Source organism: Puma concolor, chromosome B3, assembly GCF_028749965.1.
Source record: "Puma concolor isolate L17-30 chromosome B3, mPumCon1.1.hap2, whole genome shotgun sequence".
Taxonomy (NCBI): domain Eukaryota; kingdom Metazoa; phylum Chordata; class Mammalia; order Carnivora; family Felidae; genus Puma; species Puma concolor.
The window spans coordinates 108,774,405-109,045,165 of record NC_141672.1 but is presented as its reverse complement, the minus strand read 5'-3'; the positions used below and the strand labels follow the sequence as shown (position 1 = coordinate 109,045,165).

At 46.6% G+C, this 270,761-nt stretch overlaps 6 protein-coding genes and 3 long non-coding RNA genes across 34 annotated transcripts; 5 read left to right on the top strand and 4 right to left on the bottom strand.

The window, feature by feature from the left end:
- The first annotated feature begins 10,699 nt into the window (after positions 1-10,699).
- On the top strand, positions 10,700-34,098 carry MTFMT (mitochondrial methionyl-tRNA formyltransferase). 2 transcript variants are annotated; one of them, XM_025919892.2, is made up of 9 exons: positions 10,701-10,971; positions 12,752-12,961; positions 15,466-15,588; positions 17,089-17,191; positions 18,305-18,380; positions 23,036-23,127; positions 30,074-30,152; positions 31,005-31,087; positions 33,656-34,098. In XM_025919892.2, the coding sequence occupies exons 1-9, from the start codon at positions 10,751-10,753 to the stop codon at positions 33,851-33,853; spliced, it is 1,185 nt and encodes a 394-aa protein (XP_025775677.1). In that variant the 5' UTR covers positions 10,701-10,750; the 3' UTR covers positions 33,854-34,098. The 2 variants fall into 2 exon arrangements, with proteins under 2 accessions (XP_086567080.1, XP_025775677.1); XM_086710954.1 differs by lacking the exon at positions 12,752-12,961 and having other exon boundaries at positions 10,700-10,971.
- Positions 34,099-43,611: 9,513 nt separating this feature from the next.
- SPG21 (SPG21 abhydrolase domain containing, maspardin) lies at positions 43,612-63,878 on the top strand. Of its 3 annotated transcripts, none has more exons than XM_025918572.2 (9): positions 43,612-43,871; positions 47,397-47,483; positions 50,198-50,359; positions 54,651-54,731; positions 56,002-56,147; positions 58,592-58,715; positions 59,520-59,627; positions 61,688-61,828; positions 63,166-63,878. In XM_025918572.2, exons 2-9 carry the CDS (start codon positions 47,421-47,423, stop codon positions 63,280-63,282), a joined length of 942 nt encoding a protein of 313 aa, XP_025774357.1. In that variant the 5' UTR covers positions 43,612-43,871; positions 47,397-47,420; the 3' UTR covers positions 63,283-63,878. The 3 variants fall into 3 exon arrangements, with proteins under 3 accessions (XP_025774357.1, XP_025774359.1, XP_025774358.1); XM_025918574.2 differs by having other exon boundaries at positions 43,615-43,871; positions 58,607-58,715; XM_025918573.2 differs by lacking the exon at positions 43,612-43,871 and adding an exon at positions 46,137-46,249.
- Positions 63,879-66,161: 2,283 nt separating this feature from the next.
- ANKDD1A (ankyrin repeat and death domain containing 1A) lies at positions 66,162-104,146 on the bottom strand. Of its 9 annotated transcripts, none has more exons than XM_086710949.1 (15): positions 104,079-104,146; positions 100,590-100,693; positions 98,464-98,562; positions 95,017-95,115; positions 90,102-90,206; positions 89,266-89,364; positions 84,531-84,647; positions 84,043-84,141; positions 82,660-82,758; positions 76,250-76,348; positions 75,121-75,219; positions 73,994-74,089; positions 71,623-71,827; positions 69,367-69,498; positions 66,162-68,401 (listed from the first exon to the last, which is right to left on the bottom strand). In XM_086710949.1, the coding sequence occupies exons 1-15, from the start codon at positions 104,110-104,112 to the stop codon at positions 68,340-68,342; spliced, it is 1,548 nt and encodes a 515-aa protein (XP_086567075.1). In that variant the 5' UTR covers positions 104,113-104,146; the 3' UTR covers positions 66,162-68,339. The 9 variants fall into 9 exon arrangements, with proteins under 9 accessions (XP_086567075.1, XP_086567076.1, XP_086567073.1 ...); XM_086710950.1 differs by having other exon boundaries at positions 84,531-84,629; XM_086710947.1 differs by lacking the exons at positions 100,590-100,693; positions 104,079-104,146 and having other exon boundaries at positions 69,430-69,498; positions 98,464-99,780.
- On the top strand, positions 68,356-87,058 carry LOC147580274 (uncharacterized). Its single transcript, XR_015252713.1, has 3 exons — positions 68,356-72,181; positions 75,182-75,295; positions 86,619-87,058. It is a non-coding gene; the product is annotated as an uncharacterized LOC147580274 (long non-coding RNA).
- Positions 104,147-146,149: 42,003 nt separating the features above from the next.
- PLEKHO2 (pleckstrin homology domain containing O2) lies at positions 146,150-170,210 on the bottom strand. Its single transcript, XM_086710943.1, has 6 exons — positions 170,059-170,210; positions 163,710-163,859; positions 159,352-159,468; positions 153,055-153,159; positions 151,405-151,503; positions 146,150-149,104 (listed from the first exon to the last, which is right to left on the bottom strand). Exons 1-6 carry the CDS (start codon positions 170,068-170,070, stop codon positions 148,100-148,102), a joined length of 1,488 nt encoding a protein of 495 aa, XP_086567069.1. The 5' UTR covers positions 170,071-170,210; the 3' UTR covers positions 146,150-148,099.
- Positions 170,211-174,157: 3,947 nt separating this feature from the next.
- On the top strand, positions 174,158-216,319 carry PIF1 (PIF1 5'-to-3' DNA helicase). Of its 6 annotated transcripts, none has more exons than XM_086710937.1 (14): positions 174,158-175,682; positions 180,940-181,516; positions 182,458-182,590; positions 182,676-182,801; positions 182,928-183,081; positions 183,173-183,287; positions 183,364-183,470; positions 184,869-185,008; positions 185,361-185,467; positions 186,160-186,247; positions 186,384-186,529; positions 187,207-187,398; positions 210,724-210,930; positions 216,023-216,319. In XM_086710937.1, the coding sequence occupies exons 2-14, from the start codon at positions 180,959-180,961 to the stop codon at positions 216,110-216,112; spliced, it is 2,163 nt and encodes a 720-aa protein (XP_086567063.1). In that variant the 5' UTR covers positions 174,158-175,682; positions 180,940-180,958; the 3' UTR covers positions 216,113-216,319. The 6 variants fall into 6 exon arrangements, with proteins under 6 accessions (XP_086567063.1, XP_086567066.1, XP_086567067.1 ...); XM_086710938.1 differs by lacking the exon at positions 174,158-175,682 and adding an exon at positions 175,749-175,889; XM_025919566.2 differs by lacking the exons at positions 210,724-210,930; positions 216,023-216,319 and adding an exon at positions 187,610-188,329 and having other exon boundaries at positions 174,166-175,682.
- A 6,578-nt stretch (positions 216,320-222,897) lies between these two features.
- On the bottom strand, positions 222,898-225,014 carry LOC147580273 (uncharacterized). Its single transcript, XR_015252712.1, has 2 exons — positions 224,895-225,014; positions 222,898-223,002 (listed from the first exon to the last, which is right to left on the bottom strand). It is a non-coding gene; the product is annotated as an uncharacterized LOC147580273 (long non-coding RNA).
- RBPMS2 (RNA binding protein, mRNA processing factor 2) lies at positions 224,561-261,674 on the top strand. 8 transcript variants are annotated; one of them, XM_086710930.1, is made up of 10 exons: positions 224,563-224,972; positions 241,795-241,872; positions 242,472-242,510; positions 243,085-243,147; positions 243,488-243,638; positions 244,440-244,591; positions 249,026-249,087; positions 250,666-250,688; positions 250,813-250,882; positions 257,440-258,355. In XM_086710930.1, the coding sequence occupies exons 1-9, from the start codon at positions 224,886-224,888 to the stop codon at positions 250,833-250,835; spliced, it is 678 nt and encodes a 225-aa protein (XP_086567056.1). In that variant the 5' UTR covers positions 224,563-224,885; the 3' UTR covers positions 250,836-250,882; positions 257,440-258,355. The 8 variants fall into 8 exon arrangements, with proteins under 8 accessions (XP_086567057.1, XP_086567056.1, XP_086567055.1 ...); XM_086710929.1 differs by lacking the exon at positions 257,440-258,355 and adding an exon at positions 251,152-252,306; XM_086710931.1 differs by lacking the exons at positions 242,472-242,510; positions 257,440-258,355 and adding an exon at positions 251,152-252,306 and having other exon boundaries at positions 224,561-224,972.
- Positions 260,765-270,096, bottom strand: LOC147580272 (uncharacterized). 3 transcript variants are annotated; one of them, XR_015252709.1, is made up of 7 exons: positions 269,172-270,096; positions 266,914-267,280; positions 266,223-266,453; positions 265,567-265,822; positions 264,572-264,681; positions 261,567-261,656; positions 260,765-260,898 (listed from the first exon to the last, which is right to left on the bottom strand). It is a non-coding gene; the product is annotated as an uncharacterized LOC147580272 (long non-coding RNA). The 3 variants fall into 3 exon arrangements; XR_015252711.1 differs by having other exon boundaries at positions 265,567-265,677; XR_015252710.1 differs by having other exon boundaries at positions 266,264-266,453.
- Between the last annotated feature and the right edge of the window lie 665 nt (positions 270,097-270,761).

Sequence of the window (270,761 nt, the reverse complement as noted above, 5' to 3'; positions counted from 1 at the left end):
AACCCACCATGAAAAAGGACTTTTTTCCTAATAACAACGGGTGGTGAAAATAGAAAAATACACACTGAGTTGTCCAGGGTCTTGACTCCTCCGCTCAGGGCACTTTAATCTCAGCCCAGGGTTAAGGTACCAGGTAGGGTCCTGCCCTGCTCCAGGGTCTAAGGATAAGCATCTTCCTGCCCTCAGTCTCCTGCTTCTCACACTGAAGATATGATGTCCTCGAGGCTGACAGCCAGCAGAAGCATCAAGGTGGTGGAGACTGCTCTGTATTTCCAGGTCAGCCTGTTCTGCTCCTTGGAGTGGGCCATCTATCATCAGCTGATGCCAGGAAGGGCAGACAAGCCCTTGTTTGTTTTTACCTCCATTTTCATACGCATCACATACTCAGAAGCCAATTGAATAATTCAGTTCAAACAATAATTCTGGAAAGTCCCCAATAGCAGCACATTCTCTTCTCAGTAAAGAAAACTTAATGGAACATAAAATGAAATCTAGGGGCATCTGGGTGGTTCAGTTGGTTAAGCGATGGACTCTTGATTTTGGCTCAGGTCATGATCTCACAGTAGTGAGATCAAGCCCTGCTCTGGGCATTGAGCCTGCTTAGGATTCTCTCTCCCTCTGATCCTCTGCCACTCATACACAAGCACTCTCTAAATAAATAAATAAATAAATAAATAAATAAATAAATAAATAGCAAGCAAAGGAAATCTAAAAGTAGTGATGTAAGGAAATGACAACACATGGGAGCTGAGATGGATGGATAAGGATGAAATGTTCAAGATCTGGGAAGGGGTTAAATTATGATACCAACAGAACCACATATTTCTTCTAGGGGCCAATTTTTATATTAAACCTGGAGGAAGGAAACATATAGTAGAATCAGTGGGGCATTTTTTTGAAAAGGTAGGGCAATTAATTCCAAAATTACTCGTGCTTAAGCACTGACTTGATGCCTCCATCTGCAAGATGGTGGTTGAAAAGAGAGATGGGTATCCAAAGGGAAGCCATCTTTATGCTGAAGTAAAATGATATAAGAGAGCAAATTCTTTTTCAGCAGATCCATAACTTGCTGAAAGCATTTCAGGAACATTTGCAAAGTATTGGAAGTTTGGGCAGACTGGTGTATAGCAATGGAACAAAGTATGTACTTTCTCCAAGAGAGGACATTCTGCAGCCACCACTTTCATCTTAGCTATAAGCATTTGAAACTTTCTATGTTGCTGACCCTTCTTTATAATCCTCACTTTTCTGTCTTTGACCTTTTGCTCCTGGTTACAGTCTAACCAGTTATCTCCTTCAGTTCCTGACTAAATCAAAGTCCAAGAGTAAGCAGAATAAAATCACTCTCTCAGCCTTTCTTTTTAATTATATGGGACATGTGAAGTTTAATCATTCCCGTAGACAGCCCTGTAGGAATAGCTTCGTTTGAAAATGAATTGCTAAATAATGTGAGGAATGACTAACCATTTGGTAAGAAAGCCTTGTGTATTAATCTATCTGAATTTTGTTGTTATCACCCTTCACAAGCAAGTATTCTTTCAGGGGAACTACATAGCATACAGTTGGCACCAGCATTAAAGGAAACACTTTTTTTTTTTTTAATGTTTATTTATTTATTTTTGAGAGAGAGAGAGAAAGAGTGCATGTGTGCTCATGAGCAGGGGAGGGGCAGAAAGAGAAGCAGAGAGAATCCCAAGCAGGCTCTGCCTGTAGGTGCAGAGCCCAATGCAGGGCTCCAACTCACAAACCATGCATGAGGTCATGACCTGAGCTGAGATCAACAGTCAGATGCTTAACCAACTGAGCCACCCAGGTGCCCCAAAGAAAACACTTCTGACACTTTAGTTAGGACCATTTAAAGTTTTATTACAATCTTGCTATAAGGGGAAAGGCCTCTGGCACTCCTAGTTTACAAATTCACCTTTGGTAAATGGTTAGATAATCATTGTTAGACTAGATTTTTAAAAGGAGAAGAATGTTTGATGAAAAGGTCACTAAGACTCTTAACTGGTGTCAGTTGGGTGGGTGGGTGACCATTTTCTAGAACAAGTCTTAATTGTCCTAAATTTAGCAGAAAATTTTCTAAGCATTTTTTTTTTTACCAGGAATCATAATTTCTTTCCAGAAGGAAGTTGTGAATTAAATCATTAAAAAAGGAGAAAAGTTCTTTCCTCAACCAGGTTTGGGACAATTTTTCTTTTTCTTTTTCTTTTTTTTTTTTATTATGAAATTTGTTGTCAAATTGGTTTCCATACGACACCCAGTGCTCATGCCAACAGGTGCCCTCAATACCCATCACTCACCCATCCCTCCCTCCCACCCCCCATAAACCCTCAGTTGACAATTTTTCCTTTAAAGCCTCTCCTTTTGTCTCAGATTATTTTTAAAGATCTGTCTTGGTAAAAAAAAAAAAGAGCTGTCTCTATGTTAATTACATTTCTTACCTAGTTGATCACTTTTTACATCTTTTAAAATTTATTTATTTATTTTGAAAGAGAGAGAGAGAGAGCACGCGCACGCAAGCTGGGGAGGGGCAGAGAGAAGATCCCAAGCAGGTTCCGTGTTGTCCACCCAGAGCCCCATGTGTGGCTGGAACCCATAAACTGTGAGATCATGACCTGAGCTGAAATCAAGAGTCAGACACTTAACTGACTGAGCCACCCAGGTACCCCTGCATTTTCTTAAAAATGGAGGCAAGTAGGCATACAAAACATACACAATCATCGTTGCCAGAAGTATTCATGATCACATTAATATTATTCCTTTCAACCAGCTTTGCATATTCGGGAAGAGTTTCTAAATGAATATTGTATGATGATTCATTCTGGTGGTAACAATTTCATGCAGTTTACGAGCCTGAATATTTAAGTGTTATTCTATGTATCATGTTTTATTTATTTATTTATTTATTTATTTATTTATTTATTTATTTATTTATTTATTAAGTTTATTTTTAAAAGAGAGACAGAGCGAACAAGGAAGGGGCAGAGAGAGAAGGAGAGGGAGTCCGAAGCAGGCTCAGCATTGTCAGCACAGAGCCCAATGTGGGGCTCAAACTCACGAACTTTGAGATCATGACCTGAGTGGAAACCAACAGTTGGATGATTAACCGACTGAGCCATCCAGGTGGCCCCTCTATGTGTCATGTTTTAATTCACAGATCCAAAAGAGGCATCCATAAATGCACAAAGACCTTGCTGAATGGTGAGCCAAATTAGAACCATAAGATTAGAAGCAGAAAATTAACTCTTCCCTGAAAATTTTATAAGGCCTTGGGGGCAAGTTTCCATTCTTTCCATGGTGCCAGAAATGCTTTCTACTGACCTTATCAGTGTGTTTGCTCTGAAGCCAGAAAACAAGCACCATCTAATCACCTCACCAGGTTTGGTCGTCAGTTTCCAAATCTCTTCTCTAGCTCCCTAAAGTTTGTCAGTGTTTCTGGCCTGCCCAGAAATGCCAGCCTTTACTACCTGTAAGGTTATGAATCCATAAGCCATTTCCTTGGAAGACTTTGTGGTGTCATTTGTATATATGAAATGAGGAATCACTTATCATTCTGTTTGTTTGCTTATCATTGTTTGCAGATTTTATATCTCCAAAAACTTCATGGAAGTTAATGGGTTCTTTTAATAGTCTACATTTTGGAAGTTACAACAAAAAATTTCTGTCATCTATACAAAGGAAAAATAAAAATGTATTTCACTACCTCACACTGACTCACGACTATATATACACACGGTCAGGCATGTGATCAGTGTACTAAGTTGCATTATTAATACTCTATTATATATGAGCATCCCAATTATTTAATTAATTTTGATATACCTATTACATGTGTATTTTAAATAAGTCTACTAAATATACCTCATTAAGTGTACTAATATGCCTCATTACATATATATTTTAAATAAGTGTACTAGGGGCACCTGGGTGGCTCAGTTGGTTGAGCGTCTGACTTCTGCTCAGATCATGATCTCACACAGTTTGTGAATTCAAGCCCCAAGTCGGGTTCTTTGCTGACTGCTCGGAGCCTAGAGCCTGCTTCGGGTTCTATGTCTCCCTCTGTCTCTGCCCCTCCCCTGCTCGTGCTCTGTCTCTCTCAGAAATAAAATAAACATTAAAAAAAAATTTAATATAAATAAATAAGTGTACTAAATAATGATAGGTACAATATTGTTTAAAGCTTTAAATTTTGGTTTAAAAAATAAAATTATCCTTGTGAAGTGTATGTTAAGACAATTTTACTGCATTAATTTTATTCTTGTAACTTGAATATGAGGCAAAAAGTACATTTCATACATACAAGAGTATCTGAAAACAACTTTTAAACAGGTTTATTGATTTTTTACATAGCATAGCATGATTTTTTATATAGCATACAATTTACTGATAATTTATATAACATACAATTCACTCATTTAAAGTGTACTTTAGGGGTGCCTGGGGGGCTTAGTCGGTTAAGTCTTCAACGATTTGTTTTTAATGTTTGTGTGTTTGTTTGCTTTAATTTTTAACGTTTTTATTCATTTTTGAGAGCCAGACAGAGAGACAGAGTGCTAGCAGGGGAGGGGCAGAGAGAGGGAGACACAGAATCTGAAGCAGGCTCCAGGCTCTGAGCTGTCAGCACAGAGCTCGATATGGGGCTCAAATCCACAAACTGTGAGATCATGACTTGAGCTGAAGTCGGATGCTCAACCTGAGCCACCCAGGTGCCCCAAGCCTCTGACTATTGATTTCAGCTCAGGTCATGATCTCTGGTGAGATTAAGCTCTGCATTGGGCTTTGTGCTGACAGTGCAGAGCCTCCTTGGGATTCTCTCTCTCTGTTTCTCTCACATAACAAATAAATAAACTTAAAAAAGAAAAGAAAAGAAAGTGTACTTCAATGGCTTTTAGTATGTTCAGAGTCATGTAGCCATTACCAACAATTAATTTCAGAGCGTTTTCATCCACCCCAAAAGGAACCTTGTGCCAACGGCAGGCACCCCTCATTTCAACCAACACCCACCCCTACCCTACTTTCTGTCTCTATAAATTTGCCTGTTCTGGACATTTCATGTAGATGGAACCCTACATTTATTTGGTCTTTGTGACTGGTTGTAAAATATATTGTGCAATCTCCAAGTATTTGTATTGTCTCAAGCTACTTCTTTTAATTACTTAATTTTTTTTCAGATAACCAAAAATTCATTTATTAATTATTTTAGATTAATATGCCTAACTCTTAAAGTTAATTGGTTATCTTGGAATTATGATTTAAATTGACATTAACTACTAAGTGAATAGCTGTTGGTATTAAATACACAAGCTAAATATTACTCAGGTAATGCAAGCAACGTAATTCTGTGGTTCCACATGGTTTACAACATTGCCTGAGGTTTACATACTATACTTGTTATTATAATTAAATTTAGCTGAGACCCCATGGTTATATCTACATAGTCTTATATTTTTAGCTTTAACAATTTCAATGGCTGTAAAACAAGCACAGTGTAAGGAATTTGGAAATTTCAATTAATTAGGCTTATCAGAATATAAATCCAATCCTTACATGAGCTAAAATGGCTTTTTTGGCACTTTACTCATATTGTTATAAAATCAGAGTCTTTTTAAAAATTGGAGTATACTATACACATAGAATCTGTAAGTCACAAATGCATACCTTGATAAATTTTCACAACTGTGCAATCAGCTCCCAGACCAAGAAATGGAGTGTGACAAGCCACCTAGGAGCCCTCCTGGGCTCCCTTCCAATCACTGCTACCAAACTCCCTACAAGGATAACAACTATCTTGATTCTAACACCGTGGATTAGTTTGTGTGTTTTGAACCTTATGTAAGTGGAACCACACAGAATATACCCTTTTGTGTCTGGCTTCTTTGACTCAGTGTTATGTTGGTGACATCTATCCATGTTGTTGCACGTAGGGATAGCTGGTTCATTCCCATTGCTGTATGGTATTCCAATTTTTGACAAGTCCATAAATTGTTTATCCATTCGATTGCTTCCAGTTTGGGGCTATTATGAAGAGTCCAGCTATAACATTTGTGAATTTGTCTTTTGGTGAACATATATACACTAGGAGTAGAGTTGCTGGGTCACAGCATATGCATATTTTCAGCCTTAGTAGACACTGCTAAATGATCTTCCAGAGTAGCTCTCCCACCAATAGTGTATGAGAATTCCAGTTGTTCTACATCAGTGCCAAAATTTGGTATTATCTTTTTTGGTTTTGGCCATTCTGATAGTCATGTGTTTATATCTCATTGTAGTTTCAATATGCATTTCCTTGCTGACTAATATGCTTATTGACCCTTGGGATATCCTCTTTTGTGGGGCGTCCAGCTCTTTTTCCCACTGGGTTACCTGCCTTTTAAAATCGATCTATGGAAATTCTTTAATATTCTGAATACAAGCCCTTTTCTAGATATATGCAATGGATTTCTTTTAAACCATATTTAACACCTATTTAAAACATATTTAACTTGTCCAAGTACTTACCATAATCAAGAGTTTTGTTTGTTTTTTTAAGTAGAGCACAAGTGGGGGAGATGGACAGAGAGAAAGAGAATCTTAAGCCAGCTCCATGCTCAGCACAGAGCCAGACGTGAGGCTCGATCCCATAACCCTGGGATCATGAGCTGAGCCGAAATCAAGAGTCAGACGCTTAATCAACTGAGCCACCCTGGCGCCTCACCATAATCAAGAGTATTAAGTGAAACTATAATTTTGTATAATCTGTTCTATTTGTTTATCAAGTATTGATACAACTTTTAAGACGTTGGTTTAAAAGTCATATACAGAAAGATTTCTTAGGACTGGCCTTATATCTATTTGGATATCTTTCATTCCTTATATTGTAACCAGACACTTTCTATTAACAAAAACTCCATTGTTCTTTTTTTTCCCTCCTATTATTTTCCCAGCAGTTCTTGAGACCCTTATTCTCAAGAATAATTTTTATAAATGGTTACCAGTCTCTAGACCAGTCAAATTATGAATTCCATGAAATGTGAGAGGTATTACTATCTTGTCAATTTCCTTGCAGAGCTAGGAAAATGTACTTTATTAAAAAAAGAAATACTCCTTCCTTTTGTTAATATTGTACAGCTCTTTGCCTGGGGGGAGGGGAACCAAAGATTTTAAGATTTGATCTCTTTGTGTCTATTTTGGTATTTCTCTTGGTTTACTAGGTTACCTACAGCAGCAAAGGAAAACTTCCTTACCCTTAGGCTGCTCCTCATTCCCATAGTACCACAACTGGCTTCCCTTCCTGGGGCTCTGACATTCATCAAATGTCATTTAATCTCTCCAATCTCTCTCCTCAAGGACACCCAATCCTGTGGGCCCACGCTGCCTCTTAAGCTCTTTCCTGGGACGGAAGGACACTCAGGCTCCTAGCAGGGGACAGTCTGTCCAGAAAACAGCCTCCTTACTATTTGTGTCATCATCTATAAGAGGTGGTTGGGGCAACCTATCCCTGTCTGTCCCCAGCAGGTGGCCTTGCAGTCCCAGTCCTGCTTTACAGAGCAGGTGGACACTTGATGAGGGACGTCTACTGAAAGTAAAGAGGGCAGTAACAACACTGACAGCCAAATCTAAGTGAAAAGCACTGGAGCTTGTGAATTAATTGTCCAGCAGTCTCAACGACAGGAAAGGTTGGTGAGCAGTGCCCCCTTGCGGAATTCTGATGCAATCACAGGCAGAAGGTGGTAATAACATGGAACTTCTCACTAAGGGGTTGGCATCCCAAAAGGCTTCATTGGACTGCACCCTGTGGTTGGGTTCCTGACTGTGGCACTGGCCAGATGCCTGTGTACGGTAGACCTTCTCCTGGTCACATGTGGCATTGCCGTCCAGACCACATTCAGGAATTCTTGTGGATTCAGGCATTGGCCATTTTACCAATCAGAGCTCTGACCATTTTCCTCCTTGTGCCCCTTCTCCATCTTTCCCAGTGCTCTTTCTGTTCTGTTCCTCCTTTTTTACTCTCAGCACTAAAGGGCTGATCACACACACACACGCACACACAAATTTAATCTGTAACAGGTCTCCCCACTCCTCAGAAATCAGATACACATATTCAGGATTAGGGTGAAATGATGGGGAATAGGGAGAGGAGATGTTCCTGCTTCCTCTCTAGATCAGCTCTCCCACCCTCCAGACATTAAGGTCAATCTAACATTCTAGATTTCCACCGAACATCTCCACTTCCATTCCAAAGCATATGAAGCTGAACCGTCATCACAGTTACCACCGAGCAGTCTTCCTGTTTGTCAATGACCCTGCTCTTGTCTTGTCACCCAGACTCAGAACGTGGAGAAATTTCATTGATTCAGCATACACACTAATTCCGCTCATCAGGAGAGAGAACTCCCTGGAAACTGGAGTACCAGGGTAATATTATATCCCAGTCCTCTTGGGTGTGCTTTCTGGACATCTTAAGTTATTACCTAAAACTCCTTGCCATCAGGGGCTGGAGTTCACATTGTCTCTGTGTGCTTTATTGTAGTTCCGTCAACGGATTTTCTGGATGTAGAAGTGGACCTCCCCATACATTCCTAAATTACTACCACGGGTTTCAGAAATATTTCCATTTTAGCATCATGGGAAAACTTCAGCCATTACAATCATATCATGTTCAATTTTTTAAAAAGAAGTTTGCTGCAAATCAAAAGACCACCCACTAGAGGGGCGCGTAGGTGGCTGAGTCGGTTGAGAAACCGACTTCAGCTCAGGTCATGATCTCATGGTTGATGGTTTAAACCCTGCACTGTGTAACAGCTCAGAGTCTGGAGCCTGCTTCGGATTCTGTGTCTCCCTCTCTCTCTCTCTCTGCCGCTCCCCAGCTCGTGCTCTCTCGCTCTCTCTCTCAAAAATAAATAAACGTGAAAAAGAAAAAAAGACCATCCACTAGAAAATAAGAAGTCAATGGCAGGAGACAACCCTGTAAGGGAAAGAAACCGGATTGGCCTTGGTCCTCAGACCAAGCAGTCGCTCTGTGATCGGCAGAGGGCGCTGTGAACAGCTCCTGCAACTCTAGGGAACAGGACTAGCTGTGGGGACCTTGGATTGCAGAAAATTAATCGTAGCATAATGCAGCTTAGCTCAAGGAGATGACGTAAATACAAACAGTCACACTTTAGAGGCACCTGGGTGGTTCAGTCGGTTAAGCGCCCAACTCTTCATTTCAGCTCAGGTCATGATTTCACAGTTCATGGCTCTGTACTGACAGTGTGGAGCCTGCTTGGGATTCTTTCTCCCTCTCTCAAAATAAATAAATAAACTTAAAAAAAAAAAAAAAAGAGTCACACTTTAGACAGCAGCCAGATTCTGGGGTGAAAACCCAAATGACTATGTGGGCTTCATTTATAGGTCATGTGGTATGGAAAAAGACCATTTTTAATATATTAGAATCATATTTTGCTTACTTGCAGAGGATACTGGAACAAAACTAGATTGAAGGAATAGAAGGTTTGGGTTCCCAGTTCACCCTCCTCATATGTGATCAGATGAGCAGAATCACTGGAAATACAGTCTCTCACTTCCTCTTTGCTTCTCTTTTCTATTCCACACACAGATGAATTTGTCAATGTTTATGCATAATAAGACAACTTCCCTCAGTAATTCCAAACTGTGGTGAGAAGTAGTGATTCCCACAGAACATGAAGGAGGCACATGGAAAAGCACATTAAATCCATGCAGGCAAGAGCTAGAGGCTTCTGGGAGCATATCTGAACTTGGCATTGAATAATGGATATCATTTAGAGAGTAAGTGATGTGAGGAGAGCAGTCTAGAAAGAATAGCAAGCAAAGACACAGAAGTAGGGATGTGCAGAGCTCATAATTTAGGGAAAAGGACTGATCCAAGGTCGCTGGGTCTAAGACTATGTGATGGGAAAATGTGTTAAGAGTAAGATTAGAAAGGAATCTAATCTTCACTCTATAGCCATAAAAAAGATGTGTGATCATACATGAGAAAGCCACTGTGTGGGCCTCCAGAATACAGAATCTAAGCACTAATGGCCCTTACAGGTCTTCTGGAGACAGCTTCTCTGATTTTTTCCCCTGAGAATCTCCCCCATAGCATCGTTCTGTGTGGGAGGGAACCCACAGGATACGGGCAAGTCTGTGGCCTTCGATTCATCAGAATGTGAGGAAATAACTGAGCCTCAGTTTCCTCAGGTACAAAATGGGGACAGTGACTTGCCTGGTACATAGGATTGCGATGAAGACCAAGTGGTTAGGATCACAGACTTTGGAACAACATGAACTAGCTGTCAGGACCTCAGGTAGGTAATTCTCTTAATTTCATTGAACCTCGGATTCTCTTCAATAAAATGATAATATTTACCTTGTATGCTTGATATGAAGATTAACTGATAAAATGGCTATAAAATGCTTAGCCAAAGCATGGCATACAATACTCAGTAAATATTACTTATCATAATTACTTAATGAATGATATTTTATTGTCTGAAAACACATGATTTGTTCCCAAAAGACTTCTTTTGGGAGACTGCCTAAATCGTGCAAACAAATGCAACAAAATTCACGGGGACCCATGAGCCCGCAAATTCCTAGTTAACTCCAACACAGGCGGGCCACGCCTCCAACCGTGCAGGCCACGCCCCCAGTCGCTAGCAGAACCCGCCCTTCAGCTCTCCTCCCCGGCCCCGCCCCTCCGGCCTAGCACGCGCACGCCTCCCATTCCGACGCGCCTGCGCAGGGTAGGCTTCCTTCAGAGGCTATGAGGGTGCTGGTGCGGCGTTGCTGGGGTTCTCGGCCGGCTGGTGGCGGTCCGGACGCAAGGCAGATCCCCCAGTGGCGAGCGCTGGCCGGGCTTGGTGCGTCCCCTGGCGGGGAAGACGGCCGGGGCGTCCGAGTCCGCGAGAAGCCGCCCTGGCGGGTGCTCTTCTTCGGTACGGACCAGTTTGCCCGAGAGGCGTTGCGGGCGCTGCACGCCGCCAGGTACCGGGGCCGGGGCTTGGGGGGCCCGGCTGCCGAAGGCGCTGCTGCCGAGCCACTGCGCCAGCTCCGAGGGCTTGGACTCCTCGTCAGGGATAGCAGCGGCGCCGGAAGGGTCTGGGCCCAGATCTTGGCGTCTCCGGGCGCCCGGAAGGTGCACCGTTCCCGTCTGGTCCCTCCGGTCTACACTCCGGCTCCCGGCTTTATCCGTTCTCCTAGCGCTACCGGGCGCTTCAAGGGGCCAAGCCCGCGCTAGTCGTTTTGCATACCTCATCCACCACAGCCACCACCCTCTTGCCGCATTTGTGTGTAAGGAAACCGGAGCTCGGAGAGGTTAGGAGATTGCCCAAGGTCATCAAATGAGCTGGTTCGGCCTTGAAACGGGGTCTGACTTCAAAGTCCTCCCCTTTCCACTTACTCCTTCTGCCTCCTCTTCATCTAATTTGTACCCTTCAATCCTTTGGGCTTCTTGCCGGTCACAGGCATACCCATGTCTCACTTTCCTGCCCCCCATCTCCTTGTATGCAACGGGACTCAGTTTTCTGGAGCCAAAATGAGGACATAGTCCACAACCGAACTACTTTCAACTGAATAAATTTACAAATCAGAACTCTTAGGTGTACATTTAGTATTTCTGAAATTTAACAAATCTTATTTACAGGGGAACGAATTGAGACCCACTCTGTTCTGAAAGTCCGTATGGTATATGGTAGTGGCTCTACCCACATATACTGCTCTGCCTTCTTTCTTCCAACTTCCGTTTGTTATTTCCCCACTCCGTTTTTTCCTGATGTGTCCCCAACACTCATTTCTGCCTTCTCCAAGTCTTCCCTGCAGATTCTACACAGCAGCCCTCCTATTGACTCCCCCGTCAATCCCCTTGTATCATATCCCTCCCTCCAGTGCTCTGCCCTGGCACCCAGAAACACTCCCTTCATACATGTTCCCTTTGCATACCCTCCCTGATGTACTCTCCACATGCTGCTTTCCCCAAATTGCCTCCAGAATCGCACTGCTTGTGTGCTGACCTTTCTGCTGATGTTTCACTTGGCAACTCCATTATTGTGCTTTGTCGCTATATACTAATTTCCTTATTACTTCTCCATACCTGATGCGATACCTGCTAAATTAATTAACCCCACCCCCGGGTACTGGAATACTACATAGCAGGTAAAAAGAAAGTAGTAGTACTAAATGTACTGCTATGAAATGATGCCCATGGGTGTGTGTGTGTGTGTGTGCAAAGTATTTATTGTTTGACTAGCACATGGTTGTGGTACAAAATTCAAAAGGTTCAAAGGATATACAGTGAAAAGTCAGTTCCTTCTGTCTCTATCACTTCCCAGTTCCTCTCTTCACAGACAGCTACTGTTTCCAGTTTTTTATTTTAGAAATGTTCGACAGATATACAAGCAAGTGTATATTTAACCCACTTTTTAAAAAGACTCATAAAATGGTATATATAGTGTTGAGAGGAAAAAAACAAAATGCAGAGCAATATATATAATATCCTAGTTGTGTAAAATGTCTGTACTGTATGTGTTTCTGTATGCACAGGAAATTTCTAGAGTCATGCCATCCAAACAGTAGCCACTAGCCACATGTGGCTCTTTAAAAATAATTAAAATTAAATACAAAATAAAAACTCAGTCAGTTGTACTAGTTTTAATCACTTACCCTTAAATGTTTTGTGAATTTAACCACAAAAGTACTGTGGAAGTATGGGAGGTAGTTTAGCTTTGAGTCATTGTCTTAACATTTTCTTCCAATCTTTCCATCGTAGGGAAAACAAAGAGGAAGAGTTAATTGAAAAATTGGAGGTGGTCACAGTGCCCTCCCCATCACCAAAAGGACTGCCAGTGAAGCAATATGCTGTCCAATCTCAGCTTCCCGTGTATGAGTGGCCAGATGTGGGATCTGGAGAATATGACGTTGGAGTGGTAGCTTCATTTGGCCGACTTTTGAGTGAGGCTCTTATTCTTAAATTTCCCTAGTAAGTTTTTTTTAAAGGAAATAAAGTATAGAGGACTTGGTCTTTGCATATGGGCCTGGTGTTTAAAGTGCAATGACTTGAATTCTAGTTCTGCTGTCTTTAGTATTTTAAGGTAAAAAAAATTGTGTTGGTGTCACGAATATATGATGCTCTTCATCTATGGGCTCTCACTCACCCTCACTTAAATTCCTTGTTTATGGGGACACCTGGGTGGCTCAGTGGGTTGAGCTTCTGATTTCAGCTCAGGTCATGATCTCACAGCTCATGAGTTCGAGCCCCCCATCGGGCTCTGCTCCTGTCAGCACACAGCCTGGTTCCAATCCTCTACCCCCCTCTCTGTGCCTCTCCCCTCCTTGCGTCTTCTCTCTCTCAAAAATAGATAAACATTAACAAGAATAATAAAATAAACTCCATGTATATGCTGACGGCTCCCAAATTTGTCCCTCCAGTTCAGATTTCTCCCTGAATTCCAGGCCACTGATGCACACTGCCTCCTCCACAGTTCTGCTTGGGTGTCTGATAGGCGCCTTACACATCAGATGTCCTAAACTGCATTCCTGAACTTGTGCCCCAAACCTGCTTCTCCCTACGTCTTCATCTCAGCAAATGGCAACTCTACCCTTCTAGTTGTTGAGACTCAAAACCTTTCAGTCATTCTTATTGCTTATCTCACCCCACACATCCAGTCCATCAGGAAATTCTATTGGGCTCTGCCTTCAAATTCTATCTAGAATCTGACTGGCTCTGTCAACACTTTTACTGCTGTTCTCACTGTCATTCTGCAGTAGCCCCCTAACTGGCGTCTATTCCTGTCCTTGGCCTTCTCAGTCTTTTACCAACCCAGCAGCCAAGCAGGGGAGAGGCAGAGGGAGAGAGAGAATCTTAAGCAGGCTCCACGCCCATCGCAGAGCCCAGCTTGGGGCTCAGTCTCACAACTGTGAAGTCATCATGACCTGAGCCAAACTCAAGAGTCAGACACTGACTGACTGAGCCACCTAGGTGCCCCAAAATGATCCTTTTAAAGCAGAAGTTTGATCATGTCATTCTGCTCAAAATTCTCTGGTGTTTTCCCATCTCAGAAGAGGTCAGAGTCCTTATATGGGCCTACCTACTGGGTTTGGTCCCCTCCTTGCTGTCTTAGTGTTATTCCTCAGGTTCACTCCGCTCCAGCCACACTACACTGGCTTCTCTGCTGTTCTTGAACTTGCCTAGCATTTACCTTCTTCAAGATCTCTGTACTTATTCCCTCTGCCTGGAATATGTTTGCATGTCTTATTCCCTCACCTCTTCACATCTTACTGATAAAATTTTCTGTGACTCCTATTAAAATTGTAGTCTCCTACCTAATACTCCTACTCCTCTGCTTTATTTTTCCCCACAGCCCTTAGAACCATCTGGCAGACTTTTTGCACTTTTTTGTTGTTGTTTATCTCCCACCCTTTGCGCATAAGCTCCCTGAGGGCAGAATTTCTTCTCCTTTGGTTCAGTGTTGCTTGTATCCCAGCACTTAGAACAATGCCAGCACATGAACTGTGCTCAGTAAATATTTGTTGGATCAATGAGACTGGTCTGAACAGAGCTTTGAATATAAGACTCTTATCTCTTAGACATACACTCCCAAGTGCATATTCCTGCGGGGGAGACATCATTAAACTAAGATAGCTTACTTAGTAAATGATTTAAGTTGCTCATCTATGGGCAATACGTGTGTTAGGGTAAAAAAAATACATCATTGGATGGGGATTCAAGAAGCTTGTTTTAGGCATTCTATATGCAAACTAAGTGAAACAAGGGTAATTATGTGACTAAACTATAAACATTCACATTGTCCATGAGATGCACAGTAGGGTTTGAGTAGTTCTTCTCATACAGTATAAAAGGTATTTTTTGCTTTTATTTAAAAACTCCAAGGGGCGCCTGGCTGGCTCAGTCAGTGGAGTATGTGATTCTTGATCTTGGGGTTTTAAGTTCAAGCCCCATGTTGGGCGTAGAGATTACTTAAAAAGTAAAATCTTTAAGAACTCCCAGACATCACAGATTATTGTGGAACACCTTTGGAACAGTGAGTTTGTTCTTGTTCTGTTTTTAATTGAGTTTCATTGGCCTTTTATGGTAATAAAGTAAACTTAATCTCTGGCTCCATTTACTGATGATATAAGACTAGATTTTCTTTTATTTATTTTTGAGAAAGAGAGAACACACGAGCAGGGAAGGGGCAGAGAGAGAGGGGAGACAGAATCCCAAGCAGGCTCTGCACTGTCAGTGCAGAGCCCGACGCAGGGCTCAAACTCACCAACCGTGAGATCATGACCTGAACTGAAATTGAGAGTAAGGTGCTTAACCAGCTGAGCCACCCAGGCACCTCAGGTATAAGACTAGATTTAACTTTGTTTTTCAAACTTTCTCAGGAAGTATAATGATAAAAAGTAGCATATTTGTTTAGGTAGCAGGAACTAAATGGTAAAGCCCATTTGCACACTAATTTCTGCCTTTTTCTGACTCAGTGGCATATTGAATGTCCATCCCAGTTGCCTCCCGAGGTGGCGTGGTCCAGCGCCTATAATCCATACCGTGCTTCATGGAGACACAGTTACTGGAGTGACAATTATGCAAATTAGACCTAAAAGGTAGAAGATATTTTCTTTTCTCTAGACTTTGTAATTTTCAATGTTGCTGTCAATCTGTTTGGAAGGGACATGGAAGTAGATGAATGGATGGTGCCAATTCCTCTTAACTCCAGAGTGCCTTCCCTTTCTGTCTTTTCCTGGTTTCTAACACAAACTATATGTGGTTTTGTATTATGAAGTATCTCTTTAAAGTCCTTGTGAAATGTGTGGCTTGTTGATTGAAATAAATTATACCATTAACAAGTGGATTTCTTTAAAAGATGTGTAAATGAGAGGTGGATTTTTGTATATTAGTTATTACAAATCTCAGTTCTGTTAGCCTAGGTTTCTGTGGTCAAAAATTTTTGGAACCTGAAATAAGACTATATTGTATGCCAATGTGTAATATAACTGTCTTAAACATTTAATTATTTTAAAATCATACTGTGGTTTAAGAAACAGGATTATATCAAGTTGCTATCTGTTATCACCTAATGTCCCCATAGAAAATAATTCACAGGTTCACAAGAACAGCTGTATATCTAGGATTTGCTTTAACTAACTTCAGAAAAAGGGAGGAACATGTGAAACAAGTTGCAAAACTTTGATGATTCTAAAATCTGGGTGATGTTATTTGGGGATCAGGTGACTATTCACTCTAGTTTTATGGATGTTTGTAATTTTTCATAGTAAGAATTTTATTAAAGCTTATAGAATAGAAATTAAATTGAAATTAAATTGGAACTATAATTAACAACCACAAAGTTAAATATTTAAAATAAAGCATATTTCTAATAAAAGTTGATAGCCAGTATTTACAGAGCTAGATGTAAAAATGTAAGACTATGGGAATGCAAATACACTTGTTCCTACTTATAATCACCAGTGATTATAATCCAGGCAAAACTCTTGTCTTTTGAGAAAGGAATTATAGGAAGAAATCATTATGAATTTAATTGTACTTCCTTGGAAAATCAATTTTTTGCTCTATGCCTTCATTGTATAAATAGAAACTTTTTAAATACTATTTATTGCTAAAGGTATAATTATTATTTTTAATGTTTTTTATTTTTTATTTTTGAGAGAGAGACAGCGTGTGAGCAGGGGAGGGACAGAGAGAGAGGGAGACAAAGAATCCAAAGCAGGCTCTAGGCTCTGAGCTGTTAGCACAGAGCCCGAAGCGGGGCTCAAACCCATGAACCATGAGATCATGACCTGAGCCAAAGATGGACGCTTAACAGGCTGAGCCACCCAGGAGCACCAAGGTGGAATTATTTGTAACTGCAATTAAATCCCTAATGTGCAGCTTCATACTTATTTCCTTTGGGAAAAAATAGATTTAAGATCTAAATACAGGCAAGATTTTACTTATTTCAGACTGACCTTTCTCTTTGGCTAATGGCTAACAGTCAAATTCACAGCCAGGGTTAAACTATTCTTGTGATGTGTAAACACTCATGTAGACAAACACATTGATCTTAAAAAATAGTAATGTTATCATTTGCTTTTGCTTTTCTATAGGTTTGACGTAGGCCCAATTCTCAAACAGGAAACGGTTCCTGTGCCACCTAAGAGCACCGCAAAGGAACTGGAGGCAGTGCTGTCAAGACTGGGTGCCAACATGGTACAGTTCTCCCATATCCCACTGCTTTCTACTCATTCAGTAGGTCTCCTAACTGTTTATGATGAAAGGAACACTTGCATGATGTGAAATTTGCAGCTGTTTTCTATTAAGTGATTTCTATCCCTGGCTTTCTAAAATTTAGGTTGGCATTTCTCATGTAAGTCTTTGAGAAATTTATCGAGTACGTGCTTAATAAAGGCTCTCAAATGAAATGCATGTGTTTCTGTGGTCCACCACACCACGTTTCAGAGGCCTTTAGACTCTTCTTGCCAGTCTCACCCTCAGTCTCATAGAATCACCTGGTGCCCCCGTCAGACTGGCCAGTGGCCATTCACTCGGTGACTGGGCACTTCTCCCACTTCTGTGCCTGTGCGGCCGCCATCGCCTCCACACACACTGGAGCTCTGTGGACCCCCTTGCTATACACGAGCTCTTCAGCTTTGTGTAGCTTGAATCTGCATACAGTAGGTCTGAGTGAATGCTTAGTGACCAAATTAATGATTTTCACATGAACTAGTTAATTTTCTATAGAGGACAGTTTTCCCCCATCTAGATGGTGCTTTCTAATCTAGGCACTCGCCTCAGAAGTGTTTTTGTAATAGTGGCTCTCATTTATCGAGCACTGGCTCATGTGCCAGGACTATTCTAGAAACTCTGTAGACATTATTATTATTATTATTATTTTACCTTCCCAATAAACTTCTCAAATAACTTTTCCACAATACATGCTGGTAGGTGGTGGAATTGGGATTTGAACCCAGAACTGTGTGACTCCAGAGTACATTCTCCTTCTTTGAGGCTCCACTCCCTTCTCTCCCTCAGGGTCAGAGTGTGGATTCTGGAGCACATGCTGTCCTGACACCAGAGCTTGCATAGCCAGGCAAAGCTCAGCGTTCTCTAAAAGCATAACATTGCCCCATACCCTGCAGAGAGCAACATCCACACTCAAACTCCATTGAGTAGACACGTGTCATCACAGCTTAAGCCAGTTTACTGCCCTGCCCTGCCACACAGCTCCTTCAAAATGTTTGATAGTGTCATGGTACTGAATTATAATGTATTTCTGTTTTTGTTCTCATCTTGAATGTGTTGCTCTCTCTCTTTTTTTTTAAGCTTATTTCAGTTTTGAAAAATTTGCCTGAGAGTTTGAGCAATGGAAGGCAGCAGCCAACTGAGGGAGTGACACATGGTGAGCGAGGACTGTGGAGACCCTTCCCTCCTCCATGAGGTTTTGTCTGTCTTGATAGCACCTGAACGTCCTGACTTCCTCACTTGCACATTTCTCTTAATTTTGACTAAAGATTTAGTGCTCACTTGTATGTCCCTTTCCAAAGAATGGTTGGTATGGTCTCCCTTCCCCTCTTACCCTTGTAGCCTCATGAAGGTGTAGAAATTTTTTCCCACTTCTTTATATGGAAAAGTACCAAACAGAGTGAAGTTAAAAGATGGTGAATACCTGTTTTATCCAGAGTCAACAATTATTAATGTTTGGCCACATTTTTTTTCTGTGTGTGTATATGTGTGTGTGTGTGTGTGTGTGTGTGTGTGTGTGTGTATTTATTACATATATATTTTTTTAATCTTTTTTTAATGTTTTTTATTTTTGAGAGAGAGAGAGAGAGAGACTCTGTGAGTGGGGGAGGGGCAGAGAGAGAGGAAGACACAGAATCTGAAGCAGGAGCAGGCTCTGAGCTGTCAGCACAGAGCCTGACATGGGGCTCAAACTCATGAACCAAGAGGTTATGACCTGAGCTGAAGTCTGACGCTTAACCAACTGAGCCACCCAGGCACCCCTATTTAGTACATATTTTTAGATTTCTGCTTAATCGTTTGGAAGTATGCATCGTAACCTGTCATCCCTAAATACTTCAGCATGCATCTCTTAAGAGAAATGAACAGTTCCCTAATAGCATCTAATATCCAGTGCATATTTAAATGTTGCTAATTGTCTAAAAACTTATTTTTTAGCCATATATTTTTTCAAACTAACATCTAATTGTAATTAGTTGTTATGTCTCCTTAATCTAGAGTAATTTCTCCACAAATTTTTTCCTTCCATGTCATTGACTTTTTGAAGAGACCAGGCTAGTTGTCTTTCCTTCCAGTGTTGTTTTAACTTGTTTTTCTAGCCCTTAGATTTCTTGTGAATTGGAATTTTTAAAGGCTTGATTAGACTCAGGCTTGAAGTTTTTGGAAAGGGTATTTCATAGATGATATTGTGTTCCAATGATATTTGTTTCAGTTTGTTTTTAATTTTAAGGATTGCTTTTTATTTTTATGATTTGTTTCTTGAACATGTAAAACATTTACGTGATTCAAAAGTCAAAACTGTTTAAAAGGGTATACTCAGAGAAGTGTTGCCTCTGTCTACTCCAGTCTACTCCAGTCTTTGGATGTCACATCAGTGAGCCATAATACCAGGGTTGTATCAAGGCTGGTGAGGTTAAGTTGGATCACTTGGTTGAGTCCAGTACAAAGATTTATTTCCGCTTTTGCAGGGGTAGGTAATCTGTGGGGTAATGCTTTGGCACCATGCAAACATCCTGCTCTCTAACAGCCTTTCACATAATAATTTTGGCATGGGTTGATGCTTCTTTGTTAAATGATTTATTTCATTAGGGATTGCAAAAATGGTGATTTTCCAATTACTTTTACCTTTAATACTTGACATTATTCTGTAAAGAAGAGCTTTTCATCATTAATTGAAGATGAATTTTAGTTCATCCAAAAATGGTAGGATCAATGCTTGATTCTTTCTGTAACTACCAATTTTTAGAGTAAGAAGTGGGTGCCATAATCACCTTCAATTATGGTAGCAAATGAGATTTTGAAATTATTATATGACTCATGAATGTTCATTTATTGTGTTTTACAGTTAGTTGCATTTATAATTCTTTATACTGCTCAAGTCATCCCAAATTTGGCCAGTGGGAGCCCCTTAAAGTTGGGTCCTGTATCCTTTATTTTGTTTTTATTAATAAAAAAAATGTTTTTAATGTTTATCTACTTCTGAGAGAGACAGAGGACAGTGTGAGTAGGGGAGGGGCAGAAAGAGAGAGGGGGAAAACACAGAATCTGAAGCAGGCTCCAGGCTCTGAGCTGTCAGCACAGAGCCGGACACAGGGCTCGAACTCTGGATCATGACCTGAGCCAAAGTCGGATGCTTAACCGACTGAGCCACCCAGGTACCCCTGGTTCTGTATCCTTTGACAACCCCAGGTAGTTTTTGAGTGCTTCCTTGCTTTCTTTTTCTAAGATGTCCCAGGCTCACTTTGTGAATTCTCAGCGTTGTTCATTTTAGCAGGGGGTGATATTTAGAAACAGTCTGGTGCAACTGTGTGTTCCAGGTTAAGGTGTCAATAGACAAGGTGAGGCATTATATATATATTTTTTTAATGTTTATTTTTGAGAGAGAGAGAGAGTGCGCGTGCACGTGTGAACAGGGGAGGGGCAGAGAGAGAGAGGGAGACACAGAATCTGAAAATAGGCTCCAGGCTCTGAGCTGTCAGCACAGAGCCTGACACGGGGCTTGAACTCTGAACAGCAAGATCATGACCTGAACCAAAGTCAGACACTTAACTAAGCCACCCAGGCATCCTGAGGCATTATATTTTTTAAATAATACTTGAGTTCATACTGTCACTGATTTAAATTTTAATTTCAGGGCTTTTCTTATATTTTCTTTTAAACTGTTAATACTTTCGGGGCGCCTGGGTGGCGCAGTGGGTTAAGCGTCCGACTTCAGCCAGGTCACGATCTCGCGGTCCGCGAGTTCGAGCCCCGCGTCGGGCTCTGGGCTGATGGCTCAGAGCCGATTCTGTGTCTCCCTCTCTCTCTGCCCCTCCCCCGTTCATGTTCTGTCTCTCTCTGTCCCAAAAATAAATAAACGTTCAAAAAAAAAATTAAAAAAAAAATAAACTGTTAATACTTTCAAAAATTAACACTGACCTATTTATTTAATTGCTAGGCATAAAATAGTTTCAAAATTACAACACCAGTATTACTATAAACAGTAAAACTACTGAGTAATATTTCAGATTTCTCTGCAGTTTTTTTGTCCATAGACTGCAAAGAGTGTGCAGTCAGAGTACCGTGTTCAAAACTTACTGGAGATGATTATTTTTTCCATGTGGTTTTGTTATCTAGTTTGATATATAGTTAAATTTATTTGCTTCAATTTGTTTTTAATTTTCAGAGTTGCTTTTTTTCCTCTTTATGATTAAATTTGATTTTTTGAATCACATAAAACATCTCTGTGATTAAAAAATTTAAGCCATTTGAGGAATTATACTCAGAGGAGTTTCACTTCCATCCCTAGTTCCTCCTTCCGGTTTCCCTCCCTCTGTAAGTAACTAAATGAGTTTCTGATTTAGCCTTCCAGTTGTTTCCTTTTATCAAAATAAGCAAAACCACATATTTTTTATTGATTTTTCCTTTTTTTCTTTCACAAAAGGTGGCATAAAATATACACTCTTTTGTGCCTTTGGGTTTTTTTTAACTTAACAGTGTACCCTGGAAACCCTTTCCTATCAGTAAGAAGAGATTTTCCTTGTTCCTTTTTTTTTTTTTAATTTTTTTTAATGTTTATTTATTTTTGAGAGAGAGACAGAGAGTGAGTGGGTAGGGGTAGAGAGAGAGAGGGAGACACAGGATCTGAAGCAGGTTCCAGGCTCTGAGCTGTCAGCACAGAGCCTCATGTGGGGCTCTAACCCACAAACTGTGAGATCATGACCTGAGCTGAAGTCAGATGCTTAACTGACTGAGCCACCCAGGCGCCCCACCTTGTTCCTTTTTATGGCAGCATAGTCCTTACTTGTGTGGATAGATCATAATTTATTCAACAGAACCCCTATTGATGGGCACTTTGGGTGTTTCCAAGCTTTTGCTATTTCAAATAATCCCATTGTAGATAACTTGGAGCATATTTTACTTCCTAATCAAATAGATGAGAAATTGCATCTTGGAGTAGTTTTAGTTTACGTTACTTCTATGAGTGAGGTTGAGGATCTTTTTATATGTTTAAGGACTAATTGCATTTCTTTTTTCTGGGAAAGGACATTATATCTTTTGCCCATTTTTCTATCACATTTTTGGTCTTCTCAGCTTTTAGGAGTACTTTATATAACAGATTTTTAAAAATTTTTCTTTAATGTTTGTTTATTTTTGAGAGAGAGACAGAGCACAAGCAGGGGAGGGCCAGAGAGTGAGGGAGACACAGAATCTGAAGCAGGCTCCAGGCTCTGAGCCATCAGCACAAAGCCTGATAAGGGGCTTGAACTCAGGAACTGTGAGAGCATGACCTGAGCCGAAGTCAGACTTCACTTAACTGACTGAGCCACCCAGGTGCCTCTATGTAATAGATTTAAATAAATCTATATGATATAAAGTACTCCTAGATATGTTATTATAATATTACATAGATATATATATAGGTTAGCATATAACATATTTATTATAAATCTAAAGTGTTGTGATAAAAATTATAGATACTTTCAGTTTGTTTTTTCACTTAATTTATGACCTCTCCGTCTTACAAAAGGTTGTTTTTAGTAAAAGCTTACTTTTATGTAGTCATATTTATCATTCTTTAATTGCTTCTGGATTTTGAGTCATTCTTAGGAGGGCTTTTTCTACACCCAGGTTATAAAGAAATTCACCCATTTTTCTTATAGTATTTGTATAGTTAATTTGTTTATTTTTACTTCATATTATGGAAAATTTCAAACATATTCAAAAGTTGAGAAAATAATACAAGTTCTCTTATATCTATTATTCAGCATCAATGTTACCAATTCATGGCCATCGAACCTGATATTTATTCTTGCTGTTGGCTTTATCTTTCAGCCCCTAAGATTTCTGCTGGTACCAGCTGTATAAAATGGGAGGAGCAAACTTCAGAGCAGATATTCAGACTTTATCGTGCCATTGGAAATATAGTAAGTTGGAAGTCAGATTGCAGTTTTACTTAATTGTCTTTGTGTGTGTGTGTGTGTGTGTGTGTGTGTGTGTGTGTGTAAATAGTTTTATTTAGGACTGAATCTCAAACCTAAGAATCCTGAAATTCATTTTATTTTTAAAACTTTAAAAAAAAATTTTGGTCAAATACAACATAAATTTACCATTTCAACAATTTTTAAGTGTATAAATCAGTAGCATTAAGTACATTCATTTCATTGTGCAAACCATTGCCACTGTCCATCTCCAGAACTTGTTCATCATCCCATACTGAAACTCTGTACCCACTGAACACTGATTCCCCCATCTCCCCTTCCCACAGTCTCTGGTAACCACTGTCCTGCTTTCTGTCTCTTAGAATTTGCTTATTCTAGGTACCTCATATAAATGGTATCATACGATATTTGTCCTTTTGTGTCTGGCTTGTTTCACTTTGCATAATGTCTTCAAGGTTCATCAATGTTGTAGCATGTATCAGAATGTCATTCCTTTAAGTTTTTATATGGGCCTTAGAATTACAAAGCACTTTTGAATATATATATATTGCAGTTTCCCATAACCAAGTTTTATTACCCATTTCATGGATGAGGGGAATGATGGGTGCCCCGTCACTAAATAATATAAATCTCATTCCTAATCTATTGCTTTTTCCAGTACGTCTTTCTGCCTGTAGCCAATTTTTTACAACAGAATTCTTAAATACTCAATTTCTACAGATAGTATACCAAATGGAGTTGTAACTTTAAATTACTTATTTATTACATAATTCTTTATTTGTACTTACAGTATTTATTAAATACTTACTAAAATACCTGGGGTGCCGGGCTGCCTCAGTTAGTGGAGGATGTGACTCTCAGTCTCGAGGCTGTTAAGTTCAAGCCCCACGTTGAGGGTGTAGAGATTACTTAAAATCTTTTTAAAAAACTAAAAATAAATACTTATTAAAATGCCTGAGGGACGCCTGGGTGGTTCAGTAGGTTAAGCGTCTGACTCTTGATTTCAGCTCAGGTCATGATCTCGTGGTTTGTGGGTTCGAGCCCCATGTCGGGCTCTGCACAGTGCAGAGCCTGTTTGGGATTCTCTCTCTCTCCCTCTCTCTCTCTCTCAAAATAAATGAGAATAAACTTTAAAAAATAAATAAAAATAAATAAATAAAATGCCTGAGTTAAATTCTCAGTTCTTTGACAAATTTACTGTTTTTTTTCCCCTTCATTTTGATAGCCTCTTGTGTTGTTTGAACTCCAGGCCTACCAAGTGTGGGATTTTTAATGGACCACCTGTTATTAATGTTGGTTAAAAAGGAGAGCTGTCACTGAATATCTTTAGCATGCCAAGTTCTTCAGTGAAGATCACAATCACACATTGTGGGTATTATCTGATTTTAAGTTGATGAAATTGAGGCTTGAAGTAGAGAATGGATGGTTATTGAATGATGTTGCACAAGGTCACATTTTTAGTTAGTGAGAGTCAGGTTTTGAACCAGATCTGTCTCACTGTAAACCTTGTACTTTCCCCATTGCAGCAGAATGACGTAGGGAAAGGAACATGGACTTTAGAGCCAGACAGAGCTGGGTTTCCTCTTGTCTCTGCCACTTCCTAGTTTGGTAGACTTGGGAAAGTTATTTAGCTTCTGAGCTTTAGTTTGTTCATCTGAAAATTAGGGCTGATATAATGTATAAGAAGCATCTAGTATAGTTTCTGGCAAAGAGTACGTACTCATTAAATGTTATCTGCTATTATTCACATATTCGTGCATTCATTAAACAAAATATTTTTTGAGAGCCTATTATGTGTCAGGCATTGTTCTGGGTACTAGAAATACAAATGATGTGAGAAGATGGAAACAAGCAAATAAAAAAAATATCAGTGTGATAAATTTTTTGATGAAAATTAAAATAGGATAATGTGATAGATTAACTGGAGGTTATTTTAGATTTGGTAGATGGGGAAGGAATCTCTGAACTGAAATTTAAGTTTAGATCTGAAAGACAATAAGGAGCCAGTCATGCCAAGCTCAGGAAAAGAGCATTTCAGACAGAGGGAGCAGCTAGTACAAAACCTAAGGAAGACTAAACAAGATAAAGACCTCACAAGAAAAGAAAGCCACGTGAATATAGCGGCTTCACAAGAATAGACTTCACAATAAAATAGGCTTTACAATATAGACTTTACAAGAAAAGAAAACCACCTTATGAATATAGCAGCAAAAATCCTCAGCAGAATTACCAAACCAAATCAAACAATGTATAAAAAAGGATTATATTCCATGACCAAGTGGGGTTTATCTAAGGAATGCAAGATTGAATCAACATACAAAAATCTATCTATTAACATACCATATTAATAGAATAAAGAGCATATAATTTACTCAACAGAGGCAGAAAAAGCATTTGACAAAATCCAACACCATTTCAGGATAAAAATGTTCAACAAACTAAGAATAGAAGGGAACTTCCTCAACCTGACAAAAATCCACAGCTAACATATTTAATGGTGAAGGCCTGAAAGCTTTCCCCCTAAGATCAGGAATGAAACAAAAATGTCCACTCTCACCACTTCTCTTCAACATTCTACTGGAGGTTATAGCTAAGGCTATCAGGCAAGAAAAAAGAAACAATACAGAATCAGACTGGAAAGGAATAACTAAAGTTCTATGTACAGAATCATAAAGAATCCAAAAGAAACTTTTAGAGCTAATAAGCAGTAAAGAAGACCTAAGTAAATGGAGAGACCTTGTTGTTCATGGGTTGGAAGAGTATTGTTAAGATGGCACTATTCCCCAATTGATCCACAGACTCAACGCAATTCCTATAAAAATCCCAGTTGACGTCTTTGCAGAAGTTGACATGCTTATCGTAAAATTCATATGGGATCCCAAGAGACCCAGAATAGCCAAAAAATCTTGAAAAAGAAGGACAAGATTAAAGAACTCACCGTTCCTAATTTCAGAACTTACTACAAAGCTTCACTAATGAAGACAGTTGGGTACTGATATAAGAATAGACCTGTTTCTCAATGGGATAGAATTGAGAGCCCAGAAATAAACCTTCACATTCGTGGTCAATCGATTTTTGATAAGGGTGCCACCATAATTTGATGGGAAAAGAATAGTCTTTTTTTTTTTTAAGTTTATTTTTTTAGATGGAAAGTATGAGCAGGGGAGGGGCAGAGAGAGGAAGAGAGAATCCCAAGTAGGCTCTGTGCTGTCAGTGCAGAGCCCAACGTGGCTCAAAGTTGAGATCATGACCTGAGCCAAAACCAAGAGTCGGACACTTAACTGACTGAGCCACCCAGGCACCCCGGGAAAGAATAGTCTTTTTAACACATGGTGCTTGGACAACTGGATATCCACACTCAAACAAATTTGGATTCCTACCTCACACCATGTATAAAAACGAACTCCAAATGGATCAGAGACCTAAATATAAGAGCTGAAATGATAAGACTCTTGGAAGAAAACCTAGGGATAAATCTTCATGATCTTGAATTAGGCAATGGTTCTTAAATATGTTGCCTAAAGCTTAAGTAACCAAACTAAAAATAGAGAAATTGGATTTTTTTAAATATTTATTTATTTTTGAGAGACTGAGACAAAGTGAGACTGGGGGAGGGGCAGAGAGAGAGGGAGACACAGGATTGGAAACAGGCTCCAGGCTCCGAGCTGTCAGCACAGAGCCTGACGCGGGGCCCGAACCCACAGACTATGAGATCATGACCTGAGCTGAAGTTGGACGCTCAACCGACTGAGCCACCCAGGTGCCCCAGAAATTGGATTTTAAAATTAAAACCTATTGGGGCTTCAAAGAACACTATCAAGAAAATGAAAAGACAGCTTACAGAGTGGAAGAAAATATTGGCAAATCACATATCTGATAATTGTCTAGTATCCAGAATATATAAAGATCTTATACAACTCCACAACAAAAAGACAAAACATCGTCATTAGAAAATGGGCCAAGCATCTGAATAGATATGTCTTCCAAGAAGATCTATAAATGGCCACTAACAACATGAAAAAGTGATGATTTTCATTAGTTGCCACAAAAATACAAATCAAAACTGTACAGAGATACCACTTCATACCCGCTAGGATTGCTATAATTAAAAAAACAATAACAAGTGTTGACATGGATAGGGAGAAATTGGGAACCGTCATACATTGTTGGTGGGAATGTAAATGGGTGCAGGTGCTATGGAAAATAGTTTGATAGTTCCTTAAAATATTAAACACAGTTACATTACTATATAATGATCCTTATCTTGTATAATTCACCTTTTCTCTCTACTGAGAACAAGCTTGTGCTATAACAGAATGAGAACCTAGGAGCCAGGAGGTAAAATTTGATTCCTAGAGCTCCCATTTACTAACCAAGAGCAAAACTCCTTTCTGGGTTTCTGCTTTTTTACCTCTAAAATGGGGTTAATGACCATGTCCACAGCTGCCAAGATCAAAGGAGATAAACCTTGTGAATTAAATCCGTGCAAACATATGATTTTGACAGTAATGATGGTGGATACTGAAATGACTATATTCTTACCATCCCTTTGCTTTCTGTAATGCTGTGATGATAAGGTGAAGATGATCTTTACCCTCCTCAAGAGCAAGAAGAATATATTCTGAACAAGAACTATATGTCTTGCATGTTTATAACTCTCAGTAAACATAAACCTTTTTTTAGTCAGCATGTTTCAAAAATATTTTGATTTCTTTGAAAGAAAAAAGTTACATGAAAATTGTTTCATAACTCTTACTGGAAGTGGGTGAAAGAAAAATAAGTCAGCAAATTTGAGAAGAGGATATTGTAGTGGGGCGCCTTGGGTGGCTCAGTCGGTTAAGTGTCCGACTGTTTATCTCAGCTCAGATATCGAAATCAGGGTCGTGAGTTCAAGACCCAAATTGGCATGAAGCCTACTTAAAAAATGTTTAAAAATTAAAAAAAAAAAAAGAGGATATTGTACCAAGACATGTCACATTGAAGATCATGAACACCTATGAATCAAATGTATTTAATTCTTTGATGCAATGTTCAAATCTTTGCAACAACCTAATTCTTCTGAAAATTAAATTGTCCTCTTTAGGGAATCTCATAAAAAGAGCATTGAGCTGAGAATGAGAAAACACAGATTCCGGTGCTTGGCTCTCCTAACTAACTGTGTCTAAACTTGGGAATATAGCTGCATTCTCTGGGCCTCACTTTCCTCATCTATTAAATGGAGGATTGAACTACAGCCTGAAAATCAATTTATTTACTTCAGAAATTTGAGAGAACTTGTGTCCTGGTATGTGTTAATTTTTATGAGTCTAAAATCAAAAGTGACAAAAGTGGCATTTCACACTGTGGGGAAAGGTGAGATGGATTGTCCAGTAAATAGGGTTGGGACAACTGATCTGGTTAGCCATTAGAGGAGGAAGCCCTCAAATCCTGCCTTTCAAAGTCAACGTAAAATGTAGATGGATCAAGCATTTAAATATAAAAGAGTAAAGCCACAAAGAACTGGGGAAAAAACACAGTTGAATAATTTTACAATGTTAGTAATCTTAAAGTGTGGGATAGCACTTTTAAGTTTGACATGAACCACTGGAGTCATGAGAGAAAAGATTGGCTAATATTACTACAAAAAACTAAAAAAAGTTACACATAGGAAAAAATTACTGTACCCAAGATTCAAAGTCTACACACTGGGAAAAAAATATTAATAGTAATAAGAAATGGAAAGTAATTGAAATGTCCATCATAAAGGTTTTGGTTGCATAAATTATGGCATAGTCATAAAATGGAATATTGTACAAGTACAGCAGATAAAGACTGAAATAGACATGCATGCACTGATGAAAGTTGCCCACGCTTATTGTTAAGCAAAAAAGTCCCTTTGAAAAACAGTACGCTCTAGATTTTTGTAATATTTGTAGAAAAAACTACAAGGTTATACACATCAAATTGTTAACAGTGGTTACTTCTAGGGATGGGAGTACAGAATACTTACTAAGTTTTTTTAATGTAATTGTGGTAATGCATTTTTTATAATGAACATAAATCTTACATTAGAAATGTTTTGGGTTTTTTTAATGTTTATTTTCGAGAGAGAGACAGAGCGTGAGCAGGGGTGGGGCAGAGAGAGAGGGAGATGCAGAATCCGAAGCAGGCTTCAGGCTCCGAGCTATCAGCACACAGCCTGACATGGGGCTTGAATCCATGAACTATGAAATCATGACCTGAGTCGAAGTCAGCCGCTTAACCAACTGAACCGCCTCTTACATTAGAAATGTTAATAAAGATATAAACATTGATTTTTTTTTAAGTTTATTTATTGACTTTGAGAGAGAGAGCAAGCTGGAAAGGGGCAGAGAGAGAGAGAGAGAGAGAGAGAGAATCCCAAGTATACACTGCCAAGCATGGAGATCATGACCTGAGCTGAAATCCAAAGTTGGTCGCTTAACCAACTGAGCCACCCAGGCACCCCTATTGATTTTTATTTATTTATTTTATTTGTTTATTTAAAAAATTTTTTTAAATGTTTATTTATTTTTGATAGAGACAGAGCATGAGCAGGCGAGGAGCAGAAAGAGAGGGAGACACAGAATCCGAAGCAGGCTCCAGGGTCTGAGCTGTCAGCACAGAGTCCGACACGGGGCTCGAACTCACGAACCGTGAGATCATGACCTCAGCCAAATTCAGACGCTCAACCGACTGAGCCACCCAGGCGGCCCAAACATTGATTTTAAAAGAGTGTTTTAAGGTCTTACAATCTTGGAGACTTATGTAGAAGGCCACACCTGTGTTCTGTTTTGTAAGGTTTAGAGACTTCGCTCCCAATTCCTCTGTAATTGGGAGAGAAGTCAGACCATAATAATACAAAATAGTAGTTGAAAAGGGTTTGGGGGTTAAGTGTATTCTTTTATTATACCTTCTTTAATTTTCTTTGCAGATTCCGTTGCAGACACTCTGGATGGATAATGCCATTAAACTTCTGGAACTGGTAGAAGTTAATAGTTCAATCCTCACTGGTACTAACTTTTGAATAGCTGATGTGGAAAATGTTTTCACTATAGTCCATTTGAAAATGTGTCTTTTTTACCACAGGTTACAGTTACTAAAAATAAGAGTTCTTTTAGTTTGTGTCAGTTCAATAATAATTATATTTTATATTCATTTATTGTCTTGCTCTTTGCAGTGTCCGTTCACATGTATTTTTTCATTCAGTCATTGTAAGAATGTGGGAAGTAGGCAAAGCAGTGTTACTATCCTATTTTAAGCTCTGATTCTTTATACTAAGGTTTTCAGGGAGTGCAAAATGATTTGGTCAGTTTCATTCTGGTGAATATCATAATGAAAATCTTAGTGAGAATCCTAGACCAGGGTGTAGCATTTCATGACACAGTCTGTTCATTCTAAAGCCCATCAGTGCCTCCAAATGTGGTGGACTGAAGGAGTGTGAGTCACAGAGGGAGCTGGCCCAGCACAGAAGGAGTCAGAGTTCCCCAGGAATCTAAGACTTGTTTGGTCATGGATAGAAGGGCCAGCTTAGATCCTAAGCTTCCTGTATACCTCTCCACTGGTAGATAGTTATTTCCCCCAAATGGTCAAAATTTCTAAATTCAGCATTTTTAGTTTATCTTGGGAGACTGGGTGAAGGACGCATAAGTTCCTATGCATACTGAAAGCTTCCCTTTGAGTTTGAGATACACACAGCATTATGGCTCCATTGTAAATTTGGATTACAAAGTCAGGACATCAGCAGGTATGCCCTCTCCAGTATTAGTACTGCCTCCCAGGATGTTTGTTTGATTTTTCAGAAGCGCCATGAAGTTTTTTATAATAATTATTTATTCTAATATCCTTTTCCCCCCATTCTTTAGATCCAAAATTAACAGGACAACCTGTTATTCCAGGATCAGTAATATATCACAAACAGTCACAAATTCTGCTGGTTTGTTGCAAGGTACATTTTTCTTTTAGTTTTAAACTATACTTGTTTTACTGAGTTTAATCATTTTTAGTTAAGATTTTACTCAACTATCCATCAGATTGAACATTGGCTCAATCTGGGCAGTTTTTGGTTTTTTTTTTAATATTTATTTAGTTTTTTGAGACAGAGCATGAACGGGGGACGGTCAGAGAGAGAAGGAGACACAGAATCTGAAACAGGCTCCAGGCTCTGAGCTGTCAGCACAGAGCCCGACGCGGGGCTCGAACTCACAGACCGTGAGATCATGACCTGAGTCGAAGTCAGACGCTCAACCGACTGAGCCACCCAGGCGCCCCTCAATCTGGGCAGTTTAATTTTCTTAAGAAATAGTTGAATCTCTAGTATAATTTTTTTAAAGTGATGTTTTACCAAAGCATTATTACTCAAACAAGATTCAGTAACCTTAGTGCTTTCTTAAAAGAAATTTGTATATTCTCACTAATCCATTGTAAACTAACTTGTTAAAACTAACAAGTCTTGGGGCGCCTGGGTGGCTCAGTCGGTTGAGCGTCCAACTTCGGCTCAGGTCATGATCTTACGGTCCATGAGTTCGAGCCCCGCATTGGGCTCTGTGCTGACAGCTCAGAGCCTGGAGCCTGCTTCGGATTCTGTGTCTCCCTCTCTCTCTGACCCTCCCCTGTTCATGGTCTGTCTCTCTCTGTCTCAAAAATAAATAAAACATTAAAAAAATTAAAAAACAAAAAACTAATAAGTCTTGGGGCACCTGGGTGGATCAGTTGGTTAAGCAACTAACTCTTGATTTTGGCTCAGGTCATGATCTCACAGCTCATGAGTTTGAGCCCCATGCTGATGGCACAGAGCCTGCTTGGGATCCTCTCTGTCCCTCCTCTGTTTTCTCTCTCTCTCTCTTTTTCTCTCTAAACAAACAAACAAACAAACAAACTTTAAAAAAACAAACTAACAAGTCTTGTTTAACTAGCAAGTTGTCTTGCTAATATGATGATCACAGAAGACAGACATATGAAAGTATGTAGCTGAACTACCACAGTGCTGGTATCCTACTTGCTTTTAGTGTTCAACAGTGGTTAAAGAAGGGATTTCTTAACTATTTAAAATGACTTGAGGGGCACCTGGGTGGCTCAGTCAGTTGAGCATCTGACTTCGGCTCAGGTCATGATCTCACTGTTGGTGAGTTTGAGCCATGCATCGGGCTCTGTGCAGACAGCTCACAGCTCAGAGCCTGAAGCTTGCTTTGGATTCTGTGTCTTCTCTCTCTCTCTGCCCTTCCCCTGCTCACAGTCTCTCTCTCTCTCAAAAATAAACATTAAAAAATGAAGTAAAACAAAATAAAATGACTTTAGAACCATTATTATTTATTTTAATTTTTTTTTTTTTCAACGTTTATTTATTTTTGGGACAGAGAGAGACAGAGCATGAACGGGGGAGGGGCAGAGAGAGAGGGAGACACAGAATCGGAAACAGGCTCCAGGCTCTGAGCCATCAGCCCAGAGCCCGACGCGGGGCTCGAACTCACAGAACGCAAGATCGTGACCTGGCTGAAGTCGGACGCTTAACCGACTGCGCCACCCAGGCGCCCCTAGAACCATTATTATTTAATGACAGTGGCCTGAGAGCTGTTGCACATTTTTTCCATTTCCTGGTATTTTCCTTCATGGTGTTTATGTGCAATGTTTCATGCTCAAGAGGTTGTGTTTGAAATGTGTGATAAGAGCGCCTGGGTGGCTCAGTTGGTTAAGTGTCCAACTCTTGGTTTCAGCTCAGGTCATATCTCACAGCTTATGAGTTCAAGACCCACATTGGGCTGTGCCCTGACAGCACAGAACCTGCTTGGGATTCTCTCTCTCCCCCTTTCTTCCCTCCTCCACTTGTGCGCTCGCTTGCTCTCTCTCAAAATAAGTAAACATAAATAAATAATAAACTTATTAATGAATGAATGAAAGAGTGGTAGAGTGATCTGACCTACACAGACTATAGATACAGAGCTTCCGCATCAACCTCTCTTCATCTTTCTTCAACTTATTCTCGAACAATGTAGGGTGCACATGTTTGCTGTCCTTGTCTGGGTCTTTATATATCTGTATTGCAAATCTGCAGTTTACTCTCATAGAAGATGGGGTTGTCTGAATATGTGAGTTTGAGTGCCACCAGTTATGTCACGTCGGACAAATCACTCACCTCTGAGCATCGGTTTTCTCTTCTAAAATCAGTTCCCTCTGGGGATGATAGTGGATCTGCCTTTTAGAGCAGTTCTATTTTTGATGACCAGTCATAGTAAGATATATGGACATACTCTAAAAACTGTAAAGTACCATGCAAATATAACATCTTTATTCTGCTTCCTTTATGTTTAAATAGGTTTAATTTATTCAGGTCTGTACATTTGTTATCACTCAGTAATAAATGCAGTCAAAGAAACGTGTATGTTACTTAGTACAGTGCTGTCTGCAGCTAGGCATTTGGTAAGATTTGTAGGTTTGTTTGTTCTCATGATAAAAGTTCTATAAACTAAAATGTAAGAGTTTTGCCACCACTGTCTAGTCACTGTCTTTTGCTCTTTAGGATGGTTGGATTGGTGTTCGATCAGTGATGTTCAAGAAAATGCTAACAGCTACTGATTTCTACAATGGATACCTGCACCCCTGGTACCAGAAAGATTCCCGAGCTCGACCAAGCCAGTGCAGATTTCAGACTCTCACACTGCCAACAAAGAAGAAGCAGGAAAACAAAATTGTTGCTATGCAACAGTGCATTAAGTAGTTAGGAAGTAGATGGACAAGAATCTACTACATATTTGTAATTTATTAAAAGCCTTCTTTACAGGGAATTACCTTGACTTTCAAAGAAGATGACACTGTTGGAGGGAAAGATTATTGTCAAAAGATGAATTACCTCACTTCCCATTTTTTGTTTAACAGTAATTAAAGACTACTTTTCTATTTGAATAACCAAAAAAAGCTTTAAATAAAATTTAATTAAAATAAAAATTTTATTTATAATGTGAACTCAAGGAGATTTTATCTTTCCATAAAAGCAAATGCAACTAGTGTGTGTGTGCCCCATTGATTATGCTATCATTTCAGCAGTATTTAATCTACATTTCTGACTTTCAACAAGCAGTAAAGTCAGCTCTTAAAAATTTATACACCTTCGGGGCGCCTGGGTGGCTCAGTTGGTTGAGCGTCCGACTTCAGCTCAGGTCACGATCTCGCGGTCTGTGAGTTCGAGCCCCGCGTCAGGCTCTGTGCTGACAGCTCGGAGCCTGGAGCCTGCTTCGGATTCTGTGTCTCCCTCTCTCTCTGCCCCTCTCCCGCTCATGCTCTCTCTCTCTCTCTGTCAAAAATAAATAAACATTTTTTTAAAAAAATAAAAAATAAAAAAAATAAAAATTTATACACCTTCTAGTTTTTACAATGTAGTAAACATAATATTTAATCATCTATGTCACATGGATTTATAGTATAAATTCATATTTTACATCTAGGTTTTCTTAAAGTAGGAATATGCTAACATTTTTCAACTTAATTGTGCAATATAGGTTATTGAGCATCTGGTCTGTACAAATTCATCTCTGTCTCCAAGAAAGTCAAGCACTTCTCAAACAGGAAGGAGATACAGTGGCCAGCTGTTGAATTTTTGAAAATCTTTACATATTGGCTCTTCCTGAAAATCTTCCATTCATTAATTCATCCATTTCACATGTATTGACAGGGTGATTATATAATTGGTCATTTACATTAGACACATTCGTGAGTAAAGGAAGCACTTAGAAAAATCACTCTTGGACAACAAGCATAAACCAGGACTCTCCTAGGCAAACCAGATTGTATGGACATCCATTCTATTTACTGAATGCTTACAGTGTTACCAGCCTTTATGCTGCTTGCTGGAGATTCAGAGATTAAGTAATACTTGGAATCTTCAATCTACTGGGGAGACAAACATGTAAGCAAATATAATACTGTTAGGAATGACATAATGGAGGCATAATGGAAGCATTAAGTCTCTCTCAAGGGACTCAGTGGAGGCTTTCTAGAGGAGGTAGAGCTGACCTGAGGTTCCAAATGATGAGTTCACCATGCAGACTAAGGCATTCTAGCATGTGCAGAGGTATGGAGGCATAAAAGAACACTATCTCTCATAGGGGGTTATGGAAATGTTAACTGGATGGCGGGAGCATGATAGCCTTTTATTATCATTTTCTAAACTATAAATTTGCTATGCATTCTCTTCATTGTATGAGCCAGTTACATAAACTTACAGACATATGCAGCTAGCTGGAAAAAAGCTAACTGGATCATGGAAGAGAAACAATGGCATGTTAAACACGGGGTGGGGGTGGGGTGGGGAAGCACAATGTTTTGAAGAACCTGAAAGAACTGACATGAAAGGAATAGGATGGATGGAGATGAGACTGGAAGAGCAAATCAGGAGGGCCACTTCGCAGAGGGCTGTGAAAACCATGAGAATCGGACCTTTGTCTTGCATGCAATAATCAGAGAAGACCAGATTTGCATTCTGGAAAGGTAACTTTGGTAGTGGGGTGGAAGATAGAGTGGAGGTAAAACCTGTGGCAGGAAGATCTGTTGGGAGGTTAGAAGTATGAATATCTGAGTTATAGCAGCAGTTATGAGGGAGAGGAAAAGGATTTACAAGATTTTTGCTTTCAGACTTCTCACTCCACCACTGACTAGCTCTTTGGTCTCTAACAAGTCCCTTAACATCACTGAACTTTAGCTTCCTCATATGTGAAATGAGGCTGAAGGTTAAACAACAACAACAACAACAACAAAACACTACCCAAATAGTTTTGAGAATCAGTGACTGTGTGGAAGTGCTTTTTTGCTGTTGTTTTTCAGTTAATATGCATGGAGCACTTCCCCCCCTCCTTCCTCCTGTAGGGGTTACTGTCATGTTATTTCAGAGAGAGTGAGAATCAGTGCCATCTAGGAGTCTGCAGGTGTGCAGTAGGAGTGATTGCAGGCGACCTAAGTGCCCACTCAGACACTACCACAGGGAGTGGAGAACCTCACTGAGGGCACAGCTTTCCACTTCTCTCTTCTGATCTCCCACTACCTAATGGTGAATGGTGAATGGTCTCAGGTCTGCACCCCACATTTTATACTATTTCATTAGTATAAAAGGTATTTCATGGTATACCCACTATGCTAATCATGACGTCCAGCTTCCCTTTCCAGCTCACACAGCCTCACTTACAGCCCCCTACTCAGTATTAGGCTGTATTTTTTGTGCAGGTAAAATCATTGGACTGGGCTGGGCCTTGACTCACAGTCTGGCCAAGGGCTAGAGGTGGTCTATCACCAAAGATTCTGCTCAGCAAGGGCAACGGTAATTAGCTAAACAAGACAGTAACCCAAGGCACCCCAAAATAAATAAACTTTAAAAAATAAAATTGGGGCACCTGGGTGGCTGTCGGTTAAGCATGCAACTTCAGCTCAGGTCATGAACTCACAGTTCATGGGTTCGAGTCCTGCGTTGGGCTCTGTGCTGACAGCTCAGAGCCTGGAGCCTGCTTCAGATTCTGTGTCTCCCTCTCTCTCTGTCCCTCCCCTGCTTGTGCTCTCTCTCTCCCTCTCTCTCTCTCTCTCTCTCTTTCTCTCTCTCAAAAAAATTAACAATTAAATCTAAAAATAAAACAAAATAATAAAATGTGGATTCCTGGGCCCAACTCCAGACCTTGAATCTGAGTCTGTGGATATGGGACTCTGCCTTTTATCACACTCAACAAATAATTTTTATGCTAGAGTAGTAACAGCTTTAACTAGCTTATGAGGTGCACATGGAACTATGGGCTGACCCCTAGGTCCAGGGTCCTCCTGGGAAGAGTGGAACACAGCCTATTCTGTGCTCTGGCTGAAAGGATGGATTTGCAAAAACATTGCCTCCTTATGCAAGATGCTTCTATTTGAGTTCTTGTCATTGCAGAAAAAAATCAGACTCAAAACAATTCAGTTACTCATTACAAGTTGAGTGACCTGGGACAGGTTACTTAAATTCTTTTTTTTTTTTTTTAATTTTTTAAAATGTTTATTTATTTTTGAGACAGGGAAAGACAGAGCGTGAGCAGGGGAGGGTCAGAGAGAGGGAGACACAGAATCTGAAGCAGGCTCCAGGCTCCAAGCTGTCAGCACAGAGCTTGACACGGGGCTTGAACGCACAGAATGTGAGATCATGACCTGAGCCGAAGTCGGATGCTTAACCAACTGAGCTACCCAGGTGCCCCAAGTTACTTAAATTCTTTAAACTCTGATTTCTCAGTTTAAAACATGGGTTAATACCTATGATGCAGAATAGAAATACATATAGGATATGCCCAAGGAAGTGCCTGGCACAAAGTAGATACTCCATAAGTGCTACCTATTACTGTCACCACAGTCTAACACTGCTATAATGCCTTCTCTGGGCCTGCAACAATATTTCCTCCGCTGGATGGCAGCAACAGCTTGCTGAGATGCCTTTAGACCAACAGGAGGAAAAGAATTTTAGAGGGGGAAAGGATCTATAATTCAGTAACTCAAAATTTCATTTAAGAGGGGCACCTAGGTGGCTTAGTTGGTCGAGCATCCAGCTCTTGATTTCAGCTCAGGTCATGATCCTAGGGTTGTGGGATGAAGCCCCAAATCGGGCTCTGTCCTGGGCATACATTCTGCTTGAGATCCTCTGTCTCTGTCTCTGTCTCTCTCTCTCTCTCTCTCAATAAACATTTAAAAAAATCTTTAGGGGTGCTTGGATGGCTCAGTCAGTTAAGCGTCTGACTTCGGCTCAGGTCATGATCTTGCAGTATGTGGGATTGAGCCCCGCATCGGGCTCTGTGCTGACATCTCAGGGCCTGGAGCCTGCTTCGGATTCCATGTCTCCCTCTCTCTCTGCCCCTCTCCCGCTTCTACTCTATCTCTCTTCTCTCTCTCAAAAATAAATAAACATTTTAAAAAAGAACAAAAAAAGATCTTTAAAAATTTTTCATTTAAGAGATGATGAAACAAGGACTCAGCAACAGTTTGCTAGTGACAATACTAGGATTAGAACCTCAAGACCACAGTAAATTCTGTTAAAAACAAGAATTTTACTCTCGGTTTGGTTTGGGTGACAAAAACAGTATATCTGAGCATAAACTCGAGCTCTTGAGAATGGCTGCTGAAAGATGTTTATTGTTTTATACTTTATATTTAAGCTTCTTTTCACCATTTTTCTTAATAGTCATCAAACAATTTCAAAGTAAAGATATACAATTTGGAGAGGCAGAGTCTTAGATTCAACAAACATGGCATGAGCCCTGGCCCTGCCACTGACCCTAATTCTAGGCTGGTTACTCACCTTCTCTAAATGTGTTTCCTTATCTATGAAATGAAAATTGTACCGACTTTGCAATGGGTGTCATGAGGAATATATATATATATATATATATATATATATATATATATATATGTAATGCACCTGGTACAGTGTCTGGAATGCAGCAGGTTCTCAAAAGCATTATTAGCTAACATTGAGTGCCAGCCAGATTTCCAAGGACTTGACCTAAACTATCTCATTTTATCATTACAAATAACCTTGTGAGGCAGGTAATGTTCTCAATCCTCATTTTTCCAGAACATTAAATAGCTAATAAGCGGTACATACAGAGTTCACACTCCACTGGTCTGACACCAGTCTATGGGCCTAACCACTTTCCTACCCTGCCTCTATTTGCAAATGTTTTTATCTTTGATTAGGGAATTTAATGTGTTAGGCCTTAGTGCTCAGGAACAAAGAAATGGGAGCTGTTGTTAATTGAGTGCCTATTATATGCAGGCAATATGCTATACAACTTCTTTCAAAAAGATTTTCTCATTTCAATTACTATTTAATCACTCTCTTTACCACCTCTAAGAATTCATAAAGTTTTCTAGAACCTTACAGACAGAAGCTTATTTTGTAGTATAATAGTGCAGTTCTTGGGGCGCCTGGGTGGCGCAGTCGGTTAAGCGTCCGACTTCAGCCAGGTCACGATCTCGCGGTCCGGGAGTTCGAGCCCCGCGTCGGGCTCTGGGCTGATGGCTCAGAGCCTGGAGCCTGTTTCCGATTCTGTGTCTCCCTCTCTCTCTGCCCCTCCCCCGTTCATGCTCTGTCTCTCTCTGTCGCAAAAATAAATAAATGTTGAAAAAAAAAAAATTTAAAAAAAAAAATAGTGCAGTTCTTGCTTTCCAAGATTCTTTATTGCAGTTTTTCTTCCAGAAGACAGATTATCACATTGTTATTTACAGAAGAAACATTAATGAGATGCTAAACTCACATTAAGAAAAAAAAAAAAAGATGTGAGGGGCTCCTGGGTGGCTAAGTCAGTTAAGTGTCTGACCCTTGATTTCCGCTCAGGTCCTGATCTCACAGTTTGTGGGTTCAAGCCCATGTCAGGCTCTGTGCTGACAATGCGGAGCCTGCTTGGGATTCCCTCTATCCCTCTCTCTGCCCCTCTCCTGCTTGCATGTGCTCTCTCTCTCAAAATAAAAAATAAACTTAAAAAAAAATTTTTTTAAAGATTTGATACCTTTGCTCAGGAAAGTTTATATTAAAAAGTTAACAACGGACAAATGTTGGGGCGCCTTGGTGGCTCAGTTAGTTGAGCATCTGACTTTGGCTCAGGTCATGATCTCACGGCTCAGCTCGTGACTTCAGCCCCGCATCAGGCTCTGTGCTGACAGCTCAGAGCCTGGAGCCTGCTTCGGATTCTGTGTCTCCCTCTCTCTCTGCCCCTAACCCACTCGCATTCTATCTCTGTCTCTCTCAAAAATAAAGAAATAAAAATTTTTTAAAAACAATGGACAAGTGTTATCCAAGAAGTTAAAATATTGTTTCTGTAGAGAAGCATTTTTGTGTGCACGCTACTTTTTTTTGGTAAGTTTGATTGGAAGGGAGAGGCAGTGGGAGATTATCAGAGAAGAGCAGCTTTGAGGCAAGGCTATTTATAAAGATTCTGTGATATATCTGTCATAAATATATAGAATCTAAAATCTCAGAAAAGGAGGGGCACCTGGGTGGCTCAGTCAGTTGAGCAAGTTGAGTGTCTAACTCTTGATTTTGGCTCAGGTCATGATCCCAGGGTCGTGGGATTGAGCCCCGTGTCAGGCTCTGCACTGAGCATGGAGTCTGCTTAAAATTCTCTCTCTCTCTTTTCCTCTGCCCCTCTCTCCCACTCACGTGCTCTTTCTCTCTCTCAAACAAAACAAAGTAAAAATATTAAAAATATATAAAATAAAATCTCAGAATGGCAAAGAATTTAGAGATCATTTAGTCTAACCTTGGACTCATTTTACAGAGAAGGAAACCACACTGGAGAGAGAAGTGTCTCGCCCAAAAATAGAACTCAGATTTCTTAACTCCCGGATGGTAATGAATTATTAATTATAAATAACTGTATATAACTTGTTTGATACGACCTTTGTTCATTAGGAAGCAAGCTATAGAGTAGACATGTCAGCATCTTTCTTGGGCAGTTCCCGAATCCCCATTCTGTGTCTGATCCCCATAATTCAGTGTAGTATGTATCTGACACAGACTGGGTCTGGCAATAAGGAAACAGCATTCATTTTTCAGTCTTGGATCTCAGCATAATTTGATATACAATGCTGACATATAATGTATCCTGGAAAGCTTTAAAGGATGGTATTCCAAGAACTGGTATTAGTTTAAAAAACTTAAGTGTTTTGTTTCTGTTTCACTTTTTCACACATCCATGGTTTCTGGGATAAAATAGAGGTATTTCACTCCAGTGGGTTAAGTGGAGGAGGCATTCTAAGTGGAGGGAAAAGTATATAATCACCCAGAGGTTTGAGACCTCATTGGGTATTTGGGGTCCTTTCAGAGAGCCTGACCTTCTCTCGCCTATGGACCTTGGACTTTAGTTTGAAGGCAGTAGGGAACTATTAAAGGAAGAGCAGGGTTTAGGGTATGAATATAGTTGCTTTTAATTATTATTATTTTTTATTTGAGAGAGAGAGGGAGGGAGAACATGAATGGGTAAGGGGCAGAGAGGGAGAAAGAGAGATGATCCCAAGCAGGCTCCATGCTGAGCATGGAGCCCAACGTGGGGCTCGATCTCACGACCCTGAGATCGTGACCTGAGCTGAAATCAAGAGTCAGACACTTAACCAACTGAGTCACCCAGGCGCCCCTTAATTATTTTTGAATCACACAATAATATATGAATACATTCTTACATAAATTGAAATACTAAATCTAGAGATGCCTGGGTGGCTCCGTCAGTTAAGTGTCCGACTTGGGCTCAGGTCATGATCTCATGGTTTGTGGGTTCGAGCCCCACATCGGGCTCTCTGCTATCAGTGCAGAGCCCGCTTCAGATCCTCTGTCTCCCTCTCTCTTTGCTCCTCCCCACCCTCTCAAAAATAAAAATGAAAATGAAAACAAATACTAAATCTAAAGCCAAGGTTCTTTACCCTTCCATCCTCTGGTTTTCCTCAGAGGTAACCACTATTCCATTTGGTGTATATACATACATGCATAGGAGATACAGCTAGGATTATTTTGCACAAGTGTTTTAAAACAGATACTATCCTACCAAAAGATCAATTTGAAGGTTAGAGCTTGGTTTGGACAATTCTGAGAACCAGCTGGCCATCTGTTTACTTTGTTGGTGTTCACAGAGTATTTTGTGAACATTCCAGTTTTTAAGTGAGATTCTCACACAGGGATTGGTGCTGTGGGAACCATCTGGAAGACCCCAACCATGACAGCTGCAAACCCTCAAAGCCATATCCACTGGGTCTGCCTGCACTATGGCCTGCCCTGGGTCAAAAGTTTGCTCCCTGCAGTTGTGCAATTACAGGACAGCTGGAATTCACAGAGATTAAATGTTCCTTGTTCAGATTAGGGAATGGATAATGTGCCTGCCATGTGTTATAGAGCAACTGAGTATCCAAACATGACCATGGGGTCCTTTTCTCAGGGGAAAAAAAAAACATTCATTACTTTGGGTTTGATCTTTTACACTGTAACAAAAGTTCACATGCAACAAAAAGTCTACATAACGAAATGGCTTTTCACTATCAACAGTTGAGTTAAAAATTATTATCAAACTAACAGAATAAGGACTTCTAATTAGGCATATCTATAGCTTAAATCTCATTAGGGCTATTACTAAAGTGAGGTCTGGGGGCGTGGGACATAAGGAAGCCGGAGTTAGGAATACATGTGGATAGATTTATTTATTCTCTCATTAACTCACTGAATATACATTTAGTACCTACTATGAGCCAAATCATGTACTAAGACACTGGTTGAATTACTCTGTTCCTTTTGCCCTAAATTAAAGTTCACAACACACCTGGGGAGACACAAATAATGTAATGGGTACCCATAGTGGTCTTTATGTGCAACCAGTGATTTGCCAGTTATTCCATTCATTAAACTATTCTGAAGTTTTGAAAAAAAGCCACAAGGTTAAAAATCTTCTGTAGAAACATGCCCTATACACTTATGTGGTACTTATAATAAATGACCACTTCCTGGTCATTACACTGACTGGAAATTCTGAAAGAAGTGATGGGGTGGGGAGCCGGAGGCTAACGAGTTACTGTGCTCCTGGGGAATGCATCTGGGATTTGTCAAAGTTCTAGACTAGGACCCAACACTCAAGAGCAGGAAAGCAGAGGTCATGACTAAGGATGCAATTTACTCAGATTCTCCCCTGACCTTAATCCCATAAACAGTTGCCTGGGTAAGGGCAAAAACCAAAGGCCTTTAAAATAGGGTATAAGCTTTCCCTAAAATAAGATTAGGGCAGGCACTTCCAACAGGACCTTGTTGCAGGATCACAAAAAGACTTCAAACAAGATTTACATGTTATCCATCCTTATCATACATTCTTTCAGCAAACTGCAAATGTTTTACTGAGTAATCTCCATTACATTTTGCTTAAGAAGAAAGTTTATAAATATATTAATATTCTCTATTCTTTTAAAGGAAAGTGATGCAGGAGCTGGAGGGTTGGTTGGAGAATGACAGCACAAGTCTGCAAAGTGCTGTGAGGGGTGTTACAGTGGAGGACTATGGAGGGCGACTATGCTCGTGCCAAGAGGAAAAAATCTTGCCAAGCAAAGAGAGTATACAAAGCGCTGCTCACTAAAGCCTGTGACCCAAAGGGGGTCCCCTCAAAGCTTTACGTAGCGGAGAGAAAATGGTCCGCACCTGCTTCCTCCAGGAGGGCGCGAACTGAAGGCAGAGGGAGGTCCCAAGGGGCCAGGCGTCCCCTTCTGCCACTCGCACAATCTCTCCCTCGGTGCCCACATCAAATGGGTGACCTAGAGCTGACCCAAAGGGAACTCGAACCTCCTCCCCGCGCCCTCCACCACCTCCAGGGCGGACGCCGACTCCCAACCGGCAGGATGTACCGAGCCGGCCGGGAGTGTCTCACCTTGGTCTCCATCCCTCGCTGTCGTCATGGTGACCGCCGGAGCCACGCAGCCCCGCCCCTTCCTCATGACGTGGCCCCGCCTCCTCCGAACCCGGAAGCGCGAGGCTCGCGCCCACTGCGCGAACCGTTCGGGAGGGGGGAGCGCGGCAGCTGAGGCTCTCCGGGCCGCGCGCCCCGCCCCTCGGAGGCCCGCCCTCCAGCTCGCCCCCACAGCCCGCTGTGCCTGCGGGTACTGAGCGCTCCGGCAGCCGGCGGTGACCCGGACCCAGCCGCCTCCCCGGCCCGCGCCCCTACTGGAGGGAAGAGCCGCTTTGGGGAGGAGGGAAAGGGACGTGGGGGAGGCCACGGCAGGTGAGGGGTGGGCGAGGCCCTGGAAGCGGGGTGTGGGTGTGTGATGTGTATAGGTTTGCAGGTGGGTGTGTATGTACTGTGTGCGGCTGCCTCTGTTGGTGTGACTTTGTTAGTGTGGCCCCTAGTGGGCCGGTCCATGTGATCATGCACGTGACCGCATGTCCCTCTGTGTATGTGTATCAGTCTGTCTGAGGTCAAGTTTGACTTCCTGAGGTGGTCGTTGTACTGTGACTCTGCCTTGTTGTGGCTTTCACAGGCGGGACTGGGAAAGGGTGGGGTCTGTGTTTGGATCATCTGGGGATGGGGGTGCGGGTCTCTTGACCAGGGCATACTATTGTAATCTGGTCCCGGGGATACACTGCTGCAGCCCAGGAATATGTTTTTCAACTTTTAAGAACTCTGAGCAGAAGCTAGTTATTTTGAAGATTGCACCTCAGCCTGAAAGTGACAAATGTCTTTGTCATTGCTCAGTACCTGGTGTGAGACTTGTGAATGGGGGATGAGGAAAGTAACAGGACTAGAGTGCTTTGCTTTCCTTCTTCTGGCTTTCCTAGGGAGTTATAAATTCTGCATTTATGCTGCTGCTTTGTCTCCTTGTACAATGTTCCAGCTCCTGTTAGCAGCATGATTCAAGAGACCGAGGAGTAACTTAATAGCTGTGTGCAAATTTCCAAGAGCTTTTATACCAAGACAGTACAAGATGAGGTGTCACAGAAGAAATGTCAAGTTGGCAGCTTTTCCTCCCATGAGGTTTAGACAATAATGGAATAAGTTCCTGAAGAAAAGAGGGATAAATGTTCCCCTAAAGAAATCTGGAGGAAGAAAGGATAGCTGTGTACTGGTGTGGTGAGCTGTTGATATTTGCATTAAAAAAGCCAACTGCATTGCCTAGAGACTCTCAGGTCCTAATATTTAGTTACTGCTGGCATTAATAATCACAGACTGTCCATATGTGGATCAACTACAGATTGAGATAAAGGATCCAAAAACCTGTGACTAGTTAATCTGGTTATGTGACTTAAACATTTTTAAAGATGATTTCATTGACTGTAAACTGGCAGGTTCTGTTGAATCCCTGAGGGGTAAGTGCATGTAATTCCTGATGCACACTCACAATTGGCAATTTTACTGTCTAGCACCACAGGGCCAGAGAGGACTGACTGTCCAAAGTACTCCCTGAGGAGGGATTTCTTTAGGCAAGATTAAGGCTGATCTCTGTAGCCCTTTTCCCACCAGCATGAACAGGTGCTTTTGTTTTTGCGAAGAATTGAATTGTGAGAGATCAGATCAGTGTTGAGCTCCTGGTCGACATTCTTTCTTATTTAATACTGACCAGTTTGGTCACAATCTCAGTTAACCTTTTTTTGCCATATACAGAATGTTCCTCTCGTGACTTGGAAAAGTATACCCCTTTAGTGAATGAAAGAGAGCTTGGAGAACAGACTTCCTTTTCATACCACTCACAGCTGCTTTCTCTTTGCAGCAGTGAGTTTTTTTGTTGTTGTTTTTTTTTTTAACTTAGATGTCAGTTGGTCAGATGCAACATTTGGTATCTATCTTACCTTTCATGTATTGCCAAACTAACACAAGTGTTAAAATCACTTGCCTCTACAAAAATTTGGTCACAGTTGGGTGGAATCTCTCCGTCCAGTGAGATTTGTTATAAAATGTTATACTGAGGTGGTTGTGAATAATGCTGAGGACTGTGGTAAGACACATCTTTCTACTTGTTGCTCTGGGAAGAAGTGGATGTCGGTGAATGTGTGTGCCTGTGTATGATCTGTATGTCTATGATAGTTTGGTTTGTACCTTGCAGCTGATTCCAAAACTGAATTAATTTATCCCAAGTCTGGCAAATCTAGAAGCTACCTTTCTGGCTTTAAGTAGCTTAGATGTTTTATAAACCTACTGAGTAGATTCCAGTGGCTTAGATTTTTTTTTTAACATGTTAATATTCGTTAAGAGAAAATGGATATGCAAAGAACAATTTTCTTTATTCCAGGATGAATTATAACTACATCTGTGCACACTGATTTCAGCATAAGACTGGCTAATGATATTCTTGGTACTTTTGAGAACAGCTTATGATTTTAACAAACTTTTCTAAAATTACCATCCTAGCCTTGAGGGAACAGACCATTATTGCAATGTCAAGGTTGTAAATCAAGTTTAATAATGGATGCCTATGTCTCCCATCTCCTTGGGGTTTAGTAACCCCCCCCCAAGATTAGAGGTAACTGTTATGATTGCTAAGTTCCCTGAACTCCTGAGTTGGCAGATGTGGAGGGCCAAAAAGGAGTCCCCAGCTCCTGGCCAGTCCAGAGAACTGCACCTGCTGACCAACCACTCAAAATAACAATTCAGAGTCAGCCCAGGAGGTAAGTGTTATGGTCTTGAACACATCCTAGCCTTGTTAGGAAATCCAGACTTGCTCTGGGGGTAGAGGACAGGATACACAGCAAGTATTTGAATCCTTCCAAACCAGGGGGTGGAAGTTCCTCGTTTGGCAATAAGAATCTGCAACAGGGAGCTATAATTTCAAGTTCCTGTTACGACAATACAGATGCCTGAGCAAGGAGGGGCAGCCTTTCCCTTGAAGATGCCCAGCCATTCCAAAGCTGTTAGATCCCTGGGTCAGAAGAGACTCTAGGATTGCCTGATCCAGTCTCCTTAGGACATAGTCATCCATTTAGTCAACAGATAATGCCTGTTCTGTGCCAAGCACTGTTCTAGGCTTTGAAAATACAGTGGTGAAACAGTCATAGATGGGAAAGCAAGCTCAAAGAAGGTCAGTGACTCTTCCAAGGTCACGCAGCTATAAAAGCTAGAAATCACTAATCTCACCACAAGAGACTGCGTATTTCTTCTAAAGACCCATGTTTTGTTGCTGGTTATAGTGCCTTCAAGCCTGTCCTGGTATTTGATCATAGATCTTTCAGAGGAGGGTATATCACATTTAATCACATCAAGAACTGCATTAAGAACTACATGTGAGGTTCTGAAACTATGTTCTGCTAGAGTTAGATTTATGGCATTTTGTGACTTGATCAGGACGCAGGCTTCTATTACCCCTTTTCTCTAGTGTGGACTGTTCCCTGAAACTCTATCAGACATCTTTGTTAAAATGGATTCTTAAGATACTGTCAACACATAGGTGATGGTACTGCAGTTTGGAATCATTTACCTAGGACAGGCATTCTGGTGTCAGAACACACTGTCCTACCTCTGGTCCTAGCTCTGCAATAGACAGGAGATCGCTGGTAAGTCATTTAAGTTTTCTAGACCAGGTTCTTCATCCGGAGGAACTAAGAAAGTAATTATCTCTCAGGGCCCCCTCCTGCTCTGTGACTATAGGACTTCACCAAATTGTTTTCTGTAGTTTAAGTATATACTGACAAGGTAAAATAGCCCATTTCTTTGGTTTTACCATTTAAAGTATTGTTTTTATAGCTAGACCAGACTCTACATTTGGTTCTGATGTAAACATGAATTCTTGACATGAAACATCACATGCTTTTATTTCAGGGTTAACCTCCATTTCAGCTAATCATGGGAGAGATTAAAGTCTCTCCTGATTATAACTGGTTTAGAAGTACAGTTCCCCTTAAAAAGGTATGTATGGTTTTACTACACCTCTTATTTGCAAAATCTTGTATTGTTTTTGTTTGTGACTTAGATGTTATGCCTTAACAGTGTTTGAGAGTAAAGGTTATTGCCAAATATCAGGAGTCTGGGTCGTAGGGCATAAAGTTCACCCCTTCTTTGTCAAGTGCAGTGAACTCTTGAGACACATTCAAGAGTAAAAGTGGGTATAACTGTACTCATTATTTTATAATTGCTTTTGTGTATTCAAGCAAACAGGAATATGTGTACTCTGTAGATAGTGGAAAGCTTGCCGCAACAGCAACTATATAGTACGTGCAGTCAGATTCGATTATAAAGCCTTTTCCTGTTCCTCAGATTTAAGATTTTCAATGGGCCACATTATAGATCCTCTGTAATGGTAGCCATTTTCAGGAAATCTTATTTGCCTGAGATGTCATTCACAGTGAAGTTTGACTGTCGACTCTGAGTCCCTAATTAATCCCAAATGTTTGGGGATCATACTGGACAAAAGCTAGTTAAGTCACAGAGCAAAGTCTTTGCTGATCCCTTTGCAAAAGTATGAGATGAAAATCATCTATGTCTCTGTTATAATTATTTTGTCAGGGTAGACATCTGTGGAAGTGCCATGCAGGTTTGAATTAACAACAAAACTATTCTCCATATAGAAATTTGAGATACAGTTCTCCAAGTGTAAACAGAGTATCTGCTAGACAACTGGCACTGTTGTAGGAGGTCAGCAGATACCTTATTTCATTCTTAACAGTTTAACAAAGATGGTAGTGATGTGCCCCTCTTGCAGATAAGAAAACCAAGGTCCAGAGAGGTTAACATGTTAAAGGTCACTCAGCCTGGTAGAGTCTGCCCATTAAAATCAAATTAATCTGACTTCAGAGTCAGAAGTACTTGACTGCTTACCAAAGGGAGCTGCCCTTCTTGTTCCCTGGGAAACTCCTGCCCATACTAAATGATAATTGGGTCTTGCAGTCCCTCTACCTTGTCCCATCCCCTCAAATAATTCATGTGCGCTCATCTTGATAGCTCACTTTCTCAGCAAGCTGATCACCAGACCCCAAACAACCCACACTTCTCTAAATATTCTTAGAAGTAGTTATAGGAGGTAGTTTGGTTGATGTGATTTTCTCCAGTTGTGAGATGAGTTTGGTCCACAAGTCATGATAAGTTTGCTTGAAATTTCGTGGTGCTAGATTTTAAATTATCAGATAGATATTGCATCTTCTAAGGGATTTCTGACAAAATTGCCATTCAGAGAACTCTGAGAAAATTGAAGTGATAAACAACTTTTAAGTATTTATGGCTTATATTCAGAACATACTATGTCAATTATATCTCAGTAAAGGAGGGGGGGAGAGAACATGCTATTTTTGTTACTTTTCTCCCAAATAGATTATTGAAATAACGTCCTGGAAAATTTCAGAGATCTAAATATTCTTACCTCATATTAGTTTTATTATTACAAGATTGGGATTTACTGTGTGCACTGTCAAAAGCCATTAAGAGATTTTTACCACAATCATAGCCTCCCAAAGTAAAATAAGAGCAAAATTGTGTGTGGCAAGATGCCAAGGGCAGAAACATGAGTATGAGATATTACTGTCATCGTCTGTGACCTGGGGAAGTCTCACAGGGAATTGTTAGGTTCCTCTGGACTGTGCCTTTTGCCCCCTTTGTCTGCTCCCAGTGATGCCAGTGATCCCAGTCAGTGTGTTACCATCCACAGTGACACCAGGGGCCCACAGCACTGCCAGCTAGGAGCGCTCAGAAAATAGAACCTGGAGGCCTTAAATGTTTTAATGTAAAAGTAGGATAAATAATTGATTTGCACAGGCAAAAGTTCAGGAAGCTCAGGTACTTTTCCAAATATCATGAAAAAGTCAGCCACAGAAAACAAAAAGTAAACTATCATGCAGTGAATAATACTAATATCTAACACTCACTGAAACTCTCCCTGCCAAACTCCACGCTGAGCCCTTGACTTGTCTCAGCTCACTTAATGCTCATCTTTTTTCCCTTTGGGTTAAGAACTACTAATTCAGGAAGGTTTCTGATGCCCTTCCTCCTCCCAACCCTCTTTTCTCAAGAAAACCAGTTTTTTCCTGTGCCCATTCCTTACACCTGACTGACTGGTTTGAAACATTCTTCCAGAACAGGGACACCTACACCTGCTGTGTCCTTCCTCTTTAGCAAAAGTCTCCCCCTCAAAGACGTGGTGTAGATCAGGTTCCAGAACCATCTCCTGAGTGGTACCATCTCTCCCTAGTTTGTCCCTAGAGCCTGGAGTCTTTCCTCCCCTCCGGACAGCACTGGAGAATGACTCTGCAAATTGCCTCCTACACACACACAAAGCCAGAAGTATGGGGAAGAAATGAGATGCCAATTACAGGGTTTACTGTTTAATGGTAAACAAAACAGGCTTTTATAATCATGGATGGGAAGGAAGATGAAAAACTGATTTTAAAAAAAGCTTTATAGTCTTTGGAAGGATATAAGGCAATTTTGTACAGTATGTTAGCACATAGAAGAAGGAAAAAGAGACCAAAGCAGTTATTTATTATACATGCTAGTCTGGTGTGATCCCCAGGGTACCTTGTAACAACCAAGGCGGTGGCATTAAAATTGTCACAGAAATTATAGTGTAAAGTAACAATATCAAACCAAATCCATAAGGTTTTCCATTTTTTTTCTTATAACTTTCCCTCCAGATTATCGTGGATGATGATGATAGTAAAATATGGTCGCTGTATGATGCAGGCCCCAGAAATATCAGGTGTCCTCTGATATTTCTTCCCCCTGTCAGCGGAACTGCAGATGTATTTTTCCGGCAGATTTTGGCTTTGACTGGATGGGGTTACCGGGTTATAGCTGTAAGTATTATTGATTCAGTATTACAGTTCAAGTCCACATTTTTTGGGTTTGGTTGTGTTTTTTTGTTTGTTTGTTTTTTGTATGTGGGTACTTCTGTTCCTGATTAACTATCATAATGGGCTTTTTTTTTTTTTTTTTTTTTTTTTTAGTTGAGGTAAGATTGTTTTCCTTCTTTAAAATGTGAAATGAAGCCTTTGGAAGGAAGGCGGTGTAGTACACGGACATAAAGAGATGCAGAGGGTACAAACTTCTATGGAAACCTCAGTGCCCAGCTTTTATGTACATTCTCTTAACTCTGAATGGTAGGAAGCATTGTCCTTGTTTATAGATGAGGAAATGGAGGTCCAGCCATTTTGGTGATCGTGGCAGGCCATGACCACTAGGTGGTGGAAGGAGAACCAGTCTGAGTCTTCTGACTCCATTTCCACTCCTGGTTCATTACACCACTGCCTGCAAGGGAGCTAAATGTGCAATATTATACAGCAGAGGGGTCTGCTGACATTCAGCTGACTGAAAGCTTGCTTTAATGTAAGTCTTTGACTGTTGGGATGGGTCTTATTATAGCCCATACTCTCAGCATTTACTTAAGAAGTTTTTTGTTTCTAATTGTTATTTTATCACTGAGTTTGGTCTAAATCTAGTTTCCCATTGGTCATTCTTGAATCTCTTCTGGAAGAACAGTGTAGGTGAGGAAGGCACCATTGTTCGTGATGCCTCGACTGTGTAACAACGGAGGCTGGCCAGGGGCTCCTGGGTGGCTCAGTCGGTTGAGTGTACAACTCTTGATTTCTGCTCAGGTTTGTGAGATCAAACCTGATCTCACAATCTGCCTCTCTGTCTCTCTGTCTCTCTCTCTCTCTCAATAATAAATAAATAAATGTTAAAAACAAAAAATAATGGAGGCTGGTCTCCTTACTTCTCAGGAAGGAGAGACTCTTGGGCTTTGGAGTTGGCACTTGTTTGCGGGAGCCGGAACAGTAACATGTAAAACAGGTCTCCCTGTGGGAATATTGCTGTTACTGTACATTTTATTTACTATCTGAAGGAGAGAAAATGTGGACCAGATCTCTTTTCTCGGAAGGTAACTTAAAGTTTTACTGGGTTTACCACCAACTGGGGCCACACGGAACAAATCCAGTTCTTCCTCCTGACAGCCCTTCTCGAGAAAACTAGTTATTGTCAGCTTGCTGCCTTCCCCCCAGGTTTTTTCTTTCACGAGAAATTCTCCACATTCTTTGATCATTCTTCATGTGGCATGTTTTGAGTCTCTGCAACATAATCCTCCCTTGTTCTGGGTTTTCATAATTCCTCTTGGTTGACGGCATTTCAGGAAAGCGGGGTGGCAAGCACACTCATCCCAGCCCTCCACAGCCTAAGACACGACAGTGCCTTTCCTGGTAGCCTCTGTTGATCAGCCAGGGAGGGGAAACTGAGCGGCCACAGACGTCTCTCCCACTTCAGATCACTGTCTGAAGTTGACTGTGTGTTTTTTGCTCCAAGCTGGCAAGTCCAAATTGCTTTGCCTTTTGGCTGGATATTTCTTCTTGCCCTCAAGCTTCTTGATGTGGGATTTCATTATTTCATTGGCTAGATAATGAATCAAGAAAGGGCCAGGGGCACCTGGCTGGCTCAGCTGGTGTAGTGTGTAACCCTTGATCTCGGGGTTGTGGGTTTGAGCCCCATATTGGGTGCAGAGATTACTTAAAAATAAAACTTAAAAAAGAAAAGGCCAGTGATGTCTTCAAAGTTACTTTGTCCTTATGTGCCTAACCCCACGAAGTTTGTTTTATTTATGTAGTTATTAAAATGTATGTATTCATTTTTGAGAGAGTGAGAAAGGGGCAGAGAGGGAGGGAGAGAGAGAGAATCCCAAGCAGTCTCCACACTGTCAGCAAGGAGCCCAATGAGGGGCTTAAACCCATGAACCGTGAGATCATGACCTGAGCCAAAACAGACACCTAACCAACTGAGCCACCCAGGTGCCCCTACCTCACAAGATTTTAAAACTTATTACATACTTATCTAGCAGTTGAAAGGTACCAGTCCTTTTGTCATTTACATTTTTATTGAGATAATTATAGGTTCACCTGTAGTTTTCAGAAATGATACAGAGATATCCCTTTTATACTTTGCCCAGTTTCTCTCAATAGTAACATTTTACAAAACTGTAGTCGGATATTGTAACCAGGGTATGATATTAATACAATCCACCAATCTTAGATTTCCAGTTTTACTTGTACTCAGTTTGTGTGTGTGTGTGTGTGTGTGTGTGTGTGTGTGTGTTAAGTTGTGTACAGTTTTATCCCCTATCTTGGGCATAGATATTTTTAAATTAAAGGCTTCATAAAAAAATATTTTTACAATATAGGTTTCTTTTCCTTTTTGTTTTGTTTTTAATGTTTGTTTATTTTTGAGAGAGAGAGAGAGCACAATTGGGGGTCGGGTAGAGAGAGAGGGAGACAGAGAATCCGAAGCAGGCTCCACGCTCCAAGCTGTCAGCATAGAGCCTGACGTGGGGTTCGATCCCGCAAACCGAGATAGCATGACCTGAGCCAAAGTCAGACACTTAACTGATTGAGCCACCCAGATGCCCTATAATAGCTTTCTTTTCTATCATCCGACTCCAGTTCTCAGATTATCTGCTAGGGAGCAGCTGTTCTTCATCCTGTCAGAATAGTGGAATCTCATCCACAAATGAAATTTTTAATAGTAAAAGTAACATAATTACAACAAATCTAAAGTTATCCTATTATATACATGATAGTATCAATTCCAGCAACTTGTTAATGACAAAAGGAATCTAAGTTCTTAAAACAACTAGCCTGTCAGACAGGTTTTGCTTATTATTAAAGAGAGTGGAATTCTTTGGTGACAAGCTGGAGTCCTCTAGAAAGGAGGTAGTGACTTGTATTTCTTTTCCTCCTCCTCCTCAGCTTTTATAGGCTACTTAAGGTCAAGCACCATACTTTTTTGGCCACAAATAAAGGTACAAGAAATCAGATATGATGCCTGAGTCAATTAAGAAAAGAGGAACAATTTTATTGAATACGCACTTCAAGCAATGCTGCCAAAAAGAGAGGGAATTCTCCTTAGGATTTTATTTCGAGTTCTCCTGAGCCATACTTTTAGAATTAAATTGGATTAAAGGGAAAACAGTATTTTTTTTTTTAATTTTTTTTTTTTAACGTTTATTTATTTTTGGGACAGAGACAGAGCATGAACGGGGGAGGGGCAGAAAGAGGGGGAGACACAGAATCGGAAACAGGCTCCAGGCTCTGAGCCATCAGCCCAGAGCCCGTCGCGGGGCTCGAACTCACGGACCGCGAGATCGTGACCTGGCTGAAGTCGGACGCTTAACCGACTGCGCCACCCAGGCGCCCCGGAAAACAGTATTTTTTCACTTGAAAGGGTTCTGCTCCTATTCACCCTTGAACCTCAGAGTTTCTTAGCTATTTGGAAAGGAAACAGACATGAATTGAAATTATTATTCACATAATATCTCTTGTGTGCTATTCTTTTTTTAAATTGGTCTGTTAGGGGGCACCTGGGAGGCTCAGTCGGTTGAACAGCAGACCAGTTTAGGTCTTGATCTTGCGGTTCATGGGTTCAAGCCTCACATTGGGCTTGCTGCTTTCAGTGCGGAGCCTGCTTCACTCTCTGTCCCCCACTTTCTCTGCCCTTGCCCTACTTACCCTCTCTTTCTCAAAAAATAAATAAAACATTGAAAAAATAATAATAATAAAATAAATTGGTCTAGGGGCACCTGGGTGGCTTAGTTGGTTAAGCGTTTGACTTCAGCTCAGGTCATGATCTCATGGTTCATGGGTGTGAGCCCTGCATTGGGCTCTGTGCTGTCAGCTCAGAGCCTGGAGCCTGCTTCAGATTGTGTGTCTCCCTCTCTCTCTGCCCATCCCCTGCTCATGCTGTGTGTGTGTGTGTGTGTGTGTGTATGTGTGTGTTTCTCTCTCTGTCTCAAAAATAAAAGGAGCAGAGCTTGAGCAAATGAGAAATGCTATTATGGGAGTCCTAAATTTTGCATATATATATATTTTTAATTTTTTTAATATTTATTTATTTTTGAGAGACAGAGTGCAAGTGTGGGAGGGGCAGAGAGGGAGACACAGAGTCCGAAGCAGGCTCCAGGCTCTGAGCTGTCAGCACAATGCCCGACATGGGGCTCAAATTCACCAGCTGTGAGATCTTGACCTGAGCCAAAGTTGGACGCTTGAATTGACTGAGCCACCCAGGCTCCCCTATATTTATTATTAATTAATAATGTTATTATTTCAGTTGCAGTATCCAGTTTATTGGGACCATCTTGAATTCTGTGATGGATTTAGAAAACTTTTAGACCATTTACAACTGGATAAAGTGAGTACCCTAAAACTAAATATTTACATGTGATTTTAATGCAGCATTTACATTGTAAAGCCTGGTATTGTCTTTGTTTTGTTTTTAAATGATACTTCTTTTGAGATATAATTCACATACCATTCAATTTACCCTTTTCAAGTGTGTGAGTATGGTTTTTAATATATTCATAGATAGGTACAATATATATTTATATGTAAATATAAATATATTTTATATATAAATAAATATAATATATTCACAAATAGGGTCAATTTTAGGTCATTTTTTTCACCCCAAAAAGAAACCACATATTCATTATTAGTGACTCCTTACCTTTCTTCTCCTACCCCTGGCAACTTAATCTCCTTTCTGCCTGTGTAGATGTACCCATTCTAGGTATTTTATATAAATGGAATCATGCAATATTCATCTTTTTTTTTTAATTTTCTTAGTGTTCATCTTTTCTAACTGACTTCTTTCATTTAGCATAATGTTTGCAAGGCCCGGCTATGTTGTAGCGTGTATCAGTACTCCACCTTTTTATTGTCAAATAATATCCCACTATATAGGTGTACCCCATTTTATTTATCCATTTGTCAGTTGATGCACGTTTGGATTGTTGCCATTGTTTGGCTATTAGAAGTTACACTGCTGTGGGGTGCCTGGGTGGCTCAGTCGGTTAAGCATCTGACTTCGACTCAGGTCATGATCTCACAGCTTGCGAGTTTAAGCCCTGCATCAGGGTCTGTGCTGACAGCTCAGAGCCTGGAGCCTGCTTCAGATTCTGTGTCTCCCTGTCTCTGCCCCTCCGCTGCACTCTGTCTCTCTCTCTCTCTCTCTCTTTCTCTCAAAAATAAAAAATAAAACATTTTTAAAAATTAAAAAAAAAAAGAAATAACACTGCTGTGAACATTTGTGGACACACGAACGTGGACATGTGTTTTCAGTTCTTTTGAGTTTGTACCTAGGAGTAGAATTACCAAATCATAGTTTTCTTAAATATAAATTACTGAGTGGTTTCATTTTCTAGTGTAATCCGTAGATAATATTTTCTTACTTGTATTTGCATGCAGATTGTTTTCTTGACGGGATGTATAAATTGTACTTAAGTGCAGTGTTTCCTAAATGTTGAACTGCTATCGATATTTTCATCTAAGGATTATGATGACATTATGTATTCTGTGGTTGGTGAGAAGTAAAACTACTTTTTTTTTTTTTTTTTTTTTTGGTATTTATGTTCAGGATTGATTGTTGTTGTAGTATCCTTCTTGTGTTTGTTTGCAATTAGGTTCACCTGTTTGGGGCTTCTTTGGGAGGCTTTTTGGCCCAGAAATTTGCTGAATACACACACACATCTCCCAGAGTCCATTCCCTCATCCTCTGCAATTCTTTCAGTGACACCTCCATCTTCAACCAAACTTGGACTGCAAACAGGTAAGAACATGAACATTTGGCCAAAATTCTTAGGATTTTCATTCAGTGGAATTTTGAAAATGTTGGCTTGGCGGGGGGTGGGGGGTTGCTGCACTAAGCGGTGGGGGTGTGGGGGTGGAAAGGGCTTGTATCTACCTCTGTCTTCTGAAACTGCCCTGGCTTTTAAAACTAGAAACAATCACCTTTGCCAAAGAAAAGAATGGAATGAACTCTGAATTTAGCTATTTCTATTACTCTGAATTATGGGTTAGCTTTGTTTACTATACATTCATGTGATCCTAACAGGTCCTCTTCAGTTGCATATGTAACTAATATGGTGTTCTGCTTGTTCTGCCTACTATGTTGTTAAACAGTTCTGTATATTGACGACACAGTGTTTTTAGGCATTTTGGCTTCCCCCAATTTTTCATCATGTTCTGCAAATCATTGTACATGTTGCTTTTTTCCTTCCCTTTCTGGGTTATTTCCTTGAAATGTGTTTCCAAAAACAGAGAGAATACATTTCGTCTGCCAGCACGTCTTGCACATCATGACACTTTAGTGTTAGTCTGCTTTCGGAAAGATGGAAATGGTGGCCTGCTTCGTGGGGCCACCCATGGGGCGCTTGTTTCCTCTGAGTCATCCTTTCATTGAAGAGTCCACTTTAGGAGTGCCTGGGTGCCTCAGTCAGTTGAGTGTCCGACTCTTGATTTTGACTCAGGTCATAATCTCACAGTTTGTGGGATTGAGCCCCGTGTCAGGCTCTGCTCTGACAGTGTGGAGCCTGCTTGGGATTCTCTTTGTCTTCCTATCCCCCTCCCCCTCCCCCCACTGGAAAAAGAAAAGTTATTGAAGATAACATTTTGTTTATTTATTTTTAATTTTTTTCAATGTTTATTCATTTTTTTAAGAGACAGAGACCTAGCATGAGCGGGGGAGGGGCAGAGAGAGAGAGAGAGGGAGGGAGACAGATACAGAATCCAAAGTAGGCTCCAGGCTCTGAGCTATCGGTAGAGAGCCTGACATGGAGCTCGAACCCACAGACCTCAAGATCATGACCTGAGCTAAAGTCGAATGCTTAACCGACTGAGCCACCCAGGCACCCTGAAGATAACATTTTAAGTAATTTGATAAGTATCTAATAGTACCTTAAAGCTCATTTAATGTGATTTTTTTTCATTGCTAGCAAGGCTAGACTCTACCCTAAAAGACAAAGCTCCATGAGTAAACATACCTGTATGATCAGGTTGATTTTTCACAGAATTCTCTAGGTAAACATTGTGTTTGTTATTTTCACATTTCTTTAAAATTGTAGGTAGAGCATGCAACTCTTGATCTCTGGATCATGAGTTTGAGCACCACATTGGGCGTATAGCTTACTCAAAAACAAGTTGTACTCTGTTCTCTTTAAAAATGTTTTCTGGTGTTATCTCAGTAGTTTACTCAGCATTTGTGCAACAATTTCTTACATACATTAGCTACAAATAGTTCATGTCCGGACAATGCACTAAAGCTCATTGATTATTTTTGATGATTTTTAATGTTGTTTTAACTGTCACAAGCCAAGACTGCCCCTACTTTGTTTGTGCCCCTGCATATGAGCTACATTTTATCAAATATCTGAGTGCTTACTTTGTGCCACACATTGAGGCTACAGGGGCAAGCAAAGCCAACAGGGCCTACCCCTCACAGAGGGTACCTCATCACCTTGAGAAAATAAGGAAACCCATGGGCGGGATGGAGAAAGTTAACTGAAAGAGGGCCCACTGGCCTTGTGAGGGAAGCTCAACTTCCAACAAGCCAGTCCATTGAGAACACGCATCAGAAGGTAGTCTGCACTTTTTATAAGTCATTTTCACCATAGGTTTAGAGAAAGTAGTGTTTACCGTATATAATGGCTCTCAATTCTTGTAATTAATGGAATAAATATCAACTAAAAATCACTTACAGAAATCCATAGATTGAATTGCCTTGAATTAGCCTAATTGAATCTACTAGGAGAAAACTTTGGCAGTATAACAGCTCCTTCATTTTGCTATTTTGAAATATCAATCAATCAAGGTGATATAAACCTGAAGGTTGGGATCTTAATTTTTCAGTTTTCTAAAGGAAATAGTTTAGCCATTGGAAATAAAGCCAAATAGTAAAAAAAGAAAAAAAATAGTAATAATAATAATAATAAATAATAAATTCTCAGTATTATCAAAATGTCTACCTTGGCAAAGAAACTTGAAATACCACTTATAATTATTCTAAATTCTCAAATAAAACTTTAATCATATTAAACCGTAACTCTTTGGGAGCTCAGGAAAATGTATATAAAAACAAGATGCTTTAAAGCTAGCTCTTTGGAAGAAGAGATAGGTCTTTTTATCTCTAGATCCCAAGAACATAGCTAATACAAAGCTTCAATATTGAATGAATATTTGCTACTTTTGTGTAACCTTGCAAATTTAAATTATCAGGTCCTTGTTTTACAGCTTTTGGCTGATGCCATCATTTATGCTCAAAAAAATAGTTCTTGGAAACTTTTCATCTGGCCCAGTGGACCCTTTGATGGCTGATGCTATTGATTTCATGGTGGACAGGGTAAGGATCATGGCGTTGGGGTGGGGACACCTTATACTAGAAATTTTTGTGTCTCCTTGCTTCCTGATGATATATCTGTCTCATTGAGTATGTATTAGAGATGTTTGCTAAACCGCCTTCCATATCAACTTTAACACACCCACACAGATTATTACTGTTGGTAAGTAATTCAACAGAATCACTTGGGGGAAGCTTTTAAAAATACAGATTCCAGCGGCACCTGACTGGCTCAGTCAGTATAGCATGGGACTCTTGATCTGGGGATCATGAGTTCGAGCCCCATGTTGGGCATGGAGCCTACATTTAAAAAAAAACAAACAAACAAAAACAGATTCCAAGGCCTCTCCAGCCCATTGAACTGGAATCCCTGGGTGTGGGATCTGGGAACCTGTGTTTTTACTGTGTTCCCCCTCTTTCTCCTTGAGGTGAATCTGAAGTAGCAGGTCTACAGACTTGGATTTAGGGACTACGGGGCTAGATGGTTTTTCTGAGGTCTCTTCCAGCTCCAAAATCTCTTAAAAATGTTTATCTGTCACTTATGAGTTATAGGAACTGGCTTGCTGCCCACAGGTACCTGGTTGAAGAAGCAATTCATGTTGAGGGCTATGAATGCCAGGTTCCCACAGTAGAAAAATGCCACCACCTGGGAGGCCCATGGTCTCACAGATACATTATATTTCCTCCTTGGTGATCTTTCTGGACCCACCACACGTGATACCACCTTTATAAGCACAAATATTACACTTAATGGAAATGTGGGAAACAAAATTAATCTAAAACCTTTGCCTGTGTTTCTTCCTACAGCTGGAAAGTTTGGGTCAGAGTGAACTGGCTTCAAGACTGACCCTGAATTGTCAAAATTCTTATGTGGAACCTCATAAAATTCGGGACATCCCTGTAACCATTATGGATGTAAGCTTCCTTTTAAGTCAAATAGATGTTTTACCCTTTTAACTGTATATATCAAAATCCTCATAATTATTTTATAATTTTTCAGTGTACCTCTTCCAATGCTGCCTTGGATTTTTTTTACACCCTCCCCCCACCCACTTTTTCAGTTCTAAAACAATCAACGTATTGCTTACCCTATTTTTTTCCTGATAGGAATAACACCATTGAAGTAGGAATAAACATAAACAAACATGGTAGTCCTTACCCATTCTGATATATTTTTGCTACAGTCATCAACAGATATTGCACTTTAGCTATTACACATCTATGTAGCAAAGAAAAGTTGCCTCATGGAGTCAGAGAATCAAGAATTCCATAAAATCTAATTAGCACAAAAGCTTGCTTCTTATATGCTCGAGTTGTGGTAAAATATATGTTACAAAATTTACCATTTTAACCATTTTTAAGTGTACATTAAGTAAACTTAAGTGGCATTAAGTACATTTACAGTGTTGTGCAACCGTCACCATCATCCATTTCCAGAACTTTTCATCATCCCAAACTGAAGCTCTGTACCCATTAAACACTAGCTCGCCATTCCCCCCTCCTTCCAGACCCTGGTACCCAACATTATACTTTCTGTCTCTATGTATTTGACTATTCTATGTACCTCACGTAAGGTACATAGACTATAAGGAATCACATAATATTTGTACTTCTGTGTCTGGCTGAATTCACTTAGCAGAATGTTTTCAAAGTCTATTCATGTCGTGGCGTGTATTAAACGCTGAATAATACTCTCTTGTATGCAGGTACCACATTTGGTTTATCCAGCATCTGTTGATGGACATTTGGGTTATTCCACCTCTGGGCTATTGTGAATAATGCTGCTGTGAGCATTGGTGTACAAATATCTGTTTGAGTACCTACTTTCACATCTTGTGGGTATATACGGAGAAGTGGAATTGCTGAGCCATATGTAATTCTGTTTAACTTTTTGAGAAACCATGATACCATTTTCCACAGTGGTTGTACCATTTTACATTCCCACCAGCAATGCACAAGGGTTCGAATTGTTCCACATCCTCCCCAACACTCGTTATTTTCTGTTTTTTGATAATAGTGATTCTAATAGATGTGAAGTGGTATTTCATTGTGGTTTGGCTTATTTTTTTTTTAAATCATGTAACTATTTTGCCTCATAAACGGGTTTATTCCTGGATTCAAATAATGTTTTTTAAGAATTGATTTTTGTCCAGAAATTTACAAGCATGTAAATAATAACTTCTCATTCTTCACTGTAATCTCTACATTCCGACATTGACCATGACACAGAACAAGCTTTTCAGTACTGTTGGTAAAATATTTTGTCCTCACAGTGCGTTTGCTCTGTTTGCCCATCTTTCAAAGCTGAGCTCATGTACCCAAAGTTTGGGTCACTGGAAACTGTGTTTAAACTTTGGCAAGTTGGAAGTGCTGTGTGTGCGTGCGCGCACGATTAAAAAAATTACTTTTTGAAAAAAATATTACTTTCTGAAAACTTGCTTGAATGTGTGTGTAAACATAAGTTTATGTGGGCAGTAAATGATGTCTAGAATCATACACTCCAAACTGTTAACAGTAGTTCCCCCAGGAAAGGATCTGGACTTTTTCTTATACTCTTAAAAATTTTGTTTTTTGTTTTTGTTTTTGTTTTTGTTTTTCACTAAGCATATAGTATTTATGTAACTGTTTTTAAGTAGTAATAAAATTTACACGTTCTTTTGGGATTTTAGTGATCTTTTTGAAATTAACTGGCATTTTCAATAATGATTGTTCACTATTAATATTCTTTTAATTCAGTTAACTCTGTTTGAGGGGAAAAAAATTCATGGTAGACTTTTCTCCCAAAGAATGCAACAACAAATTCTGTAGCTTATGTTAGAAATCACCAGGGATCAGTAGGAGGAGGTGGCCCAGGCTGGCCAAGGTTCAGCAGCATCTCTTCACAAGAAAGAAATGCTTTGGGAAGCATTTTCCATGATGTGGAAAGAACATATTAAAATACCAGTAGGTTTCAGCCTTTGTTTTTTTTTTTAAAGGTATTTGACCAGAGTGCACTTTCAACCGAAGCTAAAGAAGAAATGTACAAACTGTATCCTAATGCCCGGAGGGCTCACCTTAAAACAGGAGGCAATTTCCCATACCTGTGCAGAAGTGCAGAGGTGAATCTTTATGTACAGGTAAGTCCCAGCTTGGAAGCCAGGGCACTTTGAACCCACAGTGTATAGTTTGAAACACAAAGCTTGTTTTTTTTTTAATGGTGGAATAGGAGAACTACAGAATTCTCTGTAAGAATGAGGCACTTGCTTGATAAAAGTGGTTTACATTAATAATTTAAAGCAGAATTCAAGCAGGTGTGTTAGAGACAGGTGACTCTCTGCCTACCATCTCTTTTCTAAGAACAGCAGGCCTATATCCACATACCTAGAAGTAGCCATTTGGTATGATGTGACCTTGCCTCCTGGATACAATGAATTCAATCAGAACAGGATACCAGATTCATGAAGCAACTTTCCTGATCCATTTTTAGTGCATTAAAATAATACACGCAAAAACTGACAAAAACTGCCACTTTGTCCTCTACCTTAAATGGATATTAAAATAGCAGTGAGGGGGTGTGTGGGTGGCTCAGTCGGCTAAACGTCCAACTCGGGCTCAGGTCATGATCTCACGGTTCATGGGTTCAAACCCTGCATAGGGCTCTGTGCCAACAGCTTGGAGCCTGGAGCCTGCTTCAGATTCTGTGTCTCCCTCTCTCTCTCTGCCCCCCCCCCCCCCACTTGTGTTCCCTCTCTCTTTCTCAAAAATAAATAAACATTAAAAAAGATTTTTTTTTTTTTTTAAGTTTAAATAGCAATGAGAAATTACTGCTTTGGCAGTTTGGCAAGAAGTATCAAGAACTTCAAAAAACAGTCATGTCCTTTGGTCCTGTCATCCACTTGTGGCAGTGGATCCTAAGTAGAGGACCCTAAATTCAGAAAAACTTGATGCCTGGAGCCCTTCGTGATGATCTTGCTCTGAACAGCAGAGGATGGGAAAGACCTGAGTCACAGCAGCAGGACAGGAGGGTAAACAACAACTTATGGAGTGGTGTGCCACCACTTAAGATGATGAAATTTATAGGAACTTGGGAGAGACCTGTTACATGTTAAATAAGGAACAAAGATCCCAAACTGTGGGTGTTATTTTTTAATGCTTATTTATTTTGAGAGAGGGGATCGGGAGGAGCAGAGAGAGGAAAAGAGAATCCCACACGGGCTCTGCTCTGTCAGCACAGAACCTGACGCAGAGCTTGAACTCAGAAACTGCAAGATCATGACCCAGGCCCAAAATCAAGAATCAGATGCCTAACTGACTGAGCCACCCAGGCGTCCCTCAAATTGTGGTTTTTAAAAATACTTGTTTGACTTCTCTGTGTTTTCCAATTTGTCTCTTATTAGTACATATTGCTGCGTAATTTTAGAAGTATAAAATATGCCATAGTGACATTTAAAAGAACAATTCTGTGTTTCTACAGATACATTTGCTGCAATTCCATGGAACCAAATACGCGGCCATTGATCCGTCGATGGTCAGTGCCGAGGAACTTGAGGTGCAGAAAGGCAGCCTCAGCGTCAGTCAGGAGGATCAATAGTTGTGGTGTTTGTTGTTAATGATGCGTGATCCAGAGAGTTCTTGTACAATCATGGCGTCAGTGCCCGCCCGGCGGCCTCTCCATTCGGCTGTCAGGTTCACCGGTTATCACTGTGTTTGGAAGTAGGACTGATTGTCGTCTTTGTGACAGGCGGCAGCTCTTCTAAGCCAGTGTAACTGTTCCCTCTTCGGTTTTTTTAGCTTTTGAATTTGAGGAAGTACTTTTGAAGACTCCCATTTTAAGAATTGTGAAAATTTTGCTACCAAAAGTCGTCACCACTGTGTTCTTAAGCGAATATTAATTTCTGAAGTTTGGGATTTTGTGAGGGTTTGTTTCCTTTCTTTTCTTTCCTCCTTTCTTTCTTTTTATGTTATTTGCTGTAAATGCTGCACATCCAGATTGTGTATCAGAAGGACATCAGTTATTTTTATGAATTCTTGGTTATTGCCATTATCAAGTGCCAAGCTGTCACCTACTGTGTGCTCCCTGCAACATCAACTACTTCTACTTTCCAGTTATGCAGAATCATTTTCAGTTTTATCTGTTGTCTTTCTAGCCATTACAGTCATTTGGAATAAAAACTCACTTTCAGCGAATGGCTTTGGTGATTATTGTAGCTGCCCAACTGGGCTACATAGACATAGGACTTTCTGACAAGAAACCGTGGTGGTGTTGGCCAATTTGGTATGACATTACATAAGTTACTTAATCTCTCTAAGTTGCAGTTTGCTCATTGTAAAGTAACAGTAGGTCTCATTTATTGAGCTATTACTATGTGCCAGTTACTTTTCATACCTTCTTTCTTCCCCCTCAATGGGAATGTGTCTTAAATCTCTTAATTTTTTTTTTTTACATTTTTTTTAAGTAGGTTCCATGCCCAACTTGGAGCTTGAACTCATGACCCTGAGATTGAGAGTTGCATGCTGCACCTACTGAACCAGCCAACTGCCCCAAATCTCTTTCAAACTATATATTCCTTTTTTTTTTTTTCTTGCCATTAATTTGTTGAAGAAATAGGCTCATTTGCTCTATGGAATTCCCCACGATCTAGATTTGGCTGATTGCAGCCTCATGGTGTCCTTTAACTTGTTTCTGTGTCCCTGGTATTTCCCATAAGCTGGTACATACATCTAGAGGGTCAGTCAGGCTCAAATTCAGTCTTTTTGGCAGGAATGCTTCATAGGGCTGCGTGCTTCCCATTATGTCACTGAGGAGGCACATAACATCTGGTGGTTTCTAAGTGGTTAACATGATGGTTTAGCTGCCCCTGCTTATCACGGCACAGATGTGTTGTTTCATTGGAGGATGCAAAACAGTGACGATAACTCTAATTTTTATCATTCCATTTATTAACAGAATTCTCTGATTTAAAAACAAAAATCTTCCCCTCATCAATTATTTGGTTTCTCTGAGGTACAAGTGAGACAGAAAAATCATCATGAATGCTTCTTTCCCTTTAAGTTTTAAGAATATTGAGTTAGCCATCCTATTTCTGACTTAATCCCCACCACAACCCTGATTAAACTGATTTTTACAGGTGAGGTCATGGAGACTGGGAGGAGCCAAGAGACTTGCTCATCATCACACAGGAAAGGGCAGAGCTGGGATGTTAACTTGGATCTGACCATCACAAAACCAAGGATCTTTCCACGTAGGCCAGTGTCTGCTCTGACTGTCTTGTGACTCGAGAACAGTCGTGAGTTATGGGAAGCACTTGGGAAGCCATGAAGGTAGGAGCTTAATGTTTTTAACTACTAGCATCTGAGACTCCTTCCCCACCAACAGGAACTCCTATGGGCAGAGCCAGGCCACACATGGCCAGTAGCCCCTTCCTCTCCTGGTACAGCAATGAACTGTGAGACTGCCCTCTGCTTTCTTTTCACATTCTCCCCGTGGGAGCCAATTTTCCCTAACAGCTTTAACTACTCCCTGGTTCTGTGCCCTGAGGATTGTCATTTCCAGCCCCAATGGATTCTGAGCTGGCCTTGAATGCCTGTACATCAGGCCAGCCTTCTACAGGCACACCAGACTCCACCTGTCAAAAGCCACACCCATGACCCCACTGCCCAAATCTAACCCTTCTCTCCTTAACCCACCGCCCCAACTCCCAGCATCACTGTTCCCCAGATGCCCCAGCTAGAAACAGCCATCTTGGATCCCACCCCATCCCCAAGTCTCAAGGTGAAGCAGATACTAAGATGAAACTTTGGGAGCAAGATGGTTATTTAGGGTCAAAGAGAAGAGGTTGTGAAGGGAAGTGGATTGGGCAGGGGAGAAGCTGAGCTGTGACACAGGTGTCCCCAAGCACCGGCTGACCACATAGAGGGCTCTTGAGCTAAGAGTGCCCATTGGAATAGTCTCCCGAGGGGCTGAAATAGCCAGGCCCTCCTGCCTCTCCAGCTCCTCTCTCCTCCTCTTCCCATGCTTCCTGTGTTCCAGCCACACCATCCCCCAAACAGATACATCACACCTCCTCGCCATCACGCAGACTGGTTTTTTTGCTTGGAATGTGCTTCCCGCCATTTCTGCCTTCTCTGTGAGCTTCTCAGACCTTCCTCTCCTTTCCCTTCCCCTTTCCCTTCCCCGAGGAAGAACAAATCCCACAGTTTTCTGTATACACCCAACACATGATAGTACATTATTGTTGTCCCAGCCCCCCCTCACCCCATCACAAGGTCTCAGAGGGCAGGAACCGTGGCTACTCAGCTCTGCAGCCCAGCTCCCAGCAGACTGCCCGGCATGGAACACACTCAGTAAATATTGACTGGTGGTAGTGAGTTGAGTGGTGTGGTTACAGAGAACCAATCCACAACAGCTTGTCTGAGTTGAAATTTTGCCATACTTCTCCCAAACAAAAAAACCACATTGAATGTGAAAGATGTATTTCAACATTTCAATTTTATTTTCTTTAAGAACTTGCTTTTTTGTCTCAAAACACAAAATCCATTTCACAAAATTCATCCAGATAAATAGTCTAAATCCCATGTGGTACAAAATACATTTCCTAAATGGAATATATAGAAGAGAAGGTTTCTCCCCCTCAACACAGCACTTGAAGAGGAAGGGCATAGAGGCCACATGCTGCACTGGGGATCCAAATCATGCTGTGACTGTGCAGCCTCAGTCCTATAGGTGATTGTGTGTAAAATAGGTTGGTTTCAAAGGCTCTTTTTCTTTCTTTTCATACGCCTCAGGTATTTTTTAAAAATTGTTAATAGGCTTTATTTTTAAAAACAGTTAAAAATAAAACCTGAGCAGGGATGCCTGGGTGGCTCAGTCACTTAAGTGTCCAACTTCAGCTCAGGTCATGATCTCATGGTTTGTGGGTTTGAGCCTCGCGTTGGGCCCTGTGCTGACAGCTCAGACCTTAAAGCCTGCTTTGGATTCTGTGTCTTCTCTCTCTGCCCCTCCCCCACTCACGCTCTGTCTCTCAAAAATGTTAACAGTAAAAATAAAAATCTGAGCAGATAGCACAGAGTTCCCATACACCCCTCTGCCCAGCAATTTCTGCCATATTAACTTGCATTGGTCTTGGTATCTAATGTTTGCAGGTTTATCTGTAGGATAAATTCCTCCACGTGGGATTGCTGGGTCAAAGGGCAAATGCATTTGTAATTTTGGTAGATATAATGCCGCCTGCCTTTCAGAGGATTGTTCGACTGTGACCTCCCACTGGCCATGTGTGACGGTTGAAGCCCCTTTCAGCTCTTAACAGTTTTTATTCTGTCTCTCCCTCCTGAGACTCAGACCCAGTGGATAACTCTGTGGGGAGTTTTTCTAAGACAGGGGTCCCTGGGGCACCTGGGTAGCTCAGTTGATTAAGCATCCAGCTCTTGATCTTGGCTCAGGTCTTGAATTTAGGAGTTCAAGCCCTGCATCAGGCTCTGCGCTGAGGGTGTGGAGACTGCTTGGAATTCTGTCTCTCCCTCTCTCTCTGCCCCTCCCCCCCTGTGCACACGCAGTCTCTCTGTCTTTTAAAATAAATAAACTTAAAAAAAAAAAAAAAAGAATGACAACTAAATGCAAGGTGTGATTCTGGACTGGATCCTGGTCCAGAAAAAGGACATGAACGGTTCAACTAACAAAATTGGAATAAGGTCTGAAGATGAGTTAATAGTATGGTATCAGTGTTAATTTCCTGGTTTTGAAAATTATACTGTGATTATGTAAGATGGTAATATTTGGGGAAGCTGTATTGTGAAGCATATTCAGAAATTCTTCATACTGTTTCTGCAATGTTTTTGTAAGTCTGAAATGATTTCAAAATAAAATTTTAAAGTTAAAAATAATTCTAGGGGTGCCTGGGTGGCTTAGTCGGTTAAGCATCCAACTCTTGATTTCAGCTCAGATCATGATCTCAGTTGTAAGACTGAGCCCCACGTGGGGCTGTGCACCGAGCATGGAACCTGCTTGGGATTCTCTCTCTCCCTGTCTCCTATGCATGCGCGCGCTCTCTCTCTCTCTCTCTCTCTCTCTCTCAAAAAAATAATAAAACTAAATTTTTAAAATTAAATTTCTAAACAAAATGGGAAAAAAAGAATGTGTGTACCTCTTAGAACTGTCAAAGCATATAAATAAGCTTGTGAACAGAAACACTGTTTTGTAAGCACAGCATTCATTAAAAGCCAGTGAATGAGTTAAAGGAGGTCCGTTTTGTAAGTGACAATTGGAGTCCTTTTGCCAGGTTGGGGAGACAGGAATGCTGGGTTTGGCACCTGACCTCAACAGCCGATTAGCTGCTTATCCATTCTGAGCCTCAGTGTCCTTTCTGAAAAGATGGCCCTTGCATCTCAGGGGACTGCTGTGATGCTCCAAGAGCTGCAAAGGACTGCACCTGTGGGAAGGGATTACCTGCAAAACCTGAACTGGCCCCTGGACTAACCCCTGTGAAAGAGATTACAAACAGTGCCTGCTGGTCCTGCAGGGCTGGGTGTTTCAGTACAAGCAGCTGGAGGTCTGTTAACAGTGATTTTTTAAAAGCCCTTAAATGGTGGTCCTCTTCTGTTCAGGGGCCCCCATTCTGAGTCTCCATGCCCCTGAAGGTCTGGCCTCTCCAGTTACATGGCTGTACACCTCCTGGGGGTACCCGGGTCAGCATTTGCTTTCTTCCTGATGCTTTCTGCAAGACAGAAGAATCCTATTGCTTCATGTTGCCTAAGCTCTGCCTCACAGAGCTGGTTTTAAAAATGTTTTAATTGCCTGCGAGAGTTTGTGTTAAAAAAAAAAAAAGATAGAGCAATAATATTTAAGAACGTTTTGAAAAAGAAAAAGTCATCCCTAATTCCTCCACTCTGAAGTGACTGTTTCCCACTTTGCCTGCAGCAGCTGTGAGATACTGCAAAGGGGGGCTTTCCTTTTTCCTCTCAATAACATGCTACCCATGTTTTTACTGTTGGTGCGTGACTAACCTAGCCTTCGTTATTATTGGTGACCGCCTAACACCCTGTCCTGTGGTAGCCCCGTAATGCACCATGCCAGGGACGTGTATTACAGTATTTAAGGTTCTTTCATCATGAGCTGATTTTGTTTTTAATGAGGGATTAGTACTGAACCTTTTATCTCGCTTGCCTGATGATTCCACAGGGTGCCCTGAATCTCAAACCAGGCTTTTGGAATTGACAGACTCAAAAGGTCGTGATGGCCTCAGATATTTTATTTATTTGACCAGCTCTGACTGGTTCAACTCATATTAAGCTACTTCTGGCCTATATATATTACTGCTTGTGAAAAAAGAAGTCTATAGGCTGTTCCAGCCTTATTTTAAACTAGAAACAAAAACAAAAATCAAAGTACAGAGGGCCAGAGATGATAACACCAGTGGCTTTGGGGCTGTGAAAGTTGCAGGCATCATCTGAGCCCAAACCCTCATGGCACAGATGGGGAAATGGGGGCCAGGAGGTACTGTGGTTTGCTCAGGGCTCTGCCTGAATTCCAGTAGACAAGGCTAGGACCAGCAATCTGGAAGGTGCTGCCCCACAGCATTATGGCCTGGGCAGAACTTTAGGGACCCTGTCACACTCCAAGGTGGGCCATGCGGCTCTGACTCTGGGGCCCAGTATTGCCCTGAGCAGAGGACACTCTTACCAGCCAGGTCCCTCCTGCCAATGGCCACGAGGCCCTCGAACAGTGCTTTGTTGGGATTCTCACCGGCTATGGCCACACCATGCAGCCAGATAAGCAGCATCCGGTGGCCATGCTCCTGGTAGCTCTTGACGCCTGAGGACCATGAGGAGAGAAAGAGAAGGAGCCAAGTCTGAGCAGATGTCTGTAGTACACATGTCCAGGTGGGAAAGAGCCAAGAGGCCCTTTTCCAAGCTCCGGTGGAGCTCAGCCCAGAGATGGGGAGAGGAGGGAAGAGACAGCCTCAGATGGGGTGAGGGTGGAGGTTTTGTATCCTAGAACATCCCCAACCCCAGGCTTTCTCCTGAGCATCCACCATGCATCCTGTTGGTGTTGCTCTGAAGAGAGAAAGATTTGGCACTTGTTGTTGTGATTCCATGATGCACACGACTGTTCCCTTCATCTCTGGCTGCTCATCTGTGCCTTGCACGCTAGCGGCCCTATTTTACAGATGAGAAAACCAGCATAGTGGGAGACACAGGTGGCCATGTTCTCGCCCCTGCACCAGTGATTCTTAGCTGTAACTGCTCATTGGAAACCCTTGGGAAGTCTTAGAAAACAGTGACACCTGGGTTCCATTACCCTCCCCAGAGATTCCAACCTACTTGGGTCTGGGTGCAGCCTGGGCGCTAAGCAGTGTTACATCTTCCCAGGTAATTCCAATGTACAGCCATGTTTGAAAATAATTGCCCACACTCTTCAGTGCCGGAGGAGGGCGTTAACTTGTTACTAAACTCTGTGACAAGGTCTGCTCTCCCAGTCGGGGACACACATGTTTGGGCACAGCCATCAGGGCCGAATCAGTCCATTCACTGGCACATTCAGCAGGCACTTCCTCATGGTGCTGCCCTTGGTGTAGCTGTTTCATTTGACCCATTTATTCACTATTCCTCGCCCCAGCCCCATAATTTACCAGTACTCCTTTATCATCTGTGAAAGTTCTTATCCATCATAGATGCTACTTTTGGACTCCCTGCTCTATTTCACTAACTGGTGTGCATATTTTTATGTTTGGGAAAACATATGTCGGGTATCTGTCTATGCTTTATTGGAGCTTTATAAAAGGTTGGGTCTGGTTGGATTAGACCTTCTTCACTTTCCCCCCAGAATATTCATTTAAATATTCCCTCTTTATTCTCTCAAGTGAACTCTAGAATCCTTTAGTCAAGTTTCAAAAACTTTCTATTTTGATTTGATTTGATTAAAACAATCAATTTTGGGGACACCTGGGTGGTGGCTCAGTCGATTAAGCATCTCTTGATTTTGGCTAAGGTCATGATCTCATAGTTTCATGAGTTTGAGCCCGCATTGGGCTCTGTGCTGACAGTGCAGAGCCTGCTTGGGATTTTCTCTCTCCTCTCTCTGCCCCTACCCTGCTTGCTCTCTCTTTCAAAATAAATAAATAAACTTAATTTAAAAGTTTTAAAAATGAAATAAAATATATAAACATTAAAAAAAAACTTTTTAAACTGATTCAAATTTTTAATCTAGTTTGGGAAAAACCAATGTCTACCTGACACTTTCTAGCCAAGAACACAGAATGTCATTCCACTTACCCAAGTCTTTTTTTAATAGTTGAACTAATTTTTACTGTTTTACTCATATGCCATTCATACTTCTTTTTAGAAACACTATTGTAAATGGAATATCTTTTCAAAAATACCTATATATTTTTCCCCACTTACTGATAGTACATAGGAATACTATGGTGTTTGTATACTTTATCATATCTTTAGCCATTTCACTGAATTATTTTATGCTAAGTTTTTCAGCTGATTCTTCTGGACTGCTCATGTATAGGATTATAGCACCTGAAGTTAGTAAATCTCTCTTCCTTTCCAATATTTTCAGTCTTTATTTCTGTTTCTGTTTTCTCCCTTAGTACCAGAGCCAACATTTCCAAGTAGAAGTTAAATACTGGTGGCAAGAGCTGGTCCTCTACTTTTTATGGAGAGTGCCTTTAGTTTGTGTGAATGACGAGCTCATTCACAAAGAATGTGAGGTTCACAGGTCAAGGGAGAGGGAGAGGCAGAGGGCTCAGCCTGAGCAAAGGCCTGGAAGGATAGAGGAGCACACGGGATGTTGGCGATGACATGTGGCTTGCCATCCAACTTTGCCAGGTTGCACTGGCTTTTCCCCCAGAAATGCATAAAACTGAACACACAAGTGCCCCCCTTCCACCCACTGGTTGCTCTGGGGTGGGGATAGGCCGGGTGGTACCTGTCCACTGCTGCTCGATGGCATGGACGTGGGCCTCGGTGAATTCCCAGCAATACGCAAGCTTCTTCCACTCTTGAGGCCGCAGATGCCTGGAAGCCAGTTGCCACAGCACAGAGTGGAATTGCTGCGTTTCCTGCCGATGGTCCTGCTTAAAGGTCAAGTTCTTCCCAGAGGGATCCCTGGGGTCCCTGCACAACACGTGATCCTGTGGGGCAGATCCCAAAAGTGCAGCTGCCACCCGGGGGGACATCCCTGCCAGGCTCTCCCTCGGGAGCCTGGATGGGGTACTGGCATCATCACAGGCCTGGGGTTTCTGGTTTCTCACTCTGTGCCTTGCTTTAACCTCTAGAACCCCAGCTGCTCACATTGTTCCTCCATCCAGAACTCCTTTTCTCACCTCCCTGTCCCTCAACCCCATCACCACAGTCAAGAGACCATCTACATGCCATCTCTTCCAGGAAGCCTTCCCAATTCCTCTCTTTTCTCTGTGTTCTCACAGCACAAGTGCCAGCAGAAGGACTCAGCAGCTGTGGCTAACACCAGTCAAGCCAAGGATCAGGTACTTAAGCAGATTTGCAGAATCTCAACAAGTAGTGAAGGGCGGGGTTACAGAATTCTTTCTATGCAAAGCAGGTGATAAAATGAGAAGTTATAAAAGAACTATGTGATAGCATCGGTTAAACCCACAAAAGCCTAAGTAAGCCCCTCTAAAGGATGTGGATACAGAGTTCTGGTTGTTAAAAAGCTCAGGTGAGTTCTGGTGTCTGCAGCTGCAAATCTTACATCCTGGTCAACAATGTTCAGTCACCTATGACATGGTGACCAGGGAGACTGGTTCCTCAGAGCAGTGTTCTTAGCCGCATCTGTACATTGGGATCATCTAGGAGCTTTAAGAACTACTGATGCTTGGTTCCCACACCAGAGATTCTGAATGAACTGGCCTTAGGGTGGGAGTGGGGGGCAGGCTGTGATTCTAACCACCCCGCCACCTTGACGTTGAGAACTTTTGAAGTCTGAGGTGTTAGAATTACGCACAGAGATGAATCAGTTAATCACGCCCTTGGTATTAATATTTTGGGGTTACATTGAGGAGTAACCTGTTGGACATAAAGGGGCTATGTTTTTGAGAATCTAGCATGTCCATGAAAGAGAATATCTTATGATTGCTATTGAAATGTGTTATTAACTAATTTTGGAATAGTGATTTTTTTTTTTTAATTTGAGAGGTATAAGAGAAGTTTACTCAGTTTGCAAACAATATTGAAATGTTTAAGATATCTGAGACTTACTTTATTTATAGGTTTAATTTACTGGATATACTAAGATAACTTAAGAATTTAGGAAGCATTCAAAGTACTTTTAAAAATCTATTATTCACTCAGTTTAGAATGTTTAAGATAGTTTAATTAACTAAGTTTAAACATGGATCCAAACATTAATCAAAAGGCTTCCTTGAAAGTGGAAATTCCTAAAATTCCTAAAATATAGTAGCTGTATAAATGGAATAAGATTTATAACATGAGGGGCGCCTGGGGGGCTCAGTCTGTTGAGCGTCCGACTGCGGCTCAGGTCATGATCTCACAGTCCGTGAGTTCGAGCCCCGCGTCGGGCTCTGTGCTGACAGCCTGCTTCAGATTCTGTGTCTCCCTCTCTCTGCCCCTTCCCCACTCTCATTCTGTCTCCATCTCTCTCAAAAATAAATACACATTAAAAAAAAAAAAAAAAGATTTATAAACTGATTAAAAGTTTAAGGAAAACTAGGTTTTAAAATTCATAATAAATTTGGTATTAATTTTTAAAACTCAAGTAAATGCAAAAATTGTTTTCTGTATACAAAAACAACCTTCAAAGATGTCAAAAAAAAAAAACCCATCCCACCCCCATTTCCTGAGGACTGGAAAAGCATGGCCTTAACACCTGCTACTCTTCCCCAATTCTTCAGCAGACATCACTAATTAATCCCAGCACACTTTCCTTCTGGGCTCAGAAAGTTGCCTGAATAGAACACCCCGAACAGCAATTCCAATCACCTGAAGATGGCAGTGAGCTAAAACCAACTTGACATCTCTTTATTCATGCATGCCAGCATGCACACATGAATCCATCAACCAGGGGCTGTAACAGAGTCCAGTAACATCTCCACACTGGCATGGACCTCAGTCTGCTTTGTTTCAGTGTGGTTTAGGTGCTCACTCATCTCCAGATGCTCACAAACAACCCTGGTGTTAGGTAAGGCAGGGATTATCACCTCCTCAGAAACTGAGGGTGGTCCTGAATTGGTCAGGGCTGGGGTTCAAAGCCAGCCCCACCTAGAGCCAAGCCCACACAGTCCCTTTGCAACATGGAGAGACCAAGTGCAGGGCCTCAGTACCTTCTCCCATTTGTAGAGGCGATCAGCTTTTATAATCATGTCCACCAGGCTGATGTGGTTGCTGCGGGCGGCCACTGCCAGGGCAGTTTTCCCTTGCTGCAAGTAAGAAGTAAGAATGGAAGCCAAAGTTGCTACAGGTGGGGCGTAGGGTAGCCTCTAGTACTGACGGCAAACATTCCTGCCCAAGGAAAGCAGTTTCCAGCAGTCTACACCGGAGAGCAGAAAAGTTTTCTGGGCATGGGGAAGGATTGAACGAGGCAAGAATAATAATTCCAGTAACCACCTCTTGTTTCTTTAGAATTTAGAAAGTCTTAGAGCTTATGAAACTCAGCCTACACAACTCCTCAACATTACCTCTGAAATAGCGGTTACCTGCCCCACTTCTCAGATGAAACCAGAGCCCAGGGAAGGGGACCGGGTTCATTAGGTCCATTTGCCCTCCCCACTTCATGCTCCCAGGCCCTTTGCTCCAGACCTCCGGCACAGGGCTGGCCTCAATCTCTCCAGGCACCTGCAGGGAGCTGGGAAGCTCCTCTTTACATATGGCCAGCTACCCTGGGGCCCAGCTCAAAGCAGGGAGCCCCTCCCAGATTCAGCCTCAGGGCCCATTTCTGCCCCCAATTCTTCCCCACACCATACTGGGCCACAGGTGCAAGCCCCTTCCACTCATGAGCCTGTGACATTCTCAGCCTCAGACCAAATCTTCAGCTGGTCTGGAACCTCCAGCACCTGAGGAAGTAGTCAGCCCAGAGGCACAAAGAGCCAGGTAGCTTCCCCACCCCTGTCCTATATTTAGGGGGCTGTGGGACCCTGCTCCTCTACTCCCTCTCCCCCTCCCCACCAGGCGACTCAAGGAGCTCAAAGTCTGAGGAGCCATGAAACAGAAGGTGACCACATCACAATTCTAGACCAGGAGAAGGGCAGGCCAAGTCCTGAGGGACCTCAGAGGAGGAAGGGGAAAGTAATGGAGGGGCAGGAAGACTTCCCGGAGGAGGATGCTTTTGAACTTGTATATAAAGGATGGGAAGCCTTGAATAGTCTGAGAGCACGAGACATTTGTAATAGGGTCTCTGGCAAAGAGGGAGCCATGAAAGCTTGAAAGGGAGGCTGGTTGGGAGGAGAGGTACCTTATCTCTCAGGTTTAAGTTAACCCCAGTGACGAGGAGCATCTCTGCTATGTCCTGCCAGGCGTGCTCAGCAGCAAGGTGGAGGGGCGTCTGCTGCCTCTGGAGAAGCCAAAGGGACGGGGAGTACAAAAGCATGTAAGAGTGGCCCAAGACTCAAAGCCAGGACAGTTCCAAGGTGAGTACACTCTTATCTGGGCCTTAAAAAGTTTCTCTAAGAAGTTACGGGAGAGGGTAAGCTGGGTTTAGTCATAAGCCTAATACCAGAGAAAACTTGGTAAAAACAAAAAGCAGAAAGAACAAAGGAAAAAATACCACTTGCTGGCTAAGTCAACCTCTGTAATGATCCTAATATATTTCTTCTAGTCTTTAATGCAGAATGCTTTAGGTTTACTGGTTTTATATGAGATCATCCCGTATATACATTTTGCATTCATTTTTCTACCTAACATAACATTTCCACATATTATAAACACTGTTTTTAACAGCTCCATAGTAGTCTACGTCTATAACCATAATCTACCTGACCACTTCTCTCTTATTAAATATTTGGGCAAGATTGATGTTGAAGATTGATAAGCAATGCTGCAATAGATATCTTTGTGCATGAGATTTTAATGTATTTCTTGAGGCTCAATTCGCTGAAGTGCAAATACTGACAATTTTGAAGGTACGTGATATATCCTGCAAAGCTGTTTTCCACCACTAGTGGCTGTACGTGCTGGCACTGAGGACTACTAGATGGTCAGGGGGAGAGTTGTGGGGATGGGGAATTAAAAGGGTGCCTGACTGAGCACAACTTCAGGACTCAGAAGCTTCTTGTTACACAAGACTGCCCCAGTCACCCCTGTCCTGGGAATTTTCCCAAAGGAAAATAGAATCAATAAAAGGAAATGGTTGAACACAGGAAGATGTTTGCTACTACAGTGTTATATAGACCATGGCAACAGCTTGAAAACCACCAAAATGTTCAAAATAGAGTGGTTCATAAAATGATGTTCTCTTCAACAAATATTAGACAGCTTTTTACAAGCTCAAAAAATTAATTCCTCAACTCTAGGCCATGCTAGGAGATTACAGCCAAGCCCTGCCCACCTGGGAGGGTGCCCAGATGGTTTCTGCAACCACTTACATTGTCAGTGGCATCCAGGTCACTGCCTGCGTCAATGAGGAGCTGGACCAAGGCAGGGAAGTTGTGCCTCACAGCGAGGTGCATAGGAGAGGCTCCCTGCTGGGGGAGAAAACACATGAATCAATTGAACGGTCCCTCCAGGACTGTCCAGCACAGCTTGGTGCTGGGGGATCGACGTAGGGAGGGGTATATAAATATAGTGCTTCTAGGTTTGTCCCTTCTTGCTCCTCAGAGGACATGGGTGGCTTGAGGAATCTATAACCCCAAAGGCTGAATCCCTGGAGCCCAAAACTGATCCTCAAGGTGGGTGGGAGCTTGAAGACCCAAGTTTGAGACCTTGCTATGCCAGAAACTCACTGTGGAACTGTGGGCAAGTCATTTCCCTTCTCTGCTCCTCTTCACCTAGCAAGTAATGTTTGCTGAGGTCCCTTGTAGCAACAACACTTAAAGTTCTCTAATATCTTATTGAATCCACACACGAACCTAGGAAGTATATATAGGAATGGTGTTACTAGTATTTTCAACTTACAGACAAGAACACTGAGGTTCACAAGACGTAAGTGACTTGCCCAACAGCTAACAGGAACCTTGTGTTATTGGAGTTTCTTCCTTCAATACTCAGGTAGGTGCCTGATTACTGTTTATGTGTGGAACGAGGGAGCCAGCCAGGACCAGAACAGAGACCTCACTCCAAGGCAACACACATCCAAGGCCCCACTCAAGGCTGGAAGACTCCTTCATCAGTCGTCCCCTCTGATGCCTGACCACATGGCAAAGTAGAGATACTGCAATAGCATCGTTCCCTCTAGGTGATATAGTGACACACACATAGTGGAAGAGTACAAAGCCAAAACACTGATGGTGGAAAAACAGGCTCACATTTTAAGTGTAAAAAGATTACAGAACAGAGTACACACACACACACACACACACACACACACACACACATAGATACACACCCCAAAAATGTCCACTACCAGTGTCTATTAGTTTAGGCCAGCAAATGAAAAAAAAAAGGTTTATTGATATTGGAAAAGAATATTTAAACTATACAATTATTTGTAGGCAATGTGATTGTATATCTAGACAGGTTTAAAAAAGCTATTACCCCCTAAAAAAAAAAAAAAAACTCTAGTAAAATTAAAAGTCATAGAGCATTCCTATGTTGAATGCTACAAGAAATGACATAATTAAAAAAATATTCACAACAGTCAAAAAATATCAAGTATTTATGTAGAGTATACTTGGAAATGGACATATCAAAGGCAAACTAAAAGCTATATAACTTCACTGAAGGATATAAAAGAAGACATAAAGAAATGGCAAGACTTCATGCTCCTAGTGAAAATATATTAGAGAGGCTCCTGGGTGGCTCAGTCAGTTAAACATCTGACTTAGGCTCAGGTCATGATCTCATGGTTTGTGAGTTCGAGCCCTGCGTCAGGCTGTGTGCTGACAGCTCAGACCTAAAGCTTGCCTCGGCTTCTGTCTCTCCTTCTCTCTATGCCCCTCCCCTGCTCACGCTCTGTCTCTCAAAAATAAACATTGAAAAAAATGTATAAAAAAACATATTACAAAGATGACTATTTTATATTATTTATAAGCTTAACGTAATCCCAAACTCAAATTTCAATAAATACCAAAAATTATTCTGAAATACGTCTAGAAAAAAAATTTGAACACAGGTAAAAACTACCATAAGAATTTCAACTTCAACAATGGCCTCAGATCATTGCCGGATAATAGAAATAAAAATCAGGCCCCAAAAAGGTCTGCTGTGACAGTGAACGGGCAAAAACTAGAAACTGGCTCAAATGCATGACTCAGGTGAGCCTGGAAATCTGTCCAGAACTACAAGTCTGGGCTTTCCAGGAAGCAGAAGGCCATGGAGATAAAACAACCAAATACCCTGGATATAGCCTCGGTCGTCCTGGAAACGCATCTGGGGGAATGTGGTCAGAAAGGGGAGTGGAAAGAGAGCAAATATGGCTTTTAGTTGTTTTACATTTTATTTATAAAAACCAAAAGAACCAAAAAGTACACAGGTATCTAGTGAAAAGCTTTCTTCTACCTGCATTCACACACCTGCTCATACCCCCTACTCCTAAACCCCATCGGTAACTGAAATCTCTGCTTTTATGTGTGTCCTTCCAGAGACTTTTAAATTTTTTTAACGGGGCAGAACTTTCTATTTTTATTTTGAAATAATTATAGCGTCACATGCAATTAAGAAATAATATAGAGAGTTCTGGTGTATCCTTCACCCACTTTTCCCCAATGGTAATATCTTACAAAACCCTAGTAATATCCCAAGCAGGATAATGACTCTGACAACATCCACCATCTTATTCAGATCCCCCAGCTTCACTTATAGTCATTTGTACATGTATGTTTAGTTCTACACCATTTTATCACATGTGTATGTTCATGTATCCACTACATAGTCAAGATACACAACAGTTTCCTCACAAGGTCCTGTGTTGTTCTTTTTTTTTTTTAAGATCTTAATTTTTTAAGTTTATTTATTTATTTATTTGTTTATTTTTGAGAGCGGTGGGGAGAGAGAATCCCAAGAAGTCTCTGCACCATCAGTGCAGAGCCCAATGTGGGGCTTGAACTTATGAACTGTGAGATGATGTCCTAAGATGAAATCAAGAGTCAGACACTGAGTAACAGACTGAGGCACCCAGGTGTTCATTTTTTAAAGTAATCTCTACACCCAACGTGGGGCTTGAACTCATGGCTCCAAGATCAAGGGTCCCATGCTCTTTCTGACTGAGCCAGCCAGGCACTCCTGGGGTCTTTTTTAATTGGGAGAAAACGAAAAAGCTAATACACACTTCGGGTGAGAGGACTAAGAAACAAGCAGCCTGGACACTGCTAGTGACTCTGCAGATTGGCACAACACTTCTAGGAAGGGTTTGGCTTACATATCAAGAGCTAGAAAGATGCTCACAATATTTGACCTCAAATTCCCTATTTCTGAGAATCTTGCCCCCAAAGAGGTCATATGCACAAAACTGTGCTACCTGCATTAGCAAGTAAACCTGATGCTCTACCACAGTTGAGGAGGTTAATAAATCATGGTGCCTCCATTCATCAGACCAAATGTCATCATCAGTAGGCTCTGAGGAACCTCCATGCTGTTCTTCACAGTGGCTGCACAGTGTGCATTCCCACCAACAGGGCATGAGGGTTCCTTTTTGTCCATACCCTCGCCAACACTTATTTCTTATGTTTTTGATTTTAGCCATTCTGATTGGTGTGAGGTGATCTCTCATTGTAGTTTTGATTTGCATTTCCCTGACAATGAGTGATGTTGAACATCTTTTCATATGTCTGTTGTCCATCCATATGTCATCTTTGGAGAAATGTCTGTTCATTTCTTCTGCCTGCTTTTTAATTGGATTATTTATTTTGGGGGGTGTTGAGTTGTATCAGTTCTTTATATATTTTGGATACTAACCCTTTATCAGATATGTCATTTACAAATATCTTCTCCCATTCTGTAGGTTCCTTCTTAGTTTTGTTGACTGTTTCCTTCACTGTGTAGAAACTTTTTATTTTGATGTAGTCCCAATAGTTTACTTTTGCTTTTGTTTCCTTTGTGTCAGGACACCTAAGTAGAAAAAAGTTGCTATGGTTGATGTCAGAGAAATTACTGTCTGTGCTCTCTTCAAGGATTTTTATGGTTCCAGGTGTCACATTGAGTTCTTTAATCCATTTTGAGCTTATTTTTGTGTACGGTGAAAGAAAGGGGTCCAGTTTCATTCTCTTGCATGTGGCTGTCCAGCTTTCCCCACACCATTTGTTGAAGAGACTTTTTCCCATTGTATGTTCATTGCTCCTTTGTCAAAAACTAATTGACCATGACATTGTGGGTTCATTTCTGGGTTTTCCTTTCTATTCTATTGATCTTTGTGTTTGTTTTTATGCCAGTACTATACTGTTTTAATTACTACAGCTTTGAAATACAACTTGATACCGCTAGTTTTGTTTTCCTTTTTTAAGATTCCTTTGGCTATTCAGGGTCTTTGGGTGTCATACAATTTTGGGGATTTTTTGTTCTAGTTCTGTGAAAAATGCTGTTGGTATTTTGATAGGGATTCCATGAAATCTGTACATTGCTTTGGGTAATATGGACATCTTAACAATATTTGTTCTTCCAACCCATGAGCATAGAATATCTTTCCATTTCTTTGCATTGTCTGGAATTTCTTTCATCAGCGTTTTATAGCTTTCAGAGTGTAGGTCTTTTATCTCTTTGGTTAAGTTTATTCCTAGATATTTTATTGTTTTTAGTGCAATTGCAGATGGGATTATTTTCTTAGTTTCACTTTCTGCGGTTTCATTATTAGTGTATAGGAAAGCAACAGATTTCTGTACATTGATTTTATATCCTGTGACTTTACTGAATTCATTTATCAACTCTAGTAGTTTTTTTGATGGAATCTTTTGGGTTTTCTATATGTAGTATCACGTCATCTGCAAATAATGAAGGTTTTACTTCTTCCTGACCAATTTGGATGCCTTTTATTTCTTTATGTTGTCTAATTGCTAGGGCTAGGACTTCCAGTGCTAAGTTGAATAAAAGTGGTGAGAATGGATATCCTTGTCTTATTCCTGACCTTAGTGGAAAACTCTCAGTTTTTCACCATTGGCTGTGGGCTTTTCATATAAAGCCTTTTATTATGTTGATATATGTTCCCGCTAGACCTACTTTGCAGAGGGTTTTTATCATGAATGGATGTGTACTTTGTCAAATGCTTTTCTGCGTCTATTGAAATGATCATATGGTTTCTATACTTTCTCTTACTGATGTGATATGGGATTTTTTTTCTTAATTTCACCCTGCTGTTTCATTATGAGTATACAGGAATGCAACAGATTTCTGTACATTGATTTTGTATCCTTAAGTTGAATTTTTTAATTGAAAAAATACTTTAAATTTCAGCTGGGGAAAAAAAACATTTGAGAATACAAAAGGATAAAAGATTATACTAAGAGACAAGGATAATTAAAGGAGACTAACTTTATATGCCTTTAAAATAAATTATAAGGCAATAATAATTAATATGGTACCAGCTCAAGATTAGATATACAACTTACCGAAAGAGAATCACTTGCCCAGATATAAAGCCCATCATATATCAAACTGCAAATATGTGATAAAGAAGGAAAAAGCACTAAGAAATGTTATAATTATTTAATAAATTCACTTGACATAGAAGTATTAAAAAATTGGAGGGGAAATCTATTGAGTAATATATCACACCATATACAAAAATACATTTTAGGAAAATTAAAGAGTTAAACATAAAAAATCAAATCATAACTAGAAGATACTGAGTCCTGCTTTGGGTGAGCTCAAGCTCCGCTTTGGGTGAGCCCCACTTCTCTCTCTCTATCTCTCTCTCTGCCCCTCATGGGATTCTCTCTCTCTCCACCCTCACTCACTTGCACCCTCTCTCTCTCTCAAAAAAAAAAAAAAATGTTCATAAAATCATCATTTATCCTGGCAAAGGTAGAAACAACTTAAATACCAAACAGTTGAGGTACCGTTAAGTGTGATGTGGTCACTTAACTACATCTGGCATTAAAAATGGTTGCTAGAAAAACTCGTAACCTTTGATACCTGAGCTGCATAATCTCCACTGGACTGGAATCAAACTTCTGATGTCTTTATGGGTAAAAACAAATAAGCATCACCCTTTCCAGAATTCTGCCTTAGCCTAGTTACCACACACATGAGGAAAACTGGTAGGGAATAAGGAAAAGTCATTGCTTTACTAGGGTGCTGGGATTAGGGATCTCTATATTCCAAAGAATTGTGTTATACTGCTTTTACAGTAATTTTAAATATAGTGTTTATTTCAGCTACGATATGACCTCTTTCTAATCTAAACAACAGATAGTTCCTCATTTACATAATAGGAATAATAAGAGTGCCTATAGATAAAGAAACAAAGGCCCAGGGAGGTCAAAGCAACTTGCCCAAGGTCGTTCAGTGCATGGCAGGGCTAGGCCTCCAAGCCAGGTTATCTGACAAAGTCCATGTCTTAACCACAGGATATACTGTCACCTGTGAGTATACCACACAATATAACAGGACAAAATGAACAACCAAGAGGCTAGATTTGTAATATGAAAGATCATCACTAGGTCCCAATGGATAAATGAGTGGAGAACACAAGCAGATAATTCACTTGGGAGGAAATGCAACTTGGTTGCTAACCCTGTTCTAGCTAGAAGCTTATCTGGCCCACCCTCATGTGGCCAGGTCCCCCAGTCCTGGCCCCCATCCCAACCCCAAGGACCTAAAGTGCTCATCTCTGCCTGTTGTGCTTCACCAGTGAGGTCATGAAGACTTTGCAGTGGGGACCCCCCTCAACCCAAGCCCCCACACTTACATGATCAGCTATGTTGGTGTGGCCTCCTGCATGGATGAGGGCCCGGGCCACATCCTCAGAGCCACCAAGGGCTGCGTAGTGGAGGCAGCTTTGCTTTTTCTAGAGGGAAACAGGCATCAGTGCAATGTCCTGAAAGCCCCTCACAGTGGGGCTTTGGGATCCATTATTCCATTTATGTCTCACAACCCCGGGACTATTACCCCATTAAACCCTGAAGCTGGAGAAATCAATGTCTTGCCTAGGCCTGGTGACTGGTAAGAGGAGCTCACTGTGGTCTGAGCTTTTCCGTGCCTCCTTTCACAAACTTGAGAATGTACATCAAAGAGGGGAACAAATAAGATTTGTGAGTACAGAGTAAACCCCACCTGGTGCACACCTGCTGGAGTGGGTCTCAATGTGCCCAGGCAGGAGCCTGGCAGAGCCAGTGCAAGGGCTTCACCTTGATGGGCTTTCTAAGTGCTCTTCTTCAATCAGAGCACACCCCTGGCCAAACGATGAGCTCACGTGAAATACCCCTCCACTCCTCCGGGCAGACCCTTCTAGTAGCCAACTGTTGCAGACTGCCCAGACTGTTCCCCAGGACTTTCACTTTCAAAACCAGGCCAATATGGGGCAAAGTGGGACGAGCTGGTCATCCTCCGAAAGTCCTATCTGAGCTGAGTGCACAAGGGTGAATGGGAACCAGTCCACCTCCCAATGGGAAATGTAATCGCTTTGGGTCAGCCCCCTTCTCAGAGAGCCTGCAAGGGGTGGGAGTGTCCAAACAGAATGTGCCTTCTGCCAGAAACCTCAAGCCAAGGCTGGAGCACGAGGCCCAGTGCAGTGGGCAGCTCCAGCCCTGCCAATGACCGCCAGCTGGACACCACCTCCCCAGTCTCTCAACTCCTATGCTGCTACTGCTGGGGAGATAGCCTTGACATTTCACTTCTTTTGCCCCCTCTCAGTACTGAGCACTGTGCTGGGCACAGAGAAAGGGCTGCTGACCAAAGAGCAATGTCGGGCAGATGGAAGGACATAGTTGGGTGCCCTGGGGCAGGTGCTTTCCCCCTCTGGGTGGGCCTTGGTGTCACCCCGACACCCTGGGGCAGAGGGTGCTACCTGCTAGGGAAGTTTTGCAAATTAAGTGTTTTGTGACTTTTAAGCATTATTCACATTCAGGGGACTTTAACACTGATATCATTATTAAATTTACGTTTGCCATTTTTCTGTTTATTTTCTATATGTCTCCTGTCTTTTTTGCTCTTCTGCTTCTCCTTGACTCAGTAGTGGAGAAGCCAAGACCACACCCTGGGCCTGCCCTCAGGGCCTCTATTCCCACACAATTAGGGTCAGGGCGAGCTCAGTAGCCAAGGGAAGACATCAGTCCTGGGGAGGCCTGACTACCTGGGTGAGGGCGTTCACGCTGCTCCCAGCCTCAAGGAGCAGCTGCACACAGTCAGGGTGGCTGCCTTCAACCGCTGCGTGTAGGGCAGTCAGACCTTCCTGAAACACAAGGGGAGAGGTATGAGGATGGCAGGGAGGCTGAGGCCAGACCCTGAGATGAGAAGGCCCCCCTGGCACCATGGCTCCAGGGCTATTGAAGCTCTCCACCACCATGCTACTCAGGACAATAATGGGTTATTTGTGGTTCCCTGAGCCCCATACCTGATTTTCTCACCTTGAGGAGCATGTGATATATTCACTCCCGCCCCCACACCCCTGCTCATGTTCTCACCCTCCAAGCTGCCTCACCCCCTGCCCTCTGTCTATTCCCTTTTACTCCAGAAAGTCTCTAGCAGGGGAAAATCAGGCTGCACCACAGGCTGGGGTTCCTTGAAAGCAGGGAGTGAGCAAGCATCACGCACCTCTGCATCTTCTGGGTAGTGACTCACCACATTCTGCTCCTCCAGGTCCAGCCTGATGTCCACGAGTCGCTGCAACACAGTCAGGTGGCCGCGGCTAGCAGCCAGGTGAAGGGCTGTGTTCCCCTCCTGCAGGCAGAAGGGCTCCTGAGGGACCAGTAGAATCATAGACCCTTGAAGGCCACAGGGACCTGCTGGAACCACCCTCATTTTATAGATATGGAAGCTGAGTTCCAAAGAGGGGAAGTGACTTATCTAAGGTCACAGAGCAAGTGTATAACAAACTGCAGCCCTGAACACTGGGCCAGTATCTCCCTGCCCCTGACAAGTGTGCCTCAAACTACAACCAGGGGCACTTACAAGGGCGAAGTCCTGGTTTTTCCTATTACATGTCAAGGCAGATACATTAGTTGGGGAAAAAAAAAAAACCTTTCCACACTCCTGTCTAAAGCCAGTCCCTCCTAGATCCATCCCCTCCCCTGCTCAAGGCCAAGGCTCTCCTTTGCGCTCAGGCTGTGCCCAGGCAGCCAGCCACATGGCCTAGTTCAAGATGGTAGCTTCTCACCGAATAGTGTGGCCACACTGACCACACTATTTAAAACCGCAACTTCCACCCCGTGTCCTCCTGATCCCCTGATCCTGCTCTGCTCTTCTTTCCCTCTTCCCCCATAGTACTGATAACCTAACACACTCTATAATTTGCTTATATACTTTGCTTATTGTTTATTGTCTGACTCTTCCTGCTAGAACATAAATGCCTCAAGGGCAGGGATTTCTGTCTACTTTGTTCTTCAATGTTTGGGGCCTGGGGCATGTGCCAGACATTCAATAAAATAGTTGTTCAATGAGTAAATACTATGATGGAGAGACTGACATGTGTCTCCTGGAACTTGAGAGCCACAGGGCTGGTAGTTGTCTCACACTTGAGAAGTCTAAAGGTGACAGCAACAGAGCCAAGAGAGGTGGTGCCACTGGGTGGGGCAAAGGCTCCCCAACTTCTTTGTATCACAATTGGCTCCTGTCAAGGGTAGTCAGGTGGGGTTGTCCTTTTTTTTAAATTTTTTAAAAAACATTTATTTATTTTTGAGAGAAAGAGAGCAAGTGAAGGGGGGGAATAGGGGAGGGACAGAGAGACAGAAAGAGAGAGACACAGAATCCGAAGCAGGCTCCAGAACGTCAGCACAGAGCCCAACGTGGGTCTTGAACCCACAAACTGTGAGATCATGATCTGAGCCAGACTCAGACGCTTAACCAACTGAGCCACCCATGTGCCCCTGGTGGGGCTGTCCTTAAAAGGATCTTTCTGCGGAGGGCAAGTGGATGGTAAAGGGGCCCAAGCAAGAAGGAGAAGAGCTGGAAGGGACCAGCCAGAGAAGAAGTATGTCCCTAAGGAAGAACCACAGATGGAAGACCAGAGCAGTGGCCCCTGAGGGAACCCACAAAGGCATGAGAAGAGATAATCCAGCTTTAGCCATTCATCATACCCACAAGGGCTATGGGACATACCTAACTCTACCAGTCATGGGGGCTTCTAGCTCAAGGTCTTTTCTCAGCCCTGGTCTACCTCAGCACCTTGCTGAGGAAGGAATCAAGATATTCACATCAGGCACAGAACTCTTTTTGAAAAAACTTTTTTAAAGTTGTATTTATTTTTGAGAGAGAGAGAGTGACAGATTGTGAGCCAAGAGGGGCAGAGAGAGAGGGACACAGAATCCGAAGTAGGCTCCAGGATCTGGGTTATCAGCACAGAGCCCAACAGGGGGCTCAAACTCACAAACCATGAGATCATGACCTAAGCTGAAGTCAACGCTTAACCAACAGAGCCATCCCGGTGCCCCAAGGCACGGAACTCTTAAGGGCCCAATGAGGGTGTGAACATATGCCAATGCCAAAGGAGTACTTTAAACAGATATAGACATACCTCCCCTCAAGGTAAGTCCACACATACATAAAACAACTATAACTACCTTCTGGGCTGCAAGATGAAACATTTAAATTTCTTCTATGATCATTACCATTTTGTGTTAATAAATAAAAGTTAAGTTTAAAACATCCTCTCAACAACAATGAAATATCCCCTGGACAGCTTTGTTCACTCCTTTCTCACCTTCTCTGCAGATGTGCACACAGCTGCCTGGCTGCTGCAAGCAAGGACCAGGCTGTGGGAAGGTGGCCACGCTGTGAAGTCTGTGTTCAAAGAGACACAAAGGAAGTGGTGAGCCGTGGGGGGCCAACACACGCCCCAGGTAGCAGGACTGTGGAGACAGGGGCAGAGTTTTGTCCTCCTTCTGGGTTATAAATATCCACATCATGCTCTTTGAGGGTGCAGGTGGCACAGACCCCCTAACAGAGCACTCAGCTCTCTATCTGAGCAGGGCAGGGGGGCTCAGAGGCAGGGGAGCTAGGCAGAAAGAGGCCATGGCCTTGGGCCCAGTGCCTGCCGTCTTCTCTCCTCCTGTGAGGATGCCCAGCCTGTCCACCTCTGGGAGGCCTTGTCAGCAGCTCCTCCTTGTTCCCAGTGGAACTAATCACTCTCTCAGGCTCTCAAAGCTTCCTTATCATCACAAGGCCTGTGGTGTGCCCTGTGTTGCTGCTGCGTGGGGGGGGGGGGGGGGGGGGGGGGTTCTCAGAGGTCTACCTTAGCAGGCCGTGGGGTCCTAGCAGGAGTCAGACATTCAGTGGCCCAGAGCCTAGAGAAGCTTACTATGCCTCCTCCCTCAAAGAAATTCAAAATAAAAACACTTTTCACCTGAAAATACAAAACATAACAGGGGCATGCAATTTTAAAATCTTCTTTCTAGAATTTCTGATTGCAAGATTCTGGGTAAGCTCATCAAAGCTGGGCTTTGCTTGGTTTCCGGTTTTGGTGCTCCAGCCTTCCTGGCACCCTGAGTACAATCATGTTTTTGCCTCCTGGGTAGATGGGTCCTGGCAGGCACAGTCCTTTACTCCTCTCTGTACTCCCAGTTCCTGGCCCACAGCCTAGTCCAGAGCGTGACCTGCTCAGCCCATGTTTCCAGAATGAAGGAAATCAGCCTGATCTGATTCTCAGGACCAAAAGGATGAGTGTGGACAGCTGGATTGAGTGCAGACCCCAAGGGCTTAGTGCCTCATGAGGCAGCTTGAAGAGAGGCAGCAGCCCAGGGCTGGACATTAGGTTACTAATTCCAAACCCAGATGAACCTCTGTCTTTGCTGTGTGACCTTGGCTAAAGCATCCCCCTCTCTGGACCTTAGTTTCCACATCTATAAAATGAGAATGTTGAATTGGCCCTTAATGAAGAACACTTCCAGTTCTAAGACCCTGTGGTGAATTTATCTATGAGCTCTCTGTCACTAACTTATAAACAGAACTCCTTTATGCTGGCCAAGCACATTAATCAGAAGATTAATAATGAAGTCGGTCCCAGGGTGCCTAGGTGGCTCAGTCAGTTAAGCTTTCGACTCTGGGTTTCAGCTCAGGTCATGATCTCACAATTTATGTGTTCAAGTCCCACTCCTAAGCCTAACAGCATGAAGTTGCTTAGGATTCTCTCTCTCTTCCTCTCTCTCTGCCCCTCCCCCGTTTGTGCTCTATTTCTCTCTCAAAATAAACTTAAAAAAAATTTTTTTAATAAAAAAATAATGAAGTCTGTCCCTTTGTTGGAAGCATTGTTTAGGATTTGCTGCAACATACTTGCCTAATGATTCACAATGGCCCCTGATAGGAGTCATTTGCAGGGTTACCTCTTCAATCCCCAGCCCTCCCCTCTTCTCAGATTGGTGAAATCCTGCTAATAAACTCTCCACCCTGAACGAACTGCTCCCTCCTCCGGCTCTCATTCTATTTTTGCCATAACCATAGTAGAAGACTAAATCACAAAGAAAGTAAATAACCAGCAGGTGTGGGGCCACCACCACCCCCTAACTCTTCCCCTCACCCCCAACAATAGACATCCTCAGGGGCATCACAGTGCTGCTCAAAACCACTCCAGGCAGCACCACCAGCCAAAAGTGTGCCATCCTGGCTCCCCACATCTGATCACAGGTTTCCACTAGGGCTGTGGCATCAGGTTCCTTGAGTGAAAAACTATGTCTTAGGGGGACGCCTGGGTGGCTCAGTTGGTTAAGCGCCTGACTTCAGCTCAGGTCATGATCTCACGGTTCATGGGTTCGAGCCCCGTGTCAGGCTCTGTGCTGACAGTGTGAAGCCTGGAGCCTGCTTCTGATTCTGTGTCTCCCTCTCTCTCTGCCCCTCCCCTGCTCGCTCGCTCTCTCTCTCAAAAATAAATATAAAAAAATTAAGAAAAAATAAAAGAAACTATGACTCTTGGATATCTGTGCTTCTCACCAGCAGCACAGGGAGGACCCATAGCATGTGCTCAAGAAATGGCTGCCGGGTGAACATCAGACACTCTCTGATCCTTAAGCTGCCTGCCCCTCCAGCACACTGGAGTCAGAAGTAGGTGCAGGTAAGGGACGCCTAGGTGGCTCAGTCAGTTAAGCATCCAACTCTTGATTTCAGCTCAGGTCATGATCTCATGGCTCATGGGTTCAAGCCCCGTGTCAACAGTGCGGGGCCTGCTTGGGATTGTCTCTCTCCCTCTCTCTCTGCCCCTCCCCAGCTTGCATGCATTCGCATGCGTGATCTCTTGCGCTCTCTCTCAAAATAAATAAATAAGCTTTTAAAAGAAGAAGAAGAAGAAGACGACGAAGAAGAAGGCAGCACAGGTAAGCTGCCAGTGCCACATTGGTCACCTCCCTCCCCTGGGACCCAGTTACAGTACCTTGTCTTTCACACTGTGCTCGCAGCCAGAGCCCACAAGGAAGTCCAGAGCGTCCAGCTGCCCATGCTCAGCAGCCCTGTGAAACGCTGTCCTTCCCAGCTGACGGGGGAGGGGAAGAAAGTGGCCCTTCTGCACCCTGCAGTGGGCACGCCCACCCTGCCCACCTAGCCAACTACTCTGGGCTTGCGGAGGGCCTCTCCTGACCCAGAAGCTCTCCCCTCCCCTTACCCTACATGCTTTCCCTGGAAAGCCCAGACTGAACTCTCCAACAAGATCCCACTGGGTGGGGTTCCTCCCCCACTGAAATCCTTCTGTGGCTTCCTGCTGCATACTGAATAAAGGACAGATTTCTGAGGCTTGAAGTCAGTGGAGATTTCCATGCGGGGCTCCCAACAAGCCCCCTGGCTCTCACTCCCCAAATCACAAACCATCCAAACTCACACACAAAGGGCCCTTTTCTACCTCTAAAGCTTTAGCAATGCTCTCCTCTCTATTTATAAAACCTCCCTGCTTTCCAATCTTACCAACAAAACCCAGTTCATTCACCCAGTTCATTCACCAAATGCCACCTCTTCCAGGAAGCAGAAAGCAGTGGCTCCTGTCTCTAAGCTACCTAGTTAGTCCTTATCAGAACCTCTCTGAGGGAACTGATCATGTTCCTCCTTTATCTGACTCATTTGTGCCCTAATGCCCCTTCTAGGCCCGCAGTTCCCTGAGGGAGGGTCCAGTCTGCACTACCCTCATAGCTCAAAGGATGCACTTAAGGAATGGGCAGGAGTGGCCCCAGGAGCCCCAAGCCCAACGGGAAGGACAAACAGCCTTGAGGCCACTCTTACCTTGTCAGCTTGGTCCAGGGGCACATCCTCCAGGTCTTCCATTATGAATGCGAGCACTGGCACGTGGCCTTTTTGGGCTGCACAGTGTAGTAATGTCAGGCCGTCCTGGAAACAAGCCCAGGGTGGTCCCTACAGTCTACCAAGGAGGACCCTTCTCACCCACTGGCTGTCTCCCAAACGGTGAATGTTTGCAACCTAGAACACAGCTTTACCATGGAAACAACACAGTATATAAATGGGGAAAACCACAAGTGCCCACTCAGCCTCACAGAGCCTGGTAGGAATCGGGACGCCAGAGTTCAAATCCCAGCTCCAGCATTTATCAGCAATGCAGTCTGGTCTTGACCAAGTTATCTGTACCTCTATAAGCCTCCATTTTCTTATAGGTCAAATCATGATAATAACCCCTGACTACCTCAGTGGGTGGCTGAGGGGGTTGGACAGCATCCTCTACAGCAAGTTTTGTTATACGCTGAAAAATAATTCGGGATGTAAGGTGAGGTTGTATGGCACTAATAGTCCTCAGAATACTACCCACCACAGGACATTGTTATAAGGTTCTAGCATCTGCTTACCTTGACACGGCCCCAAAAGAAGAAGGTGACTAAGCACCCAGTGTCTGTCTCTAGGTGATAACCTCCTAACCTTCTGGGGAGGAGTGAGAGCTGATGGGGTCTGCAAGGACTAGGAGGTGTTAAAAAGGAGAAAACAGACCCAAAATGGAGTCACCTGTGCTAAGGCCCACCCATCACCAAATCAAGACTTTAATACCTAAGCTAACTGCAGCTTCAGCCTCTCCCAGATAAGTCATCTTAGCCAGTCAGTCTGGATCTTCCTGGTCAACAATAGGGAGGAAATCCACCTGACAGGGGCACCTGAATGGCTTAGTTGGTTAAGGGTCTAATGGTTCATGAGTTGGAGCCCTGCATTGGGCTCTGCACTGACAGTGCAGAGCCTGCCTGGGATTTTCCCTCTCTCTCTCTCTCTCTTTCTCCCTCTCTCTCTCTGTCACTCCCCCATTCTCCAAATAAATAAATAAACTTAAAAAAACAAACAACCACCTGATAGACCACCCCCACTGTCCCCTGAAGGAAGGTGATCTTTCCTAAAACAATCCAGTCTTCGCTGGAATAACTTCTTTGCCCCACTTCCTTTTGCCTATAAAAGTCTTTCATTTTATACAGCTCCCTGGAGCTCCTTTCTATTTGCTAGATGGGATGCTGCCCAATTCATGAATCATTGAATAAAGCCAATTAGATCTTTAAATTTACTCACTTGAATTTTGTTCTTTAACAGACAGAAGTGGCCAGGGTGGGAAAAGGGGTCGGCAGAAAGATGGTCTCTTGGCTCCAGAAGCAATATTTTAGTGCGGGAGGTTTGCAAATCCTGTTTATAGCCCAGAGCTTCTACCAAGGCATTGCATTATAGCTAGATTGTTTAGAGCACTGTTTTTCAAATGGATTGCAACCATCGATAGATCATAAAAATCAACAGAATGATGTTGTACATCTTGACAGTAATTTGGATTACGCTGAAGTAAAATTTGTCAAATCCCAGTGAATATAAACTTAAGACTTGTATATTTCATTTTAAGCAAAGAAATTGAATTCTAGTGAATGTTATGCATACGGAGTATTTAGAGGGAAGTATAGTGATGTCTGTAATTTATCTTGAAACACTTCCAAAATTTATAAAGAACTCTAAAAACTCATCGATGAGATATTAAACAACCCAATTAAAAAGTCATTTGGACACAAAGAAGATATAAAGGTGGCAAAGAAGCATATGAAAAGATATCTAACATCATTAATCATTATTGAAATGTAAATTAAAACCACAAAGCATTTCTGACAATAGAGTTTGGGAAGGGAAAAATGCTAACACTCCAATGGAGAAACCTGGGCGACACCACTTAACCACGTGATCAAGCGTGAAATTATGGTTTATAATAAGAAATATATATTTGGGCTTGATCCTGTTTCTGGCACATAGGTCCTAAAACCTTTGGAATTTTCTAAGTGTACAGGGCGGTTAAGACGTCTACTGTTAACGTTAATTTGGTGACAAGGGAAGCCCCAAGGTAACTGAAGACGTGGTGGGGGGAGGGGGATGGGGGACTGGTTGCCTGGGGAACCAATTAGACCAGAGGGTTGGAACTTTCAGCCCCACCCCCTGACCTCCAGGGAGGGGAGAGAGGCTGGAGGTTGAGTCAATCACCAATGGTCAAGAATTTAATCTATCCTGTCTATGAAACAAAGCCGCCATAAAAACGGGAAAGGACCGGGTTCGGAGAACTTCCAGGTTGGTGAACTCAAGAACACAGCCATGTGCCGGGTCCCATGATCCACAAGGACAGAAATTCCTTTGCTCAGGACCTCACCCTATGTATCTCTTCATCTGGCTATTGATTTGTATCCTTTAATATCCTTTGTAATAAATTTATGATCTAGTGAGTAAACTAGTTTCCTGAGTTCTGTGAGCTGCTCTAGCAAATTAATCAAACTAAGGAGGGGGTGGTAGGAACCTCTGATTTATAGCTAATTGGTCAGAAGCCCAGGTAACAGCCTGGACTTGGGATTGGCTTCTGAAATGGGGGTGGTCTTGGAGGTCTAAACCCTTAACCAGTGGAATCTGACACTATCTTTAGGCAGATAGTATTGGAATTGAGTTAAATTTGTGGGAAACCCAGTCAGTGTCCATGGAGAATTGACTTAATTGCTTGGTGGTGTGGAAAAAAGCACACACATTGGAGTTGGTATCAGAACTGGATCAAGGTAACATCACCAGTGACAGGCCATGTTGGTACTGATAAAGTTAATTCTTATATTGAGACTTACAAAATGAAGGCTGCCCCAGTGACCTGGCCCAGGTCACAAATCTAAATCTACCTCAGCCTGCACTTACAGGAAACCTAACGTAGAACAATGACAATCTAACATACACTCAGCTGTACTAGCTCCCCTGACCCTAGAAAACAGGACCCACTAGCCTTACAAAGAAATCCCCCTAGCAGCCAATCCTGCCATTTCTGTGTTGCTGCTTTGGGGGCTCTATAAAATTCGCTCTTACCCAAAATCTCTCCAGAAGAGTGTTCAACTGTTGTGAAGGGCTGTACTCCCCCAACCCAGGGACTGTTTTCTTTCGAATAAAGGACATTAAACTTGCTACAAAGCTGCCTTTTGGGGGCACCTGGCTGGCTCAGTTGATCTTTAGGTTGGGAGTTCGAGTCCCACACTACCAAGGCCTTGCATTGGACACTCAGGAGTGCCTGGGTGGCTCAATGGCAGAGAGTTTATTTAAATAAATTATTTTTGTTTTGTCACTGGACAGTATCATATATCCCCTGACAGGAGGCAATGAAGGACACTTAACCTCTGTGGTTTTCTACTCCAAATTCCATGACCCCATTCTAATCATGAGAAAAACATCAGACAAACCCAAATTAAAGGACATTGTGCACAATACCTGACCAGTGCTATTCAAAAGTGTCAAGGTCGTGAAAAACAAGGAAAGACTGAGAAATTGTCATAAAATTGGAGGAGAGTAAGGAGACAAGATGATTAAATACTTTGTAGGACATTAACAGAAAAACTGCTGAAATGTTAATACAGCCTATAGTTTGGTAAAACTCTAGATATCACCAGTGCCTGGCAAAGTAGAGCCAGGTAAACAGTGGGGGAAAAGAAAACTCCAGGGCCAAACAGAGTGTGGCGCAGTCATGGCCTGGCTCAAGGTTCCTCTACAGGTGAGATAAATACCTCCAGGGAGGTCCTCGAACAAGGAATAGAAAAGTAGTGGGTGGGACTGCTTGCAAAGATGGACACAACTATTCCTCACACCTCTGGAAACACCCAAAGCAATGGGATTGTGTACTCTTCTCATTAAGGGGGAGAATCCAATATTCTCTATCCCCTGAATCCAGGCAGGCCCTGCAAGGGGCTTCAAGCAATAAAATATAGTCGAAGTGGTATCGTGTGACTTCCCAGCCTTGGCTTCAAAAGACCATGCCACTTCCACTCTTGCATTCGCTCATCATTGCAACTAATACTAAACCTTTAAATAGAAGTTTCTAAAAATAAAAATGTCCCTTTTTTCCCCACCCTGAGTTCTAAAGGATCTCCAGATTGAGAACCCCTGGCTGACAGCGTTTGGTCCAGAAATGTTTGCATTTTCATAAGGGCCAATGACCCCCTAAAAGGTGAGACACCAGTGCAGAGATCCCCAGCAGAGATCTGACTTGCTGGGGACCCTCCTCCCTCATACCACAGAGCACACCAATGAGCTGGGAGAGACTGCCAGGTTCCCTAATGTGCCAGGCACTGAGCCAGGTACTTTACACAGAGTACTGAGTTTCTCCCTCAGCTCAGAGGTGGGTACTAGCATCCCCATTTCCCCAGTGTGAAAACTGAGGCTCAGGATGCTAAAGTAATTTGCCCAAGGTCCCAGCGTTTGGTAACCAGAACTTTCCTCCTTCCACCCAAGGGAGACAGGGCCCAAAAGAAGAGGGGAGGAGGCCCCGACCTCTCTCATTAAATCTTCCTAACCACCCTCTGAGGGTATTACTTTGACTCCTCCTGTGTGAATAAGGAGGCTGCCCAGAGGGCTAGGGACTGTTCCAACATGGCAGAGTGGTAAAGGGTCGGGGGCATTAGAAGAAAGAGGCTTTTAATGCTGATGGAAGAACCACCCCAGCAACTTCTCCCAGCCCCAGTGGAAATACTGAGCGTCCCAACTTCACGGGGCTGAGCTCAGCTGCGACTTCCAGAGGGTTCTCAGAAGGCAGGGGCAAGCTGGGGCAGCAGAGTCACCTGGGGAGTAGGAGGGAGCAGAGGTGGGGGCAGACCCATGCTGCAGGGGCAGGGCACAGAGGCGGCAGAGACTCCGGGAGCAAGGGGTCTGCCATCCGAGGCCTTACCTTGTTCTTGCAGTGGATCTTGGCCCCAGAGTTGACCAAGATCTGCAGGATCTGTAAGTGGCCGAACCAGGCAGACAGGAGAAGTGAGTTCATCCCAAACTGGGGGAGAGGACACAGGGAGGTGAGAAGAATGTAAGCAGGTATGGCTGTGCCACCTGGGCCCATGTCTGCACTGAAAATCATACAACCATAGGGACCATAAGTGCCACCCAGGCTGGGGAGCACCAAGATTTAGGAATATAAAAACCATGGCATTTTTTAAAAATAGGGGCTGAGACAAAATATAGAAATAGGACTTTTTAGTAAAGCCCAAAATAGGGGCTGATTATTGCAAACTTTTGTTTTTGCTAAATAAAATTTAAAAAGAAAACAGCTACCATCTATTCTCCCCATCATGTAATAAACAAGGAACATTTTAGGGATGCCTGGGTGGCTCAGTCGGGTGAGCGTCCAACTTCAGGTCGGGTCATGATCTCACAGTTCATGAGTTCAAGCCCCACACTGTCTGTGCTGTCAGCACAGAACCTGGTTTGGATCCTCTGTCCTCCTCTCTGTCTGCCCCTCATCCCCCCCTCAAAAATGAATAAACATTAAAAAAGTTCTTTAAAAAAAAAAAGCAGGAACATTTTAATACAAAAAGTTGGGGAGAAACTAATTAGAGAAGATGCTCTTTCCAAATACAGCTTCATGAAAAACACACTACATTGTTCTTATTTTCTGATTTGCTGTGACTGGTAAAGACCTCACCCTGGACTGGTGTTTGAGAACCAACTGTTTGAATCTCCTACAGGACATCCTCCAGGCAGATGGCTTAAGCCAGCAGATGCCTTGCCACCTTACAAAGACATCCACTGCACTGAAAAACACCACTCACTGTTGGAAAGTCCCTCTTTCCGCTGTACTAAAATCTGAATCCCTGGTGCCTTCCACCCCACATGCCCTTTGGAACAACTGAGAATATGTCTGGGCCCTTTTTTGATGGCGGCTCACCACCTGTTTGCAGGAGCTCTTCCCCAGCATCTGTGAAGCACTCTGAGATCATCAGAGCCCCTTCCCTGACCTCTGCCCTCATGGGGTTATGCGGAAGACCCAGCACTGGGTAGAATATCAGTAATTGTGGGCTGGCTGGCTGAGGGAGAGAATGTATACTCATCCCCAGCCCCGGGCGGGTGGGGGCGGGAAGCCCACAGGAACCTGGGAATGAAAAGGATCAAGGCTCAGGGCTGGGAGAGGAGAGTCATGAGAGCCAGAGCCTCCTGTCAGTGGAAACCCCAGGGATACTTCTGCATCCTAGTTCCAAGAACTGTCCAGGATAGAGCCCTATGGCATATCCCTAGAGACCTTCCCCCCACCAGCAGGATTTCCCTCTCTTGTCTCCCTCACCCTTCTGTTACTAAAGTAGGCATATTCATCACCTTTCTTAATTTTCAAAATACATTTATTACTATTTGCAAAGAAAATAGAGAAGAGTTATAAAAGCACTCTCTCTTAACTATTCTTCCTAATACCTTCTTTTCTCACTCATTCCCTCAAGGAAGAAATAAGAAATAACAGAGCACAGTGGTAACAGTGGAGGGGTCTTTGGGGGCAAAGGCCTATTGCATGACATTCCAGTATTTTATTGGGAAACTCAGACTAAGGATCCTAGATATTCTCCTTTTAAGAGATTTTTTTTTATTTATTTTTGAGAGACAGAGAGAGATATAATGTGAGTGGGGGGGTGGGGGGGTGGGGGGACAGAGAGACAGGGAGACACAGCATCAGAAGCAGGCTCCAGGCTCCTAGCTGTTAGCACAGAGCCTGACGCGGGGCTTCAACCCACCAACCGTGAGATTGTGACCTGAACCGAAGTCAGACCCTTAACCAACTGAGCCACCAAGCGCCCTGATACTCTCCTTTTAGCGACAGCTCTAAACGAGGAGATGGGGCAGGAGTGGGGAAGAAGATGTTGCTGCCGCACCCCCTAGCCCCAGTTTGTAATTAAGCTCCCCCTTATGCTGGGGCCTGGGAGCAAAGAGAATCCAGGGCAAAGAAAAGTATTTCTGTTAAAGGTAAATCTCTGCAGGGGAGTTTATAATGCCTTAAAATTTATTTATTTATCTACTTATTTTATTTAATTTTTTAACGTTTATTTATTATTGAGAGACAGAGAGAGACAGAGCATGAGCATGGGAGGGGCAGAGAGAAGAGGAGACACAGAATCCGAAGCAGGCTCCAGGCTCTGAGCTGTCAGCACAGAGCCCGACGCGGGGCTCGAAATCATGAACTGTGAGATCATGACCCGAGCTGAAGTTGGATGCTTAACTGACTGAGCCACCCAGGCACCCCATTATTTAATTATTTTGTGAGAGACAAGGAGAATGCAAGCAGAGGAGGAGCAAAGAGAGAGGGAGAGAATTCCAAGCAGGCTCTACACTGTCAGCACGGAGCCCGACACTGGGCTCAAACTTACAAACTGTGAGATCATGACCTGAGCCAAAATCAAGAGTCAGAAGCTTAGACTGAGCCACCCAGGTGTTCCTTTTTTTTTTTTAATTTTAGAGTGAGAGAGAGAGTGAACTGGGGAGAGGGGCAGAGGGAGAGAAAGAGAGAATCTTAAGCAGGCTCCACACTCAGCATGGAGCCTGACATGGGGTTTGATCCCACAGTGCTGGGATTATGACCTGAGCTGAAATCAAGAGTTGAGCACTCAGGAGTGCCTGGGTGACTCAGTTGGTTGAGCATCTACTTTGACTCAGGTCATGATCTCACCGTTCTTGAGTTCAAGCCCTGCATCCAGCTCTGTGCTGACAGCGCAGAGCCTGGAGCCTGCTTCAGATTCTGTGTCTCCCTCTCTCTCTGGCCCTTCCCTGCTCACACTCTCTCTCTCTCAAAAATAAATAAACATTTAAAAAAATTAATAATAATAATACATTAGGAGTTGGACATTCAATCCCCTGAGCTACCCACGTGCCCCTAAGCTTAGATTCTTAAGTGTATCCCTGTCAAATGTCATTGTCAGACCCAGCCCTTTCCTCAAACCTAGACCCTGTTATTCTTTAGTGCTCTCTCTCGGCAATGTGTCACCTGCCAATTTGTTAGTAAGACTGTTAGTCTTCATTCCAGTCTCTGGTTAAAGTGTTAAAGAGCAGAGTCCCGTGGCATATCATGAGAGACCTACCTCCTGAGTATTTTACTAAAAAGTCCTTTATCAATCCACCCAATTATTTGTTCTACAGCCCGTATCTCTCCCTGTTCACATGGTATCATGTGGGACTGAAAGGCTGAGAACTAAAAAGCTCTTGAAAATGGAGAGGTCCTTATGGCTGTACAGGGGAAAACTGGGATCATTGCAGTGTCACTGGCCCTTGAAGACTGAGGGAAGAGGGGTGAGGGGAGAGGCAGAAAGGCAGAGAATATGATCTCAGGATCATTTGGAAATATTAACCCGAATGAGGGGTCCCCTACCGCATCCTCATCGTCCACAGCAACCTCATGCTCCAGGAGCAGCCGCACAGCTTGCTCATGCCCTGCACCCGCAGCCCAGTGCAGGGCTACCCTGCCCACCTGCCAGGAGGGAGAGAAGAGCTGTGAGGCACCAGCTGCCTGCCTGGCCCACCTCCCCACCCCCTCCCACTTCCTTAGCTGCAATTCAGCTGGTCTGCAGGGTGGAAGGGCCTTTGCTGGCTCTAGTGACAAGAGGGCAGGGCCCCAGCCCCACTCAGGCCCCTTTCTCCTCCTCCACATGACAGCAGCTGAAATGAACATAGTCAAACACAATGACATCTCTCACCTAAAACTGCACAGTTTCCCACTGCTCTTGGGACAAACTCCTAACCCTAGGCCCTGTGAGGCCCTGCCTGCCACGGCTTAGAAATGCCAAACTACTCCCCCACGGCCTGTCTTTGTTCCTGCTGCTCCCTCTGCTGGACAGCCACCAGTCGGAGGATTATTGTCCTAGTCCCTGAGGGCCCCTGACTACCTGGGTCAATCCCCTTCTTCCTTCAGAATGGGCTGAAGGGGCCTGGTCCCCCACCCCTTTGTCAGACTACCCTGGAAGTTCATCATGGTCTTTGGCCTCAGCACATGTGAGCAGGACTGGGGGAATCCTCCTTCCTCCAGCTCATGACCTGCAGTTTTTAGCTTATAAGGGAACAACAAAAGGAAATGCTAATTTTCTGTGTGGTCTTCCTTCCTCAAGGCTTCTGCCCACACTATCCCCTCTTCCTGTCTTCACTCAGGCTCCTGCAAAAATCCCTGGTTGCTACAGGTAGGGGGGCCCCCTCAGACCCTCCACAAGCTCTCAACTTAATCACAGTGGGAAAGAACTGTTCATGAGACACATTGTTTAATATCTGTTCTCCCCACCCGGACTCCAAGAGGGCAGGGACTCCATCTGCACAAGTTCTGCTCTGTCCCCAGCACCTAGCACAGTGTCGGCACAGAGTAAGCCCTTCAGAAATACTGACGGATTGAATGAATAAACAAACAAGTAAATGAATGAATCTGGCATTAGCATCCTATCATCCTACAAGTCCATGCTTCCTTGCAAGTGTTTGCCCAGGAGCTGAGACTGAGGCTCCAATTATCAATGAAATGTGTGACCTGAGGTGACTTGTTGACTGTCTGTGCCTGCCTTGATCTATAAATAGGACTAATCCTTCCGGCCCTCCTCACCTCTCAGGGGGTGAGTGAGGACCACCAGGAAACAGGTGGATGAGCACATCAGACATCCCTGGGAATTCCTTTTACTCTTACTGGGCCCCAGGCAGGCAGGCCCTGAAGACCTAGGTCATACCCTTGTCGTGTCACCCCAGACAGAGCAGCCTCTGCTGCATGCAGGAATCCTACATCCAACCCTTTCAGCCTCCACTGACCTCCCACCCAGGCTGACATCCCCCAAGACAAGCCTGGCAGCCAGAAGCCCCAAGGTAGGGAAAAGCTACCCTGAGTGGCACCCAGGACTATCCCCAGGGCTCCCCATCAGAAGGAATGGCTTTTCTCTGTCTCCTCCCCCAGCGGGGCTATAGATCACCCCATCGGCAGCCTTCCCTGAGGTCTGATCAGTGGGCTAGGTGTGCCTCCCTGTCTGGTCTTTGAGCCCCCCCAGGACCTGCCTGGGCCCATAGTGGGCACTCAGAGATCTAAACTAAATTGCTTCCTCACACATGCTCAGCCTGTCTCGGTCTGGCCTTTCATGGTCTTGAACCCCTGGATTTCTGACCATAGGCATCATTTCATCTTTCTCCCTCCAGTCCTCTGCCCCTATCTGCCTATCTGTCAGCCTCTGATTCCTGACCTTCAACCCCCCTGCCCTCCTGACTCTAACCTTTGTTCCTTGTGTGTGCCTTTCAGGTGGGGGATGGGGATTGAGCGCGTGAGTTCTCAAATTGCCCAAGCCTGGCTAGGAATCCCTGACTTCAGAGAGGCCTCAGAGACCTTAAGCCAAAGTGGACAATCTGAGCCTCCCCCAAGTAACATATGCAAATGCTCCTGCCTCCGGCTCCAGGAACTGTTCCTCCTGCGTGGAGGTGTCATCATGCAGGCACTATTCCTATCCAGGCACCCTGATTTGGAAGAGCCCCTTTACGAACGTGGTTTCTGGCCCTGATGTTGACTTTCCTCTGGATCAGTTCCTTCATCCTTCCGATGTTGTTCCGACGGGCAGCTTCATGGAGCTGCCTTTCCAGAGGAAGCACTAGGGGCAGAAAAGGGGATATGGAATGAGGGGGAGAGCACCCCACACTGCATACAGAGGAGAGGTGAACAGCTCCTCCCAGGCCCTGAACGTGTCCCAGACAGGGGGTCTTCCAGGTGGAAATGGTGGCAGGGATGCCTCTCCCCCCTTTTAGGGGACGTCCCCAGACAAGCTGCTTTTCTTCACTAACTCAACCCATGTCCACACAACCAGGACTCAGCAAAACCCTAAAGATGGGACAACATGGCAAGACCATCCACAGGAGCCAGGTGTGTGCCTGTCATGGCCCTCAGAGGTGCCCCATCATCCAGTTTTCACGACCCTAAGAGCAGCTCTTGAGGAAGGGAATGGAATTCATTCCCACTGGAGTTGATGACTACCTTCCTATGGCTTTGTCCAGTGAAGAAGGCAGCCAGGATTTACTGAGCCACCTACTTCATCAGGCACGGGCAAGGCCAGAGGCATATCACCCGGCTTCTCTGTCCTCGTCCCTCCATCTCATCTCTCTTCATCCCCAATCCTAACCAGCTGTTGCCTCCCAGCTGTGGGGCCCACCCTGATTTGCCTTCTCTCAGGGCTCCTCTTGCCTCAATGCTGCACCATCATCTCCGACTAGAGGGAGCCTCAGAGCTCCCCCTGCCGGTCTCCTGCCATTGGCAGCGGTGGTCTCTGCTGAGAGGGGTGGTGGCCAAGCCAGGAGGACCCAGGCCTGGTGATGTGGTCCAGGGCACCTCTCACCAGACCCCCGCACTGCTGTCATCCTGACTGCTCTTGTCTTGTGAGGATGTCTGGTGTCCTTGGCTGGACTGCAAGCTCCTTGGGGCCCTGGCCACATCTGACCCTTGCTGATCCACCTATAGCTCACAGCAGGCCCAAAGCTGGGCATAAGGAAGAACCCATAAGATTCTGCTTCTATCAGTGACACAAAAATCCTCAGACTAATACATACCTGTCCCTCCTCCAGAAAGGTTTAGATACACTAGCACAAGGTACAAATATTTGCTGGCCCTTTGCACAGTCATCACAGGGCAGGTAATCTGTGGTTTGATTGCCCCCAAACCCACATCATCCTACATGTTTGGTCCAATGTGAATGTCCAGATCTAGCCCATTGGTGTATCCAGGGACAGGTGGCCAGTGACTTGTCAGAGAAGGCTGGAAAGCACTGAGGTGACAGTCCTGCCATCAATTTGCTTTCCAGATATGGGAGAGGGCCTTGTACTTTCCTGGGCCTCATAGATACAACCTAAGGACCTTGGAGCTGCTGCCCTTGGGCGATCACATGGCCCTAAGTTCAGCTCTGAGTCACTTCCCGGCCATGTGACTTGAGTTACTTAATTATCCTGTGCCTCAGTTCCCTCATCTGCAAAATGGGGAATGTGTGCCACCCTGTAGGGTTATTGTAATGATTAGATATAAGATATGAAAAGCCCCTAGCATGGTATCTGGCAAATAGAGCCATCATCATCATCATCACTATTATTTCTCCAAGGCAAAGGGGTCAGAGAATAAATTCTGGTGGCCAAAGACATGGAAGTGGTAGGGCCTCCTTCACTCAGGGCTCTCTAAGCCTGTGAGATCCCAACCAAAGAAAGCACCTTTCCTACCTGCCCCCCTGCATTATTTTTCTCTATAGCACCCCTCACCACAGACATATGCTATACTTACATATTGATGAGGTTTATTGTCTGCTTCCCCCATTATAAGCCCATGACAGGGGAGGTCTTATTTGTTAATTGCTGAATCCCCAAATTCAGGCCTTGGCACACATTTGTTGAATGAATGAGGGACATACAAATCATTAAAACTCTTCACAGGCATTGGAACCATAAGATGCTGTCCCAATTAAGACTCATTAGTCCCCTGGAAAATCAAACCACAAGCTCAAGTAAATGGAAGGAAAGAGGCTTTGAGGGAGAGGCAGCTTCAGGTCAATATTGCAGGGGAGGGGGGAAAACACCATCTTCCAAGTGTGGTCTCCACTGCTAGCTCCACCCTTTCCCACCCCCAAAGGGGATGCCTTTCTTAAAGGTGAGAAGAGGGCTCTTCTGGAAGAACCCTTCTCAGATCTCAAACACCTCCAAAAGCACTGGGTCCCGAGCTTTTGTTTCCTTAACCTCTTGGCTGAACAACACCATGATCCAAGTTCAGGAAAAAAAGCTGGCACTTTAGATGTGAGTTTAGAGAAGCTGGGGATCTAGTACCCAGTCTGCTACTTTCTAGCAGTTCCTAAGGCTAGCCATGTGACCCTCAGAGGCCTTGGTTTCTTTGGTTGTAAAACTGCAGAAGGGTGAAGAAAGGTATCTGTAGAGATCCCTTCCAGCTCTGACTCCCTTTCTCTTAGTGGAAGCCTACAGGTGGCCTTTTAGTGGCTTGTGTCAGCAAACAGCCAAGGGTCTGAATGGGAGCAAGCAGACCCTGCATGACCCCAGTGAAATCAACCCTAATCTCTTTACCATCCACCTCAACCCATGCATCCTCTTTCTGGCCACATCAAATATACACTGTACCCTGGCCTGGGAGACCTTCCCCATGATGCATGGTCTGCCCAGAATTCCCTCCCCCACACACTAATGCACCATTGCTGTACATTCTTTGAGGGTGGGTTCAAGAGATCCTCTGACCCAGGCAGAACCCTGCACCCTTTGAAACAGCACCTTGATAGAGCCCCTTAACCCAGTGTGAGGACATTGGCACAATCTTTCTCTCTCCCCCTCCCAGGGTGTGCAGCCAAAGCCTCCCAGGCTGGCTGATGCACACATGGATGCTGTCTGGCCCAGAGACACTGGCACTGAGCACACTCCTTGAGCAAGACTCTCAGGTGCCCTCATCCCACCTGCAGCACACCACAGCTCCCCTCCTGTGGGTTTCATTTTCCCCATCTGCTATGGTCTTCATTCCCCAACCAATCTCAACATTCTGGCAGAGCTGGGGCCTTCAGCATTTCTACCACTTAACGGCTGTGTGACCTTGGGTAACTTATTTAATCACCCTGGGCCTCAGCTTTCTCTTCTGCAAAATGGCGATAACAATATGTCTTACCCATAGGGCCTCTGTGAAGATCAAATAACATGCCTGTCCTGGCTCTTCCCGGCACACAAAGTAAGTACTCAATAAAGGATCGCATAACCATCTTATTTCTAGCTAATGTCTCCACCGCAGCAGCTCCCTGCTCTCGGGACCGCTGGCGCCGCCAAGTCCCAGACGCGCAGCCAATGCTCCCCCCACCCCGGTGTGCGTTCCTCTGGGCGCCACAAAGAAGCCCACGACCGAGGTGGCCACGAGGACAGCGCCAATCGCAGGCTTGGTCGCTCCCCGCGGGGGTTCGGGGATCCTCTGGGCTCTGCCCACGCCCGCCCCCGGGTCCCGCGGCGCGGCTGACTCACGGCCGTCGTTCTCCCACGCCGGGGGCTCCTCCATGCCGCCGCTCCGCAGCCCGGGCGCGCGCCTCTGCCCCACCGCCCGCCGCCCGCCGCGCGTCCGCCTGGGCGCGGCGCCGCGAGCGGAGGGAAGGGGGCGCTGAGTTGGGGTCGAAGGGCATGGGTTCCCAGGAGCGCCAGGGTGCGCGCGAAAGCCGCTGCTCCAGACCCTTCGGTCCCTCCTGGCCCTGGAGCATGATGTGGGCGCAGCTGCACATCACCTACCCCCGTCCCCATCCCCGACCAGGCTGCAGGTGCCTCCTGGAGCTCCCTCGACATCCCATGCCGATGGCCCCGCGCCTTTCACATCCAAGTCTGGAGGGTCGGGGCCACTCTGGGCTCTGCAGGTCCCCGTGGATGGGGGGGGAGGGGGGGGATTGTCCCAGCCTCCAGGCCCTGGACATTCGTGCAAGGCCTCTGGCAGGCCCCATCCTCAAGACTCTGGAGCCTGCTCAGCTGCCCGGAGAAGCTAAAAGACTTCAAGGGCTTAGGCGGGCATTTAAGGAACAGACACCCCAGCAAGCCTGTAAGCATATGAAGAGATGGTCAGATTATTTATGATCAGAAAAATACAAGTTAAAATGACAATGAAATATAATTTTCAATTAGACTGGCAAAATTAGAAAGGTAGATGTTGGTAGGTAGGGGAATGAGGAGCTGTGACAGTCAGGTGGACTGCTGGTGGGAGTACCCTGGGGCAACCATTCTGGAAAAACAGTCTGGCAGTAATGAGGGAAACTAAACACAGCGAACTTTGGCCCTAAAATGCAGCTCTTTCTCTTACAGCCTCAGAAAAGGACATGTAAAAGGATGTTCTTTGCTGTGTTGTTGTTTTGTGGTTGCTGGGAGTTGGAGGTGACTTGAGGGTCAGCATTGAGGGAGTGCATGGGTAAAATGTGGTAGTATACAACCAGAGATATCAGTGTGAGGCCTCCGGATTGGGTGGGGGCTGGGGGCACAGACCATGAAAGAATTCACTCAAGGCAGAACAAAAGAGATAGAAGTTTCTTGGATACACTGCAAGGGAGCAGGGGGCAGGACAACAAAGGAGAGACTGCAACAAGGCGATGGGCGGGGAGGGTATAGTTATAGGGTGGAGTGAGGGAGTATGGGAATATATGGAATTTTCCCCTTTTTTGGTAACTGTGCCTGGTTGTATACAAGTAACCCATTGGTCATTTAGGGTTGTTTCGAGGTGGGTCACTTAATGAGCCTGTTTTTATTCAGCTTGGTGGTCACTGTGGGTCCTTTTGCCTTGCTAAAGTTTCCATTGCTCAAGTCTGTTACCTAAAAGCAACCTCTACAACCAGGTGTGTTCATAGCAACAGGGATTCAAACAAACATCCAGTGCTGAGCTGAAAAAGTAGAAGAACCCAATGAGACCCTTAACACAATACCAATAAATGCATGCACACAAGACAACACAGATTGAAAAGACACAAACAGAAAGATACACATTAAACATCAGAATGGGTGGCATATCAGACCCCTGAGGGACTGTCCATGTCTTCTCTTCTTTGCCTTTTTGGCTTTAAGGCATTTACAGCCCCTTTAGATTTAGGGTTAGTGAAGTCCCAGGCATCTCTACCCCAAGACAAAGAGCTGTTACTAGTTCTGGGATCAGAGAAGGAAGAATATATTTTAGTCGTTAGTGTAGTTCAGGAGGGCTTCCTGGAGGAGGAAGTATTGGGGATGGCTTTTGAAAAATAACATAATGAAAATAGCTAATAATTAATGAGCCTCAAGCTAAGCACGTTGTGTGGATTATCTCATTTTGTCTCCCAAACCACCCTATATGAAATGGGCATTACCATTTTATGGAAGAGAAACTGAAGCACAAGAGGGTAAATAACTCTCCCTACCTCACATGGGTAAATGCTGGAGCCAGGGTGGTCTGATTCAAGAGCCAGAGCAGGAGCATCTGGCAGGTGGAGAGGACTCTGATGGAGTCAAAGCACTGACAGCAGGCAGTCAGTCACTCTCTAAGCCCTGGCTTCCCAGATGGATGCAGAAGTGCCAGGGAGCAGTTGGCTGGCATGACTGTCCACCTGCCATCTATGATATCCACTGCCCTGGGCCAGCAGAAAGAAGTGGCTGCTGCTTTCTGCATCTCAAACAAGGATGCTCATATCTTGGGATACACGGTGGTGAACGAGGGCCACAGAAACCACGGTCAGGACTTCAATTTTACATCATGCCCGGGAGAGAATAGAAAAGTTGCATTTTTATTAAAACATAAAAATGGTTGGGGCGCCTGGGTGGCTCAGTTGGTTAAGTGTCCGACTTTGGCTCAGTTCATGATCTCACAGTTCATGAGTTTAAGCCCTGCATCCAGCTCTCTGCTATCAGTGCAGAGCCATCTTCCAGTCCTCTGTCCCTGTCTCTCTGCCCTTCCTCTACGTGTGTGTGTGCATGGGCGAGTGTGCTCTCTCTCTCTCTCTCAATAATAAATAAATATTTTTTAAAGTTTTAAATAACCAAGGTTATATGAGCAAGAGAGTAAGATGCAAAATCCAGTGGGCCACTTTGGACAAGGGCCGCAGAGTCTTGGGTGTTCACACTGCTCTATCTTTGGGAATATTTGGAGGGAGATATTTGGGGGAACCAAACCCTGGCTCTGTCTTTTTCCTGTCTCTGAGGGTATGCAGAGCCCATTTCACTCTGCTTCTCCAGTCTTCAACCTAACCCTCCCACCCATCCTCCCCCACGCACTCACTCACTCTGGTGACCCCCAGGTCATTCTCAAAGAAGACAGTACCCAGTTCCACACATACATGCTGCCTCCATCCCTTTAGCATTAGGGACTGTGGGGTCAGAGGACAAGAAGAGGTAAATCAGAGACCAGCACAGTTGACAGGGATAGGGAGAGAGCCTGAGAACACAGTTGCTGGAGCTTGGGGTAGGGCATGTGGGGTGGCTCCAGGACCCGTGTGAGTGTGTGTGACAGGGGGACATGATTGACCTAAACCCTGACTAGAAATAATGAGGAAATATCAAAGTGAGGAAACACAGATGGAAAACCTGGTTTGACTGTGGAAAAATAATGTCAATTATAGTCATTTATGAGCTCTACATATCGTTTTAGCCTTTTTGTGGCTTAATAATGACGCACATCATTTTAATGTTTTTCAATCCCCATGTAACTGAGGCACAGGGGTGCAAGAGCACGTGGCTCTGCGGGTCCCAGACAGACCAGGCCCGACCATGGCTGCAGACAAAATCCAAAGGCAGAGAGACGAGTGGTGGTGGAACAAGAAAGGAATTTATTTCAGTGAGGCCAACACCGGGAAGATAGCGGACTAGTGTCTCCAAAGCGCTGAAAATACTTGCAGGATTGTATAAGGAAAATGTGGGACAAAGGTTGGTGGGTACGTGCAGGTGGGCAGTACAGGTCAGGTCCATCATTGTCCTGGGGTCAGTCACGCTGGCTTCGAGCAGTCCCTATTGCTTGAGGGGGTGGTTTTGGTTCACCGGATGCTTTGCCTGCAGGGTCTTTTGCCTGAGTTAAGAGATAAACTGGAAAGAACTTAATCAACAAATCAATCAATCAAGAACAGATGGAGTCAAAGGGAGGTAGTTGAAGTCCTCTTTCTGGGGGAGGAAAAAAAAACAATTAAACTTGCTAAAGTTCCTTCAGTAGAATGAAATTTTCTCTGCCCTGCCTCAGGAGCTTTGCACTTACCATTTCCTTTTACTTGGAACAATTCTTCCCCATTCCTTTTCCATGACTAGCTCTTTGTCATTTTTTGACTGGCCTAAGTGTCAATTTCCCAATGTTAGTTGTGCCACCACTACCCTCACTGTCCCTCTCATAGCAGCCTTTTCCTCCAGGACACAGCTACAATTTGTAATTCTGTGACTCACAAATAACACTGGGACGGGGCACCTGGGTGGCTCAGTCGATTAAGCATCTGACTTTGGCTCAGTCACGATCTCACAGTTCATGAGTCTGAGCCCTGCATTGGGCTCTGTGCTGACAGCTCAGAGCCTGGAGCCTGCTTCAGATTCTGTGTCTTTCTCTCTGCCCCACCACCCCGCGCGCGCGCGCTCTCTCTCTCTCTCAAAAAAAAAAAAAAAATATATATATATATATATATATATATATATATATACACGTATACATATGTATAAATAAAGATTAAAAAAAGATAAAAAAAAAAAAACAAGCTGGGTCTACCTATTCCTACTCAGAGTTCATTGCCCTGTCATTTCACGCACAAAAGAAACACTCGTCTGGTCCAAAGCCTTGAAAAATAATGCAAGTCATTATTTTTAAAGTGGCAGGGAATTCAGGACAGTTCAGACTGTTAAAAAGAAAATCTCAGGTCCAAGATGGTGTCACTTATGCTAGGCCAAGTCACCAAACAGGAGCTTAATACCTAAGTGCAATTTTGACGTCCCCCCCCCCCCCCCCCCCCCCCCCCGCCACAAACATAGTCCTAACTGGTCAGCCAGGAATTTTCTGGTCAGCATCAATGAGGTAATCCGTCACAGGAGCCCTCTCCTTGCCTGGAACAATCCTTTCTTTTCTTTTGCTAATAATTTCTTGTCCCACCCTCCTTCCTATAAAAACCTTCCCTTTTGTAGCGCTCCTCAGGAGCTCCCCTCTATGTGCTAGATGAGCTGTGGTTTGATTCTTGAAGCGCTTAAGAAAGCCAATTAGATCTTAAACTTTACTCAGTTGATTTTTCATTTTTTTAACAAGACACAGCCAAACTTCCTGAAAGCCATACTTCAGTATCTCTTTCCCCAAAGGTCTACTGATTCCAGTGGGGCCTCCATTTCTCCCAAATCTCTGCTTCTCTTCTAATCAGATTCTCTGTTTGTAATGTCCAAATGTTCACTGCACAGCCTGATTTTTCATATAGAATAATTTTGTCTGCTCAGCTAGTCCTGCCACTGGGATCTCCCCCATCACCCCAACAGCCCTATGGGGTGTCCACAAGCAGCCAGTCACCTCCTTCAGACGCTGTAAAGACTTATAGTTTAATACTTTTGAACATGCCATGTGAATATTTATTTGTCTACTTGCTTGTTATTTACCAGCCCCACCCTTTTTTTTTAAAGCAATTTCTATACCCAACATGAGGCTTAAAGAGTAATCCCAGGCTCCACTGACTAAGGAAGCCAGGTGCCCCCTCCTCTACTTCTTTAATTACTTCTATTCACCATTAAATCATGGGGAGAGAGGGAAGGACAATGAGAGGGTCAGTAGAAGGCAAGTCTTAATAGCACACAACTCCACTAGTTGATGGAAGCTCTGACATGTAGATTTGAAGTTCTAAGTGCCCCAAGCAACATTTAGAAGGAGTCCAGAGACTCCTAGATTTTACTTCTCGCTCTGACCTTGCTGGGTTTGGGGGCTGCTCCATTTGGTGGTCGGTGACCATAAGACTTCTCTCAGTTCCAAAGAACTGCTCAGAGTGGTTCCTGGGGCCCCGAGGTCTGAGCTGTGAGGCCTCTAGCTGAGATAAAAGGATCAAGACAAAGAGATGATTTTTTTCTCCTAATGTTTTACTTAGAAAAATTTCAAACTTACAGAAGAGTTGAAGGAATAGTACCACATATATTAATATTTTGCCGTATTTGCCTTATCTAAGAGACAGGAATTTTGTAAAACACACACACACACACACACACAAAAATTTACTATAGAAAATTTCAAATATACATAAAAGTAGAGTGAATGATATAATAATCTTCATATACCTATCATCCAGATTTAGCTGTTAACAATCCTAACTTCCTTCTCTCCCTTGCACATTTTGAAAAATTTTTTTAATGTTTATTTATTTTTGAGAGACAGAGCATGAGCATGAGCAGGGGAGGGGCAGAGAGAGAGACACAGATTCTGAAGCAGGCTCCAGGCTCTGAGCTCTCAGCACAGAGCCTGACGTGGGGCTCGAACCCATGAACCGTGAGATCATGACCTGAAGTCTGAAGCTTAATGGACTGAGCCACCCAGGCGCCCTCCCCTGCATTATTTTGAAGTAAATTCATATTCAACCATATTCAATGTGCTTTATCCATTGAAGTTATTTTCCTTATTGATGCTCAAATTATGTCCTCTTTGGCCAACTGGCACCTAAACCTTTTTACCTCAACCATAGTCAGCTTCCCTGCTTCTGGTGTGACAAGATACTCCAGATTCATCTAGCACATTCCTCTCACCAGACCTGGAATCAGCCATCTCTCCAGGGAGTCTTGGGTCCTTTAATGGGAAAGATTTTTAGAGACCAGTCTGGGCTCTAGAGATGGTCACTGCTACTGGGTTGGTCTTATTTCTAGGACCTTTCAGTGGATAGAGCTAGGAAATGTTTCATTTGTTTCCTGATAAAATGCATCATTTATCATTCCTGATGAAATGCATTCATACTCATGACTGAATATAAGCTCAAATTCAAGACAACAGGGTTTTACCTAACATTATCAAAATTACATCTGTATTTTCTTTCTCCCATGTTGGAAGTCCCACTTCTCAGTGACTCCAACATAATTCCTCATTCACTTTACCTATGAAGTACTCACAACAGTCTGAGAATAACAATTCCAGCATAGAAAACAACAACACGATTCCTAAAAACTGTTTAGGTATTTTTAAGTTTGTCTTGTTGGGGTGCCTGGTAGAGCATGCCACTCTTGGTCTTGAGGTTGTGAGTTCGAGCCCATGTTGGGTGTAGAGATTACTTGCAAGTAAAAAAATGTATAAAAGTTTGTCTTGTCATTTGGATATATCCCACTAGGGGCATATAATCACATCACTATTTTGAAGTCACTTGGAATAGTTCCTGTGTGGGTATGCCACCAACTCAATGTGCATAGGTTTGAAAAAAAAATGCATAGGTCTCTTTCATTTTTGCTTTTTTTAAATGTTAATTTTGTTTATAATATGTAAACTATTTATATAGTTTCAAAGTCAAGTCTGTGAAGGTTGTCATGGTCAGTTGTCATAAACCAGCAGCTTCCAGCTGGTTCTTGCTCTCCTTCATTCACGTCTAGCTTTTCTTCCCACTTGATGGCCCTAATGACCAACAGTGGCCCTAGGCCACCACAGATGCTCAGAAGCAGACCGAGAGGCATCCTCTATTGAGGAAAGAGCTTCCTATAGACCTCTCTGCAGCTTCCCCTGTAATCGTTTGGGCAGCTGGACATACTTGGTTTCTCATATTGGCTTGCTAGTGACTCCTCTGATCCCCCAACTCCCCCTTGCAGTCACTATCTTTGCCAGCTCCTTCCACAACTGTGCAAAGCAAATTACTATTAAGAAAGTCTGCATCCTAAAAAAAAAAAGAGAAAAGAAAGTCCCTATCCTGTAATGTCAGAGTGATTCTGCTCTCCAACTGAATCCTAATGGACTACAATAAACTTTTTTGTTGTTGTTGCTTACCCTTATATTGTTTAATTCAATCATATATACGTATATGTAACATGATGTAAACATGTATTTTTCTCCCTTTCCTACGATAGCATACTGTATACAATTGTCTCACCTTGCCTTTTTTTGAACAGCTTTATTGAGACCATACAAGTCACCTATTTAAGTGTTCATTCCAATGGTTTTTAGCATTGTTCAGAGTTGTATTATCATCACCATTCAATTTTAGAACATTTCATCACCCAAAAAAGAAACACCATACCTTGTAGCTCTTGTTATCCCACTACTGCTGCCACCATGGCCCCGGCAACCACTAACCTACTTTCTGTCTCTACAGATTTGCCTACTGTGGACACCCACATTGCTTTATTCATAGAACCCACCAGGGTGATCTGTCTGCAGGGGTATGTCGCGATCTTCCTCATTCTTTTTGCAGCCCGAGTCCTTCATTGTGTGGCTTAGTCAACCAGTCCCTGCTGATGGATACGTGCACTATTTCCAATCTTTTGCTATTACAATAGTTATAATGAATAGCCTCATGCATGTATCATTGGCTTTTTTTTTTTTTTTTTTTTTTTTTACCAGCGCATCTATGGGATCTATTCTTAGAAGCGGGGTTGCTGTGTTAAAGGGTAAACGCACATGTGATTTTGCTAGCAATTGCCAAATCCCTTCCATGGAATCTGTACTATTTTGCACTCTATCAGCAATGTATGAGAGTGCCTGTTTCCTCACAGCTTTCCCAACAGAACATGCTGTCAAACTCAGATTTTTGCCAATATGATAGGTAAAAAATGGTAACTCCATGTAATTTTAATTTGTGTTTTGAGCAAAGTTGGTTATCTTGTCTATGTTTAAGAACTATTTTCATTTTTTTTTTCTGAGAAGAATCTGTTCTTTTTTTTTTTTAAATTAACATTTATTTATTTTTGAGAGAGAGACAGAATGTAAGCAGGGGAGAAGCAGAGAGGAAGACACAGTATCTGAAGCAGGCTCCAGGCCCTGAGCCATCAGCACAGAGCCTGACTCAGGGCTCAAACCCACAAACTGTGAGATCATGACCTGAGACAGAGTAGGACTCCCAACCAACTGAGCAACCCAGGCACCCTGAGAACAATCTGTTCTTATTTCTAGCTCATTTTCTTTATGATTGTTGGCCTTTTCCTTAAAAGAATTTTAAAACAATTTTTATTTCCTGTCTTATTAATGAAGAAACGTTTGTTCATTATCAAAGAAAATTTAAAGTACAGCTTTAAACAAGGAAAAGTATACCCACAATTCATATACCCAAAAATGACACTGGGAATCACTTGCTGTATATTATGCTAGCCCCTTTATTTCTCTTTCTCTTTTCCTTTCTTTTTTCTTTCTTTTTTCTGAGTACAGTTTAGCTGACACACAGTGTTACATTAGTTTCAGATGAACAACATCATGATTCGGCAAGTTTAGACAAGTTTATTTTTTTTAATTAAAAAGAATTTTTTTTAAGGTTTATTTATTTTTGAGAGAGAGAGAGAAAGAACGACAACGAGTGGGGGAGGGGCAGAGAGAAAGGGAGACACAGAATCCGAAGCAGGCTTCCAGGCTCTGAGCTGTTAACACAGAGCCCGACACAAACTCACAAACTGCGAGATAATGACCTGGGCCAAAGTCAGATGCTTAACCAACTGAGCCACCCAGGCACCCTTGGATAAGTTTATAAGTTATGCTATGCTCACCATAAGTGTAGCTACCATATCTAGCTCCATTCTAACAAAAGAAAGAAGATACTCGCGCGAGCACACACATACGCAACGACAAAATATTTACTGGTCATGTGCCAGCACGTGGAAGCCAGAGGCTGCACTGGTCTCTCTGCTTAGAGCATCAGCCCTGTTGGGGGAGAGAGGCCTGGAATGCCTGGGAAAAGAAGAGAAGGGTGATGGCAGAAGGTTCTGACCAAGTAGGGTGAGGAGTGGCCAGTGGGCAGCCCCTGGAGAAGTGCCAGTACTGAGTGGGTAGTTTGAGTGTTGCTTACCCAGAGGGGAAGGGCAGGGGGAGGCAGCACAAGGTTAGAACTGGGCTCCAGTGCTGTTCTGCAGTGCCCATCCATGTGACCCTGGAAAAGTCTCCCCATTTCCTCATAAGGAAATAGGCCTGGATGGTCTTTTAGTTCCCTGCCCACGCAAGCATCATACTAAGATGGGATGAATAATTCATTAGAAAAAGAAAGCATTGATTAAGGACCCAAAGGAAGGCAGGGCTGTTTTCTTTTTCAGGCCCCTGGGCAGCCCCTCAACTTACAAACCTTGGACCCCACCCACACTTCCCAACACTTGTGTACTCATGTCTTCCTGAGGCTAGTTCCAGCTCTGCCACTCTCTAGCTGTGTGACCTTGGGCAAATCACTACATCTCAATTTCTTCCCTCGATTTCTTCATCTTTGGATAATACTTTTTTATAGGGTCATTTCAAACTGCCTAAAGCAGTCCCCGGCACATACTGAGTGACTCATCACCGTGATAATTATTACCTCCCTGCTTTCTACCCTCCACCTCGTCCCACTGAATCATCCGGACAATCCTGTGAGGCAAGAACTAGTAAATCTAAGCTCCATTTTACAGACAAGGCAAGTGAGGTTCAGAGAGGTTAATGACTTGCCCAGGGGCACACTGCAAACAGGGGAGTTGAGCTTGGAATCCAGGGGTGCCTCTCTCCGAAGGCTAACTCGGTGATCCACAGGGCACTGTAGCCCCCAGGCGAGGCCAAGAACGTCCTTTCCGTCGCGTCCCCCGAGGCGCCCCGACTCTAGGGGGGCGCTCTCTTGCGGGGGTAGGAAAGCGTTTTGGAGGAAAACCTCAAGCGCAGTCACGTACTCCGGGGCGGAGGAGCCAGATGTGGGAAGCACGCAGAGGGCGCGCACGTCGCTTCTGCAGCTGCGCAGCTCGTCCAACTGCCGTTCCTGTGGTCTACACGCGGGAGAGACAAGAGCCGGCCAAGAGCTGCCGGCGGTGAATACTTTCATTGCCTCAGGTGTGCGCACCTTAGTGGGCCCCCACCACGGGCACGAGCGTGACGGAAGCCAGAGTGGCGTGAGGAGGGAGCTGCCGGGGATGACGGGGCGGTAGTCTGACCTGAGGTTGGCTGGGTCCGCCCGCCAAGGAGGATGCTCCACGCGGAGAAGCGGGTTCCCGCCCGCCCGCCAGCTCCGAGTCTTTCGGAGCTGGTCCTTCACGCCTACTGGCTGCTGCTCTGTTTTCTGAGGCCTTCCTCAGAATCGAGGTGCAGGTCCTTGGGGGCGGGTAAAAGGGGGCAGAGTTGAAGGGATGTAAGGACCGAAGGGGGAATTGCATGTTTAATTCCCCGTCCCCTGACTTACCCCTTCACTAAGGGCCTCTCAGAGAGCCTCAGGCCTTCATTCACCTGAGCGAAAAGATACAATAACGCTATTCAAATAGAATGTTTGGCAATTGACTATGGGCTCCTGTCAGAGTAATGGGCATTTAGAACACTGCAGCATGGAGCAAATGCTTCACCCATGAGAACTTCTAAAGGCCCAATTTCTGAGAGGTGTTTCCCTGGAGGAGGGCTGGGATGATACGGTGTTGCGTGCTGGGAAGTGAGGCAGCGCACCGTGACATGGGCTGCAGGGTGGGGCAGGGTGCCACCTGGGCACATGGGGTCTGCGTCTCAGCCTCTGTCAGAAGGTCACCCAACCACAGGCAGTGTCCAGAAGCAGTGCTAAAGACCCAGGGCTCTGCCTGCCCTGCCAGCATGGCTCAGAGTCCGGGCAGGAGAGGCTGGTGCTGGTGGGATGATAGTGGAAGCACAGTGATGAGAGAGGAAAAGGGAAGTTAAGAGCTCAGAGGCTGGAGCTAGGCAAGACCTTCATTCTCCAGGCCTCAGTTTCCTTATCTGGAAGATGGAGATAATAATGCTAAGGGCTACTGTGAGCATTCAATGAGTCAGCGTTCTAGATAATTCTCTGTAACCAGTGCAAAGGCTAGGCAGGAAACCTCTTCCATAGAAGCCTACCTGATTGCCTCAGACCCTGAATGCTGCTCTTTCCTGGGGGCTCCCAGAGCACATGGTCCAGCCTTCCATACCAGACCCATAGCCTTGATGGGGTGACTGTTTATTTTGCAGCTACCACCATCCCACTATACCGCTTTTCCTGCCCACATCCCTGCCAGACTGAATTTCTCAAGGCAGACATGGTGGCTGATTCATCTCTGCATTAATTCAAAAACAAGGCCAGATAATACTTTGCAAAATGATACTAAAGTTCATTAAAAAAAAAAAAAAGTACAAAGAAGCAGCAGAGTTGTGAAAACAAATGCAGTGGGGATGGAGGATGGGACCAGATATTGAGACAATTTGAAAAAGAGCTATCGGAATTTTTTTTAGTGTACATATACTTTACACTCAATAACCCCATTTTGCAGAACCTTCACACAAATAATAGCAGTGATAGGGCCAAGATAAATGTTCAAGGGCATTTGCTGCAGTATTATTTGTAACTGCAGGAAAGAACTGGAAATAACCCAAGAGACCACTAATAGGGATTGGTGGTCATTTTACAGTATATGTAAATCAAACCATCACACTGTGTGCTTTAAACTTACACAGTGAAAAAAAAAAAAATTAAAAAAAAAAAAAAGGGGGCGCCTGGGTGGCGCAGTCGGTTAAGCGTCCGACTTCAGCCAGGTCACGATCTCGCGGTCCGTGAGTTCGAGCCCCGCGTCAGGCTCTGGGCTGATGGCTCAGAGCCTGGAGCCTGTTTCCGATTCTGTGTCTCCCTCTCTCTCTGCCCCTCCCCCGTTCATGCTCTGTCTCTCTCTGTCCCAAAAATAAATAAACGTTGAAAAAAAAATTAAAAAAAAAAACTTACACAGTGATATGTCAGTTATTTCTCAATAAATCTGGAAAAAAATAGAGGACGGTCAAGTAAACGGAGATGGAGCCATACAGTGCAATACTGAGCAGTTGTTAAAAAGAAATGAATGGGTCTATAAGTGCTGAGGTAGGAAGAATGTCTAAGAGGCAGCAAGAAACAGAACAGGAAGTATAGTATGAGTCCCTTTCTTTAAAAACATTGTCCCACCACTGCCTTCAAGTTGTCACATCTCCCTAACCCGTCTCAGGATGGCAATCTGGCAGATCCTTTGCTTTGTGGTCCCTTAAGGACATTAAAAGTCTGGTCCAACCCACTTAAAAAGATTTTTTTTCATGTTTATTTATTTTTGACAGAGACAGAGCATGAGCAGGGGAGGGGCAGAGAGAGAGGGAGACACAGAATCTGAATCGGGCTCCAGGCTCTGAGCTGTCAGCACAGAGCCTGACGCGGGGCTCAAACTCACAGACCAAGAGATCATGACCTGAGCCGAAGTCGGACGCTCAACCGACTGAGCCACCCAAGTGCCCCCATGGTCCAACCCACTTTAAATTCAAGCTCTTTGCATCTTCAAAGTACATATAGCACCGATCCATACCAGGCTTATCATTTCAAAACATTTCTTTCCTGCCACAGCCCTCTGAAATAGGCACTATGAGTATCATCCTCAATTTACAGATAAAGAAATTATGGGATAGATAGGTTAAATAATTTTCCCAAAGTCACACAGATCACAGATGGCAGAATCAGTGTTTACAGTTTCAGAACCTATGCCTTTAACTATTCTGTTATGTTACTCTAGGCTCATAGGGCCACAAATGGTGCTTTTTCTTGGTTCAGGCTTTCCATGGGTACAGCATATACCATTAACTAGATATGTTAGCCTTTCCCCTAACGAGGACAGATTGATTGTTTCCAGTCTTGTGCTATCACAAACATTGCTGCAGTGAACGTCTTTGATCAGGTGTTTTTGTGCACTTACGCAAACAGTTTGGTAGATTAGATTCACAGAAGTGAAATTGCTGGGTTAAAGGGTAAATTTAAATTTGGATAGCTACTCTAGACACCTATTGCTGTATGACAAACCACTCCCAAACTCAATGCTTACCACCATTTTATTTTATTCATAATTTTGTAGGTGAGGAATTCAAGAAGGGCTCAGCGAGATGGTTTATCTTTGCTTCTGTGCCAGGCTGGCTTCATCACTCACAGGACAAGGTCTCAGTACTTCTTGACCTCTCTCTCCAAGTGATGTCATACCCTCCAGGGCTCCCCCACATGGTTTGGGCTTCTCACAGCATGGTGATGTCAGGTAATTGCAGTTCAGGTAAGAGGCGGGAAGTGGAACCTGCTGGGCAAATTAAGGGATATGCTTCAAACTAGAACAGTATCACTTTTGCTAGATTTTGTTGGTCAGAGAACTTACAGACCAGCCCAATTCAAGGGAAGGAAACATCAACCCCATCTCTCTATGGACGAAGTGTCAAAGAATTTGTGCCCATCTTTATTCCACCATGGTAGCTATTCCCAAATTGCCCTCCCAAATGCTGGTCAATTTACATTCCCACAGTGTTTGGGTCTGTCTTTCCCCATCCCCTCACCAACACTATACATCGTATAACATTTCACTGGTGCTAATCTGGCAGTGGAAAATGGCATTTCACTGTTATTTTGTTATGTGTTTCTTTCATTATGAGTGAAGGTGAGCGTCTTTTCATGTATTTACTGTTCATCTGAAGCTTTTCTTTCCTTGTAAATTGCCCATTTTAAAATTTGGGTACTCTTTTTTTCATGTTAATATCTAAAATGTGTATACTGAGGAAACTAGCTCTTTAGCTGACATTATGTTACAAACAGTTTTCCCCAGTGTGTAGCCTTTTGACTTTGTTTTTTGATAATTTTCTCCGTTTGGTTTAATTAGTTACATGTTCAAATGGTCAGTCTTACTTTAACACTTCTGGGTTTTGTGCGGTGTGTTCCTTTCCTTTTTCAGAATTTTTCTGCTCATTTCAAATGTTTATTTTTCCAGAGGAAGATTAATATCATTTTCTGAGGCTCCCTCCCCCATCTTATTGGTATTTGGATTGAAATTACTTTCAGTTGATAAACCCGTTAGAGAAAGTGCACAACTTTAGAATTGGAGGGCAGGGCTGATTGTCACCTTGTTTTGAGTCTTCTCTTCTGTAGGACATTGAGGCGTATTGAGAGAGTGAGAGTGCCATCTCAGGAATGCCTCAGTACCCTGGGTACCTTGAGGGAGGGCGCCCAAGAGCCCAGTAAAGGCAGCCCTGGGGTCAGGCAGGCCCTGCACAGGCCTATCCCTGGGAACCCAAGGCTTGGCCAAGGGAGGCCTAGAATAGAACCCCACACTACAACTCTGGACCTCCATGCATGGTGAGTTCAGGCCTCCTTAAAGGAAACATTCCTTAGAGGCCAAGGAGAGAGGCCAGATGTTTCCTCAAAGAGCTGATTCATGAGGTAGGAGATTTCACAGAGTAGTGCCTTGTTCAAGAAACCAAGTAGTAAGGCATTTGCCAAGGACAATCCTACTGGTCTCCACATCACAGCCTTGGGGAGAGGCAGGGATCTGCTCTGGGAGCCACAGGTACACGTGGCTGCTCTGAGCACAGAGTTTCAGGCTTGCCTTCCCAACCCTGCTGGGCTCCGCTGTTTTCTCTCCACCCCCTCCTTACCGAGGCTTACCCAAAGGCTTTCCCAGAGGCACCCAGGGAGCCTGAGTGGGCACTCATTTATTCAGGGATCATTTGATGAGTGCTTGGGATGTGCCAGTCCGTGTTCTTGGGATGCAGTAGACCAAAATCCCTGCCCTTGTGGAGTTTACAGACATAAAATAACTATGGTGATATATAAAATGTTAGGAGATAGAAGCCACGGAAGAAAATAGGGCAAGGTAAAAGGCCTTGGGGTTTGGGGTGGGAGCAGCAGAGAAGGCAGTCAGTATTGCTGGGGAACATCCATTTGCCCTCCAGCCTGGTCCACCAGTGGGGAACCCATGCAGGAAAGCCAAGAAGATGACGAAGGTGCTCACTCCCCTGGCTCCCTCCCTGCATAGTCTCAGCTCCTGTCAGGTGGCCCTCTCCCACAGTGCTCTCCTTCCTATTTTCAGCAGCCATTTCCTTCCCTCCCCCTCAAGCCTGGGAGTAGTAAAGGTGCCCCATGCTTCTGGGCCTGGGCATTACACTCTCCCTTGGGGCTTCCTTACATCCACATCTTTGTGCATATTCATCAAATAATCCTAATCTGAGTTCTGTATTCTGCTGGAACACTGGAAAATACAGTGGCATTTGAGCAGGCTGGAAGGCAGGAAGGTGGTCTGCCATGTAGGTACCTAAGGGAAGAGTGTTCTGGGCAGGGGGAAGTATCAGGGCAAAGGCCTGGAGAGGGGAAGGCAAGTCTGAATGTTTTGAAGAAAAGCAAGAAGCCAGGGTGGCTGGAGCAGAGGGAAGGGGGGAGGAGTATAACATGGTATCAAAGAGGTGTGTGTTGGGAGGCAGGGCCCTGACTGAGGAGAGACTGATCTTTAACACTATCGTTCTGGCTGCATACGGAGAACCAACTGTGAGAGTTCAAGGGTGGAAACAGGGAGGCCAGTGAGGAGGCCTTTGCAGTATCCCTGGTGGCTCGGATGGCAGCAAGGAAGGAATGAGCCCCCAGGATTTGCTAAAGGGTTGGATGTGGGCTGCTAGAGAAAGGAGGCAAGGATGCTTCAAGGTTTCTGGCCTGTTGGATTTAGCAGGGCTGCTAGGCTTCTTGTGGCTTCCCTGCATCCACCCAGCCTGGCCTTCACATCCCATCCCTCCGGGTACCACAGACCCATCTCTTCTCTGAGAGGCCTGCCAGCCGCTGCCAGGAGGGATCCTTGAACAAGTTGCAGTGCCCTCTGCTTGGGACCATCTCTCTGCCAGTCCTTGGTCCAGTGTTAGGAGTGGATTCTGCCCCTGGGGCACTAGGAACAGAGGCTAAGCCAGATCCTAAGAGGCAGTCCCAGTGAGTTGACTATTGCCGCTTCAGTGACCTGCTTTATGGGGTACTCCCAGATCCACACTCTTCAGCCTGAGCCCTGTGGGTCAGCCAGACCCAATATGACCTGCTTCTTCTTCCATCACTCTCTCGGCTGGCTTCTTCTCAGGCTCCAGGTCTCTGTGGGGCCATCTGAGGCCACAAGTGAAGAGCCTGCCCACGGCTGGCCCAGCCCTTCCTCAGGGACATTGTGATGCTTGGCCCCTCCTGCTGGACATGGTCTTTCAGAATTCCGGTTTAGAGGGCCTCCTCCCACAGCATCCTGTGGGGTCACTTGGTGAAGCTCTCACTGCTCAGCCACTGGATACCAGCTGAGTGCCTTCTGGGCCAGCTAGGCCTGGTGTCCATTGATAATAGAACCACCATATAGACTTCCGCTGAGCCGGCTCCATGCCGAGCTCTCCTCAGGCTATCCACCCAAGTCCGCTGGCGTCCATCCAGCACAGAGGGCTGGTTATAAGAGTGGGTTCTGGGGTACATACTCTGTCACTCATCTGCATATGAGCTTGAACAGTCACCTAACTCTCCAAGCCTCCATTTCCTCAGCTGACCTCCTGGTGGCCCTCCTGCATTGGAGACCCTCATAAGCACTTTCTGAATGAGTCACTGAATGCAATACGCTTAACACAGTGCTTGACCCACAGTACGTACTTGGTAAAAGTCAGCTATTTAAATCATCCTCATCTCATGGGGTGCCTGGGTGGCTCAGTCAGTTGAGCATCTGACTTCAGCTCAGGTCATGATCTTGCTGATCATGAGTTTGAGCCCCGCATCAGGCTCTGTACTGACAGATCAGAGCCTTGAGCCTGCCTCGGACTATGTGTCTCCCTCTCTTTGTGCCCATCCCCTGCTTGTGTTCTCTCTCCCTTTCTCAAAAATAAATAAACATTAAAAAAAATTTTTTTAAATATCATCCCTGTCTCCAGATGAAGAAACTGAGGCTCAGAGAGGATAGAACTTGTACAAGGCCACAAGGCTGGGAAATGGTGGAACCAGTTTCCCCTGTGCCCTGATCCATCAGTCTATCCCCACCCATGTATTTGTCCCCTTCTTCCCTGTCTCTTTGAGGCCAGCACAGGGTGAGTGTCAGCCCACGAGGAGGCAAATGGAGAAGCTAGAAGCTTACACTCTGAGAATCCCCTAAGGGAGGGAAGACACCTGTCATCATGGGAGATACAAAGATGAATGAAACACAGTCTCAGCTCACAAAGGGCTGCTCAGTCTGGAGCTGGGAGCCACAGACCTCCAGGAGCAGCATCCTTCCCTACAGAGAAGATCCAGGAAACCTCCAGGGAGAGGACACAGTTGTTGGCTCATTGTATCATATGGGTCACAAGAAATGGTGACCACACAATCTGAATTTTTTAAGACAGTCCAAGTTTTAACCATTCTAATCCATTATTGGATAAAGCTTCAAGTGCCCCCAAAGAATTCAATATGGTGGCACCTAAATGACCTCTCACAACAAAAATCTATGTTACTTCACATGTCCTCAGCTTAACTTGGAGAAATAGGGCCAGCCACACAGATGCCACCTGTCTCAGCTTTATGGGTGTGTGTATGTCCACACAGACTCTAACACCAGCCAAAGCTGAGGGTCACCCACTCTGGCGTCATTAAGTGACTCATTGGCTTGGGTAAGCACCCACTCCCCACTCAAGCAATGATCCTGACCCCAGTGCTGGGCACTGTGATGTCTGGTGGGCTGTTTGAATCTTCAGAGAAAACAGACTCTTGCCTTGCACAATTCTTGTCAGGATGAGGGGCAAGGCCTGGCATAGGCATCAAAAGGTTGCACCTAGAGTGTCTCTGACTGGACCTGCTGCCCAGGTACAATGGCTTTGTTCTCTCTGCACAGCTTTGCAACCTTAGCATTTTGCTGCAGACCTGCCTTTCACATGGACTCCTGTCAGGACTTTTGGTTTCAGTTTCTGAAAGTTGAAACAAGTCCTGCCCCTTCCCTCTGCTGCCCCTCACACTGTCCTTCCTCCTCCTCTGCCTCCGCCCTTCCTTCCCCTCTCCCTTCCTGGTCAGAAATGGCCCCCTGGTCCCTGGCTCTGTAGGGAAGGGTAAGGAAAAGAGGGGAGGGGATAGGGAAGTGAAAAGAATTACCAGAGACCTCACTCCATTTTCAAGGCTGCTCACGGTTGTGCAAATTGTGCACTGTACAACTCTAGGGGGCGCAGTCCCTTCAATGCCACCAAAGTTTGCATTATTAGCATACTTTTCAGGAAGATCAAAGTGTCCTGAGAAGAGGCATTTTTTTTCCTGAATTGTCTGAGGTGTTTCAAGTGAGATGAAGGGGCCAAGTGGATTTGGGCTCTGATTCCCCCAGAAGCCCCAGGCTGTCCCGTCCCCCCCCGTACCTCCTCCCAGCTCCAAATCCTTGCATTCTAACCTACTTGTCCCTCACTCCTCAACTTCTCAGCTGGGCTAGAGTTCCAGTTAGAGACTGGTTCAAAATGGACTGGCCAATCACCTCCAGGGCAATTCGCACCACCCCAAAACAAGTCTCTTCCTTTCTAGGCCTCAGTTTCCACATCTGTAATATGTGTAGTGGACAAAATGATCACTAAAGGGCCCTCCAGATTTAACATCTTGAGTTTGTGCTGAGGGTGCCTGGGAAGCAAATAAGTTACAGTTGAATTCAGTGGCAGGGTCCCTTTCACCCTGAAGGAAGGAAGTGGAATGATGGTAGGAGCCCCATGAAGTCACCCAGAGAGGCTGTGTGACCTGGGCAGGTCCCCTAACGTCTCTAAACCCCAGCCCCCTCCCCCAATGAAGTGGGGGTGTTAATACTCACCTTGAAAGTGTGTGGAATAAAGGGAATACCCCATGCAGCCGTGCTGGCACAGAGAAGGTGCTCAGAGAGTAGAGGAGAGGGGCCCTGCAGGACTCAAGGAGCCAAGCCCTAGAGCCCTGATTCAGGCTGGGCCTGTGGAGCACAGCAGGACCACCAGGCCTGGCAAGGTCTGAGCTCATGCTCCAGAGCAGGAAACCTACCTGGTTTCCTTTGGGCCTGACAGGCCACCCCCTATCCTTCCTCCACTGTGGGCTACCCCACCCCCTCTTTGCATGACCACACTTCCGGCAGTATGCCTAGGGACTGCGCAGCTCTGCAGGAACCCCAAAAGGCCCAAACTCTTTAGCCTGGCATGCAAGCCCCACCCTCTGCCCTACCACTCCTGTTCACCAGCGACCTTGAGTCACCTGACACCCCCAAACAAGCCAAGCATTGTCACATCTCCATGCCTTTGCCATGCTCTATCCCTTCTGTGTCACATGCCCTGCCTTCTCCCCTCTCCCTGCCTCACAAGGGAGCTAAATCCCATTCATTGTTTAGAGGCCAGCTCAAATGTCACCTTCTCTGGGAAGCCTTTCCCTGTCGTCCCAGTAAAGAAAATAATCACCCTTCCTGTTGGCTCCATCAACTCAGGGCTCACAGTGAGGAGTGCTGTGGGGCTGCGTCAATCGCGCCTCCCCCCCACCCCCCCACCCCCGGGTCTCAGTGCCCTTACCTATGAAATGTTGGCAAATCACCTATTCCCAAGGGGGACGGCGTTGGAAGACTTCAACAAAAGGGGACACATGAAGCCCCTAAGCATAGGGTGGGCATGCAGTCCATGCCCAATAACCCCTAGCTGAACGTTCAATTCCAGCCAGCCAACCCTGCAGGGAGCAGGAAGGGTGGATCAGGCATCCTTTCCATCCATTTATTCCTGCTCTTCCCACCCCGGGACGCTTCCAGCTCACTGCTCATTGGACACCAACAATGATTGACAGGCTCAAAATCCAATGATTGACCTAGTCCTTGCTGGAGCGAGTGTCCCGCCCCACTTCCCTTTTTGGAGCCTCTCTCTGAGGAAGGCAGAGGCAAGGAGTAATTTTGGGGAGATAGGTCTGATTTTCATGGGCAGCCTTGTAGCAGCCTGTGCAGCCTGCCACCCCACTGATGACTCAGGTCTACTCCCCACCCTTCCCCTTCAGGAAGAGGACATGTTATAATCGCAGTTGTGCTACCTAAAAATAGCTTCAGTTCACAGACGCTACATGATCACCAGGCCTTTCTACTTAGCAAAGAGGAAGGCCATTTCTCCACTATATTCTCCCTCAGCCCCTCTTCAAAAGTGGATCCTCTGGGGTGGAGTCCTAACACTTCTCCGCGGATAGCTTCAGCAACTGTTTCCTCTCCTGCCTTGGTGCAGAAGACTTTTTGCTGCTTTACAATCAGCTTCTCACAGGTTCCTATTTGTCCTTTACGCCAGAGATACAGGGCAGAGCAGCAGAAGTTATTGTACCCATTTTGCAGATTCAAAACCCAGACCAAGAGAGGTGAGGTCTTGCCCAAGATCACACAGTGAGCTGGTTGTGGAGCTGAGGTGTGGGTACCTGACTCCTACGATGTTCTTTCTCCTCTAGCATGTATTTCCTCCTTGGAAAATGCTGTGGTCGCATCCAAGGCAAAAAAGAGACAGGGGAAGACAGAAAGGTTGGACAGAGCGCAGATTTAAAGAGCAAGACATTCATGCAACAAACACTTATCAAGCTCCTACTATGTACCAGGCACCACACTGGACACTAGAGATATAGCAGGGAGCAAAAAGTCCACTTCCTGCCTCCATGGAGCTCTACAGTTAAATGGAATGAGAGTTAACTTTTATTGGGGATGGTTTTGTTTTTTAAGTTTATTTATTTTGAAAGAGAGAGTGAGTGCATCTGTGTGCTCACATGTGCTTGAGCACAAGCAGGGGAGGGGCAGAGAAAGGGAGAGAGAGAATCCCAAGCAGGCTCTGCACTGTCAGCATGAAGCCCTACCTGGGGCTCAATCTCATTGTGACATCATGACCTGAGTCAAAATTGAGAGTCAGAAGATTAACCAACTGAGCCATCCAGGCACCCCTGAGCATGTTCTTTACACCAGATGCTTTACAAAGCACTTTTACGTGGAATATTACTTTAATTCTCACCAGCATCCCCATAAGGTAGCATATTGGACTTTTGTCATTTGTGTTGACCACCCAGCACCTGAAATCCCTTCCTATGTGTGGGGGTATTCTTCACTCATGAGGAAGAGCCCAGCTTCCACTACTGAGACTAAGTATGCCAGATACTCCATTTCCCAGCCTACCATGCAGCTTGAGGCTGGGCACGTGACCAACTTTGACCGATTAGTACAACCACCCCAGACTCTGTGTTGAGGCAGTAACTGTACTGATTCATCGTGGCAGTCAGTTAAGGACAATAGGAGCCCCATCTGGCTTCCAGAGGCACCAACAACCATTCATAGGGACAGAGTCTCTCATTCACTGCTGATGGAGCCAATGTCTGTGCCCAATGGTGGCAGGTAGTATTGTCCTTCCAGCTCTGTGGAGAGATTGAACATTGGAGCTAGTGGAGAAAGGAGAAAATCCTGCCCTGCCTGTAGGTGGGGATCCCTGCTGCTTCCCCCCAGAGGAAGTGAGTTGATGGGTAGAACCTAGAAATGTCAGGGGGTCTGGGGTGATGTTGAGACTTTGAGGCCTTCCAGCCTGAGCCCAGTGGCCTGAGCTGGGGTGGATGTGGGCACTGGGTGGTCTCCGAAGACTCCACCTTGTGGCTGCATAGTCATCCCTGCCTGAATCCCTGGAGAGCCCCTGTCTGTTCTCATGCTATCTCTTTTCTCCCACCCACCCTCCTCTCCATCCTACTGATCCCTGCCTAGTTCTAGCCCCATGACCTCTGCCTGAACACCTGTAACAGCTCCTAGGTCTCCCTGCCTCAGCTTTGTGTCTTTGCATCCACTCACTACCATCCTTCTTCCTGGAGTCAGGGTGAACCTCTGGGACACAGGACTAATGGAGTCCCACCTTTCCTTAAGTATTTGCCAGGATATTCTCACCCACAAATGCCATGCCTGGCACCCAAGGCCCTTAAAACCCCCATGACTATGCATGTCAGTCCTCCAGCCCTGTCCCAGAGTTCTGGCTCCACACCTGTTTGTCCAGTCTCCCATACTCCATTGCCTCTGTGCCCTGCCCCTCACACTTTCTTGCACTGCCTTTGCTTGTGCTGTTCCCTCTGCTAGGAATGCCCTTCCCTATCCCTTCTACTCTTCTCTCTAATAAAGTTTCATTCGTTCTTTTTTTTTTTTTAATTTTTTAAATATTTATTTATTTTGAGAGAGAGAGAGAACACGAGGGGGGAAGGGACAAAGAAAGGGAGAGAAAATACCGAGGAGGCTCTCCGCACTGCCAGTGCAGAGCCCAATGCAGAGCTTAAACCACAACCTCTGAACTGTGAGATCATGACCTGAGCCAAAACCAAGAGTAAGTTGCTTAACTGGCTGAGCCACCCAGACACCTCCAAATCCTTAAACTAGTTTCAAATGCCAACTCATCCATGAAGCTTCCCTCAACCCTACCTAGACTCCCAGTACTATTATTGATTCCTTTATTTTGTTGTTGAGAAGTTCTGTGGTATTTTATAGGTACACAAGTTTGCTACTGCCTGGACCAGGTACTTTGTTATGACAAAAGTTTGGTTGTGGGACCAAGAACTTGGGCTCTTGGTCAGAGAGACCCAGGTTCAAATCTAGGCTTTGCATTTGCATGCTGAGCCATTGTGGGCAAGTCAGTTAACCTTTCCAATGCTCCATTAATTTTTTTTTAAGTCTATTTATTTATTTTAAGAGACAGCACATGCTAACATGCCTGTGAGTGAGTGGGGGAGGGGCAGAGAGCAAGGGAGAGAAAGAATCCCAAGCAGACTCTGCACTGTCAGTGCAGAGCCAGACACAGCACTCAAACCCATGGACCGTGAGATCATGACCTGAGCTGAAATCAAGTTGGAAGCTTAACTGACTGAGCCACCCAGACTCTCCTCCAATGCCCCATTTCTTCAGCCTCGTTGGGAACCCTGTGACAAATTGGTGGTTTCCCCATCAGTCTGCCCTGTGAACTATGAGCAGCCCCTCTAGGCCCAAGACTGTCTGTGACATGGGGGCCTTTGCTACCTGCTGAAGCTGTCCTGGTCTCCATGTCTCAGCTCTCTGCCTTTCAAATCCACTTTCCACTATGGAAGCGTGAGGCAGGTCAGAGGGGACAAGCTGGGAGCCTCTAGTTTGGCGTCTCATGGCACCCAGGAGGAAGTGCATAGGTGTGTCCCATCTGTGCGCCTAAATGCTGATGAGTATAAGCAAGTGGCTTTGTGTACACAGAGCTGTGTACAGATTTGGGGGTGTGTGTGAGTGTGTCTATGTGGGGGCACATGTGCTTGTTTGTGTGTATGTGTGTAATTGCTGTGGTTGTCAACTCAGAGCAAAAAAGCCCACACTTCCTGTTGAGTATCAATTAGAACATTTTTTATAGAAGCCCCACATCTCCCCAGAAGTGTCATCAGAGTTGGGGGAAGAGAGGTGGGAAGGCAGGGCAGGAGGATGGGAGCAGAGGGCAGGAGTCCTAGGTTCTTACCTATTTCTGCTGCCAGGTCATTGCATGACCCTAAACAAGTCACTGTACCTCTCTGGGCCTCAGTTTCCCTTTCTGTAAAAGGATGGGGGATTAGACTGGGTGATCTCTGAACCCTCCTACTCCCTCAGTTTTGGAGACCCAGATTGGTATCCAGAGTATACTCTTCAGAGGGAGACACCACTCACAATCCAGATATCCCACGGAGTGTGTCCCTCATTCTGTTGATCTAACCCTTCTCAGGCCATCCTTGGAAACACCTAGACTCTTCCTTGTGGTTTTATAGGGGAGGGGACAGGAAGGAAGTTTCCACTGGGAAGGAGTTGGTGGCAGCCAGTCTCTCACCCTCATCAGTAACTTCCTCTTCGCCCCCATCCCCACCATGCCCTGCTCCCTCCCAGTTCCCACATCCTCAACCAGAAGAGAAACAAGTTAGTTCCTCAATAGGAAAAGGCAGGAGTCCCTGCCCCTTCCACCCACCCCATCTACAGTGGGCGAGAATACATGGGGCAGAGTCTGGTTTCACAGTCAAAGCTGGCCCCTCGTTTAACAGATGAGAAAACCCATATAACAAAGAGGACCAGTGACTTGCCAGACACACAGTTGAGATGGTGGCAATGCCAGAATTGCCACAGGCAAAATCCCACAGGCTTTTGTACACCATCAGGCCACCCCTCCATGAAGAAGTCTCCCTAACTAATTCTCATTTCTACTGAGGGTAGAGCACAAGAAAAGGAGCTGACATTGCAGCACAGAGACTTGGAGTAGATGCCAGGAAGCACTTCTATACCTAGGATTTATAGACTTGGACAGGTGCCAAAGTAACACCTCCTCCCAGATGTGTTTTTAAAGTAGAATACACTGGAATGCAGTAGCTCCTTGTGGTTAGGAAGATGGCTGGAGAGACCAGGTTTCCTGCTTAAGTTATCTTGCAGGGAAGGGGGCAAGATTTCAGAAGGAGGAAGAAATCTACTTTGGCCAGGCCCCATGTTCAGGACTCACACCTATGCCTATGACAGCTGTAGAAGAGAGAATCCCTATTTTTAGATGAGGAAACTGAAGCTCAGAAAGGTTAAGTGAGTTTCCCAAGGTCACACAGCCAGAAAGTACAGTTGATCCTTGAATAACTCAGGGGTTAAGGGTGCTGACCATCCCCACACAGTTAAAAATGCAAGTATAACTTCTGATTCTCCCAAAACTTAACTACTGATAGTGTACTGTTGACCTAAAGCCTTACTGATAAGTTGATTAACATGTATTTTGGTGCTTTTTTGTTTAGGTTTTTTTTATTAACATGTATTTTGTATATTATACATATTATATACTGCAGTCTTACAATAAAGTAAGCTAGAGAAAATAAAATGTTATTAAGAAAATCATAAGACGGGCACCTGGGTGGCTCAGTCAGTTAAGTATCTGACTCTTGATTTTGGCTTAGGTCATGAACTCACAGTTGGTGTGTTTGAGCCTCATATCAGGCTTTGTGCTGGCAGCATGCAGCCTGCTTAGGATTCTGTCTTTCTCTTCCTCCTCCCTCTCTGCCTCTTCTCCACTCACACTGTCTCTGTCTCTCAAAATAAATAAATAAATAAATAAACAAATAATTTTTTAAAATTAAAAAAAGAGAGAAAATACATTTACAGTACTGTACTGTGTAAAACAAAAAATCTGCATATAAGCAGACCTGCACAGTTGAAACCCATACTGTTCAAGGGTCAGCTATTGTAGGACCTGTGTGGTACAACGCCAAAATCTTTGTTCTTTGCACTAAATGACTTCCCAAAACATGGACCACAAGATGAATTTCAAAACATGGTCCATTAGATGAGTTTAGGTGATAGGTGTATGAACTGTTTTTTTTTTCTTTTAATAATACATTGATCCAAATGCAAGTCAGTAAAGATAAATCAGCTCATCAAACTGAAGATTTCACAGATATTATTGCTTAGAAATAGGCTGAAAAAATGTTTTGTTTATCTTTTGATGCCCTTCACCCATTTCTGCCACCCTCTAACCCCCACTTCTGGCAACCACCAGTCTGTTCTCTTTCTATGAGCTTGGGGCTTGAGGTTGTTTTTGTTTTTGTTTTTTTAGATTTCACATGTAAGGGAAGTCATATGGTATTTATCTTTCTCTATCCAACTTATTGCACTTAGCATAATGCCCTTGAGACCTATCCGTGTTGTCACAAATGGCAAGATCTCATCCTTTTTTCCAGTTTGACAAGCAATGGTTTATTAAGGGGACTTACATACAGAAGTGTGTCTTAGATGGCAGCAAGATGAGCAGATCTTCATTCCTTTTTGTGGCTGAATGATATTCTGTTGCATACATACACCCCAATTTCTTTATCTATTCATACATCAATGGACACTCGGGTTGTTTTCATCTTGGCTATTGTAAATAATGCTGCAGTGAATATGGGAGTGCAGATATCTTCTCAAATTAGTGTTTTCATTTTCTTCAGATAAATACCCAGAAGTGGAACTGCTGGATCATAGGGTCATTCTATTTTCAATTTTTTGAGGAACCACCCTACTGTTTTCCATAGTGGTTGCACCAATTTACATTCCCACCAAGAGTGCACAAAGGTTCCCTTTTCTCCACATCCTCATCAACACTTGTTATTTCTTGTCTTTTTGATACTAACCATTCTGATAGGTGTGAGGTGATATCTCATTGTGGTTCTGATTTGCATTTCCCTGATGGTTAGTGCTGTTGAGCAGCTTTTCCATGTACCTGTCAGCCATCTTGTTTGGAAATATACATATTCAGATCTTCTGCCCATTTTTCCATCACATCGTTTGTGTGTTTTTGCTACTGAGTTGTATGAGTTCTTTATATATTTTACTTTTTTTTTTAATGTTTACTTTTCTGAGAGAAAGAGAGAGCTTGTGCACAAGAACAGGGGAGGGACAGAGAGAGAGGGAGACAGAGGATCTGAAGCAGGCTCTGCACTGACAGCACAGAGCCTGCCAATGTGGGTTCAAACTCACCAACTGTGAGACCATACCTGAGCCGAAGTTGGACGCTTAACCAACTGAGCCACCCAGGCACCCCTATATATTTTAGATACTAATTCCTTATCAGATAAATGATTGGCAAATATTTTCTCCTATTCAGGAAGTTGCCTTTTTCTTTTGTTGATGGTTTCCTTTGCTGTGCAGAAGCTTTTCATTTTGATGTAGTCCTAACTGTTTGTTTTTCCTTTTGTTACTTTCGGTGTCAAATTCAAAAAACCATCACCAAGACCTATGTCAAGGGGTTTGCCTCCTACGTTTTCTTTTTTTAATGTTTATTTATTTTTGAGAGAAAGAGAGAGAGACAGAGACAGAGTGTGATTGGAATAGGGCAGAAAGAGAGGGAAACGCAGAATCTGCAGCAGGCTCCAGGCTCTGAGCTGTCAGCACAGAGCCCAATGTGGGGCTCGAACCCACAAACCGTGAGATCATAACCTGAGCCAAAGTCAGACACTTAACCGACTGAGCCACCCAGGTGCCCCAACCTCCTATGTTTTCTTGTAAGAGTTTTATGGTTTCAGGTCTTACATTCAAGTCTTTAATCTAATTTGAGTTAATTTTTGTATGTACTATAACAGCCCAGTTTCATTCTTTTGTATTCTGTTGTCCAGTTTCCCTGACACCATTTATTAAAGAGACTGTCCTTTTCCCATTGTATATTCTTGCCTCCTTTATTGAAAATTAATTGACCATATATGCATGGGCTTATTTCTGTGCTCTCTATTCTGTTCCATTGATCTGTCTGTTTTTATGCCAATACTGTACTAATTACTATTGCTTTGTAATAGAGATTTAAATCAGGGAGCACGATACCTACAACTTTGTTCTTCTTTCTCTAGACTAAGTTTTGAAAAGGAGTTGATTCAAAGAAAAATATTAAATGGATAATAATTTAGGTAGCAAAAATCTGGAAAATGATGAGTGAATGGCTGGAGATTTAGAAACAGTGCTTGAAACTACCTGGTCAGAGGCCTGTGGGTCTTTGCCTGGCCACCCTAGTTGGCAAATACCTGAGTGATTCCTGAGCGTGCCCCTCCCCCCCGCCCAAGTCCTTTGGGCCATGCAGGCCTGGGATCAGGTGTGTGTGTGTGTGGAGGGGGCAGTTCATCCTGGGTAACACCACTCCCAGGGAGATGTGAGATGGGGAAGGGGATGGGCCCAGCTTCTGGGGAAGGAGGCACTGTGCAGGAAGAAGGGCAGGCCTGTGGGGGCTCAGAAGTATGAGATATAGCCACAGAACACCTGCAGTCAGCTCTGAGGAGAGGCTGAAGCTCTCCACTTGGCCTGCCCAGTGTGGGTGTCCCTTCCTCCCTCAGTTTTAGGTCCTCGTTTTTGAGTCCCAGTTCCTACTCTCCTCTGTCCGTGTATCAGTTTCAGCTTTGCTCATTGTCTGAGGAGCCATCCAGGCAAGAGGGAAGCTCTAGGCCTCCCTAAGGAGGCAACTCCATTCCTGGGCCCTCCATTCGGGGCCTGGCCAAGGGAGCCAGTTCCATACGGCCGAACAGCAAGCCTGGCAGCTGGCCGGCTTCCTGGACCCAGGGGACTGAGGGAGGATGCAGAGCCCAGCGAGGGCCTGCCTGGCTGACCCTGCAGTCTGGGGGTCAGTCCCTTGGGGGCAGGTCATCAAGGAGGTCGAGTGTCTCGCTCCAAAGCTAACATAGAAGAGCCCCCGGGGCAGCAGGACAGCATCTTCCCTGTCAGTAGAAAGCTGTGGTGTGGGGTATGGGGAGGAGCTCCATTTCTCCTTAAGCCCCCTTACCATTCTAGCCCTCGGACCTGCCCAGTCTGCCTTAATCACTCATGACCTATTCACTCACTCAGGATTGGAACACTGAATAATGGTATTTTAGAGAAGTGAGCTATCTTGCCCAAGGCCAGACATAAGGCAAGAAAGAGCCAGGATTCAATCTGATTCTAAACCTCTGCTGTTTCCCCCATCCCTGTGAAAGGAGAGCTCACCATTGGAAAAGAAGTCAGTCCTTCAACTTAGACTTGACCCCCAATTTAAAGTGGTGTGTGTTTTGTTTTGTTTTGTTTTGTTTTGTTTTGTTTTGTTTTGTTTTTGGAGAGAGGGAGAGAGAGCAGGGGAGAGGCAGAGAGAGAGGGAGACAGAGAATCCCAAGCAAGCAGGCTCTGCGTTGCCAGCACAGAGTCTGATATGGGTCTTGAATCCATGAATTGTGAGATCATGACCTGAACCAAAATCAAGAGTCAGACGCTTAACCTACTGAGCCACCCAGGCACCCGACTTGATCCTCAGTTTAAATACAAAGCCCACCCACTGGTGGGCTTTTTCACTGGGAAAAGCCACCCTTGAAGCTTTATCACTTTTTTCTACTTTAGTGTGAGTTGATGACCATTGTGACCTTAGTATCATAAGTGTTTTCGTACCATCTCATTTAGTCCATGCCAACAAGAGCAGATATAATGTCCATTTTACAGAGGAAACCAAGACCCAGGAAAGTGGCGATGGGTCCTGCAGTGCCCTGGCCAGCCCCTCTCTCTCTGGACCTTTCTCCCAGAGCACATTTTGATAGATGGGAGAGGAGCTAGCAGGAGGGCCCAGGGCCCCGGGAGCGGGAGTTGGGGGGGAAACAAGTGGGCTGTAAGGAGAGAACAGAGACTTTCTGGACATTAGGGCCGTCCTGAATTTTAAACCTCATGCCCTTCCTAGGCTTCCTAGGGACCTGCAGGAATGTGAGGACGACCCTTTGTGAAAGCTAAACAGCTTCCTTTGTCCTCTTCCCCCACTAGCTCTCCCACTATCAGCCTGTTTTCTAGCCAAAAGACCTTCAGTTCCTTAACCATTCCTCTTAGGACATTGTCTAATTATGGTGAGTGTACATGTAAAGGAAGAAAAATGTACAGAAGACTCAAGGCTGTTTCAGTTAAGTTCAACAATGTAAATGCCTGTTTGGGGGAAAGATTTTTCGGCTAATGGACTATTAGAAGCATTCAGCTGGAGAGCTGTGGATTGCTCACTGTCCAGTGATGGTGGAGAGTTGAATTTCACTTGATTAAGTAAAATACCCAGATCAGTGTTCAACTTTCCAATGTAACTGGAAAATAATCTTTAAAAAAATCAGGATCCACTTTTTAAATGTGGGTATCTCCTAAATATTGCAGGACAGGCCTACATCAGGGGGTCATACCCTTTGTGTGAGAACATGCCACAGCCTCCTTTGTCATCTGGTAAAACCTATAGACCCTGTCTCAGAATAATGTTAAATGCACACAATAAAATAACATAACATACAGGAAAATAACTATATTAAAATATATTTATCAAAAATTTATTTAAAAAAACATTGATATAGTAACAGTGCTTCCTAATTGATGCACGAAATACCAAGATCTAGCAATAGGTCTGATAACTACTATAATTTTGAAATAGTGATGAGCGTAAACCATATTGTGAAATATCTGAAAAAGCCATAATGGTGATTTGAAAATATCAGTAATTCTATCAGTGACACCATCCCAGGTCCTGCCTACAGTGCTGTGGTTTGTTGCCACATCATTGAAGAGAAAAAATTCAGGTAGAGTTCAGTGAAAATAAAGATGTATTTTTTTTCTCTTCCAAATTGTTAGAGTCCTTGAATTCTATTCTCAGATCTTTGAGGATCCCACAGACCCCAACTCCCCAACTCCTAGACTAGAACTCCTGGTCTAGTTCTAGCTTTTATTTCATAGCATGTATATGTAATTGTATCATAGTTTTGTTTTTTTTTTTAAGTTTGTTTATTTGTATTTAGAGAGAGAGAGAAAGAGGGAATGAGTGGGGGAGGGGGAGGGAGAGGGGGACAGAGAATCTGAAGCAGGCTCTGTGCTGACCAGAGAGCCCAGTGCAGGGCTTGAACTCACAAACTGTGAGTTCATGACTGAGCCAAAGTTGGACACTTAACCGGCTGAGCCACCCAGACGTCCCTATATCATAGTTCTTAAAAATCTGATTAAATTTACAAACAAAGTGCCTGGCAGATAGTAGATTTCAATAACTGAGAGTCTCCTCAGGCATCTACTGTGGTTACTCCACTCAGCATTCTTCTGGGGAAAATGGACTCCTAGGGCTACATTGAAGCACTGTGCCCCAGATGCCCACAGACTGCTCAGCCCTGAGCCAGACCTTCCTCCACCAGAGTGGCTTATGTGTCCCTTCTCACACTGATACCAGTCAGCTGGAGAGGAATCGAGTTAAGTCTGGGGTTATTTTGACTTGCCCTCAACCCAGGAAGAAGGGTGGCTTCACAGCCCAGCCCTGGGAACCTCCAGCCTCCCGGGGACTCTGAGGCCTCTCAAGGCCTTCTGCACCCAGGGCCCAGAGCTGCCTGCATCACGGGAATCCCCCGGAAGCCTTTAGGCGCCTGTTTCCCCTCTTGACTCATTCGCGTGCAGGAGGAGCACAGTCACGAGCCAGTGTGACTAGGTCAGCGCTGACAGGCTCACAAGACACTTGGCTGGGAATCAGGCCACAGACATTGGCGGCAAGCTGGGAGGCCCGCAGAGCCCAGGGAACAAACAGAAGCCTAGAGAAGAGGTCCACTCCGGCCCCTCAGGCCTCAGGAAGTGGCTCAGCCAGAACTCAAGGCTCTGACTCCCCAGAGCTCATCCCCCACTCCTTTGCAGCCTCCTACCCACCACTGGGACACTCTTCCCCATGCCCACATTGTCAGTGACCTGGGGACTTGTGCCCATCCATGTGACCCAGGTCCACCACCATCCTTGCTTGCTCCTGAACATCTTCCCCTCATCCTTTCCTTTCTGCTTTCTTATCAAAACCCACCTGCTCAAACGATGAAAAATAAAAAACAGTTGTTTTGTGTCCCTTCAGCCCCTGCTCTCCAGAACAACTCCCAGTTACCTGAGGTACATGGAATTTGGAATTAAAGATCTGTATTCAAGTATTGGATCTGATTAACTACAAAGTCCACTGCCTCTTGGATTCTTGTTCAGTGTCCTCATCTATTGCATGGACAAGTTTAAATTGTTACCCATGTTTAAATTCGTAGCTGTTATGAGAATCAAAAACATTTTTAGATGTGAAATCACTTTATAAACTATAAAGCACTTTTATGACTATAATATGGGACTCATGGCTGACAAGTTCAATTAGCAGGGCCTTTCTGGAGAAATGACACAATGGATGGTGTTTCAGGTGGGTGGTGGTTGGTGGGGAGATCCATCTAACCAGAGGGCCCTACCACATATTCCTACCCAGCCCTGAAATCATATCTCCACACATGTAGGCAGAGTCTGGTCTTGAATATGGGTAGGAGTTTGAAAACTCCCAAAGAATGATCACTACCACCCCCAACCCAAAACAGGAAATTGACGGAGTAGATACTGGGGTTGATAGAGACTTGCTTCTGCTTTAGATGTGATTCACCCAGCCTGTCTCAACCATTGTTGAGGGGAGAGACAATGGAATAATGAAACATCTGTTTCTGAGGAGGAAAGCCTGGGAGGTGAGGAGCTGTTGGCTCACAGGAAGGCATTTTCAAACCAGTTGTTGGCTTGGGTGCTTGGAGTGTGACCTGCTAGGAATCTTGCAGGGTTTAGCCCCAGAACGCCTGGATGGCAGACCCTGCTAAGCCACACCCAAACTGTGTGCCTGTGGGTAGGTTGCTGGTCATCTCTAGACCTAGATTTCCTATACAAGGCCTGTGATAATCCTCAAGTTAGCAGAATCTTCTGAGCATTTATGGGTTCCCAAGACAGGTGAGTTGCAGGGAAAGGTGCGCACCCACCCTGCCTCCCAGTGTTTGCAGGGCCAATGCTTCCACCCAGCACAGCCCTTGTCTAGGCTTCCTACATGTCTGTCTCCTTGTTGGGCTGATTCCTGCGAGAGAGCAGCGCCTTCCCATCTTATACTCACATCCACTGTGCACACTGGCCAAGTGGAGGCAGGGAAGGCAGTGCACCTGTGATTACTATTCCAGAACTCACATTGCAGCAGGGCCAGAAGCTCGGGAAGTCCCCTTCCTCCCTGTGAGGCTATGATCACATGTCTGCATTTGTGTTGCTTTCAGAAATTTCATTTAGCGTTCTCCTCTGGGGTCACAGACAACCTCGGGCCCAGCCAGCGGTTGCCCAGTGTCTGGGAATGTTTCATCAGTGCCCTTTCTCCTTCCTTAGAGCCAGTCTGATTCAAGCCCCAGCTCTGTTACTTACTAGCTATAACCTTGGCCAACTCACTTAACCGTCCTGTGCCTGAGTTTCCTCTTCTGTAAAATGGGAATAATAATTCAATCTACTATTGGATAGAAGTATATTTAGCCTTTAAGAAATGTCAGGTTTTCTTTTTTTTTTTTTAAGTTTATTTAGTTTTGAGAGAAATAGAGCATGAATGGAGAAGGGGCAGAGAGAGAGGGAGACACAGAATCTGAAGTGGGCTTCAGGCTCTGAGCTGTCAGCATAGAGTCTGACACGGGGCTCGAACCCACAAAATGTGAGATCATGACCTGAGGTGAAGTGGGACGCTTAACCGACTGAGCCACCCAGGCGCCCCTGTCAAATTATTTTCTGAGGGGGTTGTGCCAATTTATATCCCCAATAACTGCCTAAGATATGTTATGGTCCACATCCCCTTCTACCTTTGTATTGTCAAACTTTGAAAACTTTGTCAGCAAAATGGATGTACAGTGGTATTTATTATGGTGCTTATTTGCTTTTCCTGAATGCTAATGAGGTTAGGTATGCCCTCACATGTTTATTAGCCATTTATATTTTCCCTTCAGTAAAATGCCTATTCATATCTTTGGTTCATTTTTCTCTTGTATTGTTTGTGTTTTTTATTAACTGATTTGTAGGAGTTCTCTATTTTTTCTTATATATTCTTACTACTAATCCTTTGGTTATATAAAATAATTTCTCTTCTCCCAGGTTGTAGCCTTATCTTTTCACTTTATTCAACGTATCTTTTGATGAGAAGTTCTTAATTGTAACAAATTAAGATATCGGATTTTTTCTAAAGGGCTTCATGTTTAACTTTGAAGTTCTCGATCCATCACTCCAGTCTAAAGTGACTTTTTTGTATGTGGTGTGAGGTAGGAGTTCTTTCTCTTCCATATGGATAACTGAATTTTCTAGGTTGAACAGTCTTAGAGCCAATTTTTTTTTCTTTTCCTGGAACCCATCTTAACTGATTTTGAGGGGGTAGGGAGGAAGGGCCCAGCGAAGTCTGACTGACACAGAATTCCCTCTAAACCTGACCAAGGACTTCTTGAGGGGGTCATATCCAAGGAGTCTAGAGACAAAAAAAAGGCCACATTGCATCTTTGCCCAAGTAACACCTGCCTGCTTCTGAGCTCAGCATTAACTATTTCATTAGTAGGCATAACATACATATATGGCAAATAATAATACGAATGGTAATAATTCAAATAGTACTGAAAAGTATCAGATGAAAGGTTAAATTCTCCCACTTCCAGAACCACTGCCCAGAGGTACCACTTTAGTAGTAAGTGATTTTTACCTTTTGTGAATTCTCTCCCTATCTGCAAGTGGTATGTTTAATGCCTCTGTTTCTTGATGTATCCACCCTAGAATAACTATTCATTCTCTGCTGGAAAAGTTAGTTTCCTTGCATCTGCCCCGTCTCTCCTCCCTTCTTACCCCATTCTCAGTATTTGACTTTTTAAAAACGAATGCTAAATGTTATGCCAATTCCTGCAGCTGCTGCCGCAGCTATATTTCAGGAAGCCCAGCCCTGTGGGGTTGCCGCCAACCTCCCCCCCCCCCTCCGCTCCCCGCCGACCCAGGAGGATGTCAGAAAGGACATCCCATCACCCCATTTCCTGACTGCAGGCATCAACACTGAACTGGACAGAAGGAAAACAGCCTTTTGGTGTCTGGGGCTCTTGCCAACAAGGGTGCAAACGAGAAGAGCGGGAGTGGGAAATGAGACCCTTGGGAGAGCAGAAGAGTGTTGCGCGCAGATTCTACCTGGTTGATGCCCTGCCACAGGCTCCTGTGTGACCTTGGGCAACTCTCTTCCCTGGCCTCTCCATCTGTAAATTGCAGGTTATCAGGGTCATTCCCACTGTAAACTTTCCATGCTAAGAATTAGAGTGGCAGCTCAGGGGAGGACTTTCTGATGAGGAGTAGTGACGCTCTCCAGAGAGACAGGGTGACAAACACAGTGATAGTAAGAACAGCTGCTGCTTCCTGGGTTCTTCCTGTGGGCCAGGCACTGTCCAGATGCTATGCATGCACGATCCTACTTAATCCTCGCAACCCTCAGCTGGGTGCTATTCTCCTCATTTAACAAATGAGGAAACTGGAGGATCAGAGAGGTTCAGCAACTGGTCAGAGATCACAGGGCAGAAGATCTGTACCACCAATCAAATCCATCACCCAGTCCCGTTGAAGAGCTAAGATATTTGAAAATGCTGAAAACCTCCAGAGTCCCTCTGGGCTTCCAGAAATAGGTTGGAAGCTAGGAGCTTAACCCTTCCTAAGCTCATGGAGGCGGTGATTCTCAGGCCCACTGAAAGGATTGGCCTAGCCCAGGCCCAGTGGGTCATTCTGAGACCAATTCCTTTCAGGGGACTTTTTACAGCCAGACAAAAGTGGGAGGCTCTTTGGCCTGGGGAGACCTTTGCTCACCCATAGCAAGGACCCCAAACAGTTCAGAATGGCTTGGAGGCTATTCCTTTCCCAAAGCCCTCCCCAGAGACAGAGTTGTTCACACACTCCCCACCCCACTGATAGGCACACTCTCAGCCATACCACATCCTGGGGATTCTGGGGACCCACAGGCCTCAGCCTCAGCATGGCCTGGCACTGGCCCCAGCTGGGGCAGGTCGGCTTCCCTTCAGTCCCAAGGCCACAGGCCGGGAAGGAAATGAAGGTGGGAGGGGCCCAGAAATGCTGACTTGGTTGGAAGGCTGACTGAGAGGGAAGAAGCACAGAAGGGCCCAGCCCAGCGCTATGGGCAAAGCCAGAAAAGCTGCCTGGGTATCTCTGTGGATTCAGGGCCACAAGAGCCTCTCCTTGACCACCCAGCACTGTTTGTGGCCAAGAGGCTGGGGGAAGAGTCCTGAACACTGAGTCCTGTGAGAGTCCTGAACACACTGGGGGAAGTGTCACACTGAAAATAAGGGACTGAACCAGAGTCTGGCCCTGGTGGCCCAGTGTATAGGGCTTTCCCCCCACCAGCAGCCAAGTCGGGTTGGTGGGCAAAGAAATGCCCATATGTTAAATAAGCCCCTTCCCTGAGAGTCTAGCCTGTAACTGCACTTCTGAGCTCACTATAAAGAAATGAATGAAAAAAAAAAAATGAAGAAAAAAAAAAAAAAGAAATGAATGAAACAAAGAGGCACAAACAAAGCTTCTTTGCTTTTCTGTGAGGGCAGGAGCCCCACCAAGCTGGGGCAAATCTAACAAATGCCCAGAGCTTAAGTCTGAGCTGCTGAACTCCCCTGATATTGTGGCCTGCCAGAGACAGGTGTCTTACACGGCCACAAGCGACTTGTCCACTCACTCCGCATGCTCTCCTGGTTACAGCAATGAGACTAGAAATTGTCCATCTAGGTCAGGGTTTCTCAAGCTCAGCACCACCGACATCTTGGGCCAAATGTTGTGGCATGGGGGGGGCGGGGCACGGGGTGGGGTATCCTGTACATTGTAGGACGTTTAGCAGCATCCCTGGCCTTCACCCACTGGATGCCAGTAGCACCCCTCGCAGTTGTGACAAACAAAAATACCTCCAGTTTTTGCCAAATGTTCCCTGGAGGGCAACATGGCCCCCAGTTGACACCACTGCTCTAGATGCATTCTTCTGTCTTCTTTGGTAATAGGACTTTTGATTTCCAGCTGGCACACAGTCACCAGGGAAAAAAAGACCAAGAAAATGCAAGATCACCCCTGCAGCTAGGTGTGGCCATTTGTGATCAATGAGAGGTCGGCAAAGTGCAACTTCCAGGAAGTGTCTCTTTTTTTTCCAGGAAGTGTCTTTAAAGGGAAGGTGTATGTCCTTATGATCCCTTCTCCCTTCCCAGAAGTTAGAATACAAGTTATGTGACTGGCATCTTGTTGCTTGTAGGTCATGAAGTAGGAGTCAAGTGATAAGATGGCAGAACAGTAAGAGAAGAGGTGCTATAATAGATGATCATGGAGCTGCTATAATAGGGACGGACTCAACTGCCGGACTTGACTCACATGAGAGAAAATTAAACTTGTGTCACTGTTATCTTGGCCTAACACCCCCAGAGCCCAGATTCTGGCCCCGGATGAACTCTCCTGACACCATGGCCTCTAGCCAGTCACAGTCAAATCTAATCCTACAACATCTAAGATATAACTCTACCATACTCATGGCTTCAATCACCCATTGTCTGCATGCGCATGATCTTCAGATTTGCTCCAGTTCAGTTCTGGTAGTTCACTGGACCCCTCCATGTAGCTTCCATCCTCTCCTCAACCTGCCTCTTCCCTGGTGCTCCCCATCTCAGGAAAGGGCACCTCCATATCCCAAGTACTCTGTGAGTCATCTGATTTTCCTCCCTCCCATTCTAGCCCTCCCACATCCATGAGACCCAACACCCACCCTCCCCGCCCCCACCCCGGCCATCCTGCTTCCTAAAATATTCTACTCTTCCACACCTTGTCCATTGCCACCTAACTGGTCTCCCTGCCTCCAGTCTCCACACCACAGCCTGTCTCTACCCTCTTTAAAACCCACCCATGACTCCCCTCGGTCTCTAGGACAAAGTCCAAGCTTTCCGAATGAACATCACAACCTTCTGCCACCCCGTGTCCCAGCCCCCCACCCCTTCCTCAGCATCTCCTCCTGCAGGATACCACACAAAGAATTTGCTCTAGAGCCAGTAGCCTGCTGTTCCCTCTGTCTCAAACGCCCTTCCCAATTTCCCTGTTTGGTAAACTCTTACTCTTCCTTCAAGGCCCAGACAAAAGTCACCTCCTCCGGGAGGCCTTGTCTGATTCCCTCAGCAAGAGCAGCCTATTGAGCTCTGCTCTGTGCTGCTGCAGAACTTGCCCATCTAACACAGCTTATCCCACTGCACTCTCTGAGTGGGGGTGCCTGTCTTCCTGACTGGCAGTGAGCAACTTGGGGAGGGATCCCATTTTCTCCGAATCCACAGCACCTAATATAATGTTGGCATAGAGTAGGTGCCCGGCACACAATATTGTTACCCATTCACTAAGCCCGTACTGTGCCAGGCCCTGGGCTAGATGCTTTTTATAAATTGCCTAATTTTATCCTCAAAATCACTCTGCTGGGAGAGATGAGACAGATTCGGGGAGGCTGAGCAACTGCTTCAGGTCACACAAATTGTGCATGGCAATGTCAGAGACCAATTCACCAGCTGCCATACTTGGTTCTCTGGTGGTCTTAGGGCTTCACTGCACTGCCAAGCCCAGATATGGTCTCCAGGGAACCACTAATCCCCACAGCTAACCACACCTGGGTGTAGATCAAGTCCTTTGTCCTTTAATTCAGTTAACATGTTGGGGTTTCTTAAAAAAAAAAAATTAATGGTTGTTTATTTTTTGAGAGAGAAAGAGAAAGAGTGCTAGCCAGGGAGAGGCAGAGAGAGAGAGAGAGAGAGACACGCACACACAGAATCTGAAGCAGGCTCCAGGCTCTGAGCTGTCAGCACAGAGCCTGACACAGGGCTCAAACCCATGAACCATGAGATCATGACCTAAGCCAAAGTCAGACACTTAACTGACTGAGCCACCCAGGAGCCCCCAAGTTGGGATTTCTTAAGAAGGAACTTTTAAGAGGAAATGAAGGGAAAGTCCCTCCCCCCAAGTGTGTACACACACACACACACACACACACACACATATTTTTAACACAACCAATGGGCAAATTCAGATCCTCCCTCTGAGCTATTACTTCCTCTTCTCTAAAACCAGTGAGAGGGACTTGATGGTTTCAAAGATCCTTGTCAGTCCTGATATCTGTGATTCCATGGCTAGTTTCTCAGGTGGATAGTCAGCTGGTGAATTTTGTTGGGGAGAGCAGTACCCTAAGAACACAGCTATGGGAGGAGGGGGATAGGGTCATGCTGGGCTGCAAGCAGACCAGCCCCCTCCCCTTTATGACTTGACTTGAGGGGTCCAAAGGGAGAAAGACACTTGCCCAAGAGCCTTCTCCGGCCTCCTCTCCCAGGCCCTAGGATGGCCCTGACCAATATGAAGACTGCGTGCTACCCGCTGGGCCTTCAGGGATCCTGTCCCTTCTCTTGGCCTCAGTTTGCATGTCTTCCCTTCCCTGGGCCACTGGCTGTGGTCTCCCAGGCCCTGGCTCTTTCTCCCCCCTCTAGCCAGTGGACCCTCTGGAAAGCCCCACATAGCGCAACACAGGAAGGGGAGAGAGGAGGCTGTGGGCGAGTTCCTGTGGAGGCTCGAGCTCAGCTGTAGCTGCTGGAGCCTGTCATTTCCCTTCCTCCGCCCACCCAGCTGGGAGGCTGAAGAGTTTCATCACAGCTGAGTTGTTGTCCTTATAAGGGAAAGGCCTCCTGAGCCTCTCCCTTGGGCCATGGCTGGCTGGTGGAGAGCCCAGCCAGCCTGGAGTGTCCTCCAGGCTCCAGAAAAGGTGGGGATGCCCCAAGCCCCAAGTCAGCCAGAGGTTCCCTAGGCTGAGTGTCCATTTGAAGTCAGACTGTCCAGAGAAAAAGCAGGAAGCCCATGGTGGCCCCAGGCCAGGGCCCCAGGGAATCAGATCCAGATCCTGGCACTAACTTGTTGTCTCCTAGGCAAGTTGTTTAAGCTTGAATTACTAACCTGTAAATGGAGTGAACATAAATACATCTTCCTCATGAGGCCACTGTGGTGACAATGGGAGGTGAGTATAGGCCTGCTAAATAGGATGTGTCCTGTGAGGCCAGGCCACCAGGGTTTGTTAAACATTTTTTATTAGGCAGGCCACAGGCTAAGTGTTTCACAGCAACTCTGTGAAAAAGGGAGAATTAGCCCATTTTATAGACAGGAAAAACTGAGGCAGTTTGCCTAAGGTCACTCGTTCTAGATGTGTCTACCTCCAAATCTAAAGTCATGGTTTTCTACCTGCTGCTTCCTCCAGGATCTTTGTTCCTTTAATAAAATTATGACAACAGGGAGGAATGTTCACCATCATCTCTCTACCCCCATGTTCCCCCCCAGAGCCTCCTCATAACAACATAGAAACCTCCACCTGAGTGTGTATGTGGCCTTTTCTGACAGCTATGTCTCATATGTCTCTGACATGTCTTGTGTCAGGGACATGAGAATAAAGGTCAGGAGGCAGGAAACAGGATATGGAGGAGGGACAAAGCACAGTGGCACCAGAAAGACACAGGGAGCTTCCAGGGCCCAGGCTCAGGCAGGGGCAGAGGTAGGGGCAATCCAAATGCCACCCCCCCACCCCCACCCCAACATTCCCTTCCCCTCTGTCTGAATATGGCCACCTTGTGGTTTGCAAAACCCTGCATTGTAACTACCCATAGGACTTCAGGCCACTGAGATATTGCAGCCACTATTCAAATGAAAGGCCTCCCCTTTTCCACATAGGCCTTCAACCTCCAGAACCAGAGGGAAAGTTCTCACCACATCCTTCCTCAGCCCTATAGCTGGCCACTAAGACCTTCCCAGCAGCTGCTGTCTCCAAGGTGACCTTCCAGAGGGAACCTCATTCCTGGGCAAGGGGCAAGTGACACCCCTACCAATAAAGGGGTTCTTCTCCCTTACCTTGATTCCTCCTCAGAGATAAGGGACCTGTGAAGGTGAAATGATTCACCTAGGGTCTGCAGGCCACTCTCCAGCATGGCTATGACACATAGGCCAGTGGCAGGGGAATTCAGGCAGGACTCAAGGGTCATTGCCAGTCAATAGACCCTGAGTCAGGTGCTTCCTGTTATGTTGGCCACTGGACTTGTCCGGCAGCCCTCACAGAGGAGGAAGGGAGCCAGCCTTTGGGGAGCACAGCAGTGCTTTTTCACATCAGGGAGTAGGGACATTGTAAATCTTCCTTTCATAGGTGAAGAAACTGAGGCCCTTGAGGCTGAGGAGTCACCAAGGTCTCTGGGTGGGATCTGAACCTTGGCAGTTTGACCTGGAGCTCAGTACACCGGCCCAGGGGCTTCCAAAAAGCACTCAGTGAAGCCCTGGGATCCTGCTGAGATGCATTAGGGGTTCCATGGGCACATGGCAAGGCCCAGGCTAACCCCTAATCAGGACCAGGCTCTGAGGTTAAAATAACAGCTGGAATCATTTTGAATCATTATAGGGAACACCTGTTCAGGCAAGACTCCTCAATGAATACTAAATCTAGGGGGAAATTTTGATGAGGTGTAACATACTTGTGCAGTCTTAAAATATCTCCCAGATTGTTAGTTACAAGAGAAAAAAAATCGTAACTATACAATAGAAAAATCAGACACCTTGATCAGAAGATCAAAATTGACATCACCAGTGAAGGATGAATGAAGGTCATATATCTCCAGATGTGATGCCCTGAGAAGGACCTAGTATCCCCTATACAGTTTTCTGGCTAAGAATCCATAACCTCAATCTAATTCAGAGGAAACCTCACAATGAAAAATCCCAAGTGAGGAATGATCTATTAAAAACAGTGGGGAGGAAGAACTATATTCTTCAAACATGTCCACATCATGAAAGATAAAGGCTGTGGAAACACTTCGGATTAAAGGAGACTAGAGAGACATGTATACAATATTTGAGCCTCCACTGGAGGAAAAATATGAGATTATTGGGTCCAATGACAAAACTGAAATAAGAGCGATAATAAGTATGCCAGTGTTAAACTTACTGAAGTTGATAACTGTATTATGGTTACATGAGAGAATATACTTAAGAAATACTCACTGAAGTATTTATGGATAAGGGACCATGAAAACTAATTCCCCAATGATTCAGACAAAAATTATATATGTTAAAGACACAAAGCACTCAAACATAAACCAATGGGTCAATCTGATAAAGAATACGTGGGTGTTCTTTGTACTGGTCTTATTATTGCAACTTTTCTATTCGAAATCATTTCCAAATTAAGTTTCTAAAAATTGAAAAGCATTGTGCCTTACGACACTTAGCTCCCAGCCTATAGAAACATGTAGGTAGGGGTGGGGAGGGGGTAAAATTGGAGGGCCTGGCTGAGTTTAGCAAAGATGCAGCCAAGCCTATGGGAAGGAAGCACTAGAAGGAAGCTTAAAGGACCACTGATGCCACTGACCAACCACTGCTTACCCTCTGCTTCCTTGAGGCCAGCCCTAGAGCTGGTCCCCACACCAACAAACAGGCTTACAGCAGAGAAGTTCCATAAAAAGGGATTTATTGCCAAACTTCAAGAAAGGCGCTTCATAAACAGAAGACATGGAATGCTATCCTCCTCAAGGCGGCAGGCCAGGCAGACCCTGCATATTCCCAATTCTTCTACCCCTCCCCTTGGGGCCCAGGTCACCAAGGCACAGGAATCCCATAAGAACCCCATAATGGCATTAGGTCACTGAGATGGCCCCAGAGCTACTTGCTCAATCTGGTCATTTATCCGAGGAGGAAACTGAGGCTCTAGTCCCTGGAAACAGGTGACTTGGCTAAAGCCCCAGCCGGTCCAGGCTGCTGGTGGGGGAAAGCTGTTCCCCAAAAGAAGAGTGCAGGGGGCCATGTGACTAGGCACCTGATGCCATTCTTGCTTTCATACTGAAGGCAGATGGAGGGATAGGCAGACCGTGGCATGGGAGCCTCGTTTGTCCAAAGAGTGTAGTTTGAGAAGGCCCGTGGGGGCTCATGGGTCAGGACATTGCTGTTCACCTCCACCTCTGCCCAGTATAGGCTACAGAGTGGATATCTGCCCCTCTTGATCCCTGGCCACTACCCTCAAGAACAAAGTAGAAGTACAGTAAAGAAGGCATTGACCTGTACTGGCAGGTCTCAGTGGGCACGACTGGTGGTGGAGCAGTGGGCAGAAAGGCCAGGACATGCAGCTGTGACCCTCCCTGTCCTCTTCCAGTAAATAAAAGTGCACATGCTAAAAACCCCCTGAGCAGGCCTTTCAGAAGCTGCTCCTACTCCTATAGGTCCCAGGGAGAGTGGCCGTGCTTCAGGGCCTCTGCACCTAGATGGAGATTGGGTGTGTTCCCAGAGTCAAGGACAAGTGCAGGGAGAATTGGGGTGGAGGGGAGGCGACAGATAGGGAGAGGCCCAGGCTGCGGGCTTGGACCAGGAAAGGGACAAAAGGAAATGCCCCTTCCACTAGGAAGTTCAGGAAGAGCAGTCCATCTACGGCCTGAGCCAGAGGGGAAGAGGGGAAAGGGAAGTGATTTCAGGCCCCAACATACCCCCATCAGCATCCAAAGAAATGATTGGGATGTTGGGCCTGTTTGGGTTCAGGAGGAAGCATAGAGAGCCAGATATAAATCCCATCTGGGGAGGCACAGAAGTTGAGGTGGCTTCTCCTCTGAAGGTTCATTTATAATGAAGTAGGTACAGGATTTTCTGGTGTTGACCTCAGAGCCATTCTCGGGTTCACCTCTACAGGAAATGTGCAGGGCTGGACACAAGCTGGTCCAGGGGGAGAGACTAGACTAGGAGACCCTTCTAGTTCTTCCTCTACCCTGGAGTCCTCCAATCACAGTTCACCAGAGAGGAAGGCCTGCAGAATAGGAATCCCACACAGATGCCTTCCACCTGCCTTCACAGGCCCTGGCTGGATTCCAGGTCTCACTCAGCTGACAGAAAAACCTATAACTTGGACCCAAGGCCTTGGCAGCTATTGCGAGTAGGTGGGTAGGGAGGGCTAGTTATGGCTCAAAGCTGCCTCTGCCATGACGCTCTCTGCCCGGGAACATCTGGATGTGGGAGCTGTGGAGGGGTGGGGAGGAGGGGGGGCTCAGCTGTGCTCTATTCAGAAGTCAGGAATGTAAACTACTGGGGGTGGGAAGCAGAGATGATGCCACCCCCAGAAACCCCAAGTGCCATGCTAAAGCCCTGGGGCAGTTCAGAACAACCATGCAAGCAACCAAGTGTGTGCTCCCTGCCCAAGCCCAGAAACTGGGCCAGATAGTCAGATAGTGGTCCTGGGTGGCTCCTGGCACCGTTGGCCAGGGCAGGGCAGGAAGGATACCAGGAATCTCCATAGTTCCTGGCCATACCCCCAACATGCCTGATGGCCTTTCTACGGCCTGAGCAGAAGCATGTTTTTTGGCAGGGCTGGGCTTTGATGGACTGGGTTGGCTAGGAGGGACCACGCCCTGGCCTGGCAGGCCCTAGGGTGCACTTCTCCGGTAGAGGGTCACCAGCTCTTTCCGCTTTTCCTGTAGCCCAGGTGCTTCCTGGCTCATCTCTCCCAGATCTCTGATTTCCTGCAGGGCTTGGGTGGCCTGCCTCAGCTGCTCCACAGCCTGGCTGAGCAATGTCTCAGCGCTCACAGGGGCCGGCTCACTGCCCAGCACCTGGTTCAACAGTTTCTCCGTCTGTTCTGAGGCCACCTTCACCTCCAGCTGGGCCCGATACAGCCGTTCTCCAGGCTGCCATGGACGCCGGGGGCCTTCCCCAAGCAGGTTCCCCAGGGAGGAACAGCGGGGATGGAAATGAGATGGCAGGTCCCAGCAGGGCAGTGCTGTGGACGTTGTTGCATCCTTTGGGGTTGTTTCTGGGATGCCCGAGGCCTGGGGTGGATTGACGGGCTCCAGACTGTCATCCACGCCATTCACTGACATCTGTGCTGGATCTGGGGCTGAGGTGTCAGAGGCCTCAGGACTCTGGGCTGGCCCAGAAGCCGCCATCCCACTCATGGAAGCTCTCAGTTTCTCTGATAAGATCTTGGGTGGGGGTGTAGGAGGCTTCCCACCCTCCTTGGGCACAGCCTCAGAAGCCTCAGAACAGGGCACCTGGAGTTCTGTACTCTCAAAGTCAGGGGCGTCCTCGGGGCTGGGGTTCTCCCAGCTCACCTTCAGTTTGTCAGGCAGGACCATGCTGGGGGTCTGCTCAGGGCCACTGTCCTCCTGTACTGGAGTCTCTGAGTTTGCTTGGTGGGACTCAGAGCTTGCTGAGACAGGGGATGGGGCTCTCTCCCCGGCAGGAGTCTCCACTCTGTCACTGAGGCTGGTGGTCTCCGGCAGTGGGGAAGGCTTGGTAGGAGGCATAGGGGGCCTGAGTGTCTCTTGGGGCTGGGCTGCATTGACATCATTGCTGGGGCCAAACACTGGCGGCCCACTATCTGGCACGTCGAGGTCCAGGCGCGAAAGCCCATCAGAAGCTGCATTGGCTACCTGGTAAGGGACAGTATACAGGTGTCATCTTGGATGACTGGCATTTGGATCTGTGCCCACCCATAAGGTACTCAAGTCCTCCCATCCAGGCTGCCCAGGCCCCCAGCCTCCCACTCTCCACATCCTCTGCCCTGGCTTCCAAGGTCACATGATTAGATGCTGAAGTGATTCTCTGATGAATCCTCTCCTCTCCCTCACTCCCATAGAACTCCCTGTTTTGGAATCACAAGCCAGGTCAGAGATAGGTTGTCGTCTTGGTGCCCCAGCCTGTGAAAAAGACTGCTTTTTAGTGGCAACTGTACTGGTCTGGGCAGCAAGAGACATGGCTCCAGCCCTGTTTTTGACCCCTTTCTGGCTCTATGGCCTTGAGAGAACTCCATCTGTGCAAGCACCCATCCAGGGGGGCAATGGGACCAGGACTCAAACACGGCCTCCCAAGTTGTCTCGAGCCCACTTACTTCTGCTTCCCCTCTCTGGAGACCGCTGTATGATCTGCCAGCCTCACGCCCAGCCCTCCAGCCCACATCTCTGCAGCCTTTGCCTGCCCAGCTGCTCAGCAGCCAGTGCCTACTCTCCTCATGCCGTCAGATATGACCCCAGACACAGGCAGCCCCATACCGCAGCTGACCGCCAGAGAAGAACAGCTGCACTGAGTTGGCAGCTGCCCCGCACCTGGCCCGAGGGACCTACAGAGACACCCAGCAGCCCCACGGCCATGGAGACCCTCCCAAGGAGCCTCAGAGGCCCCGGAGCAGGGCTGGGCAGGAGGCCTCTCTCAAGGTCCCTTACAGTGGGGGTCTTGGCTGAGAACCCCACTCCCATTTACCACAGGGGATCTGGCCAATACATACACTTGCTCAGTCACTGGGACAGGAGTGCCTCTCTGAATTCTTCTCAGGGGGTCCTTCTTCCCAAGACTGGGCCTTCCCCAACACGTAGCCCTCCCCCTCGGGCATTCCCTTTCTCTCTGGCTACTTCAGGCATTCCCTCTGTGGGCTTTATTCCCTCAGCTGACAGACGTGTCATTTCAAAAACAACCAAAAACATTTCAAAAACAATCTCCCCAATGACCTCGGCCCCTTCCCTTCTCCCTCTTCCCTACCACGGTCCCCTTCCCTCTGGCACCCCCAGCTCTGCACCCCTTGGGAAACCTAAGCTGAGCCCTTCTCTGATGGGGTCACCGCCTGCCGCTTTCCCCAGACCTGCCCCTGTGACTTGTGGATGTCAACCTGGCTGATAACACATCCTGTGCCCTTCTCTCTCTGGAGGTGCCATTCACCTCTCTGGCTTTCTCTTCCTTGGCTGTCTACTGCCTGCCCCATCCCCCCCACCACCAAATATAGCATTTGCCGAGGTTCTTTCCTGGCCTCCAAAATCTTTCCCCTCACCATCCACCCGCCATCAGCAACATTGGTCAAAAAAGGGCTCTTCCCTTACCCTCACAGTGCCCATAACTTCTCCCAATTCCTGGTCCAGGGCCTCCATTCGCCCAGTCAGGCTTGGGGCACCTCTGACAACCCTCCCCTTCTGTCTGGCCCACCTCCCCTAGCCCTATATTCAGTGGCAAGCCCAGATGTCTCTTGCTTCCCAGGGTCTCTCCCATTGGCCCCTCCTGAGCCCTGGAGGGCCCACCTCCTCCCTCTTCTTCCTGGCCCCCTGCCTCTCTCTCCCTTAACCCAACCCACGCTACCCTGGGCATCAAACTGACCTCTGGAATGTACCCTCCTATCCATCCCATCCCCAGCTCCTGCACACCCCAAAGGGATGTATAGTCAAAGGGACTCAGCACGCCCTAAACCCTCCTGCCTCAGCTCAGGTCATTCCTGTGGCCAGAGAGCTCCCTCACATCAAGTGTGACAACTGAAGCCCTTCTTGTCCTTCATGGGTCAGCTCAAGTGCCAGTGGGCCCTCTGTGGTCTCTCTTGCCTGGCTTCTGAGAGCCCTCCTCTGTATAGAAGTTAGTCATAACTCTGCTTGAAGCAGTCTGTGGACAGGTCTTTTCTCCATCTGGAAGCTGAGCTCTGAGAAGCAGGGACCAGCCTCAGGGTCTTAGTGTCCCTTAGGGACCAACTCTGAGTAAGGGCAATGTGCAGACTCAATAAGCAAAGCAGGTACATCTACACCCCAAGCACATATAACACACGAGCCTCCACACACAGACACCCCATATACCACTCAGAAAGCCCCAGCTTCAAAAGTCTCCAGGAAAAAGGTGGCCCCAAGCTTGGCTACCACCCTAAGGAGCTGTGGTCCCAGGCTCACCTGACCTCCTACCTGTCTAAGCTGGGACAAAGTCTTACCTCCTTCAGGTGGACTCTTGTAGGTGGCCGGCGCCGCTGGCCCCCACGCACCCGGTCCCGTGTCACATGCTCCAGTGCACAGCTCTTGTCTACTTTTACCTGGGAAGAGGGAATAAGGTTAGTGCCCAGCAGGCCTTGGGGAGAGGAAGAAATGCCCAGACATTAACCTGACTCAGAGGCACGGTCTACACCCATATCTTCCCTTTATAGGGTCAGGGCCCTACCTCTGGCCCTCTCTTTAAGGCACCTCCCTGTGTCTGGACCTCTGCTTTGCTTCCTGTCCCTATATTGTCTTTGTCATCTCTCTGCCATCTGAGGCTCTCCCTTTCTCTGCAGCCACGCTCTCTGCCTCAGTCTTCCTGCCTGGATATGGGCTACTAGCCCTTGCCCTTCAGTATACTTGCGTATATATACAAACAGCCCTGAGGCTGTTTTTATGCTTAGCTATGGGAGCAGAGAGAAGGCAGCCCATGATCCCCTGGTGCCTGCCTTCCAGAAAATGGACCCAGTCCTTCTCCCAGGTCCCTTGGGGATAGCCCAGGAGAGAGCAAGGCCTCTGCCCCTTTTGGGCCAGTGTGTCTAGAAGACAGAAAATCCTCTCTGATGGTAAGGAAAGACAGTCAGGAGTAGTTGGGAAGAGTAAATAAGATTTGCATGGGAAGTCCAGACTCTGAACCCCGAAGTAGCTTGTCCTTGATGGGGAGTATGGCTAAGACTCTTCAGCCCTTAGGTCAGATTCAGAGTCAGGCCCACCTTGGGTGGGGATGAGGGTGAGGTTCAACTGTCTCTGTTCCTGACTGTTCCACCAAAACTGGGCTGACATCCAGCCCATGTTTCTGGGGCCTCCAATACCTACAATATGCTCTATCACCCCTCACCCATGAAACGGGGACAGTTTCTCTAGCTAGTGAAGGGCTGGGCAAGATACAGTCTCATAAAACATGACATAGAAACCACGGCTGTGAGTCAGGAGACCTGGGTGTTAAGAGGGACTTGCTTGGGAAGATTCCTCCCCCCAGGTCTTAGGCTTCTGCAATCCAAGGGGTCAGTTTAGGTGGACCCCAGGTCAATTTTAGCTCAAAGAGCTACAAATCCATGATGTCAGAGACAATCCACCCTAGGAGATCTGGCCCCATGGGATACCCTGCCTACCTCAAACCTAATCACAGCCACTGGTGCTAGAGTCACACTACAGTACAGGGGGCTAGGTAGTCATTGCAGACAGATGGGGAGGCCCAGGGCCAAAGCCAGCCCAGCCTGGACTTTACAGCCAAACTGAAAAGAGAGCTTTCAAGCTCTCAGACACCCCCCACCCAGACCCCTCTGGCCTGGGCCCACCTGCTGTTTTCAGCTGAGGCTGGGTTGGAAAGGATGCATGGCTGCCACCAGTTAAATTCTACTCTCCACCTATTCACTTTTTACTTTAAAACAAATTAATTTCCTGACACCTCAGTTTCTTCATCCTTAAAATGAGAACACTTTGAGGGGTGTTGTGATTAAATGAGATAACAACAGTAGATGTCCCAGTGTCTGTAGCATAATCTCAGGGTTGTCTGAAGTGGGGGGGGGGGGGGGGGGGGGCAGGATCCTCTCTGAGATCACACATGGCGGGAAAGGAGACACAGAGCCATCCATAGGACTGCATCGCACCTCATCAAAAGCCTTGTTCTTGCCTCGGTTGATCCCTTCATTGAGGGCTTTGATCCAGGATTCCTTCTCCTCCCCACTGGTTGCTTGAAACTTGATGTCACTGACCTGCAGGGGACATGGATGGGGTAGATGGCAGATGTTTAACAGAGTTCACATTTGGGGTCTTAAGGAAGTTTCCCATCCCAGATCCCAAAGTCTGTGATGGCACAGCTGGTCAGGAGCAAACTGAAATGTCCCCCCACAACAGGTCTGACAAGGGGCTTTGGGGGAGGGGAGGAGATAGATCAAGCAGAGAAGGGGCTGGCTCTCAGCATGATGCTGCCAGAGATTTGGATTCAAATCAGCCTTGCCCTGTGGAAAGAGCCAAGATCTGGTCTTATTCCATGTGACTTCCCCAGACCAGCTGCCTGTTTTTTCCATAAAGTAGGAGCTGTCCCAGTCTACATCCACACCAGGCTGAGTACAGTGACAGAGGTGACGGGTGTGAAGGGTGTCCATTGGTGAAGACCCACTGGAACCAGGGCCACATGCAGCTCTCCAGAAGGCCCCACACTCAGCCCTGGCCAAGTGAAAAAGTCCCAGGGTATCCTTTCTGGCCTTGAATCATAGGTTGTATGAGAGAAAGGGCACTGAAGGTCAATTTCAACCCCCTCATCTTACAGATGAGGAAAACAGAGGCTCACAGATGGGATGAGACTTGCACAAGGTGACATAAAGTAATCCCATGACTCAGGACTCTACACCCCATCCCACCCCAGGCATCCCTTCTCATCTCATGCAGGAGCTCCCAGTTCTTACATTAGAATCAGAGAGGGGTACCTGGCCAGCTCAGTCGGTAGAGCATGTGACTCTTGATCTTGGGGTTGTGAATTCAAGCTCTATGCTGGGTGTAGAGATTACTCAAAAATAAAAAAAAGGGGCACCTGGGTGCTCAGTCATTTAAGCATGCTGGGTGTAGAGATTACTCAAAAATAAAAAAAAAAAGGGGGCACCTGGGTGGCTCAGTCATTTAAGCATCCGACTTCGGCTCAGGTCATGATCTAGCAGTTTGTGAGTTCGAGCCCCACATTGGCCTCTGCTGACAGCTCAGAGCCTGGAGCCTGCTTTGGATTCTGTGTCTCCCTCTCTCTCTGCCCCTCCCCTGCTCACACTCTGTCTCTGTCTATCAATAATAAATAAATGTTAAAAAAAGAAACTGCTTAAAAAATAAAAAAAAATTGGGGGGCACATGGGTGGTGCAGTCGGTCAAGCGTCCTACTCTTGATTTGAGCTCATCATGATCTCACCATTCGTGGGTTTGAGCCCTACATCGGGCTCTGTGCTGGTGGTGTGGAGCCTGCTTGGGACTCTGTCTCTCTCCCTCTCTTTCTACCCTGACCCTCCTTGTGCGCGCGCGCGCTCTCTCTCTCTGTCTCAAAATAAATAAATAAACTTTAAAATAAAATAAGGAACACCTGGGTGGCTCAGTTGGTTAAGCATATTACTTCGGCTCAAGTCATGATTTCACAGTTCGTGAGTTGGAGCCCACGTTGGGCTCTGTGCTGGCAGCTCAGAGCCTGAAGCTTGTTTCAGATTCTGTGTCTCCCTGTCTCTCTGCCCCTCCCCTGCTTGCGCTCTCTCTGTCTCTCAAAATTAAACATTAAAAAAATGTTTTTAATAAAATAAAATAAAATAAAGTAAAATTAAATTAAATTTTAATTTTAAAGTGTTTTTGGGGTGCCTAGGTGTCTCAGTCAGTTAAGCATCCGACTTCAGCTCAGGTCATGATCTTACAGTCTGTGAGTTTGAGCCCCATATTAGGCTCTGTGCTGACAGCTCAGAGCCTGGAGCCTGCTTTGGATTCTGTGTCTCCTTCTCTCTCTGCCCCTCCCCCGCTCATGCTCTGTCTCTGTCTCTCAAAAATGAATAAATGTTTAAAAAATTTAGGGGCGCCTGGGTGGCTCAGTCGGTTAAGCGGCCGACTTTGGCTCAGGTCATGATCTCATGGTCCATGAGTTCGAGCCCCGCATCGGGCTCTGTGCTGACAGCTCAGAGCCTGGAGCCTGTTTCAGATTCTGTGTCTCCCTCTCTCTGACCCTCCCCCGTTCATGCTCTGTCTCTCTCTGTCCCAAAAATAAATAAACGTTAAAAAAAAATTTTTTTTTTAATTAAAAAAAAATAAATGTTTTTAATCCTAAAAAAAAAAAAAAGAAGAAACAGAGAGCAGCTCAGAGAACCCCCTCCCTGCCAGGATCCAAGATCAGACAAGAATTGGTAGAAGGAGCAAGACCACACAAACAGAGGGACCACTTTGCATGGCAGACACAATAGCAGTAGGTGAGTTGGACAGAACACTGCTTACAGCTGGCTGACCTTGAGCCTTCGTTTCCTCATCTGTAAGGAACCTGTGAGGCACCACAACCTGCCTCATGGAGCTGTGAAGATCAAATATGTATCTGAAGTGTTGACTGTGGAGCTGGGCATAGAGTGAGTGCTCAGCAATAGGCATTATCACTGTTGGGGGCTCAGGTGGTTAAGTGTCCGACTCCTGATTTCAGCTCAGGTCATGATCTCACAGTCTCTGAATTCGAGCTCCGTGTCAGGCTCTGTGCTGAGAGTGCAGAGTCTGCTTGGGATTCTGTGTCTCTCCCTCTCTCTGTCTCTCTCCCGTTTGTGCATGCACTTGCTCTCTCTCTCTCTCAAAAAGAATAAAGAAAAAAAAAAGGAATTATCACTATTGCCTTCCTTCTGACAAAAGAGTCCCGGTTTCCTCATCTGGGTAAAGGCATAATGCCTAACCCAAACAATGCTGAGGGAATTAAACAGGACTGATGCCAGGGTCCCCGCACACAGTAGGTATTCAGTAAATAGTTACTGAATGAATGAGCCAGTAAATGAATGAACTGGCCCAAAGTTCCTTCCCTTGCCCCGTTTTTGGGTCACTGCCCACCCTGACCTCAAGATGCCCTAGTTCTTTGTCGGGCGGGTCGCCAACGTGCCCATCCCCCACCCTGGTGTTAGATAGCGCCTTCCCTCCGGACACCTTCAATGTTATGTAACACCACAGTCTGCCTGGCCCCCGCAGCATCCTCGTTATATAACTTCTTCCTGGCTGCTGCCGCCTCCTCCTCATACAGGGCCCTGGGTCCCACCCACCTCCCCATGCCAGGCACAGCCAAATGCTCATTTGCATGACCAGGGTAAATTCGATCCTGGCAGCAGATCTGCAGTTAAGTCAGAAACCCCAGGGCACCTTGGCAACTGCCTCTTAGCCCAGGCATCAGGGCTGCAGGGGGCTCAGGGAGGGACGGTGCAACATCCAGGCTCTGCAAGGGCCTACCCAGCCCTGTGATGGGGACTGCCAGAAAGGCAGCCCAGGGCCAGCTCCTTGGAGCCTAGCTGCTGCTCCTTCTTGCAGGCTCCGAGATGGTGGGGCCCCTGCTCAGTGGAGGATTCAGCATGCCGGAGAGCTGCAGAGGCATACCCTTGAAATCAGCCACAGATGGAGCAAGAGTAGGGCAGAGAAAGAGCACTGGCCTGGGAGTCAAGCTAAGAGTTCTAGTGCCACAAACCCACATTGCACAGGCTTATGCACTACTTGGGGCCTCAGTGGGACAAGATCAGAGGCCCAACCCAACCTGCAATCCTTCCCCAATGACCAGCCCACCTGAGGCAGGCCTGGGCATGGAAAAGGGGTCAGCCTGTGTTCTCTTATTCATTCATTCATTCATTCATTCATTTATTTATTTATTTATTGAGACGAGTTGGGAAGGGGCAGAGAGAGAGAAGGAGATACAGAATCCGAAGCAGGCTCCAGGTTCCTGAAGCAGGCTCCAGGTTCTGTCAGCACAGAGCCTGTCGTGGGCTCAAACTCACAAACTGTGAGATAGATCATGACCTGAGCCAAAGTTGGATGCTTAACCGACTGAGCCACCCAGGCGCCCCAGCCTGTGTTCTCTTCTGCTCCCTGTGAAGGAGGTGGCTTCAGGAAGACCTATTGTACTGGCCAAAGGAACCCCCTAGGAGAGGGAATGCAAGGTTAAATGGGACCCAGTCCCACTCTAAGGAACCTTGTTATCCTGGCTGAATGAGCCAGGCATCCCACAAGGGGGACCAGAATGGGGACAAGTGGAATACCAAGAAGTTGTTCCTCTGGCCCCACCCCTGGCCCTATGTCCTAAAGAGCCACAGGCTACACAGGTCCCTCTCAAGCCCTTCCAAGAAGCCCTGGGGCACAGGCCCTGCTTGGAGTTTCAGAACCAACAGGACTGGCCACAGAATAGGCCCACATGGCCTGGGAAAGAGGGGAGGACAAAATGGCAGAGAGGAAAAAAGTGGGAGGGGGAGAGAGGCAGCAGGAAAGAGGAACAGGCCAAGCTGGCCGAGACCAGCAGGGCAGCAAGGCCCAGCTAGGCCACCCTGCTTCCTGGCAGCGTCCGCCTGTGACCTCATGGCAGGGGTGTGGGGATGGGAGGCAGGGGGAGAGGGGCATGCAAGACACTGGCGTCTTTGTTTATTTGATTAGAGGCGGGGGAAAAGGCGGCCTCAGGACCAGACAGCCAGGGTCATGTGACCTCCTGGCCAGCGTGTGGCCTCACTGAGGATGGGGAACACCCAGGGTGATAGGAAAGGAGGGTGAGAAGACATGGGAGACCTGGTGCTCCGGGCGGTCCGCATCTGACCCTGCTGTCTGTATGAGTTCCTCGGGCGCCGAGAGTCAGGGAGAGCTGGAACTGGATGTGCTGTCCTCCCACCGCCCTGCAGCCCCCACAACTTGCTCCACAGACTCATCTCCCTGACTTATCATCCTGTTCCCAGAGTCACCCAGAGCCAATCTGAACTCTCGGCAGGATTGGGGGGTGGAAGGCAGGGTGTTGGCCAAAGCAGCTAAGAATGCAGCTGCACAAATAGGCCTCTCTGAAGGTAAGTCCCACACTGAGCTAGGCCCCACCCACCTAAGCCCACCATCAGCTGATTGTCAGAGCTGGGGAGAGAAGAACAGCACTGGCAGAGGACAGAGAAGCATGACCCCATCTGCCTCACATCCATATAAGCTCACTCAGAGAGACACAAGAAGACCCAGGCAGACCCATGGTCAGGTGAACACTCACCTCTACATAATGTACTCTGCATGTCACTCACACACATACACAACTACAGTGCCTGCTCAGAGAGGAACAGGCAGGGGCTAACTGGCCTGAAAGACCAAAATATGGCTCTCCTCTTCTTAAGAGCCCTAAGCAGCAGATGTCAAGTGAAACCTGGGCTCAACCCCCAATTCCCAGAGCTCCACAGTTGTTTCTGTGCTCCACCCACTGCAGAGTAGGACAAAGGGTTAGTAAATAACGCACCACAGCCTCCTCCAGGGCCCCAAGCCCCGAGCCCCAGCACTCAGAGGACTTAGGCTCCTGGGCCTTAAAGCTGGGGGAGAACAGAGTAGCCTCCAGCAGGCCCAGACCAGATGCTCCCCAACCCCCAGCCTCTGTGACTCAGCCTGACTCTGCGAGGCTCCACATGATGTGCAGGGGTTGGGACGAGGCGTGGCCCAGCTGCAGATGGGCGCGAGCTGGAAAGAGGTGCTGTACATGCCTGCCTCAAATCTAAACTCTCTCCTGACATCTGTGAAACTATACCATGCATCAACACCCACCCAGACTCCCTGCCAGAGAAATGTGCAAGCAGCAAACATCATCTGCATACACAGCATGTCCCAGGGGGAGAACCTCCCAGGCAAGAGACTTTCTCCGGCTTCAGCCAAAAAAGGAAAGTGCAAAGGGAAGAAAGCTGGGGGGCCGCAGGTCTCTGAGCACTGAGTCCAGGACGGAGGCAGGATGGGTGGCCCACCCAAGAAGGCCTGAGATGAAGTGGAGGCCATAGCCTCCCCTCTGCCCCAGACTGTATCAGTGCTGCAGGCCTGGTGGGCTGAAGGCCTCAGTCCCCAGCTTTTCTGTCTCAGCCCCTGTGCCTCATGTGTCCAGGATGTGGGGAAAGGCCAAGGACCCCACCTCCAACTATAGCCTGGGAAGGAGACCCCAGTGCCTGGAAGGGGAGAGGGGACCAGACCTCAAAGCAGTGCCCCGAATGCATCTCCTATCAACCAGGCAGTGGGGAGACTCCAGGCCAAAATGAGCAAAAGGTCTAACCTGTGGCAGCCTCTGGGTTTGAGCCTCAGCCACACTCCAGAGACCCTCCAGGGGCTACCTCCAGGGGCTACCTCCAGGGGCCTGGCCTGCATTAGAAAGCCTTCCAGGGGTGATCTTCCCAAACCAACCCAGGTGGACCTGGAGGAAGGTCAGACAGCAGTGGGCATAGCCCTACCTTGTTCCCCGGGGATCGCTGCAGGATAAAGCGGTGTTTACGCTTGAGGAGGGCACGAAGGTCCTGGCACTTCTCATAGCTTCCCAGCTCCACTGTCTCCACACACTTCTGCTCGTCCTGGGGAGGGAGATAGAGGGGCCATGAACTAGTGAGAGCCAGATGCACCCAGACCCTCCAACACCCAGGCCCCACTGCAGACCCTGATCTCAGTCAGTGAGGGTATCAATCCATCAGAAGGCAACCTTGAGCTGCCAATCAATCACAAGATGTGGTATTCAAACCCCGGCAAGTAGACAGTGTTCAGTCCATGCTGGCTGGAGGGAGGCTCAAGGCTCAGCATCCACATGAGAAATGGGGCAGCCAGCTTGGAGGTGGGTAGCGGGGCCGACTCAAATGTGCCTAAGGCCAAAGGAAGAAACAGGGGAAGCTAGAGAAGCCTGCCTGGCGGTCCATGTAGGCCCGGAGGCCAGGCAGAGATTTGTGGAAGAGGCAGCCTGGAAGAGGGAGTAAGATATCACAAAATGAGAGAAAAAAAAAAAAAAAAGAAAAGGCTTTCCAGGCAGAGCCACAGAGGGAAGTTTGGGGCTGCATGCCTGCCTTTACCACAATGATCCTGAAGTGACTTCCCCACTTGGCATCTTCCTCTGCTGACCCCTGGCTAGGTGAAGAGGCCACTCTCTGTGGCCTACACAATGAAGATGGCAAGGGTTCCTTCAAAAGCAATCCCCCCACTAGCCTGCCACCCTGAGGCCTCATCACTAAGAAGACCAGTGGCCAGAACAGTGGGCCAGCCTCTTCTAGGCCACCAAGGACACTGGCAGGGCTGCCTTCCTGCCCAATAGCCCTGGCACTTGAGTATTTTCTCCATTTGGGCTCCACCTACCAGGTGCCTCTCCAGCAAGCTGCCTGGGACAAGCTCCCCAATGTTGGTCAGTTGCTTCCTCTTCCAGGGGAGACCCAGATGGAACAACTTCTCACTGTGCTGCATTCTCACCCTTGAGCATCCAGGGAAGAAGAAGCCAGCCCTGGGGGTGGGAGTTAGAGGGGAGAGCTGCCCTAGATGCTGGCCAACAAGTTAAGGACATGCTTGCTACTGGACATCACTCAGAGAGCCAGCAAAAGCATCCCCAGGGACTGCGTTGGTGCTCTGCCATTTTGGGTGGAATATCTGGGAGGCAGTGACTCAACTGTTTGCAGAGGAAATGCCCTGATTTCCCTCCATGATCCTGATTTCCCTCCATGATAATCTGCATATTTTAAGAAACCCTGACACTTAGCAAGCACTTTTGCATCTCTGATTCTCCTGAACCTCTCAATCACCTGAAAGCCCAGAGCCCCAGAATTGACCTCACTGTATACAGAAAGAGAATGAGGCCTGGGGGCGAACTGATTTGCCCACGAAGCATGGACACAAATGCAAGGGGCAGAGCCAAACTCAGACCTATATCCTGATGCCCAGGCCGGAGCTCTTTCAAGCACACCACACTCCTCCCAGCCAGTCAGAGGCTTGGTGATCAATGCCTTAGCAACAGGTTGCTCTATAGTAGTGGTTCTCTACATGTAGTACCTGGGCCAGCTCAGTAGCACCACCTGAGAACTTGTTAGAAATGCCAATTCTCAGGCCCCATCCCACTAAATCATAACCATAGGAGAATGGACCTAACAATCTGACTTTTAGCAAACACCTCAGGTGATTCTGATGTATACAAAAGTTTGAGAACCTCTGCTTTACACCGTAGAATCTCAACCTTGTTAGCACCTGGGAGCTTTAAAAACTCCAATGCCCAGGCAACATCCCAGACCAATTTCATCAGGACCTGGGCATGTGGAACCCAGGCATCAGTATTTTTCAAAGGAAAGCTAAGGGTGATAACCACTGACCTGCTCTCTGTTTGGCCCCTCAAGGGAAGGAGAACAGACAGATGGTCAGGGTGGCCTGATCTTTCCCATCCAGGTTCAGTTAAGTGTCTTTTCCCGTATTTGCCTCCAAGCATCTCTTTGCAGCCCCTAGTCTCCAATCCTTTTCAAGTTCCTCCACTCAACATGAAGACTAGTAAGATCCAGGAAACTCTCCCGCCATACCCACAAGCCTGAGCCCTGATGCTTTCTCTCCTCTGAGGTCCCCCATCCACAAAGCACCTGCCAGGAGCAGGCACCATACTAGGTTCTAGGGACACCATGCCATGGGGAAGAACAGTCCTCTAACTCCCTGCTGGGCATCTCTCTCTACCCTGTGCTGCATGTGTCTGCTCTCTTTTCTGCCCTACAAAGGGCAGCCCTCAACAGGGGCACACATAGGACCAGTTTGCTGGACTGAATACCTGACTCAGAGTAAGACCCCAGGAAGTCCCCTCCCACCTGCATCCAGAGAAAGGAAGCTGCCTGGGGAAGGATGCCCAGTCCCAGAGAGAGTAGCTCCCCATGTGCAGAGGCCTCCCTCAACTGGACAACTAGTAGCCCAAATATACCCTCCTCTCTCTGAGAACAAAAAGTCAATCCATCCCCACCACCCGGCTCCCCAGGGTTGCCTGACCTGGGTCTCCTCTCCACCCGAAACGCTGAATCATCTGGCCCTTCTGCAGCTCAGAAAAACGGATAAACCAGCAGGCACTGGGCGGGGGCAGCATTTTTGGAATGTCAGCCTCACTGACAGCAAAGAAACAGCCAAGAGTCATTTGCACTCGCCTAGTTCCTTACATCAGAAAGAGGAATTGAACTAATAAGCATTTCTCAATTCCTACTCCTGGGCCAACCTCCCCCACCCCTGAGTGCAAAGTTCTTGAAACTGCACTGAGGTTTTTAATAGTGATTTTTTTTAAGCCTGATTTAGATGTTTCGTGTTTACGGGATGTAAAATCCTTCCTGCTTCCCAGCTGTGGCCAGGTGCAGAGACACAGCCCAGGACAAGTCGAGCAGCGCCTGACAGGCTGACAGCTTGGGGGCTTGTCACTCAACTATTATGGCAGCTGGGACTGGAGGAAGGTGTGACAACTGCCTTTATTTATAAAAATATCCCCCTGCTGCCGCCACAGCATATCCTAATTTGGTGACGGCAGCGGTTGAGAACATCTGGGGGGCTCCCTGCATAATTCATTCCCTTGCCCTCCTCCAGCTGCTTCTCTGACACCCCAACTCCATGAGCCTGGGGACTCACGCAGGAAAGGCAAGGTGCTTCTCAAAGGCAGTTCCTCTAAACAGTTAGATCTGGTTGCCCAACCTTTCTTGGCCTGGGTCAGTTATGAATTTGCCAAGATAACCTGAGGGATGCTCAGAAAGGATGAGAGGACAGGCAGAATCCCTCTTCTGCCCCCAGACCAGTTCTTCCCCATGTATTCCATCTGTCAGAGGCACACAGTGATAGCCCACTTTCAGTGGATGGGCCTTCTAACAGCCTCAGTCCCAGAACACAAACAGCATCCACAAGCAAAATTCATCTTTCCTCCTCAGATCTCACCTAGAGCTTCATCGACTCTTACTTAACACACAATTTTAACATCCTTGGTTGTCCAAGTTTCAAGCCTACTGAAATGAGTAGGGGCACAAGCCTGAGGGGGGAGCTGAGGTCTCTGAGAAGCACAAGGACAGCAGAAGTGGCGACTGGCACTTGATGTTAAAGGAAAGAGAAAAGCTGAGAAGTACAGTCAGGCAGTATAGGATAATCTGATGATAGGGGACTCTGAGCCACGAAGGAAAGACTCACTTTAGTCCAACACCTTCTGTTGAATAAGGCAGAGGATATTCAACATATTTTAGAGGATTTCCACCAAAAATAAGTTTCAGAGTTTACTCGCCAGAATCTATGGGTAGAAAGAGCACTGGATTTGGTTTGGGTCCCAACTCCTTCATTCACAGAGATGCTGAACAATCATTTGGCCACCTTGGGCTTCAATATCTCCCTCTATAGAATGTGATGTGATGACACCCTCACGGGACTACTATGAGCCTCATATGAGAGGTATGCAAGAACTCCAAACAAGCAAAGTTTTGGTTGAATGGAAAAAGCTCTAGTTTTCTGGAACACTCACTCATGTTGAACCTAGCCCAATGCCAAGGAGTTACAGCATAGAAGTACACTGAGGAGACACACACATTTCTATGTACATACACTTCAAAGGGCCCCTCATGCACGAGCCTGAGACTTGCACCTGGAAGTATCGTCCCCATACCATAGAGACCCAGAGAAGATCAGGCACTTGCCCAAGGACTCAGGTCTCAAACCAAATCCAGTTGCACAGCATGTCAAAAGTGGAGCAGGTGTTCCAGTCCCAGTTCTGGGATCCTTCTGCTGGCCTGGGCTGCCATCATCCCTTTGCCTCCTGCCCCAGTAATCCCAACCTCAGGGCCAGGTGAGTCCTTACCTCATTCTCGTAGACCAGCAGCTGGGCCTGGCAGAGGAGCAGATATCGGTCTTTCCAAAGCCCCAGGAGGCCTCCACTGCTCTTCTTGATCCAGCCAGCCTTGTCGGCCATCCTCGCTCCCCGAGGCTTCTCGCCCCCTTCCTTCACACCCTGTAAGATAACAACAGGACATGCCGTGAAAGCTGCTGACATGGGGTCACACAGTCCGATGGCCACACAAGGGATATGTCCCTCTGCTGGGTACCTACTCATATCATCCCACATGAGCTTCCCCACAACTCCCAAGGCAGGTATCCTTCCTTAATCAAGTATCAGAAATAACAGTAATAGAGGTGCCTGGGTGGCTGGGTTGGTTAAGTGTCCAATTCAGCTCAGGTCACAATCTCACAATTCATGGGTCCGAGCCCCACATCGGGCTTTGTGCTGACAGCACAGAGCCTGCTTCAGATTCTGTTTCCCTCTCTTTCTCCCCCTCCCCCGCTCACATGCACTTTCTCTCTCAAAAATAAATAAACGTTAAAAACAGTTATTAAAAAAAGAATTAACAGTAATGACAACAGCAACAACAATAATAATAGCAATAGCCACCTCAATACTGAGCCACACATCATCCCATTTAAACGATATAACTACTCTGAGGTGGAAGCATCATTATTCACATGGTACAGCAAACTGAAGCTCAGAGAGGTACAGCAAACTGTGTGACTTCCCAAAGTCACACAGTGGGACAAACAAACCCAGAAGTCAAACCAGGTCTCTGACCCCAGGTTCTTCCAGCTCCACCATTCTGCCTCATGGATTCATTCAACCAGTCCACAAACGCTATACTGAGCACTGACAACGTCACTGGTGCTGGAGTAAGCAGGAAACAATAAAAATAATGCATCTCTGTCCTCATAGAGCTGGCGATGCAGGGAAGGAGGAGCTGAACAAACACCAGACATAAATACATTAAGGAGCATGAAACGCTATGAAGGGAACAGTGAAAGGGGCATGAAGAAGGGAGTGAGAGTGGACAGTGGGGGACCTGGCTCAGGTCTGGGTGGCCCAGGAAGGCGTCCCAGAGAAGGACCATTCAAGCAGGAGAAGAAGGATGGAAGGAAGCAGGCAGGCAGTGGTAATCTGCCTCTCCATCCCTGCCCGTCAAGAGAATCCATTCTACGGCTTCCTGCCCCAAAGCAGGGGGTCCTCTGCTCTTGGTCCCACCACAGGCCAGGACTTATGGGCGGCCATCCATCTGGTAAGGGCTCCAAGGACTCTGCCTTCGACCACAGGCTGGTATAGGAGGTAAACTCAAGTCCTCTTCTCAGACATGGGCAGCCACCCTGGAGCCTCCAGGCCAGCCCTCAATTATCTACTTAGGTGGCTGGGTGTCAGGTACATGCCTTTCAGATGGGCTCATTTCACCTCTGGTCCCCAGCACCTAGCACTGTTCCTTTACACATAATGGGTGCTTGAGAAATATCTGTGAAATGAAAACAAAAATACACCGATTTGCTAACCACTTTGCTTCAGTGACTGGTGCCCACAGCAGTGAGTGTGAAGGAGAGGGTAAAAGAGAGGAGGTCAAGAGCGTGTCAAATCTAGAGGATGCTAGAAGGAAATTAGCACTGACTAATTTTGAGTACTTTATAATTTACATAAAGTTCAAAAAAGGGGCCCCAGTTAAAAGGAGCATGCCTCTCCCCAGGGATACCCTGTGGCCACAGCTGGCTTTGGAAAGACAAGCCCAGGCAGAAGCCTGGTGAGCTGTCAGGGGCTGGGCAAGGGGCTGGGCACCTCCCTGCTCGATATCATGGCAAGGGAGCCCCAGCTTGGCTCTCACTGTGGCCCCACCCCTCTGAACTGCACACTCCAGTGGTTGAGAGTCTGAGCTTTTGACACCCAAGTCACACAGACCATAGGCAAGTCACTTAACCTCTCTAAGCCTTAGTTTCTTCATCTGTGAAATGGTGATAATAACAGAAGTTGCAAGGATTTTAACTCCATGAGGGCAAAGATTTTTGCTTTGTTTCATGCAATATCCCCAGTGCCTAGATAGCATCTGGCATACAGTAGGTACTCAATAAATGTTTGTTGAATAAAGATATGGCATATAAAGAGGTGCCTAGAATACCCTAAACTTGGGAAATGGTATCTGTCATTGTCACTGTTGTTGTCACTGGCATCCCTTCCAGCTTTCAGGGATGTTTTCCCTGGGCCTGGTTCAGAATTCGGGAGAAGGCCTTTATGGGCTTAGCTGCTGGGTCTCAGTACCCTAGGAGCTTTAGGAATGTGGTGTGCCCCTCAGCATCTCTCCCTAACTTGTAGATGACTAGAGAAGTGGGGAAGTCAGATGGTCCCAAAGTATCTTCCCAGATGGGAGGAGTGTGGAAGTGGGAGGCTTGCCTATAGGCCAGTTCTGAGCCACCCTGACCACGGAGAGAGGAGACTTCAGCGACCTTTGACAAGAAGGGGGAGGCTCTCACATCCTATCGTGCACCACTCCCAACACCAGAGACCCTGTATTCAGCCCCCATTAGCTACACGACCATGACTGGCAGGGGCCTCATCTCCTCAGTGAGCCCTACAGGCTGGCCCAGGCCCAGGGCTAGAAGGGAAGAATGGGAAACCCCACCCCACATTTCACACATCACACCCCTCCATCAGCAACTACAGTGGCGCTGTTGGCCACCTCCTCGGCCTGCAGACTCTCAGTGTCTCTTGCACAGAGCAGTAGGCACTGGTCTCCCACTGCTGAGCTCCAAGCTTGCCTCCTGCTTTTCAGGGGCCCACCCACCACCCCATGGGATCTCACACCCCTTTGTAAACTCCTTCCCCTTGTGACCTCCTAGGCCTGCCTCACCCACTGTCTGACACGTGAAAACTTCCTGTCAGCTGGAAGCTCCCAGGGGGCAAGGCTGAAAGCTTGTGCCTTAACCACTGTCCTCTCAGGGTATAGCAGAGCAGTGCCCAGTGAATACTGGGACTGAGTTAGTAAAGAAGCCTTTAGGGCTGGGTGGGAACAGGGTGGGACTGAGGGGAGAAGGCACTTTGGGGATGTGGGGGGAAGTGACAAGGGGCTGGAGATGGCATGAACCAAAGCCCAGGAAGGGTCTCCTTGTCAGGAATTAGCCACAGCAACAGCCACCAAAGGGAGGCCTGGCTAGAGGCCAGAGTCCTGCTTGCCGGCTACCCTCCACCCTGCCCCTCTCCCTGCCCCTCAGACACTTCCACCAGGGGGCCTGGCTATGCCCCAGTAAGTTTTAATAAGTGGCCCCTCCTCTTGGCAGGGCTCACAGGGGAGGTTTTGTCTTGCTCAGCCCAGTTTCACGGCCTTCTCTCCTCTCATTGACCAGCTGACCACTGTTCTTCCTGTTTCACCCTCTCTCTTCCCACCCATCCTCACTCAGACCCTCCCTTGCCCACTGTGAGCAGCTCCTGAGGCACCCCTGAGCACCAGACTGGCTCCCCTTTGCTTGAGGTGGGAAGATCTCTGTGTCATTCCTTTAGGACAAGAAAGAAAAGAAAAAAAGAAAAAGATGTCAGGTCACCCTAACACTATGCACAGAAGGGAAGGGAACAGGTGGAAAGCCACAACACAGGCCATGGTGGAAAGACAGAGACAAGCAGAAGAAACCTTGTTGGCACCTCACACCACAGAGAGCTTATGACAACCTTTGCCCTTTAAGCCCAATGATGTGCTGACCAAACTCTGCTAAGATCCCACCATGTCAGAGCCCTGGGATGGGGTTATCAGAGAGGAAGCATAGACTCTGCCCTGAGGGAACTTGCAGTCTGAAGGGGGCAACAGAGACCCTACAAGGTAAGTCTTCAGTCTGAGGGTGGGGAGGGCATCCCCTGCTCTTGAGGGCCCCAGCCTTTTGGGAGAACATAGGACCTACCCGGAAGGAAACATGAGTCCCAGCTCTCTGGTGCAGTAGGGGTTTGGGGTTAGTTTAGGAAGTCCTTGCAGAAACTAAGGTTTTAGTAGGAGTATGAGGCAGGCAAGAGACACACACCTTGGCCCAGAGGAGAAGGGAGGACACAAAGGGTATCAAGAGACCCTTCATTCAACCCCTTCATTATGGAATGAGAAAGTATAGCCAGAAAGGGCAAGAGATTAGCTCAAGGTCACAAAACCAGGGCTGGACAGGACACTGTCCTGCCTCTCTCTAGATGGACGTGGACAAATGAGTCGCCTGGAGCCACTAGAGGCCGAGGCAGGGAAAGGCATGACTGAGAGAGAGAAGGTGGGGGCAGAACCCCAGGGCAGAAACAGGAAAGAAACCCTAGGTTCTGGGTTTTCAACCTTACTCCAGTGGCTGCAACAATATCCCACATCTATATTCACAGTTTTCAAAGCTTTTGCATGCATATCATCACATTTCTGGATTGCCCACCTCCCTCTTTTTGTGGATGGGGAAACTGAGGGCCTGAGAACTCAAATGGACAAATGCCCAGTGTCTGGACCCAAACTTCTTCACTAAGCCTCAGCCTCAGCTTGGTAGCCTCAGACTACCAAGCTATTGCACAGAGGAGGTCAGTGAAGCTGAGGGGTTTGGCACTAGGGTAGCTGGGGCCCCCAGAGAGAAATGTAAGCTAGGGGGAGGGCTGCAAACAGCCATGTGGGAGTGAGGTGAGGCCAGCCTGAGGTCATGGGGCAGAGCAGGTGACTATGATCTAAGAGGTGTTTTAGAGAAACAAAGATGGGCAAGCACTGAGACCGAGAGAAACAAGAAGTGATTAGGAGAAGGAATGGGAGGACAAGAGTGAGGGATGCCTAAGACAAGGCAGGAGATAGGGAGCCCCTCTGTGTGGGAAGGAGGTGGGCAAGCCCTTAGATGGCTCAGGTATATGGGGAGCTCTTGGCATCTGGGAGTCAGTAAATGGCAATGTTAGAAACTCAGGACTAGAGGGAGTGCAGGGCTGGGCTGAGCTGGCCAGGAGACAAACCATTGGCCCAGGAGGCCCCAGGAGAACTTCCCTTAATTGGGGGCCAGAGCAGATCTGGAGATGGAGTAATCCTGTCCCACATCCTCTGGGAGAAGGGGAGGGGCCACAACCAGACAGTCTAACCCTCACAGCAGGGGCCTGGGGTGGGGGAGGGCAGCCCTACCCCTGTCAGAAAGAAACCACAGCAAATCATAGTGGCCTGACTTTGCCCCCTCCTTCCACCCACTCTGAGAGAAGGGGACACAATCACACAGGACCCAGGGAGGAGGCCAAGCCCTATATTTTATAGAAGAGGAAATGCAGGCTGAGAGGGGAAGTGACTTATCTACCATCCCACAGAAATGCAGGGCCTGGCCTGGAAGGAACCCTGACAGACAGTGGCCCCAGGAAATAGGGAGCTGGACACTGATGGGGACACGGGCAGCCTGATCCCCTCAGGGCTTTCCAACTGGCCAGGGTTACCCCAAGAGTGAAGCCTTCATTTTTTCCCTCCATCTATCCAGGCAAACACATCCCCATCCCTTGGGCTGGGAGGGACAAAAGCTGAGATCCCCTCAGAGGACAAGAAGCAAAGTTCTTGAGAGTCAGCAGGTCCCGGCTCCAATTTATTCATTCCACATGTATACATTAAGTGCTCACTGTATGCTTCGGTGATGGGGCTGATGGGAGAACTGAGTTTGCAATTCAAGGGCAGGGGTCACTGAGTGCCAGAGCCGACTCCAGATCAAGAGGGTCCTGAGGGGGAAGAGGGAAGCTCAAGGCTGCCCAGCTCCTCCAGGGAGTTGGCCCTCCCAAGGATGTGGGGAAGGTAGGGGCCAGGATCAGCCCCTATGTGGGCCTGATTCTGGGGCAAGGGAGAAGATAGGAGAAAGAGGATCACAGGGACTTATACAGGGGAGAAAAAGGCAACTTCTCCAATCCTCACCACCAGACACGGTCACAGACTCAAGATTCCTTGACACAGGGACTCCAGACCCCACAGACTCTCCAGGACACTCAATCTACCCCTTCAGGATCAGACCCGGCCGACACGGGGTGTCAACGGTAACCAGGTTCGAGCCCAGTTCCAGGCCACTTTCAGCAAGTTATCAACTGACCAGAGCCTCAGTCTCCCCCTCAATCCAATGCGAACTATAACAACCGCGATGCCCACAGCTGGTGTGAGAAGCCAAAGAGATAACGTAGAAGGATGTGTCTGCGAAGTGCGGGACACGGAACACTACCCCCACCCCTGCTCTATCTGCCTAGCCTCAGCCTGGAGAGATGGGGGTGGGGTAGGGGTTAGGTGTCGGAGTCCAGAGAGAGAGGGCTGATCGGAACAAGGGCCTGAGCCTGCGACCCCAACAAATGTAAGGGTCTCGAAGACCCCAGCCCAGGCCCCCCCCCCCCCCCCCCCGTCTGGCCTGGCCCTCACCTCCTCCTCCATCGCGAGTCCGCAGAAGTCCGGCCGCTCCGCCGCTCACTCCCCGCGCCGCGCGGGCTCCGCCACCTCCATCCACACCCGGCCGGGCGGCGGCTCTCAGCGTTCTGTCCCGCGGGCCGCCCGGGGCCCAAGAAACTTCGGGGGGGCGGGGTTGGGGGCGGGGAGAGGCTTCCGGGGGCGAGGGGGCGGGGCCCAGGGAAGGGACTAGCAGAGCTGGGAGGCCCAGGGCTGGGGCGGGAAACGGGTGGGGCGGGGCCGGGGCGGAGGGGTGGAGCCTGGACGGGGCCGGGTGGGGGTTTGGGGACTGGATGGTGGAGCCAGAAGGAGGAAGCAGGAGGGGTGGGCGGAGAGAGATTTCCCCGACCGCCGAGGGAGAGGGACTGGAAGGGGACAGAGGGTGCGGGGACCGGGCGGAGGGAGGGGGTGGGGGCTTCCGGCTAGAGGCCGAAGAGAGGGACGCGGGCGGGGCCCAAGGGCGGGATCGGGGTGGGGCAGGACCAGCGTGCGCCCGAGGCGCTGGCTGCTTGCGCCTTTGAAGTCTCCAGGCCCCAGAGGGCTGGGGTTGCGGGACTGGGCCATGCCGCCCTGGGCGGCCCAGAGATGGGAGCATCAAGAGGCTCCTCCTCTTTCCTCCCCGACGCTGGGGCAGTGGCGACGACTTGGTCCTCTTCTCCCAGGAGCCTCCTGGCAGGGCTGGGCCTGGACCTCTAGTCAGGTCCGGAGAGTCCGGTAACGCGAAGACGGGGCTGGGAGGCTGGACTTCGGGGGAGGGAGTCTTCCCCTGTTTTTCAGGGATCCTCAAATGCAGTGTTCTCCCGCCTTCATTGGACATTGCTCAGAGCTGTTCTCTCTGGTTCCTATACCTGAGGGTCACCCTCCACCCACCCCCACCCCCATCCAGCGGTGATCTTGCAACCTCGACAGCCTTGCTGGGTGGGAGTGGAGTGTTAGTTATACCGCGCGCCCTCATTTTATACTTGGGAGAAAGAGGCCCAGAGAGAGAAAGTGACTGGCTACATCCCAACCTCCAGCTCCCCTCCTACCCCCCACCCTTTCCGTCTCAGCTCTCATAGCCAACCCTGCCCAAGCATGCTTGTGCAGGAAGAATTAAGTATGTGTGAGATCAATGGTGACCTCCTTTGGCTCTAGCTGCTATAGCAGCAGCTGCACCAGTTGACCAAGCTCCCCTTTCACTGCCTTCTGCTGGTCCTCAGGCCCCCAAGCCACTTACAGCCCTGCATGGAAAAAGGTAGCTTGGGGCCCAAGGGGGAGGAAGATGGGGGCACACATTTTCTTTATGCCTGGGCCTGGGTTCCTTTATCTAAAAGGATGAAGAAAATCCAGGCTATGGATTTGAGAAAGTCAATGTATATGGCAACCACATGGTTTTTTATTCCCTCAGTATGGTTTATTCCCTCTCCAGAGCTGGGCACCTCATGCCTGAGGACTCAGAAGATCCTGTATCTGAAAACTCAGATTCCACCTGCAGGAGCCCAGAGACCCTGAGGAATTTGTGTTGTTGCACAGCTCATGATTCGGTTGGGGTAAGGTCAGTTTTCATATCCAGTGAGCTCTGTCACTTTTGGGAGTGAGCCACTGATAACCACTTTGGCATCGGTTTTCCCATCCAGCGAGCCATGCTGGCCCTCTGGTTGTTGCTCCCGCACCACATGCATTCATTCAACACAAATATTTTCTTTGCCTTGATCATCAGTCCTTACACTAATATCTGGAAGATAATGGCAAGACCCAGAGTTCCTGTCCTCCATCAGGAGAGAAAGGTGTGTAAACAGATGAGAAAACCATATGTTAAATGTGAGGGCAAATGCACATAGGAAGGGCACCAAAACCAGAACAAAGGGTCAACACAGGCATTCTAGACAGAGGGGAGAGTATAAGCAATGGCAAAGAAGCATGAAACAGTATAGTGTGTGTTGGCGGGGGGGGGGGGGGGGGGGGGGGGGGGGGCAGCTAAGCTGGAGAAGCCGACAGAGCTCAGTGTCTGAGAAAGGGCCTTGGAGGCTGTATTGAGGGGACTATATTTTAACCTCAGGGTAATGGGAAATCATTGAAAGTTTTTGGCTGTGGAAGTGATGGAGTCTGTTTTGCATGTACACCATTTAATCAACAAAACTTATTGGGGGCCTTTTAAGTAGGGTGCTTTCCAATACTTCATCCTGGCATTTATTCACTCAAAAGAATTTAGGGAGCCTCTGTCATCTGCTCACTGTACTAAACTCTTCACACATATCTCCTTTAATCTTCACACAAGTGGATAATGACCCGAGAGATAGATACAATTGTTATATTCATTTAACAGATCTTGAATCCAAGGCTTAGACCTGTTTAAGGTCACTTGACTGGTGAGTGGTGGTTTCAAGGATTCAAACCTCCCTTGACTCCAGAGTATGTGCTGTCTACTAAATGTTTTGGCAGCATTGTATGACCAGGCCTCACAAGATCCAGGCCCTGCCTTGGAGAGATGAAGAGCCAGTAGGAGGGTAGACAAGTCCTTAGAAGGGCTCTGATGAAAGAATACACAGTATATGGTGAAAGCTGCTTCCCAGAGGAAGGGCTGGAGTGATTGAGTTGTATTCCACTAGGGTGGACATCTTACAAAAGCAGTAACTTTTGTAGAACATCGTGACTTGTTAGGGGACCTGTAGGCAGATTTGTGCAGTCATGTGTGTGTGGTGGTGGCGGCGGTGGTGGGAGATTTCAGAAAAGTACCATCGGGGAGGCATCAGGAGCTAGAGCATTAAGGACCTTAAGTGCTGACCTAAGGTATTTGAAATTCTTCCTGCAAATTGCAGGGGGCCACTGAAGCAGGGTGGACGCGATTTTCATTTTAAAACCTCATTTTTGGGGTGCCTTAGTTGAGCATCAGACTCCTGATTTCAGCTCAGGTCATGATCCCAGGGTTGTGGGATGGAGTCCTGTGTCCACCGGTTCTGTGCTGTGAAGGCTGCTTAAGATTCTAGCTCCCTATGCCCCTCTCCTTGCTCATGCACACTCTTTCTGAAATAAAAAAACCAAACCAAACCAAACAAAGACAAAACTCATTTTCATGGCTGCTATGTGAAGAATGGTGACAGAGCATGAGAGATGGGGAGGCCCACTGCGTAGGAAACTGTTACAGAAAATCCAGGTTCAAGGTGATGGAGCCTGAACCAGGCCAGTGTTTATGAGGATGGTAGGGACAGATAGAGATTCAAGAGACAGTAAGGTGGGGGTGAGGAAGGGGGTGGAATTGGGGGAAAGTGGTTAAAAGATACAAACTTCCAGTTATAAGGTAAATGAGTGCTAGACTGTAATGTATAACATGATGACTATAGTTGATACCTTTGTATGATATATAGGGAAGATGTTAAGAGAGTAGATCCTAAGAGTTCTTATCACAAGGAGAAATTTGTTTTCTTTTGTTTTTATTGGATCTATGAGATGATGGATGTTAACTAAGCCTATTGTAGTACTAATTTCACAATATATGTAAATACATGGATATTTCAGCTGAGACCTGAATGATGAAGACAGAGACAGCCACAAAAAGAATTGAGGGGGAATGTATTTTTTTCTTCCTTTAAACAAATATTTTTAATTTTTTAAAGTAAACTCTACCCCCATCTCGGGGCTCAAACTCACGACCCCAACATCAAGAGATGTGTCCTCGGGGCGCCTGGGTGGCGCAGTCGGTTAGGCGTCCGACTTCAGCCAGGTCACGATCTCGCGGTCCGTGAGTTCAAGCCCCGCGTCGGGCTCTGGGCTGATGGCTCAGAGCCTGGAGCCTGTTTCCGATTCTGTGTCTCCCTCTCTCTCTGCCCCTCCCCCGTTCATGCTCTGTCTCTCTCTGTCCCAAAAATAAATAAACGTTGAAAAAAAAAAAAAAAAAAGAGATGTGTCCTCTACCAACTGAGCCAACCAGGCACCCTGGAGGAAGGTACTTCATGCAGAGAAAAAAAAAAAAAAAAAAAAGTGCAAAGACTCAGGAATAGGAATGGGCTTTGGGTGTACAAGGAGCACCAAGAAGGCTATTGTGACAGAGGCATATTGAGTAAGGGAGAAAGTGGTAGACTTGAGGTCACAGTGGAAGGAAGGGAGGGAGTTGGCTGTGGTAAAGACTATGGATTTTATTCTAAGAGGAATTGCCTAGAAAGGCACCGAGGGTTTTCCCATGGAGGGAAAAGCAACATGTGTTTATATGTTTGAAAAGATCCCATCCGCTGCTGTTTGGAGAAAGGACTGGATTGTAGGGGGACAGAGTGGAAGCCCGGAATCCAGTGTCATTAGGAGACTACTACTGAGATCCAGGGAGAGACGATAGGCTGCTAGCTCTAGGGTGTGGGGTGGAGACGGAGAGAATAGATCCAAATTACGTTTTGTAGGCAGACAGAACAGGTTTTGATCGTGGGTTAGATGTGGTAAGTAAAGAAGGAATCAAGGGTATGGTGGTGCATTTACTGAAATGAAGACAGGAGAAAAACAGGTGTATATGGTGTTGGAGAAGGAGATTAAAAGCTCTGTTTTGGAGAAAGTAAGTTTGACATGCCTGCTAGGCATCTGTGTGGTGATATCAGAAGAACAAATGGAGACAGTCTGGAGTTCAGGGGAGAAAGGCAGGCTAGAGATACAATATTAGGAATCAGCATATAGCTGATAATCAAGCCATGGGATTAGAAAAGATGGTAAAGAAAAAAAAAAGATAAAGTCCTCCCCACATTGAGAGGTCTGGTTGAGGAAAAGGGAGTTAGCAAAGGAGGAGCCGATAAGTATGAAGTAACGAGTATGAAGTAGACGTATGAAGAAACGAGGGGAGTGTGTTGTGGAAAAAGAGGATTTCAAGGAAGGAGGGTTACCTGTATCAGAGGCTCAATAAATGAGTGTCAGCTGCCCCGTGATGAAGCAATGCCAAGTGAAATAGTGCTCTGGAAGCTGGAAGACCATTACAGCATCTCTACAAATTGTCCCTGTAAGCTTAGAGTTGTTAAGGCGAAAGAGAGAAAGGACCATAAAGCTTCTTTTAAGTATCAAATGAGATTATGGCCGAAACGCATTCTGTAAGCCGCCTAGTCCTGTGATAACGTCACTGTTGGGTTTTTATTAATGAGCTGGCGATTAGAATTAAGACCACCGGTGAGGGAGAGCGCATAAGACGTACAGAAAGTTGTCAAGAAGGAAATTTCATAATGAAGAAAACTCCTGAGAGCTTGCGTCAAAACCAGGCTTGGGGTTAGGCGAGAGATACGGGAGCAATGCTGCGCTTCATTTAGAATTTAACTCTGCGGCGATAGCAGTAAGAGAAACAGGGCGGATGGAAAACTCAAAAGCTGAGAAGGAGGAAGTCCGGCCCCAAACGTGAGATTTCTCTGGCTCCGCCTCCCTCCTCCACGGGCCAATTAGGGTCCAACTGGCAGGACGGAGAAAGAGGGCGGAGCCTGAGGTCCGTTAATAACCGCTAAGCCCCGTTCAGTTATTCATTTGATTCCTTTCCCTCCGAGGGTTCACTGTTGCTGCTCCCACAAAACTTTGGGAGGGCATACCACTTTGGAAAAAGCTCTGGCAGTTTCATATAAAAGTAAATGTGTACCTGTTCGATGACTCAGCAGTTTCTCACCAAGGTATTTATTTTTGTTTATTTTTAATGTTTGTTTATTTTTTAGAGACAGAGTGTGAGCAGGGAAGGGGCAGAGAGAGAGGGAAACCAAGAATCTGAAGTAGGCTGTCAGCACAGATCCCGACGCGGGACTGGATCTCACCTGGAGATCATGAGCTGAGCCAAAGTCTGAAGCTTAACCAACTGAGCCATTCAGGTGCCCCTCACTGAGGTATTTATTTTTAAAAATTAAAGCATAAACCCACAGAAAGCCCAGATATCCATCAACAGTAAAATGGAAAACTAGTACAGTATATCCATACGGATGGAATACTACTTAGCAATAAAAAGGAACCAACTACTGAAAGAGCAACGTGGATGAATCTCCAAATAATTACGCTGAAAGAAACCTGTACACAAATAATACATATTGTATAATTCCATTTACAAGAAGTTTTAGAACAAACTAAATTTATGGTGAAAACCAAGTTAGAGCAGAGTTGCCTGAGGATTGAGGGTGGGAATTGAGTGGTGCAAAGTGACCTGAGGAAACTTTCTAGGTGATGATAATTATGTTCTTAGAACTGTGCAATGAAGAAAATGTCCCATAGCTTCTAGCCACATGCAACTACTGAGCATTTGAAGTGTGGCCAGTACGACTCAAAAATTGAATTTTAGGGCACCTGGATGACTCAGTCAATTGAGCATTGAACTTTGGCTCAGGTCATGATCCCACGGTTCTTAGGTTCAAGCCCCACCTCAGGCTATGGGCTGACAGCGTGAAGCATGTTTCCCTCTCTCTATCTCTGCCCCTCCTCCGCTCGTTCGCACGGGCGCACTCTCTCAAAAAAATAAATAAAAAATAAAAGAAAACCTTTAGAAAAACAAAACTGAAGCTTAAATTTCATTTAATTTTAATTCATTTGAATTTAAAATTAGCCACATGTGGCTGGTAACTACCATATACAGCATGGTTTATATCCTGATAAGGACTTGGCTGCACAGATACATGTGTTTGTCAAAACTCTTCTCATGATAAGCGTAAGAGTTGTGCATTTCATCATTTGTGAAGTTTACATTAAAAAGATAAGCATCAGGGCACCTGGGTTCCTCCGTCCAACTTCAGCTCAGGTCATGATCTCACAGCTCCCGAGTTCGAGCCCCGCGTTGGACTCTGTGCTGACAGCTCAGAGCCTGGAGCCTCCTTCCGATTCTTTGTCTCCCTCTCTCTCTGACCCTCTCTCGCTCATGCTGTGTCTCTCTCTGCCTCTCAAAAATGAATAAACATTTAAAAAAAATTTTTTTTAAGACAAGCATTAGGGGGTGCCTAGGTGGCTCAGTCGGTTAAGCATTGCACTTTGGCTCAGGTCTTGACCTCAAGGTTCCTGAATTGGAGCCCCACATCAGGCTCTCTGTTGTCAACATAGAGCCTGCTTCAGATCCTCTGTCTCCCTGTTTCTCTGCCCCTGCCCCCCTCAAAAATAAATAAACTTAAAAGGGGGGAGGGGACTTGAAAAAAAAAGATAAGCTTTAGGGCAACTGGCTGGATCAGTCAGTAGAGCATACTTGACTCTTGATCGTGGGGTCATGAGTTCAGTCCCCACATTGGGTGTGGAGCCTACTTAAGAAGAAAAAAGCATAAACCCTAGTTAATGCTATGCATGTTAAAGTGTTTAGACATGAAATGTACTGTTGTCTGCAACTTCAAAATGCATAATAGATGGATTCACGAATGTTGAGATGGACAGATGATCAGACATGATAAAACATTAATTGTAGCATCTTGGTGGTGGGTTTATGGGTGTTCACTGTACAATTCTTTCAACCTTTCTGTTTATGTTGGAATATGTTCAGAATAAAATGCTGGAGTTCTCAAGGGCTGAGAGGAGAAAGGAGTGGGGAGTTATTTTCTCATGGGTACAAACTTTGTTTGGGATGATGAAAATTTTCTAGAACTAGTGGTGATGGTTATGCAATGCTTGAAAGTACTTAATGGCAATGAGTTGTACACTTAAAAATGGTTAAGGGGCACCTGGGTGGCTCAGTCAGTTAAGCATCCGACTTCAGCTCAGGTCATGATCTCATTCATGAGTACAAGCCCCGCGTCGGGCTCTGTGCTGACAGCTCGGAGCCTGGAGCCTGCTTCGGATTCTGTGTCTCCCTCTCTCTCTCTGCCCCTTCCCTGCTTGTGCTCTCTCTCTCTCTCTCTCTCAAAAATAAACATTAAAAAAAAATTTTTTTTTAATGGTTAAGATGCTGGGGCACCTGGGTGGTCGATCAGTTAAACATCAACTTCAGCTCAGGTCATGGTCTCGCAGTTCCTGAGTTTGAGCCCCATGTCGGGCTCTGTGCTGCCATCTCAGAGCCTGGAGTCTGCTTCAGATTCTGTGTCTCCCTCTCTCTCTGCTCCTTCCCCATTCGTGCTCAGTGCCTCTCTGTCTCTCAAAAATAAATAAACATTAAAAAATGGTTAAGATGGTAAAATTTTGATGTTATTTACATTGTACAATTTTTTTTTTTAAGTTTGAAAGCCAAAAGGAAAAAAAAACACTCGGGGAAAATCCATGTGGAAGTGTCTGTGCCTTCTCTAGAGGCAGTTAAGGGTACTGCACAGAAAGAAAGGGGAAGGAAGCAGGCTGTTTGTCGGTGTGCTGGGCCCATTTTGAGCAAAGGGTAGCGGGAAGAAAGAACAGAGGCTTTAGAAACAGACCTGGGTTCATAATCCTAGCTCTTTTCACGTTGTAGTTGTGACTGTACTTGTTTCTTAGTGCTGTTGCTGCTGTAACAAATTACCACAAATTTAGTGACTTAAAGCGACATAATCTATTATCTTGCAGTTCTAGAGGTCTGACATGTGTCTCACTGGGCTAAAATCAGGACCTGTGTTCATTCTGTAGATTCTAGGGAGGAAGAACCTACTTTCTTGCCATTTCCAGCTTCTAGAAGCCTCCTGTATTCTATGTCTTGATTCATGACCCTTTTCTCTGTCAAAGCCAGCAGTAACCTCTTCAAATCTTTCTCTGTTTCTCACACACACCTCTGCTTCTTTATCTCGTCTCCTGTTCTCTCTTGCTTTCCTGTTTGCTTTATAAGAATGCTTGTGATTCCATGGCCCACCCAAAAATCCAGGATAATCTTTCCATTTCAGGATCCTTAATTTATCACATCTGCAAAATCTCTTTTGCCATGTAAGGTAACATATTCATAAATTCTGGGGATTAGGATGAGGGCATCTTAGGGAGACCATTATTCTGCCTACCACAGTGATGTTGAGATTTTTCCCATGCCACTGGGGACTGATATGTCAAGATAGAACTGAAGAGGAAAAATATTTCTCCTGATTTTTTTTTCTAACAGTTTTATTGAGATATAATTCATATGCCAAAAAATTTGCCCATTTAAAGCATCAGTTCAATGGTTTTTAGTATAGCCACAGAGTTCTACAATCAATGAAAATTTTCATCTTTGACCATTTTTATATATGAGGAAACAAAGTAAACTTGCTTAGAGTAACATCTAACTGGCAGGGCTGGGTCATGGCAGCAGCTGTCAGGAGCTGAGCTTCCAGTCCAGGCCTGGATTCCCTTCATGAAATTAGACGAGTCACCTGGGAGCAGTGTGGCATAATAGTTAAACAGCAGGTGTTCACGCTGGGTTAGACTTGGGTTCAAGGCTTTGCTTTGCTATCTACAAGCTATGTGATCTTTGGTAAAATCTCCTGGAGCCTTGGTTTCCTCATTTGAAAAATGAGGACAAGCCAATAAAGGAGGGGGCTGACTCACCAGTAAGATCCCTTCCAGCTATGTAATTAGAAGCGTCAATGAGGGGGTTGAAAAGATAATTAAAAATACATTCTCTGAGCAGCCAGTGCATTTGACAAAAGGGATACGAACTCCCTGAAGACAGAGGCTCACATGCTTCCTTTGTACTCCCTGAGCACCTGACACAGGTCTAGGAATTCCTGAACGATGGGCCTCAGCCTGCTTGGAGACAAATGCATAAAATGACCCTTACAGAGGCAGAGAAGGATGAAAAGAGGGGTAGGGGGCGGGGGCAGAGGAAGCTACAGGCCTTTGGGTGGTCGGCCCAGGGGTCCAGGAATCGGCAAGCGCCAGGTGAAGGTAAACACGGGTGGGAGGGATCAGAGGCAGCTCATCCCCCAAGGCCAAGTTCAGCCGCTGTGTGGGGGCTAAAGCAGAGAAAAAGTGTGTTGGAGGCACCGTTCTGAAAACAAATCTTCAAGCCGCGTTGTGTGACGCGACACCACGCATCGCCTTGCTGCAGCCCTCCGCCCCTTTCCACTTCCACTGGTCCACCGGCTTTGGTATGCTCGCCCACCACTATAAGCCTCCTGCCTCCAGCTTGCGATTGGTACAGCCCAAGCTCTGGGAGTTGGAACCCAATGAAAGACACGCCCGTTGTCACGCCCCTGCCTCTGATTGGCTGGAGAATTTAAAGATCCGGCCGGTGATAGGATGATTCTCTACTCCTAGATTTGAAAGTTCCTAGTGCTCAAGTTTAGTTAACTGGCTGGCTCTGCTCAGCGCGTTCCTCCGAGTGCCGGTGCAAGTGAGTGTCCACGCGATCCCGGAGGTGGGAGACAAAGTTCTGCTTTTTTCAAAAGGTCTCTGCCGGGAGGGTGCAGACGAGTGGGTCAGACGGAAGAAACAGGGATTCCTGGGCCCCAGGATCCCTCGAGATTTTCGCTGGCAAATATTCTCCACCCTATGCCCACTTTAGAGATTGTGAAGAAGAGTCAGAGCTGCGGAATCACACTAACCCTGACTCCTACCAGTCGTTGTAGCCCCTCAGTCTGTTTCTATTTCTGTACACGGGAAATAGATTGACCTGGCTGCATATAAACTGGTGAACATATCTGGAGGAAAGAAGGTGCTTATTACAAGTCAGCCCCCTGCTCATCCCTCCTCGTGCGCTTCCCCTTCTTCTTTGGGAGAGGACTGAGGATTCCTTTGTCCGCCCTGGGCCTCTTGGAAACAGGTTTCTCTTTTGTTACGGAGCCTGCTTGTCAGACAGCCGAGGCTCTCCAATCCTGGGTGCATTTGATGCTGCCCATCCACCATTCTGGAAATTACTGCGTAGGAGAGTAATGTCTCTGTGAATTCTGGTTGGCCCAGGTCTCTCACCGTCTCCATGACCTCTTTGTGTTACCAGTGACAGCCTCCGTGACCTTATTTGGCGTTGACCGGGCTCCCGTCAAAGTCTCTATACCACCTATTATGCCCCTGAGTCCTCGTGACCCCTGTGCTTCCGGCCTCTTGCAGACCTCCGGAGGCGGTGGAGATGCTGTCGGGCACCCAGGCAGCGCCAGTGGAATTCGAGGACGCAGAGCTGCGGTGTCGCGTGGCTGTGGAGGAGCTGAGCCCCAGCGGGCAGCCGCGAAAGCGCCAGGCCCTACGCACCGCGGAGCTGAGCCTGGGACGAAATGAGCGCCGCGAGTTGCTGCTGCGGCTGCAAGCGCCTGGGCCCGCGGGGCGGCCGCGCTGCTTCCCTCTGAGGGCGGCGCGCCTCTTCACGCGCTTCGCAGCGGCCGGGCGCAGCACACTATGGCTCCCAGTCGACGGCGCTCCCCGCGCGGGCGCTGTGCAGCTGCTGCTCTCCGACTGCCCCCCCGACCGCCTGCGACGCTTCCTGCGCACGCTGCGTCTCAAGCTGGCCGCAGCCCCGGGCCCTGGACCGGCCTCCGCCCGCGCACAGCTGCTTGGCCCGCGGCCCCGAGACTTCGTCACCATCAGCCCAGTGCAGCCGGAGGAGTTGCGGCGCGCGGCGCCCACCGGCGTCCCGCACGCCACGCCCGTGAAGCGGCCGAGGGAGCTCCGGGCGAGATCTGAGCCCAGCAACGTGAGGACCGGAAAGCGGGGACGCCTTAGGGAGTGGTTGTGCCACTGAGATGGAAGAGACCCAGGAGGTCCAAGTTTGGGGTTGGGGGGAGGATGGTGGCAGTATTCGAGGAGGTTGCTGGTTATCTCAGAGGAGATGCCCATCAGAGGTAGGAGGATGACAGAGAGATGAGGGTTGTGCGTATTTCCCATAGTGCAATTCCTGAGTAAACTAGAATGGGAAAAGAGGCCCAGGTCACGTTAAAAGGGAAAGAGAAGGAGGCCTAGAAAGAAAGGTGACTTTAGAAGAAAAAGTAGGAAGCTATTCAGCCTGGAGAAGGAGAGAAGCTTTTGAAAAAAAGAATTGGTCAGCAGTGTCTGGGCAGCCAACGGGTCTGATCATATTCGGGGGGGGGGGGGGGGGGGGCGGTGTGCAAAGCCTGGTGGGTTTGTGAACTGGGGCAGATGGATGGTAGACTACAGGGGTTCAAGACTAAGCTGGTGAAAGGATGGAGATGGAACAAGAAAGGGGCCCTGTCCAGGCAGGGTTTTGCTGGGGTATTTTGTTTTGTTTACTTTTTTTTTTTTTAAGTAGGCCTCACATCCATTGTGGGGCTTGAACTCAGGACTCTGAGGTCAAGAGTCACATGCTCCACCAACTGAGCCAGCCAGGCACCCCATTGCTGGGGTATTTTGAAGTGAGAGAGACAGGTTTGTGACAGAAAGAGAAGTGAGAAGGAAGGACCTGTGAGAGAACCAGGAGATTTAGGGAAACCAGGGGAGGGAGCTGAGGGAGGTCTGGACCTCCCTTAGACCTACTTAATGCAGTAATCAGGGCACCAGGGATCAGTGGAGGGGCTTCAAGGAGTGAAGCCAGCAGAGACCTAGCATTGTGCGCAAGCTAAGAAGGGAGGGGCAATGCCTAAGGGGTGGTAGGAAGCTCTGAGTCCTGTCCCCCTATAGGAAGCCCCAAAGTGGCCCTTGCCTGTGAAGAGGCTGAGCTTGCCCCCAAGCAAACCACAGCTTTCTGAAGAACAGGCTGCTGTGCTGAGGGTTGTCCTGAAAGGCCAGAGCATCTTCTTCACTGGGAGTGCAGGTAGTGGAGGGCAGAATAGGGGCTGGGGGAACGGAGGTGGGATACAGTGGAGGAGCAGGTGACCCTGACTTTACCCTCTGCCCAGGGACAGGGAAGTCTTATCTGCTGAAGCGTATCCTGGGCTTGCTGCCTCCCACAGGTACTGTGGCTACTGCCAGCACTGGGGTGGCAGCCTGCCACATCGGGGGTACCACTCTCCATGCCTTTGCAGGTAAGTAGGAACCTCTAGGGCTTGAGCTGGAAGCAAGCCAGGCCTCTGAGAAGGGAGGGAGAGGGGGTCAGGGTTGGGCCAGGGCCACGGTCTCAGGCTAAATACTCTCTTTCACATCACTCACAGGCATTGGCTCAGGCCAGGCTTCTCTGGCCCAATGTGTAGCCCTGGCTCAGCGGCCAGCTGTGCGGCAGGGCTGGCTGAACTGCCAGCGGCTAGTCATTGATGAGATCTCCATGGTGGAGGCCGACCTGTTTGACAAGCTGGAAGCCGTGGCCAGGTGAGTATATGCAGTAAGGGCTGTGTTCTGGTGGTTTTCCATATGGAACCTGTCCATCCCAGCTCCTATAGTACCCCATGCTCCTCTCCAGAGCTATCCGGCAGCAGAACAAACCATTTGGAGGGATCCAGCTCATCATCTGTGGGGACTTCCTGCAGCTGCCACCTGTAACCAAGGGCTCCCAGCCCCCAAAGTTCTGCTTTCAGGTATCACTCACCCTCTAGCCCTGTCCTCCATAGATGTCTGCTCTTCTCCCTAATACCCCTATTCTCCCCACACCAGGCCAAGAGCTGGAGAAGATGTGTCCCAGTGACCCTAGAGCTGACTGAGGTGTGGAGGCAGGCAGACCAGACCTTCATCTCTCTGCTGCAGGCTGTCAGGCTGGGAAGGTGGGCCCTGGTGAACAGAGAAGGGGCCACAGATGAGGATCCAAGTGTGGGTCACAGGGGAACACAGGGATCCAGAGAAGGGGGAAAAAATGCTTCATGGCCCCATAGAAGATGGTCACTATGTGAGCACTGGGACCCTGCCTCCTCCAAGGTTGGGTCCCCATCACCCAGCACAGGCCCTGGCACAGAGTAGGTGTCAGGGAAGTGTGGGCACATGGACACACAAGAGGAAATCAGAGATGTTAACACTCCTATTTCACAGATGCCGAAACAGGGGTTCAAAGAGGTGAAGTACCTTGCCCAGAGTCACAGCCAATAAGTGCCTGGGCTGGGATTTGAACCTGGTCTGATTCTAAAGCCCAAGTTCCTTCCACTCTCAGAGCCTATGGAGTACTTGATGAGGGAAGGAGGTTGCAGACATGATCCCACCCCAGCTAGGACAAAAGGCTGAAATGCCAGGACTAGTCTAATGTGAGAGTGGACAGGAGGACAGGAAGGTGGAAGACATGGCCCAGAGCTGGGCTTTGAAAACCAGACTGAAATGGGATGGGGAGCAAGTGGTTGTGGTGAGGGGCTTTCTATGCTTAGAAACCCCTGTCAGACAGAGGAGGCAGGTAGGAAGGTGCATAGCATACACCAGCATGTGTGGGGAACAAGAGGAAGGCTGAGTGGCAGAGCAGTGAGAGATGGTCCCGTTTTTCCCCCTTCTTCCACCTGATTTGCTGTTGTTCCCAGGCTTTCTCGTGTGGAGGAAAGCTTGAGATAGAAACACCAGCTAGGGGCACCTGGCCGGGTCAGTCGGAGAAGCATGTGATTCTTAATCTTGAGGTCCCCAGTTCAAGCCCCACATTGGGTGTACAGATTTATTAAACTTTAAACACACACACACACACACACACACACACACACACACACACACACACATATATATATATATATATATATATATATATATATATATATATACATACACACTAGGTTTTTGTCCCCAAAGCAGCAAGCAAGAGGCTAGAAGATAGTAGCCTGGAGACTGATTTGATTATAGGCTACCAGTATGACAGGTTATCGACATCAACACCTTGTCTAGGTCCTTTAAACTTCTGGCCTATACTCATTCATCATATCCAACTTCCTCTGGAGCATTGGGGTGGGAGGGTGGCTAGCTCCTACCTGGAGGCATTCACAGGGAAGGGAGCCTGCCCATGATCATTCTCCATGTCTGGGGTCTGAGTGGGGAAGGGCAACTTGGTCAGCCTGGGGGCCAGCACATTTTGCCTGGTGACCCTTTCTAATCCCTAAGCCTGACCCATGGCCTATTGCTTGGGCCATATCAGCTCTGTGCCCTGCCTTCCCTGGTGTTCAGGGGGGTGCTCTGCCCTGACAGCCTAGCCTCTACAGGTGCTCAGATGAAGTGACCCACCAGCTCCAGGCCACAGCCTCCCATAAGGTGGGGCGAGATGGGATTGTGGCCACGAGGCTTTGCACTCACCAGGATGATGTGGCCCTCACCAATGAGAGGCGACTGCAGGAACTGCCAGGTGAGCAGGGAGCCAGGGCTGGGCAAGACCATCTGGGAGAAGCCGTCAGGCACATGTGGGCCCTCCTCCCCCAACAGCTTGGATATTTAGGCCCCTAACTTCTCTGGCCATAAAGGCATTTACATTTGTAGATGTAACTGTAACTTGGAGAGGCAGGACTTTGAATGGGTCAAGGTCACCGAACTAGTAAATGTTGGAAGTAAGACTTGAACCCAGGCTCCTGATTCAAAAGCCCTGGCTTGCCTGAACTGTCCCCACTACCTCCTTCCATACCCTGGTCTAATATATGTTTTTGGAAACTGAACCACAAGTCAGTGACGTGTAATCTGTTTGCCCAACTCTTTTTTCCTAGGTGAGGTACACAGCTTTAAGGCCATGGACAGTGATCCCGAGCAAGCCCGAACCCTGGATGCCCATTGTCCTGTTAGCCAGATCCTTCAACTAAAGCTGGGGGCCCAGGTGAGTTGGGAAGCAGGGCCAAGACCCTGAAAGCCTGGGCCTCTCCTGTCCTTGCACCTCTCCTCAGGCTGCTTCACAGCCAGAAAGCCTAGCTGTGACCCCAGTGAACTCCCTCCCTCCCGCTTCTACCCACCTTCCTGTCTTCAGCCTCCCACTGCCCTCCTCTTGCTAGGCCTGGGAGCACCAGCAGCAATGCTTTGGACAAGTCCCTTTCTCTTGCTGAAGATCAGTTTCCACATCTGTGTAGTGTGAAAGAGCCCTGCTTCTTCCCATGGTGTTGGGGTGGGCCAAATGGGAGACTTGCCTTGGGTTCCGAAGGGCACTTAAGGGCTGGAGAGGGGTGGCAGGACCTGGGGCTGTCCCTCATGATTGCGGCCCATACACATATCACATAACAGACATGATCATTTTCAGAGCCATGTGAGGTCTGTTACATTATTGCTCTTTCCCTCTTCCTGAGGCAAACAGCAAATGTCATTCCACTTTGACATTAGGTGCAACTGAGACCGGGGAAAATAAAGCAGCTTGCCATAGGGGTCACAGTCAGCAAATGGCAGAGTTAAGGATTAGGTCTTAGTGCCCCTCCATGAGTGCCCCCCAGCCTCCTGGGGGACTGCTACAGCAAGTCTGGAACTGAGGCAGGGCATAGGAATGGGCTGTTCTCCATGGGTCAAGTCCTCTTTCTCTTGCAGGTGATGTTGGTGAAGAACTTAGCGGTGTCCCGAGGCCTGGTGAATGGTGCCCGTGGGGTGGTTGTTGGGTTCGAGACAGAGGGGAGAGGTAGGCAGTGGGGGAGCAGTCCTACAGCTTGGGTTTGTGGCAGGGCCCCGGGGTATGTGAGGAGGAGAAGGCCTGCTCCTCACCTCTGAGCCCTGAAGCAGGGCTGAAAGGTGGGATTTCTCCACACCTCCCTCAGGGCTGCCCCAGGTGCGGTTCCTGTGTGGAGTCACCGAGGTCATCCATGCTGACCGCTGGACGGTGCAGGCCACTGGCGGCCAACTCCTCAGTCGGCAGCAGCTGCCCCTCCAGCTGGCCTGGGCAATATCTATCCACAAGAGCCAGGTGAGCAGTCAGTGCGGGGGATGGGGACAGAGCAGGGCAGACGGGGGGACTGAATAGACCTAAGGCATGTTGAAGGGGGTTCTTAAAAGCTTTATGGAGGTTGAGTTTGCTCTGGATAGAAAGTTCCAGACCATCGCTTCTCAGCCTTTTGGCTAAGATCAAGTGTAGTCAGAGTTCCACACCAGTGGCAGAATTAACCTTTCTTTAGTGCATTTCCCATCCTGCTTCCTCTCCCTTTCCCAAACACATAATCTCCTATTCTGCCATTTTGTGAGGCACTACCAGATGTTAAATTTAATCCTTACAACTGTGCGAGGTATAGATGTGATCATCATTCCTATTCTACAGAAGAGAAAACTAAAGCTCAGAGCAGTTAAGTAACTTGCCCAAGGTTACACAGAGAGTGAGAGGCAGATCCAGGATTCATTTCCATGCTTGTCTGACCCAGACCTGTGCTCTTTCTTTTCGCCACCATCCCTCTACTGAATTTGTGTCTCTTGGACCTCCTCCCACTCAGACACTCAGCCGCTGTCAATCTGTCCCTCTGCCTTGAGAATCTCTAGACTGGGTGAGGAGCTCCAGAGGCAGTAGCTGGACTGGTGTAGGTGGGATCAGGCTCTTGGGCACAAGGGATTTCAGGTTGAGCTGGCTCCAGCTATGTCTCCCCATTCCCCCAGGGCATGACCCTGGATTGCGTGGAGATCTCTCTGGGCCGAGTGTTTGCCAGTGGCCAGGCCTATGTGGCCCTTTCCCGGGCCCGCAGCCTGCAGGGCCTGCGTGTGCTGGACTTTGATCCCATGGTGGTTCGCTGTGACCCTCGTGTGCTGAGCTTCTATGCCACTCTGCAGAGGGACAGGGGCCTCAAGATGGTAAGATGGAATCACCTGATGGTGGGCCATATAGCGTGGGAAGCCTGGGAACTATGACAGAGGGAAGGCCAAGGGATCCTGGGGTAGGGATGGCAGAGCCTTCTCTGGCTCTGTTGGGAACAGGGGCAAGAAGAAGGAGATGCTGGCCCCTGGGCTGTGGCCTTAGGGGACAGCATGAACCGATGTCTGGCTTTCTCTGTCTCTGATCCAGAAGTCTCCAAATGATGATGAGGCAGCCTCAGACCAAGAGAATGAGGACCCAAACCTTTGAGCCTCAAAGAGAAGACAAATGATGGTCTCCCCTACTTCTTCCTCCCTAGTGGGCCAGGGCCTCTGAAGATAACTTGGGGAAGATAGTCAACCCTTTCTCCTTCGTTAGGGCTCTCAGCCTCCTGGTCTTTCCTGGTCCAGGTTCAAGGGAGACTACTTCTTACCCCTTTTCCAGCTCTGCCTCAGTTTCTCCCTTTGCCCTGGGTAAGCTACTTCCAGGGACAGGAGTAACCCTTTCTGTGCCAACTGAGAAAGGGCTTATGGTGGCACCTGGTGTTATAGGACAAAGCTCTCTGCGAGGGCTAGCCCAGGGCCACACGGTTGTGAATGCTGCCCTCTTTGGGCTGCAGAGAGGAGAGGCAGTGAAGACAGGTGCTTCAGGAGCAGGAACAGGCTATAACAGTCCTGAACTGGGAGACTCAGGCCAAATACAGGCCCCACACAGAGAAAGGAACCTGGGGTTATCATCACAGCTAGGCCCAGGATAGCACAAGCCAGGACACACACTCTCCTGAGCTTAACCTGAGAACACACAATGCAAACCATGTGCCTGTTATCTTAAGCTCCCTTTTTGGAGAAGAAATCATATTTAGGGGTATTGAGATGGATGTTCTCAGATCATATTTATTTAGGACAAATAAACTTGTGAATTGTGTAAGGACTCTGAGTTGAGTCTTCTGCTCTCCTTAAGAAGGCATCCCATGGGGCTCAGTTCGTTAAGCGTCCAACTCTTGATTTCCACTGAGGTCATGATCATGGTCATGAGGTTGATCCCCACATTGGGCTTTGCACTGGGCATAGAGCCTGCTTAAGATTCTATCTCTCCCTCTCCCTCTGCCCATCTCTCACTCTCACATGCTCACTCTCTCTCAAAGGCACATCCCTGCCTGAGGCACTGGCTATAAGTGTTGCCATGGACCTCTCCCCGTGGGTACACACAGAGGTGTTTGTTTACATCACGATGGCTGAGCTCACGGTACCCTTATATGAGCTTTTATTAGGATCACCAGTTATTTGGAAAGCTGAGTTACCCAAGATTGAGACTCACAACGAAATGACAAGGTGAATCACTGTTGCCCAATAGTCAGACAAAGGCACACAAGAGAATTCACATGGTAGGAAATGGGCCTGTCACAATGACTGAGTGCTGGGGATCTCAGTTGCAACTTTTTTATTTTGTGCCTTGCTGAGTCTCCAGCTTGAATGTTCCAATTGGGAAAGGATCATCAGCAAACTAACTTCAGTTGTTCAAAGAGTCAGGTGGAAATTGCTGAAGGGGCCCTTACAGTTTGGCTAAAACTAAGGTTCCCTGCTTATGAGTAAATGTATTTTAAATATGAAGTTGACAACGGTAAGGAGTGAAACCATGCTGGTTGCAGGAAGACATGAATTCTGGGTACCTGAGAGCATTTATCCTTGTCTTCCAAGAGCCAGCAGAGGCCCCAGCACACAGAGCAGGTGCTCAAGGAGTGTCTAGTTAAATGGTGGAGACCATGGGTAGGGCAGCTCAGTGCTATGGTGCTTCGGAGGAGCTATGGATCCTCAGACCTTCCCCATGGGCTTCATGGAAGAGGCAGGGTTACAGCTTGTGGAGAATTAGACTGACAGGGGACAGACCTGGCTTTCCATCTGATTTTGCCACTCGCCAGCTGTGTAACTTTAGGCATGTTACACAGCCTCTCGGGGGGGTTTCTTTATCTGTAAAGTGCAGGTGGTAACTGTGACTTTCTTGTAGGGTTGTTAGGAGAAAGGCCAGCCACATGGCAGGAACTCGGTCAGGAGCTGTCATTAACATTTATGATCACTAACGATTATCACCATAATATCTGGTTCCTACACTCCTTTGGCAGACAAGATGTGGAGCCTCAGAGGGGTGCCAGCCTCACCCCTGTACAACCCCTGCCTGTCTCCCTCTTGTCACCACTTTTCCTGATCTTGAGGAGTTGATTGTTTTTCTGTAGCTTGAACCCTTTTCTTTGCCCCAAATAGAAAACACTCCTAGGAGGAACCAAGCCCATCAGAGTGACCCCCCACCCACCCACAGTGGGCAATCATGGTGGTCTTTAAATGTAGTGCTGTTTGAAAGTCAGTGTTTCCCATCTGCCTATATGACATAGCCCTCCTTGCAGAACCAGCTCTGAGCTGATCTCACCATGCCCTGCCCTCAAGGGGCTTACTGGTCTGGCTGCACTTGCTTTTTTCACTCTTTTCACTTAACACAATTTGGGGACCATCCAGTTCAGCACAGATAGCACTTGCTTGTGCTTCCTAGCAGCTCTGCACCTTGGGGGTTCTTGGATGGAAACAGAAGAACTTGACTCAAGATAATGAGCAGGAAAGGAAGGTAATGGAAGGCTAGCTCAAAGAACTGATATGAAGCCCAGAAACCCAAGCTTGGATACAAGTGAGAACCAGAGAAGCTAGAACAAATGGCAAGAGTGGAGCCGGGGGCAGAGGGCTGGGGGAAGTTCTGTGTCCCCTGGACACAAGCACAGCCATCAGGGAAGGAATCCTGTATTTTCCCGCCTCCTTGCTTCACTCAGCCCACACCTAAAGGCAGGTGCAGGTATGTGGCTGGTGGGGCTTGGTCTCCAATGCAAGCCCTGCAGCTACTAGCAAGAGTACCTAGCAAGAGGTTGGATATACCATCAAGGTACGAAAGGGACCAGGGCTTCTGCCAAGAGATGAATGTCCCATCATCCCCCAGAGCCAGGCTGTTGAAGATGTTTGAGGATCCTGGCAATGCAGTCATTTCTTCTGCATCCTCTCCTGGGGCTCTCCTCTCTGACCGCTCCCCTACTACACACTAGTAGGCATGTCCCACTACCCCCAGATTTTTTCCCCTCCCCCAAGGACTGATTTTAGCTTTCCCTGGTCTCATATGGACTTGCCCTGCTTAAAGATGTCTTCCTCACGGGACTGCCTGTATACCAGAAAGTCCCTTCTTGATGTTCTCCAGAAGGCTCCAGAGAAAGGCACACTTGTCCCCTGTGAGGAGGAGCTGCCCTCAGGCCAGAGGGATATGTGTAAGGAACCTCACAGTCCTTTATGTTCTTGGCATCTAATTTAATCTAACTTCAAACCTATATCCCTGAGGGCGTAGGGAAACCCCATCTTAGAATTGAGGGCTCCCCATTCACCCCTGGCATCACACAGGCTGGGAGTAGGGCTTGCAAGAGCAAGTCTCTTGTGTCCATGGCCTCATGGTGGCTGCTGACACCCACAGTGACAAGCTCCATAGGCTTTGACTCTACCCAGGCCCTAGGGAAAGGTAAGGGTGGAGGAGAGGTCATAGCCTCTCCAGGAGCCTCACACTCTGCCCTCCAGAGCCCTGCCACCTCCTTGTGGTTCTCCCAGGGCACCTTCACTCACCCCTCACCCCTCCCTAGTTTTGGAAACCCTCCTCTCTCTGCCTCTCCTTCCCCCCGGCATAATCCCCTCAAGAAACTGGAAGCAAAAGCCAGGAGAGTGTGTTCTCAGGTAGCCTCTGGATTTGAGGCAAAGAAGCCCAAAGGCCTAGTGACCCTGCTTAGAATATGGGGGTGTGGTGGACAGGTAATTATGGTCAGAACAGAGAAAATATCTCCAGTAATCACTGTCATTCTGGGATAAAAGAGACTTCCCGCCCAGCCTGTGTGTTCATTCATGCATTGATTCCACAAATATTTACCTATTGAGCACCTATAATGTTCCAGGTGCTGGGCTAGACCCTGAAGACCCCAGTGAACCAGAAAGACATGGCCCTGGGATGCTTAGGGTGAATACAGGGAGACAGATTTATAAACAAGCAAGCAACTAACTAAGTGATCAAATAAGGAGTACCTGTGGGTGAGGAGAGCTCACTTAGAGGATAGTTGGAGAAAGGGACTGGGAGGTGGGTGCCTTTCCTCTGCATACCTCCCCGACTTGGGCTAACCTGAGATGTCCAGATTAACCCCTCATGACTCACCTCAAACATCACCTCTGTTCCCAGGACCTAGCCCTGCCCCTTTCTAGAAAAAAGGCTCCAGTCTCAGCACATCCACTGTGTTGTCCTTGCCTGTGGGTCTGTCTCCTGCACCAGAAAGCTCCTCAGAACAGGATTGAGGCCCCTGCTTCCTGCAACCGGTGCACCCAGCCCAGCACAGGGACTGGGGCAGGCCAACAGCATGGAATGAACAAAGGATGAAAGAATGCAGAGATCCCGCAGTTAGGGGCCCAGGGGGCTTCCCACCTGCCTGAGCATGCTGTCCAGGTGATGGGGGTTCCTGTGCCACTGCTTGGGAGACCTTCTGTGTCCCCTCTAGTTGCCTAGTCATGGGCATTTCCCATCCTTCTCCCCTCCACTCTCCAGAGGAAGGCTGGAGAGAAGTTTATCAGGTGGACAAGTTGGAGAAAGCCATTTAGGAAAAGGGAACTGTGCAGTACAAAGGCATAGAAGTGTGAAAGATGGAGCTTGACATCCCACTTTAATACACTGGAAGCAAGAGAAAATGGCTGTTGGGGGAGGCAGACATATTCCTGAGGGGGCTCAACACAGGGGTGAGAGCCCCTCCTGGAGCTAAGAGGGGCTCCTGTGAGTCCCACTTTCTGCCGCCCCACCCCCCTCTTCTGTGCCTGAAGATGGAGCACTCAGTAGTGACCTGCCTCCGATGGTAATTAGCAATTCACAAGTCTGTCTCCTCCTGGAATGAGGTGGAGCCTTTGGGAGCAAGAGACCTGGCTTCGATGTCTTTGCGTCCCCACAGCACTCAGCATGATGGACTTCAGAAAGGAGATACTTCATAAAATGTTTGATAAATGAAAGAAAAGGTCCCCTGAGAGGCAGGGATGTTTACTCTGATTTTGCAGACGAGGTAGCTGAGTCCTGGGGAGCTAGGCAGTAGCTGGGCTGGAACTAGAACTCCGTGCCCTGCCCCCCAGTCTTCCTGGAGGTGTCCAGAGGAAGTGAAATGTGGGGCTGAGTTGGCAGATGGAGTGCCCAGCTGCACCCTACCCTCAGCGGGGCGGGGGGGGGGGGGGGTGCCCAGGGGAGGGCTTAGCTCAACATGATCACATCTTTCCTGAGGTCCTGGCATATTTTGCCCACCTCCACAGGGCCAATGGTCATGCTCAGACCCCCAATCCCAGAATAATAGGCCCTTCCGCTCCCCAAGCACTACACACTAAAGACCACTAGGTGGCACTAAGTGGTCATTTAGTCCCTTCCCAGAGACCTGGCACGTCCTTTGTCTCCTTGCTGTGCTGGGGAGGGGCTCGTGGACACCTCAGGAGCTGGGTGCCCCGTAGGTGTAGGGAGGGGGAGGTTCCTTTGTTGAGAAACTTGCACTGGGTATGTGTGGAGTGCCTCGTGGTTTGTGTTCATTAGCCCTCTTGTTCATTTTTCCACAATAACCCTGAGAGGACGGTGGGACATTATCCCCACCGTATAGAGAGAAAACTGATTTCTCGAGAGGTTAGATGATTTAGCCACACTGCAAGCTGGGTCTAGAACCCAAGTCCCAGCTACATGGTACTGGGGTTTTTGCAAAGTCAACAGAGAGCCCTAAAGCTCCAAATGGCTCCACCACTTCCCGTGTGACCTTGAATATGCTACCTAAATCCTCAACCCTAATTTCATCTTCAGTGAAATGGGTCTAAGAGCCATCAATGGAGTTAGGACAAGTAAAGAAGTGGGGTAGAGCCAGGCATGGGTAAACCCTCACAGTTAGCTCCTATTGTCTTCATTACACTTACTTTAAGTGACCACCCTGCACTGCCCCCCTCCCTTACCCTCCCAGCCTCTTGAGTGGCCCAGAGAATAACAAAGAGAATTAACAGGATCCAGAGTAAATGAATGTCCTCTTTCACAGTCTTCCCTCCTAGGGGACCCAGGCTGTACCCACACACTATGGAGAAGGGGAGAATGAAGGCCCCCTACTTCCCCCAACAAACATAAAGTTCCAGCCCTAGTCAGTGAGTGCATTTATCAGAAATGGCCCTCTTCTTTCTTCTGTCTTTTTTTTTTTTTTTAAGTAGGCTGCATGCCCAACATGGGGCTTGAACTCAAAACCCTTAACAAAACTTTGACAATTCTTTGAGGGGATCTTTAGACTGCAATTATCGAGGAGGAGACAGGCTCACAGAAGGTGGGCAGCTCACAGTTGCTTAGCTGTAAATGGCAGAGCCAGGATGGGCATAAGGCCTCACCCTGGTATTGAGAGCCTTTGAAAAAAGGAGCAGGCATGAGTGCCTCTCAGCCCCCAGCTTTGTCCCAGAAACCCCACACTCAAGACTCCCTTTCTTGGGGGCTCCTGGCTGGCTCAGTCGGTAGAGCATGAGACTCTTGATCTCCAGGTTGTGAGTTTGAGCCCCACGTTGGGTGTGGAGATTAAAAATAAAATCTTTAAAAGGGGGATGGGCAGCTGGGTGGCTCAGTAGGTTAAGTGTCGGACTCTTGATCTCAGCTGAGGTCTTGATCTCAGGGTTAGGAGTTCCTTTGAGCCTGTGCTGGGCTCAAACCTAGTTTAAAAAGGGGGGGGGGAAAGACTCCATTTCTTTATGATTCCAAGAGCATCACCTGCTAGGGCAGAAATGGCTAGGAGGGGCCAAGATGGAAGGGGAAGGGCTTGGACAGAGACCCTGAATAGGGAAGTGCCAGACAAGCCCCGGTGGGAGGGGGCTGACTGCTAGCCCACCTCCCACTCCTCCCCCTCTTACTCCCTTGGCTCCAGCTTCCTCCTTGCCAGGAACGCCCCCTCACTTCCCTCCTGGCTGGCTGGTGTTGGGTTCAGTAAGCAGAGCCCCAGCTCCCCTGGAAGGTGTGGGGTGAGGAGGGCGTCCAATTACATGCTGGTGCTGGGGGGTCAGGGGCAACATGGGGGCAGGAGCCAAAGGCCTGGGAACTGATGGTGGGAGCAGATGTCAGGGGGAGTCCCAAGATGCCCCCACCCTGTGGGAGCCCCCCCATCGCCACCATGGGGGCCTTATCTTCTGGGCACAATTCCTCTGTGAACTCCTGGGGACTATGTGTTGTGGAGAGACCATGGCATCTGGCATCTGGTAGCTCGTGCTTGTCAGTTCCCTGAGCTGGGTCTCAGTTTCCTTATCCTCAGAATGGGGTAGGGTGGGAGTAAGCCCTGTGTGACCGATGCCCTACAGCCTGGGATTGTGCTGGGTAAACTAGAAGGGCTATGCACACCCCAGAGAAGGTCTTCTCCTCTTTCTTTTTTTCCCTCTCCACTCAGGGTGGCCTCCTCCCCCGCCTCTCACCCTGGGCCCTGGCACAGCACTCCATGCCTATTTAAGGCAAATCTCCTGATCTCCTTTTAAATAACATTCACTTCTTGTTGTGGAGAAGACCAGCAAGGCCTGAGCTTAGAGAAAGGGGAGGGGAGCCCCAGACAGCCCATCAGAGAGTGGGGGGAGGGGGATGGGGGTGAAGCAGGTATAGGAAGGTCCTTGCCTCACCTCCCACTCCCAGCCTCCCCTTTGGTCCCCTTACTGAATAGGTCCTCTATTGGCTCAAACTCCTTTAGAGGGGCTAGGGCGCTCCCAGAATGCTTCATGCAGCCCCTTATAGGCAGTGGGGGTGGGGAGATGAGGACTAATGCCAGTCCCAGGGCCTAGGATGGGTGTATGTTTGGGTGAAGAAGTGGCATGACCAGGGTGACCCGTAAAGGGAATGGGAGGGTCTAGGGTAGGATTGACATCTGATCTCCACATCTTGCCTATATGAAGGATGAAACACAACAGTTCTTTGGTTCTAGAATCTGATGTTCAGAGAGGCCAAGAGACCTTCCTAGGGCCACACAGCTAGTGAGCAGAAGGGTCTGAAATACAGGCCTGGCCTGGCTTAAATTTAATGCTTTCTCCCCTTCATACCAGGTCTCCTCATGCCTGGCATGCCTATATGTGATACCTGAGAGTGACCCTTATCAGGGACAAGGCATCCTTGAAAGCCCCCTGCACACACCCTTCCTCTGCCTGCAGAGCTCCCAGGTGGGGGTCCCTGACTCCTTCCCTTCTGCCTCCCTCCTCTTTCATCCAGGCTTACCATCCCTCTCCTTCCCCTTCTCCAGGGTTTCTGGCCCAGGCCCACTCCTTCCAGCCTGGCCCAGAACAGTTCACCTCGACTTGGTTCATACACAGAGAAAATTATAGGTGGCCGGTGGCATGACCCACAACCCTCCAGAGGAGGCAGGCTGGGCACCTTCTCACTGCAAGACCCCTGCAGGGCCCTTCCCACAGCTCAGTTCTTACCCTTTGAGATCCCAGGCCACCCTCTCCTACTTCCTTCTCTCCCCTCTTCCTAGTCTTTCCCCCAGGTAGCCACCTCCCCAGCCTCCCATCTCTGCATGGCTAATGTCCCTGTGGTCCTCACATGACTGAGATGCCCTCTCCAGGGTTCAAAAGGAGAGGGTCAGGGATCCTTTACAGATCATGTTGCCTCCTCAGGACCAGGTACTCCCTCCCTAGGCATGTGAGCCCCAGCAACAGGACCAGCCTCAACCCATGTTAGTGTCAGACTGGATTAGGCACTAGGGGAAGCCCTAGCCTGTTTTTCTTTGGGTACTCAGAGCAGAAAGGGACCATAGCAGTCCGCTGGTCCAATGGCCTCAAAAAATGAGCCAGCTGTGGCCCAGGGAATGAGAGGGGAGGCTCTGGGGTCCCACAGTAAGACAGAAGCTGAACTGGATCATACTGGAACCCCTGATAACCCCAGGTAAGGGCTTGATCCCTGGAGGAGGGGAGTCTATTATAGGAGGAAACTTGGCTCCATATTTAATGGGAGTGTCATTGGGCTGCTAAGGTTTCGTTTTTGTTTTGTTTTGGTTTTTTTAGCATGCCTCTACTATTTTATTTATTTATTTATTTATTTATTTATTTATTTATTTATTATTTTAATGTTTACTTATTTATTTCGAGAGAGAAAGTGTGTATGCGTGAGCTGGGGAAGGACAGAGAGAGAAGGAGAGAGAGAATCACGAACAGGCTCCTGCTGTCAGCGCAGAGCCCGGCACGGGGCTCTATCTCAATAACCGCAGGATCATGACCTGAGCCGAAATCAAGAGTCAGATACTTTTTTTTCTTAATTAAAAAAAAAATATTTACTTATTTTTGAGAGAGAGGGAGGCAGAGCATGAGCAGGGGAGGAGCAGAGAGAGAGGGAGACACAGAATCTGAAGCAGGGTCCAGGCTCCAAGCTGTCAGCACAGAGCTAAACGTGGGGCTCAAAGCCATGAACCATGAGATCATGACCTGAACCAAAGTTGGAAGCTTAACCAACTCAGCCACCTAGGCACCCATACTTTTTTTTTTTTTTTTGAAGTAAACTCTATGCCAAACCTGGGACTGAAACTCATGGCCCCAAGATCAAGAGTCCCATGATCTACTGACTGAGCCAGCAACGCACCCCAGTGTGACTCTATTGTTAACCTCTTGTGTGTCCTTCGGTAAGCCCCCTTCCTTCCTTGGGCCTCAGTTTCCTTGTGTAAAACAGATGGGTTGGGTGGATGATCTTTGAGATCCCTTCTGGCTCAGACCTCCTGCACCTTCCATCAGCCCCACCCATCCCCAAAGGCCTCTATTTCTTGGCTCTTGCCCTGGCTCAGACCTCCCTCGTGGCTCACGAAGATTGCTCCAACAGTCTCTGCACTGTCTCTGGTCTCCACTCTTTTCTTCTCCACCCCACACATCACCCAGGTAAAATGGCTTTAGGAACCTCCTGTGGTCTCCCATGGCCTCCCTTAGAATGATTCACTTCATCAGCTGGCATTCAGCACATCCTGCCTGCAGTCTTGGACCCTGGACTCAGTTTCCTCATGTGCCAAGTGGCACTAACAACCCCTGAGTTAGAGGGTTCTGTTATGGACACACTGGGGCACATGCGAAGAGCCTGGGGGAAACGCTGGATGGCCTGACCAGGACTCTTGTCTTCCCTGTGCTGGAAAGGCTGCCCATCCAACCCCCACTCTCCTTCATCCAAATTGGGAAGGTCCTCAAGGCTGGTTCCAGTACTGCCCCCTCCTAGAGAGGCCAGGTCCCCCAGCAGCCCCATCAGAGGTAACCTTGCCCATATGGAGCTGCTACAGGGCTGGACTGCCTCCATCTACAGCTCCCACCGTCCTGTGGGGAATGCACAACTGGGAGCTCCTAGACAACCAGCTGGCAGGATGCTTGCTGAGAGAATGGCTGGGTCTGTGGGCTCCTGCCCATGCCCTGTTCCTTCCTACAGGGCTGTGTTTTTGACAGGGGATTATCTTTGACCCTCAGAGACAGCCTTACTGCCAACTCCACAAAAGCTCCTAGTGGGGACTCATGGCAGGTTTTTAGCTAGAAGCTTTAGACCCTCTCTTGCCCTGTTCCAATGACTGACCCAGTGGATTCTCAGAAACCTTCCCAAAGGCCCAGGAAGGAATAGCTGGCAGGAAATACAAGTTATTAGAAGAGACATCTAAGGGAAGAGAAACCAGAACCTAAACACTAGGAGACTTCTGAGGTCTAAACACTGTCAGCCACTTACTAATTATAGGACCTTGAGGAGATTACCTAATGTCTCTGAGCCTCAGCTTCCTCACCAGTAAAATGGGGACAATAATACTATCTCATCCTATGACAAAATAATTAAATGATATATGTAGAGTGCTTATTACCTCATGGCTTGGCACCTCACAAATGCTCAGAAAATGGTAACTATGGGGGCACCTGGGTGGCTCAGTCTGTTAAGTGTCCAACTTCAGCTCAGGTCATGATCTCACAGTTCGTGAGTTCAAGCTCCACATCAGGCTCTCTGCTGTCAGTGCAGGGCCTGCTTCAGATCCTCTGTCCCCATCTCTCTCTCTGCCCCTCCCCCACTTGTGTCTCTCTCTCTCTCTCTCTCTCTCTCTCAAAAAATAAACATTAGAAAAAAAGAAAATGATAACTATAATCCTTGTTGAAGAAAGATGGATCAAGGCCCCCAGCTGAGGTAGGAAGGACTATGGGAAGGAGGGAGGCACTGAGGCACTGGTCACTCAGCCAGGGGTAGGCAGGTGGCTAGTAGCTAGCATAAAAACACAAAGTTCCAAGCCCGGTGCCAAGCAGTCTACATACATTATTTCATTTAAACCTCAGTCTCTTCCTTTGTTAAAAGTAGGGGTTTGGAACAGAAGCTTCCTAAGGCTTTGCCAGTTCAGTGAGCACTTGTTTTCAGTTCACAGAGGTTTTCCACGTAGAAAGTACTTTTGACTTTATAGAGCCAACTCTGTGAGTGTTCTGATAGTTGTAGATGGTCATACAACCAGATCTGGGACTCGAACCAGGGAGGACGGCTCCATCTTTCCCCAGAATCTGGTGGCAGATAGCTCTAAGAGGGTTGGGTGAGATCTGAAGTCCCACCAAAAGCCTAGGGAGGAGCATGGCCCTTGAAGGCAATGACGTCATGGAAGCTTGGCTCTGGCTCCTGCCCAGTGTCCGGTTCTGTCGGCCTGTACCGGGGCCCAGAGGCCTGGGTCTGGAATTCATCAGCCCCACCTGTCAAACCCTCCCCTGGCCGGTACCCAGGGGCCTTCAGTTATCACTAAGGAGTGCATGGCCTCAGTCCAGGGGCCCTGTATCCCTTCCCTGGTGGGGACTTAGGGCGAGGAGCTATGCCCCCATCAGACAAGCAGCCCCAGTTTGACTGAGCTCTGTTATATATGACAGGTACCATGGAATATACAAAGACCTCAGTCATTTAATAAATATTTATTGCATACCTATAGTGTGCCTGGTCCTGAGCTGGCTCCAGGGAATCTGACAGAAACTCCTGCCTACACTCTAGTAAAAGAAATTGTAAAGGAAAGCAGAAGTGTGATGGGAAATAAAAAAGAGGGCAATTCACTTTACACAGAGTAAGTAGTCAGAAAAGGCCTCTGAGCTGAGAGAGGAAGTACAGCTAGAAAGAGCAGTCCAGACAGAGGAGAGGGCCCATGCAAAGGCCCTGAGATAGGAAAATCTGGACTGTCTGGAGAGCCACAAGACCACTGTGAGGGGGACCCAGCAAGCTCTCCCCCAATAAGTGCCCACTGGACAAATGAACAAACCATCACGAGAATTTCTGCTTCCAGCTGAGTTGGAGTAACCGGGATTGGATTTATGTCCCCACCTGAGATGACTAAAATTCCCCACAGAATATGTGAAACAACAGTTCTCAAGGCATTGGACGTCAGACTAGGAAAAGCAGTGACTCCTGAGAGTAGGAACGAAATGGGGAGAGGCTTATGAATGCCCCACCTTACTGTCTAAAGAAAGTGTCCAGACCAGAGCACAGGGAGAGAAGGGCAGGTGGAGACCAGCAGTCTCCTGCACTGACAAGATGAAGTCAGGAGCCTGGGGACACAAGACAGAGAACCAAAAAGGAGAAAGTTGCACACAGAACTGTGGGGCTCTACAGAGGTAGTACCCCTTTGGTCATTCAGCATAGTGCCTGCATTTGAAGAAACTACTCGAAAGCATGGTTAGAATCAACCAGTAGGGTTAGAGAGAATAATCCTGGGAACTCACACAAGGCTAGGAATAGTGCTGGCTCCCAGGAACCAGAGTGGAAACCGCACAATTAATGGGGCATTGAGTAGAGCACTCACAAGACTTTTTGACTCAGCAGTGGGTGAAGACAGAACATCACTCTGGCCCCAACAAAAGCAAGATCTGAAAAAGGACCAAATTGTTTCCAAGTGCTTTTGCACCCCAGAGCAAAACTCAAGAATATTGATAAGATTACAGAAATATCCAGCACCCAACAAAATAAAATCCACAGTGTCTGCCAACCGATAAAAATTAGCACATATACAAAGAAACAGGAAAGTATGACCCATAATGAAAAGAAAAACCGATCAATTGAAACCTACCCAGAAATTACCCAGATGATGGGATTAAGAGACATAGACATTAAAACAGTTATTATAACCACGTTCCACATGTGCAAGAAGATAAAACAAAGACTGACCATGTAAAGTAGAGAAATAGAAGATATTCTTAAAAGACCCAAATTAATTAAAATTCTAAGGATGAAAACTGTAATGTCTGAGATAGAAAATACACTACATGGATTAATGGAACATTAGACATGGCAAAGGACTAACGAACTTCGAATACATAGTACAGAAACTATCCCAAGTAAAATACACAGAGAAAAAAAGCTTCAAAATAATAACATGGCATTGGCGGGCTGTGACATGACTTCAAGTGATCTAATGTGTGTGTGTAATTAGAGTCCCCCAAAGAGGGAAGAGGATGAGAAAAAGAAATACTTGGAGGAAAAGGAAAAAAGAACTGAAAAACTTCTAACTTTGATGAAAACTGATGAAAATCTGATAAATCATTAGATCTAAAATATTTAATGAACCCCAAGCACAATACACAGAAACTATACCAAGCCCTCTGCTCCTCCCAGCTCAACACACTGCTGCATCTCCTTGTGCACTGCCAGTTGGTTCCCTGAGACACAATGGAAAAGCTCGGAGTAAACGGATTTGGCCATATTGGATACCTGGTCATCAGGGCCACTTTTTTTTTTTTTTAATTTTTTTATTTAAAAAAAAATTTTTTTTCAACGTTTTTTATTTATTTTTGGGACAGAGAGAGACAGAGCATGAATGGGGGAGGGGCAGAGAGAGAGGGAGACACAGAATCAGAAACAGGCTCCAGGCTCTGAGCCATCAGCCCAGAGCCCGACGAGGGGCTCAAACCCACGGACCGCGAGATCGTGACCTGGCTGAAGTCGGATGTTCAACCGACTGCGCCACCCAGGCGCCCCCACTTTTTTTTTTTAAATATTTTATTTTGGGGGCACTTAGGTGGCTCAGTCAGTCAAGCATCCGACTCTTGGTTTTGGCTCAGGTCATGATTTCACAGTTATTGAGTTCGAGCCCTGCATCGGGCTCTGTGCTAACAGAGCCTGTGTGGGATTCTCTCTCTCCCTCTCCCACTGCCCCTCCCATCTCTCTCTCTCTCTTTCTCTCTCTCAAAATAAATAAGAAAACTTTTTTAAAAAGTATTTGATTTTTAAGTAATCTCTACACACAATGATCAAGAGTCACATGCTCTACCAATTGAGCTACCCAGGCCAGGTACCCCAAGGGCTGTTTTTAATTCTGACAAAGTACTGTTGCCATCAGTGATCCCTTCATTGATCTCAACTACATCGTCTACATGTTCCAGTAAGATTCTACCCATGGCAAGTTCAATGGCCCAGTCAAGGCTGAGAACCGGCAGCTTGTCATCAGTGGAAAGCACATCTCCATCTTCTAAGAGTGAGATCCCACCAACCTCAAATAGTGTGATGCTGGTGCTGAGTATGTTGTAGAGTCCAATAATGTCTTTACTATCTTGGAGAAGACTGGGGCTCACATGAAGGGTAGAGCCAAAAGGGTCATCATCTCTGCCCCTTCCTTTGATGCCCCCATGTTTGTGATGGGCATGAACCATGGGAGGTATGACAACTCCCTCAAGACCATCAAATGCTTCCTGCACCACCAACTGCTTGGTGCCCCCTGTCTAAAGTCATCCATGACAACTTTAGCATCATGGTGGGACTCATGACCACAGTCCATGCCATCACTGCCACCCAGAAGACTGTAGATGGCCCCTCTGGTAAGCTGTGTCATGACAGCCATACGCTGTGCAGAACATAACCCTTGCTTCTACTGGCAATGCCACAGCTATGGGCAAGGTAATTCCTGAGCTATATGGGGAGCTCACCAACATGGTCTGCCATGTCTCCACTCTCAATGTGTCAGCAGGATATGACCTGCTGCCTGGAAAAAGCTGCCATATGTGATGACATCAAGAGGGTGGTGAAGCAGGTATCAGCCCCCTCACGGGCATCCTGATTTGCACTGAGAACCTGGTTTGTCCTGCAACTTTAATAGGGACACCCACACTTCCACCTTTGACGCTGGGGCTTGTGTTACTCTCAATGAACACTTTGTCAAGCCCATTTCCTAGTATGATGATGAATTTGACTACAGCAAAATGGTGGTAGACCTTACAATCCACATGACCTCCAAGGAGTAAGAGTCTCCCAGACCAAGAGCCCTAGCAAGAACACAAGAGGAAGACAGAGGCCCTCAGCTGCTTGAGGGCCCCAACTCAATCTCCCAACACACTGTATTTTCCAACTCAGACCCCCTAAAGAGTGGGAGGAGCTTGGGGAGCCTTCCTGGTCATGTACCACCAATAAAGTACACTGAACCCAGCCCACTCCCCTCCAAAAAACATATACCAAGGTATATTGTAAGTTGTTTTTAAAATGTGATAAAGAGAAAATTTAAAAGCAGTCAGAGTAGGGGCACCTGGATGGCTCAGTCGGTTAAGCATCCAATTTCAGCTCAGGTCATGATCTTGCGGTTTGTGACTTTGAGCCCCATGTCCAGCCCTGTGCTGACAGCTCAGAGCCTGGACCCTGCTTCGGATTCTGTGTCTCCCTCTCTCTCTGCCCCTCCCCTGCTCATGCTCAGTCTCTCCCTGTCTCTCAAAAATAAATAAACATTAAAATTTTTTTTTAAAAAGCAGCCAGAGTAAAAAGACATATTACATACAAATATAAATAAGGCTAATGGATTTATTATGGTCAGAAACTGTGCAAGCAAGAAAATAGTGGAGCCACATTTTTAAAATGCAGAAAGAGGGGCACCGGGCTGGCTCAGCCAGAAGAGCATGTGACTCTTGATCTCAGGGTCGTGAGTTCAAGCCCCATGTTGGGTGTAGAGATTACTTAAAGAAATGAACAAATACAAACTTGAAAAAATAAAAATAACGGGCACCTGGGTGGCTCAGTTGGGTAAGCATCCGACTTCAGCTCAGGTCATGATCTCAAGGTTTGTGAGTGCAAGCCCCACATTGGTTTCTCTGCTATCAGCGGAGAGCCTGTCTCTGCCCCTCCCCCGCTCACGTGTGTGTGTGTGTGTGTGTGTGTGTGTGTGTGTGCGCACTCTCTCAAAAATAAACAAAAAATAAAAATAAAATACGGAAATAAAAAATACAACATCAACCTAAAATGTTTACCTTCCACCTTAAGACACCATAAAAAGAAGAGCAAACTAAATCTACAGCAAGCAGAGATAAGGAAACAGTAAAAATTAGAGTGTAAATTAATGAAATAGAGAATAGGAAAATAGAGAAAAATCAATAAACCAAAAGTTGTTTTTTGGAAAGGTCAACAAAACTGACAAACCCTGGGGCGCCTGGGTGGCGCAGTCGGTTAAGCGTCCGACTTCAGCCAGGTCACGATCTCGCGGTCCGGGAGTTCGAGCCCCGCGTCAGGCTCTGGGCTGATGGCTCAGAGCCTGGAGCCTGTTTCCGATTCTGTGTCTCCCTCTCTCTCTGCCCCTCCCCCGTTCATGCTCTGTCTCTCTCTGTCCCAAAAATAAATAAACGTTGAAAAAAAAAAAAAAAACTGACAAACCCTTAGAATGATCAAGAAAAGAGAAAAATCACTAGAATCAGAAATGAAAGAAGGAACATTACTGCCAACTTTACAGAAATAAAAAGGATTATAAAAGCATAAGGAATACTATCAACAACCTTCTGCCAATAAATTTAATAACTTAGATGAAATGGACAAGTTCCTAGAAAGAAACAAACTACTGAAACCAATTCAAGAAGAAATAGGCAATCTGGGGGCGCCTGGGTGGCGCAGTCGGTTAAGCGTCCGACTTCAGCCAGGTCACGATCTCATGGTCTGTGAGTTCGAGCCCCACGTCAGGCTCTGGGCTGATGGCTCGGAGCCTGGAGCCTGTTTCTGATTCTGTGTCTCCCTCTCTCTCTGCCCCTCCCCCGTTCATGCTCTGTCTCTCTCTGTCCCAAAAATAAATAAAAACGTGGAAAAAAAAATTAAAAAAAAAAAAAGAAATAAGCAATCTGTATAGACCTATAACAAGTAAAGAGATTGAAGTATTAATTTAAGAAATCACCCACAACCTTAGATAGTTTCACTGAGGAATTCTACAAAATATTTAAAGAAGAATGAATACAATTCTCCACAAACTCTTCCAGGAAACAGAAGAGAGGGAAACAATTCTCAACTCATTTTATTATGTCTGATACCAAAACCAGACAAAGAGATTACAAGAAAACCACAGACCAATATCTCTTAAGAATACAGAGACAAGGGGCGCCTGGGTGGCTCAGATGGTTAAACGTCTGACTTCAGCTCAGGTCATGATCTCACAGTTCATGGGTTCAAGCCCAGCGTCAGGCTCTGTACCGACAGCTAAGAGCCTGGAGCCTGCTTTGGATTCTGTGTCTCCCTGTCTCTCTGCCCCTTCCCTGCTTGTGCTCTCTCTCTCTCAAAAATAAATAAATAAACATTAAAAATTAAAAAAAAAATACAGAGACAAAAATCAACAAAATACTAGCAAGCTGAATCCAGCAATATATAAAAAGAATTATACCACGGTGAAGTGGAATTTATTCTGGGAATGCAAGGTTAGTTTAACTTCCAAAAATCTATTAATGTAATAAACTTTATCAATAGAATAAAAACCAAAAACCACATAATTGTCTCAAAAGGTAGAAAAAAAACAAAAAGCAATTGACAGAATCTAATACCCATTCATTTAAAAAAAGGGGGGGGAATAGAATGGAATTCCTTCCACATGATAAAGGGCAGCTATAAAAACTGCACAGTGGGGGAGCCTGCGTGGCTCAGTCAGTTACACATCTGACCCTTGGTTTCAACTCAGGTCATGATCTTACAGTTCATGGGTTCAGGCCCCACATCAGGCTCTGCTGCTGGCAGCACAGAGCCTGTTCAGGATTCTCGGTCTCCTCTCTCTCTGCTGCTTGCCCATTCACACTATCTCTGTCTCTCTCAACATAAATAAATAAACTTAAAAAAAAAAAAAAAAAACACTACACAGCTAACATCGTACTTAACAGTAAAAGACTGATGCTTTCCTCCTAAGATCAGGAACAAGACAAGGATGTCTGCTCCCACTAATTTTATTCAACATTGTATTAGAAGTTCTAGTCAGAGTAACTAGGCAATAAATAGAAATTTTAAAAATCAAGATTGGTAAGGAAGAACATACAACTATATATGTAGATGACTTGATCTTGTATATAGAAAGTCCTAAGGAATCCACACACACAAAAAACACTATTAGAACTAATAAACAAGTTCAGCAAGTTTACATGATGAAAGATTAGTATATAAAAATTGATTGTATTTCTATATATAAATCAAGAATCTGAAAATAAAATTAAGGAAACAATTCCATTTATAATAGCATCGAAAAGAACAAAGTACTTAGGAATAGTACATATGCTGCAAAAGTGCATACCAAAATACTTAGGAATAGATTTAATAAAAGAAATGAAAAACTTATACTCAGAAAACATTATTGAAAGAAATTAAAGATCAAAATAAATGGAAAACATCCCATGTTCATGAATCAGGAGACTGAGTATTGTTAGGATAGCAATACACCCCATTTATTCGATCTACAGATTCAGCACAATTCCTGTCAGAATTCCAGTTGCATCTTTGTAGAAATTGACAAGCTGATGCTAAAATTCATATTCAAATTGCAAGGGGCCTAGAATAGCCAAAACAATCTTGAAAATTAAGAACAAAGTTGGGGGATCTATACTTCTTCACTTTAAAACTTACTGCAGGGGCACTTGGATGGTTTAGTCGGTTAAGTGGCTGACTCTTTTTCTTTCTTTTTTTAAATTTTTTTGAGAGAGAAAGAGAGCACAATCAGGAGAGGGGAAGAGAGAGAGGGAGAGAGAGAGAATCCTAAGCAGGCTCCACACTGTCAGCACGGAGACTGATGCAGGGCTCAAACTCACGAATTATGAGATCATGACCCGAACTAAAATCAAAAGTCAGATGCTTAACTGACTGAGACACCTGGGGGCCCCAAACACCCCTGCTCTTTCTCTCTCAAAATAAATAAACTTAAAAAACATAAAATAAGACTTACTACAAAGCAGCCAACAATAATTTAAGATAGTGTGATAGTAGCATAAGGATAGACATATAGGTCAGTGGAATAAAATTGAGAGTCCAGAAACAAACCCATGTGTCTATGGTCAATTGATTTTCAACAAGGGTGAAAAGACCAATTGTGAAAGAATAGTCTTTACAGCAAATAGTGCTGTGACAACTGGATAGTCAGTCATGTGCACAAAAGAAAAAAAAAAAAAGCAGTTGGAAACCTTACCTCATATCATATACAAAAAGTAACTCAAAACAGATCAAATACCTAAATGTATGAGCTAAAATTATAAAACTCTTATTTAGAAAACATAGGAGTAAATCCCAAATTAGGCAAAGGATTCCTAAATATGATGCCAAGAGCACAAACAGCAAAAGAATAATCAGATAAAATAGACTTTATCAAAATTTAAAAGTTTTGTGCTTCAAAGGGCACTCTTAAGAAAGGGAAAAAACACAGAGTGGGAGAAAATGTTTGCAAACTATATATCTGATAAGGGACTTGTATACAGTATAAAGAACTCTTACAATGAGATAGTAAAAAGGGGCGCCTGGGTGGCTCAGTCAGTTACGTATCTGACTCTTGATTTCCGCTCAGGTCATGATCTCTCAGTTCATGGGGTAAAGCACCACCTCGGGCTCCCCGCTGACAGCATGGAGGCAGCTCAGGATTCTCTCCTCTCTCTTTGCTCCTCCTTGCACCTCCCCCCCCCTGCCACTCACATGTGCACACGCTCTCTTTATCTCAAAATAAATAAACATAAAATAATAAAAATAAAAAAACAAACCAATTAAAAATTGAGCAAAAGATCTGGATAGACATTTCTCCAGAGAAGATACACAAATGGCCAATAAACACATGAAAAGTTGCTTGACATGATTCATAAAAACTTTATGACAATACATTCGATAACTTAGATAAAATGGACTAATTCTTTATGACACAAAGCGTGAAAGCTAACCCAAGAAGAGGTAAATAATCAAAATAGCCCTATATCTATTTTAAAAAGTGAAAAAGGATAATCTTTCAACAAATGACGCTGGGACAATTGGATTTTCATAGCTACACAAAAAAAAAGAAAGTTGACTGACACCTCATATATATGCCTAAACTAACTCAAAATAGATGACAGACCTAAGAGTTAAAATTACAGGCAATTATTAGAATTTCTAAAAAAAATTTAAACCCTTCTTGGCTACCACTTTATTTTTTTATTATTATTTTTAATGTTTATTTTTGAGAGAGAGAGAGACAGAGCGCAAGGGGGGAGGGGCAGAGAAGGAGGGAGACACAGAATCTGAAGCAGGCTCAGGCTCTGAGCTGTTACCACAGAGCCCCACGTAGGGCTCAAACTCATGAGCCATGAGATCATGATCCAAGCCAAAGTTGGTCGCTTAACCTACTGAACCACCCAGGGACCCCAGAATTTCTAAAATTAAAATTGCTGAAACTAAAGGTTTAGTGAAGATGTGAAGCAACTAGAACTTTCATACACTGCTGGTGGGAATGTAAAATAGTATAGCCACTTTGAACAACAGCTCAGCAAAACTTAAGCATAGTATTCACCTACCAAATGACGAAGCCATTCCACTTCTAGGTATTTATCCAAAAGAAATAAAAGCATTTATCTCTGTATAAAGACTTACACATAAATGTTCGTAGTAGCTTTATTTGCAATAGTCAAAACCTGGAAATAACCCAAATGTACATCAACAGGTAAATAAAAAAAAATTGTTATATATCCATGTAATTGATTACTACTCCGCAACAGAAATGGATCTATTAAGATATACAACCACATGGACGACTCTCAAAACAATTAAGCTGACTGAAAGAAGACAGACAAAAAAGAGTACATGTTGTATGGCTCCATTTATATAAAATTCTATAAATGCAAACTAGTCTATAGTAACTGAAAGCAGCTGAGTGGTTGCCTGGGGTGACAGTCAGCAGGGAGCTGGAGGGATTAAGGAGGGACAGGAGGAAACTTTTGTGGGGGATGGTTATGTTCATTATCTTGAATGTGATGATGGTTTCACAAATGTATATCTACATGAAAGCTTACAAATGGGGCACCTGGGTGGCTCAGTTGGTTAAGCATCTGACTCTCGATTTTGGCTCAGGTCATGATCTCAGGGTCATGAGATTGAGCCTTGCGTTGGGTTCTGCACTGACTGTGCAGAGCCTGCATGGGATTCTCTCTCCCTCCCTCCCTCTCTCTGTCAGTGCCCTCCTCTCACAAGTGCTCTCTTTCAAAAGGAGGGGAAAAAAAGCTTCCCAAACTGTACTTTACAATGTGCAATTTATTGTATGCCAATTACACCTTGATTAATGTTTAAAACACTATTTTTTAATGTGTATTTATTTTTGAGAGAGCACATGTGCAGCTTGGGGCGGGGGGGGGGGGAGGGGGGGCAGGAGAGGAGCCAAGAGAAAAGGAGATAGAAAATCCCAAGCAGGCTCCCTGCTGTTCCTGTGATGTCTCTGCTGCTAAATTGCTATGTGACCCCAGGCATGGTGGTAAGCCTTTCTGAGGCTTTTTTTCTGTAAAGTTCAGGAAGTAATAGAAACTACAAGTGCTTGGGGCACCTGAGTGGTTCAGTCGGGTTAAGCGGGTTAAGCATCTGTCTGCTCAGGTCATGATCTCGAGGTCCATGAGTTTGAGCCCCGCATCATGCTCTGTGCTGACAGCTCAGAGCCTGGAGCCCGCTTCAGATTCTGGGTCTCCCTCTCTGTCTGTCCCTCCCCTGCTCATGCTCTATCTCTCTCTCTCAAAAATAAATAAAGATTTTTTTTAATTTAAAAAAAAAAAAGAAAGAAAAAGAAACTATAAGTGCTAGTTTAAGCCAAAAAGGGAATTTACTAGAAGGAAGCCTCAGAAAGTCATGGAGCCCCGTGGATCCCAGAAGACTTTTTCCTATCCCTTATCTTTATTTCTCTGATCACAGCTTTCCCTGTTTCCCCATCTACATGGTAGAAAAGAAAAGCTACCAGCTTCTGAGCTTTGTATGTTACAGGCTTAATTACTCAGGATGCTGAATTAACTCCCTGTCAATCACAGATCCAAATGTAAATTCTCAGGGAAGGACTGTATTGATCCATTTGGGTTAAGGGCTCCAACATGCACCAAGGTATGGGGTCAGGCAGCAGAGCCACAAAGGATGAACCTGACTGGTCTTAAAATCTACATATGAAGAACAGGACAAGTGCTAGGAAAGTTCTTGGTGGACAGACCACAAGAGGAGTGCCAAGAGAAACTACCAAGATAGTAGCTGGAATTCAGGACACCTGGCTTGTTCTGTACTCAGAATTGTGTCTCTTGATAGGGGCAGCATGTATATATGTAATGTTCCAGTGAGCAGCAGTGGGAGATCAGTGGAGGAAGAAATCACTTCCAACTGGGCTGTCTAGGAAGGTTTCATGGAAGAGGTGCCAGTATCAGCTCTGTGGGGAAATTTATGCCCAGGATTTGCATGGCCTTTAAAGTTCACTAAGTGCTCAGGGCACCTGGGTGGCTCAGTCATTGAGCATCCAATTTCGGCTCAAGTCATGATATCGCAGTTTGTGAGTTCAAGCCTCACATCAGGCTCGTTGCTGTCAGCACAGAGTCCACTTGGGTTCCTCTCTCCCCTCTCTCTGCTCCTCCCCTGCCTGCACACATGCTCTTATGCTCTGTCTCTCTCAAAAATAAGCATTAAAAAAAAAGTTTACTAAGTGCTTTCGTATCCTCTCTTTACAATGTAGACCCACCTTCTCAACCTCTCCCCTGGGATTAGTAGTATTATACATCCCATGCACAGATGGGGAAACTACCAATGAGAGACATTGATTGAGTGATTTGCCCAAGTTCACACAGCTTGACAGAGCAAGATGTCACCTCTAGTGTTTTGACTGGAGAGCCCTGACTTGCTCTCTCTCTCCAAGGCTGACTTCAAATGGAGTGTAGGGAGGAGGGAGCTTGCTGGGTAAGTGCTTAGCAGGGATTGAAAAGGGAAAAAAGTTCAGGTAGCAGCATTTCTGAGCTCCTGTGCAGAAGCCCTCTACCCTGGCTCCAAATACCCAGAGACCACCTTTGAGCTTTGCTTCAGACTCCCAGGCTGGTTTTCACTCACTCTCCTGACCCTTTATCCAGCAGCTCCAACAGGTTGGGGGAATCTTAGATTCAAAATGCCAAGAATGCCAAAGAAAGTCCTGCAGAATGCCAAAGAAACCTCAAGAGACCCACCCCAACCACCTGAGGATCAACACGAAGGATCAAAGAATGCTGCTACGTACATACACAGGCCTTGGGCTCAGTGTGTTACACACAGTACTGATTTTATTTCATATACATTGTGAGGTAGGTACTGCTACTATCCCCACTTTACAATCGTGGGAAGTATATTCATTGGCAGTTGATTCATTGTCTCAGGTCAGGTAACTGGTAAGTGGTGGATCCAAGTCTGTCTGATTACAAATGAACTAAAATCATCCTGCTAAATTGTTTCCTCTTCTCAGTTTGCCCATTTCCACCAAGCTCCCAGGCCTGAGACCTTGCCATTTCTTTCAGCTTCAGTGTCTCAGGACAGCCAGCAGCTCTGAAAGAGCTGGGGGCTCAGGACAGGTGATAGGCCATCTGCACTGATGTGGTGGGAGGCAAAGGGGGACTTGACTGTTGTGTCAACCATGGGTTTAATGTGGCTACTAACTTCTCTTTTTCAGTAATCTCTACACCCACTGTGGGGCTCGAACTCAGGACCCCAAGATCAAGAGACGCATGCTCCACCAACTGAGCTAGCCAGGCGCCCCCGTTGCTAACTAACTTTTAATCCCGACTTTTGAAGAGTTAATGTAATTGGTGGGTTGCATGTCCTGCAGGTTAAGAGCAAGGAATCAGAGATAGAGATACTTGGGTTCCAGTCCTGTCCTGGCTTCCCTACTTTCCTGCTGTGTGATCTTGGAGCAGCTTCTAAACCTCTCTGAGTCACAGCTGCCTCATCTAGAACAGGGATAACAAACCCCGACCTCTTGGGTTAGAATGTTATGGGGAGATGGGTTCCAGTAGAGACGGGCAAGGCTCAGGTTGTTTTAAGCAGCACACTTACTCTATCCATCCCTCTAACCAAAGCTATTTTACTTCAAAACATTTAAAAAATATATTCAGGGCCCTGGGCGACTCAGTCAGTTAAGCATCCAATTCTTGGTTTCAGCTCAGGTCATGATCTCATGTTTGTGGGTTCGAGCCCCACATCGGGCTCCTTGCTGACAGTGTGGAGCCTGCTTGAGATTCTTTCTCTCCCTCTCTTTGCTCCTCCCTTGCTCACTCTGTCTCTCCCTCAAAAATAAACTTAAAAAAAAATTGTTTTAAATTAAAAATATACTCAACTTTGTCAGATGGTTAAATCCTTTTTTTTTTAAGTAATCTGTACACCCAATGTTGGGCTCGAACTCAGGACCCTAAGGTCAAGAGTTGCATGCTCAGCCAACTGAGTCATCCAGATGCCCCCATGGTTAAATCTTTTTGATGCCTGCTTAGATTTAATTTGTCTGGAATGTTCTTCCAGTAAGTCCACATGTGAGCCTCAATGAGCCCCTGGACTCAAAGCAGCCTGTAGAATCAACTAAACCTGTATCTCAATGCCCCCTCTGAGCTTTTCTCATGCTAATGTGCATTGTGGGCCTCCCAGAATAGTGTTAAGGGGTGGAAGGGGAGTAATGGAACTTGCTTCCTACAGCACCTACTAATACCTCTTCTCTGGGAAGGCAGCCACTGCCTGCCATTCATATTGGGTGGGCTTTTCCTTAATCTGTCCCCAGCTAGCCTCCCATTTCCAGCCTGAGAGACAAATGTCCTATCAAATCCCACTTTCTTCTCTGTCCTGCCCCTGGTGCCCTCCACCCAGGGCCCAGGTATCACTGTCCCTCCCTCCTACTCCCCTCCCACAAAGCTCTGCAAGGCTCAGTGCTCTTGTCCGACCCCTAAGGCCCTGCACTTGTCACTTCTTGATGACCCTTGATCTAGCTCCCACCAGGGTCCTAACAACCTGTGGACCCAATTCTACTTCTTGCCTTGCTCCTTAGAGCTCCTCTCTGTTCACCTGACACTCCAGCCAAACAAGGCTCTGCATACTCTGAGTTTTTCTATGCCCATGTCCTTTCCTCTGCCTGGAATGCCCCAACTACCCATCATCAGGGTCCAGCTCTAGTGCTGTGGCCTCCCATTCTGCTTGGGCATAGTTCTTTGTGCTTGAGGCTGCTTCACTGCTGGTGAGGTCCAATGTAGTCTTTGGCATACAGTAGGTACCCATAAATGCCTGTAGCTGTAAAGAATGAGTCTAAACCAACTCCTTCATTTTACAGTGGAGGCACAGAGTTGAAGAGATGTGCACCCTGCTACTAGGAGACAGGACTGAGGGGGTTCCTGCAGGGTTACACCCCAGGCTAGGCTTTTTCTGCCATTCACTTGGAAAGGAAGCCCTCCAGGGGCTACATTTTCCTGGGAAGACAACTGTCTAGAGCTCACACACTACAGACCCTTCTCAGCTAGGTCCCCTGTCCCGGGGAGCCATCCACTCTGGAAGTCTCTGGTTTATTCCCACTCTATCTCTCAGATCCTTCCCAATGTCATTCCACAATTCCTTGTACTACCACCTGGACAAAGTTTGAGGCAGAAAGGGCCTCCAGGATTATCCATCCAGGGGACCCACAAAAGCCTCAGAAGGTCCTTCACGTCCCCAACTGTGTGCACAACTCTGTGTGTGTTCTGAACACACAGAGACACCACCTAAATCTCAGGGGTGTCCAAGATCCAAATGACATACAGAACAACTTATCTGTTGAGCTCCTCATTATATAGGTGTTAATATACATAAGGCTCTTAGGACTGTACCTGGTACATTTCTTTTAAGTTTGTTTGTTTGTTTATTGGGTGTGTGTGTCGGGGGGGGGGTAACAGAGAGAGAGGGGGAGAAAGAGAAGCCCAAGCAGGTTCTGTGCTGTCAGTGCAGAGCCTGATGTGGGGCTTGAGCCCGCAAACCATGAGTTTATGACCTGAGCTGAAATCAAGAGTCAGATGCTTAGCTGACTGAGCCACCCAGGCGCCCCAGTACCTGGTACATTTTAAGCACTCTCTAAGGTATGAGTTGGCCCACAGCCTGTTTTTGCAAATGAAGTTTTATTGGAACACTGCTATGCCTTTGTTTTTGTATTGTCTATGGCTGCTTTCCCACTATGGCTACAAGGGCAGATTTGCATACAGATGTAACTGTATAGCTCACAATGTCCATGAAGAATTGGCTGCCATTACAGGTAAACAACAGCAGGCCCTAAGGCACGCAGCTAGTAACCTGGGGCTTGAATCTGTCTGTTCAAGGATCCTGTAACACACCTCTGTGCTTCTTCACTCACCTTAACACACAGTACTCATTCATTCATTCAGCAAGGGTTCAAGGATCCCCTTCTGTGTCCTCTAGGCTGAGCTATTGGGAGGAACGGTTGGGACAGGGGTTTGAAGCTGACCTTATAGATTTGAAGAATGACCTCACTCTGCCTCCAGGGCCCTAAGTGACTAGTCCTGAGTGCCTTCTTTTTGTCTGTCGAATACAAAAATATTCTTCCTACCTCAGGACCTTTGTATGTGTTGGCTTAGCTGGCTCTTTCCTGTCGTTCAGGTTCTAGCTCAGATACCACCACCCTGGGTATTAAAACTCCTGGGCTCCAGTCACTCTTTATTCTCACGGGGCACTTACCACCATGTGAAATATTTTGTTTACTTGTTTTTTGTTGGTCTTCCTAAGCATAATGTGAGGTTTATCTCATTCATTGCTACAGCCTAGTGCCTAGAACAGTGCCTGACCCACTGGGCTTTCATGGTATTCAATAATTGTTTACTAAATTAGTGAAATGACTCCTGGACAGGGTGTCAGGCAATGTGGCTTCTCTTCCTGGCTCTGTAAACCCACTCACTGAGCCACATTTCCCTTCTCTGGGCCTCAGTTGCCTCCTATGTAAGGTGGAATGTGAGGGTTGGGTGAGAAGCCCCTAATCTTTTGGTTTGAACATTTTATGATTTAAAAACATTTGCCAGGGACCTGCTCTTGGTAGGTTTGGTGGTAAAGGCTGTATTTGACTGTGAGCCTAAGTCCCAGCCCAGGCCCTGGGGACAGATGAGAAAGTCTCTACTGAGGGATAAGGGAAGGAGGAGGTGGGGGGAGGGGTGAGTAGGAGGAGGGGGAGACCCAGAATCAGTCAGGCAGGGAAGGCTCTGAGAGCTGCAGGCCAGAAGCCAAGGAGGAAGTGCACAGAAAAGGGAGGCAGACGAAGGAGAGGGAGGATATGGGTTGTGGGGAGAGCTTCTTTCACTTTTTAGCCCACGAGCTTCAGAGTTGTTTGAAATTTGTATAACAAATATGCATTATTTTTGCAACTGGAAAAATTAAAATGTACATGCCCTTTGACCCAGTAATTCCATTTCTAGGAAATCCCTGCAGATAGAGGCATGTGTGAAATGACCCATGTACAAGGCTATTCACAGCAGCCTTGTTTGAAATAGCAAAATACTGGAAACAATCTAAGTTTCCATCAAAAGGGAACAGACAGGCTAGATAAACCAGAGCACATCTTGAAAATGGAACAGTATAAAGATGTCAAAAGCAAGAGCCTAGCAAGTCTGTACGTGCTGACGTAGAATAATCTCCAAAATCTGTTAAGTAGAAGAAACAAGGTACAGAACGACGTATCCAACATGCTGCCATTTATATGAAAAACTATACACACAAATGTTTAGAAATGCTCAGAATATCTCTGGAACATGTGCCAGTTGCTAGGGGATAGGATTGGGGGGAGAGACTCAATGTTCAATATTCTTTTTATAAAGTTGAGGTAAAATTCACATAACATGAAATGAACCATTTGAACCATTTTATTAAAAAATTTTTTTTAATGTTTATTTATTTATTTTTGAGAGAGAGAGAGACAGAATGCAAGCAGGGGAGGGGCAGAGAGAGAGAAGGAGACACAGAATCTGAAAAAGGTTCCAGGCTCTGAGCTGTCAGCACAGAGCCTGACGCAAAGCTCAAACTCCCGGACAGTGAGATCATGACCTGAGGTGAAGTCGGGCGCTTAACCGACTGAACCACCCGGGTGCCCCCATTTGAACCATTTTAAAGTGTGCAATTTCCATATAGTCCAACCATCACCTCGATGTAGTTCCACCTTTTCATCGTCCTGAAAAGAACCCCCCATATGCACTAGCAGTCCTTTCCCATCTCCTCTCCCCCAGCCCCTAGCAGCCACTAATCTGCTCTCTGGCTCTATGCATTTGCCCATTCTGGGTATCTCATATAAATGGAATCATACAGTATGTGACCTTTTGTGTCTGGCTTCTTTCACTTAGAATGTTTTTGAGGTTCATCCATGCTGATTCTCGTCATGGCTTTTATTTTCCACTTTAGGGATGTACCACACCTTGTTTATCTGTTCATCAGTTGGTGGAGAGTCGGGCTGTCTCCACTTTTTGGCTATCAGGAATACCACTGCTATGAAGACTCATGTACAGGTTTTGGCTTGAATACCTGTTTTCAATTCTTTGGGGTACGTATCTAGGAGTGCAACTGTTGGGTCATATGGTAATTGAAGAACTGAAAACTGTTTTCAGTATTCTTTTGTACCTTGTGAATTTTATGCCATGAGCCCCATGAGCAAATATCAGCACTTCCCCCACCCCAGAAAAGAAAAAAAAAAAAAAAGAAGGTGTACATAATGGGAAAAAAATAAAGCATATTGTAAAAATGCAAAGGGTTATTGTTAGGTAAGGAGTGAGCAAATATTTATCTAGATGATTTCTGAAACAAAAATGCATTTTGAACTTAGACCTCAATTCAAATTCCACTGCTCTGTTTCATTCTAGTTCTGGGTATGGTGTACAGGAAGACTTAGCATCAAATCCCAGGTCTGACTGTTATAGCTGTGCATCACTATACAGGTTACTTAACCTCTCTGTGCCTCAAATGTAAAATAAGGAGAAATCATCTACCTGGCCAGATGTGATGTGTTATGCCTGGGCCTATGCCTGCTCCACAGCTGGTTGTGGCCTTACACTTGCAGAGTGCAGGAGACAATCTCTTCTCTCCTGGGATCACTGTTCTCTACAGCCCCTTTCACATAAGATGCTCTGATTCCCCACATGCTCAAGGAACTCTTAGAGGCCTGGCCTGCTGAGCAGTCCTCCTCCCACAATTTCATCATCTCTAAAGCCAAACCTCTCAAAAGAGGGGCCAAACAAGGTGTGAGGGGACAGGAGTCAAGGTCAGGGGCTGGGAAAGGGGCCTGCTGTCTGCCTAGGACCTCCCAGGGACAGGGAGCATGGGTTTGCTTTATGGAGCCATGGAGCCCAGGGCCATATATGTGGAGGAGTTGGGTGGAGACACAGGGAGACAGAATTTGGGTTTACCTGGAGGAACAACTTTTTAATCGACAGGACATAATGCCAAGCATGGTGTTAAATAAGCACTGTTACATGATTCCACACAAAGTGTCCTCATTTCACAGATGAGGAAACTGAGGCTCAGAGTCCTTTGTCACTGTGCCCAAAATGACAAAATGTAAAGTGCAGCAAGATGTGAACCCAGGCCTGTCTCAATCTAGAACTTGGAAGCTTAGCGTCTGTGCTAAGGGGTCAATGGCCAAGCACGTGACAAATGTGAATGATCACTAATCATCACGTGATAACAATATTGCTGTAAGTAGAGCTGGAGGTGGAGCAATGCAGTGAGCAGTTTGAGGTGGAGGGTATGAGTTGCTTCTTCCCAAGTTCAGGCAGAGGCTGGATTAGCTTTTGGTAGAGATTCAAGTGTTTGATACAATCGACTAGATTTGAGTCCTGGGTTCTAATTGTGAGGGTATGAGATTCCCAAGATCTGTCCCCAGAGATTTAGCTGTAGTTGTTTTCATATGGTTCCCAGGAATGTGTCTTTTTCCAAAGACGATTCAGGTCTGCAGCCACATGTGAGGTCCCCTGGCTTGCATGACCTCTAGGGTCCCTTCTAACGTCGATTCCATGATCTGCAATGCCTTAACACCCATGACGGGGAAAGCATTCCTTTGGGCAAAGCATTGCCCTCTCCTCCTACAGCCTTCTTAAATTCCTAAGGCCCTAGAGAAAATGAGTGCAGCAAGCTTTTGGGAAGGCAAAAAAGATAGCAAAGATGGAGGGCACAGAAGCCTCACTGTCACTTTCAGTGGTGACGTGATGCCAGCTCATCTTCCTTCCTTGGCCCGCTCTACTCCACCCCATGCAGAGCCCCAAAACTGTCACGTGCCCTACTGGACCCCGGTCAAGTGCAACCATTCCTACTTTCAGCCCCTTGCTCTCTCTCTGAAACTGCCCAGTGGGGTCAGCTTCCCAGGCATATCAGACAATTCTGCAGAGTTTGTCTGGTCCACAGGGTCCTCTCCCAGCTTCTAGGAGGCCAGTGACAGGCAGGGAGGCAGTCCAGAGAGGCATTCTCAATGACCTTTGGTTCCCTGGGAAGGACTCAAAGCCGGTAAAAGTTTAGCAAGTACCATGTAATCATTGCCAAAACTCTTTTTTTTTTTTTTAAACATAGACTTTCTGGGTAATAAAATTTGAGGACTCTACAAGAAATTACCTTTGATTAGTTTTGTTTTTTCTCAAACAGAAAATGTCTATGCCACCTGCTTTTGGCATTAAATAGAAAGTATGAATTCAGTACCATACTGTGTGACCTTAGGGGATTTCAGCTGCTGAACCTCAGTTTCCCCATCTGCAAAGGCCACTGGCCAGTGGTCTGGTAGAAACTGGCGCTGGGGCAGGGGCTCTGGCTGCTGAAAGGGAGGATGTTAAGTCGGGAGCCCAGAGCACAGCCTAGGAAACTGTGGTCTGCCAAGACACCCCTTTTGGGTTTCTGATCATTTTTTTTTTTTTTTAATTTTTTTTAATGTTTATTTTTTTTGAGACAGAGACAGAGCATGAGCAGGGAAGGGGCAGAGAGAGAGGGAGACACAGGATGTGAAGAAGGCTCCAGGCTCTGAGCTGTCAGCACAGAGCCCGATGCGGGGCTTGAACTCACAGACTGTGAGATCATGACCTGAGCCGAAGTCGGACGCTTAACCGACTGAGCCACCCAGGCGCCCCTCTGATCATTATTTTTTAATCTTCTGCTTTCCTTGCAGGTTCCTGGCATCCCGTTCTCTCTCCCATCTTGGGAGAAGAAACGTAGTCATTGACATATTAGTATAAAAGTACTTCTCTCAGGGATTTTTCCATGGTAACCCAAGCCTTCCATTCATTCAATGTTCATTACTGAACCCCTTCTACAAGGACTGGGCTGGGTCCTAAGGATTCAGAGATACAAAAACAAACAAACAAGCAAACAAAAAAAATCATCCCTGTCCTCAGGGATGATGTCCTCCCCTAATTTTCAGCCATGTGGGGATGGAAGAAATAGCTTTTTTTTTTTTTTTTTTTTTTTTTGGAAGTGAGGGAGATGCTGCTCTTTGGTTTGAAGTGAAGTTCTAGGTTCTATTCCTTTGCTGATTTTATAACCTCTCCTCCTGTTGCCCTACAGCTCTGAGACCATCAGAGAACTTCCAGAACCAGGATTTCACTTAGCACTCATGCGAGCCTGGATAATACTCATGAAAGCCAAAGGCATCTCTAGTTTTACTATGAGAAAACTAAGTCTTAGAAAGTAAACTACCTGCCCATGTCATACAGGTTGCTATTGTCGCCTGGATTCAAACCTAGATCTTCTGGCACAGGTATTTTGGGAATACTGTTTGCCTTGGATTTGAACCTATGATACATGTTACTATGTGGCCCAGAGTAAAGGAGGCAAGAGGAGAAAGAGAGAGCTCAGGCACTTAGGGCTGAAATGACCCGATCTCTGGTCCTGATCTGCACCACTCTGACCTTGGCCTTCAAACTAGCAGTAGGACCAGCAGCAATAATCACAACCCCCAAGAATTTACCATGAAGTTATTTGTCTTATGTAACGCATCCCTGAAGTTGTGGATTAGTTTCCCCATTTTACAGATGAACTGATTGATGCTTAGCTGGGAACTTGTCCAAGGTCACCAAATCAGAATCCCATCATAGGGCTGCTTCATGCTTCTTGTACCACCCATGCCATCCACCAGTAGCTAGGCAAGTTCCCCCAATACTTCTGAGCCCCTGCTTTCTAATCTATGACTAGGGATAGCAGGAACAATGCAAGGACTGTATGAGAAGGCATATTCACTGCCTAGGGTAGGAAGAAGCAGGTACTTTATAAATGACAGCATCCTGCTCCCTTCCCTTCCTGAGACCTCTTGCACCCAAGTGGAGTTTAAACCTATAAATGCCAAAAAATACACCTCAGATACATCCTAGTCTTTGGGCCTCAAGGTCACCTTCTTTACATGCCTTATTACTCAGGCTTTCCTGATGGTAGGGGAGGTGGAGTTAGAATAGGAGGCCTGCTTGGCAGTAGCCAGGCCCACCCTCAGGATGCTAGATCCCAGGCAGTGTTTCTCAAGAGGGAGGACATCTGACTCTTTTCCTTATCCTAAGAATGAAACAAATGATAATGTCTGTACAGTAGATCAGAGAGAAGGGGCCACAGCTGTCAGATAACCTGGAGGCCCCAGGAATGGCCCAGTACCATTTCCACAAAGGTTTATTGAACACCTACTACTGCAAATGCCCACCACTCATGGAGCTCTCTGTTGGAGGCCAGGTGGCTGCAGAGATCCAGGGTGGGGGGCTCTATTCACTTAGCAGGGTTTGTGAACACTTCTCAGAGTCAGAGATTTTCCCATGTGGTAGGTAAGACTGAAAGACAAGGGATTCCCAGGATTTCCAGGCTCACGAGGACACAGAGAAGGCACTCTGAGAACATTCAGGAAGGTCAGGAAGTTGGGAAAGGGGGGTGGTTCCGGGCAAAGAGAACAGAAATGTGAGAAGTTTAGAGGTGATGTGGAGAGGATGGGAACGCTGAAAAGGCTACTAGACTCTGGGCTACTAGGGCACAGTTGGGTAAGACAGAGAAAGAAGGCAGTCTGCCAGAGTTGTACACCCCGAACTCCTCTTTTCAGCCCCATCTGCATCAACCCCAAGTTAGCATCAATGGGTACTCATGCCAGGCTGGGTAGAAGCTTTGCATTTGTATGATCTCCAAATTGCTTTGGGGCCAGACAGTCTTCCAATCCTGGGGTTATTGAGGATATACAGAGGAATAAGTTGCTGTCCCTAAAGTGCTTAAGGTCTGGGGGTGCCTGGTTGGCTCAGTCAGAAGAGCATGTGGCTCTTAATCTTGGGATTCTGAATTTGAGCCCACATTGGGTGTAGAGGTTGCTTAAAAATAAAATCTTTAAGGGGAGCCTGGGTGGCTCAGTTGGTTAAGCGGCGGATTTCAGCTCAGGTCATGATCTTGCAGTTTGTGAATTCGAGCCCCACATCGGGCTCTGTGCTGATAGTTCAGAACCTGGAGCCTGCTTCAGTTTCTGTGTTTCCCTCTTTGTCTGCTCCTAACCCATTTGTGCTCTCTCTCTGCTTCTCAAAAAAAAAAAAAAGTTAAAAATAAATAAATAAATAAAATCTTTTAAAAAATGTGCTTAAGGTCTGGTCACACAGAAAACTTTCTGAGGCATTAAGAATCCTTGTATAAGGTGTTTCTTAAGAAGGCAAAAAAAGAAAAAAAATAGAAATCATGCAAATGTCTAATAACAAGAGATGAAATTCTGGCATACCTAATAGCAGTTAAGCAATTATTAGAAATTATGACTAAAGACTGGTGCCTGGCTGGCTTAGTTGGTAGAGCATGCGACTCTTAATGTCAGGGTTGTGAGTTTGAGCCCCACGTTGGGTGTGGTGCCTAACTTGAAAAAAAAAAATTATGACTAAAGAACTTAAAAAGAAACATTCATGACAAATTGAAGGGGGGGGGGGAAAGGAGTATTCAGACTATTTGGCAATTTTGATTTTTAAAATATGCACAAAGAGACTAGAGGGAAATAATAATCTTGTTCTCCAGATTTCAAATTGTTTTCTAAACTATTATGTAGCTTCTAACTATCCAACGATAAGCATGTATTGTTCTTATCATCATGAAAGTAATAAAGATTATTTAAATAATCATCAGTCTCATATAATGGAAAAATACAGTGATGGGGGTCAATTGTGGACCCCGTTTGGTTTTGTTTAGTTTTTTTTTTTTTTTTTTTTCAACGTTTATTTATTTTTGGGACAGAGAGAGACAGAGCATGAACGGGGGAGGGGCAGAGAGAGAGGGAGACACAGAATCGGAAACAGGCTCCAGGTTCTGAGCCATCAGCCCAGAGCCTGACGCGGGGCTCGAACTCATGGACCGCGAGATCGTGACCTGGCTGAAGTCGGACGCTTAACCGACTGCGCCACCCAGGCGCCCCTTGTTTTGTTTAGTTTTAAGTAATCTCCACACCCAACATGGGGCTCAAACTCAGGACCCTGAGATCAAGAGTCACATGCTCCACTAACTGAGCCAGCCTAGTGCCCATTTGTTATTTCTCTGGGCCTCAGCTTCCTCATCTATAAAATGAAGACCTGAGGACAAGATGAGAATCCCTTCCTCTTTGAAAAATTCAAACTTTCTTTTATTTTTTTATTTGAGAGTGAGAGAGAAAGTGTGTGTGTGTGTGTGCACACAAAGAACCAAGGAGGGGGCAGAGGGGCAAAGGCAGGGGAGAGAGAGAGAATCTTAAGCAGGCTCCATGGTGGGGGTGGGGTGGGGGGACTCGATCCCATGACCCTGGGATCATGACCTGAGTGGAAATCAAGAGTCGGATGCTCAAGCAACTGAACCACCCAGGCGCTCCTCAAACTAACTTCTAAGGATACCTGAGTTTAGAAAACTGGCCAGGCTCCTCCACCTGGAAAAAGTGGGGCTGAAGAAAGATTTTGAGGGAAGGAAGGATTTGGATTGGTAAGGGGTGGGGAAGAAGAGGAAGAATATTGCTGGGCCAAAGTTGGAGACATGCCTGATGGGAAGATCTATTCTAGGGAAGAAGGGTTAAGAGTGGGTATACAGCCAAAATGGACTGAGGCCTCTGAAAGACGGTCAGGAGATCCATGGGTTCACCAGGTTGGCTCCATCTGGAGGTGCCAGAAGTTGGGAGTATCTAGAAAACTCTGGGTAAAGTGACACACTTACCACTAATATGAGTACCTGATTCCTATAGGAGGCTGTTCTCTTCATAACAGGGCCTGAATCATGTGTTGGCAATGGGGGTGGTGGGAAACCATGGTGCTCCTGGTCTTGACACAAGCACACAATGGTTCCCTGGCACACAGTACGTGTTCAACAATTTATTAAAGGAATGTATCACTGGGAAAGATATCTCCTATTTTTTAGGCTTCCATTTAGGTTTCCATTTAGGCTTCCATTCAGGCTTCCATCTGTGAAATGGCAGATTAGGAAGGAAATTATAATTTGGGGGGGGGGGACACGTCACAGGAACATTGTATACTTTCACACTCCCGTATGGTAGAGCCAGCCCTATTTAGAGGTCGGCACACTGAGGCTCAGAAGGGTTGAGTCACTTGTTCACGGTCGGGGTCCTAACCAGTTGACGACTGCAAACACAGCTTCTCTCACTCCACCCACACTGCACATCACTTCCAATCTCAAAACACAGGTGCCATTACCTGGTTTGCAAGGAAAGTCAGAATCACACCCACAGACGCCTGGTCTCGGCCAGGGTCACACAGGAGTCCCCTAACACCCCGCAGTGTCTTCCCAGGTCCAAACAGCCTCTGGACAGGATCCCCCAGGTCGGGGGGGTTAGAGTTCCCGGGCGGGGCCGACACGGAGGGCAGTGCGACCGGAGGGGAACAAGGGTTTTTACAAGGTGACGGCAGGGTCTGGCCCAGTCTGCGTGGGTTTTCAAGTCGGAGGCAAACCAGCTGGGAGACCGCGTGCTCCAGACCCGCAGAGGGGTGTCACCACCACCCCGCCATGCCCTTAGGTTGCTCTTCCCCACCCCCCTACCCCCGCCCTGGGGCTCTGAATAGGAGGAGAAAAGGTGTGTGTGGGGAGGCGGTATTTAAGCTGAGGGAGGCGAGGACCCAAAGGCGGGGTTGGGGGTTGGGGGCAGGAAGGCGAATGGAATCTTCTAGACCCTTCGAGGTACCCCCTCCCTGGGCTAATAACTATTTGGGTTCCAAAGACTCATCTCCCCGCCCAGAGTTCTATTCAGTGACTGGGAGCGGGAAGGCAGTTTGATCTAAGTCCCACCCTCTGGGCTGGAAGCCTGACGCCAGAGAGGGGAAGTGATTTCCTCAAGGTCACGCAGCAAAACAGCAGCCAGTCAGGGCCAAAGCCCAGGTGTCGGGCCCCCGACGGCTATAGTCTTTAGAAACCGGCCCCCAACAGCTCTGCGTTCCGGGAAGGCAGGAATGTGGACTGGGACTGGGAGGCTGGATATGGGAGTGAAATGAGAGCGCCGAACACCCCATAACCCCAAATCATGGTCCAAGGTGGGGGGGGGGGGTCTCCTTCCTGAAGCTGACGACCCAGGAGACCCGCTTCGGGCGCGAGCGCCGCTCTCGTGGGGCCGCCGGGTGGCGGCGGGCTAGGGACACGGGGGCGCGGGTGCCTCGCACGCAGCTCCACCTCCCGCGGGCTGGGACTGCACGGTGCGAGCGGACCCTTTAAGAAAGTTCACTGGGCGAGTTCATCAAAGTTTAAAAACTTGTCGTGCAGAAGGGAAAGGGGAAAGGAGACCGAGGGAGAGAAGCCGCGGCAGAGAGGGGAAAAGCCCCGCCGGAGGCTGGCGCGCCGCGGCCCCGGCCGGGGCGAGCCCGCAGTGGGCGGCGGGGATTGGCTGCGCGTTCCCCCGGAGACCGCGAGGAGGGCGGGGGAGGGGGCTGGCCGGGCCCCAGCTGAGGCCGGTTCCGGCCCCCGCCCCCCGCCACCGCCCGGCGCCCGCCCCCTCCCCCGGCGCCCGCCCCCCGCCGCCGCCGCCGCCGCCGCCGCGGGCGCACTCACCGGTCGCAGTGAAAAGGCGGAGGCGGCGGCCGCTCGGGCTCGGCTCCGGTTCCCAGTGCCTCCCCCGCCGCACCCCCTCCCCACATCCCGCACCCGCCAAACTTGATGTGACCCCAGCCTGACGCGGCGGCTGCCCCTCTCACCGCCCCGTGCGCCCCCCACCGCCACTCCGCCCCGCACTCCCGGAGCGCACCGCTCACCGCGCCCCTTCCCACCTCCTCGCCGGGGCCGGGCGCCGTGCTCGCCCTCAGCGTTCCCTTCCCCTCGCCACCCCCACCCCACCCCCCGCACCATGAGCAACCTGAAGCCGGACGGCGAGCACAGCACCAGCACGGGCACCGGCACGGGCGCGGGCTCCGGCGGCACTCTGGAGGAAGAGGTGGGTCTGCGGCCCCGGGACTTGGGGTGAAGTGCACGCGGAGGTGGGCGGGGGAGAGGGCGCGCGGGGCCTCCCGCGCCGCGCGGGGCCGGTCTGGCAATCGCTCGGGGCTCTTTCCCGCCGCTGCCCTTCGGTCGGGGAGGAGCAGCCCGTGTCCGGCGGGCGGGGGCGCGCGGCCTGGACTGCCCCGCCGGGCGGGCATTGTCTCCCCGCCCTCCCGGGCTCGGGGCGGGCCGCGCGCCGGCCGCCGTCCGTGCGTCCCGTGGTGGGCGAGCGGCTCGGCGTCTGCCCCACGCCTGCTGCCCGCGCGTCCCTCGTTCTCCACTCTTGGCCCGGGCCGCTACCCGAGGAGCTCCTCCGGTACTGCTGGGACTCCCGCCTTTGCTGGAAGGAACTGAGCGGGATTAGCACCACGGGCGGGCGGCACCCTCACCCTCTTGCACTTTCCACCCTGACCCCTCCCGGTGACCTTGGAGGCCCGGGACGGCTGCCCGGCACCTTGGTTCGCTGTAACTGAGCTGTAGTCACGGGAGGTGGACGGGCTTTGCTTGCAGCCCCAGAACCTGGGCTTTGGCAAAGAGGTCAGCGGGGCAGTTAATTAGAGTTGAGAAAGAGATGCCTAAAGATACTTCGTTCCCGGTTCTCCCTCTCCCCTGCCACCCCCCTCCACCCCGGTTCTGCCCCAGCAGGCAATCCAGGACCCCAGAGCTGGCCTGGGTGGGATTCTGCAAGGAAAGGCGACATTATCTTGTCCACCAGACATGTACTAAGTATGAGGAGGGAGTGAGTGTGAGGCGGCTTGGCTTCGTGGAATCAGCAGCAGCTGTGTGGTTAATGGGATGGCGAAATCGGGGAGGGTGTGTGGCAGGGGTGATGATGAGGTGGTGAATAGAAGCCTTAAGGCTGAGGGTGGCGAATGGAGACCAGGAGCTGGGCCGACAGAGACAAAAACTGATGCGGAAAGGGGACGACAGGCTTTGCATCTCTCTCCAGGGGCCTCTGGCCTCTGCTGTGTCACTCCAAGGCTAGGAGACCCTTCCTGCCGCGCCCTGGCAAGCTCTTGCCCAGGAAACCAAGGGCCAGTTATCCACCCTGAGCTCCCTTCCCCTTGGTCTGGGGGAGAAACCGCAGATCCCCTGGTGGAGGCTGGTGTCGCTGACCTCCCTCACCTCCCTCCAATGTAGTGGCAGTGGTGCCGGCTGACCGTGCTCTGGGTTTGGTGCAGAATGGCGGCAGTGGCCCACTGCTGGGCTGGGCTCCTCACTGTGGGAGGGATGGTGGGAGGGTCACACCACCAGCTCCCACTCTTAGTAATTCAGAGGCCTGCTGCCAACCCTAGTCCACCAATGGCATGGCATCTTGAGAATCTAGGTCTAGATCTCACTTTTTAGGGAGGGAGGGAGGGTGGGGGAATATATAACTCTTGACTCTGAAGGGTGGAAAGGGAGGGCCTGACATTTGTCCGCTAGTTTTGTGTGGGCTCCAGAGCGGTGGGGTGGTTTTGCCTCCTGAAGGCCCTGTCCTCCTTGGACCTTGACATGCTGACAGGCCCGTGGCACTGATGAGAACCTTAACCCCATCCTGACGCCACCTGGTTGTTCAGAATCTTGCCTGAGAGTTGGGGGGAGGGGGACAGGGTTGCTGGTGTTGCGGGGGCGGGGGGGGGGGGCAGATCGCTGCTTGGCCTCCTGGGGGTTGAAACTGGGAGAGGGAAGCCATCTCCTGTGAAGCTGGGCAAGGACCCAGAATACCGCTAATGCTAGAGGGTTGACTTCAACAGGGAGTTTACCCAAGAGGTTGTGCTGACCCTCAGACTTACCCCTTTGAAGTGGGAAGGGTGAACCATGTGGCCAAGCTAAAGTCTTAAAGCATTTGAAGTATTGGTCACTTTTTTTCTAAGTGCCTGTTCTGAGAGAGAGGGCAGGATCTTCAAGAAGTGGAATCCCTGTTAACTTCTCCTTGCGGGTAGAGGTGGGTTATAGCACTAGTGCTGCCGTGTGCTGATGGAGGGGCACAGCCCTGTGTTTAATAGAAGTCTAAAACTAAAGGCTCTGGGAATCTCCTGGAGCCCAGTGTCTGCTCTGGCCAGGTAATTGCAAGGATGAGCCCCCTCCCCTCATTAGCCCTCTGGGCCAAGATCTCTCCTACTGAGGTTCCATCTTGAATTGCTGGTTTGAGCTGGAACTGGATTCCTTCCTTTAGCTTCGATGTCCCCTAGGCAGTCATTTCTGCATCCCCCAGGAGCCACCATCTGGGGAATCTGTTAGCAGTGGTAGTTTACTTTCATGACTAACCCAGCCTGGCTGTTGGAGGTTAGGTAAAGCAAGCCTAGAGAACCAAAGAGTCCTACTCCCCCTACTCATTTCTAAAGGTGTTAGGTTTCTGGAGAAAGGGGTATGTTTTCGTGGTTCCAGAAGGGGTATCAGTGGGGCTCCTCATTTTAAGCTCCTTTGCATGGGCTTGACTCCTCCTGCTTGGCCACCCTACCCACTGGGGCTTTGCTATCACAGGCATTAGGTTCCTTTTCTGGACCAGGGGTCAGGATTCCAGGTGAAAGATCACAGACTGGAAGGTGAGAAGGACTTGCCAGGAGGGAATGGGATGTGGTGAAATGAGGGGATATCACCAAGTGATGCAGTGGTACCACTGAGAAGGTAGAAGTGAGCCCTCCCTGAGATGTAGCTCAGTAGGAGGTTCTTAGACTTGTGCCGGTCAGAAGGCATCCCAGGAAGAGAGAATAGCATGTGTAAAAGTGAGAGGTGGATCGTGGAGCCACATGACTTCCAGGAGTTTGCTAGCTTTCAGCAGTAGTGGGGGCCACATTGTGAAGTGCCTGAGATCATGCATGGTTGGGAAAATTGGCATTTTCTGTCACTTGGAAAGGAGAGGTGTTAGAAGCTCTCCTACCCTTTGAAAGCTAAGGAGGGCAGTGAGGAATTAAGGAGAGGGTCTTCAGGGGAAGAGCTGAGTGTCCCTTTCAGTCTAGAGCCTCTACCTTAACCCAGGCGGGTCATAGCTGGTGCTAGAACTCCAGAAGGTGAGGTCAGACAGCCCAGGACAGGCTTGCCTGTGAGGCTGTAGAATCCCAGACCCAAGCTTGTCTTAGTGATTCTTTAGGGATGGGTAGAGAGTTACAATGTTTCTGGGGAGGGGTACATGTGGTTTGAAACCGGTCTGTTTTGAAAATGGAGACTTTAATTTCATAGTACAAGGTAATACTAAGTTACAGTAATTATTCATTGTGGGGGGCTGCTAAGGAAAGTAGTATTTGGAATCTTGGGTGGGTGGAGTTCAAGTTTCTAAGAGTTGAAGTTTTTTTGCCAGCCTAATGGTAAACTGTAGAGAGGCAGGCATTAATGGCAGCCAAAGGGGCTACAGTTTGACTGGAGGGTCTTGGCCCCTTACTGCCCTCCCACTCCCATCTTTGCTTGTCCACAACATCCAGTGGATCTAGGCCATTGTGGCTCCTTGCAGGCAGGACACCCCTGGGTCCACCGTGTGTCCTCTAGAGGTCTCTGCACTCTAGATGAAGGTGAAGGAATTCTGGGACCCAGCATATGACTCAGCCACTTCCTCTTTTCTCTGCCATTAAAAACATTTGACAAAATCTGGGGCGTCTTGATGCTGTATCTGCAAGCTCTTTTTTGGTATGAAGGTAGGGAGGAGTCTATACTTCTGGGCATTTACCTGGACACAGGGTCCCAGCAGGTAGATCCAGGCAGATGCTATAGGCTGGGCTGCCTTCCTCCCTGGGGGTTGTTGTGCATGTGTCTTCTCTATTCAAATAACCTAATAGAGACGCTGTCCGATTAGTAGTAGTAAGCCCATACACAGTGTTTGAGTCAGGTATTACCTGAAGTAATTCACCCTTTTACCTCCTTGAACTTGCACAATAACAGCACTGTGAATTATTGTCATTACTGTTTTATAAATGAGGAATCTGAGACAGGTTAAATAACTTTTATGTAGTTAGTAGGTAAGTTGGGATTTGAACCCAGAGTTTGCTCTGAACCACACACACACTATATCTGCTGTTTTGTTTTATATTAGGGTTTTGGTGAGTTTGGGGGATAGGGGGAAAAAAGATGCTGCAACTAAAGTTTTTGAGGCCTGAGCTCTGGGTCCTGCTGTTCCAGATTAGTTCCCTTTGGGCTGGGATAGGTATCTGAAGACTGGGTGATGGGAGCTGGCAGCCCTTGTAGAAGGAGCATCTTTATCACCGACAGGATTTAGAATTGCCAGTGCAGGGTGATAATAAAACGAGATCAAGTCAATTTTATTATTGTTCAATTCCCTACAGGCGATACAACCCCTTGTTGCCTGTGCAGGGGCTTACTGCTTTCATTCCTTCCCCCACCCCACCCCCTTGCCCTGGTACCCTGATGCTTTGGACATCTTAAATAGGAAACGGTACCCACTCTAAAGCAGCTGCCTGTCATTTTTGTGGGGGTGGGTCATTCCGTTGGGTCTCCTCCTCTCCTCCTTCCCTGCTCATGGGCAGCCTGGCTAGCTTATCCCAGTAGGAACCAGTTTCTAAATCCATTGAACATTTGGACATAATGATTTCTTCTTGTTCTCATCTCCAGAGAGGGTCTGGTGAGTACTCAGAGTGGAGTCAAGACATGAAGTGTGGGTGCCTCGCTTTTTGCTCTCCTGGCCTCTAACCCATTTATCCCATTGGGGCTCCAGACAGTCCTGAGAGATATAGGTGTCCATCCCACCTGGCCTGGGGGCTGGATTCCTGCTCCATGGCCTCCAACCTCTGGTTACCCAGAGCTGAGCTAGAGTGCTAGGTTCTGGTACCACCCAATGGCCCCCAGCCTCTGCTGGGCCATTGGTTTTGGGTAGCACTGACATCTGCTACCGTATTAGTTTCTCTGCCGTTCCCTGACCATGGCTGCCTTAGAGGGGTCCTCACACTCCTGGCAAAGCCACGAGGCAGTGGGGCAGAGCCCATCACTAGACTTCAGAAACCATGCTGCTGTGAGGCCAGAACTATATAGATAGTCCACAAAGCTCTGTATGCCAGAACCCCATCTACTCCCTGCCCAGGGACAACATGGCTTCCCTCTTTCCGCTGCTTCTCCATCCTATCCTTGGATGGAAAAAATATGGTCACCTCTGAGATGTGCCAAGGCTGACAGGTGGGGTCCTCCCTTCATGAAGAGTCCACTGGTGGATCCATCTGTGCTGGGGGCCTCTGGGGTATAGCAAGGGCTGTGTGTAGTGGGAGGGTCTGTGTAGGTCTATCTGCCATGGCCTTTAGTCATTTATGGCTGACTGAGCAGAGGCTCTTGGCTGTCAGAAGTCATCAAGGCTGCCTGTTTAATTGTGAACAGGCCTGGGACTCTCAGGGAGAAAGGACAGAACCTGACCTGGACCAGGCCATGGGATGAGTGTCTGGAGTACCTAGTTCCCTTTTGTGGTTAGCCAACCTCTTCCCCAAGTGGGTTTGGGCTTTTATTGGTGGAGTGGGAGGTGGTCAGGAGAGGTTACTGGAACAGGATCTAAGGCCCTTTTTTGAGAATGTTTGTTGAAATGAAAGCTGTGTGAAGAACTTCTGCCCAGACTGGTTCTCATTCTTGATGTATGGTTGTGGCCATATCCAGGCACAGCTTGGGATGTTTGTGACTGAGGAGCTCCAAACCAGAATACAGGCCCTTGAAGCAGCTTCCATTCCTGAACAGTGTAGCATTATGTTAGGAAACATCCCTTCTCAGGCTTCATCTGCTTCCTTCGGGTAGTATACAGGTGTGGTAGGCTCAGTGCTATGTTCACAGTGGAATACCATAAGGTGGTTTAAGGGTTGGAGGTGTTGATTTCAGAGCTGGGGAAGGGGTGTAAGATTCCCCCAGGCCAACTCTTTGATGCATGGGTTGGTGTGTTTCAGTGAGGACAACTGCAGACCTTACCAGGCACTGGGACAAGCGATAGATCTGCGCTGGCTGACCCCACAGCCCCAGGAGGGATAGGGAGGTGGATGGCATAGAAGGGAAGGAAGCCTAGCCCAGCAGGCCTCCATGCTGGGGGCCCTGTGAGCCTGCCACTTGAGTGGCCTCTGAAAACCATGGCCCCTGGCACTGTCTGGAACCAAATGGAAAGCAGTCACCCAGCCATGCCACTGAGTCTGCACGGTGCAGTTCACACAGTTAGATCTGGTTCCCTGTAAATGAGGTGTAGGCCGGTACTCACAACAGACTTTTGACCAGGTGTGTTCCCAAGATGTTTATGCCTTTTGTTCCTGAGGCTAGAAGTAGCTTGGAGCATTAGGTCTGAAACCATTTTATTTAACACTCTGTACATACCCAGCCCTGTCCCACCCTTTAGAGAACTTCTTACCGTCCCAACTTGGTTCCCTTGATTCTTAATACACACACAGTCTGGACTCTAGTACACACTGCAGGCTATAGGGGAAGTGCCTCAGGTTCCCAGACAACCTGGATTTTACTGCTGGCTCTGCCACTGGCTGGCCAGACACCTAATCCCTGAGCTGGCTCTTCATCTGTAAAATGGGCCAGTACTTCTTTGCCTGTTACATCAAAGGATTGCCAGGCTCACGTGCCAGATGGTAGGTATGAAAGACCTGGAAACCACAAAGTGCTGCCCAGAATGGGTCCTGAGAGCCACACCCTTTGATTTGGGGCTGGAATTAGCAGGGGCAGGCAAAACGCTGTGGAACAGATCCTAAGCCTGGGACTTCACACCAGGTCAGACTAATGGCATTGGAGGTGTCCTATGTGGAGGGAGGCTAGAAGCTGGGAAGTGTCCTAGTCTGGGAGCTGAGCAGCCCAAAGCTCCTTGGAAGGAGCATGGGAAGCACTGGGGTTCTGGGAACGTGTGTCTCGATTCACATCCAATGTCTTGCTGTATCTGTTTGCTCTTTTTCCCTGTGTCCTTGTTCAGCCCTTATAAGTCCTGCGTCTGCGGGCCATGTCACCACATTCCATCCACCTCTCGTCAAGTGGCCCCACTCAGAGGGACTTCTTTCCCCGGGAGGGGTAAGAGCGACCTGCTGGTGCCAAGCTTAAGCCTGAGACCTGGGCAGAACCCATCCCCCACCCTGCCCTCTATACACATGCACACAAGAAAAAAACCCTGGCCTCTGAGATCTCTGGGCAGGGGGGTATATGTAGGAGACTGCTCTGAGGTTTCTTTTTGGCAACCCCAACATTGCCCCGCAGAGACCCCTCCCAAACCTCCAAGCCCACCTTGGCCCAGGACCTGGCTGCTGACTTTCTGCTCTGTCACCCTTTTGTTCTCTATTCCCTTTTTCACCACTTTGCCTTCTTGTGGGCAGAAGGGAAGCGCTTCAGCTCCGAGCAGATGGAGGAGGACAATGCCCAAGTCTTATACTGCGGTTCAGTCACCTTTTCCTACTTCCTCGGTATCTTACAAGGTGGAATGTGAAGGGCCCTGAGGCTAGTGCACCCTTCCTCTACAGTTGAGGCAGGCAGCAAAGGAAGGCCACAAAGCCACCTGCCTGCTGGTGGTCAGGCTAGGACTTCTACCCGGGTTTCCTGATGGTTGTTTTGTTTCCATGTCTGATCAACAGGTTCTTGCTGAGCAAGAGTCGAGTTTCTTGATTCTCAATGGGGTTTCTTCCCCTTGGAGAAGACAGAGCAAAGCTGGGTGTGATGGTGGTTGGTGCAAGCTTAGAAAGGACCTTTAGCATCTTTGTATCAGGAGAGCCATAAACTGTATGTAATGCAGGCTGCATCTCAAAAACTCCCTTGGTCAGGATGGGGTGGCCTGGGCTTCCGTTTGGACTTGGGGCTTCCTGGGGCCACATGCGCCCAACTGCCCTGTCTGAGGCATGTGTGTGGCCCTGTTCCAGCCCCTGCCTCCAAGTCAGTGGGACACAAGGCTGCTCCCACTTAGCTGCTGGGAATTGGCTGTCTGTCTTGCCTTTCACCTCCCTGTACTTAATGCTGTTGACAACTAACCATGGCATCATCCAGTAGCATACCCTAAACCCCCCGCCCTGAATCAACCTTCTGCAAGGGGCTGTTTCTGGCCCCTTAGGTCAGAGCCTAAAGGCCACTAATTTTCTTTTATATATTAAAAAAAATGTTTCTTTAATGTTTATTTATTTCTGAGAGACAGAGCATGTGTGGGGGAGGGGCAGAGAGAGAGGGAGACACAGAATCTGAAGCAGTCTCCAGGCTCCGAGCTGTCAGCACAGAGCCCGACTCGGGGCTTGAACTCAAACCGTGAGATCATGACTGAGCCACCCAGGTGCCCCAAGGCCACTTATTTTCAAGGAGCCCAAGGCTGACCTGACTGGAGTCTGAGTAAGTTGGTGTGTAAGGTTAAGGTCTGCAAAGGAACATTGACTCACTAGCACCTGGGGACCCTGGGGCTGCTTCTGACATGCTCAGTGACCACGAGCAACTCACTGGACCCCTGGGTGTTGGTTTACCTTATCTAAAAATAAGGTTTCTTCCAGCTCAAATATTCTGCATTTCAGTTGCTTCAGAGGGCTGGGAGTCAGGGAAGGATGTGGGAGTGGCTTATGAGAGGCTTGTTTTTCCCTTTTTGGATTTCCCTTCTCCCCCCACTCCCTTCCCTAAGTGGTGTTTTCCATCCAGATGACACCAGAGCTCACAATAAGTATCGAGTAGGTGGGGGGATTCAAAGTGAGCCCATCACTTGAACTATTTGATGGAATGGACAATTGAAATAGTTTTTTCTTTCCAGATTGAATTCCAACTTTCAGAGATACTAAAGGATTGCTGCAAAGAATCCATTTTCAAGTGTCATTTTTATCTCTTTGGTAGGATGTATCTATTGCCCAGAGTCGAGTTTTCCCAATCATGTCCTTCCTGTGTCCCAGCCCCGTGAGGCAGGGATTTGCCTGGAAGGCCTGTCTTCTAGGGCAGAGTGTTCCTAGTGGGCCTATAGTGTTTATTTGGGGGTGGGGAAAGGTGGGGGGGGGGTGGCCCTACTGTTTTCCTAGCTCAGCATCCTTTGTGGAGAAAAGTCTGTCCTCTGGCTGGGTGGTCCCTGAAGTCCAGGGTGTGGTCTTGGCAATGATTAAGTCTGGGGTTTTGAAGAAGGCTGTGCTTGTCCTTCAGAGTTAAAGGATAAGAGGGTTTAATAGCTATTAGCATTCCACTGTTTTTGAAAGCAGTGTTTACCCTTTCTGTCTCATAACAAAATCTGGTGCTTATGGACCTGTCCTCTCAGTCACAATACCCTGCTGCCGCCCTTAACTGTGAAGTTGTATGTTTAATGCTCAGTGTGAAGGGAGTCTTGTGTCAAAAAGTTGGGGCGAGTTGGAGCTACAGGGCCCTTGGCATCAGGACTGTCCCTCCCATTGCAGAAGAGGGCACACACTTGTGAGGGCAGAGTGGCCAGGCCCCAGTCTGAACACAGGGTCCTCTTTTATTGGAGGAGGGCCCCCACTGACTGCCGCCCCAGTCTTGTGCCACATGGAAGCTTTTGGCTGCTTTCCTCTGTGTAGGTTACCCACCCCCTTCTCCCAGCAGCCCAGCAGCCCCCTTCCTGTAATTCTTGCAGGACCTCTAGGTGAGCTGGGTCCCCTGTGTGCCCTGGGGAGGAGGGAGCCCTCTGCGCAGCCACTGACTAGAGAGCTGGCCTGGCTTGGGGGCACTGAATGACAGGTCTACCTGTATGAGTGTTAAGGACCAGGAGAGATGTCCACCAGGACTGATAGAGGATGAGTCCTGCCTAGAAGCCTTTCCCACAGAAGCCTGAACTTGTGCTGTAACGCTGATGCTGGGGTGCCTGGGTGTCTCAGTCAGTTAAGCATCCAACTCTTGATTTTGGCTTGGGTCATGATCTCATAGTCATGAGAATGAGGCCCACATTGGACTTCGCACTGGATGTGGAGCCTGCTTAAGATTCTTCTCTTCTCTTCTCATGTCTTCTCTTCTCTCTCTCTCCCTCTCCCTCTCTCCTCCCCCCTCCTCTCTCATCTGCCCCTCCTCTGCTTGCACTCTCTTTCTAAAATAAAATAAATAAGGGATGTCTGGGTGGCTCAGTCATTTAAGCATCTGACTACTGGTTTCCTCCACTCAGGTCATGATCTCACGGTTCATGAGTGAGAGCCCCACATTAGGTTCTATGCTGACAGCACAGAGCCTGCTTGGGATTTCTCTCTCCCTCTCTCTCGGTCTCTCCTCCACTCACATTCTCTCTCTCTCTCTGTCTCTTTCTGTCTTTCTCAGAAACCATAACTTTTTAAAATAAAGTAAATGTTAAAAATATATAAGGCTGATACAGTGGGTGTCACTGTCACCTTGCTCTTAAAGCTTTCTTTTTGATTTCATTTTTCTGAACATCTATAAACAAATGTCAGTTTGTCTAAAGGAAAAACAACAGACACACAGATAAGAATGAGTTTGTCAGAGTCCTTCTTCCTACTTCTCTTTAGAAGGTGATCTTACTCTGGGCTGGGGAGGACTACAGAGGGAGAAAGAGATTTCCAGCATGAGGCCCGAGGAGAAGAGCCAGGGAGTCTGGGGAGCCTGGGTGCTCTATCACGCTGGGGTTAGAAAGTGAGTTGAGAGGCTTCTTCTAGGGAACATTCCCTCCACAGGGACCTCAAGAGTAATTCTTGGGGTGAGGGAAGTTCCCCAGGTCCTGCCCTCTCTTCCTCTCCCCTGGAGCACTGGGAGCGAGCTCAGGGGCCTCCTGTGGAAGAGGTGAGCAGTGCCCCCCACCTCCATGGCACTATATATGGTCCAGCACTAGCTAGTGGGAAAAAGGCCCAGGAAGACACAGCAAAGACCTAGACAACCCCAGGAAGTCTGTCCACCGGTGATAGCCTGTGGTGTGGACTTACCAGATGGGGCTAGACCTCCCCAACCCCTTCACTCCCAGCAACTTGGGGGAAGAACAGGCAGCAGGACTTGCCTAAAGGAAGAGCAGCCCAGTGTCCGAAACCTACTCAATGGGGGACACAGTTGTGCCAAAGGCCATTTGGTTCCTCTAGGCAAACCTGATGCTAGCTGGGATCTATAGTGTGGGTGAGTCTGTTGCTGACCATCATGAAGGCTGCATGGCCATGTCTGCAGTGACCTGTATGGGCACATCTCTCTAGCCAGTTCTTTAATCCATGTTGAATCTGGTGCTTCCAGCAGGTTCCACCAGAAAAGCTGTTCCTCAGCATGTTTCTTCTTTCACTGACTTCTTCTTTTTTTTTTTTTTTTAATTTTTTTTTTTTAACGTTTATTTATTTTTGAGACAGAGAGCATGAACAGGGAAGGGTCAGAGAGAGAGGGAGACCCAGAATCCAAAACAGGCTCCAGACTCTGAGCTGTCAACACAGAGCCGGATGCGGGGCTCGAACTCACGGACCATGAGATCATGACCTGAGCCGAAGTCGGACGCTTAACCGACTGAGCCACCCAGGCACCCCTTTCACTGACTTCTAAAGATTCTCCATACTGTTTCCATTTCTCCGCTAATATCTTCTCTACACTGTTCCAGACATACCTTCCACCTGTGCTAAGGATGTGACTATGGTCCAGCCCTGTCTGCTGGTACTTGCCATAAAGATGAGTATTTGTTTGTTTGTTAATAATGTTTATTTTTGTGAGAGAGAGGCAGAGTGTGAGTCGGGGAGGAGCAGAGAGAGAGGGAGACACAGAATCTGAAGCAGGCTCCAGCCTCCCAGCTGTCAGCACAGAGCCCGACATGGGAGATATGACCTGAGCCAAAGTCAGACGCTTAACCAACTGAGCCATCCAGGTGCCCCTAAAGATGACCGTTTTAAAAGGATTGCAGTGCTTTCCATGTTTCAGGATGGGAGTGGGGTATAACCCTTTGGGTTGTCTGGACACTTCTGGAGAAAGAGTTAAGTGTATGGAAGGAGAAGGGCCCAGGTAAACAAGTTTGGTGCCTTCTAGCAGCCTGGGATTGTGTGAACCACCCCTTATGTTTTCTTCAAATACTTGAGCACATTTGTGTGTGTGTGTGTGTGTGTGTTGAATTATTGTACTAAACGTGTGGAGTAGGCAGGCCGTGTGTTCTTTGATTAATCTTTGTATCTTGGCATCAGTAGGCAACTGGTGCCTGAATCCTTGTCTGTACCCAAACTCTTTCCTGAATGTTGCACCTTATGGCCATGAGACTGGCTCCAGTAAGTGGCATGGAAGGATTGGTCTCCAGTGCCAGCCTGGGACACAGGAGTTGTAAGGCTTTGGAGAAGTAACTGTGTGTCTCTGTCCCTACTGTCCCCTAAAGAATCCTGAGTGTGCCATCAGCTTATTCTGTCACCTTCCTATTCTGAAACTCAGTTTTCTCATCTGCAAAATGAGGATGTTGAACTAGCTGGTCTCCATGGTGCCTTCCACCTTGGTCATTCCCTCCCTGGGGAAGAGGAAGGAACACTAAAGAATCCAGTGACTACCTAAGGTTGACTCATCTGCATTCCCAGCTCCAGACTGACTTGGATCCAATCCAGACTCACTAGGCAACCTTATAAATAAATGGCTCATGGTACCTGATAGGGAGGTTTTTGTGCAGGTGAATGCTGTGATTACAGGAGCCCTAAGGGAACCAGTATTTTGTTGAGCCTCTCCTACATGCCGGGCATAAAGTGAGCTCTTTATCCTGGAGGTAGATGGTATCTGCATTGTACAGATGAAGAAACTGAGATTTGGAGAGGTGAAACCACTTCCCTAAGTCAAGCGTAAAGCTAGGGTACAGACTCTGGTGTACCCAGCTGAAGCCTGTTCTCTTCCCCATGTGTGGTGTCACCTTGCCCTGCTGGGCCACATCTGTCTATGGCTGGGAATTTCTCCTTTGGGGGGCTGAGGTGCATAGAGATGGGGGGCATCTCAAGTGCTGGGGCCTGACTCTAGGTACCTTGGTTGATAGGAAAGTTTTAAGATTTGGCTCCTGTCTCTGGGGTTTTATACAATTCAGGTGGAGGGGTAAGTTCAGATTGTGGGAACGATGTAAGGCAGGGGGTCCTGTCCCCATAGGACTTCTGAGGAAGGAAAGGGGAGTGAAGAAATAGAGGAATCCACAAGATGAGTGCCCTTTAGTTAAGGAATGTGGAAGGGGACGGGTGCCTGGGTGGCTCAGTCGGTTAAGCATCTGTTAAGCATCTGACTCTTGATTTCAGCTCAGGTCATGATCTTGTGGTTTCATGAGTTCGAGCCCCGAGTTGGGCTCCAGGCTGACAGCGTGGAGCTTGCTTGGGATTCTCTCTCTCTCTCTCTCTCTCTCTCTCTCTCTCTCTCTCTCTCAAAGTAAATAAATAAACTTAAAAAAAAAAAAAAGTGAGGAAGGGGAAGGGGAGTGCTGAGGGGCAGCACAAGCAGCTGCCTGAGGCAGGCCTGTGTGGGTGCTTGTCTGGGGCCTGGAATAGTTGGGGCTGGGGCTGGGGCAGGACCTGATGGGGTTGGGAGCGGGAGGGAGGGTGGGCTCTGCAACCTCTTGTCCTCTCCACGTGTAGTTGACCAGCCTGCTAAGGTTATACATCCTGCCACCTCTGGTTTGCCGGCTTCTTCTTATTCTTCCCCCATTACTCCAGCTGGCATCCTAAACAAGTGCCTGGGGAAGGGACTGGCTACTGAATGAACAGTGGCAGTTCTTTAACCACCCATGGGGCCAGCGAGGCCACCCAGGTACCATTCTTTCTGTCCCCACAGCAAGGTGGATTGCTGATGGCATAGATGACTAAGTCAGGGTCCCTGGATCTTATCCAGCTCAGCTCCTAAGCCGCATGCTCCCTATCTGGGCCTTAGTTTCCCTGTTTGCACAAGGGGATAGGCAGAGGGCACATCATCTTCCAGGGCAACCAAGGTCAAGTGAGAACCAAGAAGAGTATTCAGGTTAGGCTTCCTGTGACCTGGCAGAAAGGGACCTCCCACCTAATCCATAACTGCCTGACCTCAGCTTATTCCCTGAGAGGTGGCCAGGGACAGGGTGGTAGCTCTGCATTGTAGCATTTTGGACACTTGAGAACCTAAAACATGGAGCCAGAGGAAAAAGGTCATCTGGCCCAGCAGGAAGGTTGGAAACAAGGATCCTAACTGGGAATGAGGGAAAGCTCCCCTATACTCACCCTCAACCCCACCCCCAGCCCGTGTAGGAAATTTTGTGCTGAGAACTTGGCTATTTAAGGGGGCCTCTGGGGAGGTCTGGTCAGAAAGGAGCCATTTGAGGAAGGGTTTAAAATTAGCCTGGGTGAAATGGGTGGCCCCTGGGGAGAACTGAGGCAGAGGTTTCTGTGGGGCGGCTCTGGCTCCACATCTTTGACCAAAGCCACGTCCCGGGGAGGAGGGAGTAGTACTGATCCAGGTTCTTCCAGCAGGGCCCTGGCTGGCTTGCGCTCTTTGAGTCCATCTTCGGGGGGTGGGCTGAGTGCCCATGTTCTGGCACCCAAAAGCAGCCTGGATGAGTAGTCAGGAGACCTGGGTTTGCTGCATGACCCAAATAAGTCACTTCTGTTTGGTGGTATGCGTGTAAATTAAAGGTTCTTTCATCAAAGGGCAGGGGTGTAGAGGACTGTTGCTCTCTGGAGCCCAGGAGCTGGGTTTACGCTACCCTGGAGCTCGGGCTGTCCAGTTTTTCCCAGGTGCTTCTGGCAACAGGGCCATGCTCGAGAACTGTGTATACAGCAATGCGAGCTGCCAAGGCCTGTGAAATGTGCAGAATCTTCACCCCAGGCCTGGAAGCAGAGGCGTGTCTGGTGAGGGAAAGGCATGACCAAAGGGGGAAGATGCATCCTAAATGGCAAAGGATCCTGCTTGGTATGCTTCTTGGCAAAAACCCACGCAAGAGAAGAAGCTTGTCCTCATCCATTCTTTTTTTTTTTTTTTTTTTTTTTTTTTTTTTTTTTTAAGGGTTTTTTTTTTTTTTTTTTTCAACGTTTATTTATTTTTGGGACAGAGAGAGACAGAGCATGAACGGGGGAGGGGCAGAGAGAGAGGGAGACACAGAATCGGAAACAGGCTTCAGGCTCCGAGCCATCAGCCCAGAGCCTGACGCGGGGCTCGAACTCACGGACCGTGAGAGCGTGACCTGGCTGAAGTCGGACGCTTAACCGACTGCGCCACCCAGGCGCCCCTCATCCATTCTTTATTAGCCACGTGCTGGGCTCATTCTTGTGTGGGTGGGGCTGGTGACACTGGTTGGGGGTGGTTGCCTTTGCCATTCCTGGCTCTGTTGTTCAGATCTGTGTGTTGACTGGGCAGAGGTAGAGTGGTGGGGGTGTCTGTGCCTGTCGGCCCGCCTGCCTGCCTGCATTGGGTGTAGCTTTGCCTAGCTGCCCAGGCTCCTGATTCAAGCCACTGACTTTGAAAAGGCTGTCGCGTGGGTTTGGCAGGCCATCACTGGAATATGGAGCACGTTTTTTGGTGCCTCTGAAGAAGGGAATGTGGCCCATTGTAGGTAGGGCATCTAAATGGTATCAGGAAAGGCCACAGGGCAGGGAGGCAGGCTGAGGCGCATGAGCTTTTTCTTATACTGGCAGGGGTGAGTTCAGAAGATCTATGCTTGGCTTGCTTGGTGGTATGAAATGAGACTTGAGGGGCGCCTGGGTGGCTCAGTCCGTTAAGTGTCTGACTCTTGATTTCGGCTCAGGGCATGACCTCGTGGGATTTTGGCTCAGGTCATGATCTCGGGTTCGTGAGTTCCAGTCCCTTGTCAGGCTCTGTGCTGACAGTACAAACCCTGCTTGGGATTCTGTCTCTACCCTCTCTCTCCCTGCCCCTTCCCGGCTTGCTCTCTTTAAATAAATAAACAAACATTTTAAAAAATTTTTAAAAAAAGAGACTTGAAATCAGGTGTCAAGTGTATAGGGAAGCTCTATTCGTTTGGATTTTTCACAACTTAGCTACGGTTTTAATATATATTTCTAAGGGATCTAAACGATGGGAAATCCTCCCTCCCCGTTATAATTATTGGCTGATCTGGCCTTGATAGTTGAGCATCTGGTGCCAGCAGCATTTAACTAGCAGTAATAACTTAGAGTGTCTGCCAACCCTCTTAAGGACCTCACCCACAGTTCAGGAGGTCGAGTTTGGTTGGAGTCACAGGATGGACACCTGGTGTCTAGCTTTGGCTTTCCCATCAGCTTGTAACCATGTTGAGGGCAAGGCTCATAACTTATAGCACTATCTGCCTCACTTGAAGCCAGTAAGATCGTACTCCTTCTTCAAAACCCAGCATAATTATTCCATCTCTGACTCCTTAACCAGGTCTCTTATTCAGTAAACATTTAATACAGCACCATGCTAAGACCTGGGCATAGAGGCAAACATACAACATATTCCCTGCCATCAAAGAGCTTACATCTAGCGTAGAAAGCACTAGGAGATGGATGTGAACACGCCAGGCCTTCTGTTGAAATCACTCCAGGTGTAGTGTGGTATACGGCTTACTATCCATTTACATCCTTGCCTCTTCTCTAGACTAGGCAGAGACTCTCAATCTGGGGTCCATTTGTATCTTCTGAAAAATATGTATGTTTTGACTTGTATATTCTTGGGGGTAAGACACCATAGCTTTCTTCAAGTCTCAGGAATCCGTGATCTGAAAAAGGATCCTTGATCTGTGTGCTTATGACACAGGGCTCTCCCCTCTTGCAGCTCTTCAGCTCAGTCTGTGTACAGAGGTGGTTAGCAGGTGCTTGTTGAGTCAACTGCAGGATGAATGTAGAGAAAGGAAAGGGTACAGAAAGGGCTCTGAAAAGTTAAGTACTATGAAACTCTGAGCGTTCATTTGCCTTGGCCTCCAAAGGAAGCCCAGGAAATACAGATTTCCTCCTTAAACTCTGGAAGGATTTTAGTTCCTTCCTGGAGGAAGAGCTATCATCCCTGTCTACTGTGGTCTCTGTCACCAGGTCCGAACACTATTCGTCAGTGGCCTCCCTGTGGACATTAAACCCAGAGAACTCTACCTGCTCTTCAGGCCGTTCAAGGTGAGTCTGGACCCAGCCACCCACAGGCAGAGCCTAGGATGGAGGGGAAGCATCAGGAGTGAATCCGACCTGGATTGGGCAGCAGGAAGGCAGAGGGCAGTGTGTCAGAAACTGATCGCAGACCCAGCTCTCTGTCCTGGTTGTGTTAATTCACATGTTGCTTTCGTCGATTGCTTAGCCCTTCTGAGCCTCTCATTCCTCATCTGCAAAGTGGAAACAAGAGAGAATCTCAGTAGGCTTTGCCATATAAGGAATCTTTGAGATTCAGTGTAGTCTTTTCAGTTCAAGTTTTGAGAAAATTTTAAAAAGGTGGGGTCTGTGCTTCCACATTACAAGTTAGCGGAGCAAGTGGGAATTTACGCACGAAATGATGAACGCTACCACATGATGCCCACATCGTGTGCTACACCATGTGATACAGAACACAAGGGCAGAGGGCGCTCAACACTGGCGGAGGTCAGGGTGGTGGACACGTGGTGGGAGTGGTGTGAGAATGATGCAGGCAAGCACTGGTGGAGAAAGGGGGGCTGACATCATGGGTGGCTGGGCTAGCACAACAGGCTTCTGACCTTCCCTGTGATAACCACCTCTCTCTGCAGGGGTATGAAGGGTCCCTGATCAAACTCACATCGAGACAGGTAATTTCTCTCCAAAGTTTTTTTTTTTTTTCCTCCCAGCCTAGACCGACTACTGAGCTTGGAGCTGAGCCTGCTACCTTTTCCTCATCTTGAGGCATTTGGCAGCTGAGACCTGTTCTTTTTCATCTTGTTTCTGTTCTGAACTGATGAAAGAGCGACCTCCACAGGTCCCCTCTCCTTACCAGTCAGCTTCTGGTCCTCCCTCTCTGGTTTTTGAGAAGCTTTCAACCTGTTGCCCCTTTACCAAACCTGGGGCCTTCCCATGTCCTTAATATATTGGTGCCCCCTTTCTTGCTGGCGAAAACACTGGAACTTAATTACTTGCGTGCATTAAAAAAAAAGATTTACCAAGAGGGTGATGTTTAATGCAGTGGGATAAAGCTGTATTGGAATCATTTCCCACAATGTAGTACCTGGATGGGAGACTTTGGGTGCATGAGAAACTTCTGTTCTAACTGAACATAGGATATAGGCAAGAAGTTGTTTTTGGTTTTTGGTTTTGCTTTGTTTTATTTTTGAGGGGAAAATGGAATGTTGGGAGAGATATGAGGATGTTCTCTCTTTCTCCTACTAGCCTGTTGGTTTTGTGATCTTTGACAGCCGAGCAGGAGCAGAAGCAGCCAAGAATGCATTGAATGTGAGTAGACAAGGCTTTCTCTGACCCACAGACCTCTAGACAACAAGTATTCCTGTTCTATCTTTTACAAACTTTCCCCCACTCCATGCCACTAAAAAGGGCCTACAGATATACCTTAATCCCCCAACATCTGGGGCAAAGTCCCTAGCTGCTTTGTCTTTCAAACGCCACTACTCACAAGGTCCAAGCAGTGTGTCGTCTGTCTTGGCCCCTGCATGGGTGAGTCTTTTAGGCAAGATCATTTCTGGGGCCCTTCTGTACCTGTTGCAGTGGACAGACTGTCTGAGTCCTACAAAGTAAAGTCTTTTCCTTCCTTTCCTTCCCTTCCCTTCTCTTGTAGGGTATTCGCTTTGATCCTGAGAACCCGCAGACCCTGAGGCTAGAGTTTGCCAAAGCCAACACCAAGATGGCCAAGAACAAGCTAATGGCTACACCAAATCCTACCAACGCTCACCCCGCCCTAGGAGCACACTTCATTGCACGGGACCCCTGTGAGTGGTGCTCAGAGCTATCATCTGCTGTCCAGCTATTGTCTGCTGTCCTTTTACTTGCCCCAGGCAAGGGGCCTGAGTGCAGTTGCAAACAGAGGGAAGTTGTTGAGATTCTCACTGAGGGAGTCAGTCCTTTCCAGGAGGCTTCTTGTATCCACAGCCACCTGTCTCTGTGGGTTCCATGCTTCCTTCCTCCCCTTGTAGCCTTTGCTAGGCTGCGGACAGACTGAGCTCCTGAGCTGTCAGCATTGCCCAACTTCTCTGAAGCCTTCTCTGATTTTTCTTGGTTGAGATGGGCAGAAGCCCATCTAAGGGCTTCTTCTTTTTCTTTTTTTTTTTTTTTTTAAGAGCATGAGTTATTATTTATTTATTATTTTCTTAATGTTTGTTTATTTTTGAGAGAGAGACAGAGACAGAGCGTGAGCCGGGGAGGGGCAGGGAGAGAGGGAGACACACAATCTGAAGCAGGCTCCAGGCTCCTAGCTGTCAGCACAGAGCCTAATGCAGGGCTCAAACTCATGAACCGTGAGATCATGACCTGAGCTGAAGTCGGACGCTTAACGGACTGAGCCACTCAGGCACCCCTCGTCTGAGGGCTTCTTAAAGCAGATAGGATGCTCACCATGCCAGGCCAAGTTAACATGGCTTTTTTCCCCCTGGTCTTTCGGTCCTTGAGGGAAGTCTGGCCTGAGTAGGGAGCTTATGCTTCAACTGTAGTGATAGGTCCCCTTCTCTGTTTGGAATAGTAGTGGAAGGGGAGACCAGTGTTCTGACAATGGGGGCTGTTGTCTCCCATTGTAGATGACCTTATGGGGGCTGCTCTGATCCCCGCATCCCCAGAGGCCTGGGCCCCCTACCCTCTGTACACCACAGAGCTGACCCCAGCCATCTCACACGCTGCATTCACCTACCCAGCTGCCACTGCTGCTGCCGCTGCCGCCCTACATGCTCAGGTAAGCCCCTCTGGGGGAGAGGCGGGGAGAGGATGAAGGAGGCTCTAAGCTGGCCAGACTTTGTTCCTGAATGGCCACAGGGCCACTCATGCCTCTAGAGCTGCAGAACTGCCGTCTCCCACGACATTCTCTTTAGGGCTTCGGATCAGACAGAGGAGAGGGAGAGGATTAGCTGTGAGGCTACATCGGGGATCTGAGGCAGAATTTGAGTGTGAGAGAGACCCAGCCATGGTCCCACCACCCACCGAACATGTGCAGGCAGGTGCCATACTGTGTTCTGCCTGTGGTGACAGCCACAATTCAGATCCCAACCCGAGTGTGCTCTGTGGAGCCAGGCCGCCTGCCTCTGCCTCTCTGGTCTTTACGAACTTCAGAAAGCACTTAAAAATTCCTGACTTTTTTACTATCTAGAAGAATGAGCACAGTATTATCTGCGTCAGGGTTGTTGAGAGAATTAGATGTTAACACCTGTGAAGGGCCGGCACCACAGGCCCCCCCCCCACACACCTGGAGCTCCGAGTGCTCAGTGAGTGTTAGTGCTTGTTTTCATGAAGCCTAGACACTCTCCATGGTGAACCTGTGCAGGGATGGCGGGAAAGAGGGAATGAGCACTTCTAGGGGAGAGTTGGGGAGGTTAGTGCTGGGCCACTCACCGAGTGCCATACCAGGTGCCCGAGGCCAGTGAGCCACGGTCCGTTCTGGCCCGGACCTCCCTGGTGCAGTAACAGGAGGCACTGCCAGGTGTATGGACAAAGTGCCACCAGGCAGCACAAGGGGGCTGAGGAGTGATGGCAAGCCCACTTTGGCCTGTGATCAGTAGAGTGAGCAAGAGCTGAGCCTTGGGAAGAGCGACCTGGCCGGGCGAGCTTTGCTGTTGATGGAGGTCGCCTTACCAGGGCAGTAGGGCACGAGGAAGAACAGGATATAAGAAGCCAGGAAGAGAGAGTTCACAGGAACCAGAAGCCAAGGTGGGAGGGTTTGGGTGCTCTGCCCAAGGCGGGGGGCTCAGTGTGTGTCTATGTCAGGTCCTCTGAAGGGCTTAGTGACATCTGGATCTACTCATTTCTGAGGTGGAAGGTACAGACTCCCCGCCTACTACCCTAGCAAGCTGTTTTCCCCCATCAGGGGAGGTCCCCTTGGCCATGGCCGCTTTAGATTGTACTGAGGGCAGAAGTGTGGTTAAACTTGGCACCGTTCCCCAGCTGTGCACCACAGGCAGCTAGAAAATTGATAGGGGATAGGAAGGTGGTAAAGATCATCCCCCAGAGGGAAATGATTGGGTATTTACCACAAACCAGGTTCTGTGGTGGGCAAAGAGCGGGTGAGCCCAGGAGACTGTCCTCGTCCTCCGTGACCTGGTGGAGTGCAGGAGGCTGGCAGTAGTGCTCCTGGCCACGCAGGGAGTTTCACTGCAGCAGCCCCATGAGGCCTTGCCGGGCGCTTTGCTCCGATCCTAGCTGTGCAACCATTTCGCTACCTGATCTTTTGCAAGTGACTTCACCTTTGGGCCTCTGTGTGTGTCCTCATCTGTAAAATGAGAGGGCAATCAAGATGAGGTGGAGAGGGTTCTACCCTGTCTGCTCCAAGATGCTTGGCCGTGACAATGGTGAGGCAGAGGTTGGGAACCAGAGATAGTATGTCAAGTTAATAAGCAGAGGTGCCTCTGCCGTTCTTGGGGTAGCTCCTCCAGCTGGCTGAAAGGGGCACGCTACTTCCTGTCCTTAAATTCCATACTTCAGGGCTATGTGCCCTCCTGTTTTCTTCCTTTCTAGCTTCCTCCCTCCCACCCTGTCCCTGCCCAGTGGCTGCCCAACTCCGGTCCAGCTGCCTCAGTCCAAATCCTGGCTCTTCCAACACCTCTATGACCTTGGGCAAGTTACTTAACCTCTCTGTCTCAATTTCTTTGGAATGGTGATAATCATACCTACTTTGTAGGTATTTGTTTTTCTGATATTAGCATAGAGGGAATGCTAGAGAAGTGCCAGTTATCATGGTTATTATTTAATATCACTATTATCTCGTGCCCCCAGGGTCCTCTCCGAGGCTGGAGGCCTCATTGTGTCTCAGTCCCTGTTTCTGGACTCCCTGGGATGGGGATAAAGCCCACCTCGAAGGCTAATGACATTTGTCAGGAGGCAGGCTAGCAACAAGAGATTGGACGAGGTAGTAACTAGTTCTGTCCCAGCTACTGGACTTCTCTGGATGTCCGTCTCCACAACAGTAGAATGCACTGCCCGAACCAAATGCAGTAATAGCATTTGTGTCTTTTCCTTCCAAGAGCTCCTTCCCTGCCCCCTGACAGTGCTGCCCAGAAGTGGATGCTGTTCATCCTGAGGGCATTATTCTGAACCCAGAGGAACAACAGAACTGATTCTGGGCCTATGAGCAAGGAGGTGACTTGGAGAGAAGGTAGTAGAAAGAGGGGATGAAAAGCAGTCTTTCCTTTCTGTGTCCCAACATACATACCCTGACTGCATGCCTTTTGCCACTAGCTCAGCCTCAGCCAAGGCATCCGTATGTGGCCGTGGGGCCCAGACCTACAGGAGGGGCATTGGAGATGGCTTAGTCCTGCTCTGTCTAGCGTGAGGCCATATTGCTCAGCCTTCTGGTCCTCTTTTTTTTTTTTTTAAGTTTATTTATTTATTTTGAGAGAGCAAGCAGGGGAGGGGCAGAGGGAGAGGGAGAATCCCAGGTAAGCTCCACGTTGTCAGAGTAGACCCTGGTGGAGGGCTCGAACTCACGAACCATGAGATCATGACCTGAGCTGAAACCAAAAGGCAGAAGCTTAACCAACTGAGCCACCCAGGTACTCTTCAACCTTCTGGTCCTCTTGATAGAAACTTCTCTTTTAAGAGGATGAGGCACACAAGAGGTGTAGATGGCACGGGGTCTGGCACATGCCTAAAAGTGGGAATTCTCTGTGTCCCCTTGCATCCCAGAGTCCTCCCAGACTTGACTTCATTTTCCACTTCAACCTGAGGATGGTGGGGATCTTTGACCGGGGCTCTTTTCCCCCTCTTTACACTGGCTCACCGCTTGCTAATGACCTTCCTATTACATGAACTCCCTTGCCTCTATTTTCTTATCTGTATAATGGAGATAGTAAGATTCTCTTTTCCCTTTGCTTATTATCCTGCTCCCCTGAAAATAGTTAGTTTTAGTCCATAGGGTTAGTAGATAGTTGGGTGTGCGTGTATAAATAAATCCATAGATGTGGATCTTTTTTTTTTTTTTTTTTTAATGTTTGTTTATTTTTGAAAGAGGGAGAGACAGAACATGAGCAGGTGAGGGGCAGAGAGGGAGACACAGAATCCGAAGCAGGCTGCAGGCTCTGAGCTGTCAGCACAGAGCCCGACGAGGGGCTCAAACCCGTGAGCCGTGAGATCATGACCTGAGCAAAGTTGGGCACTTAACCGACTGAGCCACCCAGGTGGCTTTTATAAAAGTTACACATTTAATCTGTTTAAAACTTAAATATTAGGACATTGTTTCCCATCAGTAAATGTAGATCTACATTTGGATGCCTGGCAAGCCCACCTTTGTATAAGTGTGTCCAGCTCTCTCTTGATGGTAAATTAGGTTGTTACACAATTTTCTGCTACCAATAGGCTGTGCTGCCATGGACGCCCTTGTTCACCCCTCCCTGGGTACCTGTCCTGCTGGTTTTCCTTATCATAAATTCCTAGAACTATTACAAGGTCACAGTGTAGACTTGGCAACCTGAATGTTCCTTTAATTGACTTTCTGATGAGTGAGGCTCCCATATTTATTGGCTATTCATATTTCTTCCCATGTGGATTTATTCCTTTCTCCACCTCTTGGTCTATCTTCTCAGTTAGTCCCAAGATCTGAGAGAGGACCGAGTTCATGTGCCCCGCCCCCCTCCCTTGTTTTGATGCTGCCCTTCTTGGAGCCTGGTCATTCCAGATGCCCATGGGCCTGTCCCTGTGCGGTGGCTTCTCAGGACCCCCAGATCCCTATGAACAACTGGAGGCCTTGAGAGTGGGCTGCTCACTCACTCCCTGATGTGCTGGCCCTGATCCCTGGGCCTTGGGGGTGTCTCCTGTTCTGAGCTGGGGCAGGAAGGGACAGCACTTCTTTAGAGGACCCTGACTGCCAGCCTCTACCTGTGTCTGAGGAAATGGAAAGGCAGCCCCTCACGTATGTTCTGTCCACTGGGATGGTACATCCATCCCGAGCTCAGAAATGCAGGTTTTCCTCTACTTCTTCCCCAAAGGGGTAGTGGCTCATCTCAGGCTGGGGGGAAAGCTGCTGCTTTGGAGACTGAGTCACAGCACCTAATGGAGGGAGTGGGGGACCCCATGAAGCAGGCTTGCCGAGGGAGCCCCTTAAGCAGCCGCTGGCTTCCCCAGTGGTGAGAGTCAGAAGCCTCCGAGCTTTTCCCACACTAACCAACATTTGCATCTTGTCCAGCCCTACAAGGTACCTCACCTGTCAGGATCTCTTGTCACGGGGCTGCTCCAGCTGGAAGCCAGGTGAGGGGTGGTGGTCAGGGTCCACCGGGGGATTCCCTGAGCTGGAGTGGGCCACAAGCTTATCTGGTAGCCACCTGCTGGTTTCCTTATTGTCCCTCTCTTACGGAATGAGCTCTTATGTCCAGCCACGCTTCCAGGTGGGAGTGCATCCCACAGCTCAGCAAAGGGGAGGAGAGGCTTCCTCCCACTTGGCCTCCCACTTGGCTGTTAGCCAGGAGGGGAGGGAACTGCTTCCAGATGTTGAGACAGCAGGAGAGAAAATAGTGGCTGCTGAGGCTGGACAGCTCAAAGGCAAGAAGAGGCACTTGATCTCCTATTCTGTGTGATATGGTGCTTAATCAAGGTGGTTCTAGCAGCCCGGGTCCACGGTGTCCTGGTGAGAGCAGTGCCACATCCTTGGAGCCCAGGGAAGATTCTGGCATTGATTAGGTGGCCTAGGACCTGCTTCTGCTATATGCCAAGTGTCCTGGCATTTTAGGGTAACCAGCTTCTGCTTGCTGTTGAGCATGTGGTGAGCAGAGTCCTGGGGTGTACAAAACATGTAAGATTTGGAGGAGACACAGGAGTATGTTCTCAGGAAGCTTCCATCAGCCCGCAGACGACCTGACATTACTTGACATCTTCTCCGCTTACAGAGGCAGGGATTCCAGGCAGCCAAGTGGGTAACTGAGTCCAACTACCACACTGTCAAGCTAGTTGTCTGTGGGCCCAGCTGCTACTTGTTTTCTACATTGGCTCTTGGCGTGCCATCCCTTCCTTTCCTGAGGGGACCCCGGACTCCCCTCCCTGGGCATTCTTCCCCTTACCCCTCATTCAAGGTCTTGTGATGCTGTGTTCCCCCACTGATCCCAGGCAGCCATGGATTAGGCTGGGGCAGACATGCTGTCTATAACTGGGGTAGGTGGCCTTCCTGCAGTCTTGGCTTGGCACCCAGCATAGCTTACTGCCCAGACCCATGGGGAGGCTGTGCCTAGAAAGGGAGGGCGTATGATTTCCTGACCCGTCTCTGGGAATCCTGCTTAGGGGCAACTGCTCTGAAGGGCCTTCTGGCAAGTGCCAGGGCTGAGACAGCTGCCAGGCCCCCATTGGAGGCCTCAGCTGGTGGGTTACAAATCTGTAGACCTGGGAGGCTGATAATGGAGGGAACAAGAGGGATGGAAAAAGATGGAAGCATCAGCTGGGTCTCAGCCATGACTTCCTTAGAGAATCCTACAAGGAGAGAAGTCCTACCCCTTAGAGACCACAGCAACTTTGGTTTCTAAAGTGTTTCTACATTGTGTCTCGCCTGATCCTCACGGACACCCTGTGACTTCATCATCTCTGTCCTGTACTTGGGTGAGGGCACTGAGACAGAAGGAAACTGAGCAAAAATGTATTAGGTTCATGCTCCTAACGTCAGAAATTCTACACTCTTCAAGTCAAGGGGGAAGGGCAGAATGCTGACCAGCACCCCCACTGCCAAAAGTCCACCTGGTACAGTTGGGCTCAGTGGAGCATAAAACACCTTGGTAACGATTCTCTCATTTGAACCTCAACCCTGCGGAGGAGGCGGGTCAGGTGGCGCTCTCCCATTTTCAGGATGAAGAAACTGATGCCTAGAGGTGAGTAAGTGGCCCGGCGTCTGCCAGTCAGTGACAGAACCAGGACTCCAGCAGGGACACTGAAGACTCCCCAGTCAAGAGAAGGGACTGCACAGCTAGCTCCTGACGTTGGCTTCTCTTGCAGGTGCGCTGGTACCCTTCCTCTGATACCACCCAGCAAGGATGGAAATATCGTCAGTTCTGTTAGTTCTTCAGTAAGTGCTGGCCCAGAGGCCCAGGATAAGTGTTCTAGAGCCTGGCTTACTGCAGGGCCGTGGTTCCTCCCTCTGCCTGAGCCGGAGAGCTCACTGGTGCTAGGCGTCCACCTGGACTTGCGTGCTAGGGCACTCTGGCTGGTTTTTCCCCTTCTCCTCCCACCGACACCCCCTGCCATCCATCTTGCAGCCTCCTCACAAGGGCGAAGCCTGGGTTCATCTCTAGTCCCTCACCTCTGCTCACGGCCACCTCTCTCCCCTCCCTCCAGGTCTTGTCACCGCAGCTTGAAGCCCCTGCCCCGCTGGGGAGGAAGCCGCTCTGAGCTTCCACTGCCCCCAGGCGGCCTGTGGAGAGCTGCTGCTTCCCTCCAAAGACTGTGAATTTTAAGCCTGACTCAGTGGACTGCTTCCTTTTTCCTTTCTCCTCTTCCTCAGCCCTGTCCTTCCCCAGAGCCCCTCGCCAAGGCCTCCCGGGAGGATTCAGGGGCCTTCTTGCAGGGACACCCAGCCCCAGGCCGGAGGTCTCACTGGGACTGAGCAAGGCCTGACCCCCTGGGTCCAGACTTGCTTCCACAGCTCCACCTCAGAGAAACGAGGCATTTAATTTTGCATGTTTTCTGGCATGAATTAAGACACTTAAATTTGTGTATATGTGAGTGTACAGTTTGTTCTCACATTGTGTCACCATAGCAACAGGTCCTGGCCACCAATGGTCCATCATTCCGGGTCCCTCTGTGCACACCCTCCCCTGCAGCCCCTGTCTCAGTGAGGACCAGCCCTGCAGCTCGCCCCGCCCTGCGGTCCTGCAGCCTGGCACCCCCACCACCCCCACGCGCTTCCAGGCAGAACAGCAGCCACCACCCGACAGAGATAGTGTTTTCTTTTTCATTTCAAGTCCGGGTCCTCTGCGTCCTCCTCAGAGGGGCCAACAACTGCTAAGAAAATCCTTTCTCTGCCCATTTTGCTTACCTCTCCACAGCGCACCCCACCCCTGCCCTGCTCCTCATTCTTTCCGTACTTCAAAACCAACCAAAAAGTGAAAGTATTTTTGTACCCTGTGTAACAAAATATTTATGCATCATAAAGGATTTTTCGTGTGTGTGTGCAATTAATTATTAAAGAGACCTTGTTCGCCTTGTCAGATAAGTTTAATGTTTAGTTTGAGGCATGAAGAAAAAAAGGGTTTCCGTTCTCCAGCAATGAGCCTTTGTTTCAGGCGTTAGTTTCAGAAAAATGAAGGAAAAAAAATTGTGCAATTTTTTTGTTTCATGAGCACATCAGTGCTTTTGCCTTTGGCCGCAGCTGTGTGGCTGTCTTGCCGTTTTCAGACTTGGGAGACGAGGTGGCTGTTGTAATTGCTGATCCTGTGAGAATGTGAAGCTGGATAATATATGAAATGCAAAATAAAAAGTCATCCAAAGTAACTGCTCTCTGACCTTTGCTTCCACGGGACCTAGACGGCCGCCAGGAGGGCACCGCTGAAGGGTAGCTGCTGCGAGCTGGGGGAGGGAGGTGAGGTGGGCCCAGGCCTTACGGCTCATGTAGCCCTTCCCACCTTCCCTCCTTGTGCACCTTAAGTCCTGGAGGAAAGAGACTCACAGAGGACCCCTCAACAGGGGCATATCTGCCAGCCCACCCTGTGTTTGATTCATTCACTCCTTCATCCAGAGTTCTGAGGCTATGGATGGAGATTCCCTGCACCCAGAGTAAGCACCCAAATGGGACCTTTGTTTTCTCTGGGTGCTGTGCTTTAGTTGGCCTGACCTTTCCTGGCCTGTGGCCTTTTCAGGCCCTCTAGCAGAGAAGGACTGTGGTTTGGAAGGGTGGGCTCCCCCAGGAAGTGTCCTTGGTATATATTTTGTGAGGCTGTGCTGGAGGGAAGAAGGATGGCCCTAGAAAGGGCCACTCTCCCACACCCTTGTAGGCTCCCTGTGGTGGCTCTGGTTCCTGAGGGGGAGGTTTTGCTAGAAGCAAGAGTACATGGGCATGAAGAGAAATCATGTGGAGCCATGACCCTGGACCTCACTGAACCTGCAGCTGGCCCCAGTTGTTCCCTGTTGTGATTTGGAGCCTCAGTTTCTTCATCTGTAAAGTAGTGGTTTGGAATCCTTTCCAGCTGCTTCTGGTGGGTTGGAGCACTGACCCCATGGCTTTGCTGTTTGTCTTTTCCATCTGTGTGCCCCCACCCCGTACCCTTCACAGCTTGGCTTGGAGCTGTGCCTACACAGGGAGGGCAGGACAGGCCCTAGAGTGTCCCCACTCTGTAGTTTCATTCCAGTCTTGCTCTGGGCGAAACTGGAGCAGCTGTGGCTGTCCCTGGTCACTTCCTCACCTATGTCTTGGGTGACCTTGGTATCCCTCTCTCTGTTTCACCTTTTCTGAATCCCAGTCCTGCACTGGGTGTTTTGGGTCTAAGATGTTCTGATAAATGTGTCAGCTGTTAAAGGCTATGGGGTGACGCATGCATCCCCAGCTGGTATCTGCATGTAAAGAGAGGACACAACCCCTCCCAGGTGCTCTGAGGGAGGAGGTGGCCACAGGGTGTCAGGCTAGAGGGTTGGTTACATGGACCCCAGGGAGAGGTCTGGGTGGGACGAGGGGAATTGGTGGCTGTGTTCACCTGTGTACCCTGTACCCCTCACCTCCCTGCAGTATCCAGAGGCATTGCTTCCCAGCCTGCAGCCTCTCCTAGTTCTGGTGAGGAGCTGCTCTGAGACCCACTACCCCCCCCCCCCCCCCCCCCCCCGCCCCACCAGGGCCAAGCTGATGCCTGACCTACTTCAGCAGTGTCAGGAACCACTGGGTCTTCCTGAGGTGGTGAATTATTTAGCTGGGGCGCCGGGCCTTTCTGAGAGGGGCTAAGAAAGCTGCTCCATAATTTAAAGGCCCCTGCTCCTCTGGCTTCCCTGGGGGATCTCCGTCACGCCTTACTGAGCAGGGCCCAGGCCTGGGTCTGAGAGGAGGAGCCGGGAAGGTGAGGGGGCCCTGAAACCATCCCAGAGGGGCCCTCCAGCTGCACTGGGGCCTTTCCTCAGGGCGAGAGGCCTTAGCAGATAGTCATGTCTGGACTGAACTGTGAAGCTATGAACCTCGAATAGTTCAATGACTTCCTAGTAAGGACAGTAAGATCAGTCAGAAGCAGCCAGGCCCTGTCTCCCATTCTGTGCTCCTTCCAGAAAGCACCTCTTCCTTCTTGGAGGGGTTTAATCCCGATCTGATTACAGGTGAAAGGTTTCTTTCCTTTCTGAAAGGATTTTAGGCATCTGGGAACAACCAAGGTTCTTTGGCTCAGGGACCCCTTGCCAGCAGCACTGAGATGGTCTCCATGGCAGAGTACATGCATCTCTACTCCTCTTCACACAAGTGAGGCCTGTGTAAATGGATACTTGTTGAGGCACTGGGGAGCCCCTGGCTGTCCCCTGTGCCTGGCCTGAATTTGTAGCCTTTGTAGGAGAGCAAGTTCCCAGCCCACCTTTGGAATTTTTAGGCTGTGTGGCCTGACAGCTTCCTTGAGAAACAGTACAGGGTAAAGGCTTAGGTTCCTTGGGGTCCCGGAAGTCTCAGGAGGGAAGGGGACTCCCTCGTCCCTTGCCATTTCCCCGCTCCTCTGCCTGTCATGCATGTGCCCTGCTGAGCTCCTTTTTCTGAGTTCTGGAATAAAGCTTTTTTTGATTTTGAGGAACTCCTTGTTAGAATGCAAATACTCTTGAGAAAGGGCAAAGCCCCTCAGTAGGGTTAGGGAAAGTACCAGAAGGGAACCCTAGAAGGAAATGTAAACATGGAAGAAGAAAGACTTTCCTACAAAGTATTGGGAGGAAGAAGCAAAAACCTCTCCACCCAGCTATAGGCTTCCGGGCCCCTACCCCTCCAGTCAATGGGCCACCTTCATGAGAGCAGACCCTGCTCTCTGACGTTTTCCCTGAGGAACAGAGGAGGGGATATAGCAGCTGAGGGCCCACCCTTGTGAGCAGGGAGAGTCTGGGCAGATCACTGTCCTGGCAATGGGACAGGAAAGAGGCCTGAGCTCCTAAGGCATTTCTCCTGGGTCTCCTTGACCATCACCCAGCCCTACCATACTCTCTAGTCAGTGTGGACAACACCCACAGCTCCCTCATCGTCTGGCTTCTGATTGGGTTGGGTAGTGGGAGTCCCTGCAGGCATTTGGAGAGAGGTCAGTGAGTGAGGTCAGTTGCCCCTTGGTCTTAGAGCAAACCACTTCACCTGGTTTTCTGAGGGACCCTTGACCATCAGAATGTTAGCATGGAGGGTATTTAGTCCAGTCTTCTCTCCCATTTTACAGATGAGGAAATCGAAACAGAGAGGGGAAGTGGTTTGCTCTAAAGGTATAAGAACAATGGCAAAGGCATGCTTCACTCGTGTCTCCTGATTCCCAGCCTGGCTCCTTCCACTGCCCCCCGCCCCCATCCCCTGCATGACCATTCCAGAAACACACACACACACCCTTTAGCAGAGAGGCTGCAGCCACAGGATGGCCATGGGCTTGGAAGTCTATCCCAGCAGTTCCAGAAACCAGGACTAGAGTTCAGGTTTCCTATCATGCCACTCTCTGCTTTCTGCCCAGGGAATCTTGGTCTCAGTCTAGACTGATCTCTTTCCAGGATACTGGGTGCTGCTCCCGGTTTATGGGACACAGAGAAGCCCTCAGTGACCTATCTAGCCCTGTGCTGTCTCTCTGGCCTTTTAACCTAGGGGGTAAGGTTTTTGGCCTATAGGACCCATCTGGCTTTCCGTTTATGCAAGAACCAAGATAGTGTATTTCCATTTCTGCCTGGGGTAGAGAAAATGCAACACAGTTTAGTAAGATGAGTCTCATATAAGGAATGGCTGTATCATTCCATGAAAGCCCATCTCTTCCCTCTGAATCTGGGTCCTTCTCTCACAGTATTATGAGGGTAACAGAGGAATGATAGTAAGGAATATGCCTAAAGCACAGTAGGTACTCAACAGTTTGCTATGGTTATCTTTAAAAGAACACCTGGTCATCTTTCTCTCATCCTTAACAAGTAATAAAATTTGAGTTGATTCTAATTTATGTACTCCTTGGTTATTTTCCCAGTGGATCAAGGGTTCTCAACAGGTTTTTAGCCCCACATTCTACCTGGAGGAGTGGTGGAGGAAGGAGATGGCAGGGGCCCAGGAATCCCAGAGAACATCTGCAAGCCTCCAGAGCTAGCTGGTAGGATCTGAGAATTCTGACAATTATAGCAGTCATACTAATAGTAATATAGTCATAAACTACTTTACAGTTTACAAAACGTATTCACATACACCATCTCTGGTGATCCTCATAAAAGCCCTATGAAATAAGCAAGAAAGGCATTATCTACTTTTTGCAGCTATGGAAACCGAAGTTAAGAGGGTCCCACAGAAAGCAAAAGGCTCAAGACCCGGTTTTCTGGCATCCCTGTCCAGAGTTAAATGCTTCTCTGCAATTCTGGGCCACAGGGTCCCACAAAAGCCAGGGCTCCTGGGAGACTCTGGGAGAGCCTCATGGGAACTGGGAACCACTTGGGCAGGAAGAAGAGCCAGCAGTGACCCAAAGCTCTCTAGTTACCTGGTTAAGAAAGAGGCTAAACAAACAAAAACCAAAGGCTCCAACCATTATAGTATGTGGGAGGGAAAAAACCTGGATAAGGGTGATCAGAGCTCAGAAATCTCTGAAGGTAGACGTGTTTCCTAATTTGGCAAGAGCAGGATTACACATGTACCTACAGCAACTACTGATGTTGGAATCTGGTGATCTTGTCAGCATTTGTAAGCAACTGCATCTTCACAATGTTGCCTGAATGAGTAGTTTTTATCATTCAAGACGAAATACTTGAGTTTTTGGTGTTCAGTAACTTAAAATCATGGGGCTAGGAGAGAAGGCAGGAGCTAAAGTCTACAGCCTGGAGCCACAAAGCACTCTTATCTCTGATTTTTGCACTTGCCCTGGGAAGTGGTCTGGGGAACAACCACCTCCAGTTCACGGACAGGAAGTTCCAGTTTGGAGAGGTGCCCAAGTTGTATTTGGCTCTTGTCACCAAGGGGAAGGACCACACCCTATTACCATCCATTCTCTCTCCGCAGTCATTCATATTTGCCACCGACTCTTATTGAACGTATACTCCCCATGTCGCCTGTGTTTGGCGCTGAGGTGGAGAATAAAGCTCCTGTTCTCTGGGTGCAGCCTGGGGTCTGGGCTATAGATCTACTTAAGGGGGTAGTAACCAGGAAGGGAAAGATTTAGAAGTCAATGGTTCCAAATGGCTCAGTTTCCCTTTTCCTCCTGGGTGCTGCCCTCCTGTTCTCTGCCTCCCCTCCCCTAAGAGTCCAGACCCTGCTCTGGAGACATGTTTTGTGGTCTTGTGCTTGGCTTCTCAGAACAGCTACATGGGTGGTTTAAGATGTGGGTGTGGAGGGAGATGCCCCCATTTCTCACCCCAAGGCAACCCCTCAACTTCCAGAGCAGGACACCCTAGATTTCAGCCCCTGCTAAAGTTGGCCTCTCCTAATAGAGGCTTCTCAGCTGTGCCTGTTTCTCTTTCCATGCCCAGGTTCTCCTCCCTGGAACCAACAGTGTGCCTCCTGGAAAGTGATTTGGGTCTCAAGAAAGAGATGAAGAGAGAAGCACCAGGAAGGGAAATAAGGAGGGAGCAACCGTTCACAAAGCGATGATCTCCACTAGGATTTTTCCCAAAGATCAAATTCCCCCAAGTTTATTTGCATATACTCTTCATGGACGTATATATTTATTTTTTCAAAGTTTTTATTTGTTTAAGTAATCTCTACACCCAACGAGGGGCTCGAATTCATGACCCTGAGATCAAGAGTTGTATGCTCTGTGACTAAGCCAGCCAGGTGCCCCTATGGACGTATATATTTAAATCTCTCTTGTCCATAGCCGCAGATGAATCATTCCAAAATATCACTTTCATAGTTTTGAAGGACTTTCTTTCATGGTTCTCTAGAGCCTATGGGCTGATGGTCAAATTCAGGCATTCAGGATCTACCCCAATCTGTCTTCTGGCCCTTTTCTTAGTGTGCAGTCAAGTGAAGACATTTGTTGACCACTGTGCGGGTTCTGAGATGCTCAGAGAGAGGTTTTTCCTCTATGACATTTAGGTAACATGGGACCCCAGTATTACCTCATCCTAGGTCTCATTTCCTTATGTATCTCTAGGCATGTTCTGTGACTCCAGCGAGTCCCTTTCTCTCTCTTTGGCTCTTTCCCTGTCCTCCCTCCTCCACATCCTCCATTGCCTCCTTGTCCTATGTCCTCTTGTGTTTACATCTCAGGAATCTTTTCTCGGCCCCCAGTGGTGCCTGAGGTGACATTTCTTTTCACCCAAGACAGCACTACTTACGTGGCTTCTGATGGGGCCTCCCTCTTCCCAGGGTCCAGGATGGTGGAGTGGTGCTCTGGCGCCCTCTTGTGGTGAAAAATGTCCACAAGCCTCACTCACACGGATTTTTTCCCTTTTAATCTCCCAGGAGGAACTGGCGGGGGGGGGGGGAGGGGGGGGAGGGGGAGGAGCGGTGCTCCAGGGCCCATTTGTTCTGGGTGCCTCTGTTCTGGGTAATGCACCCAGAAGCAAAGTCAGCAGGCAATCACAAACATTTAGAGAGCATTGTTAACATTGGGGCGCCTGGCTGGCTCAGTTGGCAGAGCTTGGGACTCTTGATCTTGGGGTCATGAGTTCAAGCCCCACATTGGGAGTACAGTTTACTTAAAAAATAAATTAAGTTAGGGGTGCCTGGGTGCCTCAGTTGGCTAAGGGTCTGACTCTTGGTTTTGGCTCAGGTCATGATCTCAAGGTTGGTGAGTTTGAGCCCTGCATCTAGCTATGCGCTGAAAGCGTGGAGCCTGCTTGGGATCTCTCTCTCCCTCTCTGTCCTCCCCAGCTTGCTCTTTCTCTCTCTCTTAAAAATAAATAAACAAACATATAATTAACTAATTCGACAAAAAAACATTTAGGGAGCACCTATTGAATTTGTATTCTAGATAGCCCGTTACTCTGCTGGTACTGGGGATATGAAAGTAAATATTAAGCCCTGAGAAATTTGATTCAGCCTTTTGTGTTCACAGATGGAGAAGCCTTGGCCCTAAGCGGCAAAGAGATGTGCCCAAATTCACTCAGTTATGCAGAACTGACATAAAACTCAGGTATCGTGACTTACTGTTTCAAAGAAGATCAAGTCAGTTGCCTGTATGCCCTTCTGGCTCATGGAGTCAACTCCCAGATGTCTGTAGTAATGTGCCAGGAGTGGCACAGAGCTTTATAACCACAGTTGATATTTTCAGAGCTTACATGTCTAATTTCTCATGTTTGGGAGACTTGGAATTTCAAATTTGGACTGATCTCTTTCAATGCACTATTCCCAGATGTCACTATATCAGCATTGCTAGGTATTGATACCATCTGTGTAAACCTGGCCCACCTCTGCCCAGACTGGAAGTTTCTTTAGGGCACAGGTCATGCCATCATCACTCACCAGCATAGTCTCGGGCACTTGGTGGTGCCTCACACATGCCTGCTAAGTGTCTGCTTAATTTTTGAGACAACATTGTAGGCAAGTCTCTTCTCTCTGGGCCTGTATCCTCAAGAGAATACAACCTCAACAGACATTCCCACCCTGTGAAAGCGGTCTGAGTTATCCGAAAGTGCAATGGGCTGCTTTAATAGGCAGTGATTTTCTTGTCCCCAAAGGTCTTTAGGCATATGCTGGATGCTGTTTTCTGTTGTGTTGCTGTTGTTTTTGTTCCAAGATTTATTTTTGAGAGAGAGAGAGAGAGCATGTGCACATGAGCAGCCGAGGGGCAGAAAGAGAGGAGAGAGAGAGAGAATGCCTAGCAGGCTCCACACTGCCAGCACGGAGCCTGATACGGGGCTCAAACCCATGAACTGTGAGATCACTGACCTGAGCTGAAACCAAGAGTTGGATGCTTAACCAACTGAGCTACTCAGGTTCCCCTGGATGATGTGTAATAGATAAATTCTGGAGGCATTGGATGACTGGTTGGTCCCATCCTGATACCTTTTGACCCTGCTCTCCAGCATGAAATGTCCACCTAGGAGTTACAAACTCCCAGCGTGCAAGGTAAGGGGGCAGCGGAACTGAGGAAGGCAGCCTGGGTGACTGGGTGACAGGGAAGCTCTTGCCCTGCTGAAAGGGACAGAAAAGCTCTCAGCCCCAACTAGCTGCTGCTCAGCAGGATGGTGGCCTCATATAGCTTGATGTTTTTGATTTTTCAAGAGAAACTGGACATTCCTATTTTAATGTGAAATTACCTGATTTGGGACGTTGGCAACTAACCCAAAAATTTGAAAACAGTTGCATGGGCTAAACCATGCCCTTGTGCTGTTGTTTGCATCTCAAAGACTCTTTCTAGTTTTCACTTTGTGCAGTAAGTCCAGGGATAAAAACTCCCCCCGGCCTACACCCAACCCATGTGTATGGCCCCCTCCTCTCTCTCCTTAGTTCCTTTCCTTTTCTACAGCTGCAATTTTAGCCATCTTGTCCTCACCCACATCAATCCCAGATCCCCCTAATGATAATTCGGCTTCCTTGTATTGGCAATGACTCCAGAGGTCACCAGGGGGCAGTGTCAGGGTGCAGAGAACGCTTGGTTTTGACTGGCAGAAGCATGAGGTTTGTTATTGCCACCTGATTCAGCCCTGAATCCAGGTTTGGAATTTCAGGAAGTCAGCTGGGGTCACTCCCTGAGGATGCAATATGGCTCGCCATTCCCTGCATCACCTCTGAAGTGCAACTTTCTACCTGGACTCCCTGTCCCTGACCCGCCACCCACCTGTCGGATTCCCCAACCACCCAGCATTCACTAATGTCAGGCTCATCTTCCTAAACCCACTTTCCACAGATGTTTCAAGAGCCTTTAATGACTCATCATTACATACAGCTTTTCAGAAATGGAGTCTCAAGACGCTGATCCCTGTTAGGTCAAAGAGAGTGGGATGGAAAGAGCTTTTACTTCTGTCATCTTGATTGTGATCCTAAGGGCAAGAAGCCTTGTTATTCCCACTGCACAGATGAGATTGAAGCATACCAAGAAAAGTGACCAATTCAGCCATCAAGCAGAACTCACAAGTTCTAACTGTTCTTGCTAGATAATATGGGGTATATAAAAACTTACATATGGTTTCCATCCTCAAAGAAACTACAACTTGTTAGGAAAACATGAAACACATATATGAAAATGTAATTAACTCCTCTAATAGCTTCCAAATGGATAGTAGAGGCAATAATGACAGGAACTCAAAGAGGTCCCTGGATCTGAAGGGAAGGCTTCACAAAGGCAGCAGTGGTCTTCACACTTGGGCACATGTACCCCTAGAGGTGCAAAAAGGCTTTCTTAGCGAAGGGTAGGTGGCAGGGTTATGTTGACGGGAATCAACTTCCAGAACATCATCTTCAAGGACTAGGCTGTGCCTGTGAACGCGTCTCCTCCCTTCATTTCCACAATTTCTTGGCTCCCATTTTACAAAAGACAAGTGTGTTAACCATCAGTGCTGCTCATCCATGTTCCCTGTTCTCTTATAGGTACTTTCCCACCTTTTAGAAGTCAGGTGTGGCCATGTGACTTGCTTTGGACAATGATACATGAGCAAAAATGTGTCTTCTGGGTGGAAGCATTTAAGAGCCAGCGTATGATTCTCCTTACCTTCTCTCTGCCATGGTGACCAATGACATTTCAGATGATGAGGTCTAGATCCCTGAATGACGATGGCATGGATCAGAACCCCCAGCTGACCTGTGATGGATACGTATTGTGAGTTTGGGGGACAGAGGGGAGAAGAATCTTTGTTGGTTTAAACAATTGAGATTTTTGGTATTACTTGTTACTATAGCACAATTTAACCTATACTATTGTACAAAAGACTTATCTTTGGCCCATCCTAACTCTCATTTTGGTATGTTGCCTTGGTGTGTAAAAATCTCTGGGGCTCCAAAGAAACAATTTTTTTTTAGTTTATTTATTTATTTTGAGAAAGTGATAGAGAGTCGGAGCAGGAGAGGAGCAGAGAGAGAGGAAGAGAAAGAATCCCAAGCAGTCTCCACACTGTCAATGCAGAGCCCAACGCCAGACTAGACCCCATGAACCGAACCCATGAACTGTGAGCTCATGACCTGAGCTGAAATCAAGAGTAGGCCGCTCAACCATCTGAGCCACCCAGGTGCCCCCAAAGAAACAATTTAAAATAGTGATTTCAATATTGAGAAAGCAAATGACTCGGGTTGTCTGGGCAACAAATTGTTCTGCAAATCAAAATTTCCCAATATTTGCCTTCCACAATTGAAGGAAGTAAAACAAATTCATTTGTCACCTGTTGAATGATTAGGTGGAATTGAGCGACCCTGCCCAAACTTCTTCAATTCCCATGTACGTGTTTATGTGAACGAGATTTCTCAGCATTATCATCTATAAAAATAGGATGTAGAGATAAAATTGATGCTGATCACTGTCTCATTCCAGCATGTATATGACTATTTCAATATGAGTTGTATTTCTTTTTCTTTTCTTTTCTTTCTTTCTTTCTTTCTTTCTTTCGAGTTGTATTTTTTATAAATTTTACTATTTGGGGCACCTGGCTGGTTCAGTCAGTAGAGCAGGGGACTCTTGATCTTGGGGTCATGAGTTTGAGCCCCATGTTGGGCATAGAACTTACTTTAAAACTTTTTTTTACTCATGTTTAATAATGCTCTATCAACATTTGCAATATATTTATGTTGTTTGACAAACAGTAAACTAATAATAATTGTAATGATAAGTCAATCCAGAAGAAAATTGTAAACTCTGGAGCCTTATGGCCACAAAAAATAAGAAAAGAATACAATTTTAATTTTTATATAAACATATATATTTATGGCAGAGAAGTATTGTTTGATGATCAATAAAAGATTTTCAAGGGCCGCCTGGGTGTCTCAGTCGGTTAAGCATCTGACTTCGGCTCAGGTCATGATCTCATAGTCTGTGGGTTCGAGTCCCACATCGGGCTCTGTGCTGACAGTTCAGAGCCTGCAGCCTGCTTCAGATTCTGTGTCTCCCCCTCTTGCTGCACCTCCCCTGCTCACACTCTGTCTCTCTCTCTCTCTCTCTCAAAAATAAAAGTAAATATTAAAAAAAATAAAAGATTTTCCAGCATAAACTATGTATTACATTAGGATAGCATTATATGGGAGAAGTGGAAAGAAAATTCAAGGACAAAAGCAATGACGTAAATTTTCCTTTAAGAGCTTGCTTATGCAATTTGCAAATGTTGATGATGAGTATCAAATCACTGTGATTCCAGTGAATACATTTAATATAAGTTTTTTTTAATGTCAATATTGGGGGGCGGGTGTGCTGGGGTGTCTCCGTTGGTTAAGTGTCAGACTCTTGATTTCCGCTCAGGTCCTGATCTCACGGTTGGTGAGATCGAACCCTGTGTTGGGTTCTGCGCTGACATCACAGAGCCTGCTTGGGGTTCTCTCTCCCTCTCTCTCTACCCCTCCCCCGCTTGTGCGCACATACTCTATCAAAATAAATAAATAAACTTTAAAAAAGAAGTTAAAAAATAAATAAAATGTGGATAACGGGGCACCCGGTTGGCTCAGTTTGAAGAGCATGACTCTGGATCTCAGGCTCATGAACTCAAGCCCCACGTGGGGTGGGGAGATTACTTAAATAAATAAAAACTTAAAAAAAATAATAACATAAAATGTAAATATTTCCATTACACCAGAAATCATACCCTTTGCAACTGCAGTTGACCCTTGAACAATGTAGGTTTAAATTGTAAGGGTGCATTTATATGTACATTTTTACAGTACAGTACTTCCTTATGTTTTTTTTTAATAACATTTTATTTTCCCTAGCTTATTTTATTGTAAGAACACAGTATATAATACATAAAACATACAAAATATGTGTTAATAGACTATGTTATTGGTAAGGCTTCTGATCAATACTAGGCTGTTGGTAGTTAAGTTTTGAGGGAGTCAGAGTGGTATGTGGGTTTTTGACTGTATGGAAGTCGGTACCCCTAACCCCTCTGTATTCAAGGGTCAAACGTATTTAAACCTAGTTGGAAAAAAATTTTTTTAACTTCAAGAGAATATATAGTTTTTTAAAAACCTGCTTTATTGAGGGGTACCTAATTTAAAACTTTGTTTAGGGTGTTCATGGGCTAAATTAAAAAAAATGTTTAATGTTTATTTATTTTTGAGAGAGGGAGAGAGACAGAGTGTGAGCAGGGAAGGGGGGTGCAGAGAGAGAGGGAGACACAGAATCTGAAGCAGGCTCCAGGCTCTGAGCTATCAGCACAGAGCCTGACACGGGGCTTGAACCCATGAGCTGTGAGATCATGACCTGAGCCAAAGTCAGATGACTAACTGACTGAGCCACCCAGGCGCCCTCATGGGGTAAATTTTTGAAAGACTACTGCCTTGAGTGATGGGCTGGATTTGGCTTGGTAGAGGAGGAGGAGAAAGGCATTCTGGGTATGAAAAAGAGAAAAGCTATGGGCACAAAAATTGGGGAATAGGAAACTGTGAGTCGATCAGTTCATGGAGATAAGCAGGAAAGATAAACTGAGGTGAGACTAACAGCAGGCTAAGGCATCTTATGCATGATTATAATCTCCTTGTAAAATATTAAAGCTTTAGGGATAGGCTTGGGACCATAACCTCCATTTCTGGTCTCCTCCTCACCTCCCCAGAGGTGACCTTGGTTTTCAGTTTGGTGTTAGCTCCTTCAGGTGTGCTTCTGTGTATTCACATTCACATCTTGCAGGGTGCTGCATGAGAGAACACCTAAGGTAAGGAGTTTCAGCTTTATCACAGGGTCATTAGCAAGCAGGTGCTGGGGATTTCTCCAGTACATTACTTTTGTAGGCTTACAGCTGGAATTTGCTCACTGAGAAAAGGAGAATTATGATTTGGGGGTGAGGGAAGGAGTGGGGGGACAATTTTGGCACAAAGCATGTGACATAGTATTGTCAGAGGGTGGCATTAAGCATCATGTCACTGGAAAGTGGAGGGGATGATGCAGAAAAGGTGGCAGAAGGACACCCAATCCCATCTTTGTTTGCTCATGGATATACTTGCTGCATAGAAATATTCTCTCTAGAAACAGGTGGCCCTCTTGGTTTCTTTTATTTCCCCCTTTTGATAGAGACAAAGGCCCAGAAAACTATGTAGTAATCACACAAGTATGATGAGCCACAGCAAGTGATACTTAGCCTCAGTGTTGAGGACAATGGGGACCGTAGGGACTGTGGGAACATGGCCAGCCCACACTCTTTCTAAGGGAGCAGTCATTACTCAGCCCAGTCAATGTTGTCTTGGGGAAATAGGGCATCAGTCTTAGCCATATCTTCTGATTTCTTCAAGAGACTATAGAAATTGGGATTTTTGTGTGAAATCTTTCAATATTGGTTCAAAAATTTCTTAAGTGCTGTGCTGGCTAAGCAAGGCATGTGTTTACAGGATGCATTTCACCTGCGTGCTGCTAGTTTGTGACCTTTGTATTAAGGCTTCTTGTCTGAAGGCTGAGTACTGGACCATCATATAATCTCTTGGCATGCTGCCTGGCTCTAAGATCTGTGGTTATGAAGGATTCTAGGCTTTTTAGGGAGATGCTGTGAGAATTATTGACTCCACTCCCCATGTCTGGTTCCCACCTGCTTTCCAACATCCCTCTAGTAATGGAGTTCTGCCAGGAAGCTGGAAGCTTTGCAGAAGATTCCAGAAGCATCCTCATAAATCCGGGGAAGTCAGCCAATGTAGATTCACTAGAAGTCAAGACTTCAGGGAGTTGGTCTTAGGCCTCCAGTGTCCCTCTCTCAGGCGTTGGGGCGGGTTCTTGTGCCTCTCCCAGGGCACAGCCCAGTGGGAACATAGACTGGTGACTGTTTCTCAAAGGGCTTTGTCTTGTGACTAAATCCAAGCAAGGCAGTCAGACACAAATGAAAAAGTGCGCTTGCGCACACACGTGTGCACACACACACACACACACTGTCCCCAGCACTTCCAAGAACTTTTCCCACGCAGTCCCCTGGCTGCCGGAAGGGCAGCTGGTCATGGGAACAGACTGGAGGCCCCCTCCCCCAATGGAAGCTCCACCCTGCTCCATTTACTCCCAGCCATGCAATCCTGGTCCCCTCCACCCGCTTACTACTTCCAAGGAAGGAAATAGCTGAACAATGCAGCAGATCAGAGACTGGGCACCGAGCCAAGAGCCCTGGGCTCCAGCCCCTGGCTGCTCTACTCCCACTGCACACCCCTCCCTCTCAGTGGCTGTTGCTGAAGGTTGCCTTCCTCAGACCTTCCCCCCTACCTTCTCACCATCCCTGGGAAACTTCAGACGGCTGACATCACCTTTCACCCCTTTCCTGGGTTGGCCCCTTCCTTGCTGTATGGTAGCCAGGGATGTCTGTGCTTCCACTTGGGTATGATTCCTGGCATGAGGGATAGAAGCTAGGCTTTGATGGAAATTTTGGTCAGTGAGTATGGGTGGGAAGGAGGGGTCACTTTTCCTGAAGTTTTTTTCCAGAGGTGAAAGCAAGTCCTGAAAATAGAGAGAGTGCTGGAACAAGAGCCCCCGGGAGTCCTCATTCTCTCTTCTGGGCAGAGCCGTCTTGATGGGGCAGGAGGGGATGGAGGCGCTCACAGGCCTGTTGGGGCCATATTCTCAGAGGAACAGAAAGGAATTACTAGTCATTTCCAGTTTCCTTGGTCTGGGAAGTCGGTGGGAACCACTACTTTTCTCTTTCCTTATTGGTCTCAAATAATGTTCTCCTTGGGTCTGGAACCCCACGCCCCAGGCAATACTGCTCTTTGCTCATTCTCGGTTCTAGTGCTTTCCCCTGCCTTGCCTTCTGCCTGGCACTTCCTGCCCTGGGAGCCAAGGGGCAGGATTCCTCAGTAATCTTTGCCACCTCTAAAAGCCAGGCTTGCCCTTCTTCCCCAGATCCTGTCTCAGGGAGTAGGGAGTAGGTTAGAAGTTAGAGTTTGTGAGGGGAGCTCACCGGATAGATGACAACAGGCCAATCCTCAGGCCCTTTCTCCTGATGGATGAGATGAGTCCTGAATCCCAGTCTCCTTCCCCTGACATTTGGCTTCCCTCCTTCAGCGATTTCTGTCCCTGTGTAGCTCTGCCATATGCAAGGGGCCACTTGGGAGCCTAAAGTCTTGAGAGCAGGGAAGAGTGCTCAAAAGCCCACTCCCAAACTCCCAGATTGTAGGTGAGAAGCTCAGGCACAAAGAGCGCGTGTGCATTGCCCAAGAGCAACAACCAGTAAAAGGGAGAAAACTGGGACTCTCAGGTTTTCTGACTCCTGGGCAATGTCTTTCTGTAAACCTTCTACGATTTCCAAAGGCAGTGTTGGCATAGCCCTGAGAGGGAACAGAAGAAAAAACATCAGTCACTTGATGTCCTAATCTTCTTGCTTGGGCCTTTTGGAACCTCTATTTTTGTCTACTTTTTTAGTACCTCAGGCTCTATTTTCACCTTGAAAAAGTGATACTTGAATTGTCTTTTGTTCTTAGCAAAGAAGCTGATGCTTATTCTTCTAAACTCCTGCACTGAGGGGCTGAGCAACCCTCTTTTGCACTAATCTTGGCATCTGCGCTTGCTTCTAGTTTGTTTTGTACGGGTAAATCACGTCTCTCCAACGATGCCGCAAGTCTGCCTGCACAAAATAGTCACCGAATGTTATCAAAATAAAAAAAGTGTCTACACTTGAGCGTCTACTACAGCCCAGGCTTTTTTGCATCTCACCCTTGAAGAGCTTCCAGTCTAAAGGGCGTAAGAGACTGTGAACAAGGCAACAACTGACTAATGACAGCAGATGTGACAGTTGATGTGAAGGGAATGCCCAGGGTTTAGTGATGTTCCCAAGGGCTCTCTGAGGAGGTAGCATTTTAGTTGAGATCTCAAGGATGGGAAGCCAGCCTTATGAAGATCTGGGGAAAGAGAGATCTGGGCCAGGAGAATAGTGGGAATAAGTGCCCTGAGCTTGTCATGTTTGAGACCCTGAAAAGGAGCCAGAGTCACTCCAGGAAGGAGAGGGATGCAGGAAGCATCAGAATATGCAGGAGGCTCAGGTCCAACAGTCTTACATGAAGGAGAGGTGAGGAATTTAGATTTTATTTTATTACGAGTTAGGAAGCCACTGGAGGGTTTAAAGTACGACATGATCTATATTCTGATTTTTATTGTCTCTCTATCTATCTATCTATCTATCTATCTATCTATCTATCTATCTATCTATCTATCTATTTTTTGAGATAAATAGCTAGTTTATTTTTTTCTGAGCATGAACAGCTCATTTCTGGAACATGGTAGGTACCCTGTGTTTGAGTTCAACATGATTTCTTTTTTGTTTGTTTTGTTTTCTGGGTTTATTGAGATGTAAGTGACATACAGCACTGTATGAGTTTAAGGTGTACAGCATAGTGATGTGTCTTACATACATTGTGAAATGGTTATCACAGTAAATGTAGTTAACACCCATCATCTCACAGAGATTTTTTTTTATTTTATTTATTTATTTTTTACGTTTATTTATCTTTGAGACAGAGAGAGACAGAGCATGAACAGGGGAGGGGCAGAGGGAGAGGGAGACACAGAATCCGAAACAGGCTCCAGGCTCTGAGCTGTCAGCCCAGAGCCTGACGCGGGGCTCGAACTCACGGACCGCGAGATCATGACCTGAGCCAAAGTCGGCCGCCCAACCCACCAAGCCACCCAGGCGCCCCTCACAGAGATATTTTAAAAAACCACAGACAAAAAAAAAAAAAAAAAAAAAAAAACACCCAAAACAATAACAAATTAGTATATGTTTTTTCTTCTCCTTGTGATGAGAACTCTTCAGATCTATCCACCTAACAACCTCCCTATACATCACATAGCAGTGTTGACTAGAGCCATCATGTTGTATGTTCTACCCCTAGTTCTTATTTATAACTGGAAGTTGGCACTTTTTGACCACCCTCATCCAATCCCCCTGCCACCTACCCATATTTTTAAAATACTTAAAACATTAATCATCCTGGCTGCACTGGAAGGAATGGGCTGGAAGAGGGCAAGAAAGGAGACAGGAGGTCATTTGGAGGCTGCAGTGATCCGAGCAACTGATGGTGGTGGGTTGGATCAGGGTGGAAGAGATGGAAAAGAAATATACCCCTTCTGAGACAGAAATGACAGGACTAGTTATGATGTGTTGGATACAAGAGGGGAGGGGTGAAGGAAAGAGAGGAATTGTAACAACAACTAGGTAGCTACCTGAGCAACCAGATGGTGGTGGGGCCATTTGTGAAGATGGGAAACATGGGCAAGCCTGGGGAGGGACAAGGTTTGAGGGGGCAGGTGGAATCAAGGGTGTGGGCATGTGAGGTTAATAGTGATATCATCACTTAATAGTGATGTCAGGTTGTCATGTGATTGTCATATATCATGTCATATGGCTTATATGGCACCATCCTCAAAGAGCTAATGTTACACTTGATGGACAACTCTCTTAAATCTATTATAATCTACAGATCTTCCCTCTCCACTTCTTTATCACCCCCTTTTTGGTGAAGAAATAGAGATTTTTGTCCTTCAGAAATTTCCTATTCAGGATTTTGCTGATTGCATTCCTATGGTGACATTTAACCATTTCCTCTATCTCCTTTCATTTTCTGTAAACGGTTGTTAGATATAAAGGCTTGCTTTGATTCAGGTTCAGGTTTTCATCAAGAATACTCCATAGGTGGTGCTGTGTCTTTTCATCAGGAGGCACATAACCTTCAAGTGTCTCTCCTTTGTAACATTAGAGCTATTGATGATCTTGATCTCATTGAGGGTTTACAAAATGGTGATGTTCTATTATTCCTTTTTCTCTTATTACCTGATTGGTTACTTTGAGGTATTGATTTTGTTTTAATGTTTGTTTGAGAGAGAGAGACAGAGTGTGAGTGGCGGACGGGAGATAGAGGGAGACAAAGAAGCCAACACAATTGGAGGAGACAGAGCAAGAGAGTGATTATAGTAATGGATGATGAAAATGAAGGTAAGAAAGAAGGAATATAAAAGTGAATCTCATGAGTAGTGAGACATTAGTGAAGTCAAGGGAACAGAACTCATGGTGAAGGTCAAAGAATTATTAAGGGAGATTTAATTAAGGAAAAGGTTGTAGTTGGAAAGTCTCCATATTGGAAGTGGAATGGCTTTTGGTGAACACAAAGTTGAGGGTGTGACTACAGAAGTGGTCCAGCTGCTGTGGAGTGTGGAAAATATCTCTGGAGATGAGGTGGTCAAGGAAGTGATGGAGAGGCCATCACATGGATGTGGAGCTCACTCAATATAACAAAATTTAGGGTGGAGAGAGAGGCAATGAGCCAAGAGTTAAATGATGGGCAGTAAGAGACCTGGAGGTTGATTGAGGACATTAACCAAGATGGTATGCCCAGACAGTGAAGCTTCAAAGGAACAGGGTTTTTGTAGGAGGGGTTGGGGGAGCACTGGCTTAGAAATGGCATTCAGGTTGGGAGAGGAATACACTTACCACTTCCTGACCTGAGGTACAGGAGAATGAGAAGAAAATAACATTCACTTAAGAGTGCTGCTAAAGAATCAGTGTACAAATCAGGGCTAACAAAATTTTAGGTAAGTCAAGGAGGTGAAGACAACATTCTGAGAAAAGGCTGAAGATATGGAGAAATTGCTGATTACAGGTTGCAGAGGGCACAGAGGAAGGATGTGCCTGAGGGCAGGGAGCAGGGAACTTATTGCCAGTGGGAGGACAAGGATGGAGGTGATAACAGATGAGGGAGCTTGAACCTGTGGTGATGACTGAAATAAATAGGGATAGGGGAATGATGGGACACAGTG

Bases quoted from the DNA above. Each gene is read 5' to 3' on its own strand.
- SPG21 (XM_025918572.2), top strand. From the start codon at position 47,421: ATGGGAGAGATTAAAGTCTCTCCTGATTATAACTGGTTTAGAAGTACA. The intron at 56,148-58,591 runs GTAAGAACATGA...TTAAATTATCAG, and splicing joins CAAACTTGGACTGCAAACAG to GTCCTTGTTTTACAGCTTTT. The intron at 59,628-61,687 runs GTAAGCTTCCTT...TTTTTTTTAAAG, and splicing joins TCCCTGTAACCATTATGGAT to GTATTTGACCAGAGTGCACT.
- PLEKHO2 (XM_086710943.1), bottom strand. The intron at 159,469-163,709 runs GTAAGGACTCAC...CTCCCTCCCCAG, and splicing joins TGCTGGTCTACGAGAATGAG to GACGAGCAGAAGTGTGTGGA. The intron at 151,504-153,054 runs GTGCGATGCAGT...CCCTCTTCCCAG, and splicing joins AGAACAAGGCTTTTGATGAG to GTAAAAGTAGACAAGAGCTG.
- ANKDD1A (XM_086710944.1), bottom strand. From the start codon at position 98,781: ATGTCATTGTGTTTGACTATGTTCATTTCAGCTGCTGTCATGTGGAGG. The intron at 90,207-95,016 runs GTAAGGCCTCGG...GCTTGTTTCCAG, and splicing joins AGATCCACTGCAAGAACAAG to GACGGCCTGACATTACTACA. The intron at 71,828-73,993 runs GTACTGAGGCCC...TCTGCCCCACAG, and splicing joins GCCTCTACAAATGGGAGAAG to GATCACGTGTTGTGCAGGGA.
- PIF1 (XM_086710937.1), top strand. From the start codon at position 180,959: ATGCTGTCGGGCACCCAGGCAGCGCCAGTGGAATTCGAGGACGCAGAG. The intron at 181,517-182,457 runs GTGAGGACCGGA...GTCCCCCTATAG, and splicing joins CGAGATCTGAGCCCAGCAAC to GAAGCCCCAAAGTGGCCCTT. The intron at 187,399-210,723 runs GTAAGATGGAAT...CCCTTTATCCAG, and splicing joins GGGACAGGGGCCTCAAGATG to CAGCTCCAACAGGTTGGGGG.
- MTFMT (XM_025919892.2), top strand. From the start codon at position 10,751: ATGAGGGTGCTGGTGCGGCGTTGCTGGGGTTCTCGGCCGGCTGGTGGC. The intron at 18,381-23,035 runs GTGAGCGAGGAC...TTTATCTTTCAG, and splicing joins AACTGAGGGAGTGACACATG to CCCCTAAGATTTCTGCTGGT. The intron at 31,088-33,655 runs GTACATTTTTCT...TTTGCTCTTTAG, and splicing joins TTCTGCTGGTTTGTTGCAAG to GATGGTTGGATTGGTGTTCG.
- RBPMS2 (XM_086710930.1), top strand. From the start codon at position 224,886: ATGAGCAACCTGAAGCCGGACGGCGAGCACAGCACCAGCACGGGCACC. The intron at 241,873-242,471 runs GTGAGTCTGGAC...CTCTCTCTGCAG, and splicing joins TGCTCTTCAGGCCGTTCAAG to GGGTATGAAGGGTCCCTGAT. The intron at 243,639-244,439 runs GTGAGTGGTGCT...CTCCCATTGTAG, and splicing joins CTTCATTGCACGGGACCCCT to ATGACCTTATGGGGGCTGCT.